The following is a 282,546-nucleotide window of genomic DNA, read 5'->3' as shown; positions in this document are numbered from 1 at the left end:
CAGGTTCCCAAACACTGCACTTCTCTGCCCTCAGTCACCTCTCTGTGAGTGAGTACCCTTAAGTGTGTTCTTAGTCCTGCTAAAGCCAAAGCTAAACACTTCACAGCTGAAGGTAGAACTGAGTACCCACATCTACACAGGGTTCCTTTTCCCACCAAGGCCTAAGAAGCTGGTTTAAGAAGATTCAAGGTCTGACACGAGGCGTGTTAGGGTCCAGCACTACACCCGCAGGTGCACGGCTGTGGCACTGCTGCACTGCAAAGCACGGTGGGGTGATGCTAAGGGGTGATGCTAAGGGCAGCAAGCTCTGGGGCCAGAGGTGATGGCTGCCTTGTGGGAAGGTAGTCAAGTTCTCAAGTGTATGTGCCATTCGTCTCTTTCCCCCCATACCTTTAATGCATGGAATAAAATTGTAGTAGAGAGATCCTTGGACCGATGTCTAGACCTTGAGTAACTTTTCAGTAATGCCGAAATCCCCACGATCCTGTTCTTTGGCAGTAAGTCCTCAGACAGATCTCTAGAAAGTCATTAAAAGTGCTGTGATTTAACTGGCAAGTAAACAGCTGACCACAAGCTGCAGCATCAGAAATCCTGCTAGTGCAAAGATGAGAAATGCATCAATATTTCATTGATTGAGATCTCCTCCCATTAATGTCTACATTGTATAAGGAAACATCTCCAAATGTCATTCTTAAAGAATAACAAGCAGTTTTATTAGAGTAAGTGCAGCCCTTCCAGTTGTCACAAGCAGGGCTATAATTATTTTTAAAGGCCTCGGAGAATTAAACTAAGTATTACCACCCTCTACAAAACTTTGTTTGTTTGTTTTTGTTTGTTGTGGGTGATCCTTGGTTTGCAGCTTGTTAGCAGCATGTCACCAGGGGATAAACACAACCACACACAAAAAAAGTCTCTTTCCCAACATCTCCTTCAAAGCGTCTTGCATGCTCCGCACGCTGCCGTTAATTGCTGATGTACACAACCGCTTCGGCTTTTTTTGTTGTTGTTGCATAAGTGTCACCACTAGTAGTTGGGCATGCATAAATATCGAGCTGGTTTATTACTTAAAGATGACAATGATGATAATTTCAGTGATTTGAAAGAAATAAAGGGATTTCTTTGCCACAACAAGTATTTTCTGTGCTCCAGCTAACCACAAAGGTAACAACGTACCACTCGTTTTGTCCAAGAAGAGCCCAGGTCTGTCCTAACTGATCCAGCATGCTACAGCAGCCTTTCACAAGCGTGATGGAAACATCAGTACATCTTGCTCCTTTAAAGCCTCTTCCATTTGACTCATTCCTGCCTTAACCTGCGCGCGTCCCGGGGTAGGTGGGGGTGGTTGGCTGCAGGCACAAAAACCTCGTGCACCTCGCTGGGCTCACACCAGGAGGCTGGGGCAGGGCTGGAAAGAGGGCTTCTCCCCGTCCTCATGCTTTATTCTCCATGTTCCAGCAGGCTTTCTGCTTTTTGCAGTCATCCACACAAACTCCTAGACACATTTTCTAAGCGCTGGAGCAGCTTTGCCCTTTCCTTCCCTGCAGCTCATCTTCAGCAATGCTGGGCTGTGGGAGAAGTTGGGAGGCAGCAAGGAGAGCACTCAGCCCCCTCCTGCTGCTCCCACCACAAATGGGGGGGGGGGGGGGGGGGGAACCCTTTCCATCTTGCTTCAGCAGGGAATAGGAGTGGACTGAAGTGCTGGAAATATTACTGGCCTTGAATGGATGATCTTGCAGGTCTGACTCACACAAACCTCCCAGCGGAGTGAATGGGAGGACTGCTGGACTAGAATTGAAAGGGAAAAAAATCCGTATTGAGTCCCTTCCCCCCATATGGTTAGGTCTGTCTTGGGAAGGACAATATTTTCCAAACAATTTGTCATTTTTTTTTCTGATCTCTCCTTTCCATTTGGCTCCAAAGCAAAAGTGCGTGCACAGAAAGAAGTTTATTCCTTTACGATTTGCCTCTTCTGGGAAGTTTAGAAATGCTCGAATCCACTCATGTTCCAAACATCCCAGTTTTCCCAAAGAAGCTGTGTGGCCTTCTAGACACTATTCCAAGGCTGCACTAACAGGGAAGGCTGCGAACGAAGGAGCGGGTCGGCTTGGGGAGCCATTTCTTTGCTATATTTGGGAATACATGGAGACATTAATGAATGTTTGGGATGATTAAAGTAAGCAATTGCACAGGGTTCTTTTGTTTGTACAGGAACAATTTGCGCCACCACCATGCAGAATGCGAGCTTGGCTTTGGAAACCATCCTTTCGGAAGCTGCTTGGGTTGGGGTGGAGATGATTTGGTGCCCTTTTGGTTGGCAGCAGGAGCATCACCTGGCAATGAGGAGCCCAGCAGTAGATGGGCATTCCCGCCTGCCCCCCAGCAGCTCGGCACTCCTCGGTGTCTTTGGGGCACAACCCCCATGTGTGGTTGGCATCTGCATCCATCGGATGTCTTCTGTGGGTGGGAAGCTCTGTGGTGGCCATCTTCCAAACTGGAAGCTGAAGCACAGACACCAATTCGTATGCCTTTGGATCAAGTACAAAGGAAATAACAGCTCCTGGGCACCTACAGAGAGGTTTACACCTGCAGATTCTCTTTCCACCTTATTTTAGGCACTCTAGGATCTCCCTACATCTTGCCTCAAAGGTACATGTATTTTTCTAGTACCTGGAGCCTGCTGCTAGTGCATGGCCCCAGTGCCCCAGTCCTACTGACCTATAAGTCTTGTTCTTCCTTCACAGGGAAGAGCTTGGACAGGCTTCAGCCCACGGTACCCATTCAGCAAGGACCAGCTCCTGGGCCAGGAGGCCTGGGGTCTCTTTATCATCGGCCCTTGCAGCCCGAAGGCCTTGGGCAGCCCCAGCCCTGCTGCTCCTTCGTGTGTGGCTGTAAACCGGCTGTTTGCCTCTCTGGGCAGGGGACATCACTCAGAGCTTTGTCCCTCCAGAAAGCAACTCCCGGGCAGGGGATTTTCCTGCGTGCACATCTGATCTTAATGGGGAACGGATCCTGGCAGCCCTGACCTGCGCTGAATACAGGCAGGATGTTGGCAACGTCTCTGTATTCACCTGCCCATAGCCACTGCTCAAATAACTTGAAAACCTGCAGCAATTCATCATCCTGGAGGAGGTCCCCCAGCACCCACCCAAAGACCTGGGTGAAGCTTTTCCCGGTGCCAGCGCCCAGCCAAGCCCAGTGCCAAGCAAGCTGTGACCCCGCTCTGGGGACATCGGGGCCATCTGCAGGAGGGGACGGCCGTGGGGACATCTCCCCCGCTGCTCAGGCAAGCAGACAGCCCGGGAAGCTCCCCTCCATCCTCAGCATGTAAACATCTGCTGGAGGAAGACTTTTCTCCTAATAACACATCATTAAACATTGATTTAAAGACAATCATCTTCCCTTTCTTTAATTTCACAGCACCTTTAAAACAGCTGTTAGGCTGCAGCGGGGACGATCAGCCGCACAGGAAACGCATTGTTAGCTCCTAGCATTAAAACAGTAGAATGCATTAATTTATGAGCTTCTACTCCCTCTCCAAACGTTTTATTATGTTAATATCACCTTGATGTGCTGGTAGGCCCCGGTGCCAAAGCCTCTTTCACACAGTATGTGCCATCCTAAATTACAGGCTGGGCGCCTCCTGGAACTGCCTTTGGAAAAGTGGAGTAAAGCAGCAAGCACTAAAGTTAATATTATCTTACAGACTAACAACCAGCTAATGCTCGACATGTGAATCCCATTTACTTCTCCTCTCTATAACAAATGGCAAGTGTGGGACTGGACTGTTCCTGATTTTATGCTATTTATCTTTCTGATCCATTCCATATTCGTTGTCCTTGTTTTTCAGCTATGGCTATGGGCTGTGTGTGCGTGCGTGTGTGCAACCCGCTCAGCTAGCAAAGCACAAGCCATGCGCGTGGTGCTGGTGAGGTCCTTGAATCATTTGTGTGCTTTTCCCCGGGGCCGAGCCCCTCCAAATGACCCGTTGGGCTCTCAAAAACCCCAAGAGGGGGCACATGTCAGAAGTGAAGTGTCTGAAATTTCCGAAGCTCCCTGAGAAAACGAAGCTGGACAAAGGGCCTGGGGATGGATGTCTGGCTGGCGGGGCAGCAGAGCTCCCCGACCGTGTGTCCTCCGGGCCCCGTCCAGCTCTGGGCGCTGTTTGCTGCCTCCCCCCGCCCTGAACCCTGCACCGGGGGCGTTTTTCAGGGCATCTCCTCGGGAGGGGGGGGAGAAAAAAAAAAGAAAAAAAAAAAAAAAAAAGAAAGAAAAAAGTGGCCGTTGCTTTCCACTCCCCCCTCAGACGAAGCGAAGCAGCCGGGAGGAAATGAGGAGGGCAGGGGCCGTGGAGCCGGCAGCACGGAGCTGCCCGAGGGGTGGCCGCCACCGGCACCGGCACCGGGAGCGGCGGGGCCGCGCTCCGAGGGGGCCGAGCCCGGGGATGCCGCAGCCGGGGCACGGAGGTGCTGGTGTCCCGGTGCTGCCGGCCCTCCCCCGGCCCTCCCCCGTGTGCGGCACCCTGGGACGGGGCTGACGTCAGGAGGAGACGGGGAAATCTCCGAAGAAAAGCCCGGAGAGGCGGGCAGGGCGCGCACAGCGCCCGCCGGGCCCGGCCCCCCGCCGCCGCCGAGCGCGCCGCCCGGTAAGTGCTCGGGGACGGCCCCACGCGTGTGTCCTCCCCCCCCCCCCCCCGCGCCCGGACCGCCCCCACGCGCGTGTGTCCCCCGCCCGGACCGCCCCCACGCGTGTCCCCCACGCTGTCCCCCCCCCCCCCCCCCCCAGCGTTGGCCCCGGTGCGCGCCCCCACGCGTGTGCCCGGCGCCCGCCGCGAGTCCCCACGCGTGTCCCGTGGGGCCCGGCCCGCCCCCGGCTCCCCTCACTCGCCTCCCCCGGGCGGCTCCGCGGGCGGCGGCCGGAGGTGCGGAGCCTCCCGGGGCCGGGCCGGGAGACAAAGCGGGGCCGGGGGCTCGCCCCTCGCCGCCGCCTCGCCTCGCCGCCGGCCCCGCTCCGCGCTCCGCGCCCGGCCGCGGCCCTTGACATCTTCTTACACCGCGCATAAATTCTTTCGGGGCCTCTGCGCTTCGTCAGCCCTGACAAATGCGCTGGGAAATGCAATTCCAGAGGAGTTACCTCATTTTATATGATATTTCATTTTATATGTTATTTCATTTTATTTTGTTCTGTTCTGTTCTGTTCTATTCTATTCTATTCTATTCTATTCTATTCTATTCTATTTTACTCTATTTTACTCTATTCTATTTTATTCTGTTCTGTTCTGTTCTATTCTATTCTATTCTATTCTATTCTATTCTATTCTATTCTCTTTTCCTCTGTTCTCTTTTCCCCTATTCTACCCTAACACACCGTTTTCAGCCCCCAGCCCTTCTGCTCGGGGCTCTCCGCGGCGCGGAGCAAAGCGGCCCCGGGGCTGTACCGGCGGCAGCAGCAGCACCGGGCGGGGAGCGGGGGGGCTCCGGTGCCCCGGGCCGAACCGGGGGCAGGTGGCAAGGCCGAGGGTGCTCGGTGCCCCCCCGACGGCTGCTGGGGAGGCTCCTCCGGGGCTGCGCGGCCGCGGAGGAAACTCGAGGGACGGAGCCTGGGCCGTCGATGAATTAATTCCCCGCTTAGAAAAAGAATATTCCGCAGTGCCTCTGCTTTGCTTTTTTTCTTTCTTTCTCGCTTTATTTATTGTTTCTTTTATATTGAAAAAAAAAATAGGTACTTTTTAGGAGCTACATAGGGCGCGAGTGTCTCGTTATCCGGGATAACGCTGCGCACACCGGGAGCGAAGTTCTCGGAGGGTGTGGAAAAAGGGGTTTTTTTCGGCGTGTTAGCCCTGCTGAAAGCCTGCGAGGCTCCCCGCTAACGGCACCTTTAGGAGAGTTTTTTAGGTGTCGCGCTAAAATAATTGTCCCTAGGAGAGTTTTCTGTTATTTCGTCCTTTCTCCTTAAATTTTGCCAACCTCACCGTAAGAGAACACAAACGCCGAGGCACGAATTGAACACAAAACAATACTCAAGTGCATGTACCGAGGACCGAGACGCCGTTTGCTTGTTTTACAACAAATTTAAAATACATAATTTCTACTTAACAAACCAAGGTGCGTGTTCTCCGCGCCATTCCCAGCGCCAGGTTGAGCCGCTGATCTAAAAACTGACTTCCAAATAACTGCTGAGAGCTACTTCGCTTGGAGAACCTCCTCAAAAATCCTTCTTTTGCCTGAAATACGGACAGGGTCCTGGAAATCCCGTGCTGGAGCTGTGGCAAGGCTTCCCGAGAGAGTTTTAGCCGAGTTAATCGCGCCTGTGAGCGAGGCAGATATTTCCTACCGAAACCCACCGCCGAACAATAACCTGGCGGGCTCTGCAGCCTGTCCTTTACAGTTGTTTTTTATTGTTCACGCAGATTTTATTATGAATTCGTGGATTTCCAAGGGTACAGCCTGCTCGCCGCGCTTAGAGAAAGGAGCGCCTTGCTCCGAGAAAATGACTGCGGGGTGAGCGATGCGTTATTTCCCTCCCGTGATGAGCAGCCCAGATAGATGTTGCTTTTAAATAACAAAAGGGGAGGAGAAAACATTCTCTAGTAAAGCCGAATTCCTTCGTTAGACCGCCTCCTAAACGTGCTAATAAAACTAATTCGTTTTATTTGCCCTCGACTTTTATATCTAACCCCGCGCGCTGATTAGCGCAGCCCTCTTGCAGGCGGTGTGCTCCTATCTCGCCCCGAGATGTCCCGGTCCCATACGGCCCTTCCCGAGGGGAACCGGCCCCAAAAGTGTCCCCAAGCCTCATCCCGCCGGGGTTTGCTCCCCGGGCCCCGGGACCGAGCGGGGCCGCCGGCAGCGGGGGAAATCAGCGTGCCCTGGGGGAGAGCTGGGGGGAGAAAAGAAAAGAAAATCGGAGCTGAATGCACACAAAGGTGAATTGTTTCTCCGATTTTGCTTTTTGAAGCAGGAAACGTGGGGCTCTGCAGAGATTCGCTGCTGTTCTGAGAACATTAAAGAGCCCAGCGCGTTATTAGAATATTTCAGCCTTTCAGGAAATGTTGTGTTTAGGGGAAACGTGTTTCCCCCATCCATCCACTGCAGCAATTAAGAGGTTGCTCGCCTGAAACAAGGTGGGGGAAACCCACAAGGAAACATAATACCGGTGGTTCCAAACGCTGCCTCCTTTTCTGCTGAAGAAAGATCCGAGCACATGCCAACGGGGTGCCCGGGCCTTTGATTACCTTCCATCAGAGGCATCTTTTTTGGGTCTACAAAACACATTTCGGATCTAAAGATGCCCTGAGTAACATGAGCAGGCTACCCAGTAAGCGCCGCTGCCCCTTCCTCCATCAATTAATAAGAAAAGCATGTTCCCTCTGCTCCGAGAGGGAATTGTGGGACCATAGTGGACTTTTCCCTTCTCTTCCCCCCACCCAGAGAAAAAGCCCCCCGGGTCCCCTGGCTGCCCAGCGCCTGCCCATGGGCTGCCAGCAGCGAGTTGTTCGGGTGCCTTTTCTCGGAGCACGCTTCGGTGTTCGTGGCCTGAAGGATGCGGAAAGGGCCGGGAAAGAAGCTCGGGGTGGCACCGTGCCGCCTGGCATTTAGGGAGAAGTCAGCCCAGGAGGAGGCTCGGGAGATGGTTTTATTTTCGGGGCGAGGGTCGGGGGAGGAGGGCCGAGGGGAACCCCCCTGCCTGCTTCCAGCTGCGCAAACCCGAATAGGAAAAACCGTTCCTCCAGCCGTCAGTCGCTGCGTTTCAAGAAAGCCTTGGGGTATCATTTGTATCTGTCAGAAAACATTAAGCCTTCAGCTTTTTCATCCCCAGTTTTTGCAAGCGCTGCCGCTGGCCGTCGGCGCCTGGGGCAGCCCCGGGCCGGGGGGGGGTCCGAGGGGCTCGGGGCCCGGGACGAGCTGCAGCGGGGCTCCGGCAGGCTCCGGCACACACCGGGTGTCCTGCGAGGTGCCACCGGCCGAACGCCCCCAGAAAAAAAAAAAATTAAAAAAAAAAAAAAGTCATTTTCTCCCCAGAAAACTCAGTTCCCCCCCCCCCCCCCTCCCCGGGTGTGAATAGCGGGGAGAGCCGGGGCGGTGCGGCAGGGCCGGCCGGGCCGAGGGAAGCGCGGAGCCCCCCCGGCCCCTGCGCTTTGGCAGCGGGCAGAGGAGCATCGGGGGCTTTGGGGGGCCGGGGGGGGGCCGGGGAAAGCCGCCGGCGAGCAGCAGCGGCGCAGCGCTGCGCGGAGGGGCCCTGCGCGCCCGCGGAGGCGGAGGCTTGGCCGGGGCCGGGGAGCGACGGGGGCTGCAGATCCAAAAGGGGCTGATTTCGTTTTGCTCAGCTCCTTAGGAAAATTGCTCTCCTGGCTGCGCAGAGGAGGACAGGCCGGCTAGGAGCCAGCGTAATTTTCCACCTTCCTTCCCTGAGCGATTTAACATGCTCTCTCGGCTGGGTTTCTTCCCCCTCTCTCTGCTTCCCTCTGTCCGTCCTCCAGTCCCGGCCGCCCGCGGGGACTCCCGGCTCCGGCCGCCGCGGGCATCCCGCAGGGCTGCGGGGCTCGTTCCGTGGCCGCCGTGACTTGGGGGATGCTGGCTTTCCTCTTAGGGCCGTGGCAGAGGAGGGGAGCGGGGGGCAGCCACAGCGGCGGCGGGGAGCGCTGGGCTCTGCCTTGCGCGGGGGTGTACGCTGGGGGGGCGATGCTTTTGGGGCAGGACCCCCGACGGACACCGCACCGACGGACGTCTCCCCCGGTACGCCGCAGCAGCAAACTCCGGCCCGGAGGAGCGGTCGGAGCTCCGCGGGGAGCTGCGCTTTCCTGCGCGCATCCCTGCGCGCATCGCCCCGTCTGCTTGTTCCCGACACGCGTGGGCAGCCGTGGGCCAGAGCCACGCACCAGCAAAGGCCTGGAGCAGGGGCTGGAGGGTAAAACCCACTCATTTACCCATGCGGGGGACATTTTCATGGTAGGAAGCTTTAAAAATGGCCCTGAGCCCTGTCGAGGAGCAGCCGGCTCCGCGCGCAGAGGAGCTGCGCACTTCCAGCCGCTGTCACCTCCCCGTCGATGTCTCCTGCTTAAGCCAGTGGCGATAGCCCTCTGCCACCCCCGCACCTCCCGCCGGGCACTTCTGGGAGGGTTTTATTATTCATGTTGTTTTCCTACAGCAACTCCCAGCCGCGGGGCTCCGCCAAGGAGCGCCAGGTGGAGGTTGACTGGCTTGTCTTGGCTTTGCTTGGGCTTGCTTTGGCTGGGCTTGCTTTGATTGAGTTTGGTTGGGTCGTGTTTAGGTTGGTTTGTCTTGGGTTGGGTTGGGTTGATTTGGTTTGGTTTGTCTTGGTTTGGTTTAATATAGTTTGATTTTGGTTTGGTTTGGTTTGGTTTGGTTTGGTTTGGTTTGGTTTGGTTTGGTTTGGTTTGGTTTGGTTTGGTTTTTCTTGGTCGAGTTGGATTGGGTTGAGTTGTCTGGGCTTGGGTTTGGTTGAGTTGGGTTGGAGAAACTCTCCCTCCCCCCTTGCAGCTCTTTTTTTATAGAGGGCTTCTCCCTCCTTTCGGGCAAAGGTGCGCTCGGGAGGAGATGCTTTCTTTTTTGTAACAATTCCCAATAATTTATAGACTGAATCTGAGTCTATACAATGCTAATAAACCTGAAGAGGAAAAGCTGGCAGAGACTTAACTTCGCTGCCTGATATACGGCCCAGGTGGTTCTGCCTTGGCTACAAACACCGCAGCCAGCCGGGGTGGGAGCTCCTGTCCGAAAACAGAAATCCCCGGTGCGGGACTGGTCCGGGGGCCTCTGGGGGAGCTGTCCGCCCCTTCGAGAGGCACAGGGGGTCCTTCCCTCATTCAGACGTGTCTTGACCTCTTCTTAACGGAGTTATCACTGCCGTGGCCGACGCTGATTTATTTATAAGCGCCATCCCTCGTTCTGGGATTATTTATAGCAGACGGCAGCGGAGCGGTGAATTTGCGGGGCCTGTTACAGCTCGGGGGTGCAGCCCCCGGCCGGGGGAGCCCCTGGCGCGGAGGTTTCCCACGCAAAACCCCCGGCTGAGCTCCGCAGCCCCCCCGAGCCCCCCAGCCCGATCCCCCCTGCGCCTCTCCCGGCCCTTCCCACGCCCACGCGGGTCACGGCTCCCCCGGCACGGCCCCGCGGGGACGGGAGGCTGCCGGGCCTCCGCCGCCGGCCTCCCCTCGCAGGGGGGCATCGAGGCTCGCCTGGGGTCCGGGCCTGCGGAACGGCGAGGTGTGACGCCACGGAGCGAGGCGTGACGTCACGCGGGAGGGGGGACGTGACGTCATGGGGAAAGACACCGAGGAGGGACGTGCCCCGCGCCCCGAAACGGAGCGAGCCCGGCACGAGGAGAGAGGGGAAAGCGCAAAGCTGGGGCCTGCGGGTGCGCCCTGCAGGGTTGTCGCGACACGTGCTTGTCCCGACAGTGGCGGGGAGAAGCGGCGGCCTCGGCCCTGTGCGACGGGAGCCTCCCGGCTCCCAGAGCACGGAGGGAGAGGATGCCCCAGACCCGCAGAAATCCCCTGTAAGACATTCAGCCGCTGCGTGGCACCGCGGCCCCGTGCGCAAGGGTGCGGCACAAGCCTGCCCCACGGCCGGCCACGGACACGCGTGGGGAGGCCAGGAGAGGACCGGGGGAGGGTCCTGCTCGGTCCCTTCCTCCCGAAAGCCCCCCGGGAGCGGCGGGACCGGCCCGTTTCTCTCCGTCAAACCCCGGGGGCTGTGCCCGGGGCTGGTCCCCCCCTCCCGGCCCTTGGCCCCGGGGACCCCCCAGAAGCTGTCCCCGGCCTTATCGCTGCCTCCACCTCGGGGAAAACCCGCTCGTGGCCGGAGCTGAGCCTTTCCCTTCGCTCGGCGGGAGGATTTGAGCCTAGAACGAATTTTTAAAATATATTTTATAGAGCAGAACAAAAACTGTAAATTAGGCAGAGTGAAAAAAAAAATAGAAAAAGAAAGAAAAATCCCGCCTCCGGTTTGAAGGCTGCTGCGAGCAGTAGGTTTAAAATAGCCGGAGTGGAGCAGCCGGGCTGTTGGCAGGCTCCTTCCCTCCCTCCCTCCAGCACAGCTCGCCTGGCTCCATCCTGCTCCCGCTGAGAGCGGAGGAGCCCCCGGAGACCTGCCCGGGGCTGCCGCCGCTCCCGGCCCCGCAGAAAATATATATATTAAAAAAAAAAAAAAAGAAAAAAGAAAAAAGAAAAAAGAAAAGAAGAAAAAAAAGAAAAAAAAGAAAAGATGGGACTGTGAAGAGTGCATGCTTGCAGTCCTGTCACCCTCACCCCAGAGCCAGAGGAAGGCCGACAGCACCTCTCGCTTGTCCCCCGGGAGGAGCCCCCGTCCTTCCCCTGCATCAGCTGAGCCCCCCCGGCCCCAGGGCCCCAGCTGCTGAGAGCTGCGGATTAAACCAAGTCCGGCCTGAGCGGCCTCGAAATTGTCTGGTTCACCTCGGGTGCCCGAAATCCCCCGTCGTTTGCAAGCTCCTGAGCTGAATTTGGCTAACACAAGGACACCAAAATGCCACCAAAAAAAAAAAAAAGAAGAAAAAAAAAAGAAGGGGGGGGGGTAGAGACCTGAGTGCGACAGCACCTACCTGTGCACACCCTTAACTGCACAAGGCGCTGCAGATCAGAGGTGAGGGGGCTGAGGCTGAGAGTTTTGGGCATCCCCCGGCCCCATGGGCAGGGGGGGGCTGCTCCTGCAGCCCCCGGGCTCTGGGGGCTCTGCCGGGGGGCGCGGGGCGGGCCCGGCTGCATCACCCCGGCGGGGTAGGAAAAAAGCCTGCACGACTGGAACATTGCTTCCCTCCACTTTCCATAAAACAGTTCAAAAGTTCTCTCGCACATCTTTACTTGATTTGAAAGCAAAATAGAGTGTCAGGATGGATCAGTTAGAGCGAGCCGAGAAAATAAAGAGGAGAGAAGGTCCTTTCCCCGGGCGGAGTCGCAGCCAGGGTCCCTCTGCCCCATCCCCTCGCCCTGTCCCCCAGAGCACCCCTCACCTGCCCCCAACCCGAGGGCTTCCCGTGTTTTTTTTCCACCTCCCCACACACCGAGGTGTTCTCCGGGAGGGCCCAAGGCCCTGCCCCGGCCCGTGGGGGGGGGGGGGGGAGGCACAGAGGGTTGCTTTGGGATGGAGACCCGGTGTTATCCGCGATGCGCCGGGAGATGCTGCCCTGGGAGCGCCGGCCAGGAGCTTTATTCTAACCCCCTCGGCGAGAGAAAAGGAAAAAAAAAAAAAAAAAAACGTTAAAAAAGGCTAAAACCGGTTCAGGCACAAATCCCAGGAGGCCGACCCCAAAGAAATCCCCCTGAGACCCGCCGTGGGGTCCCTGCGTGCTGCGCGGGGTGCCGGAGGGGGGGTGCCAGGTGCGGAGGTGCCGCCGTGCGCACGGGCGCAACCTGCGCGCTGCCGGCGGGATGGGGAGGGGGAAAGGATGGGGGTGCTGTCACCCCAACCCCCCCCCCAAAAAAAAAAGGCTGGGGACAGGCTGGGGGGGGCGGAGGCCAGCCGGCCTGCGAGCGGCTGGGAATGATTTTCCACCTTCCCATCCGTTTCTGAAATATTTTTTGTACCCCGCCGAGGCTGGGGGAGGCTGCGGGAGGCGGGGGGGGGGGCGGGTTTGGGGAGGGGGGGGCGGCACCCTCGCAGCAGAAGCGGGAGCAGGGAGAGGGGGTCGGGAGGGGGGGGGTCCCGGCGGGAGGGGGATGCGCGGGGGGCTGCGCGGGTTCGGCCGCGGCCGCGCAAGGAGCGCGCATCGGCGGGGAGCGCGCGGGCAGGTCCGGGTCCGCCCGGCCGGGCTGGGCGAGCGCTAGATGGAGTGATGCATGAGCGAGACGGGGAGGTTTTAACCTTCAGGGGGAGGAGCCGCGTTTAACTACAGGCATTTGTTCTAGGGCAGGTCACTTTAATCTCTTTAGCTTTAAACTGTCCAACTCGCAACTCGCGTTTCTCTATAAGGGATCTTTACCACTTCCCTGCCTATGCGGCCGGAGTGCCGTGCCTCTCCCCGAGCAGAGACAAGCGGCTTCCAGGCACTGCCCAGATCTCTTCTTCCGACACCCTTAAAATTATACTGTTAGTAATAAGTGGATTTGCTTTTGTTTTTGTTGTTTTTTTTTTCTTAAAAAAAAAAAAAGGAAAGAAAAAAAAAAGAAACCAAAAAAAAAAAAAAAAGCTCCTTGTTCCTTTCTGTGTGGAATAAACACCTGCAAACTCCCCCAGGCAGCCCGGCGCCCCTGCCATGGATTCCTTTAAAGGTGGAATGAATTTGGAGAGACTGCCCGAGAGCTTGAGACCCCAACCCTCCCATGACATGGCTTCCAGCTTCCATTTGCAAAGATCCTCGGAGCCCAGAGACCCGATCGAGAACTCAGCCAGTGAATCCTCCGACACGGAGGTGCCAGGTAACCCCCCCGCGGCCCCGGCCCGCTCCCCCCCTGCGCCGCCGCCCCCTCCCCACCGCTCCTTCCCCTCCCCGGGCGGCCGGCGCTGCTCCGCCCGCGCCCCCCGCGCAACCGGAGCCCGTGGGGGGCCGGGGGGCAGCAGCCGCCGCTGCCCCCGGTGCCTCCATCCCCAAAAAAACCCCACGGAAGGGGCGAGAGGGGGCCAGGGGCCCGCACGGAGCGGCCGCGCTGACAGCCGCGGCGAGGGACACGCGTGGCCACCGAGCCCATCCCACGAGCTGCTTTTTTCTATTATTTTTTTCTTCCTTTTTTTTTTTTTATTTCGATTTTTTTATTATTGTTTAAATAGTTATTAATCGATCGGGTCGAAGGGAAAGGGGGGGACTCTTCGGGGAGCGCGGTTTTGCCGGAGGTTTCTGAAGTAATGTCAGCTTTTGCCCGGGTTTGTTTTCCAGCTCGGGAGGTGCAGGCATGGAAAAAGATCTCTCTGTCAAAGGAGGGGGGGGGGGAAGGAAAAAAAATAAAAATAAAATAAAAAAGCCCCGCAGAGCAGGAGAGGCGGCGTGGGGCCGCCGCGGAGGGGATGTGCGCGGCCGCGGAGAGGTTTCGCGCAGAGCTGCGCGCTCTGCAGAGGCTCCGGGCGCCCTGAGCACCATGTGCAAGGGCTGCAGGGAAAGCTGTGGTTTCCCAGTTTGTATTCAATTAAAGTAGCAACATTTCTAGGATGACAAGGAAAGCTAGGAGAAGGAAACAAAAGCTGCAGGAAGGAGCGTGATACCCGTTCTCCACCGAGACCTTCTCGGGAGAAGTTTATGTCTCATTTCATTTAAATTTTTTTCCTAGATGGTGGTGCTCTTCTCACTTTTAGCAGGTCCTATAATCTAGAGAGTGGCCGCGGCTCGGGCCAGTCCCGAAGTGGCACACGGTGATAAACGGGGGCTGGTTTGTGCCTCCCAGGCTGATTCGCAAACAAAGTTAGGGACCGGCGTCTGGAAGGGACTGCGAGATTAGAGGGGATTATTTGAGATTAGAGAGGGAGATTTGCTCCATTTTGCACTACCCCTGTATGTGACCCCTCGGTGCCGGGGCAGGGCTCAGGACCTGCCTGCTTTTCTTCTCCGAGCAGCTACAAAATACCTTCCACGATTTCTTTCCTTTTCTTTCGTTTTTTTTTTTTTCTTTTTATTTTTCCTTTTTTAATTATTATTTTTTTTTATTTTTAAAGGCACAAATGCCAATTAAACGTAACGTGTGCTATGTTTTGAAATTGTAGCAGGGCCGGGCTTGGAGGCCGGATTTTTACCGAAATCACGGCCAGGCTAAAACCGGCGCGGGGGCTGCGGCCGCAGCGCTTTGCCTTGTGCTCCCCCTGCCCGGGACCCTCTCAGCCCGGTTCCTGCGAGCCTTTCCCAGCCGGGAACGAGAGCAAAGGCAGCCCCGAGCCGGAGCCGTGCGGGTTTCTTTTATTTTACTTTCTCTTTCCCGCGGCGCGGCCGGTCCAGCCCAGGCCGGGTAGCGATGTGCTGCTGCTGCTGCAGGCCGTGCTGGCTCTGCAAACCCCTCACCGCACACAGGGGCTGCAGTCGGCCCCTACACCGCTTTGGGGTTTCCATTTCAGCTCTGTTCTACCCCCCACCCCCCCACCCCCCCACCCCCACCCCCCTTTTATTACGGAGGCGAAAAGCGATCGCTGGGTGACTTTGCAAGGACGAGCCCTCCCGGCCATCGGATGCAACCCGCGATTATTTTTAGCCTCCCGGCCACCTCGCAGGGGTCGGGGCTGCACAAACGCCCCCGAGCCCCCCGGGCAAGCCGCCCCCGGGAGCCGGGCAGCGGGCCCCGAGCCCCGCCGGCTCCCCTTAGGCAGCAGCAGCAGGACGGAGCCGGGGGGAGAGGGGGGTGGCAGCCCCCAGCCCCGCACCGCCGTGCCCGGGGGGGACCCCGACGCCCGGCCGCACCTTTCCCGGCCCGGCCCGTCTCGTTCCGGCCTTCCCACCCCATTCCCCGCGCCTAAACGCGGCCAAAAGCCGGGCTGGGAGAGCAGAGAGGGGCGATAAGAAAGGGGAGCGGGGCTCTGTCCCCCGTGGCCGTGGGGCCTGGGAGGGATTCCTGCTTCCAGGCCGCGCAAATCCCCATCGCGAAAGCGCGCCTGGCTTTTTTGTTTGTTTGTTTGCTTGCTTCTTTCGATACGACTTTTTTTTTTATTTTTTTTTTTGCGGTGGGCTTTGCTCAGCCTCGGGTTAAAATAAACAGTAAAATCCTCAAAGCAGCTAAAGAAAATAAAAGAAAAAGAAAAGAAAAAAAATTGGGGGAGTGGAGAGGTAGAGAGAGGGTGCCTTTTGCAATTAATTGCTGCTGCCTTTTACACCCCTACCCTGCCAAAGTTTCCTGTCGCGGCCGAGCACAACAAAGAAAATGGAGCAAAGATCGCGCCTTAGGTTTAAGGGAGTAAGAAGGTGCCGTGGTGGGGCAGAGAGGCCGGTGCTGCAGGGAACCCGCTCTCCCCCCAGGTTTTTCTCGCCCCTCGGGCCCGCTCCAAGCCGGGCCGCCCCGGGGGTCTGGGTCCGGGCCGGGCTGGGCGCTGTCCCCCCCCCCGGGACGGGGAGCCCCTGCCTCCGTGCCGCGCTGGGTGCAGGGCCCCCGGGAGCCGGGTGGGTGCCCCCGGCAGGGCGGGCAGGGCCGGGGGCGGGGGGCGGCGAGTCTGCTTTGTGTGCCTGCATTTCTGTCTGAACAAAACAAAAACAAACAAACAAAAAAAAAGAAAAAGAAAAGGAAAAAAAAAAAAAAAAAAAACAAAACAAAACACCACGACACCCCACCGCAGAAAAAGAACGAAGCGGCGAGCAGAAAAACGAGGACGGGGCCGCCGACGACCCGGCGAAGAAGAAGAAGCAGCGGCGGCAGCGGACCCACTTCACCAGCCAGCAGCTGCAGGAGCTGGAGGCCACCTTCCAGCGGAACCGCTACCCCGACATGAGCATGCGGGAGGAGATCGCCGTCTGGACGAACCTCACCGAGCCCCGAGTCCGGGTAAGAGGGGTGCGGGGGGGGTGGGGGGTGGGCAGGGGAACAACCCCTTGCGGGAGCCGCTCCGGCCCTCCCTGGCCGCGATTTTGAATTGCTAAACTCGGCGGCGGGGCCGGACGGGAGAAATTCACCTCCCGGCCTCGGAGATGCTGCCCCCGAAAAAGCTGCGCCCGGAGCCGGGGGGAGGCCGGAGGAAGCCGGCTGCGGGGCGAAGCCCCCCCCCGCCCCCGGTGGGCACCCCCTCTCGCCCCCTTGGCTTCGCCGGCACACGGGGAGGGCGATCTCCCGTGGCACGGCGCTGCTCCCCCGCAATGCGGCCGCGGAATCGCGGCTCGGCCCCCGGGCACCGGCCCCGGCCCCAGCGCGGAGCCGTGCGGCCCCTCCGCGCCCGGCCGCGCATCTCCCGCGGCTCCCCCGGGGGCTCTTTGCAGAGGCCGTCGGTGGGCAACGTGAAGGGCAAGGGCTGCGGGGCGCTTACACTGCAAAGGCAATAAGCCCTGTAGACGCAGAATTGTAAGGAGAAGGAGCCTGGTCTTTATACGCCTCGGAGCCGATGGCACCTCGGAATATATATATATATATATATATATAGGCTGTTATTTAGGGGGAGATTTACTCGTGAGACAGCGAGCGGCCAAAGCGGAGTGGCTCGGGCTGTGCTGACCCGCAGCCTCCCTGCCCTGTGCCTGCGCTGACACGGCTCGCCCAGCTCCCCTTGGCGTCCCCTCCCGGGACATTTCCCCGCGTGGAAAAGCGAGGCGGCAGCGCCCGGAGCAGGAGCCGGGGAGAAAAAAGGGGTGCGGGGAGAGCGGGGTCCCCCCCGGCCCAGAAAATCCGTTTTTGTCCCGGTCCTTAAACATCGAGTGGCCGAATCGGCCGGCGAAGATTTTGTTTAAAATCTTTCAAGAGTAAACAGCCGCTGCATCGGAAAGCATTGTCCTAATTGCGTTTAAAACAAAACAAAACAAAGCCGGAGCGGAGACTAAACTGCATTAATATTGCTGGAATATTTCAGGAAGCAAATAAAACTAATATATGAGTAGCCATTAACATAATCTCGTTCTCCCTCTGTGTGGAGATGTTTTGGTTTGATGTTCTGAGATTGCAGATTGCAAATCTAACCTTAATTTGCTGTGAGGGCCTTCCTTTAAAATGTCTAGGAGCCGTAATTAAAACTATTACCCTCATTTTCAGGAAATTCCTGTCTGGAAGCACCTTCCGAGGAGTATATTACAGGTTTCGAACATGTTGGTTTTCGTTTCCTCTTCATATTTATACGGGATTCTTTTGATTATTGTTATTTTTTTTTTCAATAGACCCCGCCATCCCTTCCCTCCAAGTTTCCATCCTTGAGCCCACAGTTTACTAGGAGTTGCGCCATTCCTGCGCTGGGAGGGGAGGCCCCGGGAGCTGCCCCTGCGCCGGCTCCGAGGGGCGCGGGGAGGGAGCGCAGCCTCCGCGGGGCCGGGCGCACGGAGCCGCGGGGAGCCCGGGGGAGCCCGGCCGGAGCGGCTGGCGAGCCGGCAGCGGGGCCGTGCTGCTTTATGAACCTGGGAAGAGAATTTGGGACTGCCCGGCCCCGGCCAGCTCCTCCTGCCCCGGCTCATGGCTCGCATCACGGGGGGCTCAAGCGCTTTCCGAGGGCTTAAAAAAAAAATACGGGAGAGCCTGGATCAGGTTTTTGCATCAAACACCGGGAGCGGCCCCCGCTTCTCTGTTCCCTAGTCAGGGCTGTAAATTCTCATTAGATATAAAGGCAGAGGCTGCATCCATCCAAGGGCGATGCAGGGCCTGATTTTTTTTTTTTTCAAACCTAAACATACTAATCCAATCCCCTTTTTTATGATCTGTAACAGGGGACTTTTATTACACAGCATTAGCATTCGGAAACACGGCGGAGCCGGGGCGAGCCGGCCCTAATCAGAGCGGGCCGTGCCTTCGCCCCGTGGAGAGGGGCGACGAGCGGAGGGGGGGAGCCGGGGGGACGCGGCCGGGACCGAGGCGCGCACCCGCGGGCACCCGCGCAGCAGGGCTGGCAGATGCCGCCGACCGCTCCCTGCGCGCACAGCCGCGCAGAGGGATGCGCGGATTTTGGCTCCCGTGGAGAGGGGCTGGGGGCCGCGCAAGAGGCTGTGCGAGGCCGCGGAGCCCTGCGGAGGTTGGGGGGCGTTTGGCCGGCCCCCGGCTGTCCCCCGGCCGCCCGCTGCTCGGGGCGGGGGGCTCCGGGCGCGCATCTTTGCGCGCCGCGCGCATCCTCTGCGCGGCCGTCGTGCGCGCCTCGGCGCTGACCGTGCCGTGTCCGTCCCTCCCGCAGGTGTGGTTCAAGAACCGCCGAGCCAAGTGGAGAAAGCGGGAGCGGAACCAGCAGATGGACCTGTGCAAGAACGGCTACGTGCCGCAGTTCAGCGGGCTCATGCAGCCCTACGACGACATGTACGCCGGCTACCCCTACAACAACTGGGCCACCAAGAGCCTCACCCCGGCGCCTCTCTCCACCAAGAGCTTCACCTTCTTCAACTCCATGAGCCCCCTGTCGTCGCAGTCCATGTTCTCGGCTCCCAGCAGCATCTCCTCCATGAACATGCCGTCCAGTATGGGCCACTCGGCCGTGCCGGGCATGGCCAACTCCGGCCTCAACAACATCAACAACATCAGCGGCTCCTCGCTCAACTCGGCCATGTCCTCGCCGGCCTGTCCCTACGGGCCGCCGGGCTCGCCCTACAGCGTCTACCGGGACACTTGCAACTCCAGCTTAGCCAGCCTCAGACTGAAATCAAAGCAGCACTCCAGTTTCGGCTACAGCAGTTTGCAAAGCCCCGGCTCTAGTCTAAACGCCTGTCAGTACAACAGTTGACGGACTTGACACAAACCACCTCCGACAAACACCGCCGACAAAGCAAAGCAGAAACTAAGCGACGTTTAACGGAAAAGAAAAAAAAAAAATAAAATAAAATAAGAACCCGATGATGACTAAAAGCAAAACCCGAGCAAGTGAGAGAGGAGAAAAAAAAAAGTAAAAAAAAAAAAAAAGAAAAAAAAATATATAAAACCCGAAATCTCCGCGGACTTCGATTGTCTAAAAAAATACTAATGAAAACCGACGACACTACCAACAAAGCAGCGCTTTTTAAAACAAAACAAAAAAAACTAAAAATTAAACATCAAAAAAAAAAACGTAAACGGACCAGAAAACTTTTGCAAGAGACATCGAAATCTGGTACATGGATGAGTTGCAATTTTTCTCTGGATTATGCGGGTTGTATGTGTTTACTTGAACTTGCACAGGAGTTTGTAAGGCGGCCGCTTCCCCGCGGGGAGAGCGGCGAGGGAGGGAGACGCCTCGGTGGTAAGAGCTGGTGGGACGGTTCTTGGCCGCTTGTCGCACGGGAAGAGTTTGGTTAATGTTTACCACTGAGAAACAGAATCACACTCAAAAACGACAAAAAAAAAGGGGGGGGGGAGAAAAAAAATATAATTCGCAGAGGAGTTTCTGCGGGAAAAAATGGTAAAAATATTAGGTATGAAACTATTAAAAATAATAATGACAAGGGTCAACCACTTATATAAGGTTATATTTATATCTGCCGTTACATTGTGCCGGATCATTGTCCTTGGCCGTTGAATAAACTGTTTTTAAAATGCATGATTCTTGATGTTTTTTCTTTAGTTGGAAGCTATAATCCAGTCATTCCTGATACTAAGCAGCTCAAGGTTCCTACCTCTTCATCCTTTCCAAAAGACTGCAGTATCCCCGGTTGTGAGAGAGCACAGATACCCTCCAGCGTTGCAAAAACTGTTCAGCTTTTCCCCATCCAAAGTCTTATCCTGATAATGAAATTATCATTCACCTTTATTTAAATGCAGGTTTTTTTTTTCTCTTAAAAAAAATTAAAAACATTTTTAGAGTGTCTAAAAAAAAAAAAAAAAGACCAAAAATGGTCTATTATGAAGTGAATCCAGATACTGCATCTCTGCTAGAGAAACAGCGAGCCTCGGCGTCCGGAAAGGTTGCTTAGCAAAGCTGAAAGCGTTCCTTGCTTTTCTAACTGTGAAGGAAAAACAAGGAACCAAAAATGATCTTAAGGTGTTATTATCTTAAGGTGTTATTATGTAAATGTAGATACTTTAACAAGTGCTTGTTGGCAAAAAAAAGAAAAAAATGAAAAAAATGATAAATATGATCTTTATTAATACGCATACAAAACGCATATGAAGTTTAATTGCAGGCATATTTGTTGCTTATTTTCGTCGATACTTATTACCTGTAGATGACAAAGAAACATAATATAAAATGCACACGGTACTTCTTTCCCAGTGTATTTCACACCTGTGGTAAACGTTACGCTGGATGTTTCAATTATGCTGTTGTGGATAAGGATGCAGTATATATATTGTTTTATAAGTTATGTTTTGTGATTTTTTTTTTCAAAATTAAGAGCATGGGAATAAAAAAAAAAAAAAGAAAAAAAAAAAAACGAAACGAAATCTAGAAATGCCTTTAATGTTCTTTTCTGGCTGTGTTTAAGAGATCGACTGAGTGAGGAAAGCAGCTTTCCCCCCCTCCCCGCCCAGCGGTGGAGTTTTGGGGAGGGCCCCTCCGCTTCCTCCCGGTAATTGCGCCGTCTCCCCGCGCCCCCCCGCGCCCCGCCCGGAGCCGCCGGCCCGAGGGGACGAAGTCTCCCTTCCCCGGGGAGGGGGCCGCGGTCCCTGCCGCCCCCAGGGGCGGCCGCGGCGCTGGAAACCCTACCCCCTTCTAATTTTATGGCAGGCTTTTACCGCTGCTGTTTTGGCGACCCGGCGGGGTTTATGGGCGCAGCCCTCCTGGCCGCGTGGATTTCTGCTCCCACGGAATAATAACGCCTCCAGCCGTGGGATCAACCCCCCCCCCCCCCAAAAAAAAAAAAAAAAAGCTAACCCTCGCACCCAGAAGCCCCCCCTCGCTGTCACGGCTCCGCTGAGCCGTTTGCCCGTTTTGCCCAGGTGCGTTTTTCTCCTGCTCCCCCAAATCCCCCCGGATTCAGGACCCAGACCTTCTTCTTCGATGCGTTTAATTTTTTCCCGAGCCGTCGCAAGCACCGACGACCCGGCCGTCAGCAGTTACCGTTACGATCACCGTTTTGCGGAAAAAAGCCGCAATTGAGCCGCCGCCTCGCTAATTTCTCCGCGCCGGGGCCGGCCCCGACGGCAGCCGCCCTCCTGCGCGGCGACAAAAGCCACCGACGGGGCGGCCTCTGCGCGCCCCCTGCGCGCTCTTTGCGCGCTCCAAGCGCGTTTTTTGCTCGGAGGTCGCTCCGCAACCCGGCCCCGCGGAGCTGTTCCCTGGCACCGGGGGGGGCACCGAGCCCCCGGCCCCCTCCAGCTTGTGCCGGGGCTTGTGCCGGGGCTCGGGGGCGCACGGGAAGGGGCGCCGGGCGGTGGGAGCCGGGTCTCAACGGGAGCATGGTCGCTTGGGGGGCATGCACGTCAGGAGAGGAAAATTAGTGCTTTTCCCCTCCGGTTTCATCAGCCCGTGGGGTAGCTGAAAGCCCTGGGCTGTAAATTTAGCCTGGTTTTCGTGTGTTCGTTTTTTCTCGCTCCTGGAGGTAGCACGGCTAGTCCCAAATCAGAGCAGGGCTCCCGCTCAGCCAAATCCTGCCGCGAGTTGTTGCCAGAGCCCTGAAACCCCTGAAATTCAGCGTGTGCGAGGGATGCAGCCTGCTTTGGGTTTCTGTGCCCGTCGCCGGCACCAGCATCCCCTTTCCCCGCCAGTGTGCCAGGGAAAAAGCACCCAGGGCAACGGGGGCACCTCGGCTCAGTTAGGGCTGGGGGAAAGGGAGATTTCGAGGAGGCATTGAGCAGAAAAGCAGCTCCTACACCTTCGCCGTGTACTTGTCCGGATGCCCTGCAGCAGCCTTTGGGTCTCCCCAAAATTGTCACACCGACTTGCTGGGGGGGGTTGGAGTACGGTTTGGCACCTCCCGGCCCTCGCACGGGGACATGGCCTCGGAGGGCGCCTCTGCAGCCCGGCTGTGTGCCCAGGCTGGCAGCGGCTGGGGGGGGGGGGAGCTGTCATTTCACGGCCCCCCAGACCCCTCGAGGGAGGCCCCCCCACCTCTCCCCGCCGCTCTGCGCACTTGGGTTTCGGAGCTCCCCCCGCCAGCGCCGTGCCCACGGGTATTCCCACGGCTCCCCCCCAAGTTTCTCTCCCCACGCTTTCCTGGGGGGGGTCCCCGCGGGGACTCCTGGAGCTGCCCCTCTTCGGCCCAGCGTGGCTCCGTCCCGGAGGGTCTCTGCCCCTCGCCGGGCTGCGGAGAGCCCCCAGGCTCCTGCCCACCGACGGCAGCCCCCCGTTCCTCGAGGTGAGCGGATGCTTGGAGCCAGAGAAAGAGCTGAATCAAGTTTTCCATTTGTTCTGGGTGTGCTGGCTTACCTATTAGCATTTCCAAGGCAAGGCTGCCTGGGGAGCACTTTGCATACCTACCTGGGCTATGGGTTTGCTTGGGAGCCCTGGCCGGTCCTGAGGGGTCCCAGGCGGCCAAGCCAGAAGTTGCTGCACTGTGGAGGCTCCTATTGCACAGCCCAGATGAAGTTCACAAAGACTTTATGCCTCAGACTGCGCTGTTCGTTCGAGATTAAATGTCTTCTAATAAAAAGCTGTGGTCAGTTTAACTCCAAACTGCATACTTTTCTTTATCTGTGGCCTGGAACTCTGCAAACTATGCAAAGTCCCATTTAAATTAATGGGATGCTTCAGTACTGATTTTAATGGGATTTTGTATAATAAAAATAACACTTAGAAATGCCCTAACATTTTGCTGCAAACTTGCAACAAAAGTCACTGGAACTGGGATAATAAAATACAGGCTTTATTTGAAACCTATGAAGGTTTTGTCATTAACTTCAATGGCACGGTTTCAGGCCTTATTATTTTAGTTTACCATTGTATAAGTAAAAATTATTTTACCAATTAAGCAAGAATCTGTGACAACTTTTCTGACCCAGTCTGGCAACTTGTACATGAAAATTTAGTTTGATATTATCAAAACGGCCAAGATATTCAGTCTCATAAACCAGCCTGTATACAAGGACAGAGAACAAATAAAAATAAGAAACTACACATTGTTGTTGCTCAGTAAGAGTTTGTCCACCGAACAATGCGAAGTTGTTACCTCTAAAAAATACCTCAGACCCTTCTTTTAATCTAACCGAGAGAATGGTTTTCTGCTCACCCTCGTAGAAAACAGTAAAAACCCCCTTCAAAGTAAAATATGTTTTAATTAACAGAGCTGCAAAATAAAATCCACAGCTATGCAACAAGCCTCCTCTGCAGCTCACCATTGTGTGAACCACTCGGGCAGGCTGCACTTATTAACAAGCTACAGGCTACGCTCTGCGCCAAACTGATTAAGCAGTAGGGCTGCAGGCAGATTTTCTATCAAAAATGTTTCAATGGCAGCCAGCCTTTTCTTTTGCGGCATGAATTTTTTAATTTTTTTTTAACAGGGAAAAATAATTTGTTTATCCCCATCTCCAATTTTTCTAATGAAGAAAGCATATGCACAAAATTTTTATTTAACAAAAAAAAGCAAAACACAAAACTTCCCAACAAATAAAAATTCCCATAGGAAATAAAAAAAAAAACGAAAGAACATATGTGTTTGATTTTTCCCTTCTTCACCCAAGTAATTTCTTGTAAAAAGCCAGTAAACAATGCTCAGTCTCTGCTAGAGATGAGCGAATTCGCTCAGAAATCTTCCCAGGAGATCAGTAGAGCTGAGCGAAGGCTTGTGCCCACGGGCGAACCCCTCCGATGGAAATGAGCAGCCCAGAACCAGCTCCTCCCGACACCTCTGCTGATGCAGATGCAAACTGCCGGCAGTGTGCGGTGCCTCCACAGAATAAGATGTAAAGCAGCACTCGATCCAGGTTGCTAATTCGAGTCTCACATAGCAGCTTCAGAGCTTCCAAAAAATCTATGTGTTAATATGCAAGAAACAAAAATCTGCCTTAGTATGAGCAGGGACAAAGTAGTTGCTGTCCCACAGGAGCGCAAAGTAATTTATTTTACAGGCTTCAAAGTGATACATGCCTGGGTATAGGAGATTAGCAGTGGGATTTTCAAAAGCCCTATGTGAGTGAGGACCAGATTTAAAAAAAATGATTCAGTGAATCAGTCCTGGTGTGAGATTTTCCTAGAAGAGAGTTAGGCACCTGGGATTTAGACACTCAGAGTGAGACTTTTAGAGGGATTTAGATGTCTGAAGATACAGCTAAGTACATAGTACATCTTTAAAAGCACCCACTGCTGTGTGTATCAGGAGTGTCTCCGCTGGCTCCTTCGGAAGCTCCCCTGACTGCCTGGGTAACTGTGGGAACCCCAAAACCTTCCAAAGGCTGGCCGTGAGCACCCGGTGTCTCAGGCAGCTGGGCACCTTTACAAAATCCCGTTCTCCCTTCTTTCTCTTTCCCAGAAAGTCTAGAAAAAGCCTTCACTCATTTAAGAGCCAGTTCAGGAAAGCACTTAAGCATGCCAGGAAAGTGCCCAGCAGGATGCCGTGCAGCCCTGGCCCCACCGAGCCCGCAGGGAGCTGGGCTGTGGGCTGCAGGGGGCTGGTGGTGGTCCCTGGGGAGCTGCAGCTCCGGTCCCACCCTGCTGCTCACCCCCAACTGCGGGGCGAGCCGAGGGTGCTGCACATCACGGGTAAAGCCGAGCAAGGTGAAGGAAGCCTTTTGGAGACTCGTGCTCTCGTGAGGCAGTGTTTAAAGACAGGCACTAAACCTAAAGGCAAGTTAAAAGACAGGTAGAGCCGAGCCAGCTGCAGGCGCTGACATCCCTGACGGAGCGCGGTGCTCTGCACAGCTTGGGTAAAACACTTCCCCTGGGAAACAGGGTGAGGAGAACAAAATACCGCAAGTCAGTGCAGATATTCGGAGGTGGAGGAAGCCTTATTAGCCTTTATGGCAGGGAAGCATGCTTGCACATCTCCATGCTCTGCAGCGCCCACAGAGATGGTTCTTGGCTCCCCTGCTGAGCCACCCCAGTCCCACAGACCGACCCAATGGCACGCAGCTGGACACAGCACAGCCCCTGCACAATTCCTCTGCCTGGCAAGGCAGCAAAAAGGGCTGGATCCTGTCCTCAGAAGACTCGTCCTTGTACCTTAAGTGCCCCTGGCCCCCTCCGCACGCCCTTGGTTGGCAACGTCCGTGTTCTGCAGGAGGCAGGCAGAGGTGGCCCAAAAGTAGGTTTGGGAGGACGGGGAGAGGCAGGCACCTGATGCACTGACCTGAGCTGGCTTCGCGTGCCCTGCCTCTGAACACACCAACCTCCTCCTTCCCAGCTGCCTGTCCGTCCATCCCAGCCCATCCATCCCATACATACCCCACCACTCCCCATGGATGCGTGCTGCCCGCTCCTGGGCTGTCCCCACCGCCCATGTGCTTCCACCTCCGCCCATCATATTTGCAGGGTCATAACTTGTAAATGACAGAAACTACTTGTCCACAGTTCTGCCTGCTTTCCTGACCCAAACCCGCTCCATTACCTTCCCCATACATTTCAGCAAGACCTGACACCATGCACTGCCACCCACCCACAGCCCCCATGCCGTGTGTCCACCTGCAGTACGTTTCCACCTCCCTCACTCCTTGCCTGCCTGTCCCCAATTTCCGCACGCCTACCTGGCCGTGGGATGTAACTGCCCAGTTACATATATCGCACTGTTCTATGTGTTTTCACCTACCCGATCTTAGAGCTTAGACATGAATTTCTTATTTATTTGCACAGTCTGAGCTCTCTGGTACAACTCTTCTACACACATTTAATCTGCTCATCTCTGCCCCATACCCACTCATTTATCTACCCTTTCTACCCCCTGTAGCTAACAAATACCATATAACTTTATAGCACATTTAGCTGACAGCTCCATCTCAGGCATATTTATCTAGTCTTTCTTTTAACACAGTTTAGTATCAGCTGAATACAAATGCATCATCTATTTCTACCTGCTCCTCAAAGGTGAAAGGTTAAAATTAAATTAGGGCTAGGGTTAAGCTTACCTCTCAGAGGGGTCAGAGTTTGGTTAGGGCTGGGGGTTGGTTTAGAGTTAGGAATAGGGTTGGTTTGGCATTGAGGATTATGTCTGGGTTCTGGCTGAGTTAGGGAGATGCCTGGGTTAGGTTTAGGATAGGACTACGGTTAGTATCAGGGTCAGTGGTAGGTCTGGGCTTGTGCTAGGGTGAGGATTTCAGATAAGGTTAGGGCTGTGGCTTAGCACTACGTTCGGATACTGCTAGGGGTTAAGGTTAGGTTAGGCTTAGTGCTGTGCTAGGGCAAGGTTAGGGTTGGGCTTGTGTCAGCATTTAAAATTAGGGTTAGTCATTAGGGTTAGTTTTAGGACTGGGTTCAGTCAGATTTCAGCCTTCATCAAGTAAATTCTCTGTTTACTTCTTGTGCAAACAGCTCTTTCTTTCCCTTAGGAGTGCAGATCTATTCTTCTCTCCCACACATTCACACATCCAGGTGGTTACATTTGAGTTTCATAACACTTAGCAATCCATTTTCCATTTTCATAGATTCTCATTTCCCTGACCTCTTTGCCTATTTTGCATACATTCGTGTCTCACACATTTGCTCTATCTTGCATCTACTAATCGCTCTCGATTTTTCTTAAAGCACTAACTTTCTAACCACTTCTCCTTTTGCCTATCATGCCTAAGACATCAATGCAACTAATGCCACTATTAACCGATCCTTTCTGCAGTCTGTTCAATACATACTCATTACACTAATGTCTGTGACTACTTACCTATCTGATCCATCTCATGCAAATTCTAATTAATCTCTCTGGATTTCCATAGCACATGGTAAACTATATATTTTTGTCTTCCTGCTTGTTCCATCCATATTCATCTCCCTGCTCACCCATACCCACTCTGTCAAGCTTCCTGGTACCCACTCATCTCTATGTGCACCCTCCTACTTCTTCATCAATCATCCTGTCCAGAATTTACTCCCCTGTTTAACATCCCTCTAATTCGTCCTTGATCATCAGGCTAATTTCTCAACTCTCCCAGCTCATGAATACTCCTCTGTCTTTTTATCTACCCAATACCTAGTCCAACCTGTTAGTTCCCTAATTGTTCCAAGGTTGTCTTTTCAGCATAATCTCTTTATTGTGTATGTATTTTATATGTAATCTATTTTCTCCGTGCCTATTTTACCTGACTCTTCCTTAAGTACTTTTTTGCTTTTTCCCATATCTACTTTTCTCTTGCATTTATGCACTTTTTTGTGTGTGTCTACCCAATACTTCTTTTGTTCATCTGTCTTCTACATCTCCTTTTTCCCACTTCTCTGTCTACAAAGCTTCATGGGTAGTCTAGCTGACCAGCTAACCTCTCTATGGGTGTTACTCATCTATTACTCTATTAACTACTCATCTATTAACTCTGTTATTGCACTTCTACTATCTGTTCCTCCCTCTATCCACATTCCCCATAATCAATGCCCTATTCCCCCTATCAGTCCATATTCTCTGGCTGTATTAGTCACATATTTATTCCACCATTCCAGCTACCTTTCCATCCCTTTACCTAGACAACACGTGTCCTGCCTGCCATAAACCTGTCCATCTTAATCTAATCTCTCTCTCTTTTGGCCTTTAATTTATTAAGCTGCTTTCTACATTTTTATCTAGTCTATCTTTCCAGCTCATGCAGACTTAGCTAATAATCTCTTTACTCTGTATACATACCCATCTATTCTTCCTTCCATCCAATTTTTACTCAGCTGACCTAACCCCAGAATGTTCTCAGTATTTATAGGGGATCATCCTTATATTCATTTCCCCATTTTAGATCTGTTTGGGTCAGTGTTACTCAGGTCTCTTTTATTTATTTTAGTCCGGAACATCTCTACATCTCTCTACCTAAATATATTAATAGATACACTTATCAGTTCATGTCTCCCTTTATTCCATATGCCCTGCTAAGTTTTCTGTTATATCTGTACTTTTCTTCTTTCTGCCTGTTATAGCTATGTATGTATAACACCTACATATTTGCAAAAGCCCATGTTTCTATATTTATTCTGTCCACATTGCTTCTACTTTGCTTAACTTCCCAGCCATCCAGTAGTTACTTTACCTATTCAGCCTAGCTTTGTGTCTTCCACATTTATCTAGTCCACGCCTACTGAACAAGCTGATATGGGATATATAGACACCTATTTGCTCATTTTAACCCGGCTATCAGGCTCAGGTATACTGCAATCCATCCCATAAATCTTTATCTGTCTAGCTAATTTGTCTTATTCCGAGCTATTCTAAGCTTATTGTGTGCTACATAACTAATCATTCTTTCTCTTTATTTTTCCCTCTGTAGTTCTAACTTACACCTTGCTCTACATTTTTAAATACGTTTATTTTTATGGCAAACAGAACCTCTTCTGGCTGCGTGTTCACCCCAGGGATCCACAGAGCAGCCAGTCAGCTCTCTCATACCTCTCTCCACTACCTAGTTATCCAGCCAGCTCCCACCTAAACTTTCCACCCACCCCAATGGGATTTGCTCTAACACAACCTAACCTACACCAATTCGTGTTATTTTGTTGTCCATTAAGTCCACAATCACCTACCCAACCCCCTGGCTAGGCTATCAATTCCATTTCAAATACATGCATTTTCGCTCCATCGTTGCTTCATTCGTATTAATATGAAATTATCCACTCTCTGCAAAGGCCCTGTATGTTCCTATACAATTATGCCAGTTATTTTAATTTATCCATCCTTGATGTACCTGTCTGTGTATCTCAAACTGTTCATTCCTGTAACTTTATCTAACCTGTCCTTCAGTTTACAGCACAAAATCCAGCAGCCAGCCCAGGTGACCATTGGGTCCATTGTGCCCAACACGCTCTCCCTCATTATATGAGAGGCAATTCTGTCCAAAATAACCTTTAGCAATAATGCTCTTATCAATTCGTGCCCCAGCCTTGTGTCAAAATGAGAGATACAGGGGCATGGAGAGCAAGAAGAGATGTCGTCTGAGTAAAGCATCACACAGCTTCGTGCATCTCAGAGCAGAACTAACAGCCAAGTGGGAGTTTGCTCCTGGCACAGTGGGGGGGGGGTCAAGACCATCATGCCAATAAGCTGGAAAAACATGGACATTAGGAACAGACAAAATAATCCTCTCTTTGTCTGTGAAAAGTGTGATTTCCCTGACATGGGACCCATTCCCCCAGCGGTACGTAGCCTCACAGGTGTGACAGCTGCATGGGTGTTCTGTAGCGATGTCTGTCACCAGAGGTATCAGGACAAGACAAGGGACATCAAAGGTTCCTGTGTGAATTTTCCATTCCGTCCTTCCAGGTTTGATTTCCCAGTGTTTTTTTCCCAAATCTTCCCCTGAACAGGCAAAGTACATCTGCCTGCAACTGCTCACAGGGGAGTTGTGTACTGCAAAAGAGGTACCGCCCCCACCCCCCACATCTATTTTTTTCCTGCTAAAATTCTGGATCCTGACCTGGGCTCAGACGGGAGCTGCACAGGGTGAACCTGCATGTCTGACAGGGTGAAAACCTTTGAACCTCTGAGTTTGGAAGTGTTCAGACCCAGGAATTTGGATTATCAGGATGCTGAGCCATGCAATTTGGACTCAAATGCTTTGCTGCTATTTTATCTATTACTAATTACCCTCCAAAACCCAAACCATATCACATGGCATACGTTTGGCAAGAAATCCTTTGGGATCAGTGAACCATCAGGTGGCAAAGAGAGACAAAGCAAGTGGGGAAGCTCATGGCGTTGGGAGCCGAGGGAGAGCTGAGGATCCACACACCCCAGGAACGTTTGCTGAGTCCTTGCAAGTCGGGCAAGGAGGGCAGGAGCCGGGAAGCTCTTGGGAAAGTGTCATAAATACCTCCCGATACGCGCCGAGATAGCAGAGCCTGGACAGGCGCTGCCGGCCGCAATCACCGGCCTGTGTCAGAAATTGTTTGTCTTGGTCTTTGTATCGGTAAATGCCCAACCCAAACTCACTGATAAAAGCAGACACCAAAAAAAAAAAAAAAAAAGAAAGAAAGAAAGAAAAAAAATAAAGAAGAAAAAAAAGAGAGAGAAAACAACCCAGAGACAAGGTCTCCTTGGGCCCCCAATCAACAACAAAAAGGCAGCAAGCAGAGAGCCATTTAGTGAGCATCTCAAAGCTATCTACCGTCTGCTGGAGGGGCTTTAAAGACATCAGATTTGTGTGTTTGGCTCAAGCCAAGCGAATTGTAGTCTAAAGCTTTTCCTTGAATTCAAGGCTGTGTTTACTGCAGTCAGGGCAAGGGGAAGGAGGCAACCCCAAAGCCCTCCCTTCTCCTCTTCCCCCACCCTGCAAGCCCCAGGCTTGAAACTTGATTTAAAAAAAAAAAAATACAAGATTGAATTTCAGTTTGCAGGATTAGGGAGACGACTTTTAGGGGCTGCTTGTTGGAAAAAAAGCAAAGCAAAGCAGCTGGGAGGGATTAGGCTGAGCTGGCGTCTGCACTTTCAACTGATTCAATTTTGCTCCACAAGACATTGTATCTGAGCCTTTCTGGAGACTATTCAAAGCAAATCATTTTCATTTTACCATTTGGTAAGTGATCAGAGTCTATTTTTAGTGTCTTGGAAGCATCGTTTTTTTTCTCTCTCTCCTTTTCTTTTCTTTCCTTTTTTTTTTTCCCTTCTCCCTTTTCTTCCACCATTGTGTATCTGCATTTGGGGTATCAAGAATGGGCATGTTTTGAGGGATTGTTTACCACAGCCAGCAGCTCCAATTTATTTTATGCCTCACTTCAAGAAGAAAAGGCACCAGAGAGAGCTTGGAGCTGGCAGATCTCTCAAGCCGCTCTCAGAAAACTCAGGCTCTGCACCAGGTTGTGTTTTTTTTTGTTTTGTTTTGTTTTTTGTTTTTTGTTTTTTTTTTTTTTTTCAGGTGATTCCTTACAATTTTGGCAAACCCAGCCAGTTGCAGGCAGGTCCCTGCAGCCTGAGGGCTGCTGGCAGGGGTCAGGGTCCCCTGCACCAGGCAGGGAGAGGCTGCAGGAGGGTGGGGGGACGGGGCAGCCGCCGGGGGTCCCAGCTGACATTTTTCCAGCGGATCCTTCCCCCCCCAGTTGATTTGCTGACCCTGTAATGTTTTGTAAAAACTGTGTTGCCCTTGCTGCATTTGTCACTGGAAAAAAAAAAAATATATATATATAATATGTATATATATAAACACCAGAAATTTATATAATTTTCTATATAATTTTCTATATAATTTTCTATATTTATATATATATATAATTATATATTTTATATATAATATTTTTTTCTGGTATATATGTATATAAACCAGAAAAGCTTTATAAAAATAAGAAAAGGAAGAAAAAGGGAAGAAAAATGTCCATACACACTTTGCAGGGGGTAGGGGGGAGGTAACTGAGGAAATGCTTTTCCTTCCAGTTTAAATGTACATTGCCGCATTGTACTTTTTCTTACATTTCCCTTTACTGAACACTGAATGTTTGCAGAGCGTTATTATTTTTTTTCTTTCTTTCTTTTTGTTCTTGGGCGTGTTTGGTTTGTTGCTCCATGAACCAAAGGGGTCACAGTGTGACAACGGGGATGCCACAGCATCATCCTGCACAGCCGGAGCATGTTCCTTGGGCTTTGCATGCCCTCTCCAAAATTACTGCCTGGGAAAGGCTCTTACAAGCGATGGTTAACAACAGTTGTCTTGCTGGCCCTGCCACAGATTCATTGTGTACCTTTAGGGCAAGTTATTTATTCTCCTTGTGTCTTCCCTTGTACAAAATGCCTGTAGCAAGGAGCAGAAAATGATAAAACACTTGGGCGTCTTCCGCCCAGACAGTGTCACAAAATAGCAACTTGCTCCGAGAGCGCCTTCCCCTGCTCCCTAACCGAGGGGTGACAGATAGAGACCTCACTATCAGACACTGCCTTTCCAAATCAGAAAGTCAACCTCTGGAATACAGTCCCCTAGGATGAACGATTTTCCTTCTTCTCTTTTATTCTCCAGGAGGTGTTTTTCCTATTAGCGATGTCCGTAAAGCACCAGATTTGTGTAACGTCCCACAGTCTGCATCCCAAACAGCGCTGGTGAGTTTATTCAGTTTAGTCTGCCCATCTGCAAAACAGGGACAGGCATCGTCCCTCCTGGAGGGGCATCCCCAGAGCAGTGTGAGCTGTTTCAGGGGGGTGCTGGCAGCATTCCCCATGGGACCACCAGTCCTTAGGGAAGCTCAGGGCTGCCCGTGGTGAGCACTCAGGCTGGCAAGGTGCAGCTCAGGAGGATGGACTGAAGCCACAAGGAGAAATGCAACAAACCACTGCCTCTGCACTGGGGAGAGGGCAGTGCAGCAAGTCCTAAAGGCACCGGACCCAAAACTGAAGCGAGGTCTGTGAGAAGCAGGGGCACTGACAAGGAGAGCACCCTCTGCCACGAGAAGGAGCTTTAGGTGAGATGGTTTTATTCTGCTTTTCCTTAAACAGCAAGAAAAAGGCCTTGTCCTGGTGTCCTGGGCTGAGTCTGTAGCCTGGCCGTGTTTTTGCCAAAGCAACCCCCTACCCCAGAGCCAGGCAGCAAGAGCTGCTAGGTATTGTAATAGCAACAATTATTTATTCACAAGCTGGAGCAAAGAGGAATCTGCAAGCAGGGGGAGGAAAGGGGGAGCAAAACACAACCTGATCTTGTAAAAAAGTGCCTTAAAAATACCATACATGAAGGTCCTTGTACAAGGCTTTTATTTATCAGTCTGTAGCTAGAAGAGGAGAATGCAATAAGAGCGTGGCACACAGGGAGCTGGGGGTAGGAGGGTCTCTTATAATAAAACAGAACGGGTCTGAACAAAGCAAAAGGTTCTGCTAAACTGATGGTGGCAGATGGCATCAGCCCCACCATGTTCCCCTTCAATTGCGGGAAAATATAGTAAAGCAATTTAATGAAAACGCTTAAATAAGCAAACGGCGCAGTTAATTGAACCCATATGCATTAGGAAGGAAATCTAAAGTATACTGATTCATTAAGTTTTATATAACTGTAAACCCCCAGAACCTAAGAAGGAGTAAGAAGCCATGATGAAGTGCCAACTAGAAGGAGCCCTTCTCCCAAACTTCACTTCGATCTGTTTTGTTATGACAAGAACAAGTGGTTTTAACAAGTACGCCATAAATCAGGAGTGCGCGCCCCAGCCCGGAGTCTTCCAGGTACCAAACTGTGCTGCAAGCTCACATTCCTTTTCTTCTGGTCGGGTTTTTCATTTTCCAAGACAGAAATAACTGGAATTTGGATGCTGCCATCTGCAAGGAAAATAAGTAACAAGGAGCTGGTCCTCGAGGCTGTTATTAGAGCTGTTATTGAAGAAAGCTTACAGCAGGATCTAGACGACGCTCTCCGAGTCTTGTCTAAGTGAAGGCCACAGGTTCGCCACGCCTGGCTTTGGTCTGTAAAACAAAATCCTCTCTTCTGCAGTGACCGTGCCTCTCCGGCCACAACTCGTTGTGCAGAGAGCTGCTGCAGGTGGCAGAGGCAGAGCTGGTTTCTGTCCAGCCGGCTCCTCTCTCCCAGAGAGTACCCTCCGTCCAAAGACCGTCTTGGGGGGAACATAATTCTGGTCCTACTAAAGCAGATGATGATAACAAGGCCAGAATTTCACCTACAAATCAGGAAAACTATGGAAAAGTTTGGTTCTGGATTCTCCTTGGACGGTTCGGGCCTGGAGGTACCAACGCTGTTTGCCTCCTTTACCTTGCTCTGGCTGGCCTGTGACACCAGGTTTGCTCTGTTTTCATGGGAACCTGATGTGCTGCAAAGAAAAGCCTGCAAGCAAATGGTGAAAATTTGATCCCAAGCCACAGAAACGGCTGCAAACCAGGGTTCAGGGCTCCTGGTGATGCTGCTTTGAAGTGCCAGTGGCCAGGAAGGGAAGCCTTCAGTCCCAGCGAACTCTGCCTGGAGGTGAAGGTGAGAGACCTGCAGCCAAGAAGAGTCCCAAGCTGATCTTGGAGCATCCAGAAAAAGAGTCTCAGGCTGACCCTAGGGCATCCAGGCTGGTTTAGGAGGTCTCTGGCAACCCATGAGGGCCTTTTCTATTCATATCTGCCTGTCAATATGCACAACTCAGTGAACGGGGGAGGTAGTAAGAGAAAAAGCTACAACAGCAAAAACAGCAAAATTAAGTTTTCACGCACTAAGGTTGACCAGAGAGGCTAAATCGTTGCACAGTGTACCTCTTGGTCCTCAGGGTTAAAATAATAATAATAATAATAATAATAATAATAATGGTAATAATAAAGCACAAAGCAAACAGACATCTTTAAAAAACATACAAAATATTACTGAAAAATATCTCAATTAAAAAAGAAAAAAAAAAACACATTAAAAGTAGAGATGACTCCTAGAAGGGATTTTCATAGAGGTTTATGAGTGTCACAGTTCCTCAGCAGGTGACCCCACAGGGCATGGGGCTCCCCAGGGGCAATGGGGCCATGAGGATGCCCAGGACACCCTGACCTTGCCACCCAGAGCACAAAATCGATGCAGCCACCCTCCGAAGGGGAAAGCAACGCCAGTAGGTGAACACAGCGGTCCCTGTTTGAGTTTCCTGGATGTCAGGCACGGTTAATGCGAGTGAGACAGAGGGAGAGCTGAAGTGTTGGCCCCAATTCAACAAAGCACTTAAGCACGAGCTTAACTGTAAGTGCGTACTTAAGTCCCTCCTCGTGCAGCAGGACATATGTTGACGCCCGCTGAAGCCCGCGCTAAGTGCCTGCTTAAAGTTAAGTGTCTGCTTAAGGGCTTTGTCGGGTTGGGGCTGTTGTTTACTTCCAACAATTGATGTCTCCTGGAATATCCACGTTTCTGGTCGCAAACCTGACACATCTGTTTCCTCTTAGCGTTATTAATTGAGCCCTTCTTTAAAAAATACACGACAAGACAATCTGTGAAAATCTGCGATTGCTGCTCTCGGGAGAGCAAGTGACCAACAGGTCCTGAGCACGGCCATGGACACCTCCGGTGTTTTTCCCATATGCTATATTTCCATTTTATTCCGAGGAATTTCAGGAGAAGCAACAGGGTTACAAAAAAATCTGGGGTCACCAAATAATTTGAATTTAGCTTGACTAGAAAATATGTGCTACTAATGTGAAGAAATCTTGAACTGTCAAAGATTGTTGGTATATAAACTTGTAAATTAATATTTGATTCTTAGCATAAGTGTGTGTCAAATTAATGTATACGTGTAAATATCATAAATATACAATTCTTCTCTTAGAATATCTGTGTTAGGAAATCCTGAGCTGTGAGAGATTACTGGAATATGGCTTAACACCACCATCAGGCTGCAGAGGGGATGTCTTACAGACATGAAGATAATTCACAGCCTGGGTTCTTCTCAAAGACACCCACCCGTAGCCAGAGGGATCAGCCCCTGTGGAAAAAAACGCTCCTCCCTAAGCTCCACTGTGGTGTGCCCACCAGGATGCTCGCGGGCTGCTGAGGCAGGTAAGGCACAGAGCAATATTTTGTGGCTCTGCTCATCCTTTTTTAACGTTTATTTTATCTGTCCTGCATCCTGCTGTCCTGTGGGAGCAAGGCAGATCACTCCATCACCCCGGGCGGGCGCGGATCTGGCTCAGCCCTCCTGGCCCTGCCAAGCGGTTTCCCGGCGATGCTGGAGACTTAGACCACAATAGAAGGAAATCACTAAAGCTGAATTGCTCCAAGTAAGTCCTCAGCAGGGTTTGACTGGTAAATATTTAACAAGGAGAACTCCCTATCCTCTCCTGGTACGTATTAAACTAATACATTTATTTTAACAAGGGAAATGGTTTCCCCAAGCTCCTGCTCAATTTGAGCCCCCGACTTCTACAAAAGCCTAAGTAAGGGAGGCTTCCTGGGGCTCGGTAATTCACTGGGACTAAATGAGAGATGGCTCCGAGCCACGAACATGGAGCCTGGAGGCAACAGGACCTCCCTGGGGTTGGGGAGAGCTTGGTGCTGGTGCTTCCATGGCCACCCGTCCCCAGAAAGGTCCCCTGCCCACCTCCAGCATCCCTGCTGCCACCTCTTCCCGACCACTTCAGCCATCTCATGGAGCCGGGTTGATAGTAACTCACTCATGGTTTCCTTGTGCTGGAAATGGTTCCCACACCTACAGGTGGGTTTTGGGGCTTGGTTTGGGGGTGAGGTCCCGGGCAGAGATGCAATGCTGCCTAAGGTACAAAGCCAAGCACAGCAGCAGCCTCAGGAGAGCGAGCAGCTCCCGTCCCTGCTCCTGGGCAAGTGGTGCTGAGGCTTCACCCACCCCTGGTCCCACTGCACGGAGCAGAGGGGAACCAATAAACCCCAAGAGCCGAACACACTGCACAGACTGATGCAGCAAAAGCTAAAAACCTGCTGTATCTCCTGCTGTTTTCTGACCTGGGCTGCACACAGGCGGGTGCGCGGCGTGCAGGACTGGTTGTGCCCCCTGTGCTCTGAGCAGGAAGGGGATGGTGGGGCAGGATCAGCCCCATCTCTACGGTGCTGGCACGACCTCTGTGGGTGCAGGCAGGCCCCGAGGCGGCAGGAGGCTCTCCTGCTCCTGTGCTCGCCTTTCTCAGACTTGCCCGTGAGGAAACGAAAAGCTCGGAAAGCAACTCCCAGCTTTGCATCTTTGCTCAGAGCCATCCCATGGCTCAGGCACTTCCACTCTGACTCACGGGCGAGAGGGCAGGTTCCAACAGCTGTGGTCGCCTCTGCCAAGGCAATTACAGCTCCTGGCGTCATGGCCCAAAACTCTCTGGGAAACTTTCCCCCGGCTCAGCTTACCCCGGTTGCTGTGCATGTGGCGGAGGCTCCAGCCCGTGAGCAGCCACGGGCAATGCCCGGCTTTCCCAGGACAGCGTGGGTGCTTGGAGGTGAAAAGGGCAGATGTAAAACCTCACTGCCTTGGTAAGATCAAGCTGGTACCACCAAGCATCCTCTGCTCCACAGCCCACGGAGCACAGAGGCTGCCCCTGCATCTCCCTTGGTGCACTGCAGGTGGGTGGTGTGGAGAACCCCTTGTAGGTGGGGCCTTGAGCATGGAAACATCCAGAAAAAAACACTTTGGCCAGCATCTGATGCTTTTTGTGCTGCCGTCATGGTCCAACATCATGTCTACCCCTCATCACCACCAAAAACTAACCCATTAAATGTGCCTCGAGTAACCCTTCTCCAAGTATTGCAGTCTGCCTTCAGTCCTTCCCAACATTTAACAAACTTCCCTCTCGGAAAGAGTAGAGACCCATGGAACACCCATAAGCATTTCCTCACCCTCCTGAGCACGCAGAGACCCCGACCCTGTCCCCCACCTGCCCCAGCCAGTGGCAGGCCAAGGGCTCTCTCCCACCACCGACGGGATCAGCAGGAAAATCCTTTCCTCTTTCTGTTTTTCTGGGACGGTTCTTCCAGCACAGAGCAGCTTGGCAGTACAGTAAATAAGAAACAGATTTCCAAATGTTTTGTTTTACCATTTTCTTCCTCGTAGCACTGGGCGCAGACGCCGAGGACCTGGCTCCCCACGGCCTCCCCCTGGCTGGCCAAGCTCTGCCCCCCAGCAGCCATCCTGCAGGGCGCAGGAGCCAGGCACGGGCACGGTTTCCCAGGTAGGTACAGGGGGACAGTGTGCCACCTCGCCCCCCACCTCATCAGGTCAACACAACAGCACGGACAAGTGCTCGTAAGGGCCCAATTTCTACGCAAAATGGAGAACTGGAAAGGAAGCACGGCTTCTGGGGCATACCCCGTGCCATGGATAGCAAGCGGTGCAATGTCCGTCGCAATCCTTTGCTCTCCGGGCCAGGGCTACAGCAGTTTCTGTGCTGGTCTGAGATTTTATTTTGCTTCTTATCCCCAAAGACTTTGCTCCCATGTGCTCTCACACCTCTGAGCATTAATGTCAGGTCTGAAAACTCTGGGACTGACTCTCCTCCCATGCCAGGATCAGTACAGAATAACTTAACCCTGGTGTGCTGGTACACAGGAGGAATATGAACCAAGTAATTTATCTTTTGGCCAGGTAGTTGCCTCTATTACAACACAAATCCAACTGTAGGCCTTTTGTTAATCTCCTTCTAGCCAGACTCCCCAGTGGCTGACCCCAGGGAAGTCCCCACTGAGATCAGCCCCTCCTCTGTGAGGATCCTGCAGCTGGGGCAGGCGCTGGGGACGGTTCTGGGTCTTGTGGCATTTATGTGTCAGAGCGTGATGCTACCCATGAGCCTTGTATCAAACACAGCGTCCCTCTGGAGGGACCTCCTGTGCGGGAAGAGGCTGGACTCACGCAGTAGCACAGTTTTAGAACAAATTTGGAGACTTCCAAGGAAAAACCTTCTGGGATAGGGTGATCTTGTCAAATAAAGGCTGAATCACACACAGGATGACTAAGTACACAAAGTATTCCTCAGCCTGTGTGCTGCTCACAGGTCTTTCATCTACTGACATGTCCACAGCCGAAAACCATGGTGCACCCAAGTGACCGTGGAGGGCAGTGATGGTGGGGATGGCCCCGGGTGTGCCTTACACCACCACCCCACCATGATGCCATTACCAGGACCCCTGCTGTCCCCCGTGTCACTGTCCCACAGCACTGTGGGGTCCTGCAGCCCCGGAGGAACACACGTCATGAGATCCTGAAGGAGCCAACACCAGCCTCTGGTATGTATGCAAAAGCCTCCAAACATCTTTATCCTCATAAATGGACATTTCCCTTTTAAAAGCAACGTTTCACACATTGCAGATTAGTTTTCAGAATACATCAGAGCCGCTTAATGAGGCAGATTAGCCCTACACTTGTTTCAGCTAGAGCCAGAAGTGGCAATAATCGCAGTGATCCAGCCTCTACCGCCAGCACGCCTCCAGGCACCCCCAGGAGCTCTTGTGCAAGGTTGACTTGCAAAGCAGGCAGCTAAATTGCGTGCTTCTGCGTTTGGCAATGTTGGCACTCGGCTGCTTGCCACACTGCATGGTAATCGCTGAGGATCACGGAGGTGGCATTACGAGTGGAGAGCTCCACAGCAGAGTCTGGAGGCTGCAGGAACTGGTGCTGGCATGGAGTAGTTCCCAGCTATTGCTCTCTCCATCAGTGTTTTTTGTTGTTGTTTTGGATTTTTGCTATTACAGCCATTGCTTCTGAGTCACCTGGAGGAGCAGAGTGAAAGCAGAACAGCAGCACCCCTGCTACAGGGGACGATCCCTCCTGTGCATCCGAGCCAGCCACAATGGGAGGGAGGACCCCGAGCTCAGCACCTTCCACGTTGGGCTCTCAGCTCCCAGCTATGCTTCTCCCAGTGTGGGCGCCCTTTCTGAGCCTGGAGCTGAGCCTGGAGCTGCAGACACAGGTGCATGCAACCTATGAGCAATAAGCCTAGGCAAAGAAGTTACAGTGGGCAGGGGGTTGTATTAAACAGACACAATCCTGTTGGGTTATAAGACAAAATCAGCATCACCCTGCTTAGTGACTTAGGAAGTAATTAAGAGTAGTTTTATAGGTACAAGTTCCCGCTGTGCAATAGACCAGTAAAACCATGTCTGAGTCTTCTGATGGACTCATGCGAGGACGCGTGTGACACACGGGCCAGGTTTGTGCCATGGGTGTGCCTGCGCCTGCTCATCCCCAGCCGGTCAGAAAGCCATCGGGCACTTTATACGGACCCAAATCCCTGCTCACGTCCACCCAGTACATACACGGGCATGGCTCCATCGGGGCTTCATGGGCCAGCTTGGAGAGCGGTGCCCGGGGACCCCTCATGTCCCTAGGGGCTGGCCACTGCGGTCTGCAAGCTGGGCATCTGGGATCAGAGGCAACCAGCAAGAGCCAGGCATTTCCTCAGATCCAAGTTTCACTCTTTAATAGCTCAACATTAGTAGGACGGGCAGGAGGACACTTCCAAAACTCCAGAATGAATGGCAAGGATGGGACCCACCAAGGCTCGAGTCCCTCCTTCCCCAGGGCTCGAGAGCCAGCCTCCTGCTGGCAGAGCAAGGCGACGTTTTTCCACGCCGGTTTCAACCATTAATTATCATCTCTACAAAACCCTCGCAGGCTTCCAAAGCTATGTAAACAGAAGTGAATTAAAATTATTTTTTCCATCGCTGTTTAAAACGTGCGATGTTTTCTCTAAATGGCCCCACGAGCAGAAGGCAGAGGGTGAGGCTGAAGCGGCCCCCTGGAGCCCGGCCAGGCCCCAGCCAGTACTTTATATTTCACTCCGAGCTGGTCGGAGCAGAGGTTTAAGAGGCTTTGAACACAAACAGCGCGAGGTTAGCTAAGTCCTGCTTTGACCAGCGCTGAGCGTTGGAGACATAAACAGATTTCATTTGAACTGGGCTTAATGTAGCTGGGTTTACAGACCCGCAGCCGATGTCGACATACATCAGGGGTGTTGTATATTTAGCGTGGTCCAACGGCAAGGGCGGGCGCGGCATTTCGTAGCCGTGTCCCAGCGCCGCCACTGACCCCTGCACCCCTTGGCAATCTCGGCCCTTCCTTTATCTGCAAAATGGAAAGAGCTGACCTACTTCACAGAGCAAACCTGGAATCAATTAATGTCTAGCCTGCATTTAGGAGAGGCAAAACACTATATAAACATTATGTATCATTTAGCTTCTGAGGAAAAGCCATCGCCTGACAAAAGGGGCCTCTCTTCTTTATTTTATGGAGTCCGGCTTACACTGGTACAGCCTTCCCGACTTCTTTGGCCTGGTCCTAATTTACACCGGCCCGAAGAGCAGGAGAAGCACACTCACAAATATATTAATTTTCCTCATTAATATGTGGGGTCTCTTTGCTGAGCACCCACAGTTCTCACTTGGCTGCCCTAGGACAAAGCCGAGGTGCAGCATCATGCTGCGTGATGCTCGGCCCTTGGGCTCTGGTTTTTGGCCACTTTAGCAGAGAAATTGGGTCATTTTTGGAGAGGAGGAGCTGTGTGCCCAGCTCAGGGGGGCTGTATGGCACAGAGGGAGGGGAAGCAGCGCTATGAAGCTGCCTGCCCAGGTGAGTCCTCCAGCCCCTGAAACACAGCCTGTCTCCTAGCAAGCCTCCTGCTCCCTGCAGGTTATTTTATGTAATTTACAGGTTGCTCTGCCCATGTGCCACACATCCCCAGGTGCCATACTGCAGCCTGTCTGCTCTCCATCCTGGTATTGAGGCTTTTTACACCCAAAAAGCAGCCCATGGCACACACCTCGCCCCAGCCCCCTGCAGCTCCCAACCTGGGACACACACACACACACACACTCCTCACCAAAACGACAGGCTGAGAGGGCTCTTCCAAAGCAGCAACATTTCTGGCCATCAGGCACGGCCACAAGTATTTTAAGGAATCTGAACAACTTGAGAGTGCTTTGCCTTTTCCAGCTGCGAATCAGAAACCCGTCAGCAGGGTGGAGGTTTTAACACTCTCCACCTTTTTGGTCATTACCTCCAATTGCTGTCCTCTACATTCATCCTGAATTACACATCAATATCCCAATATCCCTGCTGCACTTCCCTGGCCTTAGACTTTTATTTTCAGTTTACAATTAACCCCAGACCATTTATGCCTGGCATCCTTTTGCACTGCTTGCTGTCCTGCAGTCTCTGCCTCCCGTGTGCCATTTTTTCAGCCCACCTGAGCCCTTCTTATAAACACAGGGAGGCTTAGGATTGTTTTACACATTACACAAAAGTTTTATCTTACCATTAAAATAATGAAAACCAGGATTACCACCAGCCCGCATCCCGTGCTGGGGACACCCAGCTGCTGCGGGCACGGTGCTGCTGGCGGTGACACCGAGAGTAGGGCAGTGATGCTGTCCCACTGACGTCTCAGTCCTACCCACCTTAGAGGGATTTGTTAATTCAGATAAGCAAAGTTCCTGTAACCTTGGCATTATCAGCTTTGAAGCCTGCAGAAACTCTCCCTCGGATGAGTGTTTGCTTCCCCCTGTCCTTGGAGAGAGCACAGGAGCAAACCTGCGCTTCGGATAAAATCCCAAGTGATGCACAGGGACCTGCACGGGCGCAGACCTGGGTTACCTGCAGAAGAAGGGAGGAGAAAAAATTTAAATAATGGATTAGCAAGAGAAACTACCTGGAGATTGCAGATGCAAAGACGCACATGCAATATTTCTGGAGGGGTGGGCGGTGAGGACACACAGCAGGAAGGCCTGGTACCTGCACTCCTCCGCGTGCCTGGCTTGGTGGAGCGTATCCCATATAGCTGTCAGGGAAAAGCAGGTTTTGATCTAGTCTCTCCCCCAAAAAGGCCACATCATGTATTAGAGCACCACATGTGTTTCCATCATGTCGGCGAAGTTTTAGGAAGTATCCCTCATAAAACGCAAAATTATTACAAACGAGAACATGAAAAACAAATTCAGCAGGATCTCGTGTCAGGGGTTTCTCTCCAGCCCTTTTACGAGGAGCTCCCGTTGCGGATCCGAGCCCCCTCGGGATGCTGAGGGCCCGGGGCTGTCGCCTGCTGCTCTGCTGCCAGTGGTGCCACGAGGGATGGGGCACTGTGCTGCTGGTGCTGGTGCTGGTGGGATTTACGGGGATGTTTTCTAGATGTTCCAGCCCCCAAACCCATCACCCCCGGGCGCTTTCATCCCGCTCCAACTCTGATTTCTCGGTTCCTGACACCGTGTGCCAGCAGGGAACAGTGTGGCAGGTAAGCAGAGATGTACGAGCACGCCCCGCTCTGCTAATCCCGGCTGTCTGCACAGCCAGAGCAGGTCACGGTGGCTCGTCCCTGTCACCTCGGGCAGGTCGAGCTCCGCTCTCACCGCCATCGTGCTGTGGAGCCGTACCTCTGAGCAGTACGCCCCGCACCACAGGGCTCCTCTGTCCTTACCTGAGGCCACGTGGCTGGGTGTGCGTTAAAACCATCGGATGGATCCGACCAGGTTACTCGAAGATACCAAAGTGTACCCCAGCACAGAAAGGAGCTGCTTCATCGCGAGATATTATGCCCCAGTTCCTTAGCACGGTTCTGCTTTCTGTGGCTCCAAGCAGCCCCTTAGTTTCCCCTAGCAGAGCTTTTAATTTGTCGTCTTCTCATCTGGCAAATGTTTTGCTTTCATCTCTCTCAATAAGCCAGCAAGTTCACGATAGAGAAGCTGCAACCTGCAGTGAGAGAAGAGCACAGTAAAAATATCCCACTAGCAGCTGGATCGCGTTCAAATACCATGCGAAATGCCAGGGTGTAAGGCAGACAGAGAGCAGCACCCCCTCAAACTCCGCTCCCTTCTCCCGGGGGGTGAAAATCTCCCACTGATTCTGCATGAGCCCCTGCTCTGCAGATTTTCTTCAGCATCCTTTTATCTATTTTTGTCCCCAAAATCAGACGTGAACGGCAGAAGTGCAACCTGGGACTGGATCAGCAACATGTGCATGTGCACGGAGGAAGATTTTGAGAAGCATTAGTCCTGACCCGTGCGTTCAAATCACAGGGGGAAAAGTAATATTAAGACTCCTGAGAGGAACCTGGGTTGCTTGGGGAATGGGGAAAAAGGGAATTTTGGAAATAACGGTTCTACGGCAGAGGTGGGCGCTGTGGCCAGGCAGTCTGCAGCTCTGCAAGCGGAGGGCAGGGGAAGCAGCTGAAAAGGTTGCAGAACACCAGGCCAGACCGCAGCTCGGTTAAACAATAGGTACCAAGCTGTGATCACAGGCTTGCATCACATTAAGGTTAACCCAAGACATGTAAAATTCAGCAGTCTCCATTTGGGGGATTTGTGGGAGGATTTTCTGGTTACACGGTTTAAACTAAGTGCCTGGGGTTAGGCGTTTCCCTCAACGGGATGCAGAGAGGCCACTGCTGAGGCAGAGCTCCGGCCAGCCTGTTCTGGCGCTGCAGGAAGACCAGCCCTGTGCTCCTGCCTCCCCACCTCCTGAATTCGGGGACAAACACCTCCTCCAGCCCCACTGCCCGTGAGTCCGGGACATGCTCCTGCCTTCTCCCAGGGATGCTGGAGGAGAAGCACGGGGGCCCTGCCGGGAGGGTGGAGCCCAGTCGCGGCTCCAGTTCAACTCAAGGTTGAATTTACCAGCCATAAACTGAGCACGTTGGTGACGGACCCGCGTCCTGCCTGCTCACAGCCCGATCCCACACGGGCACTGAGTCCTTCGCAGGCTCTCCCTGGAGCTGGGAGGTGTGGCAGCCCTTCCAGTGGGAAAAAAACAGTCCTGTTCCTAGCATGTGCCATATATTGGGACCTTCCTAGGCTCTCAGCACTGCTCGTGCTGATGCCAGCAGCATTTTCCTCAGGGACTACAGCCTCAAAACGCTCACCTCTTCCAAAGAAATAACTCGGTACATCAAAAGGGCATCTTTTTTTTGCGACTTGGAGTCTCTCTCATGCTCAACATTATTGACCTGGTCATTTCGTAACCCCAGAGGCTCAGAACCACCAAACACAGGTCAGTAAATGGGATGCTGAAACACAATCCCCCTGTAACGATGGTATCAGAGTGACACAACCTTTTTGATGTCCTCCGCCAGCAAACTGAACTCTTTAAATGGAGTGATTTTCTGGGGTGAAAAAGAACAAGCCCAGGAAACAAAACACTGCTAGCGAGGAGGAGGTGACATGGGACTGTCACCTGCCAGCCCCTCCGTGGGCTTTGCACCAGCTGAGGGCTGGCAGCAGGGCCACCTGCACCCCATCCCCACGGTGCTGTGGGATCAGCCAGGCTGTGTCCTGGTGCAGGAGGTCCCAGGGGGTCCCCAGTGCCCGTGCAGGTCCCACCGCCCTGCTGGCACCCCCAGCCACAACCCAGAGCCCCCCTAAAACCGGTGCCTCCGACCAGTCCTGGAACCAGCGGCTCTCTGGCCCGAGGGCAGGAACCACCGAGCCATCCTGAACTGATTATTTTCAAATTACATTTGCTAAAGGCAACCAAGAGCAGAAGAGTCGGGGGAAACAGAGAGTCACGTCGCTCTAATCATTTACATTTCAGTGACAGCTTTATGCATTTATTTCAAGTCAGCTTTGCAGAAGCCCTTTATCAAGCAGTGTGAAGCTCTCCTACAGGCTCTGCAGCGTGAATTCCCAGCCCCGGTAACATTTTGGATACTTGGCATCACCGGGCTGTGCAGGGAGGAGCGCGACCTCCCTCGAGCACCGGCAGAGAGCGAGTCCAAGGCGCTTCTGGACAGGGCTCTTGGCTTGACATGACCTGAAAGGATTTCTTTAACTTCTCTTTGAAGTTAAACAAACTCAGACAAAACACATCGAAGCTGATTAGGAGTTCTCCTAGACCTTTGTAATGTTTTAACCACTCTGAGCCATCGCAATACTTCCAGCTGCACATGCAATGATCCTACCAAACTGACCCATGGATGCTACAGCCTGCTTTATTATAATAGAGGGGGGGAGGAAAGAAAAGGAACTTATTCCTCTGCTGAAGAGGGCTCATCCATACCTCACCCTATTAAGCAGCACCAAAAATGTGCAGAGGCTGCTCCCAGCCCGCAGCTGCCCGCAGCCCACCTGCCGGAGTGTGACTTCGCTCACGTTCGCCCTCTGCTTTCTCAGGATCTCCTTTTTCTTGGCCCAACAGGCAGCCGCCTCCTCCGCCTTGCGATTGCGTTCGTACTCCTGAGTGAAGCCCTGCCAACGCAAACCACGGCGATGGGGCCTCCGAGCCCCGCCGTGCAGAGCTCTCCGACCTCGCTGGAGTTAATCACGAGTGCCACGAACTATTGAAGAGAATGAGGTGGCCCAGCAAGACAAACGTGGTGATGAACAAGGAGCTACTGCTACACCCATACCTACCCACTCCTTTCTGCAAGTCCATCCAACCATCAGCCTGCAAATGTATTTAAGCAGACCAGGAGTTGCTTCCAAACCACAGCATAACTCACAAGCCGTATGAAGTCTTTCTCTTCTTTTTCTTTCTTTTTTTTTAAATTCAACACAGTTTCTCTGTTCCTCAGAGGTCCGGGTTTAGCTCAGCTAGCACAGGCCTCGTTGCTGTTGGCTTGGGAGATTTTCCCCTCTGAATTTGCAGCACCAGGTAGGGAAGTTTGTGTGTCAGAGGAAATTCTCCCAGGGATCTGGAACATGAGCTCACTGGAGAGCAGTGCACGCTCCCCCTGCTGCACTCACAGGTTGGTTGAAGGCCTCCAGCAGCACTCCAAGATCCAGAGTTTGTCATTTGGCTGAGGCAGCCTGGAAAATGCTGTGCTGATGGTCACTGAACCAAAGCCTGCGAAGAGGGCAGTGGGGATGTTGCTGACTGTGCCATGAATAACCAAGAGTAAAGACGTTCCAGACTCATGGCCATGCTGTTGGGCTTTGTGCTGAGATGGGTGAAAGCAGCAAAGGCGTTTTACATAAAACCACCCCAAGCACTGTGTTTCTCCATCTACTCTTGACCTGCCAGTGTCTTCAGCAGCTGCTTTGCCCCTGTACTTTGGCAGTCGGGAGCAGGCTGCTTTAAAACACCACCGCTGCACCCAGAAAAGGCGTTCAGCAGCTCGCGGCATCCCCATGGGCTTTAGCACGGTTTTTAGCCCAATTTTGCACGAATGCCCAAGGCGTTGGTGAACACCAGCACCACATGATGTTCAGCCACAGGTGCCATAGTCCTGGCCCTGAACATACAGCTTGGAACCCACCAAGAGCAAGGAGCCAACCACTCCAAGCACAGAGGAGGTGATGCCGAGCCCCACCAGCAGCATCCAACACGAGGACAACCCACGTAGAAGCATCTCAAAATCAAAGCAGCAGTCCAAGAGCCATCCCATCTGGTCCAAGCTCCCAGGGGATGGAGGAGCCTCTGCCTATCCACACCTCCTGGAGGGACTCGCGGGGACCCAGCACCGCCCCAGCATTTTTGCCAAGTTGGGTCACGGCGTCGGGCAGGTCGGGGCCATGGCACATGGTCGTAAAGAAAAACAGCCACCCAGAGCCAAGGTGACGAGAGGGCCGTAAAACGCTGCCGGCAGCGGCGGTGCCTCCCGCGCGGGACCGTCACCGCTGCCCATTGCCCAGGCGGCTCCGGGAACCGCCCCGGAGCCCTCTGAGCTTTTATTAAGAAGGAGCTTTGTGGCCCGCAGGCTGCACAGGTAGTAAACTACCTCGGAATTAATCCCAAATATATTTTTTAAAAAAGCAGAGAAGTCGATTTATTTTTTTTTTTATTTTTTCTTTTTAAAGAACAGCTTGGCGTTCTTAGGTTTATTTTGAAATCGAAAGAAAGATGAATGGGGCCTACACTAGAAGAGGGATTGCAGCTAACAGAACGTCTCTGTATGGAATACAACAAGGAAATTATTTCCTCAAGGTGGAAATTTATTGCTCCAAGGTGGAAGGCAGAGTGTTTTAAAGAGGTTTTTAATTAATAAAGGGAAACGTGCCAAGAATGTGTTGCATGTTTGAGCTCTCTGCCTTAAATACTGCTAACCTGTTGAGGGCTAATTTAGACTTCAATTAATAAATTACTATACACACAGAGAATAAACAGCCTCCCGCACCTTCAGCAAAATGCATTTAGACAGCCCTATCACATTTTAAACCAAATGTTAAGCCAAGAGGTGCTGTCCCTTGGGATGCCAAATGGCCCAGGGCTCTTGTCCCCCAGGTCAGGACACCAAGGTGGGCACTGGTGCCCTGGGGAGGCAGAGCAGCGGCGTGGCAGGGCTGTGCGGGATACTTCGAGCACCTCTGGAACAGGAAGGGACTCTTAGGGCCTAAAGGATTTTCCTCTTTGGCATTTTTTCCCCAAATAATGCTATTAGAGGCGTTCATGCCCGAAGTCAGGATACGATTTCCCCGTGGCCCCGGTCCCTTAGGTGCTAAGTCCCATTGACTTCCATCAAAACTTGGTTTTGCACGGACCAGATTTTCATAGGTGTTTAGGCTCTTAAACCTGCAGATCTGTGCCACGTGCGATTTTTCAAAGCACCTCAATATTTTAAGCGCCTCGGGGGAGAACGGTGCCAAATCTTACCCTACAGCTCTTACTCTCAGTCCCCAGATGTGGCATCTTGGGGCAGCAACTTCCACGAGGCAAATGTGCACTGCAAGGCTCAAACCAGCACACACACGTGTCCTGACCCGATGCAAACATCTTCCCCATTCTGCCACATGTCCACATGCCCCTTTATTACCAGCCAGCCCAGACAGGAGCATCTGATTCACCACACCAAAACCACTCATTATTTCATGCACTTCTCCATGTCCCCTCTCCCGGTGACACAGAATAATTAACATATAAAAGTCTGGTGATAAGTGAAGTTTACGATCCAAACCAGTGGAATGAAGGCTCAGAAGTGAACGTTATAAGAGCCCTGTGCCCATAAACATCCCACTTCTGGTGGGCTACCCAGCCAATTAATCACACGCAGAAATGCTGGCGGAGCATTCACTGCCCACATAAGCTCCTTGCTGAAAAACAAACCTCCAGAGCTGTCAGGAGAATAGTAAGTAGGAGATGGTGTGCTGGAGAGAAAAATACACACCGACCAAGAATAGGACGTGACCTGGATTTTACAGGGTGGTGGGGGTGGGTTTTTTGTTTGTGTGTCTGCTCTGCCATAGTAAAAAAGAAAATCTCTCCCCTCTGTGGGGGAAGGAGAAACAGGGGAAATAAATGACGGCTGAGTCCATCAGAAAATCAGGAATTAGTCATTTTTCACCTTGATTTCTGAGCTACTGCAAGCATCAGCCCCTCTTGGGCCACAGCAAAGTGCTGGGGGGCGCTCGCTGTTAGTGGTGTTGGCCAGAACTGGCCCCCTCCTTTGGGTCTGGATGGATTTATTTACACAAGGTGACCATACGGAAGGGGAAGGGCTCTTGTGGCCACGGGGTCGAAGTCCAGGTAGACGGCAGAGGTGAAGACGATGGTGTCCAAGATGCTGCAGCCCCTCGTCCTGTAGCTGCTGGTCTCCATGTGCAGCTTCAGCAAGGGCTCGGCGCAAACAGAGAAGAAAATCGCATCTGCCAGCAGCACAGAGATGAGCCCGGGCAGCGGCTGAACCCCGCATGCCACTTCCTTACCCTCAGCTCCCAGTTTCACATTAAACATCCACAAGAACCAGCTTCTGACCCTAGGGACCATTTCAAGCCCAGCCAAGCTCCCCCCACCACGGGGAGGGCTCTGGTCACATCCCAAAGCGTCCCCATCGACCCTGGACACGCTCCCCGTGCTCCTGCACAGCCGGCGGCTGCGGTCGGAGCTTTCTGCAACATCCAAGCCCGTGGCTGGGTTTCTGACATTAGCCAGGCCCGGCTCTATATTACTGGGAGACATAATTAAGGCACAGAGGCTCGCGTACAGTAGCTGGCTTGTAGGAGACGAGAAAATCAGGGACTGTGACCACCAGGGATTTTCAGTGTGAAAATTGAGTATTAAAAGGATGCTTAAAGGTAGGTGTGCCAAAACCGCAAGGGGGGGGGGGAAGAGCCGCCATGGAAAGCACCAAACAGTTGTGTTTTAAGAACAATAATTATCGCATTAGTGGAGAGGTTTGAAGCTTGCCCCCGCAATGAAGAAAGGCCATCCTAAATGGACTTGGCACCACGTGTACCTGAACTGGAAGAAGCGAGGGAATCTTTCATCTGCATCATGGAGAGAAGGGAAGGGTTTAGTAAGAGAGCTGGAGATGTCTCATCCATCCTGGGAAGTCTGGAAGCTCTGCGGTCCCCCCTGAAGCAGCCGGCTGCTCCTCCATGGGGAATTTTACTCTCTGATGCCACCGCCTTATGAGGTCGCCTCCAGCCGAGGAGAACACACCGGGGCCAGCTCCAGGATAAACAGAATTTCTGCACTACAAGCACCACAGGCAGACGCTGATTATTCTTAATTAACTGGGTTCGCATCACTGAATAGTTTAGGCAAACAATACGAATTTTGGCTAGAGATTTATGGAAATTGTTATTGGCAAAAGTGCTTTTAATCCAGCGATGGACCGGGGGCAGATCACAGGGGCACTGACAGCCTCCCAGGGGCTTTGCCTCCTCCAGCCATGGTTGTATTTTAGCTGAACTCCTAATTTGTTGAAAACAACTCAAAAATGAGAGGCTCTCTGTCTTCACGGGGAAGCTCGAGCACCTCTCCAGTGCCCCAGCATATTTCTGAGCCCGAAACAGCCCTGGTGCAACCTGAAATTATGCCAGCACCTCCGAGGAGCATCATCATGGCAGAGAGCTGCCTCTTTTGTGGCCGGACACTGCCCAGCTCCTCAGTGTAAGGCACACGGCAGCTGTTTGGCAGCAACACTTCCATTATTGAGGAGTGAGGAGCCAGCAGGAGACCCTTGGCCGCGGTGTCCCCAGCGCTGCCCAAGCTGGCTCCATGCTGGGATGCTCAGAAGCCACCAAACCTCCCCACACACCCACGTCCTGTCCCTGGGGCAGAAACCTGCACCAGCATCAGTGGCCAAACGCTGTGTGCTCGAGCTTTACGGGGCCATCCTCTTCCTGCTCCCACCGTCTGCCCTGGGGAAGGTGCAGGAGCCCAGGCACAGCCTCCGCTCGTGCTGCAGCCCCTGCTGCAGCTCCCGCGGCCCCGCAGCCCGTGGGGCTGGCCCGGCTCGAACCAGAGCCTCGCTGGCAGCCGTGCCTGGACTATTTCCAAAGTCCATTCGCAGGCGAGTTGTCAGCTCCTCACCAAAGGGTCCAACTCTGCAACAGATCTTCAGCATGAGTAGCGCTTACATAAACACGGGCTTTGATGTCTGCGGGATAACTCACATCCATGTTTGCTTTCTGCCTTGTTTCTTCAGGGAAAAGAGAAAGGGAATTAACGATTGCCAATTTATTCCAGTTAGTCAGCATCTCCGTGCCTGCTCGCCTGGCCGCACTGCGAGCACTTGTTCCAGGACACACACGTGCTTGCCTTATCCTGAGGACAACAAACACTTGGTGCTTGATGCAAACGACCGTGAAAAACTGAAGCGAGCTCACAGGGATGATCTCGTTAGCGCCAGTTAAATGGCAACTGGTTCGTTAACCTGAGGTTGGAAAGGCCAGAGGAGGCACACACAACTACCAGAAGCTGCAGAAAGCTCGAGGCCTTCAAAACTGCTTTGCAGGCACAGGGAGCACTCGCAGGCAAGGAAGAGCCCTCACGGTGGGGCAGGAGGAGGCCACCTCCCAGCTACATCCACTGCGACCGTGGCAGTTTGCTGGGCCACGGGCTCCCATTTTGGGGAGAGGACGGGGTAATTCTGGTCCTGCTCCAGGGGCTGCCCTGCGAAGGTGCCATCCCCACAGGGGGCTGAGCAGCAGCAGCCCCGAAACTCGCGGGACCCCAGCAGTGACCCCAAGCAAGGAGCATGCTGCAGGCGTCCTTCACGCTCTGCTCTCAGCCTCGTGGTTTAGCTTTTTAGTTTCCTGTGCCCGCGGAGCAGCGTCGGAGGGGCTCGCAGGGGCCATAGGGTGGGCTTGGGGGGGGGGGGGGGGGGGGCACAGCGAGGGAACGGCCAAGGTGTGGGAAGTAATTCTCAAGGAGAAGGCTGTTTTGAGATCGATTATCCATGCCACAATCAGCCTCAAAGCAAAAAAAAAAAAAAAAAGACAAGATGAAGAAGAAGAAGAAGAAGACAGGAAAGGGGAAAGGGAAAGGGAAAATTCCTCTTTCCAGAGGAATATTTGACCTGGTGGCTGCTAGCCATGCGCTGTACCTCACAGTAAGCAGGGAAACGTTATTAGTTTGTAAGAGCAGAGCTGTCCCACGTGAGGGTGGGATCCTGCAGGCTGACGGGGAGCAGGCACCAGCACCAGCCCGGCGCAGCCTTCGGACCTGCCCCAGGAGGAGCTGGACCAGCGGGGGACGCCGTATTTTGGGCAGCCGCTGGATCCCATGCGCTGTGACCCAGCAGAGCAGCCCAAGTCGCCATCACCTGGAAAAAAACCCAAAGCCTGAGGTCTGGCTACTTTTGTTCAGCGTGGAGCCAACGATGCTCTTCACAGCTCAGCCTTGGGCTGACTTTCCTGGCCGAAATCCAGCGCCTGTCACTGAATCTGTGCTGTATTCATTTCCCGTGGAGTTCCAGCTCGGTCAGGGAGGCTGTGCCCTGCATCCCCTCCGTGCCCCCAGCATCCTGCGCTCGCCACGCACCACCAGCAGACGCAGGTGGAGGAGAGCTGAGGAGATGCAGGAATGGGGCTGGGGGGCTCCCACCTGGCTCCCAGCAGGGATTTAGGGAGCCACAGGAGGAGGAGTTGATGCTCCCCTGCCCAGCTCTGCAGGGAGCAGCGAGCCGGGGGGCTGCAGGGACAGGGAGTTCAGCAGGGGTTCACCGCAGATTTGGGCTGCGGTTCAAAAATGCCGGGAATTCCATTAAAAAAGGAAAAAAAATAAAATAAAAAAGCACTTTTATAATAGGAGAAATCTCCGGTGTCTGCAAGGGGAAGCGAACCCCAGGGCAGGGCCGCTGCTTCCCAAGCTGAGCCCGTCGGAGCACAGGGCACCGCAGCACAGCCCAAGGGTGATTTGCTATTTTTATTTTATCGTCATTAGATTTGCATAGCGATGCTCACAAAAGGCACCGGCAGGTCTTCGTGATGCCCCGGAGCTAACAGCGAGCGGTGGCTAAACAAGCACTAACGCAGAAACCACACTGCTGTGAGCGTTTCGAAGCCGTGCTCCTCTTCTTGGGCTGTTTCGGCCTCTTCACCAGGCTGGGAGCCGCAGAACACATGGGCTGCACAGCTCTGGGCCACAGCGAGACAGTGCAGCGCTCAGGGGAAAACTAGTCAGTGGGGATTTTTTCCTCGGAGTATGTAAATAAAAATCAATATTCTAAACCAGAGACCTCCCAGTAACTAAATATTATTTATCTTAAAACTAAACAGCTTTGTCACATATGTATAATAATAAAGAAACAAATTACAAAGGAGGAATTTGATTTTATTGGTTTTATTCAAAGCGTTTGCATTATATATCAATTTCTAACAACAGTTTTCACAGTTCATTAGAGGCATTGTCAAAACGTTGGGTGAAGCTCGTTTCATTTCCCCACCAGTAACAGGAGACATCCCAGCCTGATTGTTTGTTTTAATTGCATTCATTCCTCACAACAGTGACCGATTTCAAACCATATCAGGGAAATCCGCCGCTTCAGCGGGGAAAGGCACTTCGGAGCAAGGAACATTTGAGCACGCAGCCTGAATTTGGGTTTCTCTCAGACTTGATATCCCAAGTATGGTCAGCGACAGTAAATCCCCACCTTTTCGATTTTGCTTCCCGCTAACAATTAGCATGTGGCAGTATGCTCGCTAAGGATTAACAAAAAATACCTTTCTTATTTTACCGACACGGCTATCTGCGGGTCAGCTATTGGCATTCTGCATCCCGAATAGCTGAGAGACCACACACTTCGCACCCGCGCCCGATATAGATTTTGGCAGCGACTGCCGCCTCAGTATGCATCTCATTCCTCAGCAGTTTGTAAGCTTGCCTTCGGTGCCCCTCTAGCTATGTGCTGGGCATTTCACAGGTGTCACTCTGCTGGCGGCTGCGCCCCGAGGGGCTCGCAGGGCACGCGGGTGCAGGCTGCAGCGCGAGGGAGGCCCTGCCGCAGCCCTTCGGCGGGCTGAAATCTCCCTGCTGGCAGGGAAATCTGTCCCGGCGAGGATCACGGGATAAAAACAAAGACTTTGAAAACGCGGAAGAAATTATTTTAGAGCTAGTCGGTGGGATCCGCAGCTCTCGGAACAAGGCTCTCGGTGAGTAATTGCAGCTACAAGGAGGGTGAGCATAGCTTCAGCCGAGCCCAGCTTAGCAAGAATCCTGCTAATGCCTCTTCCTCCGCTGCCGGCGGCTGCGGGCGCCCGGCCAAGCTCCCCCTCCTCTCCTGCAGGTACGAGCACTGCAGCAGAAATAACAGCTCCATCCTGCTCACCGGGATGTGCTGCTGTTTGCTGGACCAGAGCTGGAATTTTTCCTCCACTGCAGGACCCCGCACCTCAGGCAGGGGACAGCTCCCCGGCACGCAGTGTCACTTTTCCCTGACAAAGCCGCTAGGCGGGGGATGCCCCGCCTGGCCCCTATCCCATCCTCCGGAGCACAGGGGCGTGCAAATTGAGAAATGGAAGTGGGAGACGTGGGGCACGCTCGTGGGGCAGCTGGCACCAGCCCCCAATCCCCTGGGATTGGGAAACATGGACACTTGCGGCCGGGTGCTAGCTTTCACTGCAGCTTCTTTTGCTTTCTAGGAAAGGATTGTTCTAACCCAATTTGTTGCTGTTTTATCCCCTACATCCTCACATGGAGCCAGCAATGAAAAAGGACGAGCGCAGGCATTCAGAGGGGTCTCTCAGATAAAGGTCTTAAAAGCGAATGAAGCTAAACCACCCCTTACAAAATCCCTTCTCCTCCCAGGGGTGTGTGAAATCAGAGTCACAGTGAATGAGGAACACCAATTAAATACAAGATACAGACGGATGATGCGTTGAAACTCTTTACACCTGTGTTACACTGAGGCAGCAGCTTTGTCAATGAACTGAGCCAGCTTCACATCTCTCTTCGTCAGCCCACCGCAGTCATGCGAAATGAGGGTGATCTGAACCTGAAAGGAAAAGCGAGGTGTTACAACAGCCGTGCTGAGCCCGGCAGGCAGCAAGGCCAGCGCTTCCCGGAGAGCCCTGGGGGCTGTGCAGGGAGCGAGCCGGGTCCCACTGCTCACATCGCCCAGGGGAGGTGGTAGGTGAAGGGGCTCAGCAGAACCTGTGGACTAAAGCTCCACACGCTAAAACTGGCTTAGCACCTCTGGGTTTCCCCAAGGAGAGGTGTCTGATTAAATAACTTGTTCTTTGTGTTTAAATTCTACATATCTGTTTCACGAAGGATTTGGGTCAAGCAGAGTCAGTGGCTCAAGTGTTTTGCTACACCTGAAGGTGATGAAATTGTTGAGTTTGTTGCAGATTAACTAGTTGCCAGCTCTGAACCATGCAGCTGGCAGCAAACAATTGTAAAAAAAAAAAAATGGGTTCCTGGTGCCACCTCAGCACCGCGATCGCAGTATCTCTTTAAAGACTCAAATCCCTTTAAAAAGGCACAGCCTCTCTCTATTCCCTTCTCTCTTCCATTGTATACAAGCTACAAAAGAGGCACCGAGGATGTGCTAGAGTTTTGGTCTCCTTAATCTGCAGTGGTGGTGACTAGGGCTGGTGGACACGTCCGTTACCTTGCTGTAGACATTAAACCACTCCGGGTGGTGATTCATCTTCTCCGCTTGTAGAGCGACTCGTGTCATAAATCCGAAAGCCTAGGAGAGAAAGAACAGAGAGAAAAGCCCTCCTCCACCTGCAAGGACACTGATGGAAGTTCCTCTAGAAGCTGATCAAGGCTCATTCCAAGATCTCAAAAGCTGCCAGAGATGCTCCAGACTACTGCACCCCATTCTGGAGTGTGTTGGGGGAGCAACTCACCTTCTCAAGCCACTGATGCATTTCTGCACTGCCGAAAATCATCCCCTTCGGGTCCTGGTAAATCACTCTGCTCAACATTACTTACTCCAGGACTCGAAGCCATTGCGTGGGGGCAGTGATTTTACCTTTGGCATCCGACAGTGATTTTAAACATCCACCCCGAGAGCCCTCATCCCTCGCTGCCTCTTTGCCAACGTGCCACTTCTAATTAAGCGCCACGCCACAGTACTCCTGCACCGGACAGATACCATTTCCAGAACCACGTCCTTTCACATAACTCTTTTGCTATTTATTTTACTTGCAGGGAGAGAGGTGGCAGGTGGCTTTGCCTCTCTGCTTTATGAGAAAATATTTTACCTTAAGTGAGTTAAAATAAGTTTCCCAATCCTCCGCCCCTATATTCTGCATGGCACTTTCCCCCAGGATGCAGGTTTTATCGCAGGCTCTAGAAGAAAATAATAGCATACCCTTGCCAAAATGCTTACGAGCAAATCACTACATTATAAAGAAAATGAGAATGTCCATGTAAATCAAGAATGCAATTACACAGTGGGGCCCAAAGGGCCTCAGTGCGTGCGCAGAACGCCTCCAAGTCAATGGGCTTTGTTCGTGCTGTGCTCCATCCATCGGGGTTCAGGACCTCAATTAACATGCAAAGCATAAGTAACATCCACGTTATAGTCTGGTTCATATTATAATACAACGATCTCAACAAAGACCTACCTGATTTAGGTAGGTTTTTAGTGCTAATTTATGGAAGAGAATGTATATAGCCCACATTCCACCAAGCGATGGCCGTTTCAAACAAACGTGGTCAATGAATAACATATAATGGTTGATAATAGTTTCAGTCTTTTTTCCTCTCACAAATTACAAAAACCTTTAAGAAAAAAAAAATCAGTGCCTGGATGAAGTATGACTCTGTTAGTCGCTTTGCCAGTCAAATGAACGCAAATGTTATAATCAGAGAAAATCATTCCAATGAGGTTTGTCATTTGGAAATCGCCAAACTGTCAGCAATTAAAAAGCTTTTTTCTTTGACCCAAGAACATTCCAAAATTCGGGAAACCTAACTTCCCTTGAAGCTCTTGTTTAGTTTAATTTTGCTTGGAGTGAACAATTACTTTTAAAAATTTTCCAATGTTTCGGCAGCACGCTTTGAAGCAGAACGCGGGAAGTTGTGCACTAGGCAGTGACAATTTGGAACATGCACGCATTAACAGTTCGAAAACAAATTTTATTTAAATAGTTTTAGAGAGCCCGCAGTCTTGATAGGAAAGTTATTTCCAACAGTGTACGTTTCTGCGGCAGCCTATATGGAGAAAGGTTCCCAGAAGTTTAAAACAGCAACGCCACTGCAGCTAGGCTGCCTCTGTGCAAACAAACAGCAAAGGAAAAAGTAGATTAAACCTACAAAAAAAACAACCAGGTTTGCCTGTGCTCTCCCAGACTCTGTCCACCCATCCAAGCAGCTCGCCCACGTGCACACACGCGGTTACACGGGCCAAGCGTGATTCATTTACTGCAGGACACTTATCTCCGCTCCGCACACGGACGGGAGGCAGGCAGGAGCTGGGCACACGAACTACCCTGCTCAATCCATCCGCTCCACAGCCTTCCTTCGTGCAGCTCGCCGGCCAGCAGACCCCTCTCACCTCGCTCCCCCGGGGCTGTGGGTGCTGGCGTGAAGGCGACGTGCCCTGCCGAGGGTCCCCGTGCCACCGGGAGGGCTTCCACGGCCGTGCTCCTGCCGTGCGGCCACGACTGTCCCAGCCGGGGCATGTGGCATCCGTGGAGGCCATGCACAAAGGATTGCGTGCGTGCCCCGCCGCTCTCCCTCGCTGCAAACCACCCCGAGCAACTTACTTTTCGTATTTCAGTTTATTTTATTTCTACGCAAAACGCAAGTGTCTCCCCGCTAAGAAAATGAGCTACAGTTCTAGCGGGCAATTTCACCAGCGCAATCTCCATTAAGGTCCTAAATACTTCCTCTGCTAATTAAATGAATTGGAACGCTATTGTTTATGAATCACCTTTGTATTTGTAGAGCCGTAACCTTTCTTTGAGAAAATACAATTGGCTCTGGAAGGAAAAGATATTTAGGCTTGATTAGATATGAAAACACTATTACATAAAATCAGTTTGGACATTTCTTCACGTCTTGAAACTTGATCGGTAATTTGGTCTAATTGGTGATCAAGGAAACTATCTTGTGATCAATTAAAGTAATTACCACATTCCGGCAACACAACCAACCTTAATTTGAGCAGGAGTCTGCACTTCTTCAACTTTAATTAAAAATAATGAAAATTATTAAGCAGTCTGCAGTGCAAGATCATTGTCAAGACTGCATTGGTGGGCAAAATTTATCAGACCATCACACATTTCTTGATGAAAGTGGGACAAGTACTTTGCTTACACCGGTAAGACACAACATGATCACGAGCTTCACTGTATTAACAGACTTCTGCAGCCCCTCAGCCACCAACGGGAACTTTTTCAGATCTTCCCTTGAAAAAGGAAGAGAGAGGGGCAAGAAAGGATTGGTGCATTTTCTAGAAGCCATAAAGAAGTATTTAAAGAGACTTTGCTGTATTAACTACTATAAACTATTCTGATAGTTCAGTAACAGGTATATTTGGTGGGTATTTCCAGCCTAATCCTTTTAGGACATTCTGGCTGAAGTAACACCCGGACATACAGGTTACCCTAAGTAAGTTCACCACATCACCAAAGCCCCAGAAGACAGCAGAATCCCTGCAGCCAGCCAGAAACAGCAGTAGAGGAGTGAGGAGGGAAGCAACTCAACTCCGAACTGCCAAGGAGATGCCGTAGGTGTGCAGTACGTCTCTTTCCTTCGTGTCTTTTCAGATCATAAAAGAACAGAAAACTACGGGTGTTTCAGTCATACCATCACTTCTAAAATTATTTTTAAACACTAGCAGCCACAGGGCGCTTCCATGAGATAAAAATCAGAGCTTCTCTCAGAAGAACAAGTTAACCTAATAAAGTAAAAAACAAAACAAACAAAAAATCCACAACTTTAAAAAAAAAATGCAGCTGTCACATCTTGGTCAAAGGGTGTTTCAGGGCTGGCCAAACCGCTCTGGAAAGTGACAAAACATGCTGCTATCACAAAGTAAGACTTAATTCGACTTCTGTTGCCTGAGAATGGGAAAACCAGAGCTGGCCGCGTTGCTCTCAGCGGTGGGAGGAAAGATGAAATTCCACCCAACGCTCTGCACCGCACCGCGCTTAACAGCTCTGGGAGAATCGCGGGATCCCGGAGCTAATCTGCTATTATTCTTCCTCTCACACTTCTTAAGCAAGGAATCCATTCATCTTAATACTTTTTAAACATGCTGCTTTTGTACGGCGCTTGCCAAGATTATCTTGATGAGTTCTACATCAAAGCGGCGCAGGTCGATGTGTCGTGCTAATATATCACCGCGCGGCGCGTCCCCAGTGATAGATTACCGCAGTGCATCTCCAGAGCTAACAGCTGACAGTACTTGACTCGAAAACAGAGATATTCAAGAAAAAAACAGCCGAAAGGCTCAACAATGTAATCATACAAGGTTTTTTATTTATTTGTTTTGAAATGTGTGAGCTACAAAGAGAGTACCCAGGCTTCCTAAATCCTTCAGACGCTCAGCCAAGGAAACCATATGCTAATCACGAGTACATTAAGGTTTCTGCCTCCCATCTGTCATTATAACGCTGGAGGTAGCATTAACCTTGACCTTGCGTAGTGTGAGGGCTACCTGTCTTCCCTTCCCCACCCATCCGGGCTGCATCTGTACCATTTATCAGTGGGAAACGAATAAATAAAACAAGTTACGGCGATGCTGTCATACATGGCAAGAGACGACTACTCTTTGCACATTTGCTTTCCATTCACCCAAATAAAAAATAGCCCTGCGCACAGCACGTAGCACGTGTTCTCCTCAGCAGTTTGACACAACAATAAACGCGGATCATTAAGGTTCATTCCCAAGCTTGCACATAGCCAGCTTCCATTACTACCTACTGGCGAGCTATGGGTCAGCAGAGAAAAGGGAAAAGCTCTTTGATGGCAAGCTATGGTAAGCAATGTTTAGCTAGTCGCGAGGGTTTAACTCAATCTCATGACATTTTGTGGTGTGCTCACCAGAAGAATCCATGGTTTGTTTTATTTTTATTCTATTCGTTCCATTAGGAAATACCTCTACCTTATAAACATGCAAAAATTGTCTTGCAAGGAAGAGTGCTTAACTAACGTTTGAGAAGATGAAGGCAGCACACGAGGACAGGTATTCATTCAGTCTCAAAGCCACGTGCCCAGTCTAGGACTGGTTCCTACTGGCACCACTGGCCTGTGTGAACCACCCCCAGGGAACTAGCTTGCCTCGGGGCTTTTGTCCTGCCTGGATTCACACACAACATGAACCAGAGGAACGCATTCCCATTGCTCTTCCCCCTTTTACCACTGTTCCGAGCAGCGCCATCCTGCATAAGAACCCAACGAGATCGTGCCCCAAACCACAACGAGACCGTGCCCCAAACCACAGCTAAACTCCGGGTGATTCAGCCCTTCCTGTGAACGTGCCCTGCATCAGCACGTCCTGGAGAACCGCTCTTCTGCCCCTCACCTGCCTGCCCGGAGCCGGGCAAACCACGTCCCCACCTCTTCCTGGGGGAGCTGCGAGCACATTTTGGCCGTTTGTCCCCATCCCCTCCATCCCCAGCAGGAGCTGGGAGGGCAACGGCCCCCAGCAAACTGGGGAGAAAAGGTTTTTTCTCCTCTTTAGCAGCTTGAGCAGCAAAACCTTGTGAATGCAGGCAGCCCTCCCTTTGCCCAAGCACTGCTCAGCATTTGGGACAAGAGCGAGCATAGCCCTGAAGGACACCAATAAAGGAAAGGGGGGAAGTGGAGCGCCGCAGACATGCCGGCCTGTGCTGAGATGCCACTGCTGTCTTCGTAAAGAAGCTGTATGAAACAAAGCAAAACAAAAGCAAAAAGCAAACCCCTCAAAAAAAAAAACAAACAAAAAGCCCTAAAATTCCCAACTTGTCTATACTTTTCTGCATTTACAATACCCTTTTACAACCCGTAGCCGACTGCTCACATCCCCCATGCTTAGCTGCACACATCATTTATACAAACGTGAAACGTTGCTTTGCTCTCTAAAAAAAGTTACCTATTTATATTCAGATCGTGGCTGTAAACACTGCTCTCCAAGCTCGCCGTTAGATCTGCGGCAGCGTATGTGAAAACCTTTACACTGCGCTCCACAAAGAACGCTGGTTCTGTCTCCCAACACTTGTTTACAATTATGTCGGTGAAGAAACTAGCTAGCCAGCTCTATATCAAACATTTTTGACAGCAAAAGCACAAACACTGATCTATTCTAAGTAGTTTGCCACTCTATGTAATCTTGGAAAAGGCATTCCTGCCTTTGATTCTAAAAATGTTTATACTTCATACATTATGCAAATAGTTTTTATATATTAAGAAATAATGCAAGCAAAGCTCAAGTTAAATTAAATTCTTCAACAATAACCTTGCCAAAGCACTGATTTTCCTATAAAAAAATTATTCCAATTTGTTGATCTTACATTGGATGAAACATACTGTAACAATCTTCATAATTTATGTCCTGTTGGGACACTATGATTTAAAGTAACATAATACAGACCAGCATCACTGCTAATCTAAACCACCTGACCAGATAAACAACAGTTTCCCCTTCCCTCTTCATTGAGGGTATTTCTGTTTATTGTCATATGATTTACCAATTTGAAGAACATGAAGAATAAATGGAGGCGAGCAGAGCCGGAGCTCTGAGGCATGGCCTTTCGGAGCGGGGGCGTTCGCTCACGCAGGTACCGGTACAATGTCAAGCGCCGCAGGAGATGACAGACGGCAGCCTCAGGAATTCTGGCCGCAGGAAAGCCGCCGGCGGCGCGGGGAGCTTGGCGGCCGTGTGGTGTGACCCCGACCAGGTGTGGCGGTGCGATGCTCCAACAAGGCCGCTCCTCCGCCGAGCTGCTCCTCCAACCCCGGCAGCGACCTTGGCAGTGCCAGCGGCTGGCCATAAAGCAGGTGCAGGCGTAACCTGCCCCGTCCGAGGCTCTACAGGTCTGAAAATACACATTTTCTGCGGAGGCCGAGGGATATGGGGAGTCAGTGGAAGAGAAAGGGTCAGGGGAAGGTGTAAGAGCCCCGACCTGCTCCCCTGGCTCGACTCTTCCCTCGTGTCCGCCGCGTGCGTGAGATGCTCACCCGCCAGCTGCCCCGCAAATCCCGGCCTTATCTTTTGCTAATGTCAGCGTTTTCCTAACTGCTGAGCTTGGGCCTATTTTTCTCTTACTGGTGACAAGATGATACGAAATGGTACATCTGTTCCCCTCTTCCTTGTCACATTTTTACTTTTCCAGCAGCGCCGGGGATCATTTTTCCCATTCTCCTTTTTATTACAGTAAGTGATTGCACCTGGGTTTCATGAAGAGAAAGCAGATAATACGCACAGTGATTCAGGGAACAGACTTCACGCCCAAGTTAATCACCTAATCCACCAAAAAGATTTATAAACTCAACGGAGTGGAAGTGAGGTGTCTTAAACCGGCATTACAACTTCTTTCTGCGAGGGATGAACGGTTCGAGGCTTGGTACAGCCAGATCACATCGTGTGCTTGGAGACGCGTAAAAGCGATTACAGTTGCCCGTAAAGTCTACCGCAAAATGCGCAGAAGTCCTGAATTTAAAATCCCTGCCAGAACTGGGACAAGGGCACCCTGAAAGGTGCCATCCCCCAGGGGCAGAGCCCTGGGCTGATCCCCACGCGTGTCACAGCCACAGTCCCATCACGGCACCGCGGTGCCCATCCTCACCCTGAGCTCTGTGCATCGCCCGGTCCCAGTAACGCTGGGTGCCTTCAGGTAGAAGTCAACTGGCTCAGGGTCAACACAGATCAATGACAGGAGGGAGCAAAAGCAAAGATTTAGTGGCACTTTCTTCACTCGCCGCTAAATTAATTCCATCTTAGCAGCTTCAGTGTCGAACCCACGGCAGCTAAAATCAGATATAATTCCAAGGATTTTCATACGTGGCATTTGTGATGTATTACTTTATATGGAAGCATTCTGAATAAATGCCTTTTTTAAAATTATTTTTGCAGTTCCAGTTCCTTCAGTACCCTAGGCAAACATAGCCTCATAAATATTATTTTGTTTATTCAAAATTGGGTTTGGTCAGATTTTAGAGATCCGTACCCAGTTTTAACAAGCTCCACTTGTCCTTCTCCTTAATATCACTCTTACTTGCTCAACACAGGAAAAAGACAGAAAATAATCACAGGTTTCAGGACTGAACTGGAACAGGGAAGAAATCCTCCAGCTCAAACAAGGAATGTGAAGGTTGCACTTAGGAGGTTTACACCAAATAAAATGGCTATTTCACAAAACGTGATTTTTCTAAATGAGCTTTTTGCACCCAACCTATAAACATTAAATAATACAGCGAAGCCCCCATTAACTGAGCACCTGCTAAAGCAATCAGTAACTTAAAATAATAAACTCTCTCGGCTGCGCAACTGAAAGAACAATGATAATTTTACTTGTTAAAACAAATGTTTGGCCCAGCAAATCAAAACTCTAGCTGAATGAAGCTGTCACAGCAAACACTGTAAAAATAAACTAGCAGCGAGATGCCGTCAGCCCCCAGCTCCCACCTTTTCCATTCCCACCCCTGGACCCGTGCCACGTCTCCACTCATGTAGGGGCTTCTTGTTGCACACCAAGAGGCAGAAAAACACCCATGCCCACGCCGTGCCAGCCCACCCCACAAAGCTGTTCTCTAACAGAGCGAATGAGAACCCAAATAAGCGACGCCCCAACTTCAGCAATGTCCCCAAACCCTCCTGTACAGAGCTCAGGTGCTTTCTCTGCTGGAAAACTTTTCCGAATTGGTGCGAAAGAGCAGGGAAGCTCACTATCCCACTGCACCGCTCTTTGGATGGAACAGACCTGGCTATAGCAGAATAAAACTCTCCTCTTTTTACCCAATGCTTCTTCTAATTTGTATGCGAAGGGATGATTTCATTCTGTAGACACGAAAATGAGGTTTGCATGCCATATATGCCGCTGATAACAATAAGAAGCGCTCAGACCAAATTTTCCTTGGTCTTTTGGCCAAGATTATACGTACTACCAGTTTAATATACAAAATATTCTTTGCTGAGTATCCAAGGGCAATCATATCCTGCCTCTGATAATCCTTTAAATCTCTGCCATTTATGATCCTAAGAAAACATCAAAGAGTGATAAGAAAGGCATTGCTTTATGATGGATTAAGAAAGGCAGCAGCTGGTCTCACAATCCTATCATCCTTCACCATCCTCTTACCACTACACTGTGAGCTTTTTTGGTTTGGTTTTTTAAAAGACAAGGTCAATAATTCACACATGCGACAGAAGAAATCACGACGGAGGTGTGAGGAGTTTGGAGGGGTCTTCTGGCCACCCTCCTAGCCAGAGCCTAAATGACCCAAAGCCATGAAATACCACAAATAACCACTGCTCGCAGGCCTACTCAGGGATTTTACCCAGCTGAGCTGCTGAAAACATCCTCAGGTACTGTCGGAGCGAGTCTGCAGGCCTGTATGCCTCTTTTAGTAGGAGAGTAGATTACAGGTGGGAGCAGTGAACGCAGCAGGAGACCTCCCTGGGTGAGCATCAGTAGGCTTCTGAGACAGATGGCGATGTACAATTCAAACGTTATTTTGCAGACAGACGTTTCAAGTCTAGAAGTGACAGAGGCTTTGAAAGGAGAGTAGGAGCAAGCATCGCCCCAGACGACACGTTTCTCTCTGGGAAACCCTCCCAGCCCGGAGCAGTTGGGTAGTTTGCCTCCTCTCTCACAACGCCCGCTGCTCTCGGTGCGATGAAGCCTCTGCAGTCCGTACGAGCACCCCGACCTGCACTTCGTCTCCTGCACTCGGTGGCTGGAAGAACGGCTGGCACAGGGAGTGGAGAAATGGACAAAGGCAGCTACGTGAAGCTGCATTATTAAAAAAAAAAAAAAAAAAAGGATTGCTAACTGCCAACAATTTGGATAGAAGTACACAAGCCGTGTTTAACACTTTCTGCTGTCCTCAGCCCTCCCCGTGCCCCAAGCACGTTCCTGGAAGCAGCAGGGTACATTCAAGGTGCTGTATTATGAGAGGACCCATGGGTGCTCCCGTTGGCTGTGTGTTTACTAAGGGTTCCCCTGGGGAACCCACCCCATTTCGTACATCCCTGCACCTGGAAACAGGCAGATGGGCTCAAGAGCAGGCAAATACTGATTCTGGGCCCTTCAGTGAACACCAAATTTCCTTCAGAAATTCATATTAGCACACCACGAATGGAAATCCCCCGCACAGCTCCGACTCTCCATTAGATTGGGCATTAAAAGAAGCACGCCTAGGCACAACGAAATGAGCTTGTAAAGCCAGGGGTACTTCTGCTCACTGCAAGCACCCACTACTCATACCATGGAATAAAGCCTCTCCCGTCAAGGCACCCCTTGGTCCTACACAGACATGGATGTGAACACCTCGTGCCATTCTCATCGCAGCACAAGGAAAATCTCACACCAGACCCTGAAATGAACGAATGAGGACTCCAAACCTGGCTCAGCACGGGGTGAGCTCTTCGCTCAGCCCCACCAAGCCCCTCCAAGCCATCCGCCAGTCCGCGGTCTTCAAAACGCACGCGACTTGTCGTCTTCAGCCCAGCCAAATTAAAGGAAGAAAAAGGGCAGCAGAGAGAGGGGAAAGGGAGGACGGGAAGTTCTCCCCCCCAAAACCCATTTGAAGCTGGTTTACAGCTTTATGAAAGACGAATGAAAAATTATACTCACATCACACTGATAAACTGTGGGTCTGCCAGTGGCTTTTCAGAGCAGATGTAACATTTTAGCAAATGTGATTGTTTGTGAAAGAAATAATTCTGATCAAAAACGAAATTGCAGCCAGCACGAGCGCTGGGCTTCGTCACTCTAATCCGCCCTGACAGGAAGCAGCGAGTGGAGATTCCTACTGTGAGAGCAGCAGATGTGAAAGGTCAGCGCTGGCCTGCGACTTCAAAACCGTTAACGTGTAAAACAGTGTGCATTAAAGCCCGAGACGGCTAACCACCGGATTAACGGATGTCCGCTAAGTGGGTTTGATGTGCTTTTGGCAAGTAATGGTTAATTTTTAAATAGGTGCCCTGCCAACTTATTTTATATTATTCTGCCAGGCAGAGTCCATTTTTAATTACAGTCGCAGAGGGTAACATCCCAAAGCACGTCTTTCCTTCGTGCTATTTTTTGGAGCGACTATGAGCAAGTGGGGAAACTGGAAAAAGCAACTTACGGTTTGGAAATGTAGCCAGGCATCATCCCAAAACAAGGGGACGCAGAAGGTTAAGCAACCAAGAGGGAGAGATGTGCTATTTGCACTTAATCAGCATCTTTCCAGCACCCCTGTAAACATAAATTTTAATGCACGAGGAGTTACGAGACACGAGATTTCCCTAAGAGGAAAGGTAAAGCGTTATTCTGGCTGAACATCTTCTTCGGAAGAGGCAACGTGAGTCCTCTTCTGGACCTGGGGCAGGTAGCAGGAGGGAGCCCCAGCTCCAGCTACCAGCACCGACCCGCTCACACTTGCTGCATTTTGGTGCAGGCACACGGTGGCCCTGCCCGTGTGGCTGCTCCAACATTTCTTCCACTTAATTCAGAAATTCAGACGGAGGGGACAATCACTGTGTGCCTAACACACAGCTGAGAGGAGGGAGAAACATCTCTTCCCCTTCGGATCTACAAGAAGCCTTGCGAAACCCAAAAGGCACTTTGACAAATAATTCCTATCTGCGCTTTCAGCTTAATGCCTGGAACAAGCAGCAGGCAAACGCCGTCATAATTTCTACTAAAGTGATAATAAATCCATCTTTTAAGGGAAGCGTTTGTATTGGAGCCAACTGGAGAGCAGCCCGGAGGTCGGCCGGACAGATGTCGGCAGGGCCCGCTTAAATCAAGACCCAACAGGTCTGCCGGGCGCGGCAGGCTCGGCGATTAGAAACGCCACCGCCCTGGACGATTATAAGCAATAAAACAAGGGCTTCGTCTCCAGAGAGACGTGACCGAGCTCATCAGGAACACGAGCGTCCCTAATTGCGGGTAGGTCCTAGGGAAGGATCAGCGGATGTCACTCGTGCGACCCTGGGAGGTGGCACCCGGCCACGAGCCCGCTCCCAGCCTTCAAGTTCTTGCAGCACCGTGACGGGACCCTGGCCGAGGAGGGGACGTCCCCAGCCAGGCAGCAGCTCCCCAACACGTTACAGAACTTGGGTGAAGGGGCTGAAAGGAGGGGATGGCTCCCAAGAAGCCCCCCTTGCTCAGAGGGGAGCCGAGGCATCGGGCATGGCAGCACCCGAGTGACACACACACAGCTGCCATCGGGGCCAAAACGAAGCGGGTCTCACAGCAATACCCAGGCGTGGAAGGGGAGGCTGGATTGTGAAGGACTTTAAAAGACATACGAGGCAGCTGATGCACTACGGCAACTTCATTTAAAACAGAAAAAACATTGCCAAGTGCAAAACATTCGTCTGAAAATATCCTGGAGCACAGGCTGACTTTACACATGTTTTTGTACCCCGAGATGAAAATAAATCCAGTGTTTCCCAACTCCCAGCACCAAGGATTTACTTTCTGCCTAGATGCAACCCAACAGCATATTTCCACCGCTGCGGCTTTGCAGTATCGCTCATCAGGAGAAAAAACACTCGCTGCTGGCTAACTGCAAGTGTTACTGGAAACAGGACAAGCTGACAGGCGCCTCCTCCTCCTTTAAAGTTGAGGATGGAGATTGTTCGGCTTGCAAATGATCCACCCGACCGGCACCTCCGGGCAACGGCACCCAGCCTGGTGCAGGGGGTGGGTGGACGGACAGATGGATGGATGGATGGATGGGGTCCCAGTCCCGCAGCTGGAGCCTGCCCCTGGGTGCTATCCCCTCAGCCCACAAGCAGCAGCTCCAGGAAGGAGCGAGCCTCCAGCAATACCGTGCACTTACCACGCTCTGTTCCGAGACGCCGGCCCGCTCACGCTGGTTTAGCCCACAGGTTAACCTTTGCCAGTCCCAAGAATTTCGCTATCGGTTTCCAATAAAGGAAAATGTCAGCAGGCAGATACGCCAGAAATTCATTATTTTCAGATACAAAGATTTTCTCGACCCTGTAAAGCCACTCGTAAATAATCCTGATTTATTGCAAATCAGTTATTGTATTCATAAACGCAGGGAAGTCAGCGAACAATGTAACTACCAAAAGAAATACTTTCATAACTTTGCAGGTGCACAAATCATGGCATATGGGAGAGGACTCAAAGGATAATGGAAAATGAAGCGGTTTAGGAAGGAGTATATGAAAAACAGCACCTACCTAGGCAGATAAAAAAAAAAATCGATTATTTTCATTCAACAGGCAACCTAACGCAGAACTCTAGCAGAGGGAGCAAGCAGACAAATGCTACATGAAAAATACCAAATTCCCCCCCGAACAAATGAAAAGGGGCTCGTCCTTTGATTGCCAAAGCTGATGAGAAGGGGCAGCTCTGCAGGCTGCTCGCTCCTTGAGGCTAAACACAACCGACATGAGCCACACCTGAAACCAATCAGTGCCCAGGCTTTGAGAAGATTCACACGCGAGGACTAAATTTGTCGCAAATGGGTTGGTTTCCGATCCTAATGTAGCCAACTTGCTTTATTCTGACCTCCATTTAACAAATCAACTTAATGGGCACTGGGAGTGCTATAAAACTTAACAATGGAGTGATTTTAACTTTTAAAATACAGTTATGAAGCAAAATGTTGGAGAGCTCCTTCAATACTGGAAATCAAATTAAATCTAGACATTTTTTAACAGTCTTGACAGATATAATCCTAGTTACCATGTAAATTTATGGTAAGCTGCTGTGATATTAGCCACAGGTGCTACTTTTAATATATGGCCCGCAGCTGGCTGGGAATAAAATTTCTCAGAGGACTGAAAATGACCTCACTATCAGACAATGGAGAAGAAAAAAAAAAACAAGACCACTGTGGCATATAAAAAGCTGGAGATGTGGCCCACAACCGAATATTTTACATAAAATTCATTTTAACTCTGCAGACTGTAGGTTAAAGGCTATTATGTTTTCAATACGTAAAAGGCGTGGACATATTTCAGCCAAACAGCCAAAAGATTATGTCCATAAAGCAGCAATGAAATCCACTGCCTACATATATAAAAACAAATTTTCCAATACCTTTGATCAACACAGAGGACAAAGCAATGTGCCAGAGGAGAAAAGGGAAGTATCAGCACAGTTCCAGCTGGAGCACGGGCACAGCACCGAAAGCTGGACAGGACATGCAAAGTGAGAATAATAATTTATTTAACAGCTCTAAATTTTTAGCACATCTCTAAGTAAGCTCTTAAAACACAAGACTCCCCAACTGCAACGAAACACATGCTTCCGCCCTCCCCGAGCCATCCTCCAAAGCGTTTCCTCACTGTCATCTCCACTCAGGCTCATCCTTCACCTGCGTCCTGCATCCCCAAAACAGAAAACACATTTAAAATAACCCTAAAAAGTCTTAGAACGTTTGATTTCCTGTCATTTTATAAAATGACATTAGAGGTCTTACAGAGACTTCCTATGTGAAATTTAGGAAAAAAAAGAAAAAAAAAACTTAATTAAAAACTTACCCAGTAAAAGAAAGCAGCTGTAAATACTGAACCTGGCCATCAGCAAACATGCCCACCTTCGTAATTTCCTAACTGCATTTTCTGCTTTGGCGTGATTACCTAAGGAAATGCAATCACACAGGCAGTTGCCCCTTAAGCCCTCCAGCCAAATCCAGCCAAATTTGACAAGAACCATGGAAGTCCCGACGTTGCGATGTTCCTGCGGGTCTGGCGAAAATGAGCAGTGGGACAAGGGACCCGAACCTGCCGCAGAGACGAGGCTGGGGGATGTACGGGCGAGGGGAGCTGGAGGGATCACACAGCTGGGGCAAAAGCCATGGAGGAGACAGGCCGGGAGGACAAATCCCTCGAAACCCAGGTCTCAGCTGTTTCACTGCTCCCAGAGCGGTTTCCTTGCTCCACAGGCATCACCGCTGCCCGCAGAAACCGTGCAAGGAACTTATCGGGAGTGCTGAGGAAAAGAAACGACTGGCTGCGTGCAAAGCGACCGAGCCACGCAGAGACTTTCAACAGAACTTTTGCATTACTTCTAAGTGCGCTTTGTGCAAACAGGAAGGCATGGCATTTTCAGCACTTCTGGGTTTTAAGCAAGGTCTGTCCCCTTCGCGCGATCACTCCTCCCAAAGCGTTCTGGACTGACACACCGGGAAAACTCGCGGAAACGCCTGAGATCCAGACCAGGACTCTGAGGTCTGCAGCACGCCACCCTCCCTCGATGACCACGTCTTAACATTTAGCCCTAAAGTTTCTGCAGTTTCTTGTCTGGGATCCCAGCAGCACCACCAGAGTTGGTTACACTTCTGTCCCGATTCTGAACGCTGCGGAGGGCTCACCCTACAGCTGGAAGGTGAACATTTTGTTTCCATCACCCAGGGACGTGCAGGCTCTACAGCACGCCCTCCTGATGGCACTAAGAGGCCCCAAAGCCTTGGCAACTTCTGCTCTTCCTTTCTCCCCACAACTGCTCCCTGCAACACATTTCAGCAGCCGGATTCTCCCTCCTACAAGAGAGAACAGGAACAGCAGAGGAAAACCAAGAAGCGATGCGTGGGCAAGGCGGAACGGGCACATCGATATGGCCAGCGCAGCTCTCCTCTACAGCCGAGCTGTGTTTGTATTTCTTCCCTCTACTCGGTACACTCTGCATTTTCTACAAGCTTAGAGCACATACCCACCACAAGCCTACCTCACACTAAAGGAAGACAGAACGTGGGTCTTCGGAGAGGATGCAGAAAATCTTGCCTTGTCTGGATACGTGACCGTGCTTCAGGGGCAAGCTGCAGGGGACGGGGAGGGGACATGGGGACACGAGCAGCAGCACCACCACGGTGGGAGAGGAACCTGCCGTGCCCAGGAAGGAGCCCCAGCGGGCATCAGCCCCTTCTCCCCGGGCAGGATCCAGCCCCACTCCCCCCAGGACCAGTGCACGGTGGGCACCCACAGCACACAGCTCACGAACAGCTTCCAACGGGGGCTTCAGGCCGCTTTCCAGCTCGTTTTAGGGAATTGTGTCTCCAAAGCCCGTTTTCATGAAAATGTATCTTCAGACTAACCAACAGCATCAGCAGTTTCAAGCTCTGTGTTACAAAATAATTCCATAAGCCAGAAGTGTCATTAGCTTGTCAGTTGTTAAAAAGGCAGCCCATTTCTGATCGCTTTTAACCAAGCTAATCTCAGCCTGAAAGCTTCAGGAATCTAAATAACTCTTGTTTCACAGAAGTTTCATTTCATTCTCATGCTGAAAATAATATACATAAACCAAGTTCATGTCTACACATTTGCACGACTTTATAATAAAAGTTGTGTTTATATTCTTAACATCTGTTGACATACACAGACTTTGTAAACCTGGCATAGATTTTAAAGCCACAGAATTTTCCATGCATCATGAACACTATCTGTGAGAAGCAATAAAAAAAGCAATGAATACATTAATCATACCAATATCATCTGCAAAGCATAAATCTGAAATACCTTTCATGTCAGCTCCACTACTCGGTTTTTTACACACCTGATTTTATGCCATCTGCAAAGAGCAGAAGGAAGACCACTGAGGAAATAATATTTCTCAGTGCTCTGACGTTTACTGAATACTTATACTTTAAATATTGTAAACAGAAAATGTACTACAGGAAATAAAAGGAGTTGCACCTAAAAGCCTCGATCCTAACTGGAGGCACACAGAGGACCTGCCCTCAGGTTTGCCCCCCCAGCAGAAAGCCCAGGCTGGCTCCGACAGCCCCGGCACGACGTCTGCGAAGGGAAACCAGGAACGGCACATGGACTGCACCAACACCTTCCAGGCAGTTCAAGCAGCAATTTTTTTTTGAGTACCATTTGTAAGTTGACACGTTAGAAGTATAAATGTATACTTCTTAACTTACCCATTGAGTAAGTACACTCAATTTCCTATGCTGGCATACGCTTCATCAGTCTTCAAGTTAGGAAGAGCTATGAATAGCTACCTATTTCGTAAGGTAAATCTATGCACTCAAAAAACACAACTTTTTAGATTTTTACTGAAGCAGTGGGTTTTCTAGACATCTGCTGGTGGGCCCCCCTGCCTTGTCTCTTGACCTGTCCATTGGCACACTGCCTGAGTCTATCTGATCAAACCGATTTACTTACAGTGTGCAAAAATACTTTTCATTAAGTTTGGAATAAAACTATCTCTGGTTGTGCTGAACCAACAGATTTTGACCGTGCGCTGGCAGGGACAGCGTTTCATGAATATTTGAGTCACAAAGGCTAAAACCCCCACTCTGCATTGCCAGGCCTATCTCACCGTGTCAAGCGTGCTGTCCTCCTCCTGGTGGTTCCAGCTCCCTGAGCTGCCTTTGCACCTCCCCAAGGTTTCATGTGAGCTCCCTCTCATGGACTTCCCCATCTGCGTTGCCTCATGAATTAGTTGATAGGGTTTTATTTGTTCTATTATTAACCCTCAGGACTGAAGTGCGATCCAGGACAAATGTGCCCAGGGCTCTGTCTGTGCTCACCGACCAGCACGGTCCTGCTCCTGGGCCGTGTTTCCCTGCCGTTGTTCTCTCGTTTTCCTTTGCCCTGCTCCGAGCAGCCCAGGAGCTCTGCTCCCACCTGCTCTCTGCTGCTGAGCTTCCCAAACCATGACAACTACTGCCTGAAACAGGACAAACAGAGCCAGTGTTACAAATCATGGTTTATCCAGCTCATTGGGATTTCCCAAAAACCTTGGTCTGGGCTTAGGCAGTGCCACGTAAATGAACAGATCTCACTCGGTCGCTGTACACAGACTAATGCATGGCCTGAAGCCTGGAGCTGGCTACGTCCTTCCCACGGGGGAGAAAAGAGCCACCTCTGAGAGCAATCGCCCTAAGAAAACCCTGCGTGTCCTCTCCCACCCAAGGAAGCGCTCACTGCGCTCTCAGAAATAAAACGGAGTGGGGATTGTCCTCCATCCGTTCCACACTCTTGCTGTTTTTTGTTATTGTAAGAAAATCAGCCTTTTGTCATTGCCCTCATGTCCTACAAATAAAACATTAACATACTGTAACTCTCTGCGACTTTGCCCAGAAGAAAAAGACTGAATTTACACAACAGACCCGAGTGGAAGAGCACCAGCGGCATTCGCACACCTTAGAGCAGGCTTTCAAAAGATTCAGCATGCAAAGCAGTGTGCTATATCTGTTCACCTTCTGGCAATGTCTCCTCAAATCGGACTTTAAACCCAGCTAAAAAGGCTAGCTACATCAAAGGTGTAGATAAATATTTTCCTTAATTCTAGTTTTGGTGAAATTAACAAAGATGCACTTTTCTGTACAAACTCAGAAATTCAGAACGCAGCAAGAAAATGTCACGCAGACATTTAATGCAGTTAACTCCAGCTCTTGGAGCAGCACCTTCTTAAGCAAACTCACAATTCCTCACAATAAATGGGGTGAGGGGGAATATTAAGTAAGTAGAATGCAGCTGACCACAAATCTCAAGCAAAATTCAGTATTTCCAAAGAAAGCTTGTAACCGATGTCACAGACACGTTCTTGTGATTTGAAAAATGGTCAGGACTCGGACTTCAAATACAAACCCAGCAGGGTCTGACCAGGAATCTGCTGCACTGAAGACACTGCGAGATCAGCTACAACAACTCATTCGCGAATATGTATCAGACTTCTGGCTTCCTGTTTAGAAGGTGAAATGTTTTTCCCACCTTGTTTCCCAAAAGTTTGTATTCTTATATTTACCCATTTTTCCCAGTTTTTCCGCACAAAAAAAAAAAAAACTCCACTATTCAACATTTACATATTTCTAGCATTAATTCAGGAGTGCTAGTAATGAAAAAAAAATCAGGATTAAATATTATTTGTCTAATCTCATAGTACCGACCCTGACCTTGACCCTAATATTATAATCAAGAAATTACAATTTTAGAATAATAAATCTACTTAACAACTACAAAATGGATTTAATTTACTCCACCTAATGAGATTGGAATCAGAGAACAATTCACTGAGGCAAACCCAACAGGGTTGGCCCTAGCAGGATACTCCCAGCTTTCTGAATACAAATATTTTCCCATCAGGATCATATGGAAATTAAAGCAATTATATTTCCTTTATATTAAAAGTGGTATATAACAATAATTACCTGATTAAAATTTTTGAAGTTGAATTCTTTGTAGATGGCATCTCTTTCGCCTAACTCAGACCAGCCTGAAGCTTTGAGATCCAGTAAAACTTGGTTCCTCTCCTCTGTTGTCAGCCAGTGGGACTGCGAAGACTATTAAGGAAAAAAAATAAAACCCATTACACTAGTGAGACTGAGGTTCCTTTATACAACAATAAAAAAACTGCATGATGAAATGACCGTAAGGTATTGTAGAGAAGTACATGTTTAAGACACAAGAGGTGGAAAATTCACTGCACTGTGTGTTACTTTTTGTAATTTCAGAGAGCAGCCTAACTCATGTAACTTGTACCACCAAGAAGCACCGCTTCTGTTTGGTCAGCTAAGTTTGGATAAATGCTTTTGTACAAACTAGACAAGAGCATCAGGCTGTTTTATGGCAATGAACACAGACAGCAGCATACCTGTGCCCAATACCTCATTCATCTGAATTATCCAGATGCTGTAGCACTTTAATTAATTTTCTACTATTCCACTTTGCCATATAAATAAGAGATTATTTACATGATATGCTACATGTACAATTACAAGGCTAAAGGGTGTATCAGGGGAATATCTGAATTTTAGAAGACAGAAACAACAATAATAGATAGTATACACAACTTGTACTTCGTTATTCCTAGAAAAGCAGGAATAGATTTAAAAATAGCAAGCACGGTGTTAATACTAAAAGCAACAGAGCGCTTCTTAACTAACGCTGAAAAGAAATACAAATGATAATACAATTACAACAAGTTACAAGCTAATGGTATAAGCACAGGATTCTGCAGAGCATGTTTTTTCAGGTATGCCTTATTTTAAACAAAAAGAGCCCTTCCGAAGCCACTGGGACACAGACAAGGCCAAGCGTATGAGTGGAGAATTAGACTTTGGAACAGACTGGTCCCAAGTTCACGCCACGAAGCAAGGCTGGAAGGGGAGGATGCTCCGTGCGGGAGCAGCGTTCAGAGGGCTTCAGCCTGCGGACACCAACAGCTCCGTGCGATGTGCTGGGTGTCGCAGCACAGCTCAGCACCCCCAAAACACGCCGAGCACCCCAAGGACGCCACCGGGGCTCCGCAGCCCGCAGCTGCTGCGGGTCCCAGCGGCAGCCCCCGGGCCACCAGATGGTGCTGTGAGCCCGAGCAGCGCAGAAATTAGCGCAATTAATGCCGCCCGAGCAAGGCTTGAAGCTCGTTCTCCATTAGCAAAGTGGCGCTTCGTGGGAGATAACAGCAGATGCGTGGAGAAAATAATTGAAACCTCTGCAATGGCCGAAGAGCAACATTTTCACCAATAATTCGGGACAAAGATACGTGGCAGCATCACTGCAATTGTCTGCGCTCAGTAGAACACCTCCTTTCCAATGGGTTTTAGACACCCCACTGAACCTATTCAGGCTCTTTTTGCTTCAAATTTAACTCTGGGCTTGCAAGAGCACAAATGCTGAATGTGTTGTCGCTGCAGCGGCAGGCGCAGGCATGAATTCCTCGCGCTGCCCTCAAGCACCTGCGAGTACTGCCGCAGCTCAGCCTAAATTTCACGAGAGCTGTTCTCCGGCAAGAGGTGAAACCCGCAGCTCGTCGCGGAGACCCGGCGGGGTGGGATTGCCTGAGGTCGCAAAGTCCAGGGCTGCGGGCAGGAGGCAGCACAAAGCCCGTGCCCCGGCTGGCGGGGAGATGTCACCGGCTTGGCCTCGGGGACACCTCAGCCACCTGCCTGCGGCCTCGCTGGGGCACGCAGACATCGAGGAGCGTGGAGGCGCTCGATCCGCTCGCGTCCTCCGCAATATAAATACGGAGACCAAGCGTGACAGAGCCCCGGCTGCACACCGATCGTGGCAGCTCAGACCACGTCCGAGCCAGCCGTGCCCACATCCACCTGCTTCAGGTGGGCACGGACCCGCAGCCAGGATTCGGGGAAATGCCGCCCGCCCGCGACGTGTGAGGGCACGGTGGGCCCGGGCTTGGCGAGATAGGAGGGTCAGGGAGAGCAAACACGCAAGCAGCAGAGCAAAACAGCACCGCACGCCCAACGCTTACGGCACAAGGGCATTAATTTGCGCGTCCAATTAGCCACGCGTTCGTTACGCTAAAGGAGCAGCCCCTCGCCCGCCTGGCGGCACCCCCCGCAGGGAGGACGGGGCCCGGCCCGGCCCGAGATGGCGGCGCGGCCCTGCAGCGCCCGGCCCCGGCCCGGCCTCACCATGGCGGCTCCGCTCCCGGCCGCGGCTCCCCTCAGCGCCGCCGCCCGCCGCGCTCCCAGCAGCGCCAGCCGCAGCCCGGCCCCGCCGCCCGGCATCGCCCCGGGCCCCGCCGCCTCCGCCCCGCCGTGCGCGGCCAGCGGGAGGAGCCGGGCGGCGGGGAGGGACGGCACCGGGCACCGAGCCGCGGAGGGCGAGGGGGGGGGGGGATTTGTCGCCAAAAAGGGGCTCCCCCGAAGGCCTGAGGGGGGTTTTGTGGTGCCAACGTTGTTTGGTTTTATAGGGAGGGAGAGGATTACCGGGGGGAATGTGTCCTGCTGCCTCCCAGACCAACCGGAGGCAGGGACTCTCCACCTCATTGCTCAAAATCTTCAGGCTTTCGATTATTAATAAAATTCTGCCTACCTTTATCGTCAGCAATATTTAAGTTTTATCAACACTTATAAGCACAAAAATACAGGACCTGACCCTTCCTAAGCAGAAAGGTACAGGCACCAAAAAGGTACCCAAAGCATTACAACACGGGGATACGAGCTCTTTGTCAACAAACCTTATGAATATCTTTGTTTCTTCCTACTTTAATTCACACTCTAGAACTTCATGTCAGAGTTTATATGTGGCAGCCATTGCCGTAACACCCTAAGTGATAATCAAAAAAAAAAAAAAACACACACACACCAAAAACATAAGTATATTCCTTATATAAACTGTTCCATACTAATCAAAACTAAAAAAAGAAAAAATTCTTTACATAGCCTCACCCCCAGACTTTGCAACCTGCAAACACATTAGTAGAGTTTAAATAAATCTCAAGACTATTCTTGCTAATTTAGACAGGTGATCTGTACTTCCAAAGTCATCTTTCCAATGCTGTAAGTGCCTTAGAAGATTACACTAAAAATCGGATTTATTTTTTTTTAAAAAGTGAGGACGATGAATGCAACTTAATTCTAGAGGGGAGTGGTAAATAAATTGCACACATACAATGAGGTAAGCTTTGGAAACGATTCTAGACCTTATGAAGAACTGTCACTAAGTCAAAAGTCATGGAATACAGTGCGCACCTAACCCCGGTGTATCACAGGTGGAAAACAGGCACCTGTCAAGAGCTGTAAAACAAATTTCAGAATTTTTATTATTGCTGGTATTACTGTACCCCACAGTACAAAGCAAATACATACAGTTAATATTAAAATTGTTTCAGACAGTGGAATAACTCATTTGAGGTACATTATGTTTTAAAACTTATTTTTCTTCTTCATAGTTCATTTTACTGACAAAATAATTTAGTAACACCACCATTCACCAGCATATCCCTGTAAGGTTTTATTGTTTGAGGAATACATGAGCCAAAAGTTGAGTACGATCTGTGTGGGCCAATGCATCCTAATTCCACCGTGTTTACCACATCGGCCATGTGGAAGCATTAGTTCATACATCTGTAGGTTCTGTAAAAGAAGATTCCATCATTCCATCAAAGCAGCTCGACTCCTGAGCCAAGCAGTACCACGTACAGAGGCCAGCATACTGCAGAAATCTTATCCTATCTACAAAGTTTGGGGACCTCTTCAGAAGAGCCAAGTAGAACCGTATCACATATTTACATTAAAGTTCATGAAAAATAAGCAGGTCAGAGGACTTCAATAAATACTTTCTTAGTTCGTGTTTCTTCGTACTTGTCTACTCACCATTTTAACTGCCTCGGTTGGCTTTTTACGGATTCAGTAGTTGATAAATAAAGCCAATTTTGAGTCAACATTATAAATTACAACCAACAAATTCAATAGTTCATTCTTATGTAGTTCCAGTCCGCACAAATTCCCGCTTTACTGACACCCAGGAAATTTTGTCCATGTTTCAGCATCTCCAATTATTCTTGATGTTCATGCTCTTGCCCTGGGATCAGCCACCGAATGCTCTCAGTTCGAATGGTAGCATACATGATAAAGCTAGCCAGAAAGAGCAAAGAAAACAGGAGTAGCCAGTCTATTCCTTTTGTCAGGACACTTGGCAGGGGCCCGGCCCAGTCTTCCTCTGTCACAGTCACATCGCTTTTAGCTTCTATACCTGAAAAAAAAAGCATTTGATCAACCCCCGGAATGATCATTAAATATAGAGAAGCTTTATGTATTTGGAGCTTTGTTCTCGTTCTCAAATTAAGGCACATGCACGGTTAGACTTAGCATTTTGCTGAGACAGTCCTTGTGTTTTAACACGCTGAGTATGTAGTTTGCTTATATAAAAGCAAAATGTTATCAAAGTGTATGCAAATTTTTGTAACAGGAAAAGGGCTGTTTTGTCCTTCCACAGCAGGGCCTTTTCTGTGTCCGCGGGGGGGTTGTTTTAAAATATCTCTGCTGCATTAGCAAATATAACAACTTCTGGCCTCTAATGAAGGCTGACATAGGCCTGTGCATGGGGTTTTTGGTTTTCCTTCCTGAACACAGCACAGTAGGACTAGAGAGGCACGGAGCTCACAACGTGGACAGCCATACCAGGGAAACTGGAATCCTTTTGTCTCCTCTAGCACAAGAACTGAAATTGTCTTTTTCCCCAGCTGCCACGCACGGCAATGTTCCCACGGTTCACCTGCCTTTATTCCCAAATTAAGTATTTGGGCACGAAGATGTGCTCAATCCCCCTAGCTAAACCCCACCATTTCCCCCTACTCTGTGAAAGCAGCCCAAGAAGTTCCTGGCTTCAGCGTGCCCCAAAACCCAGCCCACTGCAGCAACCTCTGCCAGATCCTCTCAGGGTTTTCACCAAATTCGTTTTAAAAACCAACCAACAGGAGGAGGAAAGCTGCATTTGGAGCTAAAAGCCAACCTGTTCTTCCTTTTGATGCCTCAGAGCTGATTTACATACCTGTTTGATTAAAAATGAAGTCTTTCAGTGTTTCCAGCGTTCTGTCTGTATGATTAAATCTCGCCATAGGTTTAGCGCCTTGGAAAAGGAGGATATTGGGCACGGCTACAGTTCCAAACCTAGTCGATAAACTGTTGAACACAAAGCAAATACAAGGTATAAGGAAAAGAAATCCACTGGAGAAAGAAACAAAGGTAGCCACAACGCAGGAAGCGTCAGTTTTACTAAATTAATTTCTCTCCTCGTAACAAAACGACGTGTAACCACTTTGTGCAGTACTGGGGAGGTTTGCTAATGAATTATGTCAATAATGCAAGATTCAGCAGTGAATCAGTACGTTGCTTCTCCACACGTGTATCATACGGATAAAAGTTTTGTTATTGAAGGACATATACGAGGGTAAATGGAATATTTAGCACTTTTCAGAATAATGAAACCCAAAAGCCAGCTAACAGAACACAGCTTCCAGGTTAATTATAGCTATTGTTGGAGTAGTAGTTCCTTTCTGTAATGTTGTCCACAGGAAAAAAAAAATGGAAACAGCATAGCCAAAAATAAAAGGGGCACATAACTATTTATACTGAACATTAAAATAAAACACTCCTGTTTTTTAAAACACAAAACTTGCTGTTGTAAATAAGACACTAGAGCATAGGATGTGTAAATTACCTGCTATGTTGTGACGCATCCAGTGCCAGGAAGCGAAGAGTTGGAAACGCTCGAGGTAAAGAATTAAAATGAGGGGCCAGACTAACAGAAAAGCGGCACCACGGCGTATAGAACAGGACTAAGGTACAGTCACTGCTGTTTGGGTTTAGGAACTCCATCAGATCCTTAAAGAAAGCAGAACAGACACAGACAATGAAACATTTAACAGAATAATCCTACGTAGAAATGCATCATTCAGCAAACAATTAGATACTTGGCAAGATTTATCAAGTAGCTGCACATTTGTTTTAAAGCTTTTTAAAATAAACGGACAAGTGTTTAAAATAACCTTTTCAAGAGGCTAAACAAATTTATTAATTTAAAAAACATCCTTTATTACAAGAAAGAACTAGAAATAGGCACTGGAACCAGCAATAAGGGCCATTAACAATTCTAGAGACTAATGCACAGCGCGTGAAGGCTGACCATTCGCTACAGGCACGCAGGTGAGGCGCACAGGCTTGTGGATTGAGCCACTTCTCCACTTTTTCTACTCAGAATGACACAAACAGCTTTCTCGCTCAGATTTTTTCCCTTGTCAATATCAGAAAGGCTGTAACGCAAGGAAATCCAACAAATCAAATACTGAAGGAACAGACACACACAGCACGGAGCCGTAAAACGGGTGGGCCACTTACCTGGGACACGTTCAGGATCTGCAGCGTGAAGTTGCTGATCCCAGTCACGTTCCTCTCCTCGCAGGCCACCTTGGGGGTCTTCACGCTCTCAGTGCCGTTGGGCTCCTCGGCAGTGCCGGGCAGCACGGTCTCCAGCACAACGGGCGAGCCTGCTGCGTGCTCGCGGCCCTGCGTGTCGGGCTGGGCGAGGGGAGCCGAGGGCCTGCTCCCTGCGCCGCACTCCCCACTGCCGCCCGCTGCCGCCTCACAAGTCCCAGTCGTGGCAGCAGTGGACTCCTGCTCTTCCCTCGCCTCCCCCGGCACCACCGAGAGCCCCACAGCCTGCTGGGCTGGGAGCCCGCTGCCCAGCATCGCGTCGGCCATTTCGGCAGTCCGGTACCGCACCGCTTCGCCGCCGCCAACCTGCGCGGAGCCAGCAGCAGCGGCCGGGGGGGTCCCAGCGGCGCTCAGCTCCGTCACGGCCCCTGCACCAGAATCAAAGAATCATTACGGTTGGAAAAGCCCTCCAAGATTATCCGGACCAACCATCCTCCTATCACCAATGTCACCCACTAAACCATGTCCCTAAGTGCCAGATCCAACCTGTCCTTGAACACCCCCAGGGACGGTGACTCCACCACCTCCCTGGGCAACCCGTCCCAGCGCCTGACTGCTCTTTCTGAGAAGAAATGTCTCCTCATTTCCAACCTGACCCTCCCCTGGCACAGCTTGAGGCCGTTCCCTCTAGTCCTATCACCGGTTACCTGTGAGAAGAGGCCGACCCCCAGCTCCCCACCCCTTCCTTTCAGGCAGTTGCAGAGAGCAATAAGGTCTGCCCTGAGCCTCCTCTTCCCCAGACCAAACACCCCCAGCTCCCTCAGCCGCCCCTCACAGGACCTGTGCTCCAGGCCCTCCACCAGCACCCCGATGCCCTTCCTGTACTGAGGGCCCAAACCGAGCTCAGCACCGAGGGGCGGCCTCGGGCTCGGAGCACGTCAGAGGGGGGACACCAGCCCCGCTCCCCGCCCGCCCGCCGCCCTCACCGGCCGCCAGGGCCCCGCCGAGCCCGGCCAGCGCCAGCAGCAGCCGCCACATCCCGGCCCCGCCGCGCTGCGTCTCCCCGGACAACGGCCGCTTCCGCCGGGGCTCCGGGCACCGCTTCCGCTTCCGGCTCGGCCCCCCTTCCCGCCCCTGCGCAGTGCGTGGTGGTGGCGGCGGGCGGGAGGGAGAGAGAGCGGTGGGCGCCATCTTGGGCGCGCTGAGGCGGGCGCTGCACCGGGCAGCATCGAGAACGCCTCGCGGTTAAGGCGGGGTTATCCGCAAGCCGCCGGGGCTCAGCGCTGCAGGACAATAAAGCGTTCACATAAACCGCACATAATAAAGAACTTTTACCCAATTTTCTCGCCTTTTTCCCCCTGAACCGCCCCGCCGTCCCCCGGGGGAGCAGCTCCGCCTGGGGCTGCTTCCACCTCCCCCTGCACCCAGAGGCACAGATTCAGTTTGGCATGGGTCTTCAGTAGCTCCTGAGGAGCTTTTCCATACAGCCAGATGGGTAAAAAGCCCACAGATTAAAGGCATGTATGCGTGTGTGTATATATTTACAGCTAAAAAGAAAAGAGAGGGCCTGTCCATCATATCAAGCAAAGCTTCCAAGCTGAAAGATAAATAATCTTTTTAAAAAATAATAAAATGGTCCTGTGACAGAATTAGTTCTTACTTGCTTTCAGTTTAATACTGAAGCTTCACGACTATTTGGGACCTGTGGAGAGTGGACACAGTACTTCGACTGCTGACACCCACTTTTTACTGTGTGACATTAAAACTGTCAGCACCACACAATGAGACTGGGCCAAAGCCACACATTTGTCAAAACAGTGAACGAAGAGCGTGAACTAGGAGAGTATGAACCATACATACACACTGGGGGAAAAAAAAAAACACGAAGGAAAACACTGTACATGCACATAAATTAATATGGATGTCAGAGCTTTATTATGGAAATGGGATTTTTGTCTTTGCTTTTACTGTGGGGCACATCAACTCCTTTCTTATAGCACACGTTTTCTTTCTTGGAAAAATGTTTTTATTTTTCTTACCTTCCAAGTACTATTTGCATGAACATTAATATTGAAACTATGGTAGCCTAAAGATATAAAACATAAGTGAGGCTTGCAAATAGAAAATATTTAATTAGACCGGTTGATACAGATCAAGCAAGCAAACTTGAGAGCCAACGCACATAGGAATCCACGTTGCTGTGGGCTAGTCAGGAAAAACTCCCCCATTCCTAACTGTGGCAAGAAAAGTGGCATTTTCAAGCTCAGCCCCATTTCTTCCTCCTGTCCAAGGACTACGTGTGGTTCCAGCTCTTGGCTCTGTGCCATCAGAGTCTTAGAGTCCTTCACCTACCGATGCCCTGGATGGTGTCAGATCTCAAACATGAGCGATGGTGTTTCAAATCTCTAAAACAACAGATAGCTTTGTGGCAACATATCTGCATCTGAGACACTTCTCAGATTTAATCCTAACATAATACTCTTCCTACCATAATAGAAAGCAAAAAGTTTGTGCAATATTGCGTACTTGTTATGCTGATGATAAAAAAAGTGTTAACGTAACACAAATTAACTCCCAGGAATTATAGATAGGCTTTATACCTAAGTCATAACCAATGTACTAGCCCAGTGCTTACACATTATACAGACAAGGCACATTAAGATGCCTGCCAGTTTTGTTGCACAACTGTTCGGTGGCTTACATTTTTCTGATTTTTAATGCCAAATGTCTGTTCTCAGGAAAAAACTAGTAAAAAAATACATTGTTTTGCATCTATTCAAAAATCTTGGATACATTAGAATAGCTCTGTTTGTTAGGGAAGGATCTGAAATTTAGCAAAGGGGAGGATTTGCGTAACTGAGTCTTTTGTTGCACCCATGGATGTACACCAAAACTTCGCGGTCATTTGTGCATCTTATATTTCAGCAGCTGAATTTCACACACCACCACAGATTTCAGTAACGCTGGGCAAGCTCCTTCACAGGCATCATGGCAAGAAAAGGAGTGAAAGACAGACTGGTACAGAGACAATGCCATGGTCTTCAAGACAAGTTTCCACTCATGTAATCCTGACACGTCCTCACAGCTATGATTTTCTGTGTATTCAACAGCACAAAGATTAGGTAGGAGAAAACAAGACAAGCATTTGAGTTGGAACACAGGCTGAGGTTGCATGGACAACTTCAACTTACACCTGAATTTGGGATGTGTGCCTTTGTAATCTTTGTTTTCTCAACATGGCCGCAGTTGAATATTTAAAAACATGACCACTTGAAACACCAAATACACTTTCTAGTTTTATGCACATCTCAAAGGCCTACTCTAAATAATCAAACTCACGCTAATTGTTACTGTGATATTTTTTCACTAATTAGAACAACCTTTTGTGGTATGAAAAAAAAAAAAGCAACATGAAAGGCAAGAAGATTTATCTGCCTCAGATCATTTAAATAACGCCTAACAATGCCACAGCATTTTTCAGCTTCAAAGTAGTTAAAAGTTGTTATCTAATGATTCCTTCCAGCAACCTTGCAAGATAAGCCACGTATCCACTGATGGGAAAAAATGAGCCATTGCCATCCCTAGGCCATGCAGGGAACCTGGGTGACAGCCAGCTGCAGAAGGCAGTAGCTTTCGGGCTGCCAATCCGGTATGGTCAGGCCCCACCTCTCTTAAATGTTAAACAATAAACACAGAGCCACAGGCAGAACTCTGATAAAAATAGCACACAATGCAAGTCAGCAAGTCAGTCCTTTACTTTTAGTTATTACAGCTTTACATGATTAACAGTTAAAACAATTTTCATTCGTCTTGGTCCAAAAAGACACACCACTGAGCTAACATATTGCATAGGTACAATACTGCTAACTCACACTGTACTATTTGAGCTACTTGAAGAGATACCATCAAGACAGGTATTTCCCAAAAGCATAAAGATGCCAGTCCAGCACCAAAGCAAGCTTTGGTGTCTAATCATACCCATAAATGGAATTATCAAGAAGATATAACCACCTTAAAGCTTCCTTTAAGACACGTCCAACTTGCGTAGCTGACAAGCCAACATTGCTGGTCTGTCTGCATGAATAATCATAAACTGGTTCTGTCATCAGAAACGCTGCACCTGGCATCGCACACCAACTGTATACCGAGGGAGCAGATTGCATTGCAATTTTTATCTTTCAGTTTATTACACAGCAGAGAACACAACAATCATGCAAGCAGAAAAGCAACTTCCAACACAGTTAAAAAGCCTGAATTGTTGCATGATGTAATTTATCAATGACAATATCCTATACTCAAGGTTTCATTAAAAAAAATAGTTCGCTTCATTCAAGAAATCACATCCAGGAACTGATCTTTAGACCAAAACATAACAGACTGTAGTCTAACTCTGTTGTGAACGTATCCAGTAAAATGAATCTGTTGAAAGCCACTTACAATCAAAAAATAAATTAAAACATATTTACAATACAAAACCAAAAAGCATGTCTTTTCTGATTAAAAGCAACTTGAAGTCTGTAAAGTAGCTTCAACTATGGCTTCTAAAATGTTTCAATACTAGACATATTCAGGGTCTCTGAAAGTATGTGGAAGAGAAAACGGATGGTGCTGGGGAGCAAGGAAAGGAAGCAGTCCTCGCAGACTGGATTGTAGCTTTGCATACATCGGACTGCCCATCTTGCCACACAGTTATTGGAAACCTTCAGTAGAGGGGTAAAAACAGAGGGGTTCAGTTGTATGCAGAGCACATCGGCAATAAAAATAAACTAGAATATTGCTAGGATGGAGGGATAAATATGATATTCAATAATGAATAATGACCATTCCAATAAAAGCTTAGTGTGCAAGTACTCTCAAACTGATTCCCACGTGCAACAGAGGAAGAAAGTTAACAACTTACTACATATATGTACACAGCAATCACTCACCTCCTCCTTTCTTCTCATATTTGAGTGAAGGGATAAGAACTATTAAGTTACTGTTGCAGCACTTTCAATTAAGTAAAAAACAAGGAACATTCCTCTATTTTTTTGGTACCTGGCAACTCATTCAGGCTTTTTGCCTTAATGCAAATGATGGGACTTGCCTATAATAAGCAATACACACCTCATGTGAAATTCAGAAAGCAAAGCATGCTGAAAGGGTGGGCTTACTTATTTAATGTAAATATTGCACAGTACAGTGGTCCTCCAACTCTCACAGATCCTTTGCGCATTTTTAAGTCCACACAAGCACCAACACAGTCTGTCGTAGCTAGATTTAGTTACACTTCAGGAAGGCAAGGGACAAAGCAGAACACATCGTTGGATTTTAAGCAAAATCTGTGCAAGTTGTACCTTAACATTTTACACTTACCTACGACTGAGATGTCGGGAGAACAAACGGTAAAATCACTGCATTTCCATTTACAAAGTTAAAATCATTGGTCTGATATGCTGCCAATAGGAAACTTAAGCCAGAATTTAAAAAATATTAAAAAAAAAGAGAGAAAAATTATTAGGTTTTAAAGTATTAACTTTATTAATAAATATACATCCATATGATGATGTAAATACAGATCATGAACACTACTCCATTCCCATACACATAATTGCACACGAGTAGCTCAAGTTCATGGACATAAAAACATACACAGTATCTAATCAGGCTTTTTACAGCAGAGGACAGGGTGCTGATACTAGTTATTTAACAGATTACTGTTTCCCCCAAAGTAAACCTGTGGAAAAGCAAATGATGAAAGATTAAAATATCATAAAGTGGTTCAAACTTCAGAATACAGATTTATCTATTTGGAAAAAAAAAATCACAAGGAGAAAGGTCTAGTCTCTACTAAAGTCATAAATATATTTAAGCAGTGTTAAAATATATGCATTAAAATAGAGAAGAATAAACTTCTTTTGTGGTCAGAAATTAAGTTTGCAGTTCAAAGTATTTACGATTATTATCAATTGTTTTAACTGTCAACTCTAGGGATAGCATGAAACGTTATTATACATACAACAAAGAACAGCAGAGTCACAGCTAATGAAGCCATCAGACAAATGACTTCACATTGCTCTCTGCCTTTTAAAGCTCTTCGAAAATGGGGGAGGGAGTTCAATTCACATCTGAATTACTCTGTGTATTGTAGTTCCAAGTAATTCTTTTCACATCACTTTTCACTGACAAGGCTTGGTTTTGTCCTGACCAAACTCTAAGTTCTTTCAGACGAAATGAAAATATATTCATTCAGAACAGAGATCTTTAATGGCTCTTGATACATAGTTATTCTGAATAGTCTAAACTAAATCCAAGATATAAAGAACATTGCCTTAATGACAAGGCTAACAGCTGATTTTAAAAATACTATATTTAATATCAAAGTTAGCCACTTCTGATGGTATCTGTTGTTTTTTTCTGCCAAAATATGGTGCTAGCATCTTGAATATGTCCAGTGCAAGACTTTATAGTAGCAAAATTATTTGGTTTAAGTAAATTTAATCAGAAACTGAATAGTAGTTACTATATGTATATTAAACAATGAACTTGTATAGCATCATTAAGGAGTAATAGCAAGCGAATACATTTCCTTTATGTATAAATAAGACGTTAGGAACTTGATAATTAAAAGAAATTATTAAAAAACAAACTTGACATGTCGATCTTCTGAGCAGTGTTAACACACAACGGTGATCCTAGCTTATGAATAGCTGAATTATGATATATCATATAAAATAAGCAATTTACCTTACAAGTTATTTTTTCATACTATGGGGGGAAAAGGCCAGTTTTCCCACTGGTACTAATAAAGTTTAGGCATTAACATGCTGTTTCAGTGTTTATCGTGGAAAGAAGAATGTTTTTTTTAAAAAAGCACAATGTATTTTCTAGATTATACATAGGCAAAGCAGAAGTATTTGAAAAATTCCATTCCTTTTTCACTTTGAATCTCTTACTTCTTTTTTCATCCCCTCACAGCATGGCACTAGTAAGCTGCAGTCGGATGTAAAATAAACCAGAACTGGGCAATGCCCAGCAGCACGCTTCTGGTCTCCTTGCTAAATCTTGGGTGCCAAGCAGCCCTTTACAGACTCTGCCAACACTTTCCTACTTTATGCTCATCTTTTCACAATTGACAACGTTAATTGTTTTTTTACCGGGATTATGTTTCATCTGATATAATTAATAAACACTGTAATGAACAGAAATTGCTTAGATGATTTCATTATTTCATCAGCATACTTGAATACAAAATTCATTATACTAGAACAGTAATACATCTGCATTATCTCCTGACACACAGCACAGCACCATTGAGTAGATGCACAAGTGAGAAATGAAACAGGAGCAAACGGGATAAACAGAAGGAGGTAAGAAGTGGAGTTTCTCCAAGGTACAGTGGTGACATGCAACATGTTCCTTGCCAGCGAGGTGTGACACTCCTGTAGTTACTACATTCAGCTGAAGAGGACTGCTTTCCCAGCTGAGTTCAGGAAAGAACTTAAAGCAGTCTTTTGTTGAAAAATCATGATTAAAAACAGCCAATACAGCACGGATCCTGAGGGTGAATTAACTCACGTTAGCATTTTGCATGTGTCAGAAGTGACATCGCTCTGAGAAAGATTGCTAAATTTCAGGCTTGCGAGTTTGTTGAGGAACAGAACGTGTAACTGGATTTCATAGCTTCAGCATGAAGAAACCATTTTAGTAGCAGTTTAGCTGCCATTAGTTCGTGTATCGACTAAGGAGCCATCCAGTACAGGTGAGGTTCATTGTCTTAGTTGCCAGTGCATACACAGTTCCCCAAAAACAATTCAACACACCTATTGTAAAGTACAGCATAAAGTCCAGCTCATTATGTGTTAGGCATCACTGGAACACCTGAAGGCTTGCTGCTTTTTTCCTGATAAAAAAGGTATGAAACATGACATCTGTTTCTTAAGTTGTCATCACTGAAATCAAGAGTTCTCATCAAAATGACAGCAGGCCAGAATAGCATTTACATTAACAAAAATTATCAGTACTATTACTCAATCAGCACAAGCTCTAATTAACCCATTTTCTTCTGCTCCCCAGATCTCCAAGCTGTATATTCCCACCCCAGATATTTGAAGCTGCAAATTTATCATAAAGTCACATTTTACTTCAAACAACTTAAATATAAACTTTCTTCCAGGTGAAAAAAACGCATTAATTCCAGTAAAAATAAATTTAGAACAAACAATATGCAACATTGAGGACTGATTTTTTTTTTTTTGGCGTCTAGATTAAAGTATGTGCACATGTTACACACACACACACACACGCTCTCACACTTAAAAAAAATTAAACACACCCAGTTGAAAAATGGAACATTTCTTTTGGAAGGAGGGAAGGTTTTAGTCTGAGTCAAGAAAGGTATTTATAGTCAACCAACAACATTTTTTTTCAGCTTGCATGCATAGATGAATTCCTATGAAGTACTTTATATATCTGGGGTCTAGCAGTGCAGTAAACTGCATCCTGTTTGCATCAGCTATACAGTTTGCTTTTATAAATCATGAAAATGGTGTCCTTTGGTAGATATATAACCTTCCATAACTTAAATATAGTATAAGTGTCAAACAATGAAATATCTGTATTTCCAGGAATATCTGGCAAAACTAAGTCTGAAAACTTGGCAACAGTGTCTATTTAAAAAGTTTAATTTGTAAACATTATAGATTAATACTTTAAAAGCTATTAAACTGTCGCCACCTAAGCAGAGATTTTAAAGGCAAAAAACAGTGTAAATAGCTATTTACAGATTAAGAATGTACTGTTTAATATTAACTGAGTGTGTAACTAGAATGAACAGTACTTAATTTCTTACAAAATATTTCAAATTTTAAAGAATTATTTGTGGTTTGGTATATGTACTATCAGGCATTTCAAAATTACATAGCAGAATCCTGTATCAGCATAACAAAAAGAACAGCTATGACCTAAAGGCAAATGAGCTTGTGTTAATAAGGCGCTGTGAAGCTGTAATGCGCTGCACAAACTTTCAGCTTTCTTTAATCTTTTCAAAAACATTTTTGGAACATTAGTTGAAATCAACTTAATGCTACAACTCCAGAAACAAAAGCCACCTAAAATGAACACTGAAAAAAAAGGTTGTTTTTTTGGTCTGTTTTCTTAAGTTTCTAAGTATCTGTTCGAGGTCTGTAGAAGCTCCTGCAGGAGTGGAAAACATAGCTTGCTTTCTATTCCCTCTTTTTAAAAAACACACAGGAACTCAGAATTTTGCAGTTGTTACTAGTTAAACAGTCCCAAGCAAAGTAAGTCCCCTTACTTTATCAAGTAAGAACTCATCTGGATGAGTTCCTTATTGTGAGATAGGCCACGTCACGAGCCAACAGCCAGCTAACTCTATCCTCCTTATTTCAATTACTTAATGCATAATCACAAAACTAGATTTACCAGAAACTGAATGTAAAACTAGGAACACGAATATTACTCAGAGACACCATGGTATATGCATCAGTTGAGACTTGCTAATAAATTATGATTTAAAAACAACAAAAAACCCTTTATACCAGTGCCCTCTCAACATTGCTTTAAAAGTTACTGAACTGCACCCATACACTACGGCATTATTTGAATAAAAATAAAATCTAGAAACTCAAACGTATGCAAATGCTACAATAAAATGCAAGAAACATGCCAAAATCCAAAGTAAAGCAGATTAGTAAGGAGTTACTAATTCCTTCCTTTCATTCATTAGGCTGTTTGAGTTTGCCACTAGTTTCACCAGCAGCATGTAAGCCTCTGTTATGCACCATAGGATAGGGAAAAGCTGCACTGCCACAAGTATAACTTAGATTTGCAAGCCGTGATAGAGCTTTAATGCTACCTGGAGGTCTGCCTGGGCTGACTTTGTATCCTGCTGCTTTAGTTGTACCCAAGGGTCTGCCTGGACTTGTCTTAAATCCAGCTGCTTTGGTGGTCCCCAGGGGTCGACCCGTGCTGGTTCGGTACCCTGCTGATTTTGTGGTCCCTGATGGCCTTCCACGTTTCCCAGATCGGTTGAGGTTTTTCTTTTTCTTTAGTTCGTCTTTTGTCTCTATATTCCTGCCACTCGTGGTCTGCAGGTGTGATTCATTCAACGGATCTTGTCTCTGGCATGCAATCGGTTTGTGGCTGACTGCGTGGCCGTATTTGCTTTGCTGCGTGGCGTACAAGTCAAACTGATCAGCAGACCTCACGGTGTCTTCGTTAAGGCAAGAGCTCTTGCCGGTCCCACAGAAAGCTGCATTACTGCTGGCAACAGGGTGCATCATTTTCTATCAAAAACAAGAGAGACAAATGTGTATCAGTATATAATAATGCTGCAGCGTTCCACATGAAAGAATCTTTGAAGAGTTACCTCTGTTTCCTAAAGTGAGCGCAAACCATTTTGTCTCTTTTCAGTATACAGAATTGATGTCAGTAAATTACTTTTTTAAATGAAAAGTTTTAATAAGCTTTCATTTGAGGGTTTGCATGGTAACCCTCTACACATAGTTAAAAGCAACTATTTAAAATACGCATTATTCAGGTGGGTATAATTAGCCGAGAAGTACATTAAAGAATTGAACAAAAGCATTTCAGCAACCAAAACATCTAATATCCACCCATTCTGATTTCAAAACCCTTCTAACCAAATCTCATGTAACTTCTAGCTGTTCCAGTTCCAAGATCAGCCTACCATCCAAGGAAAAAAAAACATCTTCTCCTGATTTAAAAGATCTAGGCTCCTAAAGATTTTGTTGTTGTTGTAACTGCAGCAAATTAATACAGCACTAATCAGTTTTGTTGCTTCTTCTCACAATTACGTAAGAAACACAGAAACAGGTCGGATGCTCAGCAAGGCGACAGTGCCACAGTTGGGAAAGCAGAGGCACACAGCGAATCTCACACAAAGCAAAAGATGCCAGACCACAGAAATGCCACTGCTGTCCTAGTTAGGTGAGCAGGTACAAACTGCCAGTGACACAAACTGTGCTCAGGACTTTGGGAAAAGCCATACAATTAGTCCCGATATCCGTGTTGTCACGCATCTCTCAACATGCTGGGGAACAACCACAAGCCCTCACGACCAAGCACCGCTTTACACAGCCTACGCTTTATTGCTAGACTACCACGGCTCGAGTTGTGCTCCATTTCGGAGGCTTGCTTGTTCAAACAAGACTCATCTTCAGGAGGCTGGGAGGGTGACGAGCCCGCACGCTGCTGCATCACCCCGGGCCCAAGGGACGGCCTGGCGGCCTGCTGGCAGCAACCGGGCGAGGCCTCAGCCCGAACTACCAGCGACTGCTTCTACATGAACCGATTGCGCTCCTGTGAAATCCCTTCAGCACGCGTTCTGGGGCAGAATCACAACAAATAATATTACAGCATTACTGGTGGTCTACAGCTTTTTTAGTATTAAAACTTGTAACTACCAGCTGCGCACATACTGCCTCACGGTCTCTACCAGTGGAGGTGGAAGGAGCCAGCGAGGCGCGAGGCGCACCAGGAGGATCTCCTCACTCAATTCGCCTGCGTTGGCTCTACAGCTTACATAAGCTGAAAATACTCAGTCCAAGATAGCATTTAACCATGCTGAAGACAAGATTAATCCAATCAATATCTGGCTCTTGAGAGAATTTCTGTGCCCTCCGGTCATGCTTAGGAGACTAAACATTTCTTGCTGTAGTAAATTTCTCTAGGAGATAAGGTCTGGAATATTCATGGTATTTTGCCTGCAGTAGATATGGAATATCACCTAGAACAACTACATCTAAATTCTACCATTGATTACTGAATTTATTTGGCAGTTGTGAAGGTCTACTCCCAGCCAGAGGAAAAGAATACAACAGAAATGGTCTGTTTACCCAGGAGTAAATCCCCGTGCCCTTTCCTTCTGATTATAATGGTTACATTCCCTGCTCTTACTCCCAATTTATCTTGGCTTGACAAATGCATATTACAGCGTATGCATTACTCTTGTGCAAATATCTGAATACGGTTTCATGCCAAATAGTTAAATTGTGATAATAATATAATTTAAATAATAAATGGTTCTAGCAGAGATTATCCATGTGCTACAATTCTGAATGTTGAGTGGGGCTATGGCAGAACAAATACGAAACCACTGTTATTACAGGTGTTGACTAGCAAGTGAAACAACTAAGAATAATTTGCAAGCCTGCATTTAGTAAAGAACAAAGAAAGTAAGATACAGGTCAAGAGACCAAACAGACTTTTTGGTGCAGCAATAAAAATGGAACTTAATGTTTTCTACAGTTAGCAGTCAAGAAAACATTACCTTCCTTTAACCCCGCTACAGCCCACAGTCATGACAAATACCTGAGATTTTTCACGATACGTAATTGCAAACATAAGGGTTCTGTGGTAATGTATTTTTACTGAGGACAGCGTTTGCAGAGCGACTGAAAGGCTATTCAACTGTTTGCTGATACACTCGAGGACGCTCGGAGCAGTTAGTTCTAGGCTCAGCGCTCACTTAAAACACCAGAATACTGGTTTTGGCCCCAAAAAGCCACTCCGAGCTCAACTGCCACAAGGCCGATCAGTTCAGCTGCCCGGTGTCCGAGGGAACACACCAGACCAGGGAGGAGGCACTGAACAATGCAGGGCCCTCGAGGTTTCTCAGCAGACTGCCCACGTCCCAGATCCGCTCCTGTCTATGTCCGTGTTCTTATTCTCTGCTTTTTCTCCTCATCACAACCAGGGGGACTTTTCCTATCAATGACAATCATCCACCTTTCCTGGGGAGAACCACAGCAGGTCCTCAGATCCAGGGAAGGCATCCTGTTGTACCTGCCAGACCCTGGGTTTCACCACCATACGTGTGTTTGTGTGCGTGCCTGCCACAACAGCCCTGACAGCTCCTGACAAACACTGCCGGGTTGTACAGAATTTGGCCAACGCTGGTTTACCTTGCATCTGGTGGCAGTCTGCATCACTGTAACTGACAAACAGGGAAAGAAGAATAAATCACTAACTGTCTAACATTTCTTACAAGAGGAGGAAGCTTAAAAAAAAGCGGTCTGTGAAAAACTGACAACAGATTTTTTAAATGTTTATTTTTCTCTACATCATTTTCCATCAAATCATGGAAATTTCAAGTAGTACCTAAAGCTTATATTCTCCATTTTTGATTTAAGACATTTTAATGAAAAGTTTTAGAAAATAAATCTTTATCTTGGTTACATTAACGTGGACACCTCCAGCATAATCTTCTTCATTCACATCACAGTTGGGAATGAAAGAACAAAGTAGGCACACTGCATGAGTCTATCAGTAGAGTGGAAGCAGGCTTCTTGGCAGGGGTACATACAGTATAAACAAGGATTGGTATAAAATGCAAAGCTATGCCAGTTTAAAAATCCCACTCCAGCTAAATTGTATAGCCAAACACACACAACTTTGTGTCCAAGCATTCTTCAGTAAAAACAGCCAGAAAAGTTTCCAATGAAACAAAACTTACTTGTTTTAAACCTGTAAATAGATATGTAAAAGATACTTGCAACAGTTTACTTAAATCAGTTTTTAAACTGGTTGAATGTCTCCACATAAACAAATAGTTAAGATGAGGCACTGTAGTAAACAAATTCAGTCGCGTTTCGAGAAGATTTTTACTGGAAAGCGGCTGCAGAGGGTTTTCTGTTTGGATCCTTTTCTATCTGGTAATGTATTTTCATAGAAATGCTTAGGAAGGGAGGAGACAACTGGATAAACTAGCTTTGGAGAAAGAAAGGCAGCATTAGAGCTTCCTGTGCAATGAAGCACAGAAGCTCCATGGCTGCTAGAACGAAGAAAGAAATGGGACCATCCATCTGGGACCTGCAAGTTTTTGTTGCTTGGGGACCAGAGGGCCATGGTAATAACCCCAATTTTTAAAGTATTGCTGCATCGCCACTATTCTGAGTACCTGCAAAGTTAATTGCTTGAGCACTCCCAAGGTGAGCTTGCAGTTTTGTTTTGCTCACAGTGCTCATCAGTCAATACACAATGTATGAGGCCGCCCTTAAGATTTTTGTAGTTCACAGTCAAGCTTGCTCTCTTCTGCTGGGAGATGAAACAGAAGCCATATTAAAGGCAAAGCAGACAAAAAGAATCTTAAAAAATTTCACCTAATTCCAGTGATATTATGACTCTTGGATAGAGAGGAAGAGTGCTTCCTTTTACCCCTAAGCACAGATTAACATACAGCACGTTTCTAGCTTACAACTGCTAAGGCTTCTTTTACTGGTGCAGCCCATCCCTCTCTCAGCTTGAAACTGTGCCAAAAAAAAAAAAAATGTTCTGTCTGCTATACAAGACTTGAAGACCAAAACTAGTCAAATCCCAATGCATAAAGCACCCTTCTCGGGCTGTGACATGATGCTGTCTTTACATCACCCCCTTCCTTTGCCTTCTTCGTGGCCAGCGCAGGCCAGACGGCAGCTTCCAAGAGCAGAGAAAGTACAAAAGCTGACTGGAAACAGGCACTCAAACATTAAGTATTTTATAAAGTCCCGGACCTGCAACCTGGTATCTGCATTAAACGGAACAATCAGTTCCAACAGGAGAAGCAGGCAGCCTCTCTGGTCTCAGTCTCGCCTGCTTTCTGCAACGACAGCCTGGCTCGCACCAGAGCAGACCTGGCTCTCTGCAAGCGCTGCTGGCTTCTGCTGAAACGTGCTTTGAATCAGAGCCTCTGAACAAAACTGGAAGCACACCTACAGCTTTTCAAATGACGATACCAGGAGAGGTAAACTCCTATTGCCAACAGGGACAATTTTGATTTTAGTAAGAGTTAGCATATAAAACCCACTCATATTTCTGAAATTTTCCACAGCTGAGGTTGCAATGGCTTCAACAGCACCGACAGAGCTCTAGGAGACTGTATCAGCACATTTTCATCATCCTCCAGCCCTCCTTACAGCAAATACATATAAAGTACATGACATAGCATTCAGAAACAGAAGCATTATTTCTGTACTAGTACCCTGCACGTCACTTCTAGCAATTAAAATAGTTGGAGGGAAGCACAGGACCAACTCTGTTCGAGTTCCCTGCATAAAGAGCGCTCTATGCCACGTCCAGCAGCGCAGGGGCTGCAGGCTCTGGGGAATGCCAAAGGGCTCCTTTTTGCTGCGGGGGGAAGTTGAAGAAGCAATAGCACAGACATTTTGCCTTTGCAGACTGCGGCAGAGATACAGTATTGGTTTCGCTCCTCCCTCTCAGGATAGTGGGTGGGAGAAATATACTTTCATCAGTCAGTAGAAAGAATGAATTATATCACATTAAACATTTTTCAAGTGGTGCTTTTATTGTCAGCTCCTTTCCTACGTGTTAACTATTATTAAAATATGGCCTCGCCTGATTTTTAAAAACCCACAGCTGCTTGTTTTCAAAATACTGCACCTTGAGTATCCCCATAAAGGTAAATATTTTAAAAACACTAAATAAGAAATCCAATCAGCGGCACAACGTATACCATAACGTCTGAACCTACATTTGAAATATAATCTACTTCTGACACTAGGTAAGCGGTTCCTCCAAACCGTGCTTATGAAGGACTTTCCACCGCTGATCACGTAATAGGATTTTTCTCATCATCTGACATGAGGTGAAATATATTAAAATCAGCCAAAATATAAGACAATTTCTTTACACAAGTGGTTTACTAGAACTAGTACAATAACAGGAGGCTGCAAATAGGAGAGAGAACGTAATTTTGGAAACAATGTCTTTCTCAGTTATTCTTTGTGCAAAAAGATGGAGGAACAAAGGATTCCCCAAGCAACACGAGAAATTACAAGCACGGTATTTCTCTGATGACCAAAGGCCATTTTTTCACAAAACCGTGAAGAATGGCCAAAGGTGGGCGACAGAGGCTGCAGGAAGAGCTCTGGGGGCGGTCAGACCATCCCCTCACTGCCCCTGCTCCAGACCCCAGGCGCAGCAGCCTGCCCGGGCCGGGGGCTGCCAGCCCCTCTCCCGCTCACTACCTGAGCACCCCAACACATGGGCATTGGGGTCCCCTGGGAGTTCAAGGCTGTTTTCTTCCAGTCCCCCCACACTACCCGAGACACCCCAACGCAGACGGGGTGCCCTCTCTTTTCCAGTCCCCTGTACCAGCCACTAAGGGAACTTCGCACGGTGCCATTTGCTCAGGCCTGAGCCAGTCTCTGCCCCCTGCGCGCACACGGGGATCAGAGAGCCCGTGGCCTCTCTCACCGACACCAAGACACCCTGAGGGCCCTCCCTGGTGCCAAGAATAAATAACGTGCACCTGGGGAACCCCAAGTGTGAGCAGTGCCCTGGTGGCAGCAGCTCTGGCCCAGCAGCTCTGCCCCGGGCCTGCACGGCGGGTGTGTAAACACCCAGCTGAAAGCATCGGCACACTTCTCACACGTGCTTTCCTTCAGTGGAATGCTCTAGATGTTTGACTGGAGCCAGTGAAAGCTGCTTTTGTTCGCTACAATGCGAACTCAAAAGCTTACAATACCTGGTGGCAAGAGGAAATTAAACATGGGGACCCCTGGAGAAGCAGAGCTCCCCAGAGCCCGAACACCGCCTTGGTGCCACACACGTAGGTCAGCACTGCCCCCACAAAGATCAGATAGTCACGCACTAGCGAGGCTAATGGTGAGCTTTTAGGTACCATGATTTGATTGCAAAACCTGGCAAACAAGTAACTGTTAGGCTCTCTGGCCTTAAAAACCACTCGAGTCATATCTAAGGGCTGTTTCAGCAGATGCCAACATCAGCAAGAACATCAGCTGACTTTTTTCCACCCAGAAATTAAGATCAGGTAACCACAGACTGATAAGACGATGAGAAACAGTACACTTAAAAGGGTTAAGACAAGTCCACAAAAATCGAAGAGGGCCATGTCAACAATCTCGTTAACCGTGCACCTCCAATTACATCGACACAACTGCCCGTTTGGTTTCATAATCAACAGAAACCGCTCTGAATCCACAGCTTTTCTGAACAGGATAATCTTGCCCTTTCCTCCTCTCCCACATTCCCATTCCTTGTGCCAACACTAACTATTGTGCAAGAGCAGGACGAGCCAATACCCAGGTGAAAAACAATCCGACAGAATGAAAAAACAACAGTTGGCTGGCACTGGGGCAGGAGAGGAAGAACAGGAACACAATTTTCATCAGCACAGAGACAGACCGAAGTCCTACGTTAGCCTATACCACGTTACCTACCGGCTGCCACCAGCCCACTCTCTACCCCCTTAGCCCCATTAAGTTAAAAAGCTAGCCAGACCTCAAAAATTTGACTTTTTGACAACATAATGAACTCAGAAGACGTTCATGAAGGGTACGGACAAGTCCTGAACACAGCACAGGGAGTGGAGGCTGAGGAAAAGAAAAGCCACAGCTGGGATGGGGCCGCAGAGAATCGAGGCAGCCATCAGGCCAGACGGGCTGGCTTAGTGGAGTGAGGTTGTGAAACTGCACCCTGATTATTCTGTGGTTCTGTAATTACCCAACTTCAAGGCAAGTCAAATATGCATATGAATGGCAGGGCAGGTAGAGGTACATCTTTCTTTTTTTTTAAGAAAGAATTATTGGTGTTTGTAAAATTGTCCATTCATCTCAAGGAGCTGTTCCCAGGTAACACGGCGCAGACCTCACCATCGCCTACAACAAGGGCTTTGAGGAGCAGGAGATGGTTATTCATCTCCCTGGGTGTTCTCACCCACCCGCTCTTCTCCCCAGGGAACAGAACAACAGCTCCGAGAGGCAAGAGGTGCTCATTCATCTCAGTGGGTGTTCTCACCTACCCTCTCCTCCCTCCCCAACCTCCTCCCACGGAAGGGTTTAAAGCTTAAGAGAGGGATCAGACACCTCCTTGTCCTGGTGCTGAGCTCCCGACGGGCACCTCCACGGGGTTAGCGCAAAAGCTCCGGACCCCCACCAACACACCCAGACACTGCCACCGCAACGCACGCGAGCAAAAGGACCAAGTCCACTTGTTGAATCTCGTCAACAGTGGACACTGGACAAAGATGCAGGATTTTCTGTTTACAGTTGCACCTAAAACATTAAGGATAAAGATATAGACAAAAAAAAAAGTTCTGTGAGAAAACCCTGGTATTTAAAAATTGAAATAGGAATGAAATGTAATCTAAAAAATGGATTAACCAAGAGTTCCTCATCTTCCTTTATTCTGAAAAAATACATCACATGGATCAAAATAACTGTTGCTTTCTTTAGACAGCCATCCAGGAAGCACCGCACGCCAATTAAAGGCGCAACTATTCGCTAATTAATTATCCTCGAAGGGCCACGCAGCAAGGAGGATGCACTGAACTACTTGCAACTACCCACAAGAGCACAGCACACGCGCTTTATGCTCCGAGGCTTGAACAAGCGGGCACAAAAGGGAGCTGTGCGGAGCCGTGCGGGACCGGGAAAACACGCAGGGAATTAAAGCCCCGCAGCCCGGGGGGGGGGAAGGACGGGCGGGGGGGGCCGGAGCACGCCGGGGGCCGGGCGAGGGCTGCAGCGAGACAAAAGCGCCGCAGCCCCGGGCGTGCGGGGGCCCGGCGGGGCTGGCCCCGGCCGCCACCTGCCGCAGGGCGCTGCCCCCGGCCCGGCACGGCCCGGCCCGGCTCAGCACGGCTCCCGCTGCCCCGCCCGGCCGGGGGCGGCGATGGCGCTGCGGGGCCGAGCCCGTCCTTCCGCCCCCCCCCCCACCACCACCACCACCACCACCACCACCACCACCACCACCCCCCAAGCAAAGCGCGGCCCCGCCGGGAGGGGCCGGGTTGCGGCGACCCCCGCCCCGCTCCGCACCGCTCCCCGCACCGCTCCCCTCCCCTCCCCTCCCCCAGGTCTCCATCTTGCCCGCCCGGCCGCGACGGGCTGGGGCCGCTGGGGCCGGGGGCGCGGGCGCGGCCCGCACCTACCTGCGGGGGTCGGCGCGGCCTGCGGCGCCTGCGGGGCTCCGGGCTCGGGGCGGCGGCGGGAGCGGTGGGAGCGGGCGGCCGCCGGCCTCCCCCACGCTCCCCGCCGGGCGGCTGCAGGGAGCGGCGCTGCGGCGGCGGCGGGCGCGGGCGCGGGCACGGGCGGGCGGCAGGAGCGCGCTCCCGAGCGGGGCCGCGCCGCGGGGGCGCGCCGCGAGCTTGCGCCGGGAGGGGAGGGGCGAGGCGGGAGGCGGGCGCGGGGCGGGCGCGGCGCCGCCGCCGCCATTTCCTGGCCGAGAGGGGCCGGGCTGGGCCCGGCGTGGGGGGGGAACGGGGCTGTGGGGCCGCGTTAGCGCGTGGGGCAGGACGGGGCTGTGGGGCCGGGTTAGTGCGTGGGGTGAGGTCGCTTCTGCTGCTGACTTCGCCATAAAGGCAGCAGCCCTTTCTCCAGCGTACCTCAGAGGGGCTCCATGTACTGTTACCCACTGACATCTCAGCACCAGCTGCAAAGAAATACTGCTGATTATTGAATATTTTACCCTATTTCATACACCCATACTCTTTAGAGTTTAATAAAGAGCGCAGGCGTTGCAAAAGTGCCTTTATAAACGAGGCTTTCTACCTTTGAAGAGCTCTATCCAAAGGGTTCTGACAGAAAGCAGAGTTTTAAGTGCCCAGCACTTCTCACAACCTGACCTTTTGCTGTCAAGGTCAGATTTAGTGAAATAGTGCTGAAGCCCACTTTTTGGAGGATTATCACCAACAGTTTGTTTTTTTTTTCTTTAATCTCCATTGTTAATGACTGTAACAGCAACAGTGCCAACATCTATTCAGCCCAAACCTTCCTGCTCCTGTTAGCTTCCTTGGGCCCCCGATAGCAGCATACACACTTCCAAATCACAGGTTCTAAATTACCACGTACATCCCCAAACAACTGGCACCTAAACAAGTGCTGTGAGATGTTCTGTGTTACTCAGATGAAGTCTTAGAAAGACCAAGAAAGATCAGATAAAAACAGAACAAAACTACAGCTTTTGCAAGTGCCTAATTCTGTTTTTCTAAATATTTTCCTTTCCTGCTGTTGTTTGAGGAGCTGAATGCTGTACTCCAACCCTGCGATATTCCATTCTTACAATACTTGGAGCTCTTCGGGCCAAAAATTGCTGTGAAACATCCTGCCAAGACGCTGGCTCATTTTTTCACCGCTGCTTCCTAACGCATGCAGGAATTCTCACTTTCAATATATATAAAAAAAAGCAGCAGGGAAAACACCCTTTAATTTAGCAGATGATTCAATTTATTGAAGAACATCTTTCTGCTGTTTTTAACTCATGTTGGAAACACCACTGCAAATCAAGCGTGGTAGAGTTCGAGAACCTCTGGTATCCTGTTATTTTAATATATTAATGTGGACAGTGAGGGGAGTCAGGCCATGCTCAGGCTCCTGCTTTATTCAGAAGAAATTGCGATCTCAACAGAACGCAGAAACGCTCACATATTACACACCAGCGAACCTGTAATTTGAAACAGGGAAGGTTCCCTCGCGAGGAGCTGTGAAACCCGAATCGGGCGGTTGTTGAGGCTATCGCGGGGAGAGCCAGCGCTAAACGTTTGACCTCGGAGCTGGAAGCGCCTTTGTGCCGGGCTGTGCCTGCATTGTGCTCTGGGCAAACTGATTCCAGATGAGGCAACTCCAGTGCCCACACTGCTCAAATATTAATTTGGTAGCTACAGGGTCCGGTTTCCTCATCTGCACACCGCTAATAAAAACAGGAACCAAAAAGAAGATAAATTTGTCTGTGACTCGTTTTGTGAAATCTCCCTGGGGCCTGAAGCATGGCCATTACACAGACTGGGAATTTGCTTCCCCCTTTTTTTCCCTAATGGACTGTTATCGCTAGCAATAGCAGACGATTACATTAATTACCTCTAAGGTAGAAGATGCAATGAAACACTGCCCTCCCTACAGCCAGAGCGCAAAATCCCCTTCTCCTCCTCCTGCACCAGGTCCTTTGGTGGATCCAAATCTTCAAGGAGACGAAAGGCCTGAGAGCACAAGTTCCTCCTGTTGCCAGCACAGAGGCTCACAGCAGCTTGATGCCATCCTCAGCAGCAACAGGGGATGCCAAGCAAGCTGTGACAAAATTTAACTGCCAGGACCAACAGTCTGTTAAGCAATAGGTTGTTGGAGCTGGTCACTTCTCTAAATTTACTTGCTTGCTAACATACACAGTCAGAGGAAATGTATGTTTTAGTTAAGATTAAGGATTTTCTGTAACAGTTTCCTTGGTAGGCAGTTAGTTTCAGAGCAGTTGCCCAGTGCTATCTATTGTTCTGAAAAATGTTTGGGATGATAAACTTCACATTTAGAACGGTCAGAGTATATAATAATTTAAGAATCATATTAATAACCTGCTATGGAGTGAGCATAATTTCTTAGCTCACTACAGCTAATTATTTCTGAGCTACTAATTAATTTACCTCTGTTTATGCTGGTCAGCTAGACAATTTTGTATCTCGGTATGAATAAAGAAAAATATTTAAATCTGTTTCAGATGAGAAGCCTCAGCAAAGCAATATTTGGGTGGCAATCACTCAGAGTAATTGTCATTTATTTAAAAACAATTGTTTCCACTGTAGCTAAAAATATCAAAACAAATCTTCTTGTCCAGCATTGTATAAACATTTTACAAAATGTACATTTTTGGGACAAATTTGAGTCCAGCTGGGTGCCTTTTATCTTTACATTTCTAAGTTGTTCTCCGCCTCTGCTCCCCCCTTGCAACCAGTTAGCTGGAGCCAGAATTTCTTCTGCAAACGCCTGAGCTCTAAGAACACGGACTTGTTTAAGCCAAGACCATATTTGGAAGAGATCTGGGTCAAGAAAAATAATCAAAAGGAAAGTGCATTCCTTGGGCATCACGTGAGGTCAGCACGCGCGCACACATCCCGCTCGCAGGATCAGAAACAGCGAAGGGACCGCGCACGACGCTCACAAATAACTCACCGCGAGAAGACTTGTGGCAAGGGCTGGTTTTGCACCAGCATTCACATGCTGAGAACCACCTCCATTTATCACTAGCCTACCGAAAGGGCATTCAGGCTGACTTAGAAAATGCTGTAAAAGAGGTCTAGAGCAGAGTACCAAGAGTCTGAGCCCATGGCAGAAAATTTTAAACTAATTCTGAGAGCTCCACAGGCCACATTCCCACAGATACACGTACCTGTTTCTTTAACCCTGGCAGCAGTTCTACTGAAGTAACAGCAGTCTCTCATAGGCAAAAACCTCATTCATGACCCAAATCAAATTATTTCTTTCATTTACCCACCCAAAATACCACTCCGTTTACTCAAGCGCTGGAAGCGCTAGGTAACCTAGAAAGCCAGGACTGTATCACCTTGGGCAGGTAACAAAACAAACTCTGCCTATATATATATATATTAAGAAATACATAAAAATAGAGCACCCCTGTGCTCTTCCAACAACTGGTGACAGGAATCTGTCCAGGGCCATTTCCCTGGAAAACACCGAAGTGGCAATGTTTATAAAGCTCTCATCTATATTCCTAGACACACATGGAAAGATATAGAAATATAAAAATATAATATTTTTCAGTACTTAAAATTCTCTCTTCCAATTTTATTCTCATTTGTTTACACTATTTTTTGCCTTGTGTACTTGTTAATTTGAGAGTTTCTTTCTCCTGGCTTATGTGCATTTGGCTTATGTTTTCATGTCTTCAAACACCTTTACTGCAACTTTTTCACAGCAGCAGCTCATTAACTGAGTCTGATATGCATCTTATTGTATTTCTAGCAGATAATGCCAAGTGATAGTTACTAGACATTCTTCCTACTCCAAAAAGTATAAGGCTAGCTCACAGAAAAATGCAGAAGCAAGATAAGAGCATAAACCAAAAGTTATTCATAAAGACAGTTTCTGAAAAATATACATTGAAATTATTTTTATTTTTGCTGGAATTTAAAAAACATAGGAATATTGACATTGCATTTAAAAACCCCAGGAAGATAAAGATTACACATCGTTTCATCTCTGAAATCCAACAGTGCAAAGCTGGAAATCGTAAGAATGTCTCCATCATGCCTTTTGTTTTTTTAGGAGATACCGATATATATATATATGAACATTTTGAAACAAGATTTTTAAAGAAATGTCAGACTGTCCAAACTTGAAAGTGCTCTTCACTACATATATCAGTAGCTGTCGCTCTTCTGGGGGGATGCTGTCAAAAAGACAATTCAACAAACTAGTTGTATGAAACATATCAAAACCCACTTTTTAACAGAAGGAAACCTTATGGATTTAAAGGGAACCATAGATTTTTAGCTTGAGATTGCTGTTTGAAATTTGGAAATACATTATTGTGTGTGCTTCTCTTTGTTGAACTTAAGGACTTATTTGTATTAACGTTGTCAAGTACTACATTATGGGTGTTTTTATCCTCAACGTGTACTGTTAATTTGGTACAATCATTACTTTCCTGTATTGAAAGTAAGATACACTGACGCTAGAATAACCGACAGTTGTATGCAAACAAAAATGGCCATTTAAATTACACGAAGTTTGGAAACAGAAGTTCTAAATTTACACAGTTATGATGCAGGTTGGATGATTTGTCTTCACCAGGGTTAAAGCAGTATATACACGGCTATTTTAAAATGACACATTTCTTCTCAACGTGTCAGGTAAGAAAAGCTTTCTACAAAAGTCCTTTTGAAAGTCATCATCTTGAAAGTCTTGCAGCTGCCAGAATAAGACGATTCAAATTGCTACTGCTTATGCTCCAGGTAAGTAGACACATGAAAGTTAAAAGAGCAAGAAGTGTCCATCATGAATACTAATGGTCATGGGGATGAGACCTCAAAAAGAAAGGTCTTGCCTGTCCCAGTAATGTGGTAGCTTATTGACTGCAATGATAGTCAATATCTGTGGAATTGACTCAGAAATAGTTACCAATTTTTACTTAAAGCCATGTCCTAGCAGTAATAAAGACAACAACCCTGGGGACAATCACATTAAATGTGTATATAAGAACACTATAAAAAGTGACAAAGTCATATATTCATTACAAAAGAGGTTTTTCTTTTTTTTCCTATTTCTTTTTCAACTAAACAGGCTTTCATTCTTATGTCAGAGAATGAAGAAAAAATTCAAATCCTAAAATTCTGATGTTTAGAAAAGATGTGGAAATTATTTTCGTACTAAAAAACATTTCACTTTACCAAAAAAAAAAAAAAGGAAAAAAGAAAACAAAGAGTTATTCTATTACCTGGATGATAAAGACAAAACGGGAGATAAAAGGGATGAGTAGATCTTAAAACTAGACCTCAAGTATTTCTGGATAAAATTCTCTACTCTGATCACTGCAAGACTCTCTGACCTTAGAGGTACGTTTGTACAGGGAATGAATGTGTGTGGAACCAGCCAGAGAGATGCTAAGGATCAGGAGAAAATCCTGCCTTTATTTTGGTGTTTTATCATTATTCCAGTATAAACTGATATGGTACGAATCATCCCCACAATACAAAGCAGGTACATTCTAACAATTTCCAACACAAATCCCAATATCCTTTAATTTACTTAACAGTATAGTCTGTCAGGAAAATTAAAATCTGTTTTATATTCTTTATGGTGTAAAGTATATACTGCACTTTTAAATTAAATCATGCTCTGCCAAAACTGGTCTGCTTTAAGACTGATAACCTTAGTGGAGAGAATTAAGATGTCTCAGCAAGTAACAATTTTCCGTTAAAAAATGTCCGCAAGACAAAATAAAAAATATCTTAATTTACAATAAGCAGTGTAAACAGCAAAAACAACAGAAGCCACAAGTTTCACACACCAGCCACCAGCAGATAACTCCAAATACTCATAGAACTTTGTATCTTCCTTTGTTGGTTGGTTGGTATGAATTTTGCTGCAAATAAAGGAGAGGATAAATCACAGTTAAAAGTGAAAATTGATACATGTACTGCAATAAAACCCCACTAACAGTAAATCCACATTACATGTAAATAAGCAGTTCCTTAGCAATCTCCTTCTTTAGAAGGCATCGTCAGGCAGAGGCTGATAAATTTGAGAGAAAAGGTGTCTTAAGAGTAAAAAGCCAAAAAGACCCTGTTGTGTCTAATGTAGTATTACTGAAGGTTATTCCAGAGTAAGCCAAGGTGTCCTCAGGCACAGAACTCAGAAAAACTATTTCTCAAGACAGCATCTTGTTTGAAAACAGAGGAAGCTGAACACAGCTGATTATTAGGGGGGTATACAGTAGAGCTATGGCAAAACAGATCTCTCAAGACATACGAAGTATTAAAATGAGGGGAATGATTCTCCCCCCCACGTGATTGCACTGAAATTAGGAAATTAATTAGGAGCTGACTATGTATTTAAGGGGTATTCAGTCAAAAATCTCTGTTAATGTGTTATCTCCATCTGCTGGCTGGATAATAGCCGTATGTCTAGTTGATTGAACAAAGCAGTATCTTGCCTGGGCTGTTGAAGGAAACCGTTTTTTTAGATCTACGGGTTCGAGTCCCTGGTATTAATGAAAACGTATGTCTGAATGCCAGCATTCGCTGAAATTAATTTCATAAAGCACAAGTTAAGGCACTTTCACTCTGCATCCTGAATATTTCACTTACCAATCTAATAAGCTCCTCTTTTATAAGTCGTGTGATTTCTGCCTTTGCTTTCTGTACAGCCAGCTCATTGGCACCTGAAGGAGAAAGAACACAAAATCTCAGACTTTCTATCTGTGAAACCTATGGAATAAACAATGCTGGCTATTTTCACAAACACTGTAGAACAAGCCAAATATCCTCAACTATTTGCTGAAGAACACCCTAGTATTGCATAGACTGCCACAGAGAACAGCAGTTTGTTTTAAGGAAAATACTTAAAACAGACATTTGTAAATTACAATCTTCAGAAATACCTAAGATATATTTTTTTAGGAAAGACTCTGTTCAACCATCACAAAGTTAGCAAAGCTTCCGTTGTAGTAGTTGATGTAACTTCTTATACCTTTAACAGCCATAACCCATAAAATTCCATTTTCTTCCTTATTTCACACCAACACAGACAACATCTTTGTGCTTATGCTGATTTTTTTTTTCCTTTTCTTTTTCTCCTCCAAAATGATTCCATCAACGTTTGTTGCTGTTCTGGGGCAGGTCAGTCTTCTCAGGAGCAGCATCTCTGTGCTCCCCATGGATCATTTGCCAAAGCGAATGGAGACAAATGAGCGTTTCCTTAGTAATTATACTTATTTGCAAAGTAACTACAGTGGGTCTGTAACTCAATATCCAAACACTATGACTTTAGAGATTCCACATCTGATTACAAAACCAGAGTAGCATCTTTAACTGAAATATTTAAAGAAAGAATACTTACTTTCTATAGCTAAATAAATCTTTCGCTCTCCTTCCTTGGGTTCTTTGCCTGGAGGGAAATAAGTTCCTCTGATTGTAATAGCAGCTTCAGAATATTCACTGATTCTCTGTAGTGCTTCTTTGGAGGTAACTTTCCATCTGGCAGTCTGCAAGGTAAAGGATACCGGAGAATCAACAAGGAGAAAGGCATCACACAAAGCAGCAATCCAAAGGTTAGTTGACATTTTAGACAAACAAGAACATTGCACTGTGAAAATTGATCACGGCATTCTACTTTAAAAATAACTGGCTAAAATTTCAACCTACATTTTTATTCAAGGATATTTAACAAAACCTGCCTCTTATGTCAGCAAAATAAAGTTACTGAAGGAGAAAAGAGAATGGATGCGCAGTACCACTGAAGCAAGAACTCTAAAGACTTTCCATTTCACTACACTGGAAGTTTAAAAACCTGTAATTTTTTCTCATGATTTCCTGAAACAGCACTCAAGTATTTTATTCAGCACTTTCTGCACATGAATAGACTTCAAGGGCAAATATATACTGGGTACTTCCATTTAATAATGCTATTTATTTCTACACAGTTCATTGGTTGAAGACAAAAATTAAGTAAACCTTAAAAATCTCTATAACTAGGGAATAACACTGTCAGTTGTTTTTCAGGACCTGGTAAAATTATCATGAATCTTCTCTAAAGTATCCTCAAAAATCCTTCCACGTGATAAATGCATCCCATTCATTTAGACTACGAAATTATTAGAAAATATGTAGCAGATTGCTGTAAGTTACTTCTAGACCAAGACATTTTATTTTTCATATGTAACACCCGGTGAGCTCTGGCATTCAAAGGTGAAGACCTCAGGACAAGATTGGAGAAGCTCCAACTGTGTTCATGCGAAGGCAAAGCTACTTCTGGCAGGAGGAACAACCTCCATCTGGACTGCTTCTCAGTTCTGGTAGGCTGAGCATACACGCATCCGACCTTAAACAACCACTTTCCCAGAAGCCAGCTTTGAACTATGACCTAAAAAGGCAAGCTGTACGTCCCTGGATCAAAACTTTGCCTCTTACATATTCTCTCGACGGGAAGTATCACATCAGCATTAACCTCACTGTAAGAAATGACTGCACCCATAATCAGGAAGGCCACATTACGCACATGTAATGGTACTGAATGGTTGCGTAGCACTGCTGTAAGAAACAACTTCTGAAATCAGCTACCACTCTTGCTTTAGGTACCTTTAGCAGATTATTTTATCTTACATTATTTATCTCTGTCGTGTCAGACCTGTATGTATACGCATACACTGTAAGATGAGTCCCTCTCCCAAAAGGCTTATAAAGATTTTCCAGGGCCGTTATCGGCAGCGATGATTCACCCCGATGAACTGCCCTTTTTACACGACTGTTTCAGAGGAGGTATTACAAAATATTACAGAACAAAAAGAGAACCCGGGGAGAGGTGTTTTTCCAGGTGTAGCTCTACAAAAAATCTGAAAATCTAAGATTTGTTTATTTGCAGAAAGAACTATGCAGAAAACAGAACCCCTGTCTAGCCATGATGGGCAGGCAATGTTCTGTACCTAGCAAGCCTATCTTGAAAGGGTTAGGAAGTAAAGTATCCTCAGCACATATTATAAAATCTAGAACATGTTCTATGAATGAGCAGTTTAGAATAAGAATTAAAAGCATTTCTGAGAAGAAAGGTTAACAAACTGGTAACGCAACAGCTTGATTAAAAAGGCAAAGCTGGGCAGAACCTCAAAGGTAAAAACAAGTAATTTGTGCTTGGTACTGGGGAGCAGAAATCCTCGGAGTAACAGATGAGGCAGACTAACGCAGCAGTATTCCAAATGGCAAAAATACTCAGGTAATCAAAAAGCAAGGAGCAGTCCTGGAGTCTCAGCAGAATGGCCTTTCAAATAGAATTCTAGATAGCAAAGATCTGGATGTGGGAACAGTCAGTGGCAGAGGGTAAAAAGATTTTTGTATGGCAAGGAATGGAACACATCCAAAGCATTGTTTATCTATAACCTGAGAAGTAACCACAGATGCAGTACGTTTGTCTAGGTCCAATAAGAAATAGAAACAAAACATTTTATTGGAATAACCACAGTCTAACTTGTATTTGTTAAACAACAGTCGTTTACAGTTGATTATAGCAAAATAGTTACTTGCCTGTGGAAAGTCATTGATCTCTAATTCTTCTTCATATCTCTTAAAAGATTCATTTTGTCCTCCATCCTGTTTCTCTTCCTCCTGCTTCTCTATAGGTACGTAATTCAGCTTAGCATTTATTTTTTCAGCCAGCTGCTCTGCAATGGTCTTGGCAGATACAGTAGGAGCTTGAATTGTGCCTCCTCTCAGGATAGCATTTGTTGCCTGCTGCATGACATCCTGTAAAAAACAACCAACCAATCAAAACCAAAACAAACAAAAAAAGGCAGGTCCATGTTGAAAACAAAGTAGCCAAAAGAAGTCCTATATAGCCAACATGGGTTTCATTAAAACTTTTTACTTATTATAAATGTCCACATAACAAACATATTCAAAATTTCCTTTTTTTTTTTTTTTTCTCCTTCCTTTTTCCTCCTTCTCAATATCTAACCCTCACACCTGCACACAGAAGATCTGACTGGTCTTTTGTACCTTCAGCTCAAAATACCTTTGGACATTGCACACCACATTAACCTAAGTCCAAACCATATATTACATGGGTCAGCAGAGAAAGATATTCTGCAACCTTGCTAAAGCTGACAAAACCTAATTAATTACTTATAAAATTATACAATTAACTTTTTGCCAGGGCAGACAAAGCATTTCGAGTTCTATACTAAATTAGATCAATTACAAATCCTACAATTTGTTACTGGGTTAGCCCACTATTAACACAAATGTGCTAATTAATGCAGTATTATATTAAAAGCGAAGAAACACTACATAAAACTACCTCCACAAGACAAACAAACTGAACACAATCTAAACAACATTTAAATAAATAAATAAAATTTGTTCTGTAAAGATGTTACCTTAAAGTGGAAGGGGACAAATACTTGTGCCTCTGCTCCGAGATTCTTCTGGGCATTGATTCTCAAAGCCAATCTTTTAGCAATTTCCAATTTTTCTGCATTACCAGCTGATGGCGTAGGAGCATTCGATGATCCTGGTGTACCCATGTCTTTTACTCTTTTCTTTGAATTGAACATGCTTTCAATTTGTTCATCAATCTAAAGAAAATAACAACTGTTAGATCTCTACATTTACCATTAAATAATCTCACCATATTAAAGATGGTGAGCACTACAGTGCATTTAGTTTACATCCTTTTGAAGAAATAAATCTTGTATAAACGATAGAAGCATGCCCAGAACTACAAATCGACGAACAGAACAGATGATCTAGTAATCAGGAAAAGGTCTGAACACAGTATTTACTTTCAAGTTCATGAAAAGAAGTCTAACAAATATTAAGACAGAGACCTAGAACAGATTTAGAAATAGTAAAAGGCTACTCTGAATTTCTTCAAAATGCTACAAGTAAAAATTGTTTATAATTGAGGGCAATTATTCCATTTAATCCATGCAAGATTAGTATTACAAGGAAAAAAACTTTCTGTAACACCTATACAACTATATATATATACACTATTTTATATATATATATATATATACACACACACACACACACACACACACACACACTATTTTAAGTATAAAATACCATTAAGTCAGAAACAGACTTTCAAGAACTTCATAGGACAGCAATGAATCTTTTCTATCAAAGAATACATATTGATCTACTCATGGAATTTAACTTGTTAAATCAGTAGCACAGGACACGGGGTAACAAAAATCCACGCATTCTGCAACATGTTACATAACCTACCAGAAAAAAAAACAACACATGAAAATATTGGAAATCCTTAATAAAAACTTCAGGTACGTACGTCAACAGCTGTATCTTCATCATCTGAGTCTTGCAAGCCAAGAGCTGCTTTCTGTAGCTTCTTTCTTTCATTAGCCAAAGCCTGTTCTGTTTCATCAAATTTAAAACCTTTGCCAGAGAATCCGCTGCTTTTTTTAATCAGCTTTCCCTCCTAAAAAAAAAAAACAGTGCATTTTTATGTATAAACAAAAGTTTTAAAATCCAATTCCAACAGTCATGAAATAACTATGGAAATATACAAATGATTTAAGTAATTTATTTAACAAAGCAAACCCTAGGGTGTCTAGAAAGCTCTTCCAATTTTAAGTACTGTATTTTACAATGAAGTGCAATAAGAAACGCTGTGTTGAGTCATCAGATAGAAACAGTACACTACTGGGATTTTGTATAAGTATACATTTAAAATGTTTTTCAAATGCAGTAAAAAAAAGATCTGTTCTTATATTGGAAAAACTCTGAAGTTACACTTTTCAGCATAAACAACAATGTCCAGGTGCAAGGGCTCTAGAAATACTAATACACATTCTGTGAAAGGGCTTCAGTATCTGGTATGTGAATTTTGATAAAAGCCAAAGTGCCCCTTGAACAGTAGGCGTTTCCAAACCAGATGACAATATTTAAATTCTCAAGAACAGTCTTGTAAATGACATTCAAGATCCTAATCTTGAAAACACTTCTGTGCTCGCCAAGGCACACGTATCTGTTCCCAATGAACTCCGGGAGATGACTCATGTACGTACACAGTGTACAACTGGACCCACGTGCGTATGCATTAAATCCAGAGCAAAGCCCACTACAGAAGAAAGGATTACTTACAGCCTTCTGCTGGTCTTTGAAGTCAGCCCAGAGCTTCTCCAAATCAGTAGGAATTGGATTCCCGGACAATTCCAAAGCCTTAATGATATCACCAGCATATCGGGCCTGATCCTCAGTAATGAACGTATATGCAAATCCCTAGTCAAAATTAATTTAAAAGATGGTAAAGACAAATCTCTAAAGAAACTTTAACTTCACTGTAACACTTCTGCACAGATGCTGTTGTTCTGGTCAATAAAAGTAACTGTGATATTCATGTATGTATTTTTTTTCTTTTTATTTATTTATTTTTAATGGGAATGTAGAATTAATAATGTGATTTCCCAGGAAGCTGATACAGAGGTAATCAGCCACTGATGGAATGAACTGAAGCTTCTCCTTTCAATCTTGCCATGGTTTTAAGTTTGGAAAGCAGAATTTTATAAACTTAGTAGGGCTTATTTCCAACAGTGAAAAACACCAAACTTTCAGCCACAAATGGAATTTAGAAGAACATCCGTTTAACAGACAAAAATGCAAAGTTCCAACTTCCACAGTGCCAAAATTCAGAACGTATTTCACGCATCATCTCTCAAAAACCTTAGAGGCACTCTAGAAGAAAATCCTTTTCCCACCAACAACATAAAATACTCCCTCTGTACCTACCCCTTGCAGACATCTTTATCAAGCAATAAATAAGGCAGATTTTTCAATAATAACCAAAACAGGCAACTGATTATACTTACTTTATTGCCAGCTCGTCCAGTTCGACCTGCTCGGTGCACATAATCTTCATAATGGTTGGGACAACTATAATTGACCACCAACATCAACTGTTTTACATCCAAGCCCCTCGCTGCTACAGATGTGGCCACTAGAAGTTTGCAAGTTCCATTCTTGAAATCATTAATTATGCTGTCCCTGTCGTACTGATCAATACCTGCAAGAAACCAGACAACACAGTTGATTATAAAGCTCTGCTGTTTATTAATTTTTATTAAGATTTTGAGTCGAAAGAATTTGTCCACAGGTCAAAACACCCTCCAACTTCAAACAACCCAGAGCCCATGCCAAGAACATTTCAATACGCTTACACTCCCAGGCACCATCAATTATCCAGAATAATAAACCTCTTAGTCTGCTATGCACAGTAATGAAACCTTTAGCTTTTCCACTACAAAAAGATTTTCAAGTTTCTTTAATAAGATTTTCTATTTGTCTTATGTTCAATTCAGACCTCATCTAAAGGCTTCGTCTGTTCACTAAAGACAATGGAAATCTCAGAAGAATGAGGATATTTTTCCCTCTTCCACCGTTGCACTACACGAACAGCGGTTTTGTACTTATTGGTGACTGTATTTTCAAGAGCTCTTTATTATATAAAATTTTACAATACTCTGTGATGGACAATATTCTAAAGAGATAGCCTCTTCTTAGTACGAAACTACTTCCATTATATTATTTCTTGATGGCAGAAACGTGAAACAACAGCTGCTATTATTGTGGAACATCAAAAAAAAAGCTAACATAATACTCCCCCAAACTGGTATTCATTACTCTACAGTATTATGTGGCTAGGAATATTCCCTAAGAGGTGTTAACATTCAGTTCACAACCCCATTGCACAGAGACAAGATTTGGCATCTGATGACGCTTCGTATGGAACAGTAATTACAGAAAACTATGATGTCTATTTCAAATTAAGAAGCAAATATCTTTCCCAATTACAAAGCAAAACCTGCTTATGAAGAAATATTCTAACTTGGTACTATACAGGAATTAAGCAAAACATTCCTCTTTGTAACTACAAAATACCAATTTTCAAGTTTGGAGTTCTTAATTTAAGGCCTTAGGATCGCAGATTACCTCCATGAAGAGACAAGCAGGGATAAGAAGCTCTCATTAAATCTTTTAACAACCCATCAGCATGTTCTTGTTTGTCTACAAATATGATAACAGATCCTTTCTCCTGATAGTGTCCCAGTAACTCTAGTAACTTTAAAAACTTGTTCTCCTCTTCTATGACAATCTGAAACAAACAAACAAAAAAAACCATTACACACACTCAGGGTACATAGAATAAAAAATAAAAATTGGGAACAGGAGATGGCTTTTTCATGCTGTTTCTGTAGCTAGTGGTAAAACTGCTGCTCAGCTACAAAACCAAGTAAAGAAAAAAAAAGCGATCACGCTGCATTTTCACATTAAGTTGTTATGTTTTCTTTCTGAGTTAATGTTTAATAAACTCACTGAAGATCTAAAAATAAAAGCTCCTTTTACATTCAGTACTGCTGGAAATGTTTTGTAAGCAAAAGGAAGATAAGCAAGGCATATGTGTGATACTTACAACATGTTGCTCCACATCAGAACAGACAACACTTCTGCCTCCAACCTGCACTTCTATAGGTTTACTTAGGATTCTCCGAGCTAATGCCTCCATGGCTCTGGGAAAAGTAGCAGAGAACATGACAGTCTGACGGTCAGGCCTGACGTTGTCTACAATGCGCATAACCTGGTTTAAAAGAACATTTCCTGTTAATACCCAAGTGCTGTAACTGAACTTCATACACATACCGAGCTGTCTTCCTTCAAGTTAGGTGGTATCTGCATCATACAGAACACAGAACATTTCTTTACAGATTTCCTCTTGGGACTTAGGTGACAGCATTGCAAGACAGGGAAAACTTGCTGAAGTCAACAGGAAATTGAGTGGTAATATGCAACCCCACAGCAGCCCAACAGAAATCCAAAGATTTGCAGCAGAAATCCTACAGCTCAGGAAACAAAACAAAGGATTCTTCCTAATTTTGGAGGACAATATGGCCTGAAGATAACTGAAAGAACCCTGGATGTCCAAAGCTGCAAGAAAATATTGTTTTTGTCACTGGCATTTTAAACATTTCATTCCTGTCTCCTGCAGGACGTTGCCAGGAGGCATGAAAAAGTTCTTTAGTACGCTACAACTACTAATATGACACCTACATCAAGGAATTACAGAGGGCTACAACATAGCCACAGATATCCAAAACAAGCATGTAAAAAAAAAAAAAGGTATATTAGAACATAATTTTTCTCTAATAAAGAATTTATCAAAACCAAAACACGTGAGGATAACACAAAATTTAAAGAGTCAGTTTAAACTGTCATCCACATATAGCACATCTCGCTGAATGGTTACTGGCAGTCTAATAATAACATAGCACAGATTCTTGCAAAATCCTTTAAGTGAAAAATAACACACTGTGGCAGTATCAGGCATGTCGTTAGTTACCTGAGGCTCAAAACCCATGTCAAACATTCTGTCTGCTTCATCAAGGACAACATACGTGACTCTGCGGAGATTTGTCACTCGACCTGTGAAAGGAGAGGAAAAAACACATGGGAAACAAAATCAAAAGGAAATCTAGTTTCCCTCAGGAATATATATATTTTAAAAGTTATATATTCTCACTATCTTCTATCAAACACATTAATTACTTTAAAAAAATTCACTGAAAGTGAATTTTAATGTTCTCATTTTAATCTCAATAAACATTCTGGGAAAAGTGTAAGTATGCACTAGGCCCTTTATTTTGTCAAACTCTTCTCTTGCATACCATCATAGGGCCAGAAGAACCTGTAAAATTCAGAAAACAGCCCTCGCCAAAACACATCATAAAACTAAGACTGAGATGAAGCAAGGAGCCACATCAGCCATTATCTGACAGCGCCACCTAGAAAAAAACATATTAGAGATTACAGCGCATGTGTGGAAGGCAAAGTCCAGTGCTAACTGTTGCAGCCTCAGAAAAATTCCTTTTACACATATAATCTGTAATGCTTCCTTGGAGCTAGAAATATCTACTCGAGGACAATCACACTAATTCTAGTTAACTGCTAATATGCATAAAACAGAGTAAGCAGTCTTTTCAAATCGAATATAGAACAATTAAAACCTACCCAGAATCACTATTAAATTGAAAAACAAGAACCACCCCAAACTCTGGGACAGCTGGAAACAAAACCGTTGTATATCTGTGAATACTTTGAAATGATGATGGACAGGATAATTAACACCCTTCCCAAACAAAACACCTAAGTTCCCTTTCATCAGAAGGATTTAACTCAAGGATTTAAGAAACATCTTCTCAAAAGATACAAATACATGAACATATTCAGTTCCAAACAACTGTATAGCGACACTGTCGAGTGCTCTCATAATGGAGCATAATTTTCACATTTTCGACAACCAAGACTCGGACTTGTGCCTGTCAAACTACAGCAGAATTTGGTCCTTTCAGCTCCAGCAAATTGTAGCTGAATCTTCAAATTATTCTGGGGGGTGATTTAGCGCTGCCTTTTTTCTTTTTTAAATAAAAGGTATGGAATTCACACTTAAGTAACAAATATTTCTTAAAATCTACATATCTATTTAACACCTTAACACTTTCATCCCCAAATAATAACTTGGTAAATTTACTTGGGAACAGCATTAATGTACCTACCTTTGACGATTTAAGTCTTGGAAGCCCAGTTCTATATCTCTTGAAGGTACTTTTTCCACAGAAGTTAAATAATGTCAACAGTTTAGTAGAGGTTTTGATGTGGAATAATTTAATAATAAAACTTTATCTAGCAAGCATGCAATGGTTACACTAGGACAAAACCTCTTAAAGCTGCAGTGTCTCAGTTTAAATCAACCTGAGTATTTGATGTAAGCTCAGTTCTTTTACAGTTATTTAGGGAGGGCTTTTTTGGCAGGTGCTTTTCTTTTTTTTTTTTTTTTCCATTTTAAATCAACAGATAAAGTCAGTCACTCTTCAAGTAAAAGCAAGTAACTGCTGAGCTACACTAACAATCGTGATGGATCAACAGGCAGACACAGTAAGCAACTGTTACATAACCTTTATCTAAACGACTTGCAAGTTAGGAAATTTGAAACTACATTTTATGTTTAACTATCATAAACATTCTCAGAAACTCTTCAAGAATGCAATATTTCCTGTCCTCCCACAAAAAAGTCAAACCAATATATGATTAAACCTGTTACTAGTGTTATATATTCTCACAAGCTAGATAGTGCAGCCTGAAGAGATATAAGAAAATTCCATAAGACCATTTATCAAAATACATGATCTTCTGAATTTGTTAGAATTACACAACAAATAAAAAAAATTCTCCATAGTTAAAGGTTTTCTACTCACCATTGTTAGCTGCTAACATGTCAATCATACGTCCAGGTGTGCAAACAATAATTTCAGCACCTCTTTTGAGTTCAGCTATCTGATTTTAAAACACAGTAAAATTAATGTAACAAACTATTAGCAAAAAAAAAAAAAAGCATGACTTCACAAAAAAGAAAGACACGTTTGCTGTTACTTTCATAAGCAATTCCCATTAGTAAAACAGCCATATTTGAACGATTTTACTCGGAAATTTCATTAAGTCTTTGGAAAACTATGCTTTCTAAAAGAGTAACCTCTGACAAACTAAGTTCCTACCACCTGAAGTAGTGACAGTGAAGACATGGCTTCTGTACAGTCAAGGGCCTGTATGGAACGTCGTGTTACATCAGGGACAAATGTGGTATTCACAATTGTAAATACACTATGCTCCAATACACAGTCACGTAAGCTCAAATCCTGTAGTTTCCATAAGTGTGGGGTAGAAAAATACCCTGGAAATTAATCTCCAAATGGCTCTAACATGTAATATTTGATAATGCGACAAAGCAAAGTTAACGATTTCCGGTTCTTGTTTGAGATAACTCTTGAGGAGAACCATAGCAAAAATACAGCTTCTCAATCAATTCCAAACTAATTACGTATCACAAACGGTTTAACAGTTTAACTAATAAAATTCAAGAGTTATTTGACAAGGTATGTCATTTGCATACCTGTTCACTGATTCCTGTTCCTCCATAAACACAGACAACTCGAAGTCCAAGGGTCTTTGAGAACTTCTTACACTCCTTAGTAATCTGCAAAGCCAACTCACGAGTAGGTGTCATAATGACAGCTGAAATGAAGGCATTTTCATCATACGTTGTAATGTAAGAGATTATGTTATTTATACAGTAAAAATTAACCTTTAGTAATGTAGTTTAAGCACCTGAGAAGTATGTGCAACTTACTACACAATTTACCTTTTTTTTTTTTTTTTTTTTAAAAAAGTCATTTCAAGAATGAGAGCTAAGACAGTATGAGGATGGGTAGAAAACCTATCAAAGTTTTAAAATCAAAGGAATAAAGGTCTCCCTTCCAGATATATGGATATGCAAGTACTCTTGAAACAACATTAAATAGCACAGTGACCATGAACAACATTAAATAGCAGCGTTCATTACCTAATGCTGCTCACTAACGGATGACAGTCAGTTAGTATTCCTCCCTCTAACCAGGAGAAGAACAGAAGACCCCCCTCAAGTGCATGCTTGAGCTCATTTATTTAAATACCAATTTTGAAAATAAAAGCTTTGTACCTATGGGTCCTTCTCCTTCTTCTAAAGCTCTCTGATCCATAATATGCCTGAACATGGGCAACAGAAATGCAATCGTTTTTCCACTTCCTGTTTTAGCAATGCCAATCAAGTCACGACCATTCATAATTGCTGGGATAGCCTGGCTCTGAATAGGCGTGGGCTTTTCATAGCCATGCCTTAAAGAAAGGAGAAAAAAAAAGATGATAAGGACAAAATAGGATTTGACAGACGTGAATCACAGCCATGCTAGAATAAATTTGCATATTCATTTTTACATATAACTATCAGTGTCACTCAACAGCTTAAAGCTGAGAAGCAGTAACGATACATAAATGGCAAAAGGAATAGCTTATAATGGGTTAATATTGAGAAACATTCTGATGACTATATACATAGCATCTACAAACATGGACATGCTGCTTTATGCAATGAAAAAGGGTTTTCTCACAAACGCATGATAAAACACTGAACAAAATCAAGCATGACATGGTTTGCAAATTGTTTGCTTACTTTTTGAGAGCAGTGAGAATTTTCATGGAAATACCACACTGTACCCAGGTTTTTATTGGTTTGGGGCAGCCTTTTCCCTTGACTGTTATTCCCTCCATCTCCAGTCGGTACACATTCACCTCTGAAACAGAGTTTGCACCACAATGAAATTTCATTTCTTGACATTTCTCTACTACCTTGATCAAAATATTCTCGATCTGTTCCTGAACATGAAATACTGCTTTTATAAGCACCAGAAAAATAACCTTTAGCTTGCTACACATAACTATATGATGTAGGTGGAGAGAACTCAGGTACATTTTTCGAAGTCTCATACATGGTTATATGAGGTTATCGATAATGGTGATCTGATTCTTTTCTTTTCCATACCAAGTTGCTCAAAAGTACTTCCCCCTCACCTCCAAATTCTCTTCCAAATTATTCCAAAGTCATAGAATTATTAGAATCATAGAATCATTTAGGTTGAAAAAGACCTCTAAGATCAACTGGTCCAAAAGTCTTGAAGCAAAAAAAAAATACAGTACATTCTTTCTTCAAAACCACTCTATGTTCAAACAGAATTTGCTTTTTTCTTGTAAATCAGTATCTGTCAAACATTCTTTTCTTTAACAGTACCTAAGGTGTTCTGGTTCTACTTCCCCTTACCTTCTTGAGTCATTTTAGCAAGTTCAGGTACTTCAACGTAGAAGTTTTTCCTGAAGGGCTCATATTCTATCTTTCCATGATCCACTGGTTCTAGAAGCTTTCTCTGCTTGGTCTGATAGCCAGTTAGGGCAGTCTGAAGATCAACTTCCTCCTCTTCTGAGGAATACTGTATAAATTATAATTAACATGTAAGTTATTATGTCTTATTATTAATATGTAACATATTAAATAGTATTATTAAGTATTCTGAGATGCTCTGTTTTTTCATTTATATAGAAACTTTACTCAGAAGCAACAATTATTCCTTATTCCATTAGACCAGACACTGAAAACCTACTCTCAGTATATCAAGAGTCCCAATCAGTCCTCTATCCATTTATTTTACATTTCTCACAAACCTCAATTTTAACAGTGTTCCATACAATTTTTATGACTTTATGAATACTGTCTGGACCAGCCTTGTCGTTCAAAAATAATCACTGCTATACAACGTAAGTATTAAAACAGTGAGGAAAAAAATCAGGTATGTTCAACAGCCAACATACCACTGACCTGTGCCCCATTACAGTCATGGTTCTGACAGATGCAGCTAACTCAGCTCTGAACTAGTCAGGTACTACTAGAAACGTTAACTGCAGCAACACAGAGCATGACCTAGCTAAGCTGCAGAACAACTGGTCTACAACTCAGGCAAGGATATCCCTTTAAGCCCTTCAGTCCTCACCATACATGACCCCGTTAAGGACTCAACGTTCCTAATCTCCTGAAAGCATTTTATGAATGCAGTTTGGGTATGAAAGAGTAATTTGAGTAAGTTCAGATCCAATCACTGAGCAAGATGGCTCTATGAAAATCCCAGAGCACTGTTCTGTAAAATTCAATATTCATGCTGATCTGCCACTGCAAAAAATGCAAATAACCGCACACTGTAAAGACTAGAGGGACAGCTACCAGTTCACTGAACCCATATCCAGAGAGGGCAGCTGACATTTATGCACTTGTAACAACTCTTCCTACTACAGCACATTTGCTATTTACAGCCAGCGTGTAACCATGGTTCCGCAAATTAAATAAGCAAATGCCTAGCTTGTAGCAGATGGAAAAATCCCAGGACTATCCTCATTCTCCTGCCTCTTATAAGAGGCATGTTGCCCTTTCTTAGTACAAATACAAGACACTTCCATTACCTCCATTGCATCTTGGTCATTCTCCATGAGCTCCCCTTTTTTCTTTTCCGTCTCTACAGATGCCTTTTTGGTTGTCACCACGGTTACTACTTTGGTAACAGTTGGTCCAGTTTTCTGCAAAAACGGGTAAGAGAAATTAATTGCACTATCGTACAAAAGATATACTGCATAAAATATATAGAACATTTGTACTTGTGAATGCATTACGCTGTTTTTTTCTTTCACATCCTCCAGTGAAATTTTATCAGGATAACACTAACTACTTATTAAGAATACCATGAAATTCACATTAAGCCAAACAGTCACTAAATACATATTATTTCTTGCTTTTTTGCATTCACCTTTTTTTTCAAAACCATTTTCATATTAAAACACAAAACTAATTTTAAAAGACAAAGTTAAAAAATCTTAATAATTGATTTTACCTTTTCACTTCCACCTCCACCTTTCACACTTCTCATATTGAATTTCTTGACTTCTTCTTTTACTTCTTCCATATAAGCATCCAAAGGATCCAACTCTTCATCTTCAACCTCATTGCCTTCTTTTTCTCCTTCTGCAGTTTCCTCTTCATCATCTAATATCAAGAAAGATGGGAATAAGAGAGGAAAAGAGAGTTCACATATGTTCAATTATTAGTCTGTCCAAGTAACTACTTTTATTACTGGATCATTTTTCCTTCTTAAAATCTCTCCAGTTTATCTCAATTGTATTTTAAACTATTTGAAGTCATGACCAGATTTAGGCTGTGCTATTCTATATTTCACATTATGAAAAGTCATTAAATGCTTTAAAGATAACACAATAAAACTATTATTAGGAACAAAAATGTTTTAAATGGTATATATAAAAATTAAATACCGTCATCATCTTCCAAACTCCACTTTTTTCCCTGTTTCATCTCTTCAATTTCTTTTTTCAGTTCTCCAATGTTTTCCATAGCCTTTTTGCGTTGTTCTTCCCTCCACTTCTCCACTCTTTCTTTTCGTTTTCTCATTTCTTCTTCTAGTTTGTTCTGATCAAAATTCTGTGAAAAAAAAACCACACCAAATAGTGAAAATTAATGGTCACTGGCATTAGCCTGTGCTTTTTTAGACAAAAATCTCTCCTTAAACAAATTTAACTGAGCATGCAGTAGATCACTGGACATACACAGACCTATCACAACATGAGTAAAAGAAAAATACTACCAACTCTTAACACTTTAAAGTAAGAAATTCATTTAACTTTTTTTTTCCACAGTAGCAGCTGGTATACAATGTTAAAAATAAGAATGAATTAAACAATATTCCCTAATGAATTAGGCTTTCTTCTTTTTTTCTAGACCAAGATATTATATTCCAATGAGTTTCTACTCATTTTAGCCATTTACCCATACAAGACTAAAGAATTATCACGTTGCCCTCTACTTCCGAAAGTCCTTCTAGGACAAAAAAAAACATTATTGATTTATGTATGGGGAGCCCTTGCTGACAGTGCAGTGACTATTAACAAAGGAGGGTTACTAACGACATGCTGTTTTGGAAGAGTTAGCGAAAACAGCTGTTTGGGGAATTCTTCATCTAGGCACATCTTTTCACGATATGGAATAAGGCAAAGCATGCTTCCTTTTCCCTTTGTTCTTTGATTCCTGCCTGGTTCCAGATGTCAAAAAGATTTTTCAGCTTCCCTACTGACATCTAATACATTAAAAAGGAAAGATCCTTCACACACAACTGTGGCTTGTGGTCTGAGCAATGTGGAACCTTGCACTAAGAATGTTTCTAATGACAAGAACTAGAAGCATACCCTGTCACTGAAGTCTGTGTTACTGAAGAGGGTACTTTTTCATTCAGCGTGAATTGTGTCCAACTCTAGGAATAGTTTTTCTTTTGTTAATGCAGTAATTAATCTATGTTAATGCAGTAGTTAATCTATGGCTAGCTTAATTCTTGGTTTATAAACTTAAAAGATAAAATTTGTAAAAAAAGCTTCTACCTCAGTGGCCACAGTAGATGCAGTAGCATCTTTATCCTTCTCTTCTTCTTTGTCTTCTTTCTCTTTTTTCTTTTCTTTGGAAACTTCCACACCTTCTGTCTTTTCTTTAGATCTTGATCTGAAAGGTAAGAACAAAGATTTCTTAGAATATTCCAGCTTTTCTCGGGAGAGAATAGATGTGCTGGATACAGACAAAACTATGAACACAGTTACATTTTCAAACATCTTACAAAGCACTCTTTGTTTCTCAGAGCCTTTCTGTTTCATGGAAGTAGGTTCTATAACTGCCAGAAATGCACAATGTATTGCAATCCACTGATTCACATGCTTTGGTTCTGTCCCTCTCATTTCTTCACAGGACGAAGTTGCAGACTTCATTTCCAGAACACTTACTGCTGATACTCTAGAGGTTCTGCAGCATAAACACTCCTTGAAGACAGCAGTTCAAATAAGACGCTAAAAAATTCCTGTTTGTTCTACTTCTAGAGGAAGGTAAAGCAATCTAGCTCCTTGCCATGGAAACTTGAACATTCCCCTGTGAATACAGTACTGGCTGAAAGTCAAAAGAACACCTCTCCCTGGGAAAAGGTACCTACAGAACTCAAACTAATGTGCAGATTTGCATTTCATACAGAACTCATTTATCACAGACTTTACTCTCCTAATGTACTTCCTATTAAAAAGAAATAGTTGTATCTGAACCAAACTCCTGCTAACTCATAACAATAAATGTAAAATTCACTTAAGCCTATTAAATCTTATTAAGCTTTCTTCACAGTCCACTGGACAATTCTAATGCAAACCATATGCTCATTCCAAGAGACTGTCATTCTAGCTTCTCACAATTTCTGGACTGTTGTCAACCTACTTATTCTTTATATGGACTGCTGTTACAACTTCTGGACTCATTTTACAGTATACCTGTTATAATTATGTCTGAAAATCCACCGAAGTACACTTAAAAGAACATGACCTGTAGTTAAATTTTTACACGTTTCTAAAGTCAGTATCTAGAAGAGTACAAGTTCCAATTCTTGACTGATCTATTTACTAGACAGTTTATCTGACTGTAAGCCCCTAAGACTAGTACCTGTCCAATCCATATTCACTAAGCACACCCATAGAATTCAACCAACAGCAGGTAAAAAACAGGCGGTGGCTTTACCAAAGCAGACTTCTTGACCTTCTCAGAAGTGTAACACTATATGCTTTACTTTTCCACATAAATATAATTTAAAAAGGCAGATTCCAAACTTCATTGGCTTATATTCTTAAAAACAACCTCTATGTACAGATTGGATGAAACACTGAGCTCAGATACCATCAGTGGCACTGAAAAGAGTTTAGAAATTCCTGCTACAAATGGCACCACGATGTTGTTTATAGATCCCCTGCTGCTACCCTATCCAGTATTTTTAAAAGCCCTGCTTTTATCTGAGAGAAAATGATAGAGCTTATCTCTGAGAACACTGCACTCAAGCAAATCTGGTAACTAAAACTTACTGTTCTCCAATAATTTACAAGTCTAAAGACTTCAATTTAATGTCTGTGGTAGACAGCACTGTATTTTACTAATTTGCACATACATGCTGAGACACAAACCGTTCCTTATTGATACTGGAACCCGAGAAAACAATGGAGCACTACAAAACTTTCAGAACGAGGCTCAGTTTTAACTTTGAAGTTAACAACTGCCTTCCACTCCCCACCCAGGTGCCACAACTTCAGTCTTAAATTAACGCTTGGATCTTTTTTCTTTTATAGAACCGTTCTCACAACAAAGTGCATTAGAAATAATTAATACATACACACATTAGTATTTACACACCTTGAAGTAAGAAATATAAAAATATTTGATCCATCAAAGTACATTAAGTGATGGGAAAAGATCATAACAGTACTCATCGAATATTCTCCTTGTTCTACAAACCGAAGCTTTTGGTAGTTTTGCCTGAGGATTCCTTCCATTATACCAATAGTTCTGCAATATTTTGTCACCACGATATGGACTGTAATTCAAGAACACAAATACCTGTTTTCTGTTTTCCTGTTTTTGCTTGGGCTGGCGGATCGAGATCGTCTACCTCTACTTCTGCTTCTAGAGCGCCTTCTCTCTCGGCTCCGGGATCTTCTTCTCTCCCGACTTCGTTCCCTCTCTCTACTTCTTGAACGTCTGCCCCAGAACAAAATTGTATTTGTTTAGCACGTGATCGTAATACAATTTTAGCCTGCTATTGATGAACACGTTGTAAAAGGAATCCAACAGTCATCAAGACCACAAAGAGCTAACAAAGTCCAGCACCAGCAGCAAGACATCATCTAATAGGAAAAAACATTAAGCACAGTAAAATCTATCATGGACAATAGCAAAGCAATTAATTGTAGAGGAAGAACATCAATATTCAGATGACAGCATTTTTATGTACTTTGACTGGAATTCGTAACTCGTACCTTTGACGCTTCCTGTCACGCGATCGAGACCTTCTCTTGTCCCTACTGCGTGACCTCTCACGTCTGCGTTCTCGATCTCTGCTCCTAGAGCGTCTGTCTTCGCCACGTTTTCCTCTTTTGTCAGATGGAGAACGACTTCTAGACCGGCTGCCAGAGCGTCCACGTGACGCAGAGCGCTTCCGATAATGCCTGCATTGCAAAATTACAAAAAAAAGAAAAAAAGATGAACATGAGCTCGAGAATAACTTGCAGTGAAAGGAAATGTTTGTCATGTTTGGGTGGACAGGACAAAAAGAATTATTTACTATAATTTTTTGGACTTACTAGATTCTTAAACATTTGCAATAATCTTGCAAAACTGTACATATACTACTTATGATGCTGAAACTAGAGGAATTACTGGGTCATATTTTTGTTTTATTGTTGGTGTGCAAATATAAGTACCTCAAGAGAACACTAGAGCATCAAGAACAATTCCTGTTTCAGAAAATCCACTGACTTCTATTATGTATAAGTCTTTTTGAAACCATCTCATAAAATCTGCCAAACATATAACTTTTGTTGCTTTTTCTATAATTTTCATTCAGATATGCTATGTAAATTGCTCTGTTCAATGGAAAATCTGTCAAACAGCAATTAAAGAAACATAAAACCACGAGCATATACGAAACAGCAATGGTCAATGCTGATATCAAAAGAAACTCCATACTGCTATCAAACATCACAAAAGATTTAAGAGGCTAGCAAGGTTTCAGAGGTGTGTGACGGAGATGGGAGACTTTTTCTTCCCTCACTAATGCCCTCTTATCCCATCCAAACTGTGGGAGAGGGTAGGGGTAGGAATTTTCCCAGAGACTCTTCACCTGAGTGTACAAGTTGCAGAAGGACCTCCACTGTGACCATCTCATCTTTTTCCAATTCCTGACCGTCAGTCTCAGTGCCAGAATAATTCCCTTGTTCATCCTCCTGCAACCCAGGGACCACAGACCCTACAGGCTCCCTACAAACCTAGTAGCTGGGCTTGGGAAGCAGGAAGAAGCAGAGAAAGCAAGACCTCAAGCCCCCCATGTCCTTTGTTCTGTTCCATCACTGCCACACAGGGTTGTGTTACAACAGCATTGGTACTAAAAATAACAGGGTTTATTTCAGCATATTCGTACACTTAGCTATTATGTACATTTGGAACCAGTACAGTAGCAGCATGATACCCGTATACTGCCTACCAGCAGTGTAACTGACTGCGGAGAACATCTGACTGTGCAACTCAAACACACGCAGCCCACCCCAGCCTTCTCCACCCACCCCTCACTCTCATCCTCTCATCATTTCTCCACTTTAACTTTTACAACTTTTGGAAGGCATTAACTAGATTAGAGAATTAATACAAGTTTAAGACCACTTTTTACATTATTTGTTGGTTCCATGATCCAGGTCGCCATACAACCCCAAAAAAGAAATAAACTTGAAGAAAGGGATGGTGTTCCTGAGGCTGAGACACGAGAGCGGGACCAGCAGGAGCCACGTGTACAAGGCTCATTCCTCAGAAACTTGTGGCCTGCTTTGACAAATGTGTTTACATGCTTTCTGTAAACAGTTCCATTCGTTATGACCATGGAGCCCAATTACAACTGGACATGTTATCAGGAGGGAAACCGTGCTGGGACGGGCTGCGGGGTCCTGCTAGCTCAGGCGCCAGCAGCTGGAGCTCAGCCCCCAGGGGATTTTGCAGCCCAAGTCTCTAACAGCGTCCTGGTGGCTGGGCTAAGCGGCTTGAAACTAATTTAGAGATATCAGTGAGGGTTCCCAGCTCTTCACTGAATCACCAATTTGAATCCAAGATGCTTCTTAAAATCTGAACTCATGTGCCCCTCTCAGGGTATGAATCTGGGAAGCTGTTACGGCGTAGGGACGGCCGCACGTAGGAACACAAGACGCGCACTGTTACGGTTCTTTAACTACTAACACTGTTTTAGGATTAAAATCCAATGGTTCGGTTAAACCAGCTGGCACTAACACATGCCACGACAGCAGTGGCGAATTACGGGGCTGGTTTAAAGCCGGAGAGGCACGAACCGCCCCAGCCCCCGGCAGCAGGAGCCTGACCCCACGGTGCGCGGACACCCGCTGCGGGGGAACAAAAGGCACGCGGCTCCGCACAAAACTCGGCAAAAATAAAACATGTGATGCAGGATACAGCCCGCCGGGCTACCCACACCACCGTCAGTCTGCATTAGACCAAAGCGGGGCCCGGAGGGGCTCGGGGCTTTTCTCCCGCAACCCCAGCACCGGGCCCCAGCCCTCAGGTGGCCCCGCGCCCCGCTCGGCCCTGCCCGGCCCCGGCCCTTTGTTCCCCCCGCTGCCCTCACCTGGACTCGCGGCCCATGGCGGCGGCTGACGAGGACGAGGAGGAGGAGAAGGAGGAGGAGCAGGAGGAAGAGCAGGAGGTGGCGCAGGCCCTGCGCTAGGCGGCGGCGGCCATTCGGCGCCCCGGGCCGAGGCGGGGGGAAGCGGCCCCTGCCCCTTCCTGCCCGCTGCCGCTCTCTGGCGGCCGGAGGGCGCGGCGCCGGGAACCGCGGGGCCTTGAGGAGACGAAAAATCCTGAAGTATAAGGAAACGGCAGCCAAAAAGCTGCGTGCTGCTGCCGCCCTGGCGGCGCTGGGCACTGCGAAGGCCGCAGCGAGGCGCGGGGCAGAATAACCGCAGGTCGCTGGGCCCGGCAGGCTGCTAAGGGAGCCCCCTGCGAGGCCTGTCCTGACCCCAAACCGGCATTTTTGGGCTCAAAACCGTGTCAGGCGAGAGGTGCAGCTCGCAGACAGACTCATGGCAACCCCACTTCACGCCCGTGGGTCTGCACCCCGCTGTGGTTCCTCCCGAGCGGCTGCTCCACGTTCAGGTGCCCAGCCACAAGGCCCAGCCACCGGCACACGAAAATCTCCCTCACCGCCCGAAGACACTCGATAATCCGTGACTTCTGCAACAGGCAGCGGCAGGATGACAAAGTCAGACCATCACGGAAGGGGGTAACAAATATAATTTTAATAGAAAACAGTAAGTTCAGCAATATACATTAAATAACATACACAGAGAAGATAAGTTAAAATGGAATGAAGGAGGTTCGGCTCTTGTCCAAGGATGAAGTCATTCAGCAAAAGTCCCATCCGGGCTCTCTTCCCCTTCCTTAGCAGGCAGGAAGACTGCTTCCCAGTCCCATTTTGAAGTTCATCAGGTAAAAACAAGTGCTTACAGACTGAGTTCCAGATGAGCTCTCCTGGCATTTCTTTCACCACTTGAGAAAACAACCTGCTTGGTTTTCCTTTGCATGAAAGGACTGCATAAGGGGTTGCATGAAAACACAATGGGTGCATCACCTTTTTTTTTTAATTATTATTATCTAGGTGATTTGGATTAATTTTTCTATGCCCAGGATTAAAATGTATTGCTTTTTTGCAGACGGTATTTTTTGCAATTTGTTTGTACTACAGTTGGGCATATAAACAGAGGGTCAGAACAACGGTAACTTTTGAGCAAACTCATTATTTACATATTTTAACCTTAATTTGAATGTCAGCTATTTCAATTTGCTGAAATTCTTTTCTTGTCTAATTCAGAAGCTTTAAATGTATTTACATTTGTACTAACAGACCTAAATCAGAATCTTTTACAGCCCAACCCTGGACACCTGTAATAAAACATTCTCTATAAAATAATCAGTAAAAAAATAAAAAAATGTCAAATCCAAACATAAGCTTCTTGCTTTCATGGCATAAACATACCTAACTCAGGAGTCAGAAATGCAGTGATAAAATTATAGCAGGAAGCTGTAACAGGAAAGATTATGCCAAAAGCAGGGCCATATATACTTTACAGAAGCATAATCAAGCACTTCTGCTCCCTAAAAAAATGCTGCAGTCAAATACCAAGGTTATTAGGTGTTTCTCTGATCTAAAATGGGGCATTAGCCTACATTACCTGAACGTCTAGATTCTACACAGAAAACTACAAGGTGAAAATAAGTTTAGCTTCAACAGAAACTTTCACAGATTATCAGCATTTAGGGCTGACTATTTGGAATGATACCTCCCTCCTCTCACTGTACAAAATTCTTATGAGATTGAAAATAAAAACGTTTACTAGTTTGCTGCTTTGCCCAGTGACAGGATTCACTTGTATTTGTCTTCTTTTTGGCTATGTGGTTGGACAACCACAGAAAAAACACGCTATTCTCTCTTCATACATGGATCTTTATGTGGGAGTCAATTCAAAACAACACACTACTTCTTATTTCATCATCACTTGTAGCATGTAGGATTTAAACAGGAATAGCTACCGAGATTTCACTGGGGCAATTTCAAAACCACAGAACAGAAGAGTCAGCAACTCAGTTAACATAAACAGCTTAGCTGAACCAAAGACCACATTTATGCAATTTGGTTGTAGTACTATTATGCAGCAGTAGCAGAACACCTAGGCAACTATGAACTGTCCGGTAATAAACAGAGGAAAAAATGCAGAAATGCCATATTCAACATGGTCTTATGCAGTCCTGAAAGAAAAATAGTTTTCCATATAACAGAGCAAATGTTTCGTATTGCAGGTTGGTTGCATAACTTTCCCCTTATGAGGTGAACTGTTGTTAAAAAAAAAAAAAAAAGGCATCAAAGGCATCAGAAAGAAGCACATTTACGAGCTACGCTAGGATGAGGCTGCTGGAAACTCACAAACAGACGTGATTAACAATTTTGTTTCTTCCTACTTTTTGATTAATGACATTTGTAAGCAACAGGACATTGGGCTTTTTTTTCTTTCTTTTTTTTTTTTTTTTTTGCTTAGCTGTTTCGCACAATAACCATCAAATGAAATAAACAACAATCACAACAATGTATATAAGGCAAGGCTTAGGACAACAGTGGCATGTTTTGCCAACATTCTCCAGAAGCAGCTACTCAGTTCGACAATCTTAATTTGAACAACAGAATACAGGGCATTTTCATTTAGAGCTTTCTTAAAAATAGGATCAACACAAAATGAGCAGATCTTGTTAGCTACAGTCATTCTAGATATATATAAATAGTTCTGCTGAAGGGAATTCTATTCTCTTTGTTCTCACCAGAAAGAACAAAGGCAGCTTTGTAAATGTTTATGAAGGAGGGTGGGAAGGGTATCATCTTCCTGAACAAAAGAAATCATCCACTGACACTTGTATCCTATTCACATTTGTAGTGGGCAGACACAGTATTTAAATGAGCCAAACTAATACAACTGGCAGCCTGGGACCCTGCTGTTCTATTCCCAAAATTATTGGATTTAAGGCTCCTTTCAAGCATTCCAACAGGTAAGAATTTTAATTAAGGTTTAAACCTGTCTGCACAGTCAGACATTAAAGAAATACAGACTGGAAAGATTTAGTGTAACTACTGCAGTGAATTCTACAGCCATCATGGTACTTCAGAACCAAAAAACAGAGCAAGTTCATGGCAAAAGATGAAAGTAAAGAAATAGACACAAAGGTCTGTGAAAACATCTCCCATTTTGCTGTAGGTGTCCATGGAGCGACTGATCACTTCTGCAGGGATTCCAGACAGTAAAAGAGCAGCAGTTAATACCGTCGTTTTCACCTTCTTCTCACTCTAAAAGAAAAACAGGAGTATGTTAGTTCTTCGGTTATAATCCAACTCTGTTTTACATACCACAAATGTGCCAGTTTCACACGCAGCCAGGAACATTCCAAATTCATCGGTAAGAACAGCACGTTGGACTGATTCCCTCTAGACATGCTGCAGGATTCACACCACCTTACTTATCCTAGCTACAGATTCATGCTGTGATGGATCCGATGGGGCTGAGTGAGAGGCTGATTAACAGCAGATAAAATTCATCGCAGCTGTTATGCCTACTTCGCACTGGCACTCCAAGCGGGCTGTGAAGTGGGGCTGTGCAGTAACTTCTGCATGTGTGGGAAGAGTCCCAGACAAGGGCAACCTGCGTGTAAGAATCCAAGCCAGGCGCCTTCACTGGCAGAACAGGATTAATCCCATCACACTACTTGGCAAAAGACACCGTTACTTTCCAATGCAGAAAAAAATGATTTAGGATTGAAAAGCAACTGCTCCTTTCTATTTTAGTATTACTCCCTTTGGCAATTTTATCCTCCAAACTCAGAAATGCCCCAAAGGCCTTTTGAAAGCTATTCTTCTGTCCCTAACGTGAGAGATCCTGAGGATGCAAGGAAGCCTGACATCCCAAAAAACATAGTGGTTGAAAATTTTGGTAATATGATGATACTTGCTGGACACCTTAATTTAATCCAATCTAAATTAAGCATTCGAGAGTCTTTCTAGGTTTCATGAAAGAAAAATTCAGGAGAGCAAGCTGATTAAGGTCATCTCGGTATAACCACAGAAAAAGCAAATTGTGGAAAGGAATCACTTTAAATTCTGAAACTGAAAAGCTGATTGTAAAACCAGCAGGAGTGAGACCAAAAAGAACTAGCAAATGAGCTAGTGCAAATCTAAGGCTAATTCCCTTTTTGTTTTCACACACCAGCCTAGAACGACTACTATGTAGTTCAGTTTTCAATGATATACATAACTTCAAACGAACAACCACTGCTTTACTCTGATTTTCTACGATTAATCTAGTATTCCTTTTAAAATGCAGATGCTAAGCTATCAGCATTTGACAACTCTTAATTCTACAGTTTAAAACAACAGAATATATCATGTGCATTGGTCCTAAAACAACACAATCTAAGCACAAGTTTAAATCGAAAACATTTGTAATTAATCTGATTTTGAAAAATTATTTTACCTTTGGAAAGTACTTGGACAGTCCCATGTAAGCAAGTTGTAGAGTAAGAAATGGTGCAAATATTGACTGAAGGAACAGAAAAGAATACATGAAGATTATCTTAGAAGTAACAGCTAAAACACAGGAATTTAATGCTTCTCAAATCATAAATGATAATTAGATAGGTAAAGTATCTTGTGGAAAGTACCATCACTATTCTTGAATACTAAACACCTAAACAGCCAAGTCAAAAATATGGTTCTACCTTATTTGCTTTGGGCCTAAAAACTTGAAATTGCACAACCACAGAGCCCTGTGTAAAAATGAGCCCAGTGATCCAGAAGGTGGCAGGCTGTACCAGCCACATACTTCTGTAGGATGTACAGGCAGGTATCTGGACTATTTAAGAACTATTTTTCTCAAAAGGTTGATAAATGAGTAGGATGTACTTATGCTACAACTGTTGTAGTTTTGACTCTATTATTCCTTTGTAAATTCCAAACTAGCAGAGCAGTTGACCCAAACTTGCCGGGGACTGAAGCAGCAACTATTCCAGTGTTTCTGCTCCTTAAACGCTATGGACCAAATGCGTGCAACTCTCAGCTTTTGCCTAGTAGCTGTGCTAGATAACACAGATTTTGCCATGGTTATCATCTCATAGTGTTGTTTTTTTACACTTTTATACAGTTGTTTGAAATGTAGAGTGCCTGAAGTTCACAACTCACTTGGCCCTAGATAAACAGTATTTCATGAGTGGGGTCCTAGGTTTACAGTAAAGTTGCAAAATAGAACAGGAGATTGTTTGCTTCCCTGAACTCACCAAGTACTTGCACACAAAAGCCCTGACCGCAATGGCAAGCAGAGCACATCCCACTAATCTAAAGATGCGGAAAGAGTCAAACTCCTCCACTGCATTCCCATTCTCTTGGCTCGGCTTCTCACTCATCAGCTGGTTCCTCAGCTTCAGAGCTTCATCAAATCTGGATAAGTATTGTTCTAATCCATGTCTAGGTGGCCGTGGTGCAGCTTCAGATGGCAATTCCCCTCTGTTACGGTGACGGAGCTCACTTGTGCCCTCATTGAGGAGCTCTGGGGTTTTACTGAACAAGTCCTTATCCCCTTTGAGGTCTACCATGCTGCCTGCGTGGTCAGCTGTTCCGGCCATATTACAGACAGAATCACCGAGCACAATTCGTTTTGAAACCGAAGGAACAGGAAGGGAATTTGATTTATCTTGTTCGTGTTGAAGTTTTGATTCTCCGTGACTGTCATCATCTAAGGAAGAGAAACAAAAATACGGAGTTATACACACTGGGTACTTAGAAAACACTTCAGCCATACTGGATCGAGGTCCAGGGCGGAAGTCTCCACTTCTGAAGTGAAAACAGAATCATGATTATTAAATGTGCTAATTATTAATCATAAACCCATATGGATTATCTGAATACCAGTAAGCCTGTTTTATATAGAAACAGACTCAGATGAGAAATGACCTATTCAGAACAGATTTACGCTCTCATTTGTATTACACCATAGATCATGACGAAAAAGGAAGAGCACAGCAGGGGCCTGACCTAAAACCCATCAGCTTCACCAAAGTTATCCTTTTGCACAGCTGGACTCAGCGCCCTCCTGGCTCCCCTCCACCAGCCTGCAGAGACCCCTACGTGTATCACACGCTCTGCATTGCAGGGCACTTCTGGGAGCCGATGCTAGACCGACGGCCATGCAACGCCAACCAGAAGTCGTAGCTGTCAGTCAGCAGAAAAAGGAAGGCATGGGCTTTCCTAAGCAACAACACTGTATGCACGTGAGCAAAGACGTTATTCCAAATACATGGCGCAACATAAAAATATAGATTCAAAGACAGCGAATCACACAGAAAGAGCACTGAAGACTCACAAATGAGCAAGCAATAGAAGTATACTTTGGCTTGTTTTTCTCTTCTGTCAAAAGCAAAGCAGCAAAAACTTGCTCTGTATTAAACCTGAAAAGATGTTACAGCGACAGCGGTGATGACAGCAAACACAAACCAAGTCAAGAGGCATGCAGAACATTTCTGGTCCTGCTACAGAGGGTGAACCAACACTTAAAGAGTATTTTTCAGTACTAAAGCAGCTCGATTCATGGTTTACGGCCACCTTTGTAAATTGAAAGATAGGAAGTGTGACAGTCAGCTTCCTTAAAGTACCCACATGTGCTTATAAATGACCTGGCTATGAATCTGCAAGACAAGTGCATGCCCGCCACAAACACCAAGTGACCGATTGTTATCCAAATGCCAGAAAACTTTGCTATATGAAGACACTGCCACGAGACCTTGCAGTGACGGACTGAAAACACGGGCGCATTTCATCCCTCCTTCAGCTCAGGAAACCTCCCTGCAGGGCACTGACAGCTCGCTAGGTAAGAAAACCCAGAGGCCGGAGGGCCCGATCCCTGCGAATTTGGGGCGAAACCCGCGTTTCCCCCGGAGGAGCGGGGGCTCCGCGCTCCCCTCAGCGCAGCCCGGCCCAACGGCGCCCGGATCCCCCCCTCAGGCGGCGGCGCCGCAGCCGCCCGGCTCACCCTTGGCCGCGGCGGGCCGGTGGAAGCCCATGATGCGGTTGATGCGCTCCTCCGAGTTCATCAGGAGCTTCCTCCGCCGCAGCTCGGCCCGGCGCTGCGAGGCCGAGAGCCCCGCGGGGGCCCCCTGGGTGGGCGCCGCCGCCGCCCCGCCGCCGTCCTCCTCCATCCCCTCAGCGCCGCACAATGGGGCCGCCCCGCCTCAGCGCGCAGGCGCCAGCGCCGCGCCCGCTTCCAGGTGCCGAAGCCGGCGCCGCCATGTCGGGAAAGGGCACGGGGGAACGGGGACGAGCCCGGCGCTCGCCGTGCTTCGGAGGCGCCGCGCCGGGCGCCGTGCCCGCAGCGAAGATGGCGGCCCCCGCCTCGGAAATGGCGTCGCGGCGGGAGGCAGGCGGGAAGGGAGAGAGCAGTGATGGCTGCGGGCGGCCTGAGGGGCCAGCGCCTCCCGGCAGCCTTAGGCGGCCGCACGGGGGGACAGGGGCAGAACCCCCCCCCCCGAATTTGCCTCACGCCCTGGTTTTAGGCGAGCTGGCAAAGCCATTTTGTGTTCCGTGAGGAGTATCTGCTCAGCAACGCAATATAGAAACACGTGTGAGACGTTCCACATCGTAAAGAGATAAAAGCATTTGCTGTATAAATGAACATAAGTGCCTCTAACCAAAGAAGTAGTCACCTAACACTCAGAAATAGGAAGCAAAAGAACTAAGTTATCCTCATCCTTGTTCAAAAGCAGATCATTCGCTAAGCTGAGGTCAGAGAAGCATGCCACCAATTTTAAGACTGCTGTGAGACTTTCAGCACAATGTTTTAAACCAGAACATCAAAGCTGGCCTTTCACCCTAGATCTCCAGCATTCCTCACATAGAACAGCTTTGTGCATTCAGGTGTAGCTCACTGCTATTTTTTTTCAAGGTTTTCTATTGAAAAAGCCTCAACTAGTGCTGTGTATCTGAATTTAGAGTTTCTGGGCACACTAAACAAGAAAAAAGAATACACCCTTTATTGTAGTGCCAGGAAACAAGTGTTCACATTTACATGAAAGGAATACACAATGTAGGAAAATCCCATGTAGGAGACTGTTAAACAGCACAGGAAGCTCCTCAAATCATATTCCCAGTGGATGTATCTGGGAATACTGCACTGTTAACACAATACGCAGCTGAAGGGATCGAATACACAAAGCACAAACACAAGGCAACATGGATCTCTCTAGGATTCCAGAATTACCGTAAGATTATAAAACAGGGAGCATCTTCAGATCTTTCTAGCCAGGTACAATTGTTATATTCACGTACAATAAAAGAGTCCATCACACATCTACTTGTGTGACAAAGTGATAAAACTGGGCCACAGTATCTTACCTCTTAGCTGAACATTCAAATAGTAAGCATGCATAGCATTGTCAGAAGTACCTGAAAGCCAAACCCCACGAAGGCAGCAGCATGGATTCTTTCTATCAGTACAACTAATTACCTTCACCATCCTTGACACTCACTGAAAGATTTACACTCCTTAACTCACAGGGACTGTAACACAGGGACTCCAACCAGAAGCAGGACTCATCTTCAAGATGCTGTACTTGCACTTCCAAAGACCAGCAGTTGGGAGTTCGACACTGAGCCACAGCTGGAGCATTGAATTCAGCAGAACAGGCTGTTACATTCATCAGGGAAACTGTAGTGCTGACACGTCCAATCAGTAATATATCTAAGATACTAAGTGATTTAGAGAATGATAGAATTCTGTATTCAAAAATTTAAGTACATAAATCAAAGAACCAGGCTTGTGCATTACCTTATATATATATATGATGAACCAGAAGCAGTGATGAGAGCTCATAAAAAAAAATTGGCAAACATAAGATGGAATGACTCTCACAAAAAGGTGTTGAAAGAGGACGTTAAATGAAGATATAAGATTATAAGATTAATTTTATTATAGGTAATCACCACCTTGGGAACACTGCTGAAGGCAGGCTAAATTCCAACCATCAATGTCACTGGCTTGAGACCAACTTCCAGCCAGATGGCAGGGTACAAATATGCTGGAGTATGGTACAGATGTGGGCTTACTGGAATAACAAACCCCAAGATAGTACTAAACAATAATGCTGACTGACAGAGATGCTCTGGGAGGACAAAAAAAGGCCAATGACAGAAGGAAAGCTTTATTCAACTGAAACTAATTTTCCTAAAAGTTCCCTCTCAGTTTGTATCACTAATGTTAAAGTTTTAGCTAAAGGTATAATATATCTCTTGCTAATACATACTATTTATCTTGATTGATCAAATACAGTATTTTTATTTATAAGAAAGGACTGATGGACTTGCATGAGTTCTTTCAATTAATTTTATTGAGTAGCCAAATCTGATAAATTAGCACAGATAAAATAAGCATTTGCATGTGTTACAAATGACTTTTTACAGGAATAAAACAGTGAAAATTACAAACTGTAAAAAGGAGGACAAGTAAATCCTGTCTCAAATTCAAAATGGGGAAGATTTATAACTTCATACTGAAGATCAAATGTCCTAGTTCAGAAAGCAAAGATTTAATATTACAATATTATACACTACTTTACAAAATTAAATTTACTGTAAGGATTACATCCATAATAGTAAACAGAAGCTTAAAATCACATTTAATGGTCCCTTACTTAATAGCCATTTTGCATCTTTGATTAAATTCTGTTAAGAAATTAAATCTAAATAAAAGTGAATCATTCTAGTTATTGCAAAACAATCTATGTGGACTTAGACTCAAATATATTAAATTAAAACAATAATGAAAGCAAAGTAAAATGGATGGTAACAATGTTGGCCGAACACTAATGTGTCAAATACAGAAATAAGTTTAAAAAAAGTCCTCAACTAGAAAAATAGAATACATTTGCAGTGGTAGAGTTGTCTTGCTGAGATCTAAGTACCAGAGCCACTCCTGCCTGTTGTTGCAGTTCATCTTCAGTGTCCTTGTTTTTCAATGGTAGGTAAAAATAACACATCATAGGTAGCTTGTGTGTTCATCTGTCCTGTATTGCCCTTACAATACAGCAGGCTTTTCCCACTGCGAGGGAATAAACTAACAAAGTTCATTACAGAATTTCTAAGATGAAAACAAGCGATCCACTCCAAGAGGGTTCATCTGATTCTTGTTTATAACATTTTGCTCTGTAAAACTTAGGGACCCTAATTAAAAGTTAATTGCCACAAACACTGATATCTTCAGCCATTAGTCTGGTGTACATAAAGTAATGAAGTAATCTCCAACATTTATGTTTTTTAAAAAATTACAGGGTTATTATAGCAAAATACAGTCAGAGTAAGAAACAGACTTTGGGTAGGCTGGTAGATGCAAGGATGACTTTCAACATCCGAGCAATAACATACCCAAAATGCAAGTTTTACGTGATAAACTATGCAAGCGCATAGCTTCCATTTATAAATGAAGAGACCCCTTCTCCCAGGGAAAAAAAGATCATACTGCCAAAACTTAAAAAAAAAAAAAACACATCTCTCCATTCTGACTAGAAACTGTGCAATTTTCTGAAAAGCTGTTCAAGTAAATATACTCCTGTTTGCTACAGAGACAGCAAACAGTGAAGCTTAAATTGGTTCTACAATAGTCTTTTCACACTATTTTAGACATTCTCTGAACTTTACCTTCTTGTGCTCAAGTGAAAAGACCAATTTCTCCAAAGAAACTCCTCCCCTGAAGTAAGGCAACTCCTGACAATCAAGTGTAGCTACAGCCTGTAATGGTAGCAAATGATTACCCTACAGTGTCCTTTGACATTTCTATCACCAAGCGTAAGCTAACTAGCCTGGTCACAGTATATGCTTGACCACTTATTTATAAATGTTTCACCTGTACGCTTCACTTGCACCAAGAAGTAGATTTTGCAAGAATGATATCGCCATTAAACAAAAAAGTAAAACAAGATTCTTCCATACAAATGTCTTCCATGGGCATACAGATACAGCAACTTAAATACTCTTCATGATGCTAGCTATTGATAACTCTTTTGGAGATCACTGATACACTTTTATAAAATTATCTAAATATTTTTGTATATAAATTTTCACTTCAAGTCCAAGGCCAACTTCCGTCTGTAGCTCTGGCAGGGATCTGAGAGTACATTTAAAGCTTTTATTTGGTGCACACTGGCTTTGGACCTAGGCTCATTAGGCAGCTGCAGTAAAGAAATCTTGGAGAACTTCAAGTACGTCTCAAACCATAAAGAAATCTTTAAATACAAAATAATGTTTTTGTCTTTGGAAAAATAATTTATTTTCCAATTTTAGTGTCAGAATATTGAATGTGGTCTCAAACCACTAGGTTTGAAGTGCCATCACACAAACGCACTTCGTAAACACGCTAAATTTCAGGGGCCTAACATTCAGTTATGTAAACAAGAGCCCAAAGTCTACTAAACATATATCCTGGGATAACCTTACTTGCCATTCCCCTCCCACACCATTCACAGGCTGAAAGTAAGAAGAAAAATTTTACTGAAGAAAAACAAAACTTGCCATCTATAAGTCTACTTTTGCTGCTGACTCAGCCACTGACTTTAATGTATCTCATATAGGGCTCACTCCTCCCCACTATTTTTAAAAAAAATTGAATACTGACTTATTAAAAGCTTTCACAAATTAAGCCATCTTGTCCATGTTAAGCTTACCTTGAGTCCTATTAGCCATAACCCATTCCAAACACTGGATTCTAAGTTTCATAAAGTATTTGTTCGTTTCACAATGAACAGTTGTTTCATTGCTACTTTAAGCATTTTTAAGTTGAACATTGAGATGCTCTGATCACTGGATGCACTTATAAAGAATTTCCCTGCAAATCATGATCAGTATTGTGAGGTTTTTATATCTAGCAGCAAAAAAAAAAAATGCAAGGAGTTACGGAAATATACATTTTGAACAACAAAGAACTCTTTATTTTACAAAATGTATTTCACCTTTTCAGTATTGCCTTTGTAAATGTACTTCATGCTGCAACTACTTACAGTAAAAACATGATTTGCAGCAAAATAAAGGTGCTCAACCAGTTCCAATAGTTTGATTTTTAAGGTATAACGTATTGTTGCACATTTGATTCTCAGATGTGGTCCTTTATTTGCTTTAGTTCGTTGAAATCACAGTGAGAACTTCTCATCGACTGCCTCAGGCCACAGATTTAATGAGGATATTATAAGCACAAGTGTTCTTTACTGCAAAATCTTTCCTTAAAGAATTGAGCCAAAGGCTAGCGTTTCATTTATTCACTTGCTGCTGTATATGAAGGAGGAACTCATAGTATGATAAGGCTGATTCTGTTCTGTCTTCAATCATATTTTGCAGAAAACTTGATTTCAATGGGCTGTCATCCCTTCAAAATGAAAATAAACATTTGAGTGAAATAAATATTCACCAAGATCTATCAATGCATTCAGAAAGTTACAGATCAAGTGCAAGATGTGCTCAGAGCTCAAGGACTTATGAAAATAGCCTTTGTGATTAATCCCAACAAGTACTCTTATCAGTATTACCTTCATCCGACATTAAGAAAGGCTAAATGTCACAGAAAAAGTTAATCTGTGAAAGTTATAAATCAAAGATGATTCATACCAAGTCATATCTGCTGTCAAACTTGTTAGGCACAGCATACACCATTGATAAAACTCGACTTCAGAAACTACGGTATATGATATCCAAGTATGTACGGTAAAAGGTCTTGAAGACTGTTAAGACACTTACTTTATTATATATAGTATAGGAAAGAAAGGTCTCTGTTCTCTCAGCCAAGAAATGAAAGCTATTGTTCTGATGGATTCTGCAGTTTCAAGCTCTGGCAGATGTGTCTGAGAAGCAAGGGGTATCATTAATACATAGCAGTATACAATACCAGCAGTAAATTCAACACTTAACAAAATAGCTCAACTCTATCCTAATCAGGTGTAAAGAAACCCTGGACAGAGGAGGCATTCTGTGATGAATAGTTTTACTGTGGTCTCCCTTTAAAGGGCTTGAAACAATCAAATGCACTGAACAGGTACCGGCAACTGCCTATCAGAATAGTAACTGCTGAGTTGTGATCAGTACTGTTTTTTTCCACAGAAACTGAAGGTTTTCCACTAATCCCCTGTGCTTACTATTCCCAGATATTCCCAGGGTGCTCCCACTGTTCTGAGAAACTTAATCATTGCCAGCCTATTCCTACTGTGCTTTCATGGGATGATCCAGATTAAAGTTTCAGCCTAGAGAAATTCCAAGAGACACAACATTTTGTTTCCCTTGGACCTGGATTTATAGTGTGTAACAACTAGAGGGCTAATATTTCAATATAGTATTTCAATTCCCATGAAGATAACATTTTGGCTGCACTGTGCGACTGGTAGACAGCAAAGCAAGCACGTACCATGTTCTGTGGTATTGAGCCATAATTTGGAACTCCAAGGACTTGGCTGATAAAGCTCTGCCCACAGTTCTTCCCAATCCACAGAAACATTACCTGAAAGATAACCAGCAATAAGAAAAACCTCAATCAAAACTACACCTCGTCAGTCTTCTACATGTTTTGAGCTCTCAGAAAGAACACAAATAAAAAATTGGAAGAAAAAAATTTAAATCAGCACCACCACACAACTTACAGAGCCAGCATCCATAAGGTAAGCACCATCCCTACTCAACTTCTCCACTGACAGCTGGAGAATGGGTGGCTGAGGTATAGTTCTGTCATTTATGTTAAGAGCTCCCTAAAGGGAAAAAAAAAAGTACAGTTCACATCTTGATGCAGTGAAATGGGCACAAAAATAGAAGGTTAAGTAAGGTTAGGCTGTCCTATGCTGAATATTGAAGCTGAATCCCTTTCCTCTAAGTTTGTTATAACTCAAGTACATAATTTAATAGTAAATCTCTTGATGTTCTATTTAGAGATGAATACTTCAAGTTTATCTTGATCAGTATTGATGTGATTTCTGAAATTATTCAGGCTCTTAAACACACTGTTCACAGAACTACTTTGACATTTTAAAATAAAGGAAGCAACAAGGGGGAGGACGACAAAACATCTGTTATACTATCACGACATACATACAATTTATAGTGCAAGATAAGACAGGGCAGAAATTAGGAAAGAACCTTCCCCATCCACCCATTCCCAAAGAACAGCTTCTCACCAGAATTCATCAAGCCTATCCCCAAGTAACAAAGACATAAATGAAATAACTGGGAAAATGAAACACAAAATCTGAGCTACATAGCTTTAATGCGGAAGACTTGTGAGGTTTAAAACAAATTTATTTTCACATCATACAAATCTATGGGACCAGACACAATCAGACCACATAGCAATGCAAATACTCACCTCATCTGTGAGATTATCAACTCTGTACAAACTGGGATGTGTCATAAGCATGAGGTAAACGAGGGGCTGGTTTTTCACCTGACACATGGTAAAAATGCGTTCATCTAAACGTGCGTTTGTCCCAGTTTGAAATGCTTTCTGCAAACAATCAGGCATTTAATTTGACCGTTAAAGAAAAGTGAGAAACTAAATTCAACACAGTTTATTTACTTCGCACATGCTCTTTTACTTCAGGTTGACATTCCAAGCATAGACAACTATGCTCCTCTTCCATGGCTTACCTGTTTTAAGAGTGCCAGTACGTAAAGTGGGAAGAGCCGTAGTGAACTGGGGGCCATCAGACCAGGCTGTTGAATGCTTAGGACTGACGAACGGTAAGCAGATAAAGAGTCTATCACTGCATTGACCAAAGCATCTCGAGCATCACTCAAGGTAGCAGAAACTGATCGGTCCACAGCTTAAAAAAAAAAGTATAAGGCTCAAGAAAGGGGCTTTTCCTCCTTGTGTAGTAAGTCACATAAGTTAACTCTTCTCATTTTAACATATACTCCCATGCAGCTTAATTTTTCACTACACTACTGTAGAAGTCAAGATAAATGATTCAGAAAAAAAGCCAAGGACCAAGGGGTTTTTTGATTTAAGTATTACCAACCAAAAGCATGATGATGCACCAGACTAAGACCAGGTGACTACATACAACTATACTGATATTTTATCTAAGCCAAGCATTAAAAGCAGAGAGAATCGTTACTTCTGATGTAACTTCTCAGAAGATTACTGGATGATATCTCTAAAGCTTTTAGCATACATATCCAGATGAGCTCTTATCATTCTTACCCATATTGGCTAACAGCCCTGTGATAGCTTGTACATCTGCCCCCGCATAGACGTCACTCAGTGTTGTCACAACAGGTAAGCACATCGTGTGGACACGAATTCTTCTTTCACCTGTACGAAAAAAAAACCCACAACTTTGGTTTTTATGAAGGAACACAAGGATGCCACTGTTTATTCAGTAAATTTTGCCACACTTAAATACTTTCATTAATTGGATAATTTCCCCATTAACACTATCAGCTGATCTGTGTTAGACCAAATAAGCAAAAAAATATGATTCAATCCCATTTATCATACAAACAGTGAACCAGGCTGTTTTAAGTAGCTTTTAAAAACTGTTAGTTCCCAGTTTCTAGGCTAAGTCCACCTATTTGCAAGCCACAGTAAGTTTCTCAGGAAACTTCTTGGTCTGGAAGAAGCAATAACATCAACATGCAGTAACACATCACATCTACTGCCTTGAGACTAGATAAAATAATTTGTGACTCCAACTGAATTACAGCTTATAAATGTACACAAAAACACTTAACTGAATATAATTAGTTTCAGCTAACACTACCTACACATCTTACCTTTACTGGATGTGTACAGAAGAGCTGACTGAAAAGAAACAACCTGCATATCAGTAAGGCTCTCTTCTACTGACATTTGCACGGCATATCCTGCATCTGGGTTTACATTGGGTAACGACAGCAAGTCTGTAGATCTTACGAAGAAGTTCCCATGGAAGGTATGAATGGAAAGACCTACGAGATAAGCATTATACCAAATAATATTTTTTTTCAGTCAGATGTGAACTACAGACGCCATTTACCCATCCAACACCCCTGTTCTGTATCAGAACGTTAGGATCCTTCTGAATAAAATAAAGCATATTCAGAAAGGTAAATATTCCAAACAGATTACTAATCTGTAGAATCCACAAAGCCTAGCAGAAGCCAGGAATTCAGAAATCAATGTAGAATAACAGCAAGTCTCTACGTGATGAAAGAGCAAGCAGCCTAGAAAAAAATCCAGTTTTAGCCATTATAAAATACAGAACTTTTACTGATGCTTAAATTCCAAATACAGTCATAAAAACGGTCCAATTCCTGGTACTGAGTTTTACTTTTCTAATCTTTGTCTTTTAACCATTTAGGTTTACATAAAAGCCAAAGTATTAATCATATGAATCAAAACATTCCCAAGCAACAGCAGACACTATCCCCTGCTTGCTCCTGCCCCACCCTCAAAAAAACACGTTCAAACCTTTGGTGCATCTTATCCTCATGACAGCCTCAAATCCAATTTTTCTAGTTAAATATCGTTTCAACTCCTTTTGCAATTTCTCCACTTGGACAGGGTTGTGTTTATGATGGTAAGATTGGTAGTAATAGACACTACCTGCCGAGTATCTTGATATACAACCTGAAACAAAACCATACAATGGCAGAGTGAATACAGTTGTCTTTAAATATACCAGTGGAATGTGATATTACTTTTAATTATTAAACAGTTCACACCTGCAAATAGCTTTGTTACACAGTCATAGACCTGCATACAGAGACATAGACGTAATACAACTATATATTCAATTATGTATAGAGGCATGAAATGGCCTGAAATTACAGGTACTCTGTCACTCAGAAGTCTGGTTAAATGGAGAAAAAATAATTAAGACACTAGTAAGCCTACCCTAATGGTAGGCTTAACACTGATGGCTGGAAGGCAGAAAGGAAGAAAGATTTCAACCACTTATACCAGGACCACAGAAATCCTGACTCACTAAGGGGAGAATGTGAAAACAGTTATGCTAAATCAGGAAAGACTGAAATATTGCCTTCTGTTCAGTGCCACTGCTCAAGGATGAATTTGCATCTTGATACACTAGATTTGTTCATATTCTAAATGCTAATATAGATTTTGTGTATTTGTCAAGAAGTTTAGGAGTTAGATGCCCCAAAACAACTTCATAAGACTTACCTAGAGAAGCTAAGTCAGAATATTGTCCACTAAGAAGAAATAAATCCACTGCAACCTGTTGTCCTGAGCAGTCCAAGGCTAACTTCTTGTAAAAGTCAGTTGATGGAGTCAGATGTATGTCCTGTTCACGCAAGGGAACATTATGATATACAAAGAAAATTCAGGATTCACGTATTTATCACTTGTTTTCAGTGACACTAACAATTGATTTTTCACCGCTGATTTTAGTAACATCTTTTAAAGAATCAGGTCACAAATCTACATTTACAGTAGTTGTTTACCATCCCCCTTCTCTTCACTGAAGTAGTTAAAACGTTAACCCAACAAAAGAACCAAAAAATTCACCTAGAACAGGCAATTCCATAGCCACACACATGTACAGAACAGGACTGTCAGTTCTCTGAATCTTTTTTTTTTTTTTTTTAAAACTTTTCTAACCTTTGCAGTTGCTCTTTGGTTCGGTTCTTCTCGCGATTTCAGTGCTCCCATTCCCACAGATGGAAGCTGTGTCTGGAAGACAGAGATTCTACCTCCAGTGGGGGACATCAGTTTAAAGGCTGCCTGTAATGCAGGCCCGAGAGCACTCTGAGTTTCCAGGGACTTGGTAAACATTTGTGGCAAGGTCCTCAGTAGATCCTGAATAAGCTGCAATTTAGAAAATAAAAACATTAAGACTAGAGTCTTAATAGCTTTTTCTTCATAGAGAAGATTTCTGAGTGTATGTACATGTACTAATACTGCCAATATCAAGGTAGTAATAAAAAGCCCTAGAAAAGTCAAGTATTGTTTTGTTTCAGGTTATTAAATTTTTATGGTCAAATAAATAAATTAAAAGACTTTTTCCCCACCCCAAACTTGTCATTTAAACATAGCTATTAAAGAGTATTTAGTAGTCCACAAACTATCAAGCATACTATGTGAATGTCACTAGTTATTCAAGGCAGTTCTTACCTCTTTATTTTCATTTAAATTTACTAATAAGTTTTCTGGCATTGGTATAAATACATCTGGAAGAAAAAAAAGTGTTAGTTTTTTTGTTGTTGTTGTTTGTTTAAAAAAATCTTTCCTGAGTTGTATTTGCCAATCATTACTTCTATTGAAAAAAATACAGTATCAATGTGTAAATCCATTCAAACATTGATCCACCCCCAGCATACCTGCGGCTAGAATGGCATTTTAGAATAGCAGTCAAAAGGCTTGAAGGATAAAGTCTACTGAGTAAAAATGCATAGAAGATTGTCTAGTATTCATTCCACCCTGCCCCTTAACATAAGTGAAAGGTAAATTGACAGTAAAGGCAAAAGACCATCACTAAGCATTAGTCACTAAGAATCTACCACAATTTACCAAGCATCATTATTTCAATTACAATCCTAACAGAAATTTAGATAATTGTATAAAAAACTAGAAGTTCGGAAGGCCATCTTTGATTTTCAGAAGGCTGTCTTCATGTTTTTAAGTCATGAGCAGCCACAGCATTGCTCAGACATCAGGAGCTTCAAAGGAACCCACATATATGCTACTTCTATAGCCATTACTAGAGAGATTAATGATCTGATCTAGAAACTCCCACCAGATATATTTTAAAAAGGCTGTCAAAACCAGCCATCGTTAATAGGTACTAAACACAAAAGTTCTCTCTGCATACCTTCAATATCTGAAACTATAAGCATCTGAGGCTGAGAGAGACCTTCCTGAAGACTGTAGAAATGGATTGTGCTGTCAAATGTGATGAAGCCTATTTTTGTTCTAGTATTCCCGGGAAGCCTAAAAATCAGACATATGGTGTTCAGCAAGATGAAATTTCATTTCTACAAGCTTTTTTTTTTTTTTTAATTTAAAACCACATCCACTGCACCTGTCCAACATTGTTAGCAAGTAGTTAGCTTAACAGCTATACTGCAACAGCTTGACTAAATCATTCTGGAGGAAAAAAAAAGGAGCTCATAGTAGAATCACTCAGCAGACATTCGAGATTTTTTTTAAGAGGGTAATAAATGGATGAACAACACTTAGAAAGAATAACTGTGTTTGCAGACACAGCAACAGGTGTTTGTAATTTTAAGTTAAAACCTTATTTAGAAGTCCAGCATAGAAGCCCCTTCAGAAAGGAACAACACATAAGAATCCTAAAGTGAGTTATCTTTCAGCGTTTTCCAATGTTAATCAAGTCGAAAGCCGGACATCAACTCTACTATATATCAAAAGTAATATAAAGATACAGAAAAGAAACAAGCTGCAAATACTAAGCCGGATTTATGTACATTCAAATAGCACATTTAAAAAATGAAAAGTTAATTAGATGCATGCATAAATTCCAGTGAATACTCATCTAAATTTCAGCTTTTAGAAGATATAATTCTAAACACATCATTAACATGATGCTTATTCCTCTTCGGGGTTGGTGAAGAAGATAGAAAAGACCCAGTCTGAGAAGTGCCTCAAAGTTACCTTATATACTGGTGCAGCTGTGATAGGAAAAATGACTACAGCTTTATATTATATTTCCATACAACACTGGCCATGGCGAGCCAACACCAGGAAACTTTTCTTACAGACAGGAAGCATTAGCATGTTAACGTCTATCACAGGTTTCATAAGACCAAAAAAAAGACATTCTTTTTACTTACAAGTCAAGATTGTCTAATAAGGTCTTGCAGACTGTATTCAAGTATCCTGTCTCTATTGCATTATGAGAGACATCAAATACAAAGAGGTACACAGGTGGCTGAGGTGGACGTAGCTGAACAAAGAAAAGATTGCCTTTAATTGTCAAAGTGACATTTATTAAATTGGTTTTATTCTACTGCAAGTTTAAACTATTAGAGCAATGTACAGATGACAGATAAAATTTCTAAATGCATTTCTCTTACTGGGTGATTCTATAATTGTGGTTTTCTTTCAAAAGACCCACAAACACCTACATATTCTAAATACAGAACTATGAAATCATAAATGTTTATAAATGATATCCTATCTGAAGTAATGCTCGAGTCTTCTCAGATGTACTCGCTGAAGCAGTAACTGCTATACTAAACTGGAAAGCACCCCCTATAAAAAGGTTGTGGTTTTTTTTTCCTCCCAACTTCTCTCTGGAAATAAAAACTAAGGGAGAGAATAAGTAAAACCGTACCATGTATTCAGATGGAGCCATAAACTCAATAGTAGCATTCTGGACTTCAGGTCTTTTATGAGGTTCTCCATAAACTCTTGTCACAGGGTTATACATGAATTCTTCAGGAACTGTGCAGGTAAATTAATACATTATTACTTCAAACTAGTATTAGCTGTGCTACATTTTAAAACAAAAATATCAACTCTTTTGTGCCTGTTGGGCAACACTTCTTGGAAAACTATATATACTAGGTAGGAAAGCAACTTTGTCACCTGGCCTACCCTGGGAGACTGGGTCAGACTTCAGCACTACAAATGATGAACCCTAGTACTGATACAGTCAACAATATTACCATCTCAAAGGTCAAGGTGGGAAAGGATAACTGTAACAGTTCAAAATAATGAGCACATTTAAAACCTACCATCATTCACTCTGTAGCACAAATTGCATTTCCATCTCCTTTGGTCTAGAAAGCTGACGAAAGGGTTAATATACGTCCGGCAGGAACGACATCTCACAATAGTGCTTGAAGTGACCACTGGCAATTGCTGGAAAAGAAAAGCTTCTCATTTTAAAGCATCAACACTGCAGCCATTCAACTACGATAACAACAATCTACACTGTGCTTCCTGGTTAGCTAGCTAGTCAAAGCATACTTGTTTAAGGAACAAGTATTTCTGCATCCACACAGCACTCCTACAAAATTCCTTAATAATAATACTGGTCAGAACCTAGCTCTAATCTATTTGGCTGCAAATGTTCCCCTTTCAAGCCTCCAGTGTCTTGAATTTTGCATTTATAGTGCAAGAACAAACTCGACATTCAATGCAGGGCAAAGATCCCAGGAAAAAGACAGCAATACGTATTCGGAAAATCACTGAAGTTGTGAAAAACAGTAACATTTAAAAGATGCACTGCCAAATTCAAAGTCTCCTGGGTATCTGTGGACAGTCAAACCCCTTTAACTTTGTTAATGCTTAACTAAATTAAGAACCACTTGGCTTGGTATAGGAAATTAATAACTACAACTGTTATGTGACAAAATACAGCTATTCAAGTAGGAGTGGTATTTACATGAGTTGCCTTCTGTCACAGTCTGACTTCTGCACTGCCTCTAAGATGTTTTTTTATTTTTATTTTTTTGAGGTTTAGAAAGGCAGGAGAAAAATCTCAGATAAATGACAGCAATCTGTGTGGAACAGGGAAATGTCAGTTACCGAGGCAATTTTTCTAGGCCAAGATCAGCCAACATAGTTGCACTTCTTTTCTAATCCCTTTTCTGACTTTGGACAGACTTTAGTGAAGGTATAGTTGATATTTCAGCATTTAAAGTTTTAGATATTTCTCATACCGATAAGTCTTTGAAAGGATGAAGCAGGAGCCCCAAAGGAAGTTTGGCTTTATTCAGTAAGGCCTGAGTTTGAGGAATGTTGGTCAGGGTACAGCGGAACAACCTACACAGAGAATAAAGGATTATTTTCAGTGACTTTCAGGTAAGAAAATGATAATTTCAGTAGTGTATAGCATCCTTTATATTTTCCAGAGCTGGTGACATCCATTCCCAGATAAAGTATCATCTCCAACTCTGTCACATAGTTCTGTTTTAGTCAGAGCTGGATCCACAGTACATGCTTTAGTTCTTATGTTACTTTTTACACATGCTCTTTATGCAGAAAAGTGTCATTTTAGTCACTTCAAAGTTAAGCCTAACAATGCTCAAAGTTGCACCAAACCTTTATACACAAAGCATTATTTTGGGGTAACTTTTTGAGGTGGCCTTATATACTGATCTGAACCAGCAAAGTTTAAAATAACTACAAACAACCCCATAGCTGTAACTTCAGACACTTCAGAACCCAGTGGTTTCTGCAAAGTGCAGTCATGCACAGTACTTTTGCAAATACACAAATTTTTATTTGTAATACAAGTATTTTGGTTACTTTCAATACAGAGGTCACGCGTGCTTCTGCATCCACAACCTTCTTGATCTACCTCACTTCAGTGAGTTAATTCCTATTTTAAATCTTCTCAATCATACTCATTGCCAGCTATATTGCAAACTTTTTGCATTGTACTTATTTGTAACTGCCTTGCAAACATCTTATTTTTCCTCATATTTCCTACACACTTTCCTTGTACACTGTGAGGCAGGTTTAGAAAAAGCACTTAGTAGCAGCTGAGAACCCTAACAGGAGGATTATGACGGTTACGTTATCCTCTTGTTATGGAGAACGGTTACTTGAAACACGTCCCAGACTAAAATGAAAATAGCAGGTCATTCAAATTACAGTGTGTGCACCAGATAAAGAAAAGGCTCTGCTAACCGCCTCAATCTTGGCTCCAGAGAACGGAACACAAATCAATGAAATTTTGTAAACAGCAATGAGGTGCTTAACGGATGGAATTATCTAATTAATCGCACACAACTATTTTTAGATTCTAACAAAAAGCAAGAGCAAGTGGAGACACGATCTCATAACACCTGCAGTAGAACATACCTGGTTAATTAAAGCTATGGTACACATTCAAATACCACATTTTGACAATCTCTTAAGGCATTAGAAATCATTTCATAAATGACTTTTCTAAGGGATGCATGTGTGGCTTTCTTACTTAAGAAAGGAATGTTGCTCAAAATTGAATCAATGGCATTGGTTATAGTCTGACATCAGGAATTAATGGACTGTTTCAGGACTACGAAGTCAACAGCTAATAAGCAGATGATATCAGTGAGCTGAAAAGGGTAATTAATATTCTACACTGTCTTCCTCACTTCAAAATTTAATCCACTTACCACCTTTATCTTAACACAGTGAAGCCCATTTTCAATGCTTTATACTCACAAAAATAAGGAAATATTTTTGAAAGTTATGTTTACAACTAGGAATTTATTTTGATGAATTATAGCAAATTGATAATCTTACTCTGGATTACAATTGAGCTTCTGGATATCTTCATGCAAGTTCGGGACAGGAGCCTGTAAGATGGTTGTAGGAAGAATATTTCTTTCTTGAAGAAGATTCACAGGTCTTAATCCTTCTTGCTGTAGGCTCAGGGAGCCCATAGATGCAGTTAAGTGATTAGTGCCTAGGGGAGGCTAGAGTCAAATAAAATTTCACAATTAGCATTGATTATTTGGATGAAACCCAGTTCATTTAAAAAGCAAACATATCTACCTTTCATTTTTTGTACACATTAACTGTGATCGTATTAAAACGGTATATTTAGAAATAGTACTTGTTACATAAACTTGGACTTTAGCATGTAACATACTGGAGGTAAAAAAATAACTTATTTGCTACAAAACCCTTGAAATACAGAGGCTCAGCTGGCGAAAACGTCAGTCGTTTGCTTTGGAAGTTCAGGAAAAAAAATACTTCAGCTAACAATAGTGACCTGAGGGAAGAAAAGCACATCCAAAGCAGCTGAAAATTTTAGAAGATAAATATTCTGAGCAGATTTAATAATAAGACACTATAGAAAGAGCTGGCAAAATTTTTCCAGACTGGCGTCAAGTTGACAACAAAAGCATTAATTTCTGGATACATCTATCATCGTGAACAAGTGGCACAGAGAACAGGGAACTACAGAAGCAGAACAACATTGACACACAACACAGACTGTGGCATTATTATTTTTTTTTTAAATTCAAGTGCATTGGGGTAGTAGTGAGAAAAAAATACAAAATCTTTACCTGGTGGAAATGTTTTGATCCATCTGGATATTGCAAAGCAGATGCTTGCATTCCTGGTGCTCCAGGTGGTGAAGTATTTTGGTAGCCTGGTGGCAAGGCAGGGTAAGAATAGCCAACATTTCTGTTCATCTTAAGATTCGGGGGTGCAGGAGAAGGATGTGGGGTTGCTAGAAGTGGAGAAGACAAATATTTAAGATGAATTGAAGAAGTGCAGCTTGGTCAAAGCATTATCACATCAGGAGGGCTTTTTGTTGTTTAACTTTTAAGTGTGAACCACTGACAAGTGTGGTTAATTTCACAAAATGTTAGCTCTACAATACTTGCATGCATATAGTCTGTCAATGCTTCAAATATATTTACTTTCAAGACAGACATTGAACAAAGTATGTCTGTACATAAATGCCTAAGCTTCTATCTTTCCTAAACTCTTAAAAATGTTATGTAATGGTAAGCATTTTTAATTCCAAAATCTTACCCATGAGGCCGCCTCCTTCTATTGCATCATAGCTATTTTGGACCGCGGACCCATCGCTAGCAGCAGATGTAGCATCACCTGTTAAAAAGGTCACATTAAAAAATTTAACTAGTTACTAAGAAGTTGTAATGAGGTAAATGAAAAGCAATTCTCTTTGCTGGATGAATATGGAGATTAGCGTAGTTTGGATTTACACTGTCTCAAGACAAAACTTAATTATAAATATACATCTTAGCTATTTCTCTCATGCACTTCCCCTGCTGAAATGACCTCTAAGGACATTCATGAAAACCCACAAACTTTTTGAAGGAAAACAATTAAAGTCTACATTTCTGGTTGAATGATCTGTTCAGATTACTTTAAATTAGGTATACTCCATAAATTCCAAGCTAATAGGCAGTAAAGCATGTCAGGGGACTCATCATTCTCATCAGAGGAAGGGTCTGTGTGCCAGCTGCAGTTTTCAAAGCATCTCAGAATGTAGGTACAGAGCTCCCTGAAATACTTTTTCCACCAAAATCACATGGAAACATTAAACTCCCTTTGCTTATACACTTTGTCCAGTCCTGTTTACCAAACACCAACAGTTCTCATATGCTCACATACCAGTCAAGATACAAATTCCACTTGAGATAAGAAAAACCTTGAAATTGAGAGTCCTCCCAAAGGACAACTTATTCTAAGCTTGCTATGTCTAAACATACAAAAGCAAATATCAATTCTTAAAGGGAAGGAGGTACTCGATTTACATTGTATTATCATTAAAATCTTCAAAGATGACCCATTGGAAGGAACCTACTACATTATCAACAAGTAAGAAACAGTCAAACTTCCTTCAAACTAAACATTTCTCTCTCCAGAGCCCTGAAAACGTCTCATTTCTGTACTATGAAAGGAGACTTTCTAAGCAAAAGCAGTTTCTAATGCCTTTTTTATGTTCAAAACTAAGCTAAATCTGAACGTACTATTCTTGCACTCAATACAGCTACCACATACAAGAAGCTGTCAATCTGAACATGCAAGGTACCAACAGTTTTGACAGAACAAAGTACCATATATATATGTAAAAATAAAACTGCCAACTACCACATCATCCCATTTAACACGAGCTCTAAGTGCTACACAACTGCAGGTCTGTTTGATACAGAGCTCTGATGAGTTCTTAAACAATGGCATATTTGTGCAGGCCCCACAGGAGACAGAGAAAATCAGATATGTCTTCAACAGCTGACAGCCTTCACAGCCTCTAGTAAGTACCTTCAGAAAAGGAAGGAATCCAAAATATGTTTCACTGATTTTACACAGAAAGAAAAAGCAAGGTGCACTTATGTAAAACAGGCAACAACTTGCAGGGTTCACATTTAAGCTTTCCCTGCAGAATAAAATGATACAGGAATTAATACACAGAATATATTCTCCGCAGCAGTCAGGTATGCAAAGAAATCAGAACTTCCAGATCTTAGAACACCGAAAAGAAAAAAAAAAGATGGCCACTGCATGAGACACTGACATGTCAAACAGCACTTAAATATATTTCCAAGCGTTCATTATTTTTAGTTTATTAACAACTACCAACAAGAAATATTTTGTTCTTTCCAGGTCCTTGCGTGCTCCTTCCAGGTCCTTGCATGCTCCTTCCAGGTAAAGCATTAATGTGCTGTATTAGTATAAGCTTTATTTCTCTAACAGAAGCGGAGTACTTGACTTGGTTGCACATCACAGCAAGTTGTAATGTCCAAAATCAACAAAAAGAGTAACTCATTTCTTACCGTCTTGATTTGCAGCTGAGTTTAGCAGAGACTGTGTATTAGGTGGTCCCGCTGTCAGCGTTGATGGCCTAATTAAAGGTGGACCACCAACTGGTGGGGGTCCTAAAGGTGGCCTTGGGGGAGGGTGGAGAGGAGTTAAAGGCTGAGTCACTGGTGGAGGTGCAGATCCTGTAAAGAGATTCATTTTTAGTTGAACCCCACTGAAAAAGTCACAGAAGACTTTTCTTACGAAAACATATTGATCAAACACATTCCTCTTATTCAAGCGATAAGCAGCATCAGACAAATCCTAATACACGCAGAAGGTTTAACAACTTCAAGTTGTTTCTGTCACACTGGGTTCCTGTAGCTGTTATTTAGGATGTTATTTATTATGTTATGCTATTTACCCCTTTGTTGTTTATTACAATTCTTGGTAAGAATTTTAAGAGACACAGAAAGCATCCTCGTTTCAATTATGAATTCTGGACTTCATAAAGTTACAGTACAGCCCCACATCAGACAGAGTATAATGTACTAGAAGAGTCTAAAACAAATTCCTCCAGACAGGATGCTCATCTTCGACAAGCTGATGCGAGACAGTAACGTACAGATTGTGTCTGAGAGAGGCTGTCCGAGGCTGGGCATGCAGCTGGCAGACCCTTGTTCTAAGGATGAGCACCATCAGCAAAATGAGCTAAATTCATTTTAAAAGCGATCGCTGTTCTACAAAAACTTTATCGGGAAATTGCTCAGGAGGATTCACCATTGAATGTGTACAAGAATTCTATTCCATATGCCCCTTTCCAAAGTTTCTCATTTACCATTTTCATCATGAACTCCAGAGTACTAATTGCTTATTTCAATCAACTGTAATAAAATCACCCCAGCATAAAACAAAGAACTAGAATCAAGAGTAATGTCTAATGGGGCTAAAAGCATTTCATAAGAAAAAAGATTTGCTTTAACATTTTTCAACTGTGAAGTCCAGAAGCTCTCACTTGACTGAAGCACACAAATGCTTCGAACACCCCAAGGAATGGCAAAGGCCCACGGAAACATTACCCACACACAGCTTCCCAGAACGACGAGCCACTACTAAGGAATTACCTGCTTCAGCCACCCAAGCAAAATGAGATCTTGCACGCTGAATTTCCCTTTCTAATCTAAAGAATTTACCCCAAATTTTGTGATGTGCATTTTCGCAAATCATCTGTTTTGACAATCTGGTACCCATGAGCAAAAGGCTGCCACAGAGTGAATTCTGTATACTTTTTTCTTAAAAACGATGCAGAAAAATTGGCGCTGGCAGTCAGTTAAAAAAAAAAAATATGGTTACCTGGCTTCATAAAGCTGTTCTGAAGCGAGGGACCTCCCGGAGAAGCAGCATACTGATAACTTCCTGGAGGATTTGTATTTCCTGATAACGAGGGCGATGGCTGAGCTGACCCTGTCCCCGTCCCGTGAGCCAAGTGGCTTGTCGGCGTCCCGGCCGGGTGACTCACAGCGCTCTGGCTGTACTGCCAGTTTGAAAGCATCGGGGGGCCAGCACCGGGAGGAAAGCTACCAGCAGATGATACAGCAGCTGAGTTTTGCAACGCAGGCGGCGGCACTTGAGGTACAGGACCCGTTTGCTGCACTGGCGACCCAGAGAGAGGTGCCACTGGCGGCCTGTTGAGAGTCTGCCCAGGCCCTTGGTAACTGTTGAACTGAGAAACGTTCTGGGAGCCGCTGTAGTTGTACTGTCCAGAAGGCTGATGCGGAGGAACCTTCGGATGCGAGTACGATCCTGGAACTGCAGGGTTGTATCCCTGGGCATCTGAAGAATGCATCATCTGATTTTGAACAGGACCTAGGAGAAAAAAAAGCTTTAAAAGGTCAGCGTCGTGCATTGCTGCTGAAAATGACACATGTTCCCGGGACTCTCCTTCCTCAGGATGTCATTAATCTCCACATTATAGAAGTCGTTTTTGGTTTAAAAAAAAAACAATCAGGTACAAGTGATGGAAGTAGTACTACAAGGGAAACGAACTTGACAGCATTTTGCTATCAACACTTAGATCTTCCAGCGTTTTGTTTTTACAGTAGCCTCCCAACCATACAGCTCACTAAGCGCTCCAGTGCCTGAGCAAACTCCACCCTCCCGGACCGAAACGCACACAACGATGCTATTTCCATCTCCAGCAACACCCAAACGCCAGCTGAGCGAGGAGGAGGGCACTGCCACGCGGCTGGCAGGAGCATAGGCACGCCGGCTGGGAGCAGGAGCCGCCCTCACCTAACAGCTCGGCTCCACTTGAGGCTCGACACCAACTTCAACTTTAGCTTACGGCAAAGACACGAGCAGCCAATTTCAGCATAAGTCACCCTGCTATTTCTCAAGTGACAGAGTTAATCCATAAAGGTTCTGCAGCTAAATTTAGCAGGAGGACTACTCCTGCGCATACGGCTCGCATCAACAGCCAGCTGGCCAAGAACACGGAACGAAGAGCGATTTATCACGGAATAATTCACCGATCGAGAAAATAACCTTGGTAGGCTGATGGTGCTTCTTATGTGTTTGTTGGGTGGTAGAGCTGAACTCAGTATTAATCAGCTGGAAAAAACAAACAAGGTTAATAAAACAGTAAATGGCACTGGAAGGGCTTCATCAGATTTCCACATCCACGGTTATACTCCTGAAATCAAGAGAGATCATCCTTATGGCTTAGTCTTGCGATTCTTTTACTCCCAACCCTATCCTACTTTCCAGAATTAGTTAAATTTCTGGAAAATAAAACGTTGAACCCAGAAAAACAAAAGCATTTAATTTTCCAGACCAGAACCCCCTGCAAGATTCAACACTTACGTTTTCAAAAGCACGCCGCAGAGATGAGCACGCGGAATTACATTTCACATACAAGTGCTGCAAATAGCTGCCACCGGCATGAAATCCCACAATTTCATTTAGCAATAAAATAAAGGCAGCTGGTTTCTGAGCTACTGCAACATTCTGGTTAAACTTCAAAAGGGGAGAAGTTCACATTTCCAAGTGAAAATAACTTGGAACTCAGCACGTACACAACAAAATACGCTAAGCAAGGAACACTGAAGTACCTCGTTAGGGCAAATATTGCGAGTGCCATTCAGCTCAGCATTCCCTAGAAAGCCTCAGGCTACAGTTGACAGAGAGCTGTCACCCACTGAACGCTGCGTGCATCTCCACACCGACTGCTCGGCCAAGGTGGTAGCCCTGCAGTGCTACTGACCTCGCCCTGCCTGTTATTGGTGCCTACGAAGTCGATAGCATAAGATTCTGTACCCATTAATCATAATACGCTGCCTGCCTTTCAGTTTGGAAACCCGGTTATAGCCCACTATCCCTACAAAGCTGCTCATAAGTCTCAGTAATTAATAATCCTCCATAACCAAGGGTGCCGAAACCAAAAGCTTGCAAACATGAGAATTCCTACGGTTATGACTCACCTCTGAAAGCCGCCCCGCAGCGCGTCAGGTGGGCTTCCAACAACTGATTTACCAAGTGAATGGTAAATTCAATTTGCCAGCCCTACAAGTGACTCAGGTTTCTTATGTAAGAACTGTATCACATGTCTATTGATACAACGTTACACTACACGGTACAAAAGGTATAGAACAAATAGAGATTAATTGTGTAACCTGGTTATTCACCTTGGGGCACGACTCCGTAGCCCAGCCAGGAATCATTTTTATGATACTTCGTGCTGTGATGAGTTAGATTTTTAAAGCAATCTTCCAAATCTCAACTTGCTTTTATTTTTTGAAGTCAGAAGCCCAATGAAAAGCCTCGATAGCCTTCGCACAATTCACGCTTTCAAGGCAGGCCTGCATAAAGCTGCCAACAAAACCAAAGCAACAGCTCTGAGGGGCGTTAACCCTTCTCAAAGGCCTTCGCGGTTGCACAAAGACTTCTCAGAACTTGCTTTTTGCTGCTGTCAGGTGCCCGTCTTGACCTGACCCCTTTAGGGAGGCCCGGCAGGCAGCAGGCAGGCTCTCCAGCTTCCCCGCAGGCTGCTGCTCCTTTCCTGCGCCGCTCCCTGCGAGCGGGAATTCGGCGCGGACTGAAGAGCAAGGTCACCTGCACAACAGCAAAGCCACCGAGCTCGGGACACCACGGACAGGGGCTAGCAACAAGAGCGAGGCCACCCCCTTAGCAGCACGAGACGCCTTTATGCACATAAGGCTGTTTAAAATTTCTAAGAGCTCGGGGATGGCACTGGAATACTTATGCCGGCTGCTCAGTGGTTTTAGGAAATGAGGGACCAAAACATCACCATGGGAGGCTACGATTCAAGCCACGTTCCCTGCCACGCAGAATTTCAGTGCCGCCTGCTCCCCGTGCCCAGGACGCTGCTTTCACCCATCGCAACCTCCCCAGGGGGTACAAGGACGCGCACCCCCAGGGGCCGAGCTGGATTCCAGCCGAGCCGGGCGGCAGGAGCCCGCCCGCTGCTCCCAAAGCGGCTCGTGGCCTCGGAGCGCCACGCCATCACGCGAGGGGAGCGAACGGTTCTCTCCGAGCGTGTTTCTCCTCCTTGTTTACACTCCGCAGCTGCCAGCCGAAGAGCAAATGAACGAGCACCGCTCCTATTAAAACCCGCGTGAAGAGAGGCAGGGTGTTACCAGGCAACCCGCTGCTCGCTGCCCAACCACGTCCAGGTCGGCGGCGTGCGGTGCCGCTGCCAGAGCCGCCGCCGCCTCGGCCGGGCACACGCGCAGGGAGCTGGGGAGTTGGTTACCTGCGGACGGCGAGGGGAGCAACGCGTCGGGAGGAGAGCTGGCGGCTGGATTGCGATTTGCCGTTCTGCTGACAGCTCTCTTTCCTCACGGGCCGTTACAAATACCCTCACGGCACCCTCGGTACGCTCTAGATCGCTTTTCGGCGACGTTATTTTTCCTCTAATAGCCGAGGATCGCAGCACCTTCCCGACAGCGCTAAGGACGGCCCACGCTCAAATAACCCTATTTCTTCAACGGGCCAGCAACCCGTGCCCTCTCTCAAGCACACCGCGACTGCTGGTTCATTTTATTACCCTTTATTTGCGTAACTCTAGGTTTCAGGCCTTTGGTTTTTCAGACACCTGACAGCCTGACGCCTCTCCTCCTCCGGCCACCTCCCAGAACTTCCACCGGGCACTTGAGCCAACTGCAGCCAAACCAGCCGAAATAAAGCGATGCCAGCGTGTAACTCATCCCGCTCGAGCGCCCCATGAGCCGACGTTCCTCCTGTACGCTCCCTGCTTCAACCGCGAGCTCAAGAGAACGAGGACTCTTTTCAGCCCGCGTTTATCCGCTTCCCACGCTGCTGACCCTACGAGCAACCGTGCAGCTGTATAACGCCGTGCTGTGATTTTTGAGAAGTTATAGACACGCTGCCGAAGAAAGAGAGGGAAGGCGAGCCAGCCCATTTAATCGCTCACACACACGGCAGAAAAACCGAAGGAGCCGGTTATAACCGCCCGGCTCACGGGGCGCCACGAGTACCGAAAAGGAGAAGCACGGAATTAGGGAACGAAGAATTAGGGAACGGGGCAGGGGGGTGCTGCGGGAAGGCGAGGGGCCAGGGAAGGTTTCCGGCAGCCCACACCGCCACGGACACGGCCCGGGCCCGCCCCGTGCCTTGCTTCCCGGTTCTCAAGGTCCCGCCGGGAGCTGCCCGCTCTCACCCCGGTGCCTCGCTCCCACCGGGGGGGGGGGGGGGGGGGGTGTCCCGGGAAGCGCAGCCAGCGGGAAGCGCAGCCAGGCCCCCGGGCCGCGGTACCACGGCCGGGCCCGCGCGGCTCCGTCAGGGATTTGGGTACAAAAACCCCCAAAACACGCAAACCGAGAGCGGCCCGCACCGCCCGCCCCGGCACCCCCGGGCACCGGGACGCTTCCCCCCCGCCCCCCGCCGGTCCCGGTAGCTCACCGTTGCTGTAGGGCTGCCGCCCGGCGCCGCCCTGAGCTCGGCAGGCAGCGGCGGGCCCCGCGGGCTGGGCCATGGCTGCGCCCGGGCCCGGCTCGGTTCCGCTCGGCTCCGCGGCGCCAGGGGCGGGGCCGCGCCGCACCGGAACTACCGGGGCCGCCCGCCCGGCGCACGCGCGCTGCGTACACGTGGCACTTCCGGGCAGCGCCGCGCTGCGGCAGGGGGGAGGCGCTGGGGGGGGGGGTGGTTAAGAAGGGCACCCGGGGGTGGGGGGGGGGTGCACCCGGGGGTGGGGTGCGGTGCTCCGCGGCCTCCTTGCTCAGCGCCCTGGGTGCCGCAGGGCTTCTGCCCGCCAGGGTTGGAGCTGAAAGTGAGGGGGCTGTGGGATGGAGGCCTCGCGTGTAGAGAAATGCCGCGGTTAGCCCCAAAGACCCTGCCCCAAATATTAGCCCCCAGTGTAGCGAAGTGAGGCTGTGAGCCCCAAACGCGGTGAAATGCCGCGGTTAGCCCCAAATACGGTGAAGTGCCTCATGGTTAGCCCGAAACGTAGTGAGACGGTGTGGTTAGCCCCAAAATACTGCGAAATGATGCTGTTGGCCTCACGTATAACAAAATGGCGTGGTTGGCCTCAAATGCGGTCGGACGCCGCTGTTCTGCTTGGTGCGTGACCCAGCTGACCTCACAGCCCATACACGTATGGGGCCCTTACAACGACAGCCCAACACGGAGCCTGCCCGCACAGAGGACGCCATTTATGTTGCTCCCAACACATTGCCTTGGCGAGCTGTTTCGGGGTGCTGGCTCACCACAAAGCACACATGGCGGCATCCCCAGGGCAGAGGCGAGAGCTCCGGGCTGTGCCTGGCACCGTGCTGTCCCGCACCCACAGAATCACAAAATCATCTAGGTTGGAAGAGACCTCCAAGATCACCGAGTCCAACCTCTGACCTAACACTATCAAGTCCTCCACTAAACCATACCACTAAGCTCTACATCTAAACGTCTTCTAAAGACCTCCAGGGATGGTGACTCAACCACGAGCAGCTCCTCTGCACCCACAGCCAAACAGAATCATAGAAACGAGGCCCACGGCCCTACAACGTGCCCCGACACCACGCCAAGCAGGTGCTCTGCTGGCGGCCTGGGGTCTGGTGGCCGTGGCAGGGCCGCTGCGGTGGGCGCAGTCCTGTCCGTGGCCCTCGGGCAGCAGCAGGGCTCCCTGCCCAGGCGCTGCTGGTGCCACGCAGCCGCCGGGAGGGACACGTTGGGCACACGAGGTTGCCTCCACGATCGGTTCCTTTGCAAGCCCGGCCGGCTGCTGCGTGCTCCGGGCAGCCGCCGGGTGCCCAGCGCCCCGCACACACTTCGGGGTGCTCTCGGTACGGGTTTCCCCTAAAAAATCTCAACAAACACCGAAACTGCCCGCTGGTGCTGCGTCGCGGGGGGGGGGGTCGGGGAGGTCCCGGGGCTCGCTGCGGGGCCGGGCCGGGCGGAGCTCCGAGCCGTGCCGTGCCGATCCGAGCCGTGCCGAGCTGTACCGGGCCCGGAAGGCGCCAGGCGGGGGCGGAGCGGGGCGCAGCCGCGGGGTCCGTGTCGGTGCCGGCGGAGCGCCCGGAGCTGAGCTCGGCGGTGAGCGGGATGCGGGGGCAGCACGGGGGGGGAGCGGCGCTCGGTGCCCACCGCGACCCGGCCGGGCCCGGCCTCGCCTCCCGGCGCCGGCGCTGAGCCGCCGAGGCCCGGGCGTTGGGACGGGGACCGGGGCCGGGGATGGCTGCGGCCTGCTCGGCGCCGCGGCCTCCCGGGGCTACCGGCGGCCGGGCTCCTTCCCCCGGTGCACCGGGGGATCGGGGCTGCCGGGCCGGGCCGGAGGCCTTCGGGCGATGCCCGGCAGCCGCGGAGGGGCCGCGCCCGGGGCTCGGGGCCCGGCCCCGTCCTCGCAGCCGGGGGTCGGGGCTGGGGGGCTTGGCACCGCCGGTGCTGCTGGAGGACGAGGCCTTGCGACGTGGAACGGGTGGGCTCCCCGGGCCTCCCGTGCCACCGCGCTCTGCTGCCATCGCTTCTCTGGTTGTTTGTGTCAGTGGCGAGACCCGTTGTTCGCCGCGGTGCGGGCAGGCAGCGGCTGCGAAGGCGAAACGCGACGTGGACGGAGCTTTGTCAGGCATCCGAAGCTGGGCCAGGGTGTTTGGGATACGGTTATGGCTGAATCTTCGTCTGAATTTAAGTGTGCCGTTGTCACGCTTCCCAAAGGGAAATTAAAAAACAACGTCTCGCTTGTAAATAGAATTTGGATTAGCGTGCACGCCCTCCGAAAGGGCCCATTCCCTCTGAGGGCTGTGAATCAGAACTCCTCTAATGATACTCATCACCCTTCCTCCCCTCACCTGCCTGACTGCACACAGTTATTTTAATTTCTTCTTATTTTTGCTCATTCTCTGAAGAGAAGCACTACAGCCTTCTGATCTCTGGTTTGTAGAGGTACCAGCCCCTATGCCTGTTGTCAATTGCATTAATCTTTTATGATTGCTTGGCAGTTTCTTTTTAGTCCTGGCTCATATTTCACTTTGGTGGTGATGATTTGGAAAAGTGGGTTGTTGTATCGTGTTCTAGTCCTCATGTGCCTTACAACTTTCTTATGTAGTTGTTTGGCATATTGTAATGATCTGTCAAGATGCTCTTGTTCTGAGCGTTATTTCTTCAAAAATGATAACCTTTAAGATGAAGAATAATTATATATTCATGCTCCAATATGTTCTGGTTTTTTGTTTGTTTGTTTTAAATAAGTACAGAAATTGCTGCAATAGGCCCTATTTTGAGACTATGATCTGAGAAGAATTTTTGTGAGCCAGACCGCGACTGAAACACTTCATCAGTTCCTCTTAGGACCTAATGTGCATGTTGCAGTGCCGTCTTTACAGATAAACTGTTTGCTTCGCTGTTTCAGATGTACTTGAGATCAATGCTAAATTCAAATAGAGTATCTCAGAATAAAAGATGCAATAGCACTAAGTATATGTCATACGGTATGTAATCTTTCTGTTTTCAACCCAGCAAGTAACAGCGCTATGTGAATATCTCTCTGAAATCTCAGAGATGACTTGCCATCTGATTAAAATAGAAAAGCTACGCCGTTAGCTCATTCCCAAACTCTCTTCCTTTCCTCAACTCTTAAAACACTGCGTCAAGATGCACTCTCATATCGTAAAGTCGATGGCAGGCAGCAAGTCTTATTTTACTCACTGAATTTGTTACCAATTTTGATTTTTGTTGCCAGTGGTAACGTTTTACAACGTTAAAATGGTCTTAGGTGAAATACACCCTTAACCGTGCACTTTAAGCACTTGCTTGCAAGTTTTTAGCAGAGCCTGTTCTCAAACTTGCTGTAGCTCAGAGAGCGTGGTTGGCTGCGGTTACACTGGACGGAGGTTTCTTTTCTAGTTCTTGGTGACAGCAATCACCCAGGCACAGTGCAGAGACTTCTAGTTATTGCAAGAGGTGTTGTACTTGGGTGTGATTGGTTTCTACTTCCTAATTCTTCCATCAAGGGATTTAAAGCTGTCTTTACAAGCCTGATATCTTCTTTTATCTAAATGTTCACGGTCTTTAGAAGTAAGAATTATTTGAACTGATTCTGGAATGGAATAATGAACTTTGAGCCAGAAAAAATCAGATCCAGAGTGGGAAATCCTTGCTTTTCATAATAATAAAAAAAAAGGTGTCTCGAGGTGTTACCAAAACTGCTGGGTGGGAATCCTGCTCCCCGTGGTCAGCAGGTGGCCGCTAGGATGCAAACCAGTTTCATCGGTCTGCAGGCTGGCTGGCAGGGCTTCCCAGGAACTACAAGTCACACTACGCTTACGATATAACGCTAGCCAGGGTCGGTAGACAGGGTTGGTAGACACATTTTGAAGTGATAGCCATCGGCTGTTGATGCTGGGAAGTTACTTTCCTATTTCTGAGAAGACACAAGAAGGTAAGTTGGTGATGTCTGTAAAAATAGTCGGTATCAGCAGGTTGCCACGTGTCTGTCACAATTTCTCATTAAAAGTCTGTGTCAGCTCGCAACCGGCTATTTGTGAGGGAACCCTTGAGATAACCTTAAAGCAGTTAGTGTTTTTGTCTCCGTCATGCCTTGGGAGCCGTGATTGCCAAAGTTTTCAGTGTTCTTCTTTCGTGGTGGCTTTAGCAGGACAGCTTGTGTCCATCTGCTGAGCAGCCCCGCTGCTCTGCCTGGCTCCACGCAGTACCGAGACTTGGAGCTGTCAGCGGGCTCTGGGCATCGGTGTGCCGCCGGGTGGCTTGGTGGCACTTCGGTCGGGCACTGCTGTGAATCGGGCAGTTATTTTTATTGTGTGATAAGAGCAGATTTAATATCTCTGTTCAAATATTGCTAGTGTGCCTTTACAATTCGCCGTCAATTTTTTTCCCATTTTCAAAGTAGTGTTTTCCTTTAAGCGCTGCCAGCTGATACTGAAGTTGGCTGTGGTGTATTTGGATAGCCTTCCCTAAGCCACTTTTTCTGTGTGTAGGGGAATTTAAGCCATATTGCTGCCACTTCAGCAGTACTTGCAGAGTAACTCCCTTCTCAATTTAATAATTTGAATCTTGTCCCTTTAAGTGTGTTCAGCAGCACATGAAGACTTTTTTCTTCCGTCCGTGAGGTTCGCAGAAGGAACTGGTTAACCCAACTAAACTCTGTGAAGTTATTCTCACCGCGGTAACACGAGCACTTCTCTTACATCACGCTGTTTGCACTGATTTGCAGGTTATTTGAGCAGATCATTTCTCTAAGCCCCACAGAGGCTTTTCTCGATCAGTGTTTTGTTCAAGCAATAAATAAATCTGCTGACGTGTACGTCCTGCCGTGTTTGCTTATTCTTGACCTTTGCTTTTTAGACATGCAAGTGACAGTTTCAGTCATGACATTGTGTAACTGGGTGTTCATGCATTGACAAGCTTATTTTGTTTTTTATTCTTAAAAGTTGCAACTGTGACAGCTCAAAGTAACACAGGACATAGGCAAGGGTTTCAGGGTTAGTCCTGAAGAAACCAAGGGTTCCTAACACTTTGCTGTTGTCAATCAGGGAAGGCAAATATGGGCTGAACAGATTTTGCTCCAGTGCAAGCAGACATAATTAAATAATAATAATCTCTCCTCCTCTCTCCATGTTATTGCTGTGACATACCTGTTGCTATGCAGTAGAAAACCTCTGCTCATTGCCTGAGTGTAATTGTTATAATGGATAGGTGGATTTTGGTCTGGTACTGACCTGTGTTTCCACTGCTTTGGGCTCTGCTCCAGGTCCGGAGCAGTCATAAAGTTATCCCAGGAGGGCCCAGGACATGGCTGCAGCATAGAAACAAATGCTGTGGGAGAGCCTGCGCTGGCTCAGGATGCCTCTGCAAGCTGCCCGTAGCAGCCCAGACATCGTCTCAAAGACTTGGACTCCAGCTTCCCCGGGCGTTAGCAGGAATTTATTGATCTAGCAGGAATTAGCTGGCTGGACGCTTCTGAGGAAGTTGCCCTTTAGTCTTTTGAAAGATTTTTTTATGCTGAGTGCTAATTCCGTATGTCAAGCTGGTGCTTTCAGTGTGACTAACCTTACATTAGATAATGAGGAAATTAAGATGAAAGTTAAGAAATTAATTGTTCGTGGCCGCACAGTTAACCTAGTGACAGTTCTTGCATCTCAAGGAATTGCTTCAGAAACGGTGGACTTGGCAGTGTCGGGTTGATGGTTGGACCTGGTGACCTTAAGGGTCTTTTCCAACCTAAACAATTCTGTGAAATCCTGGTTGTTCCCTGCCTGGGCTGCCTGTGTGTTCTGAATGCCCAAGATGTCAGAAAACTCCCTCGGCCGCTGCCGTTGTGGCCACCTGCTGGAGGCCCCATGCCCTGGGGAGGGCTCCATCCCTTCTGGGACAGGAACAGCAGGCCTCTTTTTTTCGTGTGATCCCATCCTGGCCGCTTGCTCACCCCCAGGGACTGGCACAGTGGTGTTTTTACCATACCACAAGCAACGGGGGCTTGAGGAGTACTGGGGCTTCATCCTGCTGCTGAGGGGTGTCTGCCCGGGGCTGGCTGCAGCTGTCTGTCCTCACCTCCCCCTTCCGTTCCTGAACCTAACCTGAAAGAATTCAGTGAGAAACATGGTGTTCCTGAGTCGTTACTGAAATGAGTTTTATGGTTAAACCTCAGATGGTGGAAGCCTGTATGAGGCAGTGCAGGCGGGGATGCGGCCTTTACGTGGTGGTCCTGGTGCTGAGTGGTCATCGCCTGGTACAAGGCACACAGACGGGCGATGTGCAGACAGCAGCGACTTCTGAGTCATAAAACTTCCCCAGCTTCAACTCGAGTAAACATCTTACAATGTGTAATGTGCTGTTCTAACAGAATTTAAATTTTCTTTTTATTTCAGACTATAAGACCCAGATATGTCCTTCATATTTGATTGGATTTACAGTGGTTTCAGTAGCGTATTACAGTTTTTAGGTAAGTTTTATTGTTTTTATTATGCTATCTGTTAACCCCTGCTATCTTCAAACATAGCAACTGTTTAAATAATATTTTGGTGTATATTCGGTTGCACTCAAAATAAAAAGTGTTCCACTTATCACTACTACATCACTATCAGTACTCAGCCCAGAGCAGAGCAGGCCGAGGGGAGGCCTCATGGCGGCCTGCAGCTCCCTCACGAGGGGAGCGGAGGGGCAGGCGCTGAGCTCTGCTCTCTGGGGACAGCGACAGGACCCGAGGGGACAGCATGGAGCTGGGACAGGGGAGGGTCAGGCTGGACATCAGAAAAAGGTTCTTCATCGAGGGGCGCTGGGACAGGCTCCCCAGGGCAGTGGGCATGACACCGAGCCTGCCAGAGTTCAAGAAGCATTTGGACAACGCTCTCAGACACATGGTCTGATTTTGGGGTGGTCCTGTGCGGAGCCAGGAGTTGGACTCGATGATCCTTGTGGGTCCCTCCCAGCTCAGGATATGATTCTATAAGTATTGAGTATTCTCTGAGTATTTCGAGTGTGCGCTCTTCTTTCAATCTTACATTAATCCTTTAACCTCTTGAAAAATTAGATTTTCTTTTATGAACATAATAGATTTGATTTTTTTTAATTGCACCACATTTAATCTGGTGTCATTTGAGAATTCAAATATGAACAACTATCTACAAAAAATTAATGCCAGATATTGAAGCCCCTGCTCATGTCCAGCAGTGCTTTATTGTGTGACTAATGTCACTGAAATCAGTGTGAAACTCCACTGATCTCTGATGAAGAACCTTAGGAAAGTATTCCCTGGCCAAAAGCATCTGCAATCCATGTTGATCCAAGGTGAAATATTAGCTGGTGCAAAACAGGAGGGGAAAAAAAAAAGAGGAAAGGGAATGTTAGGATACTAAAAAGAGGAAGAGAAGTTGCAGATAACATAGCTAAAAAGGACATTTTACAGGTTCCAGGGATTCTACTGAAGCAAATAAAAAGCATTTGAGATTAATGGATCATGGCACCTGCCGTTTATCAGTTGGAAGTTTAAACTTTTTCACTGAATGTTAGACCCTTGGCCTACTATTGAAATATTAGCCAGTGAAATTTTAACTAAGTTGACTAATCTTCCTTATCTTCTCTTACTTAGTCAAGCAGCGATTACTGCACGTTAGCTCACTTTCCTATATCTGCGCATACAAAGTCTAATTCTGGTGAAAGATACTGAAGCTTGCAGTAGGAAGGAGAATTGCTGTCCATATGTCCCTTTAATTCTAGAATAAATAAATAAATAAATAAAATCACTTGTGTACATTTTATTCATTTGAAGAAGGCTGAAGATAGCATTTGGGATACTCTCTACAATTTCCTGTGCTATCGTGACAGGAGGCAAGGTAGATCACTTTATGAAACATCTCTTCATACACATACATGTAGAATGCACAAAGAATCCTTTTATTGATATTCTGGTTTTAATGTAACTAATAGATGAAGTATTACTGCTTGTTCTTCTTGCATTTTTATGAAAGGCACTCAAAAAGTACAAAAAGTTTCAGAGAAAGTGGGGGCATTTGCTTTGGGAGCAAATGTTCCCTATGTGTCCAGTCTGTGAGTAGCAACAGCACTATTGTATTAATGTAGTTTAGTAGTGTTTCATTTAACTTGTAAGGTAAGTGTGAACTGGAGTTTTTCCTGTGACCTAAGTTTTAATATATGAAAATGTTTGTTCACTTCTCTCTCTGTAAACATCAATACTTTCTCCTCCAGCTTGTAGATTAATAGGTGGTGTAATTTGGGCATATGAAAAGGTGAGTTTGGGAAGTAAGAGTTGTATTTGAAAAAAGAACTGTGCAAACACTCTCCAGTACTTGTAGCTAAAAAAAGATTATTAATGAAATAAGTTGAGGAATATGAAAGAGTATTCTTTCCTGCAGGTTATAAAACATGCCCTGGTGGAATGCGATTCCAGAGATTAGCTTAAAGGTAGGGGGAAAGGTGAGCAAACAGCAGCAGTGTAAAGGTCGGGCAGATAGAGGCACATGTGACTGTGCAGCACTACAGCATCCAGGGGGTGGCCAAGGAACCCCCTGTGTAATGTTATTTAAAATCTCACAAAATAAAAGAGCTATGAGGATAAGAGTTGATAAGAGGTCACCACCAGTTTAACCCTCACCAGGCATGGATGGGGAAGGATCTCTTTCTCATCAGAAGCCTTCCTCATCAGACTAAGTCCGTATGTGTACCAAAAACTAGTATCACAAATAATACAAAAACTGGACAGCACCTGGGGCTTATCAGCAACTCAGATGTGTCTGCCAAACGGGCAAGGCTGTGTGCTCACGGGGGATGCAGTGGAGCAGAGACCCCAGGGTGACCTGTGCCTCAGGCTGGAAGGGAAACAAATAAGGGCTCCAGAAGTGACGTGGCTGGGTCATTCTGCTCATCATGTACAGTCCAGGGGCCTGCTGTTAATGTGACCTTGGAATGGCTACAAGCCTCTTGTTCCTGCGGCACTTGGCACAGCGCATCTTGGCAGTAGGCAGGATTTTGGTACCTAGTTTGCAGATCAGGAGGGTTAGTTGTTCTTCGGGGAGAGTGCGTGGTTAAGTGAAGTGACTGCAACAACGGGACAGTTGAACTTTAATGGTAACATATACTTCAAGAAGTATTTCTGTATCATCAAGGTGGTTGTAAAAGAAACCTTTCTTCAGTATATTACGAAGTACCACAATACTGTGACATTATCTAGTAAAAGATCCTGGTGACTTAAAACTCCCACATTACAGTACTTGGCTGCATTTTGCAATTCTTTTTAAACAGGAGGAAAAAAAAATCTGTTAGGAATGTAGCTCATTTTTGTTTTTAAAGAACTGTTAATTTCAGCATATGTATTTTTTCCCTCCTTTCTTCAGCACTCTTGAGGGTGGTGGGGTCAATAGCGGTTCCTAAGGAAACGTGCATGTGTAGCATCCAGGTCACAGTTCTTTGAAAACACATAAGGCAAAGTGTAAAAGGCGCAAAGCTAGGAGATTCTTACTTCAATAGTTTTTCAGTACAGAATGTGTTGTGTTTTTTTTTTTTAAATAAATTTATCTTAAGAATATTTTACTTCGAATGTTGATCAGTTTGAAGCAGTGAAAAATAATTCTGGCATAGGTTGTGATGTTGGCAAGTCTGAGAGAATTGTCCTTTGACAATCTCAAACTTCAGGAAATATGGTGCTAATATTTTACACGTCTTCTCCTTTAGAACAGTTGATGTATTTATTGGGATTACAAGTAGAGAAATAAAGGGGAAAAGGCATTTTTATAAAGACAACAGTGAAAGTAACATTTCTTATTCCTGTTATTATGGCATTATCACAAGACAGCAAATGTGTCAAAATGGCACTGATGATGCCATTCGGGTCATAACCACACAGTTTAGCTGAGGATCTGGATGAATATTACTTCTGTCAAAATAATATGTGAGCCAAAATAAAACAATTCATATATATGCTAACTATGGCTATTGACATTGAAGCTAGGTTCTCTATAAAATACCTACTGAGGTCTGAAGTTTTTTGTTTCAAACATATTTTTTTTTTGGTCATAACTGGAGGGAGATGAACAAAACATGCTCTGTTCCACGTCTGGGGTTGATAATGTTTTATAATCTGTTGTTAGCACTGTACCTCTGTACCTCCCAGGCAATTCCACTGTCTGTGAGCAAAATTGTCGCTTTGCTAAGGCAGAGTAGGCTACCCTGGCAAGGTTTAATCCTGTTTTGACTTTGCTCAGATAATATAAACGCATTTATATTACTGACATGTTTACATCAGTCATGTGCCTGCCCCCCCAAAATGCCACTCAGCATCACATAAGCTGCCTGGAGCAAGCATAGCTGTGATAAGCACATGAGCGAGCGTGAATGTGGCTTGTACAAGTAGGAGAGCACTGATAAAGGTCATCGATAAAGCACACTGTGGAGCTTGGCAGGTCTGTATTTTGTACTGTGACCGTAAAACTTTGCTCCTGGGAGCAAAATCATCGCTAGCGTTAGAAATAATGTGACTGCATATGTCTGCTTTAATTAGCGATCACACTCCCTTTCACTGCTGACTGTCAGAGCTGGGCCACCAGAAACCTGTAGGATATCCATGTAGGAAGGTTTATTGGTCTTGCTGATCAGCAGACCCCACAGGATCTGAAAGAGGCTTAGGCTTCAGAATGCTCAAATACACTATTGCTGTTGCTCTTAAATGTTCATATTTTTTATGTGTGTGATGTGGGTGCCTGTTGGACGATGTTGTTATGGTAATACCTTTGCTGATTTAACTGGCTATTCAGTAGATTATTCTTTGTTGCAGGACTGTACAAGAAATCAGGCAAACTAGTTTTTCTTGGATTGGACAATGCTGGAAAAACTACGCTGCTGCACATGCTCAAAGATGACAGACTGGGACAGCACGTCCCCACACTACACCCCAGTAAGTTAACGCTCCTAGATCCCTAGCCAGGAAGCATTCAAAGTATTGCAAGAAAAGCAGTACCTGATTATACATCATAAGTAACTGGGGAGAAACAAAGGAATTTTGGGGATCACAATCCATAGGTAATTTGAGTCATACTCAAAAAATTCTTTTAGGATAGTTCAATGTGATTTATTTAAAATTAAGGGGCCAGTTAGAAGCAGAGTAATGGAGCTGAGTCTAAATCACAGAAGCTGTGGGAAATTGGGGCTTGCATTTATGTATACTGTTTTGATTTTTGTTGCTTAGAGGTTTCTGTGTGATTGTCATTGTGGTAGCCTTGCAGGAGAAAATGTTCAGTGCAGGTTAAAAATGTGGACTGGTGAAGTCTAAGAAGGAGGTAAGTAATTAAGCAAGGACACAAAGAGGAGAAACCCTCAGCAGTATTGTACGTGAAATTCCAACTTTGTGGCAAACCGGAGGCCAGAGCTGCCTGCTGGTTTTGTAATGTGTAGGGATAAGTAACCTGTGGGCCTTCTCTGCTATTCTCTTAACATTGCAGATATTCTGTATGTGTTTTAATGGTTAACCACATTTATTTTGTTACACAAGTGTTATTGAGGGAAAATGTATTGTACTGATTCATTTCTTGAATAAGAAAACACTGAAAACAAGCAAGAGAAAGCAAAATCTATACCCTAGCTTAGACTATTCCATATAGCGGAGTATCGTATAAGATGTATATAATGCTGTATAATCTTCACATGCAGAGAACATAATTTTGTGTATTTTTAGCTTCAGAGGAGCTGACAATTGCTGGCATGACTTTCACTACCTTTGATCTGGGTGGACATGCTCAAGGTAAGAGAATATGTTGACTCATTTAACTGCAGTGAATTAAGTTAGAGTTGTTTACAGTCAGTTTGTCTCAGATCAGAAATACAACCATGCTGCAGAGATCAGCTTCCCACACTCTCTTTGATAGTGTTAAAAACATTCACTGCTCTGTTGCCTGTCTCCATCACATGCTGCACTCCCAAATACAATTTGGCAAGAGCTGCACTAGAGCAAAATTTCTTAACTGATAACACGTATTTTGAGGAGGATTAGGTAGTTTTTGTTTCACTACTTCAGGTTGCTTATACTTACGTTTAACCTTTATGCTTTGAACTTGTGTTTCTTGACATAATTCTTGGGGAAACACAAAAAGGTCGAGTACATCAGTGTGCATGTGGGATAGAGGGGTGATAACACTAGAGGGACTGATAATTTTGATCTATTGTCACAAGCTTTGTAAAACATGAAATTGCATCCTGAAGACTGGCAGTATAAGCTAAGACTTTGAAAAAAAATTGTTGCTTCCTAATTACTGATGTGCATTGCTCTAAATTTTGTGATAATTTCCATTGCTTTTCATTCACATCTTCCCTGTAGCTCGCAGAGTGTGGAAAAACTATCTGCCAGCTATTAATGGCATTGTGTTCTTGGTGGACTGTGCGGATCATGAAAGACTGCTCGAATCAAAAGAAGAACTTGATGTAAGTTTAAATATGTTTTTGAAAGTCTGAACTTTAACTTCTGAAAATTAAGATCAGTATCCAACAGAGCTCTCTTGCCACCTGGTCATGAGTGCTAGTAATTTCACTTGCATCATCATTCCTATCTAGTTGTATTCTGGTTCTGTTGCCCTCTTCTTACTATTCATTACTGTATGCATTGAAGGTAGGTGAACATGTTATTTTGCCAATAAATCAGTTGAATCAATATTGCTCCATTTGTGATATTTTCCATTTTGTGAGTAATTTCATTTCTTTTATCCCAAGTACATTAAACAACTCCCATCAATTAATTTTGATGCGCCAGTGAATTTTACTACCCTTACTTCTTAAAAGGCCAGGCTTCACCAAATGATTTAATGGCATTACGTTGTTAACTTTTTATCTTAATGTGAAGTCCTAAGTCAAAATATATCCTGAAATAATCTCTTCCCCCTTTCTCCTTCCTTTTGTAGTCACTAATGACAGATGAAACTATTGCTAATGTGCCTATCCTAATCCTTGGTAATAAGATTGACAGACCTGAAGCCATCAGTGAAGAGAGGTTACGAGAGATGTTTGGTCTGTACGGCCAGACAACAGGAAAGGTAATGTTGGGTTTTTTTTTTGGTTAGGGAACTTGTGTTTGCTTTATATTTCTGTGTTGGTTCCAGTCCACTTCAGCTACACAAAACAAATATTTTTTAGTTTATTATGTACTTAATACATTATAGACCTATATGGAATAAATGCTGAAGTCTCTTTCTTTTGTGCATGTGTGTGTTAGATACACCTCTACTGCAACTTCTATTCATCGTTTTCAATGCCACATTTTTTTCCAGAGAAGAGGTAGTAGTACTTAGTATAGTTGTCAGTACTTGAACTTTTCCAGTGCAGTACTTTTAAAGGGTGAACAAGTTTTCAGAGGCTACAGTTCTATAGTTCTAGTGAGAATTATAAGAGAAAACTTGATAACGTCTTTCAGTAATTGACTTTTTTATTTAAATTGCAGGTTTAATACAAATCATGTTTAACTAAAGTTTAGAAATAGGTTTACATCATGGAAAAAGTCTGAGTTTGTAGGTTGTGGAAAAAAAATCCTACTGGCATCTGTAACAACAAGACAGATTTGTATTATGCATCTGTGTAATACTTCAACTCTCTCTAAAGTAAATACAGTGTATTACTTGTAGCAGACATTTGGGTACAAGTAGTTAGAAACAAGTTGCTCCATTATCCTTTGTCTTTGGAAGTACACCTCTCCTGATGCAGCTGACAAAGCTGTTCCAGTGTCACTTCCATTCCAGCTTGCATTAGGTGACCAGCAGTGAACTGCCTTGAGGAGAGGACCCAGTCTTGTAATTCCTCTTTGGTTTTGTATTCCTAGGTGCTTCACAGAGTTCAGTGCTAGTCAGAGTTTAGGTTGAGCAGAAGCAAATCTGTACCTCTTTGTTTTCCAAGTGAAAAAGAATTTCATAGGTTAGTTTAGAATAGGTGTAATAGACTGTAAACAGTTACTATAGATATTTTTTTTTTGCATCTTGCCCTGTTTTTTACAACACTGCACATAGTCTATGATGTATGACTCCTGTTGTGAATGTCCAGTTGAGCAATAGCTTTGTCACACTGTGATGCTCTTGGCAAGCAAGCAACTCGCACTCTGACTGTGGTCAGTCCTAATTTGTAGCAAATGCTCTTTTTATCCTGTTGGAAAGCTATTAGAAACAGAGCAGGGAACTTCTGAAAACTGAGCATAAGCTCTCTGTGCACATGCTTGCTCTTGTACTCAGGTTCATATACTTTATGCTCTCCGAATGTGGCTGTGCATGTAAAGATGCTCAGCGTATTTCCTCAGTGACTGTCGTCCTAGTAAGGTGTGCAAACGTTTTAGATCAGTTTATTTTCTAAAATTCTAGTGCCCAACGTGAATAAAGTAATGGCATTCCATAGAAACAAATGTTGTTGTAGAGTAGGCATCTTTTTGTAAAGGTAGCATAACTTGGAATACTTTTGTCTCTTTGCAGGGCAGTATACCATTGAAAGAATTGAATGCAAGGCCACTAGAAGTGTTCATGTGCAGCGTGCTAAAGAGACAAGGCTACGGAGAAGGATTCCGTTGGATGGCACAGTACATTGATTAACGCCAAAATCACATTAGTACTTTCTGTCCCATGTCTAAATATTAAGTCTGCTCCTTCTCTGATCACTCAGTGTACGTAACTTGAATTCATTTGACTGTTTAGTTATATAAGCATACATTTTTACATAATTATACCACCTATGCTAAATTGTAAGTGTGAGGATTGAAAAATTATTTCAAGCAAGTTTGTAAGTTTAAGTACCACAACTTTTTAGCTTTCTAATCCCATACAACATTCTTTTGCAACTTTTAATTTAACAAATCTCCAGCACCATTTTTGGACAGAGCAACTTTCCAGTACAGTATGTTTGAATGCACTTTTTAACAGCTAAAAACTACAGACATGTGAAAAATATTTAATGCTTATCATGTTAAATTTTTTTATGTACTTTTTTGAAACTGGTTTTATAACTTTAGAGTATATAACCATCTTTCAACGAATAATAAATAATTAGCTGATGGATAATTGCATGATGCCTTACAGTTTTCAATAATATACTTTCTTATGCAACGTCATGCAATAAATTTAAATCCAGTTTTTGGCGACTTTAATGGAAAATGTTTCATTTTAATGTGTCTTAACTAGTGAGGCTGTCTAATGATCTGAATATGGGGGATATTTTCCTGAAACACAGAAGGCCACAAAGTAGTTTCATTGTGTGTTAAGGAGTAAGGTGTTTCCTTCAGACTACCAAATTGCATTTATTTTAGGATCTTGCATTACTAGAAGAAAACTCTAATTTGATGCCCTTATAACTACCACCTTTAAAAAATACAAAATCTGTGTCAATGCAAATCATGAACTAACATCAAAAGTGGTCTTACTTTACTGGTACCTTGAATTAAACCCCTGAAATGACAAAAAATACAAATTTTACTGAAGAAATTAAGAAAGGTACTGCACTAAATTATTCTGTTCTCAGTTTAATTAGATTTGGATTCTGCCAGAAGATTTATCAGTGAAATTGCCAGGAAAAAAAAATTGCTGTTGTTGCTTGTGAAAATTTTATCAGCCCACACCCAGTCGGACAATTCTATTTTTGGTGTTTTGATTTGGATTAAGGTGGATTGTTTTCTACAGTTTTGCCCTGAAGCTTAGTCAATATAACAGTTGTTGGATGCCCAAGTGGCTTGTTTCTGGGGTAAAACTTCATTATCTTCAGTGTTTGTTTTCCAGACTTCTGACTGTTTTTTCCCCATCTCCCAGTGCATTAGCTCCCTGAGGAGAGGACAGGTTATTTTCTAAGAAGGAGTGGTGAAACGTGTATCCATCAGCTTCTTGTTGACACTAGCTGACATTGCCATGGAACTGTTATTTGTGTTTCTGTGTGCAGCAGGATGTTTTCCTCCGTGATGTAGCTAATGAAGGTAGGGTTTCAGCCTGGGAATCGTTGTTTCACTGTGGTGGGTTTGACTTTCACCATGTAGTGTGTTTCACCTTTGTGAAACTAAGAACTGCTACAAATATTCTTACTGAATCTCAGGACCGGGACTACTTTTCCTCACAGTTGTAGGTCTTCTTTAAAATACTCTAGGCCCTATGTTTTCAGTATCCTTAGCTGCAAAGGTATATTTGTCTGCCTTGATTTCATTTTCTCTCTTGAACTACTGGGCTTGTCTCTTGGATTTAAAGCCTATAGGCTTTTTTAAAAAATAGAAATTTGGACCTTTTCAAAGCCTATAGAATAAAAGAGATATACTTCTTGCCCAGATCTGGACTTGTATGATTGAATATCGATGATTAGTTCCCCGCAGTCCTACATTATGCTTCTGAATAAGATCAATAATTCAGAACCTAACTAATATAGTTTATAGCTGACATTTGTTACAGCAGTCTTATAAAAGTGTTAAGCCTAGTTTGTTCATGGTGAAGTTCAGAAGTGAGGATATCTGATAGCTTTTCCAAGAGACCGATGTGAAAGAATTCTGCATTTAAACTCTGCTGCAGAGTAGTGCCTCTGTATTGCATAAGACAAAACTGTAGATCAGAAGCAGCCTCTTACCAGTGTGGACGACATGCGAGTCGTTGCTACCTACGGCAGTTACACTTGGGGACATGCCTTTTTTTCCCCCTCTCTAGATTTTTCTGGTAACGGTTACAATGCAACAGCTAAATCAGTAGATGGTGTAAATATTAAAAATACTTTTTGCAGTCGTACAGTGACATTGATATGGGAGACTCGGGACTGTGCTGCCTGTACTGATGGAAATGAAGCTGGAAGTGGAGATGTTCTGCTGCCCTGCTCCTCACCGGGGTGGGGAGTGCCCGCAGACCACTTCCGTAGGCTGAGCCATTCCGTGGGCATTGGAAGAGACTGGGGTCCTCTTCAGCTGCTGTTCAACCAACTGTGAATAACGTGAGCAGTAAAGAAAGGGATGATAGTCTTAAACTGTTAAAAAAGAACAGAGGTATACTGCTTTAGAAGTGTGTATTAAGGGTAATTCTTAGTGTTATGGAACTACTCAGATTTCATGTTTCATACTGTGAGATGCTAGTTTAAATGTGGTTGTAATAAGGGCATGAAGAAATTGGACCTTTTGTTTTTCTGTCTTGGTATTGTAATGGTTCCCATTGTGGGAACAGCTGAACAACACTCGGTTAAATACACAAATAATCTCACTGTTCCTTCAGTAGAGGAAATATTTCTTCTGTAGTTTACATTCTGCTGTGCACATGAATGTGAATGGGTGTCGTGTGTCTTTGTGTGAAGACTTTATTAATAGAAAAATATACTGGTGAGAGTTTTTCTGGTGGCTTTCATCCCCACCACCTCTACATCTCCCCGTTCACTTATTTCTAGAGGTTCCTATGATTGCGACCAGTCTTATTTATTAAAAAAAAACAAAAGAGGGGAGGGGGCAACGTTCACATCTGGGTCTGACTCCTATGAATTTTTTTTGCACTCTTGACTATGCAGACTTCAATTAAACATCACTTTAAAGAATGTGAAAAAGAAAACCCATTAATAAAGACGTTATTTATGAAGTGTCTCAAATTTGTTTTTACATCACCACTTCAAGAGAAATGAATGCAGATTTCTAAGATATTAATAACTAGTACTGACAAAATGGCCCATATTTCACTGCAGTGACCCCATACAGTAGCATCTGTGAGTCGAATAAGATTTATTCTGCTTGGATTTAATTAAACTTTGGTTTTAGTTTGTACTGTTTATCTGAGAGGCATTGCTATATTTCAGTCTTGGTTTAATAAATTCTTTAGCAACAATTATTGGCATTGGAAATGGGAAGGATCTTTGAGTTTTATTTGTCCTCTTGCCAGACCAAGATTATTTCATGAAGCGTGTTATCTAATGCTGTATTCAGTGTTCAGGTACTGTCATATGATGTGCCAAAGATGACCTGTGGCATTCACTGGAATATAATACCTGCATGTGTGGGGGCTTTATTGTATTTTAATAATTGGAATTGATCATCAAATAGAGCATTTGACATCTGCTTATTTATAACTAAAGTCATCTCAGAAAAATGATATTGTTGTTCTCCAGTCCCAGTGAATTCACAGGTCTACTTTAAATAGAATTGTTCTGTCTTGTTCTCTCTTGTTTGTACTGTCAGCATATTTGGTTGTTACCAACCAAAGTCCAATATTTCTATTGACTACAACATGCTCGGAGTTAGTGTAAATAATGTAATCAATAGTTATGGACTTAAAAGCCGTATTTAAAACAGCCTAATCCACTGGCTGTCAGTGGGGACGTGTAATTTATTTGCACTTAGATAAACCACTTTTGCACTAGTATTTCAGTGTGGAACTAAACATTTTCTGTTTTGAAATGTGAGTGCTCTAAATGTTTAAAAGCATAATTTATATAATAAACTGCAGAAGAAAAGCTAAAGAAGAAAGTGGTCTTAAACATGTTCTTAATGTGGTGTTTATTGTTATTATCACATGCCATGCTTGAAATGTAAGTATCAGGAATAGAAAATAAAATTCTGAGTTGGAATTTGAAGAAAAAGAGTTTTAAGCAAGTAGTTCTTCACAAATTACATTAATCATAACCAGGAAGAAGTGTTCTGACCCAGTGCACGTTCTAGTGCTGAGTTTGGGTTTCTTCAGCTGTGTATAATAACCATTCAGCCTCTTCTTTGCTAGGATTTCTGTTCAGGTGTGCATGGAGTCAAATCCTCAACTCAGAAAACAGCATAAAAGGATGATGTTTCCTTTCTTGCAGGTTTAAAATGAGGTAGAAAGATCCGATTTTACAGGCAAATGATATCTGTCTTAGATTTCGGCAGACCTTTAGGATTTGCACTGTTGGTGGGACAGTATCGAGTGGGGATTGCCCCTGAGCTTAGGTGTTTATCACCCTGTTTGCTTGCGTGCCTCTCGTGTTTGACACAGCCCACGGGAAAGCATATTGTGTTCTGTCACAGAGAACTATTCTCCAGTCCTAAGTATGTGCTCTCCTTAGTTAATGTTTTCCAAATCATTTTGCACTTGTCTGCTTCAGAACTAGAATTAGAACATTGTGGTGAGCAGTTATGGTAAAATAATGATAAGAATGTGTCCCTTGCTTTTCTTATGACCCCATTTCTTATGGCAAGTGTGCCGTCTCAGTAAGAAATTTGTCATGTTTTACACCCTTTGATGCATTTTTCATTCCAGGATCTCAAAACTTTCTACATGCTAATGCTGCCTCACCATTCTGGTGATGCAGAGAGCTCTTGTCCTTGTTTAACCTGTGAAGAAAATGAGGTCCAGAGAGATTATGTCATGCTTGGTCACTGAATAGAGAGAGCTCTCAGCCACCACCACCAGCAAGCTGCAATGGAGCAATGCCTTGGCTAGTCCACACACCGTTTGTCCGAGAGAGAAGACAAAACACTTGATTCACGCTTGATCTTAGCAATTTAGCTGTGCTTGAGTGCCCAAATGTAGTCCTGTTAACCATGGGCGTGGTGTGACAAGCTGCTGGTCAGGGAAGGAATCAGGCTGGCGCTTGAACTACTACATCCCAGTGGGGAAGCCAAGCTATTGAGGGGAACCTCATCTTAGCACGCCAAGAGGATCTGAAGCCATTCAGATTTTGTAACGTGGGGGGCTCTGAACAAAGGGAGTCAAAGGCTGGCCCGGGCTGCCCGTGGGGTTGTGTGAGGATCTCTAAAAAAACACTCGACAAAGCTCCACCCTGGCAACTAATGGCTGGGGACAGCTGTGCGATGAAGGAAGGGAAAAATTAGCTGGGTTGGAAGATGTCCTCTGGTCGGTGAGGAAAGAGGGCGAACAATTCTCTGGAGCGGGATTCCTGATGCTGCTCTGCCACAGCTTGTTTGTGGGCTGGTCCCAGGGCTCTATTTGGAAATGCTGGTGCTTATGAAAGGGGAGAAATCAGCGACTGGTGGGAGCTGTGTTTCCAATCAGCCTGTGCATGCTGGTGGTAATGCTGGGGTTTCTCAGGATTATTTCTGAAATCCTTCCGGTATCCTGCAATTCAGCTTAGAGACCATACAGGGTTTTGCAGAGTAACTTCAAATTGCTGATCCCTGGTGGGAGCGTTCCCCAGGGACGGGGCTGGGGGCACTTCCTTCGCGCACATGACTTCTGACCAGAGATACGCAAAACCTGCAAAATTTAGGACCGGATTTTAAGCTCTCTCGTGGGTGTTGGCATCCAGAGCTGGATTCTGAGTTCAGCTGAGATTATTGGTTCCAGCCCAATGCCTGAACGCCATTTTCTCACTGCTTTCCTAGAGCAGGATCTTGGTTTAGGTTCAGCTAAATTGGAACAGTAAAAGGAAGGCTCCTATATGTGCCAAGTAACTCTTCTATTCCTTCCTCTGTGTGTAGTATATAGAGATATAAAATATGTAAATATATGTGTATACATATATATACACACAAGGGATTTAAAATAAATCATTTCAAAATATTGTTACTGAGATGCATTAGCATGAAATTGCAAAGGACTTTTAGTGAAGGCCTGTGCTAAGTAAAAAAAAATAAAAAAAATAAAAAGGAATTTGCAGTAGAGAAAATAAAAGCTTTTACTGGTGAATAAATAATTACAGGAGAAACTGTGGGAGAAGTTCAGACGTGCAGTTATAGCCGGGAAAGCAGCTGGAGTTCTAGGTGCTGCCTGGAGAAACTGTATTTAGGCAGAACAGAAGGAGGCAGAGCTAATAGCACAGTTTGGCTTTTCTCAGAATTTATGCCTTGCTACTGGCATCTGAGATGCTTTTAGAATTGGTGGAAAGGGGTATGGGTGTTTCTACAAAATGAGATGTTTACTTGAGTATTTTTCAGAAAATGTGTCCTATCTGCTGGCTCCCACTCCTGGCTCTCTGTCTGACAGCTGGCTCTCTGCACAGCTCAGACAAACATCCCCAAAAGAAGGTATGTTGATTTGATGTCTGCACCTGAAAATTTGTCTGTAAAGAGAACTTGGTTTTGATTTATAGTTCTTTTATTTTACTCCTCTTCTGGTCCTGCCATCTGCTGTTACCACTTCTGTAATATCTTTTAGTTTCCTAATCTGTAATTTGAATCGCCTCCTAAATTTAAAAAGCAATGTGATTTTATTTTTTTTTTTCCCCAGGCTGCTGTGGGGAGAGTTTTTCTTTGTTAAGAATTTGATATTTAAAGTCCTAGGGAAGAAATCTGTAAAGGGTACCTCTGCCAAAGAATAAATTCTGCTTTTATTTTCATAGCTATTGTTAGACAGAATGCAAGAGAGAAACGGGAAAAGATTTACTCATTTTATTTGCTGGTATTTTGGGAGAAACAAGGGAAAAACAAAAAGCTCCAGTCATCATGGCTGAAGTTCACTGAGGTCCTGCAAGTTTGTTTGACAGCGAGGAATGCGTAACAGATCCGCACGCATGTGACTGCTGGATGAATGCTATTTATGTCTCTGTAAACATGAAATCATGAAATAAGCTCCACAGCAGCGGTGCTGGTGAAATCCTTGTCTGACCCGGCCAGCTATCACTTTGGACTTACGCATCGTGGGGAGTACAAAGTGGACTGGAACTTATTGCAGAACACCGTGCTGCTGGAAGATGTTTACTGAAGGGAAGTAGGTCAAGCAGTAAGGCCCAGAAACCACCCAGCATGTTACTGGATAAGAGGGAAGGCACTGTGAGATCCTATAATAATTTCTTACACACCGTGTGGACAGAACAGCATCTCACAAAAACAGCATCTAAAAAAAATTTAAAAAAAATCACCACGTACATGTTTACTTTTGTATGGCCCAGCTTTGAAACGAACTCTGTAGGACAGATGTGCAGCTGAGACTTCAATCCTTGCTGCAAAATAATAATAAAAAGTGTTTGCATCTCAAGATCGCAAAAGAAGGGGAAAAAAGGTGTGGGAAAAAAAAATCACAGAATCACAGGAGGGTTTGGGTTGGAGCAGACCTCAAAGCCCATCTGGTTCCAACCCCCTGCCCTGGGCACTGCCAGGGCTGGGGCACCCACAGCTTCTCTGGGCAGCCTGTTCAGTGCCTCATGGTAAAGATTTTTTTTCCCTGAAACAGTCTTTTGGTTTAACACTGTCACCCCTCGTCCTGTGGCCAGGCTCCCTGGTGTCACCACGTCTCCTGGGGCCGCAGACCCCTGGCACAGGGCCGGGCCTGGCGTGTGGCTGGGTGCACCCATGGCCTGCAGGGCCAGGCCGGGCCAGGCTGAGCAAGTGCTGGCAGGTGGCAGATCACCAGCGCCAGCCCTTGGAGAGCAAAAACACGGAGGAAAAAGGACCAGAGAGGTCCTGGATTGACTTTGTTCCTGGTTTTCTCACTTCACAGAAGAGGCAATTGAATTCCAGCCTCATTAAAACAAATACCCGTGCAGACAGTGCCTCCAGAAGCATGGATGGTGGCCTTCCCCTACAACAAAATGTCCTGGCACTGTACGTGCCTTCATCTCTTTCCTGTGCAATATAGACTACAGGTCGTGTATTGCAACCCTGCTCCCTTTAGCCTATATTCCTATGTCGCCCTAGGGATTAATCTGCTCCTAGTGCTGCACTTAGGAGGGTTTGTGTGTTTGGGGCTAAGACTGAAAAACAAGGGGAAGGGGCAGCTCCCCCCTCCCCGAACCTTCTGCACCCCAGGAGAGGTCGGCAGCAGAAAGCTGTGCCTGGCAAGGAGGTCTCAGTGTGAGCACACACAAAAAACAGCCCAAAGACACACACAAAGACAGCCCCACAAAGCCCAAACCCCAGACCAATATTCACCTCACTCCCCCACAAAAATGCAGCCATGCCCATTTTACATAGCATGGCAGCTGTCTGTCAGCAGGGAAGGCTTAGTGACTGCTGTGGACATTTTGGCTAGAGCTGACTTTCAAAAGACAGCACGGAGGAGTAGAAAGGCATGAAAAACTGAACTATGTAAAATTTCACATCAACAGACTACTTGCTCTTAGAGAAAAACAGGAATTTAGGCCCTATTTTAAGCTCCTCATGGTGTGCAACCCACTTTTGGAGGTAATTAACTGAAATCATCATAGTCGTAGGGCTTGACATTCTTTTTATCCTTTGCACAGGTTTTCAAGTGATGTTCTTGTGCTTTCCTCTGCTGCAGACGTTGCTGTTGGCGTCATGGGCTGCTCTCTGTGCCTTGTGCAATCCTCCTGCCCTTGAGATGGATCTCAGCCCAGCTGAATAATGGTGAGGGTTTGCTGGCAGTGTGCTGCCCAAGCTTGCAGCAACCCCTCCAAACACCTCTCCTTCTGCCTTCAGTTGGCATTGCGACTGAGAAGATATGAGCCATGATTTATGCCCCATAAGAAACGTGCTGCATGATATATTTAGGGTAAGGTGCTCAGCATTGTTCAGTCTTGACAATGGGGATTTAGAGTAAATAATGCATCCAAACATTCAATTTTGCAAGGCCATTCCATAGTTTCTTTTGTTTTATTGACACTTAGTAGCATAAGTACACAAAGAAAAGTGCAGAGGTCTAGGTGCATAAGAAGAGCAGGATCCAGCCTTTCATTCCCACCTTTAGACTCTAAGGGTTCTGTTCTGCTCATGCAGAACTTGTCCATCCCTCCTCCGCTGCTGCTGGTGCTGCATTTCCCAAGCAGGGGAGAAGCTTCTCAGGCCTCATCCATTGGGGCATCTTTCTGCTAAGCCTAGCTCCCAAAGGGAATTCAGCCTGAACAACTGCCAAATTATTTTGACTTGGATTTCAAAAAGTCAAGAGATGCAGCTATGATCTGTGTAAGAGCTTCAGCAAAGTGGGTAATTCAGGTGGCGTCCTCTTTTCCCCATAAACTCCAGTATATTAGGTATGTCTTAGTAACAAGCAGTGGAGCTTTCTACTCACTGGAAGGCTGGTTTCTGGAAGCTTGATAGTCCCGGGTATTTCAGGACTAGCTTTCAGTTACTTGTCTCACCTTACCAGTTTTTGTATTTGTATTTAAACAGCAGACAGACTGTCAATCAGGTGTGCTTTCTTCCTAAAAGAAGATTACAAAAGTAAACAGAATGATCACTCCAGGTTCACCGTTGGGAAGTGTGAACAAAACCAGGCTTAAACAGGGATGAGTCAATGCAGCAATGAAGTGCCTACTTATTGGTAAATAAAGGCTGGCTGCTGTTGGCTGCTTCGAAGCCTGCGTACCCTCCAGGGGGCTTGGGAACGGGTGATGCAAACTGATGAGTCACATTTTAGAACAATAGTTTCTTCATGCAAAATGACTCAGGATAAAAGAAAAACAGGTTTTTCAATAAGCTGAAGCCTGTGAAATTACAAAAAGGAATAAAATAGTAGGATATCATTAACCCCGTGTTGAAAGTATTAAACATTTTCCTAAAGAGTAATGCAGTGCTTATGGTGGGTGCCTCAGCCCACGGGTCAGACCATGCCTGCTTTCTGTTGGCTTTCTGCCTTCAGAGCTCACATGCAGGTAGCCAGAGCAAAAAGAGCTGAACACCAGTGTGCGTGAGCATCACCGCAATGTATGTAGCAGCACCTCATGTACCATTGGGTTGGGGTATTTTTTTCTGTACCATGCACCCTCTGCTCTGCTGCTTGCCCAGTTTAATGTGCGAGGTTGGCGTGGGGCTGTATGTGCGGCTGTGTCCCCTCTGCAGAAAATACAGCTGGCCTTCTCTCCTTGCCATGGCACTTGTGGATGTCCATACAGAGCAAATGGCCTCTTCCGCGAATCAACAGCACTACAAGGTACTACACTATAAAATAACATGCTCTCTCTATAACAGAAATCCTGTTTCTTCTTGTAAGGGTGGAATATACTCACTCTGCAGTTTATGTGGTCCTACAAATGTCTATTTTAGGTACCCTGTAGAGGTTTATTACAGAAATTACCACCTTTGCATTCTGAATGTAAATATATATACTTTTTAAAGGATTTAATTAAATCAGAAAAATTAGGTAATGGGGAGAATAAGCTGTGGTCTGTTGATAAAAGCACTGTAATCAGATTAATCAAGCAAGCATCCCCAAAAGGTTTATTTCCTTTCTTGTACTACGTGCATTTACTTCCCGATAGCCTCCCTCTATCTCCTTCGTGTAACGCACCTTGATGTGCTGCTCCAAGCTAGGACAAAGCTCGGGTCTTCACTGGCAGAGCTGGCATTTCTCCAGTGTCACTGCCTTTTTTAAGTTAAAAATCTGGCATTTCAGCCCTGTGTGCTCACCTCTCCCTTTTTGGGCTGTTCTCATTGCTTTCCATCCATAGGTGGCAGCAGTCTTTAAAATCTTTAACCTTACAGCATTTGTGGTGGTTTTTTTTTTTTTTTGGATCTCGCTGAGAGAGTTGTGCAACGATTTCCTGAACTTTGGTGCGTGAAGCTGGTGCAAGAGGAACCATTTTCAAGGAACAAAACATCCTTCGCAGCCCGTCACTTAACTGCACCACGAAGGCAAATAGCAGAAAGTCAAACTAGGTGGATGGAAGGGGAGGTGAGCTGCAGCCTCTGGGCTGAATTCCCCTCTAAGTTATTGCACTTCAGCTGCAGAAATGAATCCACGCTTTAACTGCACCAGATATTGTGCTCTGCCTGCCCGTTAGCTGATGGGCGTTGCTGGAGCAATGGTAGTGGTTCTGAAACCACGACGGTGGTGGGATTTTTGACAGAGTGAAGCGATCCTAAGTGAAATCTTGTACACGTGTGAAAATTAAATATTAATGAGAAGGTAGTTACAGTAGCGTGTGTACACACCGTGAACATCATTCCTCTGTGACAGGAGGGGAGGCAGCCAAGGGGGAAGGAGCAACTATGGTGCATGTATAGATGTCCTGGGGTTGTCGGTGATCCCAGAGGAGGGGAGACAACACAGCGTCCAGCCCTGCTGTGGGAAGGAAGCAGAACCATGTCATCAGCCAAAGGATGAAGCTCTGGCCCTGGGAGAGCTGAGCAGCTCCTGGCACAGCCACAGCAGTGGTGCTGGGCAGCGGTTTGTGCTGGGTGCGATGGCAGAGGAGGTGCCGTCCATGGGGAGCACGCTGCTGCCTGCTGTGGGTGCCAGAGGAGCTGGGAGAGGACCCGGTTGGCTCCCTGCATCCTGCGACGGTGAGGGAGGCCTCCAGCTTTCCAGGTGTGCAAGACAAGTGCTCAGCCACACCTTGGGAGCTCCGCTGTGTTCTGGCTGAACAGTAAATGAAGCCAGGTTCCCTTCCTTAGCATTAATTTCTGATTCTGCAGGGAGAAGTATGTGCTGATTTATTGTAGTTAACTTTCTTAATAATGTGCTTAAATACGTATGTTTTATACAGTTTGCTTGCACGAGGTAAAAAGGTAATTTCCCATGATCTGCGGGAAGGGTGCCTGTGGAACTGCTGGGCAGGGGGAACCTGCGCCCGGGCTGGGGTCCCAGTACCTGCAGTGCTCTGAGCGGCTTCATCCCGATAACTCTGACCTCTCCACTTCAACGTTCCCCAGGAGTTGTGCCACGGCAGAGCTCAGAAACGACACACAACCACTTGTTTAGGGCGACGAGCTTGCACTGCAGGCAGAATTACCCGTATTTTGACACCTCTCCGAACCCAGCAGTGCCGAGCGACAGCTTTTGCAGAGGTGCAGCTCCGATCAGCCTGCCCTTGACAGCTGCAGATGACAGGAAGATGAGGGCTTAATTATTATGTAATTAAGTTGATGTTATCATCTTATGTCTGCTTAGTGTCTAACACAAAACGAGCTGGTGATCTCGGTCTTGCTTGCAGCGACCTTTTATCAGGAGGCAGCAGCCGGGGGGACACGGACCGATGCTGGGGACCTGGGGAGGGAAGGGGATGGGAGCGGGGTCCTGCCCCACCGGGCTGGAGGCTTCCGCCACGTTCTGCTGAAATTTGCGATCTGAGATCTGTGTGCTGTGGGCTTTTGCCCTTTCACCACACCGGGAGATTCACAGGGAGCAATTTTCATGTCAGAGGCACCGCAGAGCGCTGCGCGAGCAGCAGTTTGTCACTGCCACGGCACAAAATGCCGCTGGTGTGGGACGCAGCAGCTCTGCCACGCAGAGGCCACCCCCAGGTTCCCAGGGCTGCTCCTGCCTGGCCGGAGGCAGGGAGGTACGGAAGCCTTCAGCTGTCCCAGGTACCCTGCAGGAGGTTCCCAGCACCCATGAGCGCCAGCAAAAAGCACAAAGAATTGCAAAACGTGACTATTCAAACCACTGATGTAACCCCAGCTCCTTGGTAGCGCTCCAAAACCGTACTTCCCTGGAAGCAGAGCGCTGAGCGTGGTCCCTGCCTGTCAGCTTGGCCAGGAGGATGTTCAGGGACCCCACCGCCATGGCTGGGAAGGATGGGGACCACGGCCTCTCACACTCCCCAGGTGCAATTGAATTTCTCAGCCTTAGCTACAGTGAATACAGTTGTGCCTAGAAGGATATAAGGCATAAAATTCCTTTCAGGTAAATGCAGATGCTGGTGCTGGTGGGATGCTCTGCCGTAATGCCTGAAATGCTTCTGCACCCGCCGGTGGGAGCTGCCCAACCAGATGCTCTTTAACCCTCCAGCTTCACCGCCGCTCTGCTTTTTGGTGGCCATTGGTGCCGTTCTGCCTTCTTGTACTGTTTTCCTCTTAGTAAGAGAGGAGTAGGAAGCATTATAACAGGTGTTAGGCTGTGTTTATGTTATAAAGGCATTTCACAGTTCACATCTGCATTAGGAAAGCCTAAGTGGGGTATCACGGGTTATTGTGGTAAATTTACAGTTAAAGCACAGCACTCAGTATGAAACCCTTCTGCTCGGGCTTGGGCTACGACTGCGTTATTCCCAGGCTCCATCTGTGCCTGGTGCCACAGCATGCTGAGTGCCTGCAATTACTTCCAGAAGGAGCTCAGCCTCCTTTGAAAGCGCCCATTTCCTTCTGCCTCGGGCTGGCTGCGGCTTTCATCCAAAGAAAGCTGCTGGTGTGCTTCTGGAGGCGTGTGGCATGGGGACACCAGGGTGAGCAGCCCCCATGGGGCACGGCAGGACCCGACACAGGGCCCAGGGCACCCCAGTGCCCCCGGCTGGGTTGTCCCTGCTGCGGCCCCGTGACAGTGACAGCAGTGGAGTTCCTCGAGCCCCGGTCCATCCGCTGGGTTACACCACGCGAGGACAGGACCTGGCAGTCAGCGGGTGCGTGGATGTGGTGAGCGTGGCACCACCATCACGCCATCGCATTAACCTTAGGTGGTGCTCCAGTGCCAGGGGACTGAAGGGCAGAAAATTGCTTTGGGAAGCTGAGGGAGGGCGATCCCCTCTGAGATGTTTGCTGGTTTGTTTCACGGCTCGTAGTGGCCCAGCCCCTGGTGGGGACAGTGAGCTGGGGAGCCCCGGTGACACTGGTGGGTGGCTGCAGGACGGGGACACGGCTCCGGCCACGCTTTGCCTACAGCCTGACCCCGGCCTCTGCGGTTCTCCCAGGTCAGTGTTCTTGCAATAACAAGGTCTGGTGGATCTCACCGATTTTTAGCCCTCCTTTTGGGGCTGGAAGCAGCTTTTTTGGCCTGTGGTCTCCATTACCCTGAAGAACTGCAATTCCCTTGAAATCCCTGTGAAAGAAGCCCTGAGGCCTCTGAGGAGGGCTCTGCCGGTGGCTCCTGCTTTGGTCCCAGCCTCTCTGGGGCACGGCCGCCTTTGCGAGGAGCGTGGCCGAGCGGTGAGCGCCGGCAGCCTCGGCCTCCTGCTGCCTGTCCCTCGGCCGCGTTTCGCCTTCCAGAAGATGGCACCTCAGTACGGGAGTTGTGCGCGGCAGGGCTGCGGCCTGGGCCGGCTGCGGGGACGGGCATCCAGCCCTCCGCCATCCAGCCCCTTGTCACCCTGAGGCACTGACCAGGGAGACGGCTGTGCTTTGAGCCCTGAGAGCACGGGTTGGTCTCCCTACAACATCAAGTCACAGCTTTCTGACCGAACAACCAGGGGATGTGACAGCTCCCCAGACGTTCAGCTGCCCCGCCTGCGGGCCTGGGGTGCCACTGTGCCATCCAATTAGACTTGAGAAGTCATAAAATAATTCAGTAACATCCTCACGCAGTTTTCATCTTTAAATTGAAGAGCATTGAGCATGAGGAGCAGGGGGAAACTGATGGTCCTCAGCCCACAGCGATGCTGAGCAGCCTGGTGTGCCCTGGGAGACTTTGCCCCTGTCCCATCCCTGTCCCCAGCCCTGTCCCCAGCTCTGTCCCCGTCCCTGTCCCTGTCCCCGTTCCCACTGTCAGGACACAGGCAGGAGCTCAGCAGGGCAGTGCTGCCAGCCCGAAGTCTGTGCAGCAGTGCGGGGAAGCTCTCTGGGAGCACAGCACCTCTCCACGGCACCAGACCCAACACAAACCGCTTGGAGAGCTGCATGTAGCTCGGGTGGCGGGGGGAGATAAGCCCCGCTTTCCTTCCGAAGCCAGCTGGCCCAGATCGACCGCAAAAAAAAAAAAAAAGAAAAAAAACAGCCTTCTGTACAGCAGCATCCTCTCGAGCGGGGCCGATGGCTGTCGAAAGCGGGCGGGGGGAGGAAGGAAGCAGGGGGCCGGGCGCTGGCGGGGAGCTGAGCGCAGGGTTTGGCTGGCTCTCGGCAGCGTGTGGGCAGAGCGAGGGGATGCTGCGTCTGCGGAGATGACTCACGGCTGCGCGGGGAGGACGATGATGATGCCACGGTTGCACAGGGAGGAGGATGATGATGATGATGCTCGCGGTGCTGCCGAGCCATGCCTGCCCCTCCTGGCCCCCCCCCAGGGGAAGATGCTGAAAGTGGGGAGATGGCAGCTGGGGGAGCAGAAAGGCACGGGGCTTCCTCTCATTGAGGAAGGGGAGGCCACGTTTCCTGCCTTGATAATTTGGGGCCGTAAATGCACATGCCGGAGCTGGGGCACGGCATGCCCCTGGGCGGCTGAGCCGCACTGAGCTGCCATGGGGAACTTGGGCCAGGCATCAGGAGCAGAGCCAGGCACGAGTCCAGCCAGGTGCTGGCCTCGGAGGTGCTGCACTCCGGGATTTTCCTCTAGCTTTACATCTGACGGCATCACAGAACGAAAAGCAAATTCCCCCATGGAAGAGGCGAGCCTGGCAAGCCCATCGCTCAGGTCAGGTTCAAGAGGATCCCAAGAGGGACCGAATGCACCCACCACAAACCTGCGGGAGGCTCGGGGGGAGCCGGGCAGTGCCAGCCCCCAGCGCGGGTGCCCCAGGTGCGGGGTTTCGGGTCCCCCCCGCCAGTTTCGCTCTGACTGTCGGCTCGGGATGAGTCAAAAGCTCAGAGCGAAACCGAGACGAAGGCGCTGCCTGCGGCACTCGGGCAGGAGGGGAGCGGCCGGGGGCAGCGGGGGGACAGCCCTGCTGCTGGTGCTGTGCCCCCAGGGACACCCGTCCTGGCTCCCCCTGTCCCCTGGGGGTGGCACAGAGGCACGAAGCGGAGGGAAGGCTTTGCCACAACCCATTGGGAGCAGGCAGGAGGCCGAGGTTTGGGTTATATCGGCCAAGTCCTGAGCCCGATGACACGGGGAATGCCACGCGTGGTCACGCCGGAGCTGCGGTAACGATGCCTCATAGGAAACCACCCTCAGCCTCCGAGGACAGCGGCTTTCGGTTCAGAGTGAGCTCCGGCTCATGAGGAAACGAGAACACAAGGTGCAAGGGCACGGCATGCAAATATTTCCCACATCTCTCACTTCTGGGGCAGATTTCAGAAGAATCCTCTTGGGCACATTGCAAAACCTCCTCGCGAGGGCCCAGACCTGCACTCCCTGAGCTGCCAGTCCCAGGAGGATCAGGACAGAGGACATTTGGGGAGGACACAGCATCCCCAGGGCAAATGGCAGCTTTTACATCCCTGCTCTGCCCTGCACTGGGTCTGGAGAGTGGAAAACCCTCAGGGATGGGCACTCAGAGCCACCAGCGGGATCCTCCTGGATCGGAGATGTTCCCATAGCTGCAGGCCTTCTCCTGGCTCTTCCTGGCTGCTCAATGATCAGCAAATTCCTCGCCTGTTCATCCCAGCTTTACGGCCCCTCAGATCCATGCAGGACCCAGCTGGCAAACCTCCCTCCCCGTGCACCGCTTCTCTCAGATCCGAGGAGTCCCTTTCGTCGATACACACACAAACCGAAAACGCTTAATGAATTCACAAATGCAGAATGAATTCACTGCCGCCAGCCCCGGGTGTCTCATGGTGTCATACTCCAGCAGACGGAAAACCCCAGCTTCAGCTCTGGAAATCGGCCAACACCCGATTTGTGAGGCTCCAGGCAGGGCGCAGGGGTTTGCGTTCCTCCAAGGGCCCGGCCGTGCCCGCTGGAGCATCCCCTGGGCCAGGGCCACTGAAGGACACCCGACGTGCCCCCGTTGGGAAGCAGAGCGTTACGCTGAGGTTTGGGTTTCATTCAGGAAATAAGCCAGCTCTTACACAGCCCATAAAAGTAGCAGGGCCCAAAATACTCTGTGCAGTATGAGCCGTCCCCTCCTGGAGGGAGTTTGGGATCAAAATCACCCAGAGCCGACCTTTTTTTTTTTTTTTTCCTCCTTGTGACTGCTGTACTCATCACTTGGGAAACGATCCGTTATCTTTTTTTTCCCCGTGTAAAACAATCCCGAACACTCAGGGCATATTTGCCTGGTGCGAATCCCATACGCATGTTGACATTTTTCATCCTTCTGTTATTACAGATGCTGCAAAGGCAATAACCCTGAAATGTCACAGCTGCAGATTTGTATCACCCAGACGAGATGGTGTGCTTAAAGAAGGAATCGCTCAACATCTAAATATTAGGTAAAAGACAACAAAATCTGCAGGCAGGGGAGCAATACGGTGTATAGTGTCTGTGCATTTTGCATCCCTGCTCAATTTGAGAAACTGAGGGGCCTGAGACAGACAAACTGATCTAACTTCACTGCAGGGTTTTGGAAAGTACACGGAGCTCCGCCTGATCCGCCTGGGCGAGGAAATCTTCCCTCTGGAGTTCAAACCTGGGCAAATACCAAATGCTCCAAAGAGATTTTCAGTTTAGCTGAGCCCACTCATCGATGCTGATAATAATCCCTTTCAGCCCTTCAGCTCTGTCCTTCCCGAGCTGAGGGTGTCTCCCCCAGGTAATTAATTGCACCTCGTTACTGCCTGCTTGCGGCCGGCCGCTCCTGAGGGGCCAGTCCTGTGGCTGCAAACGTGGCCGGGAGGTGGAAAACAGGAGATGAGGTGGTCTGCTGAGGCTTCAGGCTGATAAGAGATGCAGAAGCCCTCGCCAGACTCCAGCTACCTTTTGGAGCCTGGAATTACGCAGCCCACGGGAAATGCCGGAGCAAGCTGGGCGCTGACGCTCGGGAGCCTGCTGGGGGAGGGAATTTCTTCTTAATCTTGGCCCCAGCAGGGCATTTCCCACCTGGGAATCCCAGCTGGAGATCCTGTCAGGGCAGCACAGCAGGCTCACCGGGTCTCAGAGCCCAGATCTTGCTTTCCAGACTCAGAAAGCAGCAGTGAGCTGGGGGAGGCAGTGACACTTCCCCTCGCACTGGGTCCACTTCATCCTCTCTGGATGATTTCTGATGTTCTGCTGCTGGGGATGGGAAATATCACACGCACAGGCCGGCTGGTGGGATGCCGTGCTGCGTTTGCTGCCAGTCAGGGGGAGGCACGGCCACTTTCGGCACCCCCTCCGCTCCCAGAGCTTGCCTATTTTTAGTGCTTCTTCCTGCTGGTGTATTTATACGAGCGAGCCTTACAGCTGCAGGGCCCTGGGGAGACACCTGCAAGCTTCGGGTTGGAGAAGTGACCAAAGCCCTCCTGGCCTCAGCGCTCGTCCCCCTCGCACCCAGCCACGTCCCTCTGTGTCCCCGCAGCCTGCGATGGGTACCCGCTGCTGCCAGAGAGGAGCAGGCCCCCCGGGCTGCTACCAGGCTTGAGCTGTCTCTGGGAATGTTTGGCACATGGCCCAGCGTCCTTCCTGCTCTGCTTTATCCCCCAAACTCCGTCATCTCGAAGCTGGAGCCGCACAATTTGCTGACGTCCCTCTTTTAGAAGTGCTTTATTGATCCTGCTCGCTTATTAAGGGCAGGAATTCATCCCCCGCCTGCTCATCCCTCGGCGCAGCGCGAGTGTTATTTGTGGTATCCCCTCCAACGAACACCTATTTTTAGCAGAGCATTCCTGGAAGGGCTGCGGGCACCTTGCTTTCTGCACGGCGAGCGCCCGGCTGGCAGGCAGCCCGGGGCTGCTCCTGCCTGCAGCCGGGGGATGCTCGGAGGGGCCAGGTCTGCGGGGACCTGCCCTGGTGGCACTGCCATCCCTACAGGCACAGCACCCCCCCCGCGAATCACATTCCCAGGGGTTACCGCACATCTGGAGATGTGTTATTTCACTTTTTGACCTGCCTGCCTCCCAGGAAAAAACTCCACTTTATTGACCAAACGATTTCAAACTCATTGCAGAGCTGCGGATGCCCGAGCTGCACCGGCAATATTTTAACCTCTGCGTTTTCTCCTAGTGCTCAGGATCAGCATTATAAAGTACCACTAGAAATATAAGCCCGCACAGCCAATTATTCTAATCTTTATTGCATCCGAACACACAGCAGCGACTCCTGTACAGGACCACCTCATCTGGTGCTCAGCAGAGCCGCTGTGCTGGGCCAGCTGTCCCGGCACTCGCAGGACCCAGCAGCACTGGCTGTCCCCTGGGACACATCCTGAGGGCAGCCACAGCTCCTGAGCCCCGTTCTGGGGTCTGGGGTCCTTTGGCTTCCTCTGAATTCCCCGTGCCTTGGTTGCCATTCGCTTTGTACCCTGTGTGGCTGAGGTCCGGGAGCAGCCCCTCCTGGGAGCCCCTGCTCCCTCCCGCAGGGCGACGGGCGCAGCGAAGCCGTTCTTAAGCTGACCCCATCCTGGTGATTTTGGGCTTTTGCCTTGCAGGAACAGGGAACAAATCTGGGGAGCAGAACGCATGATGGTCAAGAAGTCAGCCACCTCTGGGAGCTGCTGCAGCGGCATGGAGCGCTTCTGAAACAGCAAATTCAGCCAGGGTCGTCCTTGGCTGCGACGGGATTTTTCCCTTGTTTTGTGGGTTAGTCATAGGTTTGTTTATTTTTTTAGAGTTTTTTTTCTTTTATTCATCTGTTGCAATCACAGCAGACACATAATTTCACAGCCCTACATGGAAATCCAAGACCAAGAAACTATTTTTAGAGCACAAAATGCCTCCCCTAAATGTATTAACTTTGGAAGAGTAAATATTAAATACGCTCCTGTCACATTTGAGGCGTTTATGCTGAAGTACAGCACCAGCGGTTTTAATGGTTAGGGAAAATTATGTTATGCCACTAGCACTTAATCAAACACAATAAAAAGAGATCCTGCTGCAATTCTTTCAGGATAAGTCGAAGGGAAATTAATTCACTTTCCCATCCATTGCCACTGATTTACTGACACCGGGGCATGTTTGCCCCATTAGCATTTATTGCGGCACTGGCAATCTTTAGGCAAAACATAGAGGGGGGGCTGGCCTCACATTTATTTTGTGGTTAAACCGAGGTGTTTCTTGGCCTGCTCCCTGCTGGTCGCAGCACCCAGCCCTGGCTGGGGTGAGGGTGCTGCAGCAGCGCTGGGACGCAGCAGGGGAAGGCGCCATGCCGCGGGGCGCACACGTGGGGGTGCGCATGGTGAAAGCAGGGCTTGGGGCCACATCCCGGGGGGAGCACTGCTAAGGCCGGGCAGCAGAAGGACGGAACCCCTGCCCCGCTGGGTGCCTGTGGTGGTGGCGGTGCCCTTGGGCTGGGGGTTTGCCCAAGGGAGGTGAAGGAGGGAATGAACGAATGCAGGTGACAGAGCCTGGCCAACGCCTGTCATGGTTTTATGGCCCTTAAAGCTGCACGAGTCACATTCATGAAGGAGACTCCGATGGAAAAAAATAAAATAAAATTGAAGACTGTGGAGTCATAAGCGCCGTCGTATGTGCCTGGGGGTTTTGGTGGGGGCCCAGGGCTTGGTGGAAACCTCCCCTGGCATCCGACAGGTCCACAGCATCACCCAGCACCACCGCTCCAGCTCCAAACCCTCCTGGTGATGAAGGGGACACGGACACTGGTCCCCAGGGAGAGAAGCGGAGCTGAGTTGTCCCCTGATACGATTCCAGCAATCCGCCACTCAGCGCCTCCAGCACCCGTGCCGAGGCCCTGAAGATGCTGTGCCACCACCGGCACCGTCGGACGGCTCTCGAAGAGCGGGGCCGTTGCGCACAGCCGAGCAGCGGGCTGGCCCTCGCCTCGCTTTATGAAATGGAGCTCTTTAATATCTCCTTGTGCAGAGTAGGAGAAAACTTATTAAAGAAGAAGGATCCGGAATGGGAGCGGGGAGCAGGGTTCACGCTGGTGCCTCGGGTGTGCGTCGCGGGCGCCGCGGCCGGCCGGCAGCTGGAGCTGGTAACTGGGAGCCTGGGGCAGCGCGAGCAGAGCAATCAAACCCTGCCTTTGCAATAAAGCGATCTCTCGCAATAAACCGCTCTCTCGCCTTTTCATTTAGCAGCGAAATACAAGGACTCGGTAGTTGAAAGGCAGATTTCTTTTCCTCCTCCCCACACCTACCAGAAGACCCACCATAGATTTAACGTTTCAGCGCCTTCCCCACGCACCGCGACAGCTTCGATTAACCATTTTGGTAATAAACTGACCACAGGGCATCCGCTAAGCTGGCCTCCTTTTCCTCAGCAGCCTGGGTGCTCAGTTTCACGGACGATAACGTGCAGGACAGGGGCAGCAGCACGGAGCCAGCACTCCCAGCCCCCCCTGGATTTGCCCCGCTTGGTCGCGCTCGCTACAGACCACGCCGACACGCACGCACACATAAAACACTGCTTTATTGACTGCATTTGCCAACACATTGAGGAATGCAAAGGTTTTTTTGTTTTGTTTTTGTCTTTTTTTGTTTTGTTTTGTTGTTTTTTTTTCTCTTTCATAAGCAATGGGCCATGGTCCCAATGTGTATTAAAGCATACACTGTATCTAAACAGGATGAAAATAATGGCAGACAGAGCTAGTCCAAGGCAACACAAATAGCATGCATAATACAGTCTCACACAGAACAAGTTTGATAACATTATATTGCTTTAAGGATTAACTAACATGGAAAATGTACAAAAAGGAGAAATAGGTTTTTGCATTAATGAAAAATACATTTTTTCTCTACAAAGGAATTTCTAATACAAGAAAATAAATATTGCAACATAAGCCAAAAATAATTTAAAATTGCTCTTTTCAATATATTTTCAATATTTCTCTTTTATATTAACAAATGGCACATCACGTTCTTTGAAACAAAGAAAACAGAAGGGTTTCTCCTCCTGCGACATTCATATCGTTTCCTGTAACTGATGTGGAGTGGGTCTGGTCTGTGTGGAATGGAGCAAACCGCGGGCATCTCCCTAAGGAACAACCAACGCTCGCCTGCCCGCGCTGGGGGCGCTCCCTGGGGCGGCAGGCGGCGAAAGCCATGGAAGAGGTGCAAAAACCGAAGGGCTGTGGGGAAAGTCGGTGCGTGAGATGGGGACTGTCCTCGGCGCAGTCCCCGGGGCGCTGGGTTTGGGTCGGTGACACTCTCTGTGGTGGGGCACGTGGTGCCGATGCTTTTAGCATCGCCCTCGGAGCTGCCTCTCCAAGGGGACGGGTGCTCTTACAGTGCAAATGTCGATTCCTGCAGTTTATACATCTTAAAAGACAACATTTCTCTAACAAAATAAACCATTATATTTTTTTCTATTCATTTCAAAATACATTTACAGTATCATCAAAAATATCATCCTTGTGCATCGTCTCCACCAAACGCCCAGACCTGCGGCCCCCCCTGTCCCCCAGCCCCTCACCACGGCCCCTCTCCTGCCCTCTCCTGCCCTCTCCTGCCCCAGGTTTCTCCTGCCGAGCTCGCCCCGCTCAGCTTCCCCCCCCCCCCGACCCGATGGCAGACCACGACGCCTGCCCTTTTGGGAGCATTTCGCGCAAACCGCTTTGTTTTGGGGCACTGGGGCGGGTGCGGAGCCCCGGCGGTGCCAGCTGGGTTGTTCTTTAGGGTCTCGCCCTTTTTGCTTTCCCGTACTGAGAAGACAAGTAGTGCGGAAGCCGATGAGTGAAGCTGTGTACAGTGAAAGTTGTGGACTGCTTTTTTTTTTTAACCATAACTGAGTGAAGCACACGGAAGCAAGATTCATTAAAAGGCAGCATATTGATTATTGTTATGACTCTTATACTAGGATACTGTAGCTAAAGCTAGCAAGCCTGATAAGATAAACTAAGTCCTATTTACTGTATTTAACATTATCCGAACATACTGAGCCTTAATTAATGAGCAGATTTTCACTTCCAACCTCAATGGATTACGCTAATTTATAACAAAGGTGGTTCCTGTTCCGCTGATTTATTTTTATTTTTATTTTTTTTCCTGCTAATAACTCGTGTGACGCTGTTCCCACGAGGAAGATGCTCTCCCAGGCACGTCCAGTCTCAGTTCCTCGAGTGCTGGGGTTACCCAGGGCTGGGTGCAGGCGCTCGGCACCCGCTGCGGTCCCCCCGCCCGGGATTAGCTAGGCTGTACGTGGTTTACTTTGCTGCAATTTTACCGATAATAAGGACTTTTGAAGGCTGATAAAAGATGATCTACTCTAAAACACCAGGACAGTCGGTTAGAGGAGTCTCAGAGTTTCAAAAGCAAGCTCACAGTGAAATGAGCAAAAAGCACTGGAAATCAAAACGGCAGGATGCGGTCTCAGGAGCAGCAGCATCCCTTCGAGCAAGCTTGGAACCTAATGCCGCAGCAGTGTGTTATGAGTGTGTCTTCAGTCCTTTGTTGCTAAATAACTTCCAATTTTCCATAGTGACAAGTTTCTGGTTTCTGGCTGTGCTGCTTGACTGTCAAAGTATTCTTTGGCATCCACAAAATTATTTGACTGATCTGTTTGACAATTGTAAGGTTTCCTGTTTAAAGTGATGGGTTTAACCAGTTGCAGAAGTGTCCCAGGTTTGTGGTTTTTTTTTTTTTTTAGTTTTTTTTTAAACATTTTTTATTTTTAAAAAACAACAACAACAAAAGTTTCAGTGAATTCCTTTTTTTTGTTCCCTGAGCTCACACTGGGGTCACTCCAATAAAACACGTAGCACGACTTAACTGTGACCTTTGAAGCCAAAACCGAAGTAATGGTGCAATTAAGTGCAAACATGGAAATTCGCCTGACTTATAGGTAACATGGGCTTTTAAACAACATTTAAGGCTTATTGGGGACATTTTTATGCATTAAATTATTGTAATATTTATAATGTCAGCTTCTGTGAATCACCCTCCCACAAGGAGTCAACAGCTTGTAACCAGGATTTAAAGAATTAAAAAAAAAAGGGATGGGGAGGAATAAATTCACCATTTCCATTGTAGCGTTTCGTAGGAAAACCAAACGGTCAAGGCAAACACTCTCGTTCCCTCTCGCTGATGGTACGTTTAGCCTCGGGGCCGAACGCTTTGCTGTGCGCAGGGGGGCTCGGATGTGCAGCCCCAGCAGGGTGGGACCACGTCACCCCCGGAGATCAGCGCCGGCAGAAAAACTTCACCCGACCTCGCGGGGCTGCGGCAATCCCGGCTCCCCCTGGTATTTTTAAAGGATTTTATTATTATTTTTTTCTCCTCCGTCCTTCCCCACACCTCCGTTTCGGCTTGCTAAACGCTAATCAATTAATTAACCTGAGTGAATCACTTCAGTTTTTCCAATGACCTCAGCATGGCCGAGCAAGCCCTGGGATTTACGGCTGCTCCCGAGTGGCCGGAGGCGCGGGGCTGGGGAGAGGCGGGCACCTCCTGCCAGCCCCCTCCAGGGACAAATCCTGCTCCGCGGCCCCTGGACGGCTTCAGAGCAGAGGGGAAAAAACAATGACCGAGGTTTCTCTAAAAACAGAAACGTAACGTCGCTCTCGCCCACCCCGAGCGCTTTCCTCCAACAAGCTTTTTGTGCTTTTGTCGTTATTTATTTTAGCATCACTTGCTTTACTCCCTCGTCGGTGCGCGCGCGCAGGGGTATTTCCTTCCCCGCTCAGCTCCGCGCGCGCAGGCGGCCGCTCTCGGACCCTGCCCTCGCCCCCTGATCCGGCCCAAGGGGAGATCTCTCTGCCCCTCTGGAATAATGCCCGATGCGCGCTCACCCCTGCAGAGACCGGGGCCGCCGCAGCCCCCGGTGCCGCCGGACCCCTGCCTGCGCGCTGGCGTCCCCGGGAGCGGGGCGCGCCGGGAAGGGACAACTACTGTCACGGCAATCTACGTTGGTGAAGCTGAAGCTGTATCTCAGGCATAAAGAGAAGAGAAAGACAACGGTGCCGAATTTCCAACTATATATACATATTAAAAATCCCCCTTTCGCTGCGATACCAGGCAGAAATCGGACATGGCAGTTGTGACTGGGTTGAGCCGGGCGGCCGGGCGGCGTTAGGACGCCAGGATGCTCATCCGCACGATCTCCTCGCCGCCCGCCTCCAGCTGGCCCCGCTGCGCCCTGCCGCCCCGCGGCTCCCCGTCCGAGTCGCTCATCTCGGCGTCGGAGAAGTAGCCGTCCGTCTCGGCCTCGAAACGGCGCAGGGGGGGCCCGCCGGCACCGTCGGGCTTGGGGGGCTGCGACCGCCGAGTCCCTCGGCTCTCCTTTGGTAATTTGAACCGCACGACGGTTTTCGGGCTACCTACGGGGTCAGGCACTTGAGCCGCGGGGCTGGGCTCGGGCTGAGCGCAATTCGCCGCCGCCTCCTCCTTGCTGACGCAGCCTCTCGCGCCCGACGGGACCTGCGGGTCATTCGTTTTGGGGACAGATCCCTTCTTCGCCGCCTTTTTTGTCTCGCCCGATCCTCTGCGGTCCGTGGGCAGCTTCGCCGCCCCTTTCTCTGACTTGCCAGGTCTCGAGTCGTGGGCGAAGGGCTTGGCGGCGTCATCCGACAGGTCGCTGGCGTGGTTAGTCCACCTCTCCGAGCCCTCTTGCTGGCTCCTGAAGACAGCATTCAGGCTGCTCTTGGGCAGCTTTTTCTTAGTGTTCGTTCTCGTTTTGCTTTTCACCTTCTTCGCAGCCTCGCTCTGCTTGAAGGGGGACCTCAGGGAGTGGTCCATCATGAAGCTGAGCAAGGTCTCCTCGTCCTGCAGGAGCTCCTCGGAGAGGCCGGGGGTGCTGTCCTCGTGGTGGGCGTTGTTCAGGGACCACTCGCTCATGGCCATGTTCTCGGCAGTGATCTGCACCGACTGCGCCAGCCAGCTGTTGAAGAAGGTCCCGTCGATGGGGAAGGAAGTTGACAGGCCTGGGAAAACAAAAGTGGAGAACTGGCTGAGAAACCTCAAAGAGCCGCTCTTCCCTTTGGCCGTGCAACCGGAGACGTACAGACCTCAGCCAAACTCCCTGGCACTGGAGAAAATCAAAAAGCCAAGCGTGAAGTGCCACGTGGGGAACTAGGAGGGGGTTTGCTCCAGCGCTAATGGTGAACTTGAGACTCGCTGGGGTCACACCACATACAACCACATACCCTGGGGTCACACCGCATACCCTGTGATGCTCGCTGCTGCGCTCCGCAGATCTGAGCAGAGAATCTTTCTGCAGAGAACCCCTGCCCAGACCACCCCAGCACGGTGGGACCGCACGCTGACGTGCAGAAGCAGCAGGACAGACAGACACCAGTCAGCGTCCCCTCCTGAGAAGCCAGCAGAGGGTCCTGCACAGGGACCTGTCCCATCAGACACCCATCCTGCTGCCCAACCACCTGCAGCGCACTGCGCCAACCCAGCTCTCCAACGGGCCCCTAGGAGTTCAGTGGATCCCAGCCCAGCAAGGCTCGTGCCTAGATGCAGGTCCCAAATAACTCAGGGAGGAGCCAAGGGCTAGAAGAGACACGCCAACAGCCCCCAAAAAGTGCTGTCCGCACCACGGGTGCCCCCTGGCACAGTGGTTGGTGGGACTGGAGGTCTGGCAGCTGGGCACCAGCTGAGGCTGTGTGCGAAGGCGGTGCGGAGGGAAGGCAGCTCTGAGATCCCTCTCCAAACACCTGAAAGGCGTCAGAGCTGAAAAGGCGGAGCAAGGATGACAGGCTGCAATGGAGAAAGCTGAAAAACATCCTAGTCATTTTGTCTGAGAGCAACAACGAGCATTGTGGGCTGCGATGTGCCAAATAAGCAGACTGAGGAGCAATGCCGAAGGCACGGACCCGCGTGAGCACGACCAGTTTGGTCCCCGTGACAGGGACCCAGCACGAGAGCTGGCTTTAAGGAGGGAGGAAGAACGCGACCGGATTTTGGTGCAAGGTGAGCACCGGCCCAGCAGCAGCACAGGACCGAGCAGCAGCGCGGTGACCGACGGCAGGCGTTTGCCGTTCGGTGGCAGCTTTTCATCGCCTCCCTTTCCAGCACCCATGCAGTACGCGACCTGGTGCCATCGCTCCGCACGGGTGAGCGAGCCCCGCGGGCTAACTGCCTGCGTGAAGCTGCTGGAAGCCCAGCCTGAGTGCAGGGCAGCGACAGCCAGGAGTAGGGATGAGCTCAGGGCACTGGCAAGGGCACCCCAAGCTTGTCTTCCCCCTTCAGTGCAGCCCCAAGAGATGCTTCAAGCTCTTTGTAAAATCCAGGACATTACAAGACCCCAGCGAGCCTTGCGAGACCTCACCCCTCTTCTGCACTGCCTGGTTGAACAGGCCGATGGAAGGGCAGTTTCTCTCAGAGACCCCATAGCCCCCGTGATTTGACAGAAGTTGTCCCCAAGATTTCCCCCCTCCTCTGCTGGTGAGGTTGCAGCTGAAGGGGAAGAGCTGGAGGCAGCAGAAGCACCCGCTGGAGCACGCAGGAGCGGAGCAGGGCAGCAGGGCCAGGCCACATCTCCTCACCCCTCAAAGAAATGTCAGAACTCCTCACCACGCAGCCACCTTCTGGGCTGACCCAGACACGTGCAGCAGGACTGACCGTGCTGGAGGTGCACGCAAGCATCACGCACGGCCCCGCGCCCGATTCACCGTCAGTGCTGGGAGGGCGGCACAGAGACGCACGGGATTCGCCCTGCTCCGAAGTGGGTAAGTCTGATTTTATCACCAGCAAGTGCAACCACGGCTTTTCTTGCACATTCTCCCAGTCCGGGTGCACCCCCGAGGCTGTTTGACACCCCTGCCCCTTCGGGTGTGTTTTACACCCCTGCCGCAGGCCGGGGCAGGGGCTGGGGCTGCTGCGCACCGCGCCCCTCAACGCCGCTCAAGGGCAGCCCAGCGCCCATAAAATCAGACTTACCCAGTTGTCCCAACACAGTTTCGTTGACTGATTTCCTTTTCTCTTTCTTCTCAGGACTATTTTTTCTACCATCTCTTCCTTTCCTTCTCGGGTCACTTTTCTTACCCTTTGTCTTCTTCCCAGTTTGTTCTGGCATTTTTTAGAAAAAAAGGAAAAGGCCGTGTGAGATGAGGCACCAGGGACCCTGCGGCGAGCAAGCTCCCCGCGGCACACCCCTGCAGGGATGAAGGCTGGGCTGTGTTTTGGCCAAATGCAGGTTAAAAATCTTTACAGGTTAAGAAAACGTGAATCCTGCAGCCTATACAAAAAAAAAAAAGAGGCTTGGGCTGTGGATGTGCGCTTGGCACGGCCAGGGGAGCAGGGCCACTGGAGGCAGAGGACTCACTGGAAACCGCACACGCACCGAGACACCCTCCTGGACCAAATAACCCCAAACCCTGCTCAGAAACCTTCCAGGAGACGAGGAATGACCCCAAACCCTGCTCAGAGATCCTCCAGGAGGCCGGGGGCCCTCCAAACCTGTCTGAGTGTCACGGAGAGCACCTGTGTGCGCCCCAGCCCGCTGCGGGAGGGATCGAGCCGCAAGGAGCTGGGTGGCAGCAAAGGCACCGGCAGCATTTTAAAGCAGGCCCTGATGTGATTTTACCTTTCACACTCGTACCATACAGAAAACAAAGATATAAAGTTTAAGCGGTGTACTGAACATAACTAAACGGAGTAGGAAAGATGAGCACCGCTGCCTACGGAAAGCCAGGAATACAACTCCTAGCTATGCAGACGTTCAGCTGTAGATCAATATTTCCGAAATGGCTTTGAATTTCTACTGGATTTATTCCTCTTGGGTAAACAGGACAAATACATACCCTATAAAAGCACAACCTGTATTGCCAAGTGAAATACTCCGAAGGTTTTTACTTACTCTGTTAGGCCATTCTCCCACACCAGTCCAGCTATTAATTTCTGGAGAGGAAAGGACGTTGCCCTCAAAGCAGAATTTGGGCAGCTGGTGGGACCGGCGCTGAGACACGCAGGCTTTCACAGCTCGGCCAACAGCTCGAGCCTGCACAAGCTGTGCAACTACTGAGCAATGATTTTACGAATTTGATGCTGTTCCTGACGGAAAGAAGAACACGCGGGGCGAGCAGGGGAGAGCACCTGCACTGCACCTGCCTGCGCTGGATGCTCGGAGGTTTGCAGCCCAGGAGCCCCGCAGGAGCGAAGGGCTCACCAGCAGAAGGAAAAGCAAAAGCAAAACTGGTGTTTGCTACTTTCCTGCCAAGTAACAGGAGAAACGCAGGCAAATTTTTCACTTCGCTTGCAAAATAAAAATATAACTTTGTTTAGACAGCACAATGGATCTAAAGAGAAGCACGACCATTACTTTTTGAGGAGGAACCTGTCAAAACAGCAGCCATATTTCAAAGCCAGTGTTTACTTTCCACTTCATGCAAGAAAAACACGGGAGAGGGAGGTGGGTTCATTTTACATGAGCAGTTCTCACTGATTTGACTAAAAATCTCCTCCTGAAATCCTCATTTATCAGTGGGGAAAAATAAACCCCTCAAGTCTGGAGCTTTATGTGGGAGCCATTCCAGAAAAAGCTGTGCCAAAACCACCTCTAGAGTAACCCCAACAGATTTTGGTCAGTCACTACCACTAACAGGAGTTGAAAACTGGCCTCATCCGGGCAAAATAATGCAGACTTCCCCCTTTCTCCAAGAAATTACAGGTGTGCATGGCAAGCCAGTGAGGAGCAGTGCAGAGATTGCTGCAGGGACCATTCCCCACTGAATTCAAACCACCGAGCGCTTCGTGACGATGCAGAGCAGGGCAGTAAGGTATCCAGAGGTTTGGTCCCGCGGGCTGCTCAGTGCCTTTAGCTCTGAGTATCCCCCCGGGGAATAAGGCTTAGCCAACGTGGGGATGCTGAGAGCGGCCTGTGGGATGAGGGTCTGCACAGCTGGGTGCTGCCCTGTGGAGGAGTCTGCTGGAGCCCAGGAGGGAGGGCGCAGGCCGAGGGGTGGGATGTGCCACCCCACAGCGGGGACTGGCAGGGCCAAGAGAAAATAATCACCGAAATGCTCTTTTATCCATGGAAAGAGCAACAGGGAGGCCAGCCCAGTGCTCGCTCCCGGCTTAGGGCAGCACTGGGGGATGAGCGCTCGGCTCGTGCGCAGGGGAAGGTACGGACTGGTGCCGTGCTCTCACCTGAAAGCTACAACACTGCTAGCAGGGCCAGCATTCCCTCCCCACATCTGGGGTTGCGATGAATGGCCTGGTGCTAGCTCCAGGCAAGGGGACTGGGGACACCAGGCACCGATGCAGAGAGGAGTGTGGCTGCCTGGTGTCTGCTGCCGTCCTGGGGCCCCAGTGCTCAAAGGCCCGGGGGCCAAGGGACCAAGCTCCTGCACTTCCCGCACCAGGGATGCTTCAGTGGCTGCCCTGGAGGCCCAGGCTTAACCAAAAAGCCCGTCCTGGGACAGACTGGCAGCTCAGCTCAGCCAGTTCAGAGTGTAAAGCTAATGGGCTAACAAACACAAACCTTTTGGGGTTACGAGAAAGTAACATTCGCATCGAAACGCAATTACAAAGCCTGCACACCAACCTGCCGCACGAATCACACAGCTCTGTCTCTGACAACTCACCTCCAGGCAGGACAAACTCCGCGTTAGCAGGAGCCCTGCCTTCCCCCAGCTCATACCCAGCACTGCCAGCAGCGGTCACCCCGGTGCCACCCCCAGCTCCGGCCCGGGGGGACCTGCTGGGTCCCACTGCATCCCAGAGCTTCGCTGGGGAGCAAGCCCCCACCCTGCCAGGAGCCCTCCTGGAAAGCCACCGGGTGCCTCCTTCTGAGAGCCACCAACACGAAACGGGGTGCAGCCCGCTGCCCCAAAGCAGCGACGTGACAGCACGGCCGTGTTCATAAAGCAGCCCTTTAGGCGAAAGCTGAGTCAGAGCCACAGGGCCTGGTGGCAGGGGCAAATGGCACCCGCCACCAGGATCTAAGTTTGTGGCTGTCTTTAATCCACCCGTGGAAGAGGCCATTGCCTCCTCGCTGCCACGGGCTGGAAATTTCTGTGCAGTGGGCTAGATTACCTGGGAGTAATGGGCACAGACGTCCCCGTGTGCCAGGGGATGGCTTTCAGGACACAGAATGCGGGGTCTCCAGTTAGTGACAAAAGCCAGGAACTCAATTTTCCGTATTCCCAGGCCGTGCCCGTGATGTAGATTCAGTGTGGGAGCTGGTGGGTGTGCAGGGACCCAGTGGCCCCGGGGGATTTTGGCTCCTCGCAGAGTGCCTCAGGCCCCCACGCCGCCCAGCTCCGGCCACGGAGAGGGATCTGCACAGGATCCAAGCCCCACACGTCTCAACACGCACACGTCTCGGCCTCCAGAACTTTAGTCAAAGGAAACTTTTGTAAAGGAAAGCTCAGCCCAGACAGTTCCTGAAGAAACCCCAAACATGTGATGGCTTCAAATGCAACTCCAAAGCCACAAACACAACAAGCGTCGGCAGAGTCTGCCAAAGCGCCAGATGCTGCTTCTGGAAAAACTGTTTTGCAGCCACGGTGCTTGGGTCCTGCGCTGCCACTGAAAAAAGGAGGAGGGATGAGGAGCTGTGGGCTCGGGCACTGCTCGTTAAAGCGAAAAAAAAAAAAAAAAAAAAAAAAGGACAGAAGGAAAGCAAATTTATTTCAGTTCCTTAAAAAAAGGTGCCAGAGGCTGTGCATGAAGGTTTGTGTGACGTACCCCGCTGACCAGTGCGTGGAGCAGGGAGAAAGAACTATTGGCTAGCAGGGTTAAAGGAGGTAAAAGCCATCCCGTCAGCAGCTTAACTTCAAAAAGGAGGAGGCAGAACAAAGCTCTCCTCAGCGGCACCCCCACGACATCGCCCAGGCTGTTGTGTCAGCATCAGCACCTAGCCACACGATTCCTCTGAGTGCTGCCCGCGGAGAGGGAGATCAGGAGGGGTGTGTGAAAGCACGGACCTCCGGCACTCCACTCACCCAGGGCATGGCTTTATTGTGTGCTTCTGAACAGAACTGTCCACGTTTCAGGAGCTGACACACGAACCGTGCTGCTACAGCCCAGCAGGGCAGGGGCAGCTCTGGGTTCCTTTGGGTGGGGGACTGAGGTTTGGGCGTCGGAGGAGGGTTCTTATAGCATCGGTGAGAACGAGCTCTTGCAAGCGGTACTGACCTGGGTAAAGATCTTTCTCAATAAGCTTCATCTGGAGATGGAAGATCTGCTCCTGGAGTTTACAAATGGTGTGTTTCATTTTCTCCCGTCTCGTCACCATGTAACAGAGATTTCTAACCTACAGAAACACAAGAAACAGCGTTCATTTAGGCAGGGCTCGAAGGAGGTCCCCTGAAGCTGTGGCTGCTTCTGCTCCCAGGGTTTCCATCCTCTCATCTCGGCCTCACCCGGGCTGCACCACCAACTCCTACCGGGGCTCCTCGGTTACGGCAGGGCTTTGGGAGGGGGCAGAAAGCAAAGCAGCTGTGGCAGCAAATCTCTCTGCAGAGCCCTGCACATCCTGCCAGTGTTCTGAGGGGAGGAGGAGGTCTGGGGGCACCAACCCTCAAGCTGGAGCAGCCGCCCTGGGGAACACGACCTGCACCCATCTCTGGGGTGGGCACTGCAAGTCCCACGTGCATGGGGTGCTCAGCGCCGCCACTGCGCCGAGCAGGATGCCTGCCCCTCTGCTGCACAGCACCCAGCCTGTCACACGTCGGGGCTGTCACTCTCTCCTACCTTCTTCTGACCGCAAACAACAGGCGAGTTAATCGTTAACCTCTCCTTCACAGGCCTGAACTCACAAGCGGGATCTGCACGTCAGCATCTGTGCTTTCAAGGGCACCAACTCAGCCCAAATAACAGCACAGAGGCTGGCAAACAGGGCCGTGTGTGCGGCAGTCTGCTCCGAGCAGCCGCGACTGGCTTCCAGCGTCTGTGGCAGCGCATCCTTCGAGCTGGGCTTTGCTAAACGTCAGCGCATGAAGGGAGCAGAGCCAGGAGAAGCCCAGGTACCTCACCCAGAAATCGTACTCGGGTACGGCAATGGCACGGATGCACAGACGGTTGTAATCCCCCGTTAATTGTTCACAGGCCTAACGAAGGCCTGAAATCCTCTGCAGGATTCTGAAAATCTCAGAGGCGGGGGTGCTGTGGAGGAGCGCTGTAACACAGTTAACAGTTGTTAGAGGAAATGGCTGGTTTTGGCTTCAAGATAAAGATGCTGCTGGAAGCTCTGGTGACTATTTACTTGGCTTCCTGGCTCCATGGAAGAGGGAAGCACCAGGTACGCCGGCGTGCCCGTCCTCAGCACTGGCTCCTCCACAGGCCGGGGCGCAGGCCGCCTTCCTGCAGGCCTGTTGGGGCGAGCTGCGGCCGGCGCACCTCATCCCAGCACCCGGGGACGACTCAGGAGCACTCACACGCAGAGAGAGAAAAGCTCTTTTGTTGTTTTGTTTGTTTTTTCCCCAATCCCCTAGCTGTAAATACCGAGAAGCGAGCTACATGCTGTATATTTTACTACGTTCTCTTTTTTTTTTTTGTTCTGGATGGAAGAAAACATCCAACTAAAATTTCTTTATGAGGAAAACAACTGCCTCTGGCAACCGGTATATCAAAGCGTTTGGCGGTATCTCTTCTCTGCGATTTTATATTCCTGGAAGAAAACATCACTTGTGCTCTGCTTAGAGACTCTGGTATTTACACACACTTAGACAGCTAAACACCGCCCCGCGCTGCTTCCCCAAGCCAAGCTGAGATGCTGGTAGGAAAGCCTGGAAACCATATAGCTTTTTGGTACAGCTAATTTAAACAACCAGCTACTGGAAAAAGCTTTAAAAAAATACAGAAGAACCAAAGAGGGCCAAAGAGAAAAGTCAGAGGGACTACGTTAGGATTCCCAGGGAACCGGGAGTTCCTACACATTTCATTTGCTGACTTTGGGGGTAAGGGGTGGATAAGGGATGGCAGAGGGCAATGCAATCGCCCCGCCTGCCTCCGAGCTACCTGTCCTGCTGATTCTGCTTACCCAGCTCTCGGATGGAGACACCATTATCAGCCCTGACAGCGCAACTGTTTCTGCCAGATTCGTTGCTGAAAACACTAAACCAGCACCGTGATGCCCCAGACCACGGCTGTGTGGATGCTGTCGGAGGGCTGCCCATGCAGGATGCTGCTCTCTGAGCCCTGCCTGGTGCCAAGCCACCCACGTAGGCAAGGCAGGGCAGCTGCGATGGGCTGCAAGGCGGAGACCTGGCGTGTGTGAGTGGGAATGGGACAGAAAGGGGTCCCCCTTCGGAGCACCAGGCTTCCACCTGGCCAGCCGGTATGGATCCCCCCCTTGGAAAAAGAGCAAGCGAACAGATCTTCCAGGGAGGTGCTGTGCAGAGGCTGAAAGCTGATGGGGAATAACCCTGCGAAGCCTGAAGGCAGCTCTGGAAAATGAGAGACGTGGTAAAACTTGTGGTTCTGGCATGGCCAGGGGCTGTACCCGGATGCACAACGGCTCAGTGCAGGCAGGGCGCTCTCGGGACGCTGCGGAGGCATGAGCACATCTGCAGAGCTAACCTCAGCCCTCGGCTCATTTTCAGATGTTGCCTGGAGAGATGCTGGGGGCTGCCATCAGCCAAAATCCACCCTGGACAGGTGAGAGCCGCACGGGACAGCTCAGCACAGCAGTCTGTACGGGGATGCACACAAATATCCCAAGTGCCCGATTTTTCTCAGGCCCTGTTTGAGGGGCTCTGTATCTTCAGAAGCTCCCAACCTGGAGGAGCGGTGGGACTTTGGGGACACACTGAACATGTGGGAGGAGCAGCAGTGTCTGTGCCAGCCCTGGCCCCGTTTGGGCTCTGAACAAACACCGCTGGCTCCCACTGCAGCCAGGACCGACCTGAGCACGGGGATGCTGCACTGGTCCCAGTCCTGGTGGGAGCAGCCAGCCCAACACAGAGACCAAACAGGATGCCGTGAAGGCAGGAGCAAGGAGGAACAGATGGGCAGAGCGATGGCAGTGATGTATTCAGGGATGAAGGTCGATACTGCTGCAGGAGAGAGACTGATAGCTTGAAATCCGACTGCTTTTAGACAGAAGGCTCTCGGGTGAGGTAAAAATGGGCAGAGAAAAAGGAGATGAGATGGCGTCAGGATGGGATGAGCCAGAGCTGAGCTGGGGTGTGCTGTGAGCATCCCCCAAAGCTTACCAGTGGGTTAAATTGTGTCACAAACCCACTGCAGCTTGGAGAGGACTCAGGATAAGCAGGGGGAGCATCGCTGCCCCCTTCACTTCCCAGAGAGCAGCAAGTACCCTGCAGACCCTTGTCCCTGCAGCACCCAGTCCTGCCCTGCAGCATCCTGTCCCTTGGCTCAGGGCAGGGCAGCACCACCTCCCTGCAAAGCAGCAATTTCCCTGCTTTCCTCCTCCCCTGCCCGCTCCCAACAACCTCCTGAGCCCTTCAGTAGCTTCCGCTCCCCCTTTTGTCAGGTGGGGGCCACGGATTCACCCCACCGGCAGTAGCAGGAGAAGGTGGAACCAGGCAGGGCTTGGGTTTTAAGCAGAGGAGGAAAGGGAACTCGGCCCCAGTGCCCCAGCCCTGGCAGCCCTGCCCTGCCTGCCCCCCGTGCCCTCCACCCTCTCCCTGTGCCCCTGTCCCCCCCCGACAGAAGCAGCACCACGCGCCCCCATCCCCTCCCGGGCTCCTTCCTGCTGTCTCACTGCTCGCTGCGCTTCTTCCCCTTGCCGCTTCTCGCCTCCTTCTCGCCCCTCCTCTGCTCCAGGCCGCCTCTGCCCCGTCCCCGCTCCCTCCCCGTGCGCAGCCATGTCGGCCAGACCTCCCTCCGGCAGCGAGGGGACGCGATGCCGCCAGCAGCGCTCAGCCCCGCGGCTCCGGCACCCGGCCGCTGCTGCTGCTGCTGCTGCTGCTGCTGCTTGGCTGGCGCCTGCTGCCCCTGCAAGCACTGCTGCTCCCTCCCCTGCGGCAGGATGCTGCATCCCCAGCACTGCTCTGCCGCCGCCGGCGTCTCCCCGCGGAGCTGACCCACTTTTGGCCACGCAGGGCAGGGTATGCCCGGTCCTGCTGGCCCCGCTGTTCGCTCCTACCATGCTCCTGTCTTTGTAAAGATGTGATGTGTTCCCGTGCCTCGCTGCCGGGAAGCATCTGAGGGTGATTTTGTGCTCTGAGGGCAGTGACTCCTTGCTGAGGCTACAAAGAGCACGGTCAGCCCCTGCTCAGCACAGCAGCAGCATCCGCCCCGTCCTCCCAGCCCCACCAATTGATGCTCCTCTCCCTGCACAGGCACTGGGCGAGCTCAGACCCCGCAGACAATTGCTCCCTTTGAACTCACAGCTGACTGCCACAGGCTTATTTCACCGATGGCAGCGTTTCAGCGGCGATGGTCCGTGTGTGCCGAGCACGGCAGCGGACTGGCTGCTCTGTGATTGTGCCGTTTCATCCTGTTTCAAAAGGCTAGCCTGGGGACAAGCAGTGGGGAGAGGAGCGTGTGCTCCTCGCTGCTGAGCAGCGCTCCAGATGAAGGGAAGCAATCGTATGGGCAGACTGGGGCAGCAGGGAACAGGGCTCGGCCTGTCTATAGGCACCAGGGCCCATCAGAGCAGCCCTGACGGAGCCTACAGGCACGCCGTTACGGGAAAAGCTGTACTCACCCTCTCCAGGTCTTGCCTGAGGTGCGTGAAGAGCTTCAAGCGTCGGTAGAGAACGTCCTGTTCCTGCTGAGCCAAGTTGTCCACCTCATCCGTTTTTGGAGTCAGCAGCGGTTTGTTGGAGTTGGCTTTCCTCTTCAGCTTCCAGTACTGATAGACGAAATCCACCAGCGATTCGCTTAGGTCAAGGTTCTCCGCCACCTCCGAAGGCTTCACGAGCTCATAGAAGTCCTCCTCCAGCTGCTGGAGCTTCTGCTTCCGCAGCGTGACCTTCTCCAAGTCCAGCTGGGCCTGGTCGGGCTCTGTCCGTGCCTCCTCGGGCAGTTTGGTGGCACCGGTGCTGTGCTCAAGGCAGAAGGACTTGAACTTCACTTCGTCGTTGTCTGCTAAAATAGTCCGCATGTCGAGGTTGTGGTCGAAGGCGCAGGTGACGTGGAACGCGGTGACGCAGGCGGGCATGGAGCACTGCGGGGAGAGGGACAGGCCTGAGGGCGAGGCACCGACGGGGTGACACCCGTCGGAGGGACACCACCTACCACAGGTGCCCCAGAACGGATACTGCTCGTGGCAGAATGGCGGTACTGCCCAGATCATGCACACCTGTGAAGCTGCACACCAAAAACCCTCGCAGAAGAAAGCCAGGGCTCACCAGACACCACCGGGCCGCTTCCCACCCTACCTGCGGCACCATTCTGGGCCCTGTTACCTTTCCCCCACCACCAACAGGAGCTTCCAGCAGTTCTTCCAACAACACGCGTCAGCAGCCCCAGACAGCACGTGGGCCAGTGGGATGCTCAAAGCCTGGCAGCCGATTTATCCTGAACGAGAAATCCCCGCCTGTACTTCACCCGACCCCTTAACCTGCTCCACTCTTTTACCGCACCCGAAGCCAAAATGCCATTTTTAACGAGTGTACGGATGTCAAGGTGTGCAAGCGAATGTGCTGTGTCAGAAGCAGGCGATGCTCCCCGAGCACGGTGCCTTTTTCTTCTGGAAATTACACAGATTCTAATTAGCCCCATTGAAAAGACAAAAAGGAAAAATAAAAGGAGGAGGAAGTTCACCATATAGAGAAGAGAAGACACTCTGTATGTTCAAATATATATGTTCAAAATTAACTTTTAGAATGACTAAACTGTTGTCAAACTTGTATCAGATGACATTTTTGACAATTTCCCTGACTTACCTTATGCTCAAGTCACCCGGACCCCACAGACAGCAGAACCCAGCCTGGTCTCCTACGGACAGAATCCACCTACAGCCAGCGCAGTACCGTACCCACCTCAGCACGTTCCCCCCTCCGTTCATTAACAGTTTTTTAATGGCTCAGTGTCCGGTAATTATTTCAACCATAACCCGTAAGAAATCAGTCTATTCCAGCTCCTAATGACCAGTTAAACTGCCATAAGGAGACATTTTAAGCGGCCGATTGCCGCAGGCACCACGTTTCGGCGATTGCTCTCGCAGGGAGGCAGGGCACAGCCCTGGCCAGGCCGACCACGCCGAGGCACGTGAAGCTCCCTGCATGTTGATCGCAAACCCTTCAGGATGCCGCCGAGCTTTGCTGGGGCTCCGCTGCACTTTAATTCTCCAAAAGAAAAGGAAAAACTGCTGGTGGTAGTTGAGGAAAAGTTTGATTGCTTTTAGTCTCGGTCCCATCAGCCCCGAATCCCTCTGCTGTTGTGCCGTCACCGAGCGTGTGAACTTTTGACACGGCTGCTTTGCGAGATTTTCCCTCAACTTTGTTTACGAAGCCGCTGGTGCTTATGAAAGCAGGAGCCTCGCGCTGCTGCCGGGGCCAAGAAAAGCATTGGCAAGCGGTGTCCGAGTCCTCCGCTTCCAAAGCCCGCTCCAAAGCCTCCGAAATCAGCGGGAAGAGCGGGGCCAGCCCCCAAGCGGCACCAGCACAGCCCCGGGTGCTGGGCACCGATCCCGCAGGCAGTAAGAGGCTGCTGCTGGAGCCAGGGATGGGGCTCAGCATCCCCGGGACTGTCCTGCAAGCACCGCCTGCTCCAGCCATGTCCAGCCACGTGCATATCCCCACCTGCAGGCACGAAATGCAGGTGGTGTATTAACCCCTCTCTCCACTCGCCCTATTTAAATATGCCCCATTTGTTCCTAACTCCAGCCTGGACCTGCTTGTGAAGGCAGCTGAGGGCTTTCAGAGGAGTCCGTGTATCATGTGCTGGCTTTTAAAGTGCACACTGCTCCTGCCGTCACGGAGAATGATTTACCACAAGAAGGAGACGCAGTGTCGCTTGGTGGAGTCCCTCGCTCTCACTTTAATGCCACGCTGAGGTCGGGGGCCTTTGCCAGCGCCAAGTTCCCCCGATGGAGTTTTCTTGTCTGGTAGCCAGGACGGTACTTTCACCGCGCCGAGCTGTACAGCAACCGGTGTACTCACTGTGCCTATTCTGGTCTAACAGCTAGGGGTACTTTAAATCATCGGGGAGATCCCTCTGTGCTGCTGTGTGCATAAACACCTCCGCAGGAAGGGGACAGCACCTCGCCGCCGCGGGGAGCCGAGCTGGGGGCAGCCACGCGGCGGTGGCGCGAGCCATGGTCCCTGCCCGAGCCACGGCAGCAGCGGAGAGGATCGCAGCACCTGGGGAATAAAGCAAAGCGAACGCCACCCGTCCTGCATTCCTCCTCCGACAGATGGCAAGCAGCAGTTGTCAGAAACCGTGCCCGAAATGCAAATGGAAAATCCTGAGGCAGCTCGGCTGACAGGGCAACGAAGGGAGGTACCTGGTCAGCGGCAGCCACCCAAGGGCCTTGCAGGAGCTGACAGGAAAAACCTAGGGCCCCATCCAGCCCCGGTGAGCACAGCACAGAGCCGGTGTCTGCAGGGGGCAGGCAGGGCTCTGCCACGCACAACAAAATGGTTCAAAAATGGGTGTACGAACCGCTGCAGGCCCTGAATCTGCTCCACCATCGATGGTGCCGCCTCGTCTCGCAGCACCTTCCACTCGAGGAATTCAAAACGCGCTGCTGATCTGCCAGGCAGGAGCAAATCCATTCCCAAACCCAATCCTGAGACGGTGAAAACTGCAGCAGAGATTGATGTGGGCTGTTAATTAGTCCTAAAGCACTCTTACTGGGAAGAAGTAGCGGGATGATTTTATTTGCCAGTGAAATTCACATGCTGCTAACTGTGAAGCCCAACAGCTGTTTTAACAGCTTACAGCGGTGCTGTGCAGCAGTTTGGGGGCTGAAGTGGAAGGAAGTGGCTACTCCGACAGAACTGCAAGGGAAATTTAGGAAGGAAAAACTAATTACCCGTGCTGAACCCCGGCCAAGCCATCAGACATGACACTTCTGCACCCTCACAAGAACTACCAGATGATTTTTAGTGACCACAGATGGTCTGGATCCCGGCGGTGCCTTTCAGCTGAAATACGCACTTCCAGCATCGCAAACACCCTGGGAGGATGCTGGGGCACTTCACGCTGGGGCAGAGGACGCTGGGGAGTGCACAGCGCACCCACGCTGCTCTTCCCTGCCCCGAAGTTTCCAGTTTTCGGAGCTGCGTGCGCCAGGAGCAGTGGCACGAGCAGCTCCGAGGGAGCTGATCACCAGCAGCTGAGTGGTGGAGGTCACTTCCCAGGGAATTTTCTCCCAAAAAAAAGAAAGTTGGAAGATCATGTCAGCAAAATGTATGTCCTTTGGAGAAGACTGCCAGCAGCTAACAGAGACGTGGCGTTTTGTGCTGCACTGGAAGGCAGCAGTGAGCTCCTGTAGCAGGAGCCCGTTGCTTTTCCCAGCGAGGAGGGTGCTGGGTCCTCCTCGCCGCGGGCGTGTCGGGACTTGGGCTGCACAGGATCCGGCTCCTGGCACTCTCTCTTTCAGTTCGGCAATGCAAACAAGAAAATTCCTGCTGGATACTGAACGCTCTTTGGCATCTCCTGATGTCTGACCACAAGAACCACCATGAAGTCATTATTTCCCCTCGGAGGAGAAGGGAGAAGTGCACGTTCAGGGCTGTATCGCTGCTGCCCAGCACAAGGGAGCACTGCCTTCATCACGGCTGCACCGGGTGACCACAGGTTCACAAAGACACAAGGGAAGTAACGATGTGCAAGCAGCAATGTCAGAGGCTTGGAGAGGTGCAGGGAGCCCTTCATGGGTTTGCTTTGGTGGTCAAATCCGGATGGGGACAAATACCTTGATGCACGGATCCTTGGTGCCTGTGCAGAAACGCCTCATGTTTGTCTCTGCCCAAGTGACGGCTCCTCTGAAGCTGTGCTTTGTCCATGAGCAGCCCTGTGCCTGTCGGGGTGACAGGCTCCTGCTCCTCCAGCTCGCCTCCCGGGGATCCCACCTCCCGTTTCAGCCAAGCCCAGCTCTGCCCGGCCACTGGGAAAAACCTGTCCTGGGAGCAGCAGCCGACCTTCCCCTGCCTGCGGGCACCTGGAGCATCAGCTCCTGCTGCCAAGAGCTAAGTGCTCTAACAGAAAACAACCCTCTCCTTTCAGGGCTGCGTCACGAACCTAAAACGCTGACAAAGGTAGTTAGATTACACCTGTATAAACAGGCACTAATCAGAAATATGCTCCATAAACATAAGCTCTCAAAACAGAGCTCTCTACCTCTGTGAGTATGGAGCCTGTTTATTTATCTGTGGGTGAGCTCGCTGATTTACTCCTTAAATCCTCAAACAAAGGCACTGCCTGCTTTTTTTCTTCTCCCTTTTTCCCTTGAAGCAAAACCATCCTGAGAGCACTCGCGTGACACTGGCGGACACTCTGGGGACAACCTCATGAAGGCTTATAAACTGCTAGCTGCCGGCACGCCGGACAATAAAGCTCCTGTTCCGTTTCAGGTGACCTTTAATGCAAATCCATTCAGTCCCAGGCACTGCGCCGCTAACGTGTGATGCTGCTGCCGAGAGGATGAAGCCTCGGAGAAGCTGAATTCTCTTTGATGCTGCCAAGCCTGTTTGCCTCCTCTCCTTGCCCTTCCGTTCTTTGAAAGCAGTTGCTGCTATGACACAGTATCTCCATCTGGCAGGGTGAATAAGCAGATCCACCCAGAACCATCAAAAAAGAAGTGAGTCAACGCTGGAGATTTAAAGAAGCATTGCGAGGCTTCATTTCGAGCTACGGGGATTGCTTTTACAGAGCTCCCTTTAAAGCATGAAACCTGAGGCAGGCGCACCAACAGCGGAGCCTGCAGACCTGCTCCTATCACCCTCCTGCCACCAGCCAGCTGCTCTGGTCCCCAGTTCACTGCCCCAAGCCCCCACCCCTGCAGTGCAGCTCCCAGCGCTGTACAGGAGCTGGTTAGCTGGGATTGGCACGCATCCAAAACTTTCTCCCAATTTTTCAAAGCTTAATGGCTATTCCATGCCCCCTCTGCATGCCAAGACTGCTTCCACGTCTGGGCTGCCAACGAAAGCAGAGGCACCGGCACCGCACAGCTGCAGATCCCCAGCCCGTCCCCAGGGATTGCCCGGGGCAGGGTGCAGCAGGGAGTTTGCTGAGTGACCCAGCAAAGCTCCCCACGTGCTCCTGCACCAAGCGTGCTGCGTTTTGAACTGGAGCTTCTGCTCCTGCTCCGTTTTGTGGCCCTGAAAGCTCTTCCCTGCTTTGTAGCAGGCGAGTGCGGAGCGCCTTGCTTTTAGTCTCACATGCGAAAGCCTCGCCCCCTCGCCAGCATGCTGCTGCCGGGGGAAGAGCAGGAAATCAGATGTCTGCGGTGGTTTGCTTAGGTGTGGCAAAACAGGAGAACATGTGGGAATGTAATACGCACTAAATACTCTATTTTGCAAGCTGGTAAGCTTGGGGGGGCCGCCTGAACCTGGGGCTTCCTGATGTCCGCCACACCGACCTTCCTGATGTCCCCCTCACATCCAACCCCACTGGCTTGGGAAATGCTGGGGCTTTAAATCTCCTGAGTATGGCAGGTTCCTGGCAGCTGTGCCAAGCCCTTCCACTGGAAGTTCCTGACTTCAAACCAAGGTCGCCCGTAGTCCCGGTAATTAGTGTCACTACAGCAACATCGCTGTGTTATGCAAAGAAAGTTCATCTGGATTCCTGGCACTCAGTGTATGAAATGACTGCAAACAACACCTGATGATGTCTGATCAGTGCTCACGCTCCCTGTTAGGTTTGTTCCTAGGACTCAGAGCAGGAACACACCTCGGCTGGATCTCGTCCACCAACAGCTCGTGAATCTCTGGTGGCCACTAAAGGCACAGGGTCTGGGTTTCCTCGGGGCCGATTCACGTACCTGAATACAGGTCCCAGTGCACTCCTTGCAGAGGCTGCAGGACAGAGCCCATCTGCTTGCTGGGATATGGGAGATCTTCGTAATGGGTTCCATTTTTTCAGGACATCCAATGCTAACCTGGTCACGAAAGAGAAGGCAGAGTCAATACCTGTTGCTATCCCAACTCTCCTATGGGGGATATTCCTGGCAGTCAGAATGAGGGGTGGATTTTGCAGGTTGGGGGAAAAAAAACACACAAATACGGAGGAAATGGAAGGAAACATGCTGGTGTTTCCTCTGAACTGATGTTGCTGTGTATCCCAGACAGGCAGAGGCAATCTGCGTTATCCTGCCCAGGGAAGTTGGTCCCATGGGTGCCCCTCAGCCCTGGCTGGGTGCTGAGGCCCCTCTGCTCTGCTGCAGTGCTGGGCTCCAAGGATGCTGGGGAGCAGCACGATGCTCTGGCCTTGCTCTTGTATCCACCTGCCTGCCAATTTGAGCTTGTATTTTCTCTTCACTGTCATTCTGGATGCTGGTAAGTCCTCGCCTCCCAGTGTTCCTCTTTGCACTTCACACCACCAGAGGATAAAGCCACACTTCACAAATTGTTCCAACGTCACCTCTCCTTGGGGAGCACGGGTGCTCCCTGCGAGCAGGGCAGCAGCTTGCCCCGCGCAGCGTCCTCCCTTAATGGGATGCAGCTTGGCTGCTAATTAAACACAGCCTGGTGACCGACGGGCAGCGTGCCTCTGACCCCAGCAGGGCTCGGTGAGCCAAACTGCGATTGCTATTCACATCACCTACGGATATTCTGGGCTTAGACCTGGCAGACGGCTCCGCGCCCAGTGGTGTTTCAAGAGGAGGCTGGAAAACACCTTACTTACTTCAGGTATCCATAAGGCACAGCTAACGTGGACCCATTTTGTCCCGCTCCGAGTGGGCTTCAGCGCTCCCCCTCTCTTGGGGCACAGCAGACACTTGGGCTGGACGCCGAGGGCGCAGGTGCGGCACAGCCAGCTGCCGATGGGGACCTTCAGGATGCCGTAGCACGCCTGCACAGACGGAGGGAAGTTGGTTAGTATGACCGTCCCGGGCCGAGCATCCTCCTCCTGCAGCACAGAGGGACCTGCTCCTTCCCCTGGACATTTTTAACTGCCGCTGGCTTATTGCCGTGGCAGCTGGGCGTCTAGTAACGGAAAGCAGACATGAAGCAGCTCCACAATCAAAGCAGCCAGTCTAAATTCTTCCTTCCTTGCTACCTTCCTTATTGTCCCACAGATACTCATGCCGTATCAATATGTCCCGGGCTTTAATTAAATGCTAAGTACACAAACGTGCTTTGTGTCCTGCCAAGCAGCAGCAGCGCCGGCAAACGGGGGGGCAAACGGGCTGCAATCAGCTGCGGAGCCTGCGAGGGCAGCTCCACAGAACGGAAATCCGCCCGCCCGTTTCGTGCACGTTTCTGAACGCCATCCAAAATCGTGGTGATTCACGGTCCTGCCAGCCCGGCTGCGATTTGGTCCGGTGACCCAGGGACACGAGGTCTGCGTTAGCAGCTCCCCGCACGCACGAGATGGGCAGCGAGAATCTAAGAGCAGCCCAAGTGGGAGCAGCCTTGCCTCTGAATGACCCATCCTGCGTGGCACGGGGGGATGAACGCTGTGAGAAAACCTCGTGGGGAGATGAGGGCTGCGAAGCCACAGACCCGAGATTGAGAAAGATGGCCACGCTGGTTAAAAACCCAGCACAGCCCAAAAGGGAAGTGAAAATAACTGCGTAAAGGTAAAAAAGGGGAAACTGACAGTAATGAATATAAATCAGAAGGGAGGGGCATTAAAGGATGGGTAAAGCCAAAGGACACAAGGACAAATCGATGGCCAAGAGAGTGGGAGGCAGAAGGGAACAAAAGGACTCTGACAGTGCCCTCGTTGCCTGCGGAGCCACCAGACCTGCTGCGATAACGCAGAGCACAGACCAGCCAAAGGGCTTAATAAAAATTTCCCTTCCCTACCTGGGGAAGAGCCAAATGATAAGCTGTGTCGTGTAATGACGATGATAAAATACCTTCCACTTCAGCAGTAACTTACAACTGTATTAAACAGCTACCACTAAAACTAGACAGTCTTTAGCTGGCAGGTCCCCATAACTTTCACTTAAAGAGTTTTAAAAGAGCGGCAGGCAACTGCTGCCTTGGCCACGAACGCAGGGCCGCTGGAAGTCTCACAGCACCGAGTGTTTCTGAGAGCAGAGGAGAAGCTCGTGCCTGTGTCACTATTTTAGGAGGCGATGTAATTAGTTCTGGATGTGGCTGCTCTGATGCCCGTCCAGAAGGCAGCAAACAGGCAGTGCCGATAGGGACCCTCACCGCTCCACTGCGCTGGCTGTGAGCTCCTTCCCACACTTGTCAGCTCCACTTTTGGAAGTCTACCCTAAAAAAGAGCAGCTTTCGGTCCCGCTGCTGCAGGGCACCGCCACCCCGTTTCTGCCCGTGCTGCTGGCAGGGATGGCGCAGAGGGGCACGGGGAGGTGTGTGAGCGTGGGAAAAGTGCCTGCTCGCTCATCACGGCAAAGAAAAGACTTCATAACGTGACTTTAGCTCTCCCCAAAACATAAATGGACTCCAAAAGTAGTGACTTCCAAGGAAAAAAGTCACTTTGTGAACGGATTATTGGGAAATAAAGAATTAAAGGAGGTACGATGATTGCTGCAGGTCCACACGGTTCACAGAGACTTAACTGTGTGTTTCACAGCACCTCCAAATCGGACAGATAAATCATCCCCGCAACAGATCTCTGCAAAACACCTGAACTGGCACCAGACAAAACCAGCCTGGTAAGTATTGCTAGGAGAAGAACACGGCAGACCAATCCCAAAACACAAGGGTTAGCAGGAACTATCCCCAGGTATGCACCTCTAGCAGAGTCTTGGCTCTCTGTTACTTACCCACGCTTTCTGTTATTTAACCCATTTAAATAAATAACTTTTTTTTTTTTTTTTTTTTTTTTTACGCTGGGCGGGAAGCCCAACGGCCGGGGAGGACGCAGAGCGGAGCTGTCAGGTCAGGACCTGTCGCGGGGAGGGCGCAGCCGTGGCCCCACGCCAGGGAAGGGGAATTTGGTGAGCGCTGCGGGGCCGGGCTGGAGCTGGATCACTTCCACGCTCGACACAAGCGCGACATTTCCACCCTGAGAGCAATGAACCAGAGCAATTTAGCAGCGGGGGGGGGGGGAAGATTCCTCCTCCCTGAAAATTTTTAAATGAAGGTTGCATGTGTTTTCTACAAGATGCGCTTCGTAGGAACTAATTAATAGCAAGTCTCAGGGCTTGTGTTATGCAGATTAGACGATCGCAGCGATCTCTTCCAGCACCGCAAACCCAGCACCCCAGCACGTGTGTCTGAGCAGCCCTTCCTCTCATCTGAGGCTCTGGAATTTGTGGCTTTGAGTGTAAAGCAGGGCACAGACGGGACCCCCGGCAGCTTATGGGCAGACAGTGGGCTTTGGACCTGCCCGTGCTGCCCGAAAACAGGGGAAAATCTCCCATTTCTTTCAGCAGCTGTTAAATCTAGAAACAAACACCCCAACCCCCCCAAAAACCATCCCCAAATTGTCCTGGTATTTTGTGGAATCTGATTCACTGATGGAAACCATTCAAAACACCCACCTCCCTCAACTATACATATCTCCAGCGCTCTCCCACCTCCAGGAAATGCTGATGGAAAAGCTGCCCAAAGGATGAGCAAATAGAGGAAAAAAAGAAAAAAGGAAAAAAAAAAAAAACCACAACAAAAAAACAAAGACCCTTCACAGAGAGGAGATGGAAGAGGAGCTCTGCTCCGGGCTCCCCAAGCCCCGGGGCTGATGCTGGCATCCGAGGGCCCTGTTCCTGCGCTCCCCATGGGAGCACACCCAGCAAAGCCTCCCCGGAGCCACGCGGGACCCCGCAGACAGGGATGCTCTGCAGTCTGCCCAGCTCCTCTTGGTGAATGCTTCCCCTCTCCCAGTGCACACGGAGCCCACAGACAGTGCTGCCTACTGCTGCTCTTCTCCCTTCCCTCCACAGCAAGGGCTCGAAGCATTTACACTCAATTCTAAAAATAAAATATTTTCCTCCAGGCAGTGAAACGAAATGAAACCCTGCACTCATACGGCAGGGAGGCTGGGACAGGAGCCCTGTGATGCGAGACAACGCCAGTGGAGCTGGAAGGTCCTTCTGCCTGACATCATGCTGCAGTCAGTGCCGTGGAGGAGAGCCAGCGTGGCTCTGCGCCCATGCTGCTCACCCCTGGGTGCCGAAGAGCTCACGGGTGCAGCTTGGTGCAGGCAAGGAAAAAAAGTGCATGAATGGAAGGGGAGGCATAATGAAATCACAGGGACGAGGGAATAAGGAGCAGGGGGCACACCAAGCTCGCAGGAAGCCCCGGGAGGTGTTTCTCAACGTGCTGCTCACCTGGTGCACGCAGACGTTGCACTTGTCGCAGAACACCATCTCGTTGCCGTCCTCCCCCTCCGGCGAGCGGCACACGTCGCACACCACGTCCTCGTCGTACTCGATGCCCAGGCCCTCCTCCGTCTCGATGGCGATGTTCATGTTCTCGTAGCACATGGTCTCCAGCTCCTCCAGCACTCTCTCCAGGGTGATCTCATCCAGCTCGGGCTTTTCTGCAAGGCACAAGGCAGAGAAGGACGGGGATGCAGCGCCCTGCGACCGCCCAGAGCGTTTCTGCAGGGGCTGCGCTGCACAGGGGAGGCATCTGAGCCTTCAGCTCGAACCAGAACTCCGAATCCACGGCAGTGATAAGATCTGCGATTCAGAAAACGGCCGCTTCTAACTCGGGATACAGTTTATGTTTCATAGACAGTAACGAAATATTGCTGCTGGCTGAGAGGAACGAAATCCATTCAGCTGAACCAATGCGGATAATTAGGTCTGACAGCTTAAATGTTCAAGGAGACAAGTTTTGCAGAGATGCTTTCTGCAGCGAGGGCTCAGACAAGCTTTGGCAACACAAAGTCAATGCTTTAATTGTGAAGACTGTGAAAATTGACCCTTACAAGGCCAGTTGAATGGAACTGTAACTGTAAAACTGAAGCCAAAGGCTGGAGCTGAGGACAAACAAGAGGTCCAGCAGCACCAGGTCAGACCCGGGGCAGGGGCTCTGACCTGCTGTGCTGTGTTTTATTCCCCCTGTACCGGGACCTTTAGTGGACGCAAGCGAAAGGCGTGCAACCCTCACGCTTTGTGCATATCTGTAACAAGGGCCAGGGTGCTCCAGGACCCCCAGGCAGCGATGGCTCCGTGGGCAGGGTTCATGGCATCCTGTACCCAGCACTACGTCTGCGCAGCGTCCAGCAGGGTCACGCTGCACCACCGCCACACATCACTGTCCTGTGACCTGCTACCTGTCTTCCTGTAAGGCTACAGGAGGCAACGCCTCGGTTACAGAGCAGGAAAGAAAAGCTTGAGGACGTAGTGGTGTTAGGCAGTTATTAACTGAGTGTCGGAGGAGCCACTCACCTCGCTGGGCTCAGGCAGAGCTGCAGCGTGAGGGCTGTGTCCTGGGGCAAGCTCCCCTGCGGGATGAGGCCACGGAGCTGCTCCTTTCCCCGTTGGCCACCAACCCGCCAAAAAATCTCTGTCAAGGGGGAAAGAGAGCCGCAGGCGAGACCAGCAAGCAAGCACACCGTTGTCTGCCTGTTTCAGATCTTCCCCAATGTTTCGCCTTGGCAGGGTTTCCCTTGGCTTGACAAGTCTCTGCAAACATCTAGCCTGGCATTCACATGTCTGTGTCGAGGCTGAGATCCCATCTCGGGCAGACAACGCTGCTCCCTATCGCAGCCCTTTCAAGCGCCGGGGCTGCCGTGCCACAACACGCCGAGCGGCCCGGCCGTGCCTGTTTTAGGAGCCACGAGCCCCAGCGGCAGGCACGGAGCCCTGCTCCCCCCGAGCGGCACGCGGTGCCCAGGGCTCCCAGAGGAGCTGGAGCAGAGCGTGGAGCTGCACCGGGATGCCAGCACCATGGCTTTTGCCTCGATGGTGTCCGTTTATAAACTCACCACCGTGATGCCCGTGCTGTAGGAGAAACGCAAGCCTTCCTCTTCTACCCTAACGTGACTTTAAGCATACAACTCTCGGCCAGCGTTTCAAACCCTGGTATTACATATCCATCAAATCTACTATTTCACATCCCATTCCTTCCAATATTTCAGGCTCTGGTGGAAAGGACTAACCCCACAGACACCAACCTCCCCCCTGCACAGCTCCCGTTCCGCATCAGGTGCAAAGAAGCTGCATTCGAGCACGGTGCGAAATCATCAGCGGCGTCGGACGGAAGGCGGCTTGCGGGCAATGTACTCGCTACGCCGCTACATGGAGAAATATAGATCCCTGCCTCCTCTCGCTCACACGCTCTCACACTCCGTTTAGATGTAATTACATTAGGAATTCGTTTGCCAAGCGCCATTCAGGATACCTCGGAGCTTATTGAATTGACAATTGCACTTGATGGGAACGAAGCGATTAATCGCTTATGAAACACTAAACAATGGGGCCTGAGGGTGAAGTTCTTTTTCCATTTGAGCTCCGTTTATCTCTTTCTGCATCATATAAAGTTACTGCTATTAAACTCCATTCATAAAATTGTCATTTTTTTGGCTGAGAAAACACTATCCATATTGATTGTGGCCAGCCAAATGGCAAAAACAAAAAATACTCCACCAAAACACTCCCCGTGCTGTACCCAACTGTGCCACCGCTATCTTCCCTGGGAACGAAGGGCAAAGACTCAGACTCAGACCTTGGCTACACCGTGTAACTCCAGCTGAACAAGACCAAGGATTAAGCCCCAGGTCACAATCATGACCTTGCGATCAAAACCAGGACTGTGGACTTGAAAGGCTGACCAAAAGAAAGGCGTCTGCACTTGGCTAAGGTATGGCAGGGTCTTGTATAAAAGTGGGGGAGAAAAACAAAGCTTTTAGGGGCCTCCGCAGAAGAAGGGCAGTGTCACTGCTGATTTCTCACAGTTTCTGTCTGGAGGGACGTGGCTAGAGGTGAGGATTTCATCTCTCACCGCTATGATCGTGATGTGGAGCCATGCTCACAGCACCAGCAGAACAGAGGGCTCCACGTCCCAGCACCCCTTCCAGGAGGCCTCCCAGGCTCTCCTCCCACCAACACTGACCCATTAAAGATGACTGGTTTCCATGTGGATCCCTGCAGAACCCCTCTGTGCCCATCACAGACCACGTTTCATAGGAACAACTATAATTTGGGGATGTGGCCATGAAGCTCACCGAACCCACAGGTCTTCCAGGCCGCACCCGCTCCCAGCCCATAGCGGTTCAGTACAGGTGGCAGACGGACAGACCAGGCTGCTGAAACGCACCCAACAGAGGTGGCATCCAGTGTAAGAGAGGAAGACGAAGCTCTTGGAAGGTATTTATGAAGTTGGGGCTCTCAGGCTCCAGGGTATGAGGCACAGAAATAGGAATTTGCTCATTATCCCCTTCCAAACCTCAGGGATGAGCCTCTTTTCATCCTCTCCCCCAGCAAGTGATGCTTCCTCCTGGCTCCTGCTGCCTCACCCACCTCCTGAGGTCCCTGGGGATCAGCATCAGCCCCAGGAGGACACCAACCACCCCAGGACCACCTCTCCACAGCCCGCAGGGAGGCCCAGCACGCAGCGGAGCCTCCCCGGGATCCCTCCCTCACCCCCGAGCAGGGCACAGCCCGGCCCAGCCGAGCATCCCCAGGCACACTCCTTCACACGACGCCGTCCTCCGGTATAATTATTTCTGCAATACTGTAATTTATGTGGCATGAAGGAGCAATATTCTCCCGCTAAATGAATTCTCAGCTACTCTTTATCCTGGTTTGAGCCCACTCAGTGCAAGGAGAAAAAATAGCTGGAGAGCCACCTTTCACAAAACAGAGACCTATTTCTGACTAAACTGCACTCCACTGAAATCAATTTACTGAAACAATAAATCCTTTTAGCCTGTGGAGTATACCTGGAGATAAAACAGCTCATGAACAAACAATCATCAGGGCTGCAGGCTGGGCCATTAGTTGATTCACAAGCTATAAACCTCAGAGTCTATTTTTCAGGGAAAAAAAAAATACAGGAGCAAAATTACCGTTCCTTTTTAAAGAAAAATGAAGGGAAAAAAAGCACTTGTGAGATGATGTTGGTCCGTCCCTTTGAAAAACTGAGAGGAAAAGGCTGCCAGGTCCTGCTCACCCAGGGACAGCCAGTGCCTTGCTGTCCTGAGCCTGCAGCCCCTGCCCATGGCACATCAGGGAGACGTGGCAATCAGGTTCATCTTTTATCAGCATTATTTATAAACAGAGCCCTACCAGAAAGTGGGGCCAACGAAACCGACAGCAGCATACAGCCTGCAGGAGCTGAACACAGGCAGTGAAACTTGCAGATATTTTGTTACAAACCCGGCCTGCTAATGCACTTAAAAGATTTACAGGAACCAATTATCACCCTTTATGCCACCCACTGACATCAATTATTTCTCAAATTTAAGACGACGACAAAACGTTTTAGAAGCCACTTTCTGATCTGCCGTCTCCCTCCACTAACGCTCTGCGCTGACAGCGCTGTCCTGGAGCACTCCTGATGACAGCCTCCTCGCTGCACCCAGCAGCAAACCCGGAGGAGTGCTGGGAACTGCTGCAATTGCTGCGAGGATGGCAGAGCAACGCCTGACACCAAGCTGGCTGGGCTGAGAAAGGTGACGGCAACACCTCTGGAGCTCGCCGTGCTGCTGATCTCCAGCCCTGCTCCTCCACCCCTCAGCGCTGCTTTGCTGCGGTACCTGTTCCTAGCAGGAGTTAATAAAATCAGGTTTCTTCCAGAGGCTCGGGGTGTTTTCACCTCTGCCCACAGCTTACGGAGCTGCTACCTGAAAATGCTTTAGGCTTTCCTTGCTTTAAGATAACTTAAAGGCCAGGGCTATTATCACACAAAACAGTCTGGATCACTGTGCAAGCCTGGGTTACAATTCGGTTTTCTTACCCCAAATGGTCCCCCCAGGAGAGCCCAGGGACAGCCGCGGCCAGGCGAGTCCTCGTCCCTGACACCACCAAGGTAGCTGAGAACAGACCCAAATCTGCCCCCCGGGCACTGCTTTACCTCAGAGAGGTGCCTCTGGTGCACCTTGAACACCTCCTGCTGGTGGTACACCCCTGGGAGGTGGGGGCTTGCTGCCCCGGGCCCTCATGCGCTGCTCCAGTGACTCCTCGTGCAAGGAGGAATGCAAGTGAACAGCCCCTGAATTATGGAGAGCCTGAGCTTTTCCCAGTGGCCAGCAGCCAGCAGGGCAGCGCGGGGCAGTTGTGGGACAGGAGAGACCCACACGTGTGCACGGGGGGTGGAAATGCCACCGCTGTCATGCACAAGGGACAAGTGGCAGAGGGCTCCGGCGAAGCCTCTGTACATCGTCAGCCCCTCCTGGCTGCAGGGAAGGCACTCAAAAGGGGGGTTCTGGGCTGGTGATTAAAGGAAATGGATCCTACTATCAAAAGGACAGGGCTCTGTGCATCCTCCTGCGAGCTGGGTTTGGGAAACATCCTCCCCAAGGGGAGGTGGCCCCGCTACGTCCCACTGGTCCCGACTGCAGTGGTCCTCAGCCCAGCATCTTTGGACCAGCTGCACTGGGGTGGCACTGAAGGAATCGCCCCAAATCTCTAAAATGCTGCCTCAGGGGAAAACGGGGTCCCCACATCCTGGAGAAGGGAACGGGGAGCGATGTTTCAGTTCAGGGCAGCCTCTGGCCACAGATCCCAGCTCTCCAGCCCATATATTTGCCAGCAGCCTCTGCTCGGATGAGCGCGTCTTCCCCAGGGTTCCTGCACTGACTCTGGTTTATTCCGTGCCTACTTGACCAACCTCACCTCCGCCGAGGGAGGTATGATCTAATTAGTACACAGACATATCTCAAGTATGCAGTGATGAATTCCCCCTGAAGCTTCAAAAGCAATAAATGTGACCTTTGCATGTTCCTGCCATAAAATAACAGGAACACCTCCAGCTCCCAAGATAGAAACTGTGGTGGGCATATGTGAGCAGCATACACCATATGGATTAAGTCAAGGGAATACTGCGAAACTCATATTCTGCCTTCAGCAAAATTGATTCCGGCAACGTTTTTAGCAATTTCTTTAGGATTTTCCGTGTGTTTTTATGAAGTGCCGATCACTGCAAAGGGATCTTTCAGCCCAGGCCTTTGAAGTCTCTCTAGCCCCACTCTTACCATAGCTTTGGATTTAGTGGAGATCACCAAATACAGCATAAAATCTTAATTAAAAAAAAAAATGAAGTCTTAATGGCATGGCTTCTCTCTGCGCTGCCGCGGGTGACATGTGCATAAATCTGCTTCGGGGTTTCACTCAGACAACTTCAAGACCCACTTCTTTCACCGTCTCCTATTGCAGCAGCAACAAATAAAACATTTAGGCTTGCTTAAATATTGATTTCATCTCCAGCACACGGAAGCCCTTCAAGCAGTGCATTTCTCCCAAGCACAGCCCCGGCTACTGAAACACGTTAGCGGGCAGGGGTTAAAGCCACTGCAACCTGCTTCGCACGGAGCAGCTCCTGCTTTTGGGAAAGGGAAAGGCTGCCCACCTCACCCAGGGAGGAGCAGCAGGCTGCGGATCGCCGGAGCTATCTGGAGGTTTATCTGATCCCGGTGATAAAATTCCATCTCGGGGGTGACCTAAAAAGGACTGGAAAAGGCATGTGCTATGCGCTATGTGCTATGTGCTACGGGGATCAGCGCCGCTCGCAGCACGGATGAGCTAATAGGTGTTTTCCAGCTCCCCTCCCCACCACCCCTCCAGAGCCAGTCAGAGACCATGCTCCTTCTCTGTCATTAAATATTTGGAGGATGACACACGGTGCCCAAGCACTGCCCAATGACAACAGCTCAGCCGAACGCCCAGGAGGAATTTAAACTCCTGCCTATCGCTCCACGCTGGGAGATAACTTCTGACTTCTCCGAACAGGAGGAGAGGCAGCAGTTCTCCAGTTAAGTCATGTTAATGATCTCAGAGATTAGCAGAGCTCGTTTGGAAATCTCAGTGTGTCATTAATGTCGAGGGCTTCCGGGAGAAAGCGCTATTTATGGACCACCTCCAGACCAACCTATGCGTGCGGCAGTCTTCTGGATTAGGTGCTGAAGGGCACAAGCCCCACGTCCCCCCCCTGTTGCGGACCAGAAGCACAGATCCATCCCTGTATGATGCAGAGGGGGCTGAGCCTCCAGCCCAGCAAGGCCCAGGAGGTGACCAGCGATGGGTTTGCTGTTCTGACCGAGGGAGCTCAATACAGAGCCTCGGCAGACCCAGCTCTCTCCTCTATGCACACCAAAACCCACCAGTTATATTGACAGAAAAATGTGTTGCCTGGGCAAAAAAAAAATCAAAACCCACCAAAACCTGTGTGAAACGGGCAAAAACCTGTGGAAAGTGCTCCGGAGCCAGCCCTGCTGGAGAGGTGGGGGCACTGGGGGACAGGGCAAGATCACTCGCTGCTGGGGGCTGCGGCGTTCGCAGTGGATTTCACGCAGCAAACACTGTTTTCCCAAGCTGCCAGCATATTTAAGGCTCAGACAGTAATTACAGCGCTCTTTCAGCAACAGAAATGGACTGGAGAATCTGCTGATGGACAGTGAGCCTCCCTGCGTTACCGCTGCTGCAGTCCCCCGGGTTAGTTATTGCCATTTGCGGTGGGTTATTGCAGAGGACTCGGGGGCTTCACCAGACACCACGGTCCCATCCAGCCTGGTGCTGTACACACCCCCCCAAAGGACCATCCCTGTGAAAGCTCACTGCCTGATAAATGGCAGGGAGCTGCAGGAAGAAAAACGCAGCTCGCTCAAAACCGCAGAGGGCATCGATGGCTGCTGCATGTCCCCAGGCACGCGGTGCCACCCAGCACCGAGCTGAGCACCGGCGGCTACGACGGTGCTCAGGCTTCCCCTCCTAAATCCGACACTGCTGCTGGCAGAGCCAAGAGCCTCTCGCTGACACGGCTCGGTACCTGCGAGCAGGGGAAGGATGCGGCCGGCGCACATCTGGCTCCCCGAGCATCCCCGCCTGCTTCCCCCCCACGCGGCGGCACCGGGCTCAGCCTTCGAGCGATCAATCAGCGCGGAGGCTCCCCATCTGAAAACCATTTCAGGCACCGCGTCTGTAAGGGAATACTTTGAAGAAATAATAAAGCGAGCCAAATTTAACCCGCCGGAGCCGGAGGAGCCAAATCTCTGCCCGCTTGCCTTTCTGGAGACGTATGAAGTTCGTACAAGGGGGAAGTGGCTAGAAGTGAGGATTTCATCTCTGCAACCTCGAGCTCCATCCCCTTCAGCAGTGCACGATCCTCTCTGCTCCAGCACTCGCTAACACGCTCTGCGCCACCCTCGAAGACCTTTGCAGCCGGGAGTAACGCTCCGTGCAGGCATGTTTCAGCTTTCACTGTGCTCAAAATGCGGATGTTTTATCCCTCTGTCACTCTTACCTGTGCAGCAGCAACCACACCGCAGCAGCCCTCACCTACCAAGGACTGGAAAATCCCTCCACGGTCTGGCAGCTCCGCGCACTCGGTGCCTGTGCCAACGTTATCTGCCCAACAGACCATGCTAAGCAAAGCGCCGGGGGCCAAATTCCCAGCCCAGTTACCCGCACCCAGCACTAATGGATTTTAAAAATGTGCGGCGATGTAAGAGCAGGCAACATTATGCTGCGGTATTTAAAGACAGCTGGGAAGGGAGAGAAAACCCAGGGCCGGCACTTCTGAGAATCAGAGGTTTGGAGTGGGAAACCTCTCCACCGGCTCCCCAGCCCAGGGGGGACGAGTCGGGGTCGTGGTGCCCACCCTGACCAAACAATTCCCTCCTGCAGGGAGCATGCAGGAGATGACCACGGTCACACAAACAGCCCAGCTGTGAGTGCCTTGGATCTGCTGGTTCTGCGCAGCAGGGCCCTGCGCCACCTGCACGCCGCTCTGCTCCACCGCCATCTGCTTTGCTCTGCTCTGCTCTTCTCGCACCACGTCCCAAAGCCCCAAGGCGAGCAAGAGGCAATTCAACGCGCTCAAGACCCCGTGCAGGCCGCGTAACCTCTTCTGGAGAGCCGGAACAGAGGTTTCTTCCTCAAGGCCTTTTCTTTCACACGATTACTTGAAAGGCCTCATGCCCGCTCCGCAGGCAGCCCAGGCAGGAGGAGAAATGGCTGTGGTACTTACCCATCTCCTTGAGCTCCATGTTAACCAGCTCCAACCAGCAGGCATCGAGCTCGTCCAGGTCGTAGCGGCTCACTCCCTGCAAGTACGTCCTCGTGGCTTCCGAAATCTCAGAGCCGGGCAGGCTGCTCGGCGAAACCGGCGAAGGCGAGTTCTCCAGCTGGGGAATGATCCTGGAAGGAAAGGAGAGGTTGAGAAACAGCCACAGCTCCCAAAAGCCTCACAAAAGCCCAAGAGCCCGTTTCTTGCCACGGAGGGTGCAGTCACGGCACTGACAACCTGACTCGGGGAACGCGAGCGCCGCTCGAGGTGGGAGGGAGGCGAGGAGCTGCTGAAAATGGGAAGGCAACCGGCAGCGAGTGCCTGCAGAGCGTCCACTGCTAGGTCTTAGAGAGGAGGAGGGGACCTCTGGGGTGTGTGAGGGGTTAGAGGCTGCTTCCACCGGGGGGAAAATATTTCTCGCTGCTGGTAGCGGGGCTGTGCAGCTGCCGCGGACGAGAAGGGGAAGGGTTCGCTGCGTGCCAGGGTAAACAGGACACGGCACCAAAACAAACGGCCCGGGCTGAGTTTTTCGGGAACAGTTCTGATGTTGTCCAAGGAAAAAAAACATGTAAAAGCAGACAAATATCCACTTCTGACTTTGATAAATGCCTGGTTCCCATGGGCTAGGAGTTTTCTGTCTGGTCCAGCAGCACACGTGATGGCGTGATGGCGATGGCCACGATGTCGGCCACGGCCCCCAGCACCTCAAGGAGTGCTGGTGGGGGAAGCTGCCAAAAAGTGCCTCTGCAGAGGCTTAAATGAGCATGTGAGCACACGATGCAGGTGAATTTGTTTTTTACTGGTCTGGGAATCAGGGGGTTGTTTCGTTGGCCTGTGCCTCCGTCTGCCTCAGTCTATTCCTCTCCACAAATTGGTCCCGTAACACTAATCACTGCCGAAATAAAACGGGTATCGCTGCCACACGCGGGCTTTGACGCCGCGGCTCATTCTTCCTGAAGCCACACGGATGCCTTTCACTGCGAACAAATGGGTTCCTGCTCCCCCGCACTCAGCACGGCCCCGCGGATCAAAGGCGCCACCGGGAAGCAGCGGCCGGGAGGCTTTGTGCCGGGGCCTCTGCGGGAACTCGCTCGCTTTTCAGGACTTACACGATTTCCCTTCACGCCGGGAGAAATTAAGCCATTCGTACACTTCGCACGGCTCCTTTCTTCCATCCCGCCTCGCAAGCATCGCCGCACGCCCGCTGGCAGCAGCCTCCCTCCCACGTGCGCGGGCTCCCGAGCCCAGCAAGGCGCCGTGCCCACGCTGCGCCTGCCCGCGCCCGGCCCCTCCGACACCAGGATCTGCGTCCTGCCCCCTGCCCGGGACAACACAGGGAGCCGTGGCCGGGCTGGACATTTCCAGCCTGGTTACACGACCGTGAGCCACACGGAGAGCCTGTCCCCATACAGCCCACGCTCACACACCCCAACAGCATCTGCACGACGAGGCTGCAGGACCGCCACTTTGGCGAACCATGAGAAAAACGCCCTGAAGGGTCATTCCCCTTCTCCATCCTTCATCCTTCCAAAATATATCAATTATAAGTAACTTCCCGTTCCCCACGACAGCTTTCCCCCTGCTGCTAACTGCCTGGGACCCAGCCGGGGTGGGATGCTGGTCGTGGGCTGCTCGGACGGGCTGCCCGAGCACAGCCCTGCCTGCTCGGAGCATTTTTCCAGCTCCCGTTCCTGGGAGACCGAGCCCTGGGGTGCAAGAGCTGCAGGCAGCCGGGCTGAGCGAGCTGCACACATCTGCACCACCTTCGCCCCGTGCTTCGGGACGCCTGGCATGGAGAGCATCCCCCGACGGCCAGAGCGATGGCTTGGAGCACTGCAACAGCACGCGTGGGGACGCAGGAGAACGTTGCAAAGGAACACACAGGAAAACAGGAGAACAGCAACGTGCTGCTCCACGTCGTCCCTTCCCAGCGGCTTCTTCGCCTGGAAACCCGGCTGGGCAAAGCCTGAGGGTCCGGCCCTCCTCCTGCACCCGCACAGCCTGCGGGGCAGGGGTTGTGCAGCTTTTCTGACTGCTTGCTGCCTGACCCTCGGCAAAGCAATCAACCTTTTGGCCTTACTTTCCCCACCAGCAAGCTGAAAATAAAGATATGCCTCAACGCCCCGGGGACATCTCCAAACCTCAGTTCAGGATCTGAAAATAAGGCCGGGAAAACACAGCTCTGAGAGTCCCCAGATTTTAAAATGAGCTGACTGTAATCTAGGACAGGGCTTAGGGATTCAGGAAAGTCTGTATTTAACGCAGACAGCAGTAATAACACTGAAACCAGGCGTGCTGCTATCAAGCTTCAGGACTCTCCTCTAAGGAGCTCCCAGCCCCCTAAAATACTCCGGGGCCCCTTGGTGCCAGCAGAACTGAAACCCTCCCTCCATGAGCCACCTCCAGGTCGCTTTGCAAAGCATCAGGCCCAGGGCACACCAGGCACTGGCCTTACAGGAGAGAGCTCGAAGCTGTCGAGAAGAAAATGACCCAGGGGTGCCGAATGCTCTGTTACAGCTGTCGGAAGGAGCCGGGGGAGCGGAGCCGGGGAGCGGTGCCGCCCGAGCTGCCGGCCGTGCAGCCTGCTGGTGCTGGTGCTGGTGCCACCGACACGCCGCCAGCTGCAGACACGCAGAAGGTGGCCCTGGAGGCTCTGCTCTTAGCCTGGCTGAAAAATCGCAGGGTTTAATGCTCCGTGTTGTCCCTGGGGCACGGCAGGAGTGAGATGAGAGGCGAGATGAGAGGCCCCAGCTGTGCCCGGGGCGGTGGCAGGCAGCGGGTGCCCGCGGCATCCTCAGCGCCGGGCTGCTGATTCGCGGCTTCACTCGGGGAGCCGGTTCCACACCAAACGCAGTGCCTTACCTAGATCATCTCCCCCTTTTTAAAAAAGCAGAATCAGGCAGCAGCAGGCGTGGTGCTGGGGACCCTGTTATCACGGCACGTGCGCGGCCGGCAGCTCACCAGCCCCACTGTGTGCCCTGCCCTGCAGCCACCCTCGGGGCCAGCTCCAGCACGAGATTTCCACAGCGCAAAGGGAACTTCGGGCACCTCTGGGGGATTCTTCCTGTTCCCCCAGAGTTTTGCTGCTTTGGCCATTCATCTCTGGTCTCAGTTCAAAGAGGCTATCAGAGGCGAGACACACTGGGCTGGGAACACGCCATCAGCCCCGGCACGCTCCAAAGAAATGGTGACGGTGACAAAGGAACACCCCTGGCAGCCTCCTTCCTCCTGCTGCCCTGTGGAGACGGGGTTCCATGGGGGGAACCCCAGCACAACCAACCCAACCAGAGCAGGCAAAGGCAAGAGCGTGCTCCGAGGTGCCCCAAGCCACCTCTCACCCTAAATGAGAGGGTGGTGGCAAAGAGAAACAGCTTCGTGTAGCAGGATGTGATAGGAAACACCCAGACGAGGCAAGATCCTGAGGCTCCGAGGCTCCGCGGTGTGCAGGGGGTGTTGAGAGAAGAGAAAGCACCGAGCGTGACCCCTGGCTGGGAACAGAAAGCATCACGAGGCCGGGGTGACTCATAGCAGGACCCAGGAACGCTTCAAGTGCTCCAATGCACCATGCCACAGCAGGAACCGAAAACGCTACAGGAGCAAGCAGCACGGCCACAGAGCTGACCGGCACTGCACCGGCACCTCGCAGAGCAGCTCCACCCTGCCCCAGCAGCACGGCAGCTTTAAAACACCCCGAGCAGACACCTCCGCGCTGGCCCTGAGGTTGTACTCGGGCAGAAAGCCCCCTTTTACCGAGGTGAGATGGCAGAGACGCGAGCAAGGCTGTGCCCCCCGGGGCAGGGTGCAGCGCAGACGTGCGTGCAGGAGGTTCACCAGGGCTGGGACCCTTGCAGACCCCGCACAGCGCCGCCTCTCAGCACCGCCGCGGGGACGCAGCTGCGGGAGAAGCCTCTTCTCGCCCGGCCAGAGCGTGACGCTGGTGGTGTCCCCGTGTCACCCCCATTCAGCCGGCCGGAGGCACGGCCTTTCAGGAAGATCGGCATCGACCCGGAGCTTGTTTTAACGAGGGGCTGAAAACTGGGATCAGGCTGAACAGCACAACAAGCCCGAGGCCGCGAGGCTGCAAGTGGGCCTCAAGGGCACTTGAGGGAAAGGAGTGAGAGGACCCCAGCACTCCTGGGGATCGCATCCATCCCAGGAGAAGATTATGCGGTGATAAAATGCACTCGGCGAATTCCCATGGCTAATCATCTCTGGAAACTGAATGCTTCAACTGGCTGAAGGGAGAATGCATTTTTTTTTCTATATTCTCCCTTTTATTATACCAGACAGAAATAATAAACAATCCTGAACAGCGTTTCGCTTCTCAAAATGCTCCGTTTTATCACAATGAAGGCTTTAGTCAGTCATCTTCTTGCTACCTACATTCCAGTCTAAATTAGTCTGGTCCAGTGTCCATAAATAAATCAGCTTAGGAAAGTCAGTGGAAAGATAATTCTGCCAGCAACCTTCAGAGGATGCTGATACTGTTATTACTGCCAGCTCTGCTCGCGGGGGAATTCTCCTGCGGCACACTCCAACTTTCAAAAGGCATTCTGCAATTTAAAGGGACAATTTTCATTTGCTGTTTATTAAAATAGCATCTCGCGGGCTCTTCAGACCAGATGCCCAATCTTCTTATAAACTTAAGCTAATAGATTTTATAAGCACCAGTGCTTCTGAATGGCGGAGCGGAGCGTGAGACGGTAGGGAAGGAGCCTGCTGGTGTTGGGGAGAGGGGCAGAGGGTGGTGAAGGGCTCATGGCGATGACGGCTGCCACCACGCACAGGGCTTTGGGATCCTCAGCGTACCCGGGCACAGATTTACCGAGGGGTGTTATGCCCAGTGATTCCACTTTTATGCCTCCTACTGAAGTCTGTAAAAGCACGAGCCAAAAACTACACTCCCAGAGCTCGGTTCGAAGAAGAAGGGGAAAGCCAAGGAAGTATTAAAGTGGTTAGGGTTTAAATTAACCGGCCTGGGGTTGAAAATGGCACGGACCGGCTGGATGAGCGGCCTCCCAGCGCCTCTAGGATGCAGGTGCCGGTGCCCACGGGGGGCTGTGCCCTCAGGAGACGATGCTGCAGGCACCACAGGCGATGGGATGGAAGGAAACCCAAAACCAGAGGGTAAGAGTGAAACCCGGGGCACGGAGCAGAAACAGGAGGAGGTCCCACGGAGGAGGGCTGCCCTGTGGTATGTCTCGGCAGCCACTGTCCCCAAAACCTGTTGTTCCCAACCCACCACGGAATGTGAGCCCTGTTCTCCGCCGGCCCCGCTGTGCTCAGAAAAGTAAGAATTTGCAGGATTTCCTGACTGGCTGCTGGAGCCAAAACCCCTCAAGATTTGGCAACCACCACTGCAAACCCACAGCGATGCCCGCGTACAAAACAGGGGCTGCGGGCACAGGATCAGCCCCGGGGGGCAGAGGTGCGGAACGGGAACCCTCGGCTGTGCCCCGCGCTGCCACGGGCAGGCTCTCCTGGTGTCAGCGCCTGTAACGAGCACAATCCTAACAAAAAAAAAAGCTTGCTGCAGGTGACCACCCTTGCCTCGGACATCCACACTCAAGCACGCAGCCCCGTGTAACCCCACGGTTTGTCTCTGCTGCTGCTGCGCGCGGTGGACAGCCCACGGAGGTCCCAAGCCTGGGGTCCCCAGCTCACCAAATTTCCACTGCAGTGTAGGACTGCAACATTTTCCCGTTTCACTTGTCACCTCCCTTAAAAAGCTCATCCTTCCTTCTGCCTGCTATAACCCACACCTCGACTGGGCTTGCTCCAAACCCCTAGGCACGGCGAAACACTCGATGCAGCTCAGAATCTGAATCCGCATTTGGCCCCAGGAAGACGTGCCAAGCTCCTGTACCAGCACCCCCCGCGCCCAGAAGCCCCCCCCCCCCCCCCGACTGCACAAACACCGGTGTGGCTATCGCTCAGCGCCACCAAGGTCCCTTTGTGCTACCCCGGGGTGCTCAGGAAGGGTTAATGCTGCTCGCAGCACCGTCCTGCCCTCCGGGTACCAGCAGCCAGTGAGGGTGGCTGCAGGTGACGTAATGCCCGGGTGGCTGCGCACCATGCGCATCGGGTCCTGCTCGAGGGATGCCAGGGACCCCCGAGGTGCCAGGGACCCCCCCGAGGTGCCAGGGACCCCCCCGAGGTGCCAGGGACCCCGGCGTGTCCCCTGGCAGGGAGGTACCAGCCCGGCGCGGTGCGGCCGCCCCCGCCATCCCTTCGGCTGCTGTTTTTTTTCCCAGCTGAACTCTGGACTCGCGGCGCTTTCCAGGCAGAGCCGATTCCAAACGATCCTTATCGGCCCCGAGAGCATTTGCAAGCCGCTGGAGATCGCCGCCACGCAGCTCTGCGGGGCGCAGCCTCTCCTCTCGCAGCTGCTGGCACCGCGCACGGCTCGGCTGGGAAAATCCGCGTTTTTGGCTCCTTGGCCCCGTGGCCCCGTCTCCCGGGTTTGCAAATCCCCCCCCTGAGAGCCCCATTTCATTGCAAAGCACGAGGGAAGGACGGGGTAGGGTGGCCCCTCGCAGGCTGCTGGCGGTGGGGATCGCTACAGGCAGGTTCTGTGACTCGCACAGAAATGCAGCTGGGTCCCCGAATTGCAATTAACAGGTGCAATTAGAAAAACATTCCCTTTCCCCTTGTTCAGCTAAAATCTCCTCCAGCAACAGCCTGTGACCAGAGCGGGTCCTCCCAGGCCCCTGGAATAATGCAATCCTCTAAGGAGAAAGTGATTCACTCCTCTTTGATGTGTTAAAGGGAGGAAAACAAGTGAACAGGAGGCACTAAACAGCCATCTTGTTAAACCCAGGCAGCTTTTCCAATTTCGTTCCTGAGCTGTTTATCACCATATAAAAAGCCTGATACTCCTCAGACTGGGCAGAGAGCAGAGCGCTGATGCTCCTGCCTTTCTCGCGTTCATATTCCAGGCTGAACCTCCCCGAGCCGTAGCTCAACAGATGAATTATTTAGGCCTCAGCTCCGAGTCGGTGCCCAGAAAATAATTCCTAAGCAGAGCGGAGGAGAGTGGCAGTAAACAAGTGCTGAGGTGCAGCAGGAGAGCTGCAGAGCCCCGCGCACAGCCACAGGACCCCACACAGAGCTGCAGAGCCCCCCGAACAGCCAAGGGTTTTTTTCTGCTTGACCAGACAAGGGCGGCGTCTGGGCTGCGAGCAGAAGGTGCACGCTGCTTCTGGAGCATCTGGAGCATCCCTGCACTTCTCCCCCTTCCCTCCAGCAGCCCAGCACTGCTCTCCCCCTTCTCCTCCCCGTCAGGGCGCAGCGCTGTGTGCCAAACACAGCCGCAGGTCTGCTCCTTCCCATTCAGGTCCTTTAAGTCTTGGAATCGCTGCTAGTAAAGGCAGGGACACTTGAGCGTATGTCTTCTCGCTATGAAAAGGACAAAAACTGTTGCTTCTTCACGCAGCTTAAGCCAAACTACTAACGTTCAAGCAGCTGGAGTTAATTAGCCCAGCCAGATAATGCTTCCACAACTATTTCAGTAACGCAAACAGCCCCACTTTGATTTGTACCCACCTACTAACGGAGAGCAGAGCGCGGCGCTGCGAGCAGCCCTGCGCCTGCCGCGGCTCCGAGCCGTGCGGGGCCACGAGCCCGGGGATCCCCGCGGCCACCCCTGCTCCTGCCGAGGGAGCTGCGGGTGCTGAGCACCGGGATGCTCGCAGGGAAGGCGAGGGCACGGGGCTGAGCATTGCTCTGGGTAGCACGCTGCTGTCGCACGGGTCTCCTTGTACGGTTCACGGGGACGCCGGGCGCACTAATCACGACGAGGTGATTTAATTACGGCTACAAGCAGCAGCGATCAGACTGGCTAGAGTCTGCCCAGCTGCACGCTAAATCCCTGCTCCCGGCTGGAGAAGGGAGGTGATGGAGGGAGAGGTGGAGGCTCCCGAGCCCCCCACCCGAGCTCTCCACAAAGCTCTCCGCGGAGCAGCGCAACCCCAGCCCGCTCGCTCCGTACGTCTGCTTGGTCCAGCACAGCCCACAGACGTCCACAGGGAGAATTAGCAAACGTTGCAAACACAAGGCCGAGCGGCTCGGCACTAGGTAGGAACGTGCGGGATTACGGCGTTTCCCGTAGCAAACTAATAAAGGTGGGGACTTGCTGAAAGCATACACGAGATTTTGTCACACAGGCTGTAAAACCAAAACGACTGAAAGTAACAGGGAAAGTAAATCAGGCTCGTTCCCTTTCCAAGCCCTGGGTACGAAAGCAGGGCTTTGCCCCATCCCACGCCGCTGTTCCTGCGCTTTTCTCCCAGGGCAAGGATCCCAAAATCCACAGCTCCCGAGACAAACCCAGCTCAGCAGGACCTGACGGGGCGTTAGCAGCCCTCTGCGGGGCACGGGGCTGCACGAGCACCGGACCCTCACCTTCCCAGCAGCAGCGTCACACGGGCAGCCCGCTGAGGTTTCATTACCGAGGACTTTGGGGCTTTTTTTTTTTTTTGCTCTTCTCCACCAAGCAAGCGCCACGGGCCAGCTCCTGAGCCGTGGGTCAGCCCGGCCGTCTCCATCCCCACCGCGGCCGCGGGGCCAGCCAGCCTTCCTCTCCCCGCTCACATCCCCCAGGGCTTGTGGCCTCCACGTTCAGGCCCGGAGCAGATGGGGTTTGTGTTTCTTTTGATCAGACCCAAGTCTCAGATCTTGAAAGGGAAGCGCGCCTGTATTTCTGGAGCGGAGCACAACCTCAAGACGGTCAGCCGCAGAACGGGGACGGCGGACCCAAGAACCAGCCCTTTGTGAGATCGCCACCGGGCCGTCTGCGAGCCCGGAGCCCACGCAGTTTTTCACCACGAGCCGGAGGGGACGAAGGAAAAAAAAAAAAAAAAAAGAAAAGGAGAAGAAAAAAAAAAAAAAAAAAGAAAAGGCAGCTGATGTTAAAACAACAGCGCTGCTCCAAGAGCTACACAAACCGCTGCAGCAGCCCGCCTGCCCCTTCTGCAGCAAAGCCCAAGGGACGCTGCCGATGAGTCAACAGCCAGCCCGCCTCGCCGGCCGAGGGAAGCAGGGAAGGAAGCCCGGCCTCAGCCCGGCCTGGAGCTGCAGAACGCCGTGTGCTGGTTCCTGCAGCGCCGGGAGCAACGCCGCTGAGAGCCCTCCCCGCGCTGGGCAGCCGCGGGGGGAGACGGGGAGGTGGCGTCCAGGCGGCGCTCGTGGGGCTGCACTGCTGGGGGCCGGTTTAATCCCTTCGCTGGAGTCGCCCCTTCCATGCCCTGGGGTTTCTGGAAGGTGCCCCCAGCCCTGTTGGGATCAGCGGGGTCTCAGGGGGAGCGGAGGGCAGGGACGTGCCCCCGTCCCACAGCCGCTGCCGGGCACCACTTGGCTTTGCGCCCCCGCAGTGCGCTCTGGCTCAGAAACACAAATGTTTTGGCACAAGCTCGCGGCAGCCCGCTCGTCTCCGGGACGCTCCCTGCGAGCAGAGCCTCCGGGTGCCTCCTGCTCCCTTCTGCCGTGGAGCAGCACCGTCCTTGGGGCTGTCACGGAGCCAGGACACGAATGGCACCGCACGACGCCGGCAGCCCTGCAGGGCCCCCCGGAGATGCCGGGGCAGCTCCTCGAGCCGTGGGGCCAACAGCCGGCAGCTCCACGGCACAGCCAGCCGTGCCCCTGCACCGCGCAGCACAGCCAGGGCTTGCCCTGCCTGCACCTGGGGTCCTGGGGGAGCAGAGGGGACGCAGGGGGACAGGGGGGAAGCGAGGGGGACTGTGCCAAGTGCCCCTCCGATGTGGCAGCCGCTCCCCGGCGGTGCTCCCGTCCGTGCCCCTGCCCTCGCCCCGCTCGTGTGCGCCCAGGTTGCGCCTTCCTGTTGCCACAGCACTCTCTGTTTTCTGTTAAACCAGGGCCACGGCGATGACACAAGTACGGATCCGCGACGCCAAGAATATCTGGGAGCCCTGCCAGCGAGAAGCAGCCTTCCTGCTCGTCCTCCTGCTGTGTGCAAATTCACAGGAAACAGAACCTACGGCACAGACCGATGTGGCTGAGCGCGAGCTCCAAGAGCCACCTCGAGATCCTGCCTGCATCCCTGTCAGCTCGGGGGAGGAACCGCCTGCCAAAAACGTTAAATCATTAAATAAGGAAGGAATTAGAAGCCATACAGGTGCATCAAACCGGAGGTCGGTGCCAGTGCTGCACGGAGGGATGCTCTCTGCTGCGTGAGCTCGCCACGTGCTGCTGTGCCTGGCTCCGGCGGGGAGGGACGAGCCCCCCTCGGGCTCCCCAGACCTGCTCCAACAGAGGGGGCTCCCCAGCCTCGTAAGAGCACCGTGGAGCAGCGAGGAGCAGCCAGGAGCAGCCACGAGCACCTTCCCCCAGAGCTCACCACGGTGTGACTCCAGCAGACGAAGTTCACCCGAGGCCCCCCATTCCCGTTTGTAAAGGGCGGTACCCGCACCCCGACGCTCCCAGACGTTGGGGTACCTCTGCAGTCGGTGCCACCGCTTCACCTTGCTCAGCCCTCAGCCTCGAGCCGAGCTGAGGTGGCCCTGTCGGCATCCAGCACCCACCAGTGCCCCCCACCAGCCTGGGGCTCAGCACCAGTGACTCAGGATGGCAAACCCAGTGCCCGGGCTCACCCATCGGTGCAGCAACCACCCTGCCTGCCCCAGGGCTCATGACCTGCCTGCTCCCGGCAGCCTGGGGACCCTCCAGGGATGCCCAGCACCACCGTGACCCCAAGGAGCTCAGCCCGTCCCTCCCGGTACCTCCGCCCTTCCCCTGCTCTCACTCGGCTCCGAACGGATTTCATAGCCACGCTGGAGGCCATCAAGCTTTGGGCAATGCTCAGGCTGTACAAAATAAACCCCTTTTTAAGCACTGATGAGCCAGAAACGATTGCGGAGAGGAAACATCTGATGTCCTGCACCGCCCGATAACCCTGCTGTGTGGGTGGCCACCGGCAGCAGCCGCGCGTCCGGCGGCACCCGGCCCTGGGCACCAAACCAGGGGGACAGCGAGCCAAAGGATGCTCCTCTCCCCCCATCGCCCTCCACGCAACCGCGCGGCGATTTGTGCTAGCCTACAGAGCACCCTCTGCGTTAAGGCGGCTCTTGGTGAAGGCATCTTTCAGGCGGCTGCTTTCCGGGGGAAGCATTCCTTAAAACACGGCGCTCTCCCTCCCGCCTCACCCACAGCTTTGACATTTTTCGAGCTCCAGCAAAATAAAAACGTTTCAAAATCTAATTTTCAGCTTGGGATCCGCAAAACCTAGAGGCAACGGGCGGGTAGGAAGAGCTCGTTTCCAAGCGCCCAGGCGAGAGATGAAAAGAGCAGCGGCAGCAGCAGCAGCTGCACACAACAGCACACCTTGGGGAAGGGGAGACGCAGTTCTGGAGAGGGAAGCAGCCCTCGCACCCTCCGCTGCAAAACCTGCTGGGGGCTCCAGCCCATCCCCTGCCCAGGCTCTGCACCCCGGGGTCACAGGAGATGGGCTGGGGATGTATTTCCCAGGCGCGGCTTGCCCCCTCTCCATGGGCAGCACGCTGTTACATCGCTGTTTTACCCCTCCGAGACGTGGCAGAAAGCAAAACGCTGCCCCTGGCAAGCGCGGCAGCCCCGGGGCTGCGCCAGCTCTCGCCTTGGCAGAGGAGAGCTGCTGGGCTCCAGGCTTCGGTCTGTAAAAAAATAGGGGCTGTGCGCTTTGCTCAGCAGGGAAAGGAATTCGGATTCCCTGCATCTGACCCAGCGAGGATCTGTTGTGGGTTTTTTTGTCTGAGGAAGGGGGAAAAGGAAAGTTTGGAAACCAAGGCGGTGGCATGGGGCGAGGTCCCGAAGTGATGGATCCCACAGGACCAGCGAGGTCCGCTCGTTGCTGCCGGGAGGATCCGCGTGCTGGGACGGGGGCGAATCCAAGCAGTTAAACCAGGAGCAAGGCAAACGGAGTTGTAGGGCCTTATAAAGCTGTTCTCTGCAGGCAGACGAAATGCAGCCATCCCCGTGAAAACTACCTGATGCTTCTCCAAAGGAGGGCGACTGCAAGAGGAGCTGTCTAACCCCGCAGGCAGGAAGGGGACCGCGGTTTTCATCCGTCCTTGGCTGTCCGAATGCTGCTCCCTCTATCGCAGCGCTGAGTGCAGCGGGAAAACCCTCGGGGCAGGGGTGCCATCGGAGGGAGAACTCTTTGGGAGGAGCACACCCGGCTCCGCCGTGCCTTCTGCTGTGCAGTGGAGAGCTGCTGCCCTGGCTAAAAAAACCTGGCAGCGTCAGCGCTGCTCGTCCCCTGGGACACGCACCGTGGCCACAACCCAGCCGCGAACACCGCTGGAAAATGAGACGAGGGCCGGAGCTCTCCCTTCCCCTCACATCGCCCTGGGGAGGCAGGAATGTCCCGCGCAGGCTCCAGGCTGAGGACAAAGCCCTCCGGGCCCTGCTTGCTGCCGGGCCAGCAGGGATGGATGGATCAGGGCGGAGGCACCTTGCGCTGCCGTGACTCCCACCTCCCCTCCGATGCAGGACGCGGCTCTGGGCAGGGACCCAGGCAGATGAGCAGCAGGAGCAGAGACCCTCCGTGACGTGGCTCTGCTCTGCACGGAGAACCTGGCTGCTGTGGGAAGCACGAGGGAGCTCCCGGTGCTCGGCAGGGGATGCAGAGCGGGACAGAGGGCTCCCGGAGAGGCTTTGGCAGGCAGCAAACTGTCAGGAAAGAGCTCAATGCGCAAAAGGGAACGACCCCGGAATCAGCAAGTAGCAACGGGGGCGGGAACAGCTTTGGTCTAAAGCACCGAGTATTTCATCAAACCAAAATGCAAGAAGGAGTCATACAAGTGGAAAATACCTCCTGTGGGGAAACTAGGGATGTGGCTGCGCAACCCGAGCCTGCAGCAGCCCAGGAGGAGCAGCCAGGATCACCAGGGCACATCACAAACCAGCTGCAGGGATTCACTGAACCGGCTGCAAGCACTGGGACCGCTACCAAGTGTCCTTGGGAAGTCACAGAAAATGGGTCCGATTTCAGCAGACCCAAAGAAGACATGCACCACCTGCCTTTAAAGAGAAAATTCAGGGAAAAACACCGAAACCAACACGCAGGCAAGCTGCACGAACACCTGCAGAAAATGAGAAGGGAGCAAGAAGCATCCGAGAGGGCCGGTGACCTTTGTGGTGTGCGGACAGGAGAAGGTGGGACACGTCCTGACTTAGCAGGGCTCCAGCCCTGCCCACGGGGAGATGCTGCCAGGTACCCGCGGGCAGAGCCCCCTGCGGGGCCAGGCTTTTCCACACACACGGGATGTACCCTTTAGGGGCATCCCTGCGTGGGAACAGCAGGAGCTGGCAGAGCTGTGCCAGGATGCCCCAAAAACAAGGGCGTGGGGCAGAGCAGAGGTGCACATCTGCCAGGAGGGGCTTGAAGCAGGGCAGCTGGCCCCAGGAGCTGGCACAGAGCTCCTCGATGCCCAACGCCACGCGACGCACGCTGCTCTCCGGGTCGGCTTTAAAAAGGCACCTCCGGCCCCGGCAGTGCCAAGCTATCACTTTTCGGCTGGAAATAGCACCAGCGCGAGCCCTCAGCTGGGGAGCAGAGCATTTATGAGTGCAGACTTGCGGTTAGCTATCAAAGACAACTAAAAAAAAGATATTCCACACGCAGGTTTTTTTTCTTTTTTTTTTTCCTCTTTTTTTTTTTTTTTTCCTAAGGATTAAATCAACTCAACAGCCCCCTTTACAACTTCCCTTTTGATGTGTTCAGACTCATTAAAGTTTCATTTCTTTCTCTCTTTTCCCCTGGGGAGGGGGAGGGGGGGGAGCAAACACAAAAGTTTGCTTCATAACCGGGGGCCGGCAGCTGCAGGAGCAGCTGCTGCCGCCGCGGACAAACGGTGCCTGCGCCGGGGCCAGCGCCTGGCCCAACTCCCCCGTTATCCGGGGAGCAGCACGGCCCCCCGAGCACGGCCCCGTCCCCAGCACCACAACAGCACCACCTTTTCGCCACCCGTGCTGCCGCCGCTCCCTTTTGCCAAGCGCGCGGAGCAGGGGCAGCGGCGCACCCACGGCTCTTTGCTGCCTCAGCAGCTGCTGCAGGGTCTATTTTAAACACGGTTCCCCATTTTAAAATAGCGAACCAGAGTCCCTTCGAGGCCAATCGGCATCGTCTCTGCAAAGTCCCATAGACGCCTGCCTGTTTGCCAGGCTCCTTTTCCCAGTCCTTGAATGTTTGTGCTCCCATCCCATTTTCACCACCCCTACCGTGATGTACGGCCTCGGTGCTTCTAGATGGAGGTGCATCCATCAGCAGACAGATGCTGACGTTCTGGCTGGCTTTCTGTTGTGGTTTTTTTTTTAACATTCCTGTGATTTTATCAGATCTTCTCAAAATTCCCCAACCACAAGCAGGCGAGGAGCTGGCCCGCCTGGCACGGCTCCTCTGCGCCGCCCAGGCACCGCACCTGGCCATCCGGGGGGACAAGTGACAAAGCAGCCCGCCCGGGGACAGGGAAGGTGACAGCACACCCCCCGTGGCACGGAGGGGACCCGCCGGCTTACCTGACCACGGGCTGGGGGATGGCCTCGGCGCTCGCGGGGACCTGGACGCCCTTCTCCCACTCCTGGCGCCAGGGGTCGGCCAGGACGTAGTACTCCTCCGGGCTGAGCTGGAAGGAGTCGGGGATCTTCATGGCTGTTATCAGATCCGTGCGGAAAACCTGCGCCGGGAAACAAACCACGGGGAGGGTGAGGGGCTCTGACGAAGCTCTGTGCGTGTGCTCGGGGCGGGAGCTGGGGATAACCACGGGTGACAGCGGGGCAGACTCGCTGTGTCAACGTGGAGAAATGACAGGTTACTTTCTCCTAGGGGATCGATGCTCACAACCGCTGGCTTTCAACCACATTCAGCCCTACTGGGGCAGATGCTGCTTTATTTTCTCTTGGCGGGACTGAAGGTGCTGGCAGGAGAGGCACTGCACTGCCCTGAGCACCTCTGTGTCCCCTTCAGCCACCTCGGTGCCCTGGGCACCCTCCTGTCCCCACCAGGTAGAAATCCGCCCAGCCTCTGCCATCCCCGCCTTCAGAAGCCCCTCCACGCGGGCCGTTCTCACACAAAACGCATTCATCTGGCTTTGGTGGTGCGCTGTTTTTGTTTGTTTTTGTTTTTTTTTTTTTTCTAACCCCCCCCTGTGAATCATCGTTGTTAAAATGCAGGCAGAGCAGCTTTCGCACAGCCACGGGCACGTCAGCGCAGCCCGCCTCGGAGGGTGACCCTGTCCCAGTTTCGGCACCGCCACGGCTCTGCCGGCGAGCTCCCTGCCCGCGGCTCGCACCTGGCTGCCTGCCCTTCTGTCCCCGAGCAAACCTGCCCCAAAGCAAGCCCACGGCTCCGGCAGCACCCTCCCGGAACCACCCGCTGCCCTGAAGCCCTGACACCCAGTGCCAGCGACTCTCAGGGCCACGGAGCAGGGCTGGATGCTCAGCTCCGAGCGCTGCCCCTTGCAAAGATCCTTGGCTGCTGTGGACCCCCTCTGCCAAGCACGGCCACCACCTCTGCTTGCCTCTGTGTTGGAGAGATCACCTTCCTGCTTCACAGAAACCACCCCACTACCAGCAGAGAGAAATATCCGTGAGTCAAGGGCTTCAAGAGGCTGCCGGTTACAGCAGCTAAACCCAGACGTGCTGCGCCGGGATCAGTGGAAGGCCCTTTGGGGGCTGACTTGTGAATTGTGCTTGCGGCAAGAGCACCAGGAGCAGAGCCTGGCCAGGGCACGGCTTTGCCTCAAAAAGCTCCAGCTGCCTTCGGGAGAGCAGCCACGCTCCCAGCGGGCACCCGGCTGCCACCGCCGGCTGCCGTCACGGCCGGTTTTTGGGTGGATATCCACTTGGAGCAGTAGCTGGAGCATCCCGGTGGGCTCTCCGGCCGCCTGACGGGTCAGTGGAAGCACAAAGCATCACCGAATTCTAACGCCGCTTCCCGTTTTCATTGTCTGTCTTGTTCCCGAGGGCTAAGCTCGAGTTTAGTCTATAGTTTGTTTAGTGAGCAGGAAAATATCCGGCTAAGTGGTGGTAGAGATGCCTGTGTACACGGCCCCAGCCTGCAGCGAAACACACGGAGATTTCTCCTGACCCCATAAACCTCCTCCGAGGCTGACACCGGACCCCTCCTCTACGAAAATCCGCCAGCCCCTTGGACAGGGACCGTGCTTGTTCTCCATCTCACTTCTGGCCCTGCAGAGCCTTCCCCCAGCACACCGCCGCGAAAAAAGCATTCCAAACACATCCATCACGGTAAATAAGGCTGTCCTGCCAGACACTGCCTGACAGCAAGGGCTTGAGCAATCCCGTCTCTCGCGGAGTAAAAATAAATTGTAAATGAGAATGGATGCTTTCTCCTCTCTGCCATCTGCTATTAGCCGAAATAACGGCGGCGATGCCAGCAGCCGGGCTTGGACACCGTCTAGCTCCAGCCACGGCTGGGACGGACCAGGTGTTTTCCTCAGCGCCGTTTCATCTGTTTGCAGTGTCTGTCCTCAAAGCGAGCACTGCGTTGTGAGGAACAGGACAAACGACGCAGCACGGGCTTTACGCTCCTGATACAACAACAACACGCTCTGGGGAGTGTTTCAGAAACCCGATCGGCTGAGATGCAGGAAACCAGACATTCACCAAGACCACGATTTAGGTCAGTTTGTTTAATCCTCGGAGCCTCAGCTGATAACCCAATTAGCGCTGAACACAACAAACAACCTCTTCTATGTTGGGCCCTCTCTGAATTGCACCGGTACCTTCCTCCTCGTGCACCTGCTCGGAGACGTTGTTGACTGCAGCTATATAAAGCCGATCTGAGCTGCCCAGACCCAGTCTTAGAGCATCCTTCAACAACCAGAATTAACAGCCTACACATTGCCGTCAGAATTAGGCTCGGTGTGAGAAAGATCAAGCTCCTTTAAGTCTGCGTGCTACAAATTCCTCCTTATGAATGCCACAGTAGCGTTTTACTATGCTGTCAGTGCGAGAAACTAAAAAAAAAAAAAAAAGGTTTAAGATAAACGCTAATTAAGCATGAGAAGGAGCACGCAAGATGTCATAATCCTTCCCGTGCCACGTGTCTGCGCATCAAGCAGTGAGAAATAAACAGAGTAAGCCCGCTGCAGCTCATCCGCTAAAAGAGCGTGCAAATACACCCCGTGCCCGACGTGTCTGCACTGCCAGGACCCCAGCTCAGGCAAGGGGCTATTTCCACTCCCAGTTTTTTTTTTTTGGAGGGAGCGGGGAGCCGGCGGTGCAGGCAGGGCCCTGCCGCAGGGCATCAACCTGCAGCGATGGGGACACCAGTGCAGCAATGGGGACACCGGTGCACCGATGGGGACACTGGTGCAGTACCACGGGCAGGCGGTGACGGAGGACTTACACTGTGCAGAGCCCGTCCCGTTGCCTTCCTCTTGCAGACGGAGACCTGCGCTGGCATGCCCCAAGTCGCCCAGCGAGCCCCAGGAGCTGGGAAGACTGGGAACCCGGCAAACTGGCTGTGATGTAATGGACGTGCGTGTGCCACGGATAATGGGAGAGCTTTGGCACAGCAAGGAGAGAGATCGCTGCAGCTCTGGGTGCTGGGAAACCCCGCATCTCCCCTCCAGGCCGCATCCCCAGGCAGAGTGAAACGATCCGATCCTCGTGTCCGAAACCACACACGCCTGGCTGTGCCTGCAGCCACTTCTCAGCTCACGTCTTCAGCTCGCTCCTGGCTGGTAGCTGCGTCACGGCTTCAGCAGTCCAGGCTGCGCATAGCCTCTGGCCGAGCAGGGCCGGCCTCACGGAGCCTCCACCGTACCCTCAGCGATGCAAAACCCTCCTGGCAAGCCTCGCACCTCGCAGCCTTCATGCTTGAAAGCACAGCGACAGATCAGCCCTCTGTACGGTTTCTCCCCTCTTTCCTGCGCACATCACGGGCTCGCCTTTTCCTGCATTAAGTCTTCCCCAAATTCATCCCTTCTGGCTTTTCAGCTCACATCGGCGTGGAAGCTTAGTTTTAATTTTAAGCCAAATAAGCACGATTGTATCTATTTCCCCGAAGATGATAAGGCACATCGCAGGCTGGATTTGCAATCTTACTACTTCATTTATTTAGGCCTTCTTGGAAAACAGATAAGCTCGCACATCCAAAGGCAGCGAACACGCCAGCACTTTATCACAATGATGCCTCTGTCTTTTCATGAAGAACTGGAAATGCTCAAATTATTAACTATCAAAGCAGAACACTTTAGAAATGATAGAATGCCACAGAAATTGTAAAGGAAAGCAGATCAGTTGTCTGGAAATCTCCCAACAGCTAATACGCTCAAATTGTAATCTAAATGTCTTTTTGTTTTGAATTGTCTGGGATTAGGGTTGGGAAAAGACTCAATTATTCTACTCAAACTCTTCTGAATTATTTATGAAAACTAAATAACGGATAAATTGGGCACTGATGAACTGAGGACCTGGCGGTGAGGAGAAAGTTGTGTACCAGAAAACAAGCAATTTTCCCTCAATAGCACTGTTTACTGTTTCTCCCCTTCCGCAGGAACTGACAATTTGTCTCGGGGGCCGCTGCCGCCCGCCCCGTGCCGGGGGAACTGGCCACACGGTCACGTCGGTGCCTCGGGCACCTGAGCTGCCGCAGCCTTTCCCAGCATCGGACCGCTCTGCTTCAGCTCCATTTCCAAGGCTTGTCAGGAGCTCTTGTCCCTGCAGGCCTTTCAGTGATCCCTGGCACTCGCTTTTCACTGGCAGGACAGGCCCGTATTACCTGCCTCGGTTGTTTCCCCATCCCTTCAGCCCAGCAGGGCATGATGCTGGGCTGGCAGCCAGTCCTGGAGGCGCAGGACCACGAGAAGTCGCCGTGACGCCGAAGCCATCACATTACCCACGGGTACGTTCGTATTCGTTGTTACTTCTGAAGTCTGCTGTAGCGAAGCAAAAACCGTATCGATCTTCCCTCTCAAAAAAAAAAACCAGACCCTAACTTAATTAGAAATAACACATCCTCCGATTCTGACATCCTCGTTTTTCACTTCACATGAGACTGGGTTGGGAAGGGTGGTCCTCCGGTTGTGGCAGAGACCTGGAAGGCAGGAGTTGGACCCGGCTCCTCCCTCAGCACAGCATCTCATGCGCGGCCGCCGAACCCCACAGAGGACCTGGATCTCCATCCACCAGAAGTCGTGATCCAGCATGCCCCACAACATCAGGACGGCACGGGGCAATGAGCACCCTGCCACGCACCGGGAGCCGCTGTGCTGCCATCCCGGTCTTACCGACGGAGCCTCCTCCTGCCCACAGCCCTGGAAGCCACCACTACTGGTCACCCCGTGACAAACTGGTGTCCCCACAAACCCCCTTTGCAGCCCGGGGCTCGGCTCGCCGTGCCGTAGCGCTCCCCTGCTGCGCTGCTCCCAGGCGGTTCCACTACCGCGAGCGCATTCCTCCCGCGGCTCCTGCCCGCTTCACAGCCTCCTCTGCCCATCGGCCCCATCTCCGCGCCTCTCCACTACCTTTCTGCGAAATCCCCGCATCGATTTCAAGGTTCTCTGACTCACTTGCAAACCCCTCTAATAAAGTGGGCCACCAATCTCGCCGCTATTCAGCTCCCACTTTACGCGCTCTCCCAAGGGCTGTCGCTTTTACAGCGACTGCTCGGCGGGGCTGAGGCTGCCAATTATCCCGTTAGCCCCAAATACCAACCCCAAAACATCAAATTCAGATCCTTTAGTAACTGCTTTCCACTTGTATGAAATCAGCTTCTGGGCGAGAGCCAAGAAGCTGAATCTGTTTTGGTCTTTAAATCTAAACTAAAGAAACACTCGTCTAGCGCTGCTTTTAATTAGCTTTGAGGACTGCGACGAGCCCAGGGACGGCGCAGGGTCCTGCGCGGACGATGGCAGCCCTTGCATGGGTTGTGTTTAGGCACACAAACCTTTGTACCCCCAGACAGTTTCTGCAAAAAATAAACCTCTCCAAAGCCCTTCACACTGCGGAGCACGGGTAGGAAATGAAGAGAAATTAAGCCCATTGCTCAAAATCGAGTGCATGCGGAAAAGCGCAACGTGTGTGCTGGCGAGACAGCAGGCAGGAGGGGTGGGAATCACACAGCCCCAGCCTGTCTGAAATCACACGTTTGTTACCTCTTCCCTTTTACAAACTAAATTATCTGAGATCCTTCCCGACACCCTTGTATCTGCACAGCCCGCCGGGCTCTCCAAGCGCCGCTCTGAGCGACGGGCAGAATTTCTTCTGTGGTTGTGCAGCGATGGTTCGCAGCATGAAGGACGGGGGAGTGGTTTTGGAAGCCCAGATGACAGGTTTTCTGCAGGTTTTGGTTCAAAACCTTTCCTTCCTCCTGGCCAAGGTCCCCCCCCAGCCACCGTCCCCTTCTCCACCGTCCTTCTGCCCCAGGGAGGGCTGCGCAGGTCCCTCCCGCTGCCTTGCAGGGTTTTCTCCTCCTTCCCAGCCAGCACTATTAGCCCTTCATTCTTTCAAGCATAAAATTGTTTGTTGTAGCTCATGAGTCACAAGGATTTTTAGAGAAAGAGAAAACAATGAGAACAATGGGAGCCCTGGGAATATTTTTTGGTTGGACAAACTGTCTTCGTATCAGTTGGAGCCAGCACCTACGTGGGACCAGCCCATGGCAGCCCACCCAGCTCACCCAAGGCTCATCTCCCAGGCATTTTGTCACATTTTTCTAGCCCGTTCCAAAACAAGCTGAGCAGCAATATTCGCAGGGCTAAGGAACATGGCAATGCCTGGTGTGTGTTTGTAAGCAGTGATACTATCTGCCTGTGGGGAGAAAAATACTTACTCTCGTGTTCATTTGGGAGCCAGTCTGCTATCTCTTAATCTATTCTTGTTTCCTCTTGAAATGCTGAATGTTAAAGATTCAATGAACAACAGAATTTAAAATAGGAACAAGAAGCATTTTTGTCTTGCCCTTCTCAGCATTCAGAAGACAATGGTATTAATCTGCTATAACCATGCTGGCTTGGGAAAAGTGACAAAGACACTGCAGTCAAACCTTTCAACAGAGACCTATTTTCTCTTAATCCAGCACGGTAAAAGTATGTCCGGTCTTACTTGGCCATGTGGTCCCTTACAAAAGCCTTTCTCAAAGCATGGAGAGCCCAGGGACTACATTCACATTGCCCTGTAGCAGCACATACCTATTGCAGTGGAAAAAAAATAAACACAAAAAGAACTAGTGCAATAATAATTACTTTCTAGAAGCGAAACAGTATTAAGTTGAGGATGCTTTAAAAGGGTTAAATCCTTGGAAAGAGATATTAAAAAACATCCTTCAAAACACGGAAGTAATATCTAAACAAGGAAAGCAGAAAATAATGTAAATTGTATAAATTTGTGGTTTGCCCCTCATCTTGAACAGGGCGTGCAGCTGTGGTCCTGTAACCTCAAAAAGGACTGGACAGAAGCGGAGGTGAGGAGCCCAGCACCTGCAGAGGAGGGCCAGGACAGGGCTGGGGCTCAGCCTGAACAGGGACGGCCGAGGGGCTGTGAGGCAGCAGGGGTACACCACAACGCAGGTACTTCTTTCCCCGCAAAATATTCTGGCCGTGCAGCCCGATGCAGGGCAGCGTTTTGGATCCCAAGCAGTTCAGAAGCTTATGACTAACCTCCTGGCTAACGCCCTGACTCAGATGTAGCATCCAAAGGAGTCCCCAGGCCGCTGATGGCTGGGAGCTGGAGGATGTAACCAGCGAGCATCATTACACACTTACCTTGTTCCTGCATTCCCTCCTCAGACACTGACAACTGCTCCCTGTCAGCAGCAGGATGGAGGGCTCCATGACTGCCATCCAGCCCAGCCAGGCTTGCACTCACATCCCCAGCAGCCCTATAGCCGGGGGCAGGATCGCACTAACGCACTGATAAAAGAAGCAAACATCCCTCCTTCAGGCACGTCTCGTTCCGTGCTGCAGAGCCAGCAGCAAGGACAGGGAGGACCTGAGCACACATCATGCTGCACCAGCAGGATCCATCCCCTGGTAGGGTTGCTCGGGACGGCAGCACCACAGAGGGTGTGGGGACCCCTGCTCATTTCCAGGCCAGGTCTGGGGACAAATGAGCCCGAACAAGGTTAATACAACCAGGCACTGCAGGTGCCAGGAGCTGCCCGTGTCCGTCCCCATCCCGTGGACCTCCTGACCCAAGACCTCCTCCGCCGGCAGCCCCTGGGGCCCAGGGCTGTCACCTCGGCACGGCTTCGCAGAGCCCGGTGTCTGGGCCACGTCAGAGCCCAGGCAGAGCCCTGTGACACGCACAGATAAATATAATCGCCCTCCCTGGCACCGGCCCCCAGCGCGGATGTTTACAAACAGCTCAGTACTTTTCCATGTTAAGAAGCTTGTTTTTCCAGATGCCTCGTATCGGGTGGTTTTTAATGTGTATAGTTAATCCCTTCTCGCAGAGTCTTTCATAATAAACATCACCCCCTGACCCGGCTAATAACTATGTAACACTAATGCTTTTGATTTTTTATCTCCTGCACATGTTGGCAGGGGAATGCAGATGGCAGCTCGGCTCCAGCCCACTCGCAGGGACCGGGGACATGACTTTGTGAGGGACAGGAGAGGCTGGAGACGACCCCACTCCCTCCCCAGCCTGACCCATGGCATTGCTGCCCCTTGGACCACCTGCACCTGGGGAGCTGGCGGCGTGCAGAAGTGCCATCAGTCATTACAAAGGTACCAACCAGGTGTACCCGAGTCTGAGCTACTGCTTGAAAAGGCCGCACCATCCCCAAAATGTCCTGGGCAGACTGCCTGGCAGGTTATGATGCCTGATAGTGAGTACATTTTGCTTTCCACGTTACCCTCTTGCGGTTTCCATCCTCAGTGTGATAATGAAGTGTTTCATGTGAAGCAGGTTTGACAGTGGTGTGCTTTCTGTTTTGCACTTCTCCATACTTGCCATACACGATGGCCACCCTGCTCCATGCTGAAATCCTCCATTATGTGCCAAGCTGCTGTATCCAGATGTGTTTCCCCACAGAAGGAGCCCAGGCATGGCTGTGGACCCATGGCTGTGGGCCCATGGGTCACGGCAGGACTTGGGGCAGATGTGGAAGGGTTTGGGAGATGCTGTCCCAGAGGAAATCCACAAACCCACGCTCACTGTAGCGACCTCGAAGCTGCACACTGTGACGTGCCCCAGCCCTGTCATGCAGGACAGGCAATGCTGTGCCAGACCCTTGGCTCTCCGGCCTGGCCTCTGGGTCTCATCTGAAGCTGAACCCAACCAGCGCCAGGCCCCATGGCCACAGGGAAGACACAGGATACGGGACTGGAGCTGAGATCTGTGTGGCTCACATCTGCTTGGCTTCCCACCGCGCTTTTGTAGAAGACGGCTTGTCAGCTTGAGCCTCCTGGCCAAAGTCCAGCCTGAGGAACCGCACATCGCCTCCCCAAGGCCCCCTGTGGTTTTGGTTCCGACATGCCACCGTGGCTTGCTCTGTCCCACTGTCGGGTGGCCTCCCGCAGGTGCCAGGCTGAGCTTGGCTCTGCGGATGAGGTTCACCGAGACGTGTGCGCCGGGCAGCGCAGGCCTCAGAGCAGGGGGGTGAGCCGGGCCTGCACGGGCCCTGACCTGACGTCACCCTGGGCAAAACTGCAGGGCGGCAAAAATTGGGTCTGAATGCCCTCCGCCAGGCCCAGAAGCATTTCAGACTTATATCCAGTAACTTCAGCAGCAGCTGGGTGAGCTCCTAGCTGGCTGGTAAGCACAATTCATACTGAAGAGAGCAGTGTGAGTGTAGAAAGGTGCAGAAAGGGCGCTCCTGACACCCGTGTTTTGGAGGAGGATCTCACCAGGCAGCATGGCAGCACGCGTGGCACCATCGGTGATGCCTAGTCGCATCGTGGCACTTCAGCGCAGGCCTAGCACCAGGCATGACCATGGTGGTCCTGAGGGCAATACCGGGCTCTCCTGGCGTCGTTACAAACATCAGGCACAGGGACAGGACCTTATGTCACGGAGGTGGCAACGGTGATGCAGGAAGATGACGTACCCTAAATGCTTCTCTGTGTGACTGGGGGCTCAGCTCACAGCATACACCCACCACTCATTTCAAGAGGCACATCTATAAAAATTTACATTCCTAGCCCTCATGTGCGACTGTCCAACAGCCTGTCAGCAGGCAGTGACATCTGTATCTCCGGCTCTTTGTTATCTGGAGTGTTTCCAATTACCTCAGCTGGTAATAACAGCTCCTCAGCCCTTCTCCTTACTCAAGGCACAAGCAACCTGGACTCTTTAAAGTCTCTGTCCACTGCCAACAACACACGAGATACATCAATGTAAATCTGCCACAGCGATAAGAACTAAGTGCAGCTATAACTCAGGCGGTGACCACAGGAAAACCTCAAAATCTCTGCTCAGCTTGATGCAAACTGAGGATGTTATAGAGGTTTGTGCTCACCGGGCCACAGTCCCAGGAGATGCACCGCTTGGGGGCTCAAGAAGGGATCTGCAGCCTGTATGAAGGAAGGCTGCAAGAAGGTACCAGACAAGCCCGCTTCACCTTCATCTAAACTTAGCTCCGTTTGGACACGGGTCCAGATGACAGGGAATGTACCAACAACGTCACTCTGGCTTTGCTCACATTGCTCTGGAAATGATGATGACCACCACTAAACAGTGCAGTTGCTACAACAGCAGCTCGTGCTTGGTATAGTTTCCACTTCTATTGGAGGTGTATCCAAGAGCCACGCGAGGGAAAGCAGGACACAGCTGGAATGGGATCCAGGCGGGCACCCAAAGCTGGGAAGCTCAGCACATGGCCGTCCTGACCTTGCAGGACATCCCAGTCCCTCCAAACCTCCCCTCTCCCCACCTGCATCAGCAGGAATCCCCCTGGGGACCACGGTCCTGACGGGCTGGGCACAGGGACCCCCCACCCTCCACCTGAGCATCCTCCAGGTACCTCCGACTGCTCCCTCCAGTGCCCAGCCCGAGCACCGCAGCACGGTCTGTGGCTTCTTAAGAGGATGCTCTGAGCAGCCAAAAACCCTGCGTACCTCAGAGGGCTTCTTCTCCTTCTGCCGGGACCAGTTGGATTTGGTATTCGGAAGTTTGGAGCATCTGGACGCAGATGTGGTGTGACCTGCAAGGAGGCAAAGGAGACATTACCTGAAAAACAGAGCAAGTTTTGTCCACATCTTTGCTACTGTCACTACTTCAGCCTCAGCCAATGCTTTGGGTCAATGCTAAGAGGTGATAACACCTTGACGTGGCATTATTTTTGTGCACATCTCAGGGTACTTCACCAAAACAGACTGACATCACTTTTCTGCTGCTACAGGTGATGAAACAGAGGCCCCTGAGATTTAAGAAAGCTGTGGTCAAGAGCGGACATCAGGCAAGGTCCCAAGCATGAATGGTGTCCCCGAGGGAATGAGCCCGAGCTTAACCCTCCTGAAACCAGGTATCTACAGGAATCAGAAATGAAGGAAGTAAGAGTAAAATTTTCTAACGTGGATGCTCAAAGTGAAGCAGCTGAACTGCTCGAGGACTTCAGGCTCCATGGTAAAAAAACAGTGACCGCTTGGGTGAAACTTCCCTGTCAGTGCCAGCACTAATAGCTTCCACACCTGCGTGCAGTTCAGCAGCCCCCTCTGCACCTAATGGAAACCACACAACAGTACGCATTTCAGTAGTAAGAGAGTATTTGCTTTGGGATTTGGGATTACTTTACTCTGGGATTATTACGAATGGACTCTCGTTATCCTGACTCGAGCAGTGTTACCACCACCGCTGCCACCTCCACAAGGCAAACGCTGCTGAAGCTGAAATGCGACAGGAGCACAGTGTTATTAATTTGTATTTCCAACTCAGAGGTGTTACTATCACTACTACTACCAGCAAAAAAGGAAAAAGCTATCTGTATTTGGTAATACTAAATAATAAACCAACTACTGAAAGATTTTGTGTCCGCTCCAGACACATGCTTTCTTGTATACGTATGATAAAACCAAGACCTGATCTCATGGCGTCAACTGTTCCCGAAGGACAACTGGTTTCTGGCCGCGGGGTCAGGCTAGATGCCACTGAAGTGGGCTCCACATAAATGCAGGCTTTTTTATGCCAGTATGCCAGAGGACTGGGTAAACAAAGTACAGAGCAGAAAGCCCTAAGCTGTAACCGCCGGGAAAAGCTGCTTTACTCGGCGAGTTGCTCCAAGCACTGCAGAGGCAGACCCCGAGTTTACACTGACAGACTGAGGCACTAATCTCCCCTTTGCCCCCTCTTTTCAAGCTACGACGTGGCTACAGCTACGCAGACTTAGATAACAAGTCACCGCCATCCTTTCCTGGCAGAGGCACAGAGAAGAAGGTCGTCATTTTGTTGACAACTATCCTGCAGGAGAGCATTCGTCAACAGCTTAGCCATCACCTGCAGCACGAATATCCAACTCCAGCAGAGGTAAGGCCACGCTGCTTAACACCACGCTGAAAGATGCCTTAACCCCACGTGGCGCAGAAGCTAAGGCAGCTCCGTTTGGTAAGCCGCTGAGCACCTGGGGATTAGGGGACAGCAAGTTTGGAGCGTGGCTTCCAAAGGGAGCCCCCCGAGCTAAAGATGTTTCATGTCACAGGAGGTGAGGGCTGCTGCTGGCGTGCACCAGGAGCCTGAAGCACTTCCCATCCCGGCCCTGCCACCGGGTCGGCGGCAGCAGCTCCCGTCCCATGGCCCTGGCTGGCGCTGGCAGCACAAGCTGGGCTCACTCAGACCGTGGTTTTGGCTAAAGCTGTGGGAAGCACGGCCAAACCCAGCGAGATCAGCCTTTCTGTAACCCCCTGTAACCTCCCCATCATCCTGTTAGGAGCAGGCCCAGGAGTTGGGTGTCTTTAGCACAGTCCCTTTCGCTCGCGGATACTCCTGCAGCCAGATCCCGTAAAGTGTGGAGAGCAAACTCCTAGCGCGGCCCGGATGAAATTCGCAAGAAACCAAGAACAACGAGTAGGGAACTACAGCGACTAGACAAGGGATTATACTCATGTCTCGAGGGTGCTGCACAGCCGAGGCACTGCGGTATTTCTGCAGTGGGTGAAACCCTGAAATAAGTGGGAGAGGAAAGCGCTCTATTTATAGCCAAAATTCAGCACATTTGCACATGTTTATTGTTGAGCACATGCTTCTGCACTCCCTGAATGAGGATGAAGTGAGGTATATGTTTAAAAGCAAGCGTGGGCTTGCAAGCTCTGCTGGCTTGAGCCCTATCCCTTTTCCCACATCACTCCTCAGCTCACAAGGGAAGAAGAAGGCTCTGCTTTCACCCTGACCCCAGCAAAAACTTCCCTTTCCCCCAGTACAGCTCCACCAGGAGCTGACTGGGCTCGGGATGCAGCACATGTGCAAGGACAACTTGTCTACAGACGGCTTTTGCTCCGTTTGCAGATCTGCGCTCAGCAGCGTTTGCAGCTCTCCCTCACCCAAACTCCTCGCACGAGGGAAACACTTCCATCGGCTTGGAGGAGCCCACAGCCAGACATTTAAATTGGTATCAGCTTGTCGTACATCAGGGCTGCATTTCTGACAAACCCAACCCCGCGCACAATTCATTGCGCGGCGACTTCCCAGCAAATGCAGTTTCCTCAACTCCTCGCCAAGTAATTATTCCGACGCTTTCCCTGCTGGAGGTGAATCACTTAGTTATCTCGTTCAAAGCCTTGAATTAAAGGTCTTACTGTCAGTGGTGTCGGAGTTATCACTGCTGACCGAGTACTTTCGTCGTTTTTCTTCCATCTGCAACAGAAAGAAATGGCACGTTACACTTCGTGGCCAGGACCCTCACCCGGTACCCGCTCACTGTCGCTCCCAACGCCCGCACACCGTGCTGTCCCGACACCTACCCTCGCGACAGAGCAGCCGGGGGCTTAGGAAACAAAGCAAGCAACCCTCAGAGGGTTTTTATTGTTAAACATCAAGGGCGTGAGCATTTCTGTACCAGCCCTCCCTGCTTCCAGGCGGCAGAAGGGGCCTGGCGCCATCCCGCCAGCAGGTCTGGGCTGCGCGTTCGAGAAGCGCACAGACGCAGGACTGGAAACTCTGTGCACTCTTAGTATGTCTGCAGGGGAAAGTCCAAGCATCACTGAATTCTAGAGGACCCCTGTGCGCAATGAGGCCGGGGTTTTACCCTCTGAGTCATCTTCCCACTCGGGCGGTATCAGCTTTTCAGACGGCTGGTGCATCCGCCGCGCAGCCAGCACGCTAGCGCAGCCCGAAGCACGCTTCCCACAGCCCAGACCTCCTCCGCCTGCTCCAGCACTGCGGGGCAAGCCCCAGCTCCGGCCACAACTTCGCTGTCCTTGAGACAAAGCCACGGCATCCGGCACCGCCACGGCGAGGAGGAGGAGGAGGAGAAGGGACCTGCTTGAAGCTCGGCCGCCGGTTTGCTTTGTGGCTTTGAACAGGCCAGAAGTGCCTGAAATCAGCAGGCTCTCCTGAGCTCGCCCCTCGGGAATTGGGCAGAACCGAAAGGCAAACACCTGTACTAGCAGGTGCTTGAAAAAAGAGGGAAAAATAAATAAAGAAAAAAGGGGTTTAAAACTTTTGAAGACCTCTACTAGGGTTTAACAGGTGGGGATCAGTGCGGTCCCAGCTCCCAAGCAGGGCTGTGAGCGCTGCGGGTGGAAGCACTACGCACGGACCGAGCCGCTCAGCAACAGGCTGGAAGCTAAAATCCACCTGCAGAGCACAGCGCTAATCTCACGGAAATCATCCCGGTACTTTCTGAGATGTTCTGCAAGAATCTGAGGCACATACACTGCTTCTTCCCAAATATTGAGAAGGAACGACATCAAATGGGGTTCGGCGGCAGCAGGAATTGGCAGCAGGGCAGCTGGAGCACGCCGTTCCCCCGAACAAGTGGAAAAGTCCCACTGCCTTAGAGCTCCCAGGTAGTTAAGCACATAAAACTCTCCCAGTGCCTGCATTTGACAATATACGTGCTATGTTTTATCACACCAATAGAAGGGATAATACTACAAAGTACCATAAACATTTTAACTATCGGTGTTGTTGTAAGGCACTGCCCTGTCAAAACATGATTAAAAATGTTCCTTGAGACTATGGCAACACCAATACTTTTTTCCTCCAGCGATTCCAGGGGAAACAGATGTTATTAAACCAGCCTCCTTCCAAGTAGCCGGTAGATTTTTGCTTGGGGGAAATTATACTGAAGGCAGATTTAACTGCAGTTCACTTACTTTTAGAGGAAAATTCTACCTGAGCACCTGAGACTGCTTCCCACTGCTTTGAGCTGGGGCAGTGATGGAGCCGTGCGCTCATCGGCTGAAGGTGCTGGTCACTGAGATCACACACACCCAAGCCAGCGGGGAAAAGGAACACCTGAGCCAAAGCAAAGGCATGCTGCTGATACCCAGTGCCATTCCCAGGGTTTTCCACCTTTGGCTTTATAGTAACACTGCCATCGGCATCACTGTCCTTCCCCGGGAAGAAAAAGGGGCATGGTCAATTCCCAGCAGGGTGGCGGGGTGCTGGGGTCCCTTTGGGCTCCGTGGTATCTGGGAAGATTCACTCACTAATCACCCCTTTAATTGAACTTGGTCCCTGTGTCCTGCTCCTGTCCTACTCCCACATACCCAGCACGCTCGTACAACATTGCAGGAATAGTAGAGAGTTTGTATTCACATGCAGCAGTGGTTCACAATGCAAGCAAACAGCGGCTCCTCTCCAGTAAATTATTTTGCCCCTGCTTGAGAGCCTCCAAGACAGCACCCTCTTGAAACTGGATTTCAATTGCCCCAACTGAAATCCTGGCTTGAGCAAAGTATGGGCATCTCGGAGCACGGCAGCACCAAAACGCAGCCACAGCCTGGGCGAGGGCTGGCACGTGGTGGCACAGCAGGGACACGGTGGCACAGCAGGGACACGGTGCCTGCAGGAAAAGCGAATTTGTGCCCCAAACCACGGGGCTCCATCAGACCTCGCCAGAAAATGGTTAACTCCCAGGCAGCGCTAAGGAGATGCTGTTTCCTGAAGGACTCATCTTCTTGAGACCGCCAAACAGTAGTAAACTGCAGGGTACTTAACGGAGGAATTTACTGTAGAAGAAGGAGAATTGGGCAATTTCCCCAGCTGGAGCTCGGGGCTATGCAGTGGGGGGCGGCTGGGTGCCCGCCCTGCCCTCACACCCCCTTGGCCATTCAAAGTCTCCACCAAACGTACCCTCTGGGCCAAAACGCATCCTCCGTTTACGTTAGAGGCTATCATTTCACCTTTAACTGACCCATTCCCCACATGGCATCATTATTAAAGCCATAAACAAATTCCAAAAAAATTTGTAATACTTCGAAAAGGTCGCAGTTAGGTCAAACTTGGCCCAAAATCCAGCTTTTACAGAGCCAGAAACCAAGAGAAAGGTTTCTATGTATGCTCGCTTAAAAAATTCAAATAGAAACAGATGTGGGTTTCTTTTATAAACAAATGAACATCCCCCTGAAGTGTCTGCAACTCCGACTGCGTAGCCCGCCTAATGCCTGGAAACCCGAAAATGGAATTGATTGCAAACTAACACATGTTCAGCACCGCCTTTGTTCGAGCTGAAAAAGGCAGATAAATGCTAAACCCAGGAACTCGATGGCCCTCCATCAGCCTCAATCACCGGGGCCTTGCACAGATTAGCCTCAGGATGGGCGGCAGGATCGGGCAGCACAGCCCGAGGGGTCGGGCAGGGCCAGCTTCACCCTGAGCTGCGGCCTCCAGCTTCCCCAGAGGATGCCCAAACTTCTCGCATCCCCTTCCCCTTTGCTCCAGGCACAGGCAGGGATGCGGCGAGCTTTTGGAGATGCAGTTTTGCCCAGCATGTTCTCACAGGGAGAAGCGAAGGCAGACCTGGAGAAGCACCTGCCCAAAAACCCCAATCCCGGCCATCGCTGCACGGGGCAGCCCTGTGCTGGTACCAGTACCACTGTGTATCTCAAATGGCTTGCGCGGGCTTCTACAACCCCTTTCCACCGTCCTCATGCTCAGGGGAATCCGCTGGTGTTTCCCAGCTCCCTGCCAACCCTCCGGTACGGCCAGCCCACGTGCGCTTGGAGCTGCTGGTGGCACCGCGCGCGGCGGCCCTCTGGGTCAGCGGGGGGACCGGCTCCGAACCGGGGAGACGAGCAAGGGAAATCCACACACGCCCGTAACCGCTGCTCCCACGGGGACCACGACGCAGAAACCTGCGCAAGCTGCAGGAAAAGGAGCATTTGGTCACCGGCCCATCCGCGTGCTGAGGGACGCGCCGCGCTCCGTCCCCCCTGCCCCGCGACCTCTCGCTCGGTGACAGTTGAGCAACGCCGGCTGAATTCTGCGCGCTGTTTGCGAGCTGCAATGAGACTGCAGAAAACCACTTCCCTGTTTGTTCTTCCAGCACAGAAATAGGAACACAAACAGAAAATAGTGCCCCCAGCGGCACGCGCGCCCTCCGTCCAGCCCCGGACCGCCGCGTCCCAGTGCGTCCCAGTGCGTCCCAGCGCAGGGCGCGGGCGCCGGGTGGGTGACATGGGGCGCTGGGGCCGCTCGGTGACGCTTCCCCTCCGCATTAACCATTTACTGGCTCTGTCTAGGAAAGGCAGCGAGTTATTAGAAAGTGCAAGAAGGGAGGAGAGCAGGAAGGTCCCAGCGGCACGCCGCAGCAGGGCTGTCCTCGCAGCCTGGTCCCAGCAGCAGGTCCTGGCGCCGAGGGCGGCTGCGGGGGGCTCGGGGCGAGCAGTGGCAGCCCCCCGCCGGTGGAGCAGCCCCGCTCTCACGAGAGCGGCAGCAGCAGCAACTTTTCAGCTGAAGGATGCGCACCGGCTGTGCCAGCAGCCCGCCAGCACATTTTGGCGCAGAGCCCCCGTGTCTCGGGGGAAAGCGGCGCTGCTCTTTTCTTAACCTCCCTGGGTAACCGCCCGGGGAGCGCAGATGCGGAAAGCCACGACCCCGGCGGGCAGCAGACGGGCGCTCACGGCAGCGTTCGCGTCGGGGGCAGCCTGGCGGGGTGGGAGGCAACTGGGGTGCCCCAGGGGGTCGCCCCCCACAGCTGCCCCCGTAACCAATGCCCCTGTGCCCGCTGCCCGCCGCAGCCCAGGTGGAGCGGGGCCGCTCCTCCCCAGCTGCCAGCTCCGTTGGCTGTCTTGGCTCCTGGGGGCACAATTTAACCTCATTTAAATTTAAAACAAAACAAGCCCTCGTTTACTTCCTGTGCTTTGCCTTTTTCCAAATCTAGCAGGGGATTTTTTTTTTTTTATTCTTTTCTTTATTGCTCACGTTTATAACTTTCCTCTTCTGACTTGTTACCCTCCAATTACCCATCCTTTCTGCAGCAAGCCCGGACGTACCGCAGGTAACCAGGAAGGTTACCGCGGGCACCCAGGGCCACCCCTGCCTTCGTGCAGGACCTCATGGGGCACGGCGTGCAGCCAGAGCCCCCTCCTGCACGTCTCGGTGCACCCACAGCCCGGAGCAGCATCAACAGGAGCCACGGCCACTCGCAGCTTCGCAGGAGACACCCGGAGGAAGCCAAAGACCTGTCCTCAGTAAACGCCTCAGTTCGAGGATCACCTGTCCACCGACTTTCGGAACTTGGTGTCAACCACTACCAGCAGCCACCGATACTCCAACTGAATTTCATCTCCCTGCCTAGAAATCTAGCACGTCCCCTTCCAGTTCTTTGCTGCAAGCCTTCATTTTTAGCGATCAGCCTCAATTTTCCTAGGAAAAACAAATTTAACCTTTGATTTAACCTTTCGGCGAGCTATTTTTACTCCTATCTCAAGCTTATTTTAACCTCGGTAGCCAATAAACGCTTAAAGGTCAAACCCCATTCCTAAGAGCCCGGCTTCACCCCTGGGAGGAAGGCTGAGATCACGGATTTTTCCGGGGCAGAATCCCCTCTTCCGACCGTCCCAGCGGCAGGAGGGGCCGGGCACAGAACCAGAGGAGGGAAACAGCGCTGGGCGAGGCGGGGGGATGTTGAAATGCCTCCTGCCCTCGGGATGCTCGGGGATGCTCGGGGATGCCGGCTGCCCCCCGCACACACACCCGCTGCCCCCGAGCCGGGCATCCCGGCGGCTCCCCCGCCTTGGCATCGCTGCCCAACTTCCACGTCGCAGCGAGCGGGGATGGTGGCACGGCTCGGCACGGCACGGCACGGCACGGCTCGGCACGGTAAAGCACAGCATGGCACGGCTCGGCACGGCACAGCACGGCTCGGCGGGCCGGAGGCAGGTGGGGAAGGCTCCGGGGCTGCAGCGGGGCGGCCCCGGGCCCCGGGCGGGATGGAGCCGGCCCCGCCACGCCCCCGGGCCCCGGCCCCACCGGGCACGGCCCCCGCCGCTGCCGCCCGCCCCCGGCGCACCCCGGGGATGAAGGGGGCGGGGGGGGGGGGGGGACCCGGGATGTGGGGGGGGGGGGGGGGGGGGGTGCCTGGTCGGGGCCGCGCAGCGCCCTCCCGGAGCCGCGGTGCGCGGGCACGGCGCGGGGCAGGCAGTGCCGCAGTCATTAATTCGGGGAGCGGAGCGGGGCGAGCGGCTGCAAAAGTTGTGTGCGCGGCCCCCCCCACACCCCCCCCGCCCCGCTCCCCCCCCACCCCCCCCCCCGTACCGGGCAGGGACCGGCGTGCGCAACGCGCCCCCGTGGGGGGGGGGGGGGGGGGGGGGGGAAGGAGGGAGAGGGGGAGGGAGGAAAAATAATAATAATAAAAAATAAATAAATAAATAAAAAATAAAAAGGGGAAGGGGGGGGAGAAGCGCGCCCCCCTCCCCCGCAGTCCCCCCTTACCTTTGCCGGCGGCGCCTCCTCCGCCGGGCGCGCCGGGCTCCGGGGCTGCGGGCGGGGAGGGGCGGGGGCGGCGGCCGGGGCCGGGGCCGTTCCCGGGGCCGTTCCCGCAGCCCGGGCCGGGGGAGCCCCGCGGCCGCCTCACGCCGCTGCCATCGGCGGGGCCGCGCCGTCCGGGCCCCTCCTCGGGAGCGGGCGGCCCCCCCCTCCCCGCACACACACACACACACCCACCCACCCACCCCCCCCCCGGCCCCGCCGCCGCCGCCGCGATGGCCGCCCCGCCGCCGGGCCCTGCCCGCCCCTTTCTGTTTCTTTTTCTCGCCCCGCACTTCCTCGGGAGCTCCGCGCTCCGGCGGGCGGGGAAGCGACTTTGGGAGCCGGGCACGGAGAGGAGCAGCGGGGCTGCTGCTGCCGGTGGCGGTGCTGGTGCTGGTGGTGGTGGCGGCGGCGCCCCCCCCCCCCCAGCCCCCCTTCCCCTGCCCACCCCCGACCCCCCCCCACCCCTCAATTCCCCCCGGCTCCGGCTCCAGGTGCGGGCAGCGCCGGTCCCATCCCGGGCCGGGCCGCGCCGCTCCTCACCCCCCCGCCGGCCGCGGGGGCCCCATGGCGCTGCCCGGAGCCCCGCACGCGTCCCGCCGGCTCGGCTCGGCTCGGCCCGGCCCCGCAACCCCCCCCCCCCCGCACTCTTTTACCTCCTCTTTTCCCCCCCCCCCCCTTCCCCAAGCTCCACTCCCCCTCTCCCGGCTATGCACAGGCGTACACGGGGCCGCTGCTGCAACCTTAAAAAAAAAAAAATCGGCTTATACTTTAAAAAAAAAAAAAAAAAAAAAAGCCTTTTGGCGCCATATTAATGACGTACTTAAAATTTGCCATTTCTCCTGCGTCAAAAAGACGGTTCTGGCCCGGCGCGGAGAGGAGCCGCGCCCCCCCCCGCCGTGCACCCGCACGCCCCACGCGCACCGCCACGGACACGCGTGGCCGAGCTCCGCGGGGTGCGGGGCGGGGTGCGGAGCGGCTGGGCCCCGCTGCAAACCCCCGCGTGAGCCGGCACGGCACGGCACGGCACGGCACGGCCGGCCCAAAGTTGGCCGAGTTGCCGCGGAGCGGTGCGGTGCCCCCCCCCGGTGCGGTGCCCCCCCCGGTGCGGTGACCCCCCGGGTGCTGCCCCCACGGCCGGTGCCCGCTCAGGGGTGCCCAGCGGTGAGGGATTTTCCCCGGATTAACCCAGCGGCTGCCCAGGCAGACACGGTTCCTTAAATAAAAGCAGTATGAATGGGATGGAGTGGTCCGTACGATGCGCGTCTTCCCAAAGTCCACGAGGCCTGACGGTCAAGTTGCAGAAGTTGGCTTGCTCTGTTTGAAACCACTGCTGTGGGAGATGAAAATTCAGTTTAAAGACGGTCCCTCAATCACAACCCGCTACCAACCGTTGGGTCCCATAAGCTGGGCACCTCTAAGAGTTCCCCAACTTACTGACCACTCCCAGCCAGGGCCACCAGCACAACCAGGGCACTGGGATGCTCCCCCATGGGCGTCCCCCTTCCAGACATTATCATTTGCCACACTTTAATGAATTAGGCTGCAACTTGCTATCTACTCATGTGCTGGACATTTTCTGAAAATGTAAAGTCCTTTGGCTCCACCAAGGATGAAGACAAGAGGAGAAGAGCATTGCTTTGGTTGTAGTTGGGCTTGCTGTACTTGTTTAATAATTATTTTTATGTACCCCCTGGAAATAGTCTTGAAATTTGCCATGAGGCAGCCTTCTAGGGACTTGTAGATAAGCCTGCCCAAATTCATCACCTTCTTGGTCTTTCAAGCAGAGCAGCTCACAACACATGGCAAAACAACGTCAGTTCCTGCACGGCGCAGGAAAGAGGAGATTTGGGGGAGCAAGGGAGATTGCCCGGATTCCCGTAGCTAAGAACAGCACTCCCTTTATGTCTGCTTTGGAAATAAGATGCCATCTTCTCTGGGGAGCCTCTTCGCTGGGAAGCAGCCCCAGGGAAGAATGGGAAACATCAGCCACTGGTTAAAAAAAGCCTCTCCTGGTAGCACGAGAGCGGGGGCCTCATGGCACAGCCTCCCGCCAGCCCCAGGCACCTTGAGGGGCACGGGCCCCGCTGTGCTGAAGGTCACCGTGTTACGTGGCCAGAACTCTGGAAACATCCAAACTGAGGCATTCTGTACTAATTTATAGAGCTTTTTTTTTTTTTTTCCATGTAATTCTATTACAGTTCTTAATTATATGATCACAATCTGCTTTCCACGCAACACCTGCGTGCGTAGGACCTGCTCTGTAGGTAAGTCAAGAAGGAAATGTTTCCCCCAGATCCCCCATCTTGTCTGCGGAACCAAAAACTTTGGGACAGAACGGTCCCAAAGACCAGGATTCTCCCCTTTTCTCTGTAAAGCTAGCAAGGTCCTTACGCAAACTTTTGGGCACTGATGGTTGCACTGCCCATACTGCGGGTGCACAGCCTGAAAGTGTTGGCTCCAATTATGGACATCCAGCTCGGTACAGCTGGGCACGGTGGGTGCTGTGCATGCGGGTACGAAGTGCTGCATCACGGTAAATGCTCTGAGAAAGCTGACATTATGCTTCTCAGATGGAGTACCCTAAATTAGTCAAAACTGGCCTTAATCTATCCGTGTGTCATCCTGACCCATCTTCGTAATGGGTGTTGGGGAGGATTAATGAAGGTGCTGGAGCACTGATGCAGCATAGTGGAAAGTACCATAGAAAAATGGTGCTATGTAGTTGGGCTTGCTGGACTTTTTAATTACTGTTTTTATGTAACCCTGAAAATAGTCTTAGAATTTGCCATAAGGCAGCCTTCTATGGCCTTGTAGATAAGCCTGCCCAAATTCATCATAGAAAAAAACATGGGAAAATTAATAATTCTGCCTTCAGGGGAACCTGCCAGCTTCTCTGCTTAGGTCCTGTACAGCACCGCAGACCTACAGCCCCCCAGGCCATTTCTTGGGAATTTCTGGACAAAGCCACCACCGGAGGTCACAGCACGTCCGATTCCAGACACGCAGCTCAGGTCCCTGGCACAGACTGGTTGTGCACAGCCCCAGTGCACTTCTGCCACCCCAAAGATGAGCACCTCGTTCTGGTTTCAGAGCCGCACACCGAAACATCGGAACTGTGTTTTCTGTTGCTGTGAAATCCAGAAGTGGTGAGATATGTGAGCAATGTGCTGAGCTAAGGCCTAGGATCAGCTGGGGAACAATGGGAGCGCGCCAGTGCTGCTGAGCCCCTCGCTGACCATCTCGTGCGCTGCACGACCCGGTGGTAAGGGAGAAAACCAGCATCTGAGCCTGTAATTAAGATCGTGCTCTGCTTCAGCAAAAGGCCTTCGATTAAGTTGCACTGGCAAGGAGAATTCTGACGTTTCTGGATGTTGAGTACTTGATCACACGCTTAACAGATTTTTGGCTACCATCTATGCACATTTATACAAAATGTGTATACCAACACATATATGTACCACACAGATAAAATATACACAGAGATAACACGCCTGATGGATGGTTCCACAGAAAGGTCACGTATATTAGACATTCGATGCTCGGTTTACATAGCATGACATGTATGTAACAATTATGAAGAGCTCTGACAGGGTGTTGTCAGCTGGCTTTTGCTAAGAGAAGAAATAAATCTAATAATGAAAACAAAAAAAAAAAGCATTTTGGAAGAAATAATACTGCACAAATCCTCTAAAAGGACAGGATTGTCTACACAACAAAGGCTCAGCTGATTGATGCTAAAATAAGCAGTTATGCAACAAGTAAGAAATATGATCTCCAGAGAAGGAGCCAGCAACATTTCCCTTTCATCTTCATTCACCGGTGCTTGTTTTTGCATACCTAGGAGAAGAATATAGGCAACTTTTTGACAATAAGTGCCTAAGTTGAATTAACTGATGTTCAAATGAAGGACTTTAGTACTTAGGACTAAATCCCCTCACTATAGGAGTCCCCCAAAGTGCCATGACACTATTGCTTCCATTGCCCGTGCTCCAGGGCTGCGATCGCGTTTCGGAGGGAGCGCTCTGCTGACATAACTGGGTGTAAATACGTTGGTTTTAGGGGTGAATCGGCTCACCATATAGCCGTGATTACAAAACTGAAAACAACTTCAGAAGAAGCAGCATACAAAATAGTTAATCTCAGAATGCCTGCATTTAGTACAACTTGTCAGCAAGACTTGAGACCCCCAAAAAATCTCAGTGTGACAGACCTCATGGAGAGGAAGAGGAAGAGCCGGGTGCCTCGGTGTCCCCACGTCTGGCTGCTGCAGTACCTGCTAGTACCCGGCACAGGGCTGAGACAGGAGGGAGTGTGACTGATACAAGGAAATTTCAATGCTATTTCAAAGACCTTTAGAAACCAACTATTTACTAATGCTACCTAGTGAGAAAATGCAGGGAAAGCTCAGCTCCTCGTCGGCTCGGTGCTTGTTCCTGCTGTGATGTCCTCGTGTCCCTGCGGCTGGTCACTGGAGGACTGACACGGTGCAGGGAGATGCTCGGGTTACAAGAGCTGGTGGAGACCCTCACAACCTGAAAAGGGTGCAGGAGACACGTGGCTGCTAATTTACTGCCCACATACTCTCTTCCGAGGCCTCTGGTAGCCAGAAGAACACGGGATAACCTCCCAGCTACTTTCATTTCTGCCGAGGACCATTTCAGCACAGAGCCATACCGGGAGGGGAGCACAAATATGATGGAAAGCTTGGTGCATCCGTATCCCAGACAGGGTTGTCCAACATCCCAGCTGTAATGGGGGTACTTACTTGTTATTAAAATGCGTGTTAACTTGGAGAATATTAAGCAGATGCAGTAGAAGGAAAAAGAACAAGCTCTGCTCTAAATTATAATAATAATCACTCCCATCTTCGAGAATGAACTACTACAGAAAGATCAAGGGTGAGATGGCTGCTATGGTCATTATATAAACTAATCCTTTTTCTTTGTCAGTCATTCTGCATAATTCTTTCCCTCTCTGAAGCTAAGGAGAAATACTATACTTACAGGAGAAGAAAATTTGATTTGGCAGATCAGTGGATAGAGAGATTTTGTTTGCAGTCTCAATTACCTCCAGCAGCTGGAAATTTGGTATCAAAATAAACTGTAAACAAAAAAAAATAGATACAACATTACAAACGTCCATCCCTTGATGGATAGCTCAAAAATTTTCTGTTCCAGCAACAGCTGCTTTAATATCTTCCAGGGAAATGGCAGTCTCTCTCTGTCTGAAGGGATTACCTTTAAGGAGTGCCTCCTTAAGTGGTTTTGTGTAAAGATGCTCATGTTCTTGTGCACTGAATTTCTTCTGCCAAATTTCCAGATTCTTTTTTGGTTGGTTTCTCTGTTTTCTGTAGGTTCCGTAAGCCTTCTCGTCCCCAGGCTGAACATGCCCAGCTCTCAGCCTGTATATATGGCCCCACTGCCACTCCTTTGCTCCCTTTTTAGGGATGCTTCAGACTTGCCAGGCTAAGCAGGGTGCCAGACAAGCGCGGCTCCTTGGGCCGCCGGGGGTCTCAGCATGCAGACATGACGACAACGCCATCGTTCACCCCGGCTGGGTGATGGGTGACGAGAACAGACGCGTGCCCCCATGATGGGGTACCCCAAAGGCAGGACATGCCACCACAACCCCTCCTGCTGCCCCTCCCCACCCCGCGGCCGGGGCCGGTGAACAACCCACTGTTAGCGGGCTCCTTCCTACCTGCGGGTCCCACCGCGTTACAGAGCGTGCAATTACTGTCCCAATTAAAAAAAAAAAAAAAAAAAAGAAAAGATTAAAGATATGAGTCACAATTCAATGCGCCATTTGAGTGAATGGTACATATGCTAAACAATACATGCATCAAGACTGCATTAATCTGCGTTTTATGTGGATTCCCTCTAGACATTCAGTTTATAACCAAGTTGGCTGTTTCACTATATTTCTCTGGAGTTTGAGGGTGTGAAAAAGACATTTCCATTTCATTGACTAAGTTCCCAAGGGGAGAGTTTATGAAAGTGCAAGTGCATAATTTACTGCCTGACAGGATAAAGATGGTATCTGATTTTTAAAAAAATAGTGTACCCTGAAAAACAAAATTGCTAGAACAGACATTTGTTTTCCGTAAGTACCATATTTTAGAAGCATTTAATTTAGCTTAGAAGCGCTGTTAAAAATATATGCATTGTAAATTGCAGCTGCATAACACGATATTTATCAGATAATGTCACTGAATAGTCTCCTGTTGCAATATAAATGCCAAGGCATTTATAGAAAAATAAATGTTGAAGTAGAGAGCTTTCCTTTCAAAGTGGAAAACCATTATCTCATCCAAAGTTCATAAATAAAATGATGAGGGCTTGCTTACGGGGTTGGTTTTAACCATGCAGGGGCTGAGGCGGGTGCTCCACTGCCCGAGCACTGCTCCCTACAGCCTGGTGGCAGCGACCACAGAGGGGATGCACAGTACGTGTGGCAGCCCTCAGCAGGACCTCAGGCTGGCCAGAAGGGCAATCAGCTACTGATGTACTTGAGGATCAGCAACATAAGGATGGAACATGAGAGATTTCTTGGAATTTACCACTTCATGCAATATTTATCGCAAGAAAATTCCTCGGGTCTGGCTACAGCCAGGTCCTGATGCAATATGCTAGGACACCAGCTTTCAGAACCCGTGCCTGCATGTTGGCTCTCGAAGCCACATTTAGTCGCATAAATGCAGGATCTGATTTTCAATGGATGGAGCACCTGGCAGTCCCTATTGATTTCTTCAGGGTTTTGGATCAAGTTGTGCATGCGCAGCACTATTTATTAGCATAAGGTACAAAGGGCTGTTGGAGAGGGATGGTAAATAAGGTTTGGGATCCAAGAGCTCCACCATGGGCTCCTCTGAAATTTGAGGACATTGATCTAGTCTGTTTGCCTCCTGTTAGGCTGGGACTAAAATTAGGCTCGTGCTGCCGTTCACGCAGATCGACGAAGCGCTGTACTGAGCAAGCTGCACGCCACGTGGCAGCTGGGCCCTAGCTCATTGCTTTTTGCACCACAGGTCCATTTGCTGGCATTGGTGGGACTGGAAAATGCTGCTCAAATGCAGCGGGACCCATCGTGCAAACTGCCTGCAGCTGCTGCTGGACCTCGGCCGCTGGAAGCGCGATGCTCAGAGCATCCCAGGGGAGGAGTGGATGAGGAGCACGGATGGCACCAAACCACTCTGAAGTCATCCTGATAACTTAATTTCAATTATTCTGGGTTTGACATATCCAGATAATCCACATTTCATGGGATTTGTAATTTTCAAATCACTTTTAGCCTGCACAGTTAGGAGCAAAGTCTGCCTGGAAATTAAAGGAAGCTGCAGCCACAACATTTATTTGGCTGTGCCTACGAAGCCAGAATGCCCACCCTGCAGCCCATGGATGTGCAGCCATCAGTGCCAGCATGGGCAGATGAGGGTATTTGAATTCTGGCCTCAAGTCAGACACTTCTCTTGTTAAAGCAGAAGTCAGGGTGGGTTTACCACCCTTACCACCCCGAAATGCCTCTAAGAGTGGCCACTGCATCTGCCTTAACTGGAAGCCTGTGCGCTGTTCTTCCAAGGGAAGGAATGAGATTCCTCCTTCCTGCTCCTGGCTTCATGAATTTACCCTTCTGTGGTTCTGCTCCGCTTTTAGCTACTTTCTGCACAGCTCTCATGGCGTATTGTCTGCGTGTTTCTTTCCCTTCTCTATTTTTTCCCTCTGCTCCTCACTGCATTTTCCTCTGGACAATCTAACCCACCACTCCTCTGCAGCAACCATATTCATACCAAATTGCAGTCTATCTGCCTTTCCACTCTCTGCTCACCTCTCTCCATTGAAAAGCACGCTTCAGGCTGCCCCTGTCACATCGCATCCTGGGCAACACATTGGGAACCTAGCCTGGATGTGCCAAGCTGAGCTGAATTACTCATTCTTCTCCTCAAACTCCTCTCTGTCCACTCTGGCTGTCAGAGCAGCACTGCACTCCAGGCACTACTCAACTGATATTTTGCCAAAAGCACTTTATATGATGAATGTCAGCCACATCGGGAATACGTTATGCTGTAGGTGCAACGACTAAAATAAATTTTACATGTAAGAAACGGCTGGCTGGATGAATGGAGGGACAGCCAGGTCGATGGCTGGTCAGCCATTGAGGGGCACAATAACACACAGCAGGACACCTTTCTGGGCCACGTTCAGAAGAAAATACCTCGGCACTGCTAGCTCCTTGCGGAGAGGAACTCACCCTGAGCGCCTGCAAGCAGGGAGGACCTCAAAGTCACACATCACATTCATAAAATGTCACAGCAACGACAGGGCGAAGAATCATCAAGTCCGCTGTCCTTTTACATAGGATTACAGCCCCTTTGCCGAGGACATACCAGCAATTTGTTTGAATTTACCTTTGCTCTTTGAAGATAGGCCACCAGCTAGTGCTGCCGTGCTGCTGAGCAGTGCCACATCCCTCTGAGCCCCTTCCTGGTGAGCTCCACGGATGACAGACAGCCACTGAAGCAACAATTCCTGCATGCCAGGACTTTAGCACACGGTATATGCAACGCGTAGCCCTTCTACAGTGCTTATAATCTTCAAATCAATTGTACCTGGCAGGGGAAGTTTAACGTTAATGACTTTCTTATTACGGATGGAAAAACCTTTCGGAGCTAACGAGCAGCAACAAGGCCGCTTCGCTCCTGCCCGAGGAGGTGACTCCACGGTGACGAGCAGCGCCTGGAGCAGGGCCGGAGCGATGGCTGCTTCACCCTGAAGTCAGCCTGGCAGCCTGCCTTTGGGCCTGGGGTCAGGAAGGGCTTTAAGGATCTCGGCTTAGGACCACCGAAGGGCAGGGGGAAGACGGAGCTGGTGTTGCCCATCCCACGGCCACCTGCCGGCTGCAGCGGCCTGCCCTGCAGTGAAGGCCGGGACGGTGTTCCCAGGAGGAGCCTTGCTCTCCGCGACCACCAGACAGGGACAGCTGCTGAGGTGTGAAAGTGGGGGGGGGGGCAATTTAATTTTAATCCTGACAGCCAGGAGCAAACAAGACCCAGGGAGTTCCGCATTTAATTTCCACGCAGGTCCCACGGGGTGTGCAGAAGAGGGCGAGCAGAGGGAGGCTGTGGGCCTGGAGGTGGCACGGTGCCTCGGGGTGGTGGCATCTGCCCGAGCCCAGCGCCTCCAGCCTCGCTGCCCCGGCAGAAATAAACAAATGGAGGCACCACAAAGGAGAGAGCATCTGACTGGGACCAGGTACTTATGCAAATAGCGCGTTAACACCCAGCCAGACAGAGCTGATAAGCCTCCCAGGCCAGCTGGAGGCTTCTCCAGCCTGCTGAGGGGGGGAGGAGGAGGAGGACAGCTTTAGGATGACAATAGAAAACCTAAAAGCAAGAGCGAGGCAGCGCTGGGAAGGCTGCACGGGGCTGCCTTGCTTTGCTAGGCACAGCGCTGCGCTGCTGCTTGGCCATCGCCGGCCTGCTCCGCTTCCAGAAGCATCCCCGTGCCCACACGCGCGGCAAAGTGGAAATCCTCTTTTTTTGCCAGGGTGCAGCATGAGGAGAGCAGGGGGCATCCCCCAAGGCGCTCCCCCTCTCCTTGCTGGCCAGCCCTCTCCAGTAGCAGAACCGCAGCGAATTGTCCTCCTGCGGGGCTGCTGGGGATCCCCCAGGAAGCTGCATCCCTGCCCCGGCTGGGCTGCTGGTAATCAGATAGAAGAGGTTTAAAATAATCAAGTCTAAGCAGCTGAAATCCACATTGGAGTAGGTAACGGGGTCAGGAGACACGCTGCAGCCGGAGGACTGGGGGGCCACCAGGCAGGGCACGGTGTGTGGTCAGAGCTGGGGGCCAGCGAGCCAGGAGCCACGGTGCTTCTTCAGGACACAGCCCGCAAGTGCTTCTTCAGCACTGGGTGCTTGGAAATCTGCGTGAATCTCACGCGTCTTGGGGTCTTTCTCTTGGAAAGACCTGAAAGGAAGGAGGTGGGAGGGGAAGACAACACAGCCAGAGAGTCCCCAGAGCCAGGTGGTCTCTTTCCTCCCCATCGCATCCATCACCACCAGCCTGAGTCACAGATGGATTTTGCTGCCCCAGAGCTCCATCGGTCTCATGGCTCCAGTCCTGGGACCCAGAGCTGCAGCTCACAGGATGCAGGAAACCTCCGGCTCCTCGAGCATCACTGTCCCCTGGTCCCCACCCTGTACTGGCTCTCTGCGGTCACCTTCACCCGCTCCACCCACAGGCAGGGAAGAAGGGAAAAGAACATCAAAGAAAAGAGGGGACTGCTTTTAGGGACTATTTGTTTTGCCCGCCACGCAGATTTCCAGCTCAGTTTAGTGATATAACGCTCTGATGCTGAGAAGTTGCAGTTTGGCCTTCCTGTGGTATTCCCCTTGGAAAAAAAAAATCTTACTGCAATGTAAAACTGAAAATTGAAACAGCCTGGTGATTCACCAGAGAAAATGCCTCTCTCTTTTCCCTATTCAGTGAGGCAGAGATTAATGTTGTGAGGTTTGAAAGAAAAACTGAAAAAGCCTTTAATTAATCCCTAAAGGCTAAACAGTGCCAGAGATGGACAGGATTTCTCCTCTGCCTCCTTTCCGGAGCAAGGACTTGATGCTGTGTTCCTACCGCAGCCTTTTCCAGGGGATTCTCCAGCACCGAGGGAGGACCCAAAGCCGTCCCTGGGGACAGGCACCGGGCAGCGAGGAGACACAGGCGCCCCCCCAGCACCTCCCCGGTCCGAGGAGGCGGTGCAGACTTTTGGAAGCTTTTACCTGCTGCGAGGAAACTTTCCAAGTTCAAGGTCGGGTTTGTTTGTCTTCCATCCCGACAGACACAAAATGTTATGCAATATTCAGGAAGTCACTTTTATCAGCCTCAATTCAATTTATAAGATTAAGAGCACGGAAAAACAAATACTCCTGGATGGAAAGCGCTGGCACTAGCCAGGCCAATGCTCTGTTTGCACAAGGATTGTTAACAGGGTCTCTCTTATTTCCACGAGTCAGTAGGGGCGGGATGCAAAGCGTGCTGCTTCTTACGGGGGGCTGGTTGTTATGAGAAAGTCTAACCCCTGCAGAGAGCAGAAGCTGTAGCAGAGTCTTCTGGAGGGCGACTTCTGTGGTTGCTAGTGCAGCTGCAGCAGGAACAGCTCTGCTGACACCGTCACCAGCCCTGGAGCACCCCGAGAGGTAAAGGCAGGGCTCGCCCTGGTGCAGGGCACAGCACGGCAGCACCTCTGCTGGCTGGATTCACCCGGGCGCAGCCCCCGGGGTGCCAGGTGGGAGCGGGGCTGCGATGGGGTCAGAGGCTTCGCTCACTCAAAACGTGAGGTGCGAAATGATGAGTAAAATACAGAGCATGTGCAGCTCATGTGCACCTCTCACAGGAGTCTGAAGCCAGACCGCCCTTGCCCAGAAAATGCACTAGAAAAAAAGAAAAACCTTGCAGAGAGAAAACGGTACTGGGTAAGAGCGAGGTCAGCCCTACGCCTGATCTGGAAGTCCTGAAGTCTTCAGGGAAGACAAACATCAGCACTTCAGGGCAGGAGCATCGGCATTTGTCTCACGGAGCGGAGGCCCCTGCCAGAGATCGCATTAGGCACCATCCAGGAGATGCATCTGCCTTCTGACACCACTTCTCTCCCAACGAGGCCCTTACGAAGTTTCAGTATTCACCGCTATTATGACTAGCTCAGACCAGTGCTTTCTGCTGATACAGGAAATAAAGGAAAATCAATCTTCAGCGCTGCAAGCTCCCTTAATTCAGCGCCACGCACACATGTAGGAGCCACAGACAAAGTTAAAACGTAGTAACAAGGAGCTATGGAGTTTGACAGCCGCTAAGGGAGAACCTGATGACTAAAAGGAAGCTTGGCGATAGCAGAGTTGCAAGTTCAGCTATGGAGAGGACCACAAAAGCCGAGAGCACGCTGTAGATCTTCCTTTTATTGACTGTTTCGAGGAGAGCTGCATTTCTTGTTGAAGTTCAGAGCTGCAGACCGCACTCTGTCTTGATTCTGATTACAGAGCGGTGGTAATTAAACCTCTGGAGCATTAGGTTACCATTTTAACAAAATGCCTGGATTTTATCTTGATGTGAAATTGGGAGTGAGATGCAGATCTTCACAGTAAATAAAAACTGTTGGCCGTTTCACAGATAATCTGTTTCCTCAGCTTGCGTATGAGAAAATCCTGCCATACAGTTTCTTTTTCCCTTGTGCAAACACACGCGGTCCTTGAGGAAGTTCAGCAGAAGCACTGCCAGCCCCTGCACGCTGCTCAGCCTGCAAAATAACCATTATAATCGCAGTGTGGCTCTTTAATAGCACTTTTCAGCCAAGAACCAGTATTATCATCTCCATGTCAGAAAACAGAAGCACACAAAAATTCACTCCAGTGTTACAAGCGGCCAGAGTCAGGAATAATCCAGCCCCCGTGTCCGGAGTCCATCCACCAGCTACATCCCCACCGGGCTCTGAAGTAATGGCCTCATCCACAGACAGACACGTAAGGTGCAAACCCACTTTATTCTTAGAGCTGTGGTGACAACCACAGCGCTGCGTCACTGCAGACCTCTAGGTTAGGAATTGGGCAAATGCAGCCATTTCGGGTCATGTAGCTACAGGCTAGCCATCTAACGGCGATTTTCACCACCTACCAGCCTGAGTCCACTCGAACCAGCGACCAATATAGGGGAATCCCTTAAAGGCAGCATTTTATTGCAATTAGCAGCAATATATTGATGGAGCAAGGCTCAGATTCTCAGCAGCACCAGCAAAAGGCAGCACGACGGCAGTTTGCATTGGCTCCGTTTCTTGCAGGCAGTGGTGTTAAGTGCTCTGGTAGATCAGTTATTCTGATAATAAAACAGTTGCTTGTGCAGGCAATTGGGCTCAGTCACTTTCAAAGGACAGATGTTGCCACAAAGGCTTTCATCGTTGGCTTTCTGAGCAAAGCATATCCTCCCTGCCCAGAGCAGCAACAGGTTTACCACAAAATACTTCTCGCATTTGATGTCTGCAGAGGCAGGTGTTACTCACCCAGCTGCCGTATGCAAACGTGCTCCTGATGGGATAGCAGGGAGAAAAACCTAAAGCCAGTGCTGCTGGAGATGCCCATCCTCGTGTGTCACCCGTGTGCCCAAAGCAGAGACCAGCCTTAGGGCTTTCTTGGTGCTCTGCTTCTCAGCAGGCAGACTTGCTGCAGGTCTGGGGGTTGGCTTGCCGCATTGTGAGACCAGGAGCTGCGTGTTTTGGTGGGTGCTGGGGTCCGAGGCTGCATCGCTTCACCTTCCTCAGCATCACTTCACCTCCAGCCATCTGCTGAGAGGAAGTAAGAGCTGTCACACACCTACACGGGGACTTCTGCAAAGTGTCAGAGCTCCTGGCACGCACACGCAGCTGCCTTGGAGAGAAGTGTCAGGAGGAGACGCCTCGAGCTCACAGACCCGCTCCCTCCCCACCAGGCATCAGCGGTCCACCCGGTTACACCAGGAGAACCGAGCTGAGATCCCGTGTCAGCTTCCAGAGATGCTCCCGGCAGGTCTCTGTCCACCAACCTCCCCAAAACTGAGCCAAAGAAGCACTTCTGTACCGCACCGTCCTCGCCTCCCGTGGTGGGTGCTTCCCCTCCAGGTGGAGGGCAGCAGCAGAAGAGCCTCTCTCCTCGCTATCCACCCCGCCTGCAGTTTAGGAGCTCGTGGAAACACACAAACTCAAAGCCGGGCTAAGGTGTCTCCGCAGATAGAAATGCGGTTGCTGCTGGCATGGCTGGGAGTTGAAACACAGCACGATGATGGCTCTCGGTTTGAAGAGAATCACAAAGCAGGGACTGTTTTGTAGAAATCCGTGTTTGCTCTTGATCAAATCGGGATTATTCTGTTATTCATGTCTACTAAAGGAAATGAAACCTGAAGGAAGTATTGCTACAGCTTTCTCTGGCTGCAGGAGCTCACACCTTCTTCACATCACACCATCCTGGGATACGACGCTCCCCAAATTTAACGGGTTGGATACACAGATCCAAACCCGCCATCCACATCAACTTTTCTACATCCAGTCTTTGAACTCTAACATGACAAAAAATGATACAAAAAGATCTTCTCCAACCAAGCAAATAACTGCAGGCAAACAAGTATTCTACTTAACGTTTCTAGATGTAAATATTTGGGGTGGCAGAAAGGAACAGCTGATTATCGTCTGTATTTGACAGGAAAACCATAACAAACTTCTCTGAAAAACTGATGTAGGCATTATTCTGCATTCTGACATTAGGGAAAGCATTACGTGATTGCGTCTTTTCTCAGGAATGGGTAAACTGGCTTGGTGGTTTGGAAAAATACAAGCAAGCATATATTTTTTAATTATTACTTTTTTTTCCACAGACCACTGCCATTTTTGATTTGAGCGATGGCCAGAGCTAGAAAGGATAAACCACCACAAGACAAAATTTTCTCGTAGCATTTTTCTGCTGGGAAGTTCTGGAACTATCAAGAGAAACCTCATTTGTATGAAGTTGGTGTCAGATGATGAAGAACAAGGCTGGTTGCAAAGCCAGGGTGCCACACACATTTTGTGATGCTAAGTTACTATGACTGGTAATGATACCAAAGTGAATATCCATTAGCCAAAAAATAAATTGGAAAAATACTCAAATATCTCAAGACGACTGCCACAGAGCTACAGAATGGATCCAATTCATGCTTTCCAACCCTCTCTGCAAGCCCGCAGGCTGTGCTACGCGGCTGTGCCATTTCAGGGACCTGAAGCACGGCCTCGGGTCCCTCCTTCGGGGAGGGTCCTGCATTTACACAATTTACAAGCTTCTCCCCTTGTCTTTATTCCTAACACCTCTCCATATCTCCTCTCACCGTGCTGAGCCTGTAACCTCCCCGCCGTGCAGCCGACCATCACCTCTGCCCTGCCAGCCCACACCATCTCTCTGCCAGCGTCGTCCCTCAGCACAGACTTGTCACCTCCTGAGCTTTCCCGTAAGGCTGGGAACGCCTTCCAGACAAATCTCAGCAGCCGCCCCTTTCTCCTCACGCGAAACTCTCCTTTTAATGCACTCCTGCCCAGAAAACTACCAACACAGCCTCAGCTATGGCTGGGATGAACTGACATTCTCCTTCCTCCTCTCCTTATTCCCCACCTCTGCTCTCAGGGAAGCATCACCCCAACAAACCTGCACCCCCACGGGCAGGGCTTGTCTTTTTGTCCCTCTCTGCAAGCACCGAGCGCAGCCGTGGCTCAGATCCCACCAAGGGCCAGTGTGCCCAGCATACACCCGCGTACCGACACCGGCACACTCCTGCCGGACAGGTAGGGCAGAGAAATGGTGCAAAACGCGAGCACAAAGCACCGACACCGCTGCTGCTGTGCGTGGAAGCGAGTGACCACCGGCACCTCCAGAAGCTCTCGTATCACAACGTGTCCGGACGGTCAGAAACCCCCCTCCTTCCCTATACTTAAAGCAAACTGTTTTCAGCAGAACCCGGTGCTTTCAGCCTTCGCTTCTAAAACAAACCCGTAGTACGAGAGCTGAAATGTCAGCGCTAGTTAGGAGGAGGAAGCTGTGCATAAACCAGCACCGACGTACATCTGCTGCCGAGGAGAAAGTGGCTATTTTCTGCCGGCCTCGCCAGGAGCCGGGGCGCAGAGCGAGTCTTCCCCCTCTAAGCAGATAGCTAGCTGGCAATTCGGTCAGCCCTGAATTACACGCTGGAGTGCTAACTTCCCTTGTGGTCGCAAAAAAGAAAGGCTTTAGAAACACGATTTTAAATTATGCCCAGGGGTATATTTAAAGAACAGCCAGCCAAATTCCACGCTGCCTTCGAGCCTGCTGGAACGCTGCTGGGCTGCAGCAGGGCTGCGCGGCAGATAAGAGCGCGCAGCGTTCGGCCAATTAGTTTTAACCATCATTATATAATATTGATGTCATACTGAATATACATATATATACTGGCAAGGCGGCTGAAATTAAATTGATTTATTAAGCTGATACCGCGCACCAATGCCAAGCTACCAGGTAATTGATCAGCTGCCTAGAACGAACTCCAACATGTAATTTCCAGCGCAATTTGACTGATCAGCAATACCATAATTGGTTGCAAATGTCCTTCCTTGTATTTGTTTTGTTAAGTGGCTTTTTCATTAACGCAGTGGAGCCAAGTAAATAAATATGACTTTACCGTTGGGCTGAAGGCAGGCAACAGTTGAGAAATGGATACAGCCTGGGACGGGACTGGGCGATGTTGTACAGCCAGCACTCGTTATTTACACTTTCTCGATTTTGCTGCATTTTGGGCCCCCTTTGCTTTAGATTTCCTTTCAGCAAAGGGGATGTGGCCAGCACTAGGCTCAACAAAATGAAGGTCTATTGCATTTATGTCCCCAAATGCCTTAAGTCAGTAGGTTTATTATTAAGCCTTTACATCTCTGCTTAGACTATGGTCCTCAGACGTCCCTGCTAGGAGAAGAAACGATGCAAAGTCTCCAGGAATGGGCTCCTTGCTCTGGCAGGCAGCACCTAGGTGCCTGACCAAGCTGCCAAGCTCAGAACCAAACAGAGAGGGCTATCAGGAGGTGGCACCTTCCTCCTGCAATCCGTGCTGATGCCTCTGCTCCCCTGCCCGCAGCATCCCCTCCTCTGGCACGGGTCAGAGCCACCGCGGCACACTCGCAGCCCCCAGCTCCACATGGACTGAGCCTTGCAGTTGTAAAGACCAGGCAGTGCCAGCAGTGGCTGGAGGCTAAGTTGCAAAATACCTGAAAATATTGATTCAACATTGCAGATGCGAGCACTTACAGCTATTTGAGCAGGAGAAAGGTAAAAGAACGCCGCTGTGGCAGCAGCTATCCCATGAAATAGCCATGCGCAGCACTGGATTATCGTATGTCATTCCCATTTTCCAGAATGTGCACAGAACATTGTTTTCTGGGTGTGTAATTCCTTAGCGCTTGCCTTTCAGTGTCCCTTCCAGCTCTCATTTTATCCCATCCTATCGATTACAGCCCATTTCTGGCTATATTCTAAACATTTGTAACCATGCGAGACTGGATGATGAATAGTGGTTATCTGGTGACTTCCAGCACTGAAACATTATTTCAGACCTTTCACTGTGAGTCACCACAACACGTTATAGGAGCAAAGGCAATAAGAAAATCACATCAGAACGAATAAAGGCGTTGAGTCAGGAGAGAAGAACTAATCTGTTATTTTCAAGTGTTTTCAGCAGTTTAGGACTTTATACCTTTGACACCTTTTGTCCACTGGACTCTGCCAAGTGGAATCATTGTTTTTCTTCTGGTAGCTCCGTGAAAACATTTGACAATGGCTTACTCCCTTGAAGAAGAAATTAAAGGCTAAGCTACTTAAGCGATGGGTGTTCTTTGAACCATCCCATTTAAATCTCCGAGATAGCAGCGTGTTGCAAACTGGCACACTTCATTAGTGAGCCTTAAACCTATCCACAAAAGAAATCAGGATGAAGGTGGTTGGGATCTTTTCTCCCCCCACCGCTCCTTTTCTTGTCACATGCACAACAGCGAGGTCTGAGTGAGGAGAAGGTGAAGAAGACATCACCCCGACACACGTGGGGCCCATGCGGCATGGGGCCGAGGTTTTGTGTATGCTTTATAAAGAGCTCAGCACAGCCATTGCTCAGCAAATAACAAAAAGAAACAGGTTTGTAATTGGGTTGTAGACAGCAGTAAGTTACTAGCATTTACCATGCCCTGGTGCTTGTAAAACCCAGAAACAGCACCCTTCGTGTAAGGGCTTGTCCCGTAGCCTCTGCCCCAGGTGCGTGCCCGGGTGCGTCGGGTCGCAGCAAGCAGTGTGGGCAGCGTCTGGGTTGGCAAAGCCCAGCTCTGCAGCTCACAGCCGTCGGGGGTGCAGAGAGAGCGCTCCAAGGGACACGCCAGGACACCCCTGCTGTGCTCCAGGACACAGCAGGAGGTTTCTGTAACACCCGGCCCCAGAGCAGCGTTTATTGCTTCTCTCACTGGAGCTGCTTTTCCAAAACCCGAGTCCCAGCTCCACCGACGTGCAGCTCCCCAACTCCTCGGGCAGTGCCCGTGGCAAGGTGAGCAGCAAAACCAATGATCCCTTTCCATGCAAAGAAACAAATGCGAGCTGACTGATAGGAGAGGATTTGTTAAGTGGGCTTTGAATGTTTTCAGCCCCAGCTTTCACGGAGAAGCAGGTTAGTTCTCACAGCCACGGCGGGCTGAGGAAGGCTTGCCAGCCTCCAGTGATCCGTGAGGGCGCTGGCTGCTGCTTGGCAGGAGCCTCTGCTGGAGCACCGCAGAGCATCCATCCCTCCCTCGCAGCGCAGCAGCAGCGCCAGTGACTAAGCAGATTCTATAAATCAAGCTGCAGCAGAGTTCAGAAGCCTAATAATAATACGAAGATGTAAAAATAATAATAATGCGGTGCTTTTAGTGTTAAGGAGGTCACAGATAAGTGTAATAGGCCTTCTGATGTTGAGACTTGCAGCTTGGTTGCAAGCAATTTTAACACTCTATTTGATGTCTCGTCTTAGAGCGCTAGAAACTGGAATTAAACAACGCAATTAAAACACAGCAAAGATGTAATCTGAGCTTATTTCTATATCTATCCTTGCAGCTTCACCTTTCCCTCCAAACCCTTGGTCTCCTGCACATCAGGAGCACTCACAGCAGCCCCCTGGGCTCTGGGACGGGTTTGCTCGCCCACAGCGGGGTGGCACCAGTGCACCCAGCACGCCTGAATCGCTGCCATCACCTCTGCAGCCGTCACCAAACAAGTGCTGTGTACTCCACTTACTGTAACTGTCTCATTACTACTTTGTTTATATTGGTACAACTTAATCCAACTAAA

The 282,546-nt window shown here is 49.0% G+C and overlaps 9 protein-coding genes and 2 long non-coding RNA genes across 25 annotated transcripts in view; 3 read left to right on the top strand and 8 right to left on the bottom strand.

Annotated features, from left to right (window-relative positions):
* LOC118254978 (uncharacterized) overlaps positions 1–3,678 on the bottom strand; it is a 6,297-nt gene extending 2,619 nt beyond the window's left edge. Inside the window, exons 1-2 of the long non-coding RNA XR_004780827.2 lie at positions 3,421–3,678; positions 391–2,498 (exon numbers count right to left, since the gene is read on the bottom strand). This is a non-coding gene — a long non-coding RNA (uncharacterized LOC118254978). The remainder of the gene's footprint in view (positions 1–390; positions 2,499–3,420) is intronic.
* Positions 3,679–4,522: 844 nt separating this feature from the next.
* PITX1 (paired like homeodomain 1) lies at positions 4,523–20,060 on the top strand. 2 transcript variants are annotated; one of them, XM_035560803.2, is made up of 4 exons: positions 4,523–4,642; positions 13,209–13,390; positions 16,215–16,420; positions 18,732–20,060. In XM_035560803.2, the coding sequence occupies exons 2-4, from the start codon at positions 13,228–13,230 to the stop codon at positions 19,269–19,271; spliced, it is 909 nt and encodes a 302-aa protein (XP_035416696.1). In that variant the 5' UTR covers positions 4,523–4,642; positions 13,209–13,227; the 3' UTR covers positions 19,272–20,060. The 2 variants fall into 2 exon arrangements, with proteins under 2 accessions (XP_035416696.1, XP_035416697.1); XM_035560804.1 differs by lacking the exon at positions 4,523–4,642 and adding an exon at positions 12,944–13,061.
* Positions 20,061–53,296: 33,236 nt separating this feature from the next.
* PCBD2 (pterin-4 alpha-carbinolamine dehydratase 2) lies at positions 53,297–76,542 on the bottom strand. Of its 2 annotated transcripts, XM_035560728.2 has the most exons (4): positions 76,425–76,542; positions 74,202–74,333; positions 55,582–55,662; positions 53,297–54,963 (listed from the first exon to the last, which is right to left on the bottom strand). In XM_035560728.2, exons 1-4 carry the CDS (start codon positions 76,518–76,520, stop codon positions 54,868–54,870), a joined length of 405 nt encoding a protein of 134 aa, XP_035416621.2. In that variant the 5' UTR covers positions 76,521–76,542; the 3' UTR covers positions 53,297–54,867. The 2 variants fall into 2 exon arrangements, with proteins under 2 accessions (XP_035416621.2, XP_050569567.1); XM_050713610.1 differs by lacking the exons at positions 74,202–74,333; positions 76,425–76,542 and adding an exon at positions 56,183–56,266.
* Positions 76,543–77,532: 990 nt separating this feature from the next.
* On the bottom strand, positions 77,533–81,775 carry TXNDC15 (thioredoxin domain containing 15). The gene is made up of 5 exons (XM_035560727.2): positions 81,656–81,775; positions 80,634–81,097; positions 79,957–80,120; positions 79,288–79,418; positions 77,533–78,489 (listed from the first exon to the last, which is right to left on the bottom strand). The coding sequence occupies exons 1-5, from the start codon at positions 81,705–81,707 to the stop codon at positions 78,293–78,295; spliced, it is 1,008 nt and encodes a 335-aa protein (XP_035416620.1). The 5' UTR covers positions 81,708–81,775; the 3' UTR covers positions 77,533–78,292.
* A 4,393-nt stretch (positions 81,776–86,168) lies between these two features.
* C14H5orf24 (chromosome 14 C5orf24 homolog) lies at positions 86,169–101,750 on the bottom strand. 3 transcript variants are annotated; one of them, XM_035560793.2, is made up of 3 exons: positions 99,580–99,718; positions 90,523–90,952; positions 86,169–88,551 (listed from the first exon to the last, which is right to left on the bottom strand). In XM_035560793.2, the coding sequence occupies exons 2-3, from the start codon at positions 90,947–90,949 to the stop codon at positions 88,511–88,513; spliced, it is 468 nt and encodes a 155-aa protein (XP_035416686.1). In that variant the 5' UTR covers positions 90,950–90,952; positions 99,580–99,718; the 3' UTR covers positions 86,169–88,510. The 3 variants fall into 3 exon arrangements, with proteins under 3 accessions (XP_035416686.1, XP_035416685.1, XP_050569599.1); XM_035560792.2 differs by having other exon boundaries at positions 86,169–90,952; XM_050713642.1 differs by lacking the exons at positions 86,169–88,551; positions 99,580–99,718 and adding an exon at positions 101,504–101,750 and having other exon boundaries at positions 88,558–90,952.
* Positions 101,751–103,526: 1,776 nt separating this feature from the next.
* DDX46 (DEAD-box helicase 46) lies at positions 103,527–127,509 on the bottom strand. 2 transcript variants are annotated; one of them, XM_035560791.2, is made up of 24 exons: positions 127,326–127,509; positions 124,960–125,148; positions 124,541–124,681; positions 122,509–122,626; positions 121,393–121,558; positions 120,957–121,108; positions 120,532–120,645; positions 119,345–119,510; positions 118,700–118,820; positions 118,190–118,365; positions 117,605–117,726; positions 116,913–116,991; positions 115,001–115,083; positions 114,077–114,241; positions 113,596–113,758; positions 112,476–112,669; positions 111,751–111,888; positions 110,936–111,085; positions 110,019–110,216; positions 109,168–109,386; positions 106,991–107,135; positions 106,240–106,313; positions 105,441–105,515; positions 103,527–103,820 (listed from the first exon to the last, which is right to left on the bottom strand). In XM_035560791.2, exons 1-23 carry the CDS (start codon positions 127,340–127,342, stop codon positions 105,468–105,470), a joined length of 3,138 nt encoding a protein of 1,045 aa, XP_035416684.1. In that variant the 5' UTR covers positions 127,343–127,509; the 3' UTR covers positions 103,527–103,820; positions 105,441–105,467. The 2 variants fall into 2 exon arrangements, with proteins under 2 accessions (XP_035416684.1, XP_035416683.1); XM_035560790.2 differs by having other exon boundaries at positions 103,527–105,515.
* A 20-nt stretch (positions 127,510–127,529) lies between these two features.
* CAMLG (calcium modulating ligand) lies at positions 127,530–134,530 on the bottom strand. Its single transcript, XM_035560789.2, has 4 exons — positions 134,314–134,530; positions 132,566–133,020; positions 131,767–131,832; positions 127,530–130,586 (listed from the first exon to the last, which is right to left on the bottom strand). Exons 1-4 carry the CDS (start codon positions 134,477–134,479, stop codon positions 130,395–130,397), a joined length of 879 nt encoding a protein of 292 aa, XP_035416682.1. The 5' UTR covers positions 134,480–134,530; the 3' UTR covers positions 127,530–130,394.
* A 2,115-nt stretch (positions 134,531–136,645) lies between these two features.
* On the bottom strand, positions 136,646–159,563 carry SEC24A (SEC24 homolog A, COPII coat complex component). Of its 2 annotated transcripts, XR_004780825.2 has the most exons (24): positions 159,421–159,561; positions 154,834–155,346; positions 153,516–153,683; positions 151,747–151,824; positions 151,272–151,438; positions 150,502–150,674; positions 148,929–149,031; positions 147,999–148,125; positions 147,596–147,705; positions 147,093–147,205; positions 146,111–146,229; positions 145,414–145,469; positions 144,901–145,107; positions 144,463–144,583; positions 143,749–143,907; positions 143,073–143,246; positions 142,501–142,611; positions 141,945–142,120; positions 141,664–141,801; positions 140,948–141,052; positions 140,716–140,808; positions 140,055–140,158; positions 138,992–139,686; positions 136,646–138,059 (listed from the first exon to the last, which is right to left on the bottom strand). XR_004780825.2 is itself a non-coding variant. In XM_035560788.2 (23 exons), exons 1-23 carry the CDS (start codon positions 159,491–159,493, stop codon positions 139,572–139,574), a joined length of 3,303 nt encoding a protein of 1,100 aa, XP_035416681.1. In that variant the 5' UTR covers positions 159,494–159,563; the 3' UTR covers positions 136,646–139,571. The 2 variants fall into 2 exon arrangements, 1 of the variants encoding a protein (XP_035416681.1); XM_035560788.2 differs by having other exon boundaries at positions 136,646–139,686; positions 159,421–159,563.
* A 1,330-nt stretch (positions 159,564–160,893) lies between these two features.
* Positions 160,894–174,587, top strand: SAR1B (secretion associated Ras related GTPase 1B). The gene is made up of 7 exons (XM_035560787.1): positions 160,894–161,046; positions 165,834–165,907; positions 170,252–170,371; positions 171,149–171,214; positions 171,788–171,891; positions 172,365–172,496; positions 173,913–174,587. The coding sequence occupies exons 2-7, from the start codon at positions 165,850–165,852 to the stop codon at positions 174,027–174,029; spliced, it is 597 nt and encodes a 198-aa protein (XP_035416680.1). The 5' UTR covers positions 160,894–161,046; positions 165,834–165,849; the 3' UTR covers positions 174,030–174,587.
* Positions 174,588–189,143: 14,556 nt separating this feature from the next.
* On the top strand, positions 189,144–193,487 carry LOC118254964 (uncharacterized). The gene is made up of 3 exons (XR_004780824.2): positions 189,144–189,527; positions 191,107–191,209; positions 193,342–193,487. It is a non-coding gene; the product is annotated as an uncharacterized LOC118254964 (long non-coding RNA).
* A 2,883-nt stretch (positions 193,488–196,370) lies between these two features.
* JADE2 (jade family PHD finger 2) lies at positions 196,371–264,714 on the bottom strand. 9 transcript variants are annotated; one of them, XM_050713638.1, is made up of 13 exons: positions 263,649–263,695; positions 261,027–261,076; positions 257,564–257,621; positions 254,894–254,979; positions 244,383–244,540; positions 229,833–230,002; positions 221,027–221,238; positions 217,462–217,629; positions 216,599–216,715; positions 210,371–210,832; positions 205,891–206,008; positions 201,691–201,819; positions 196,371–199,727 (listed from the first exon to the last, which is right to left on the bottom strand). In XM_050713638.1, exons 3-13 carry the CDS (start codon positions 257,619–257,621, stop codon positions 198,877–198,879), a joined length of 2,529 nt encoding a protein of 842 aa, XP_050569595.1. In that variant the 5' UTR covers positions 261,027–261,076; positions 263,649–263,695; the 3' UTR covers positions 196,371–198,876. The 9 variants fall into 9 exon arrangements, with proteins under 9 accessions (XP_050569595.1, XP_035416676.1, XP_050569596.1 ...); XM_035560783.1 differs by lacking the exons at positions 261,027–261,076; positions 263,649–263,695 and adding an exon at positions 264,508–264,714; XM_050713639.1 differs by lacking the exons at positions 261,027–261,076; positions 263,649–263,695 and adding an exon at positions 264,228–264,305.
* Positions 264,715–282,546: the final 17,832 nt, after the last annotated feature.

The sequence above is a fragment of the Cygnus atratus genome, chromosome 14 (genome assembly GCF_013377495.2).
Source record: "Cygnus atratus isolate AKBS03 ecotype Queensland, Australia chromosome 14, CAtr_DNAZoo_HiC_assembly, whole genome shotgun sequence".
Classification (NCBI taxonomy): domain Eukaryota; kingdom Metazoa; phylum Chordata; class Aves; order Anseriformes; family Anatidae; genus Cygnus; species Cygnus atratus.
Note: the sequence above shows the minus strand (reverse complement) of the source record. Positions and strands in the feature narration are given on the sequence as shown.

Excerpts from the sequence above, each read along its gene's own strand:
- PITX1 (XM_035560803.2), top strand. The coding sequence starts at position 13,228 with ATGGATTCCTTTAAAGGTGGAATGAATTTGGAGAGACTGCCCGAGAGC. Across the intron at positions 13,391-16,214 it reads CTCCGACACGGAGGTGCCAG|AAAAAGAACGAAGCGGCGAG; the intron begins GTAACCCCCCCG and ends ACCCCACCGCAG. Across the intron at positions 16,421-18,731 it reads TCACCGAGCCCCGAGTCCGG|GTGTGGTTCAAGAACCGCCG; the intron begins GTAAGAGGGGTG and ends TCCCTCCCGCAG.
- PCBD2 (XM_035560728.2), bottom strand. The coding sequence starts at position 76,520 with ATGCCGGGCGGCGGGGCCGGGCTGCGGCTGGCGCTGCTGGGAGCGCGG. Across the intron at positions 55,663-74,201 it reads ACTTCAAAAATTTTAATCAG|GCTTTCGGATTTATGACACG; the intron begins GTAATTATTGTT and ends TTTCTCTCCTAG. Across the intron at positions 54,964-55,581 it reads GGTTTAATGTCTACAGCAAG|GTTCAGATCACCCTCATTTC; the intron begins GTAACGGACGTG and ends TTTTCCTTTCAG.
- TXNDC15 (XM_035560727.2), bottom strand. The coding sequence starts at position 81,707 with ATGTGGCGGCTGCTGCTGGCGCTGGCCGGGCTCGGCGGGGCCCTGGCG. Across the intron at positions 79,419-79,956 it reads GATGCGTCACAACATAGCAG|TTTATCGACTAGGTTTGGAA; the intron begins GTAATTTACACA and ends TGTGTTCAACAG. Across the intron at positions 78,490-79,287 it reads CTTCATTTTTAATCAAACAG|GTATAGAAGCTAAAAGCGAT; the intron begins GTATGTAAATCA and ends TTTTTTTTTCAG.
- C14H5orf24 (XM_050713642.1), bottom strand. The coding sequence starts at position 90,949 with ATGATGCACCCTGTTGCCAGCAGTAATGCAGCTTTCTGTGGGACCGGC.
- DDX46 (XM_035560790.2), bottom strand. Across the intron at positions 113,759-114,076 it reads CTGATGTGGAGCAACATGTT|ATTGTCATAGAAGAGGAGAA; the intron begins GTAAGTATCACA and ends TGTTTGTTTCAG. Across the intron at positions 111,889-112,475 it reads CTGGACGAGCTGGCAATAAA|GGATTTGCATATACGTTCAT; the intron begins GTAAGTATAATC and ends AATTTTGACTAG.
- CAMLG (XM_035560789.2), bottom strand. The coding sequence starts at position 134,479 with ATGGAGGAGGACGGCGGCGGGGCGGCGGCGGCGCCCACCCAGGGGGCC. Across the intron at positions 133,021-134,313 it reads CCGGCCCGCCGCGGCCAAGG|ATGATGACAGTCACGGAGAA; the intron begins GTGAGCCGGGCG and ends TCTCTTCCTTAG. Across the intron at positions 130,587-131,766 it reads TGTCCAAGTACTTTCCAAAG|AGTGAGAAGAAGGTGAAAAC; the intron begins GTAAAATAATTT and ends TTTTTCTTTTAG.
- SEC24A (XM_035560788.2), bottom strand. The coding sequence starts at position 159,493 with ATGGCCCAGCCCGCGGGGCCCGCCGCTGCCTGCCGAGCTCAGGGCGGC. Across the intron at positions 150,675-151,271 it reads GATCAAAACATTTCCACCAG|CCTCCCCTAGGCACTAATCA; the intron begins GTAAAGATTTTG and ends ATTTGACTCTAG. Across the intron at positions 149,032-150,501 it reads AAGCTCAATTGTAATCCAGA|GTTGTTCCGCTGTACCCTGA; the intron begins GTAAGATTATCA and ends TTCTCTGTGTAG.
- SAR1B (XM_035560787.1), top strand. The coding sequence starts at position 165,850 with ATGTCCTTCATATTTGATTGGATTTACAGTGGTTTCAGTAGCGTATTA. Across the intron at positions 170,372-171,148 it reads CGTCCCCACACTACACCCCA|CTTCAGAGGAGCTGACAATT; the intron begins GTAAGTTAACGC and ends GTGTATTTTTAG. Across the intron at positions 171,215-171,787 it reads TCTGGGTGGACATGCTCAAG|CTCGCAGAGTGTGGAAAAAC; the intron begins GTAAGAGAATAT and ends TCTTCCCTGTAG.
- JADE2 (XM_035560783.1), bottom strand. The coding sequence starts at position 257,621 with ATGGAAGAAAAACGACGAAAGTACTCGGTCAGCAGTGATAACTCCGAC. Across the intron at positions 217,630-221,026 it reads GCAACGTCTGCGTGCACCAG|GCGTGCTACGGCATCCTGAA; the intron begins GTGAGCAGCACG and ends CCGTCTGTGCAG. Across the intron at positions 199,728-201,690 it reads AACTGTGTTGGGACAACTGG|GCCTGTCAACTTCCTTCCCC; the intron begins GTAAGTCTGATT and ends TTGTTTTCCCAG.